Raw genomic sequence first — 271367 nt, 5'->3', positions numbered from 1 at the left:
CGTCCCTGTCCCTGTCCCAAAGCACCAGAATTCCCTCCCTCCACCCGCCCCCCCGCCAGCCCTTCCTGCGTTCGGGATCCAGAGGAAGAATGGGCAGGACGCTGGGCAAAGGGGCAGCTCGCCACCAGCGTCCTACCCTCTCCCCACGCGCTGCTTCTCCGAGACAGTCTGGCTTATTGGTAGAAATCTTGGGTCTCGCAGAATTTGAAGGGAGAGCCCAGAGATGGATGGTAAGCCCTCCAAAACTCTAAAGCAGATCGTTAAGTTACCAACTGGGCCCTCCCTGTAGAAGGAACCCACTCCTGGTGGCACAGTGGGAGCTGGGGCGTCACGCTGCCCCCTGGGGAGCAGGGGGCCTGAGGGCCTGAGGGTGACGGGACGAGTGCTTGTATTTGGCTGTTGCTGCCCGTTTCTCTATAGCACTAAAGTCTCAGGATCTGCCTCAACGCCCAGGTTGCGAGCGCAATAAGCAGAGCAACAATAACTTGCTTGTGGCTCAGTAAATCTACTTACTTCCCTAAAATTAGAAAAGAAAATTAAAAATCTGAAACGGACAATATACGTCATATTTTATACTTTTAATCTAACCAGCAAAGCGAATCCCTAGCCTCAATATTAAGGTGGCGAGCCCTGACCGCGTGACTCAGTGGTTAGCGCGCCCGCCCGCCCACCGGAGGGTTGAGGGTTCCATTGCAGGTCCATTGCCTCTGTCACATTGCTGGTTTTCTCCCCCTCTCTCTCCCCTTTCCCCCTCCCTTCCACTCTTTCTAGAAAATGAATGGAAAAATAATCTCCGATCCTCGGGTGAGGATTACAAGGGAGAAAAAAAATTTTTTTAAATATATTAAGGTGGAGAGACCTCCAGAAGGAGCACAGCCAAGAATTCAGAGCCAAGACCCAAACTATAAGAGAACATTTATTTGGTAAATCACAGAGGTAGGAAAAGTAATTCTTTTCTTTTTTTTAAATATATTGACTTCAGAGAGAGGAAAGGAGGGAGAGAGAGAGAAACATCAATGATGAGAGAGTCACTGATCGAGCCCGCAACCCAGGCATGTGCCCTGACGGGGAATCGAATCCCTATCACCTGGATCCCAGGTCGACACTCAACCGCTGAGCCACACCCGGCCGGGCAAGGAAAAGTAATTCTTAGAAGAATTGGACTTAGGGAACAAGTTATAGAGGCAAAGGAAGGGCCCTGGGATTTTGGGGGTGGAGACTTTCGGGGAGACCCCAGAGCTACAGTTGTCCATTGCTAGGCATCGGGGGCTTTCCACCCTGGTGACCTGTACCTGGCCCATCGCCCCTTCTCTGCTCATGTTTGTCTAACTGCCTACTATGCTATTTTTTGGATATTCTCTAAGTTTGAGACTGTTTCAAGATAAAAAGTAATTTAGAAACCTTACCCAGGGAATTCACTCATAAATCACATGGTAACGGACAGCTCAGGGGCGCGGCTGACAGACGGCACCTCTGCAAACACAACTCCACGTCCTGTCAGTATGTTTTCACTTTCGAAGAATGGACAAGCTCAGTGTTTCATAGGCTCACGTACCATTTGACCAGCCGTAACTATAACCATATATTTGTTATGAATAGATTTATCTCGTAAGACATTTTTAGAAAGAGATTCTGTGATGTGTGAGTTTTAAATTAAAAACAAAAATGTGGCCCTGGCCGGTTTGGCTCATCGGTTAGCGCGTCGCCCGGCGGACTGAAGGGCCCGGGGTTCAGTTCTGGCCAAGGGTATGTATCTGGGTTACAGCTGGGTCCACCCTGGTTGAGGTGCGTCCAGGAGGCAACCAATCGATGCGTCTCTCTCGCATCGGTGTCTCTCTCTCTCTTTCTCCCTTCCACTCTCTCTGAAAAAGCCATGGAAAAAATATCCTCAGCTGAGGATTTAAAAAAACTTGAAAGGATTTCCCCCCACATATTACTTCATTAGCCTCGTCTTCGCATGGTTCACGGGTGAGGGGACTGGGTGCAGCCACCGGGCTGGCCCTGGCCCTGGGAGGATTTCAGCCCGAGCTGGGCTGGGCAGGACGCAGCTGGCTGGGTTTGAGATGGTGGCCTGCCCACAGCTGCGAAGCGCTTCCTGTCCCCAGGCCACTGCAGTCTTAAGGTTCTGCTGCCTCCCACCCGGCGTGAGGCCCGATTTGCTCAGCCAGAGCGTCCCGGCGCCCTGCCATTCACCCAGCAAGTACCTGGTCACTGCAGTGCGGAGGCCCCACAACTCCAGCTCTCCTGGGCTCACACTCCAGCGGGAAGCAAGTCCGGTGCCTGGCGTCGCCCAAGGTGGGAAGTGTCCTGACATAGGGAAGGGGGATGAGGGAGGCGAGAGTGGAGCCAGAGGTTGCACCTTAAACAGGCAGGTCAGGCAGGGCCCTGGAGCTGAGCGTGAAGGCAGCGAGGGAGGGCCCTGTGCTCTGGGCCAGAGGCCCCGGGCAAGGCGCTGACCTAATGCACAGGCCCGAGGTGCCACCAGGAACAGGAGGGGGCAGGTGTGGCCCTGCACAGAGAAAGCCGGGAGTAGGGGGAGGTGAGGCCAGAGCAAACGAGGAGCCGCCTGTTGAAGTTGCTTCGGGCACTGGGGCTTTGGAGGGAGGGGAGTCTGAGCGTTTGGAGCAGTTTGGGAGCCTGTGTAAAGGGTGACTGCAGAAGGTAGGGTGGCCCTGGGGGAGCGCAGGGAGGCGGGACACAAGGCTTCCACAGCGACCAGGTGGTGGTGAGCGCTAGCCATGGAGGTGGAGGAAGGCATGTGACCCTGGATTTGAAAGCCAAGTCCAAAATCAAGTGAATCTTGCTGTATCTAAAGTTCATGTTACCCCAGCCTGTGACTTTATCAAGATTGCCTGTGACTGCCAGATCAAGTAATAGTAAATCCCAGGTTTGTGATCACTTGACCTGCAGTTGTCTAATCCTGTATGGAGGGACATTTTTTAAATGAGTAATGTGAAGGTGAAAGATAAGTGGCTAAGAATGAATGGGGTGTTTTCACTGACGTTCTAGATCAGTGGGTCTCAAACCAAACCCGAAGGGCTCTGGCCGGGTAGCTCAGTTGATTAGAGTGTCTCCCTGATGTGCCAAGGTTGTGGGTTCGATATTCGGCCAGGGCACATACAAGAACCAACCAATGGGTGCATAAATGGGTGAATCAAGAAGCTGATGTCTCCCCCCCCCCAAAATCAATACATTAAACAAACAAACAAACAAAAGGACACAGGGTCCCGCCAGGCTCCCACCCCGGAGTTCCTGCTGTGGGAGGCCTGAGAGGAGGCCTGAGTGTGCGCTGCCAAGTAGCACCCAGTCGATGCCAGTGTGGCTGGCCCAGGACCACACTTGGAGAAGCTCTGCTCTGGTGTATGAAGAGGTCTCAGGATGGGAGCAGAACCATTAAATGCCTCAAGTGGAGGGGGGCTGAGGGAACGTTTAATCCAGCTTTGCAAAACAAATGCTCTCCCAGGGAAGCCACATAAAGGTGTGGGACAGTGAGACCATGGACACCAGGAGGCCTGGAGCCGGGTTCAGGGTCCCACAGGTGTGCAACCTCTGATAGCCACCCCACCCACCCCTGAACAGATCAGGAAGCCTCACCCTAATTTCTGCAGAAATATTTTGAGTTTTTATTTAACCTGCCAGCATAATGTGGAACTGAGTGGCTCTCATTCCTGAATCGTGTTGAGACAGTGATCCATTCGAAGTGAAAAAAGCAAATGATAACTGTTTCTTTTATAGAAAAGAGAATATGTAGGTATAATGTGCCTATATTTGACTTTTAAAATTTATATACATAGATATCTCTAGACAATGAAATTATTGATAATTTTTCACTTTCCTTTTCATATGGCTTGAATTGTTTAAAGCTCATTCATAGCTTCTATAACAGAAGAGGGAAGATGTGATTTTTGCTGTGAAAAAGTGCCCAGGTTTCTAGATATTAGTTTTCTTGTTTAACCACAAGATGGAGCAGTTTACAACCAAATAAGCAACTAATTGCAGAGAAAGGCAAAGGGGGTGGGATTCCTGCCCCCCTTCCCGAATTTAATCTGGGTGATTCGTGTGCATTGTAATGCATCTTGAAAACATCAGGCGTATTGATTATATCTTCAGTTATTTTTTGTTTTAGAGCGAAAGGGAAGGGGGGGAGAGAGAGAGAGAAAGTCGATATGAGAGAGACACATCAGTCGGTTGCCTCCGACCTGGGCTGGGATCAAACCTGCCGCCCTTGGGTGTGCGAGCTGACGCTCTTACCATTGAGCAACACTGGCGAGGGCTTGATTATGCCTTTAAATCCATCTATTGCAGACAAATCTCTCAATTCCAATTTATTTTTTAATGTGTACTAACTTTGATTATCTTATGTATTAAATTGATTCCTTTTCATGAAAGGTAAATTGTTAGAGGAGACTAGAAACCAAAGTCGTCCTGCGCACTCATTTAGCAACAGCTTCTTCTAATGAAGGAAAATTCTTGCAAACGGAAGTCCAGGATCCTCTCTCCGCTTGCCCTTCAAGCTGCCCTGCCCCCGATACCGCATAGCTACCATTTGACTTCTGGTTGCCATTTCAAAATGTACATTTATTACCAGTGTTTTGAAACCTAATGTGGAAAAGATTCCGAGATGTCCTAAAGGAAACTACAGCAGACCAGGGCCAGAGGTTGGAAGGAAGAGAGGAGAGGGGTTAATCAGTTAACAGCGGGAGACTCTCACACTCACACTCGCAATGTGTGTGGGAACTTTGAATCAACTTTTTAAAAAAAAATAAAGTTTCATTTACATAAGGTGTGTGGCTTTTTCTTTTTTCTTCTTTAAGCCTCACCCAAGGAGATGCTTAAAGAGAAGAAGGGAGGGAGGGAGAGAAAGAAGGAGGGGAGAGAAACATCAATCGGTTGCCTTCGGGATCTAACCTGCAACCCAGGCATGTGCCCCGATGGGGAGTCGAACCAGCAACCTCTTGGTGCACAAGATGTTGCTCAACCAGCGGAGCCCCTCGGCGAGGCTGAATCAACTTTAAGGTGGTTATTTTTGCAAATAAGAGAACAGCCTGGTGCCTGAGCCACCAGATGGCTCCGCTTTCTGGTTACACAGGGACTTTGCAGCTGTGCCCGCACCAATCCGAGAGACCTGCACCGTCCCAGGCCAGCCCTGCTCCACTCCTCCCACCCCTGGCCGTGGCTAAGCCAATGTGAACCCTTTCAGAACAGCTTCCACCTTTCCTCCCACGCGGTTTCCATCGCAGAGCCATCAGCCTCAGGATGGACATGCCCCCTTGCCTGCTGGTTTAGGTGCAGGCCCGAACCTGGGCCTTTCTCACCAGCATTTGGCTCAATACACTTTTTTTTTTTCTTTTCAGGAAAGCTTTCAGCCAGGAAAGTTTTTTGTCTAACAACCGTTAATAAACTCTGTAAATGTTAGTGTACAAAAAGGAGAAAAAGAGAATTTAACTAAAAATAGAAAGAGACAAATACGAAGAGAGAGACTCACACACCGCGCACTTAGGGCGTGGGTGGCTCTTCCAGGGACATGCCCCTAGAAGGACAGCCACACTGGCCCTGTGCGGAGTGCGGTGGGAAGGACGGATGGGAAGGACGGCCCCCTCCTCCTCCCCCGCCTCCCGCCGCGGCCCAGCCTGCTTGACCCTGGGCCGAGAAAGCCGCTAGAAGTGGAGCCAGCGCGTTTCCATCCACAGCGTGGAGTGTGGAAGGAGCAGGCTGTGGGGTCAGGGGAGGCACCGTTACTATCAACACTCAGCCTCCCCATCACAGGGAGGGGCTTCTAGAGGAATCGGTGCATCCAGAAGCCACCTCACCGGACCCCCGTGCCCGCAGAGCACAGGGAAGACCCAGTCTGTTCTCTAAGGCAGGGCAAGAACTGTGACGTACAGGCCGCCTGTGTGTTGTTCTAACCAGAACAGCAGCATCAGGATTCAAAATGAGCTTAACAAATGAAGAAGAAAAATCACCCATAATCTCACCATTACCCCCAGCCAACGGCTAGTATCACTCTTAGGAATTCCAATGCAGTATATTTTCATGGGAAGGCACGTCTCACATCATTGTAATCAGAGTGTACATACAATTTAAAAATTGATTTTCCCTTCACTACCATAACCACTTTCTGTGTAGCTGTATAAGGTTCATAATTATGATTTTAATGACCTCATAATATTCCACCCATTGAGCATATGTTCCATAATTTACTTAACTGGTTCCCATACCATTAGCCACATGGGCCTTTAAAAATGATATTGTAAATAACGTGCGGCAAGCACGTTGGTATGTGTGCGAGCTTCCTCGCCCGTCCAGCCTGAGGGTAAGTCCCCAGCACTAACCTCGCAGAACCAATGGGCGTGAGCTGTGAGACTTCATACCTGTGGCCAAATGACTTCCCACAGGCCATCTGCCTCTTCCAGGCTGGGTGTAGCAGTTCATTGCGTCTAGACCAGCACTGAGCGTTTTCATTCCAAAAGGCTCCAGCTTCCCACAGTCCCTGCCCAGTGGCCGCAGGGCCCTGCTTCTCCCCTTTCGGGCTCAGGACGACCCTCCACGAAGCTGGGTGCCCCTGCTGGTCCCCTCATCTCACTGTGTTCCCTGACTGCCCCGGGCTGGCCTGGTTTCCTTCTGCACCATTCCTTGCCCAGCTCTCTCAAGGTTGCCCCCTACAGTCCCTGGGCCCTGCGGGGTGTCACCTCTTCCCTCTCCACCCCAGGGTGCCTCTCCACATTTCTGTGCCCTATGCACACTCCGCCCCTCTGTGCCACGCTCAGTCCAAGGCCATCTGGCTCCTGCTCCCACCGCTGTGGGGAGTGGCTCTTTACAACATGCTAATGTCAATGGGCATCTTTCAGGGCCCCCCCTTGTTTGACACCATCCTTCTGGAAACTTTCTCCTGCCTGCTTCCCTGTCCTCCTACCCTCCGACACTTCTCCCCAAAGGTCTACCAGCTCATCTCCTATTCGTTAGCCCAGCCCCCAACCATTGGTGTTGCCCAAACAGGAGCACAGTGAGGTAAATGGCAGGTGGGGCAATGCAAGGAGGCCTCATCTCCGCTCCCCACACTGTCGTGTCGGTTCTAAAATTCGCAAACCGCAAGGTGCCCTCTGGCCCTGCTTGTGACTCTCAGTTCCTTGGTTTCAGTCTCCACCTTCCTTTCATTCCACACACAGGACCCATGGACAAGCAGCTAACCTTCCCCTGTGCCAGGGGCTTCCCAGGCTGCACCTCCACAGATCCTTCCGTTGAGCTTGACTTATCCACTGCCTATTGAACACCCCCAGCGAGTGTCCTGCAGGCGGCTCACACTCACAGGCACCCCGTGAAAGCTGCTTCCCCCCTGACCTGCTGGTTCGCCCACGTCCTCGCGAATGGCCCTCCCTTCACCATCCAGTTCAAGAGCTGGCCGTCACCTCACACTGCTCCCTTCTCCACATCCACGGTCACTCCCTGGGAGCTAGTGCGGCCCCATCTCGCCAGCCTCTCCCCTCGTGTTCATCCTGAGTTCACTTCACAGCTCTTGTCGCCTCCTGTCCGATTATTCCGACTGCCCTGCAAGTGGCCTCCACTGTGTGGCTCGTCCCCCGCGTCCGCAGGCAGAGGCGCGTGGTGCAGCGAGCGGGCAGGCACTGCGGGCAGACCTTCTGGGCCTGGTTACGCTCTGTCTTCACCTGTCCGTGCAACTTTGGGCAGGTTCTTCAACTTCTCCCCGTTTGTTCACCTGTAAGATGGGGACAGTATCGGATCTGCCTCGGGAGTAGGTGTGAGGATGGGGTGGGGATTACAGGGCCAACACAGGTCAAATTCTCAGGGCTTCACCTGGCACATGTTAAGCACCCACTGAAGGTTAGCTGATGTCATCACCATCATCATCACCATCGTCATCTTTGGCACCACTAGGGGATCTTTCTAAGGAAAAATCTGGCCCAACCGGGATGCCACGCAAAACCATTCAGTTCGGACAGATATGTGTATATACGTACAATGGAATATTATTCGGCCATGAAAAGGAAGGAAGCTCTGACACCTGCCACAACATGGGTCAACCTTGAGGACATTATGCTGCGGGAAGTAAGTCACAAAAGACAAATGCTGTCTGGTTCCACTCACATGGGCACCGAGAATAGGCAGGTCCATAGAGTCAGGAAGCAGAATGGAAGTTGCCCAGGGCTGGGGGCGGAGAATGGGGAGTTGTGTCTAACGGGCATGGAGTTTCAGTTTGGGAAGATGGAAAGCGCTAGAGATGGAGGGCGGTGATGGTCGTGCAACAGTGTGACTGTCCTCAGTGCCGTTGAACTGTAAAGTGAAATGGTTAAATGCTAAAATTTGTGTAATTTTTATCATCATAATAAAAACCTTCCAGGGTCTCCCCATTGCCTCCAAAGCTGCAACACCAAAGAGCGTGGCCCAAGCCCTTGAGGACCTGCCCAGTTCACCTGTTCTGGCCCCTCCTGCCTCTCCCTGAGCGGCAGCCACACTGCGTTCTCCTGTGCTACAAACTTGGACAGCACTCGGCAAGGGTCTCAGTGCCTTGCCCTCCGTGTCTGTGAGACTTGATCCAGGCCCACTTCCTGTACTTCTGGTTTTCTGATGGACTTTCACTTGGACAAATCAAAACATAGACTTGTGGACTATTAGAAATTACTCTAATTGCATAGATCATCAGTTTACCTGAGAACATGTAGCAAGTTAGTGGAGCAGCCAAAATAAGGCCCCAGGTTTCCTGCCTCCCAACACTGAACTCTTGATATTACACTTTGACAACCATGGCATTGGTGAGAAAGCAAGTCCTGGGCTGGAAACGAGGCCAGACACTGACATGCAGAGGCCAGAGAGGCCCTGGGAACCACAGCTCCCAGGCCAATGGAGACCCCGTTTGCAACTTATGGCCACATTAGACAAACTTGTTCATTTACCCATTTGTATCTCCATCCATCCATCCATCCATCCATCCATCCATCCATCCATCCATCATCCTTTCATTCGAGGGAGGCCGGGCCTGAATCCTGCCTCTGCCACCGATTTGGGTGGTCATGAAAGGTTATTTGTGGCCCTGTGCCTCACTTTCCTTATCTGTAAAATGGGATAACAATATTATTTACTTCATAGGGTGATTATTAGAAATAAATTAACATATGATGCTTAGAAAGGTGCCTGGCACATAGTAGGTTGTATAATGATTCAGCAATAAATTGAGGGAAAATTACCTCCAAGCAATGCTCATGCTGGTGGGTTTGAACTCGTCTCCACCATGGTTGGCGTCCTGAGTGGTAATGACAATGAGCCTGTCTATGTGTCAGGCAGAGGGGCCCAGGTGTCATAGGAGAGGGCTTTGCAGTCACAGAGGGTTTCAGTTCATCTTAGGACCCATGTCTCTGAGCTTGAAATTAACTAAGATAAATGCATGTAAGATTTCAAACAATGTTTTGAGACTATGCAAATATGCTAGTAAAGTTTGTTTGACAACATAAGCATAAGTAAAATTTAAAGTTTATGGATTTTTCTAATGAGAAAGGCAAGAAATAAAGCCTTTATTTACCTGGTAATTTCTTTTTGTTTTTTTTTTAAATATATCTTTATTGATTTCAGAGAGAGGAAAGGAGAGGGAGAGAGAGAGCTAGAAACATCGATGATGAGAGAGTCATCGATCGGCTGCAGCCTGCAACCCGGGCATATGCCCTGACCGGGAATCGAACCCTGATCGCCTGGATCCTAGGTCGACGCTTAACCTCTGAGCCATGCCCGGCTGGGCTACCTGGTAATTCTGATGATTAATCTACATGATAGGAGGGATAGGGTGTTGTCAGGGCAGAAGTGCGCTCCTCCTGGCTGAGGGTGAATGGGCTCTGCATTTAGGCCAGAGGCATCTCTCTCTACTTCTATCTCTCAAAAGTCATCTTAGGTGTCAGAAAATCTTCTTTGAATATTAATTAGTTAAATAGAAAACTTCCTTTCTTATGATTCAAGAACTTTTCTGGATCATCCACAATTTGCATCATCTACAAAGCAGGAATTTTCATAAAAGGCATTTTTAGCTACGGATCTTCATTTGTTAAGTGCACGCGGGGGGGCGAGGGGGTATTTTTGCAAGCACTGATGAGTGTGGCTAATTAAACATTTTTTTCTCTAGCTTAAAATATCTTTTACTCGAATGTGAGGTCAAGTAAAACTGCTGTGAGCACCGTGTACCTGTTTCTGTGTGAACCTGCCTTCGTTTGTCTGGAGCCGATGCCCAAGCGTTCAATTGCTGGGTCGTGTAGTCGTTGTATGTTGAGTTTTATAAGAAACTGCCAAACAAGGAGGCTGAATCAGTGTACATTCCTCCCAGCAAGGTGTGAGGGGTCAGTTTCTCCACACTTTCACCAGCATTTGGTGGTGTCGCTATTTTTTATTTTAGCCTTTCTGATAGGTGTGCAGCGGTCCCTTATTGTGGCTTTAGCTGGCGTGTCCTTAGTGGCAAATGACCATGAGCCCCTTCCCATGGGCCAGTCTGCCGTCTGCCTGCCGCTTCTGTGGAGACATGTCGTGGCTCCATTCATCTCTTCTGCCCATTTTTAGTTGGGTTTTTTGCTTTCTGCTGTTGAGTGTTGAAAGTTCTTTATGTATTCCAGTCACAAGCCCTTTTACAGATATGTGATTTGCTCCTATTCTCTCCCACTCTGTAGCCTGTCTTTTTATCCTATTAACAGGATCTTTCACAGAAAAAATTTTCATTTCAGGTAGGTCAAGCTTTCCTTTTACGGATCTTGCTTTTTGTGACAAGTCTAAGAATTCTCGTCCTGGCCCCAGATCCCAAAGATATACTCCTTTTTTTATAAAAGTTTTGTTAGGACTTATAAGCAATATCATTCTTAACGGCCGTTTTGTAAGCTTTCCCGCCACAGGGGAACAAAAACCAGGAAGATTGTCTGACAAGAGACACCAGACACCAGGAACCAAACCATGTAGGGAACTAAAACTGCCAAGAAGCACCGGATGGCACATCCACATTCCTGTTGACCCAACCCCACTGCCCACGCCCACCAACCAAGCCCCAAACCCACCGGTGACAAAAGCTTCCTGCCAGGGACTCCACCTCCTAGGGGCTGCCGTCAGGGACCCAGTACCCTTTGGCTCCATGCTGAGTAGCCCTTCCCTTCGGATATCCCCACCCCCCGCACTCCCTTTCCTTAAATAAATTCAATTTTCCTTTAGTCACCGTCTGAGATGACTATTTAGCCTGCCCGCACCACCGACTTTAAGCTTTCAGTTTTATAACTTTACATTTACATTCTTAAGGTCTGTGACCCGTTTCGAATTAATGTTCAAGGTGCGATGTTAAGTGAAAGTTCATTTTTTCTGGCCTGTGAGCGTCCAATTGCTCCAGCATCATTTGTTGGCAAACACAGTCTTCCTCGCTTGCATCGCTCTGCACCTTCGTGAAAAGCAGTTTCATCTTTTGCTCACAGGCCCACAGCAGTGTTCGTTTCTCAGGGGAATATAGGATTCGCGGGATCAAATGTTACGTGTTTTCCTTCTGTTTCCTCCTCTGCACCAACACAGACGTTTCCCACGAGGGGCTGCGATGGCCGTGGGAGTGTTCATGCACGAGGAGAGCCCGCTGTGGTTTTGCAATTTTAACCAAGCTGATGCTGAGCCCCCAGGCAGTCACCCTGGACAGGTCTCAAGCCTGAACCCCGCCTGCGCACTTGCTCCCACAGTCAGCCTCGCCGGTCATGGTGTGGTCCTGCTTCTGTTCTGAATCGTTTAAGTTGTTTCCTATCCTGACTACCCGCCGCCTTAGTCACAAGCTGGCTTTTGCATGTCACTAGGGCCACGTGTAGCAATTAGGATGGGTTTTCACAGCAAAGGGCTGGCAGTAAAACATTGAGCTACTGTACCTACCTTGCTGAGTCTCACTGGCTTAGCTGTGCAATGGACTCCATAATAAATAAATATATATATATATATATTTATTTAAATATATCTTTATTGATTTCAGAGAGAGAAAGGGAGAGGGAGAGAGAAATATCAATGATGAGAGAGTCATTGATCGGCTGCATCCTGCACGCCCCCTATGGGGGACCAAGCCCACAACCTGGGCATGTGCCCCGACCGGGAGTCGAACTGTGATCGACTGGATCCTAGGCTGACACTCAACCGCTGAGCCACGCCCGGCCGGGCCATAATAAATATTTAATAAATGATAACCAGCATTGTTAGTGCTATAGACTGCTTTGAAAAATTAAATCTCTGCGAGGACATTCAAAAAATATAACTGAGGCTCTTAAGGTAATGCCATAAAAGACAACCAAGACTGTTTTGAGCAGCGTGAGATGAATCCTTTGAAGGGGTGAACACTCATTGGTTATGTAATGTCTGGGATGTTTGTTGACAAAGAATTTCAATGATAAACATAAAAACTCAAGACAGTGATCACCTCTGGGGTTGGGCAGGAGGATGGGTGGGCCCGGAGCAGACGAAGCCTGCTGGCGTGGGGAAGGCACTGGTGAAGCTGGGCGGTGAGTCAACTGGTGTTTTTGTTGCTATTGCTAACACATATTACACAAATTCTTTTCAATAAATCAAGGGCTAAACAATAAAGTTTCCTTAAAAATTAGTCTCATTGACTCGTAGTCATACCCGATGCATATATGCATGATATTCACATGGATACGTAAAACATAAAAATCAGCTCAGTTCAACAAGCTTCTGTTGAACTCCCACCGTTGCACAAGAATACAAACATGCTGAGAGGGCCTCCTGGATAGGGGAGGACAAGGTGAGTTTCAAATAATAATGTTAGTATTAACCGAGGAAGGCTTCTTAGAAGAGGTAACTTTTTGAATTAAATGAAGCACCAGTCAGAAAGAATCTATGCCCCCCTATGTTCATAGCAGCGCAGTTTACAATAGTAAAGATCTGGAAACAGCCCCAGTGCCCATCAGTAGGTAAGTGGATAAAAAAGCTGTGGGACATTCACACCACGGAATACTACGCAGCTGTAAAGAAGAAGGAGCTCTTATCCTCTGCAACAGCATGGATGGACCAGCTAAGCGAAATAAGCCAGTCAGAGAAAGACAACCATCACATGATCTCGCTTAGATGCGGAGTCTAATGAGCGAAATAAACTACCAAAATGGACCCAGAACATGAATCCATGGAACAGGCTGGCTGCTGCCCAAGAGGAGGTGGGGGTGACTGGGTACAGAAGGTGAAGGGATTAGCTAAAGAACACATATGCAACCCCAAGGACAGGGACAATCGTTTTGTGAAGGCCAAGGGAGGGGAGGCGGTGGACAGGTAAATGTGGCAAAGGGGGCAGGACAGGGGACATCTGCAATACTGTCAACATTAAAAAATTAAAAAAAAATTAAATATATTTAATGATAGCATGAATCAGGTGAAGAGTTGGCCTTCTGGTGGTATTTTTGTAGATTCCCTTGGTCCTCCAGCATGCCTGCTACATACTGAGGACGCACTGCCTGTTAACAGTGCGCTGCACGCTCCCTAAAAATGAGGAAATTCAAGCTCAAAGTCACCCCGAAGATTGAATGCAAGATCTTGAATCTGACCCCAAACCCTTCCGAGGTAGCACAGCGCCCACTGCCATCAGCAGAGGGAAAATACCCAGGTCACTGATGCTGCTGAGAGCCATGGTGCTAAGTTGATGTTTACCCCAGGTCTAAAGGTAAAGCTCTGAGGGGAGACAAGGGGCACTTGACGAAACTCATTTTGCTGACTACAAATAAGATGAATGTAAAAGGGTTACTGGTGAGCGTAGACTAAGTTGTGCTGCAGGAACAAGCACCAACCCCAGAGGTTCCCGGCAGCTCACTCATCCGTGTCGCTCCTGGGCCAGCCCCGCTCTGCTCCGAGCCACCTCCCTCCAGACCCGGCGACAGCAGCTCCCGGCTGGGACACTGCTGGATGGTGGCCGAGGGAAAGGAGATGGCAGGACCACACAGTGGCTCTGTGCTTCTGCTCAGAACTACGCCATACGACTCTGCTCGGGGTTCATGGGCCAAAGCGAGTCCTGTGGCCAAGTTTGACCCCAGTGGGGAGGGAAAAGATAATTCTCCCACGAGGGGTGGTGAACATTTCTGAAAAATAATAGACTCTGATGTAAAGACTGAGCAACAAAGCCAGAAACAGCCTCGGAGAAAGCTGGGTAGCACCTTCAGTCTTGCCTTGGTATCTCGCATCTTGAAAAAGAGTAAGAGAATTCCAAATAATGTATATTCTGTTTTTGCATGATTTCCCTGGTACCGTTCATTCATAAGACAGGACTAAACACAGGTGGTAGCAACGAGTCCACTGGAGGTGGGCCTGGTGAAAAGGAGAGTGGGCGAGTATTTAAAATTCAGCGTACAGAACTGGTAGCCACGTAGAGAGGGAAGAGTGTAGTTTTAAAATTAAAGTTCACATCCCTACAGCCACTATGACCTGGGTAAGCACTTTAATCTCTGACCTTCAGTTCCTCCAACTTTATTGAGCATTTACTCCATGCCAGGCCCAAGAATTGTAGTCAGATGTAGAAAATGGGGAGGTAGGGCCTGTTTTGCAGAGAGCTCAAGGACTAATGGGGTGAAGACACTTACGATTAGAGTGGTAAGTGCTGTGGAAGATGACACCCCGAAGAAATGGAAAAGCTAGACCCAGAGCATGGTGGAAGGGCAGGGGAGGAAACTCACGTATCGTAATAGAGGGCACATGAGTGATCTAGCAGAGCTGCCTACTCTGTCCCCCAAAGATTTAGGTAAATGTGGACTAAATCTAGCGCCCAGGGCCTGGCCGCTCAAAGCCCTTCCCTCAGTTTCCTTATTCTGGTCTGGATTCTTCTGGGTCATATCTGGAAGGAGCTTTTGGCCTTTCCTCTTTTCCTAAGACACTGGATCACAGGTCATTTTGCGCTTCCTCCAGCCTCAGTCCCTCCCTCCCTCCCTCCTTCCCTCCTCCCTCCTTGCCAGGCAGTTCCTGGTGCTGAGACTTCGCCAATACACCAGCAAGCTCTCTCTCCCATAGAGCTTATATTTTGGTTGTGGGGATAAATAACACATTAAAAGAGGTCATGAATTAATACAGTAATTGCAAATAATAATAAGTGCTATAATTAGCAGATTTCCTGAAGGTGGAGCATCACCACCAAACAGTTCTCCTGTTCTCAATGGACAGAGTGGGTGTCCCACAAATGTAACTCGATTCTGACAGTGTCTACTGGGGATAGCATCAGATCCCTGAGGTAAAGGGCTCATTTCCGCAGACTGCCCCGCTTCAGACACCAGTCAAAGGTCCAGGCTGTCACTTGTACTTCCCAGTGACTCGTTAAAATCAGAATTCCCACAACCTTCTCCTCGGGTCCAATAATTTGCTAGGATGACTAACAAAGCATAGGAAAACATTTACTTACATTTACCAGTTCATTACAAAGGATACAGAAGAATAGCCAGAGGGAGAGGCACTAGGGTAAGGTCTGGAAGGGTCCCAAGCACAGGGGTTTCTGCCCCCGTGGGTACACCTCCCTCCGAATATGTGGGTACAGTTCCCAACCTGAGGCTCACCGTTCAGGGGTCTTTATACAGCCGAACCTGCAGCCCCTCCACCTCCTGCCCCTGCCCAGAGGTCGGTGGGTGGGGCTGGAAGTGCCAGTCCTCTAATTAACTGATTTTTCTGTGACCAGCCCCAAGCTAAGTCACCTCATTAGCATAAGTCTGGTGTCCTCAAAAGGGGGTTCCGATGAACAAAAGACACCTTCATGGCTCTCGTGGCTTAGAAAATCCCAGGGTTTTAGGCCTTCTGTGCCAGAAGCAGAAATGCTCTTGTTATGAATCACAGTGTCACATGTATGGTGGAGGACATGGCACAGACCGGAGCAGCAGCCAGGGAGAGAAGTGGATGGGCTGGGGAGGAGGTTTGAAAGGCAGAAGCCGCTGATAATGGCAATTTATGGAGGTGGGAGTGGGAGACAGAGAGAGGAGTCAGAGGCGGGTGCCAGTATTTCTGTGGAGGCCACTCTCTGAGCCGTCCACGTGCGGCCGTCCGATGGGCAGAGGGGGAGGCTCTGGAGTCCAGGAGGAAGGTTAGAGCCAGACACATGGATCGGGGCATACAGGTGGCCTTCGAGGCCACCAGAGTGAGGGGACACCTCCTAGGAGAGGAGGGTATGTTGAGTGAAAAAGAAAAGGTATGGAACAGATGTGAGGTCCACTGACATTTAATCGTGGGGGGCGGGGGGAGAGAGAAATAGAGGAGGGTTGTCTTTATTCAGGAATCCACATGTAGGAGGTGAACACATAAAGAAAAGCAACTGTGGGGAGGAAGAAACTTCTCTCAAAGTTCTTTGGGCTGGTCTAATAATTAAAGCCACATGAGGCAGATTAGCAATTACATACCTCTGTATGGGGACCCCACATACAGGACAGAGTCAGAGACCCACCTGCCTGAGAGGTTAGGAGACAGGCGGGGAAATGAGGCCCTTGTGGCATCTGAGCTGAGGGTGAGGCACCTGGGGCTTCAGAGGGAGGAAGGTCACTCACAAGATGGTAAGAGCAGGTGCTCTGTCACTAGATGTTTGCCCTGCCCTGTAGACAGGTCAGAAAAGGTTATTCTAGGCAAGGTCCCTAATTTATTTAAGACAGAAGTGGAAGTTTCTCCGGAGTCGGTAGGATCTTCATAGCCTTCAGCTCAGAATACTCCACCCGCCGAGGTGGCCCATCCTGGGGAGGCTGTTCTGCCCCGGGCACAGGGAAAGGACAGCCGGGGAAGGCAGGGGAGTGGCGAGGGAGCGGGCCCGGGGGCATCTGAGGGCCAGCGCTCTGTTTCTTGGTCCAGGCAGGGATCATGTCTACTGTTGACTTATTCGTACCTGTTGAACTGCGTGGCCTGCATGGATGTTATAGTTCATAGTGAAAAGCAGACCTTCTGTGTTCAGAGACGCAGCGAAAAGCCAAGCAGCCTATTTAAACAGGCTACTTCCATGGACTCCCTCCCATTTCTCTAATCAAATGTCTGTTCAATGTTACCAGAAGAGACTGATATGTCATTTAAAATAGAACTAATTCTTACATAAATGTTACCAAGCAAACCATGTTTTAAACTACAGATAGGGCTTCTCAGGTAGTTTAAGCTGAGAAGTCTCAAGTTGTCAGAAGAGAAATAGCTTTCCAGTTACTCTCTCCTCTCTTTGGAAAGCCTCGAACATTCCTCAGCTGTGAAACGCCTCCTGTTTCCTGGGAACAGAGGGGAAGCGGCAGGAAGAGTCTCCAGCTGATTAATATCCAGCCACCTTGAGGTCTGCAGGGGTTGCTTTCTCAAGCGCCCTGTGAAAAAATTAATTCAGTTATCAAAATAAATTTGATTTTCATAAAAACAGAACGTGATTAGGGTCTTGAGGGGGACTGAGCAGTGTCTCACGCACTGGGCCCTCCTGGCTCCTGCTGGGCCTCCACCACCGCAGTGCGGTGCTCAGCTCACTCCTTGTTCGTCTGTCTTTCTCTCTCCCTCCCTTCCCCCTGTGTTCTGTGCGCCTCTATCATTACCTGGGTAACAAAAGATTGGATGACAAAAATAGAAAATAACAGGCAGGTTCCACCTTACCCAGCGTAATCTTGGGGGAAGACCTTTTTGTCTTCAGAGAATTTTTTTTCCCTTTATTTTCACATTTATTCCACTTTGCCCAGAAAATTATTTTGGTCTCAGACAAGTCTTATTTATCCACTCTGCTGGATGAAGCGGAAGCCTGATAATGCAAAATGCTATAAATCCAGGAACCTGTTATATCTGACTCTCAAATGCAGGCTGTGCTTACATCTGAATATGCTCACGCTCCATAGTCTGGGGACTCGATTCAGACAAAGCAGCGACAGGATAAGCATCTGATGGAAACCATGTGACCTGCTGCCCCAGGTCTGCGGCCCCTCCACAGTCAACGTCTAACCCCAGGGGACAGGGAGTGTGATTCCTGACAGAAGGACAGATAAAGGCCCCCTCCGGCCCACCTTTTCCCTGAAGCAAGGGCAGCCAGTGCTCCAGGGTCATCCCAGGGGCTCTGTGCACCCCAAGTACTGCTCACCGTTTTAGGGCGACTATCAGATTTGCTGATAGTATCTGGGAAGGGGCTTCACCAGGAGAAGATCGCTTTTCCCTGGTCCAACTAATTGGTTCCTTTTCTAGTCTTTCTTTCCTGGCCAACCCTGAGTTTCGCAGTTGGCACAGGTCCCACCTACACTCAAGGGGAACAGATTTACACCAGAAGGTGGGGATCATGGAAGAACACCCTAGAGTCTGTCTATCACAGTTATTATATTTTTAACCAATCTGTCCACAGAGTGGGCAACCGGGTAAATCAAACATAGGAGCAAACAGTCAAAACTGTTGGGAGCAGCCCGCTGAGTCGGCGCCTCTGCTCTTCCGTCCTGGAGGCTAGGTTTCGATGCTCTGGTCCTGCGTGCAGACCAATATCTGTGGCAGACACTCACCTCGGTCCCTCCTAGCACCCTTCTTCCTCTCAGGGTCCACTCCAGAAACCGCACAGCCAGTACTCACTTTCCCAGCTTTCTTTGTCAGCAAAGGTGTGTGCTGGGGTCTTACCACTGGGGGAGCTGGAGGATGTTGGCAGGGAGGGGCGTGATCAGCCATGTAGCAGAGAGGGGTCAAATTTTACACACGAAATTACAGTTTGAAAGATGGAAAGAAAGGAAGGAAAAGGAAGGGGGAGAAGGGGAGAAGAGAAAGAGGGGGAGAGAAAGAAAGGGAGAGATGGAGGAAGGGTTGGAGGGAGAGATGAGACCTGTAACTGACCTCTCCAGCTTAGGGACTGACTATGGGGGAGGAGAGGCAGCCAGAAACCCTTGCCCTAGTTGAAAGTGCCCTCCAGCAGCTTCTCTGTTCAGGGCATCTCCCTTACCCCTATCCCCACAGGGGATCTGGGTGCAGGGAGAAGTCCAACTCTTCTCCTCACAGGTTGAAAGAGAGTCCGTGGGTTCACGTATTTCCCTCTGAGTCCTGTGAGTCTCTCACTATGTTGACGGCCAGAAATGGCACCAGGTGTTAGACCTGTGAGATCAGCAACCTCGGTACTTAAGTTCCAGCTAGGAAAGACTCAAACTATAAGAGCAAGTTTATTCAGAAAGTCACAGAGGTAGAAGTGAGAGGTAGAAGAAATGGGCTCAGGAAACAAGTTACAGAGGCAAAAGAAGGGCCCTTGTGTTGTGGGCAGAGGCGTTGATCAAGCTCTGTTGACCGTGATTGTTAAGCTATAGTTATAAGAAATATTGATCATGTTCTGTTAACTGTGATTGTTCTGTTCTAATTAGAAAAAGCACTTTCTAACCTGGCTGGGAGTTGTACACCCAAGGATATGGGAGTTGACCATTGTCATTGTCCCATTGTCATGGAAAGATAACAACATTGTTCCTGAAACAAAGGGGGCCCAGAGGTGCTCCACCCTTTTGCAACCCCCAGCCCGCATTTCCTGTAACCTGTAAACTATTACACCCATTCTCATTGCTTTTGCCCACTTCCCCATGTAAGTTTTGTCCTACGCAGCATAAGGAACTGGCTTATGGGGGTGCTGGTAGAGCAGATTTTATGTGGATGACCCTTCTGCTCTCCCATGTTGCGGGCATTATTGGAATAAACGCTCATATGTGATTCGAACTTGTCTCTGCTTAATTGGCTGAAGTAGTGACAGGCAGCCATTGCTCTTAAGCTTTTAATTCCTTTCTCCACTATTTGCCTGAGCAAAATTCTGGCATTTTGAGTTGACTCATTGTGATCCACTGCTTTGTCATACTTCTCAGAGCCATCCAGGTAGTGAGTTCATGCTGTCTCATGGGGCCCTTGCTAGGGTGTTAACATTTGTATTTTTCAAGTTAATATACTCTTTCCTATCTAATCTTATCTTCTGGCCCTTGAGATGACATACTGAGAATACAGGCTCAAGTGTTCTCTCCCAGCTTCTTCAAGTATGTGTTGGCCAGGTCTTGAGCACATCTGGAGACACACACTAGCACCCTTCATCAGGCAGCCCCGGGCAGGTCAGAATAGATGCATTTAAGAATTTAAGGTTAAGGTTTGCTCTGCTCCCTCTGGAACCCAGGATCTCATACTTACCACGAGTGATTCCTGCTGCTTTCAAGTTGTTGTCTTCATTCAGTGTTCATTTGGTTGCTCAAACCTTCAACCATTTTCCAGAGTTCTGACAATGTTGGTCCTGACAGATCCTATTTGTTTTGTGATATTTCTGTTGCGGAATGAGCACGAAGCTGCCTGCCCTGCCTGTGCTGATATCACTCATGTTTCCTCTCCTTCTTTCACAAGGGGCTGTCATGTACAGTATAGCAGAGGGAAGGCCAAGAACACTGAGGAGCCAGGATGTAATAGTCAGAGAAAATGAGATTAAACTGTGGTTAAATGTGGAACCCAGGCAGTTCTGTCATTACAAGGTCAGGGCCTTAGTTAGGGCCTTAGTTAGGGCCCTGAGACATGGGATAAGGACATTGAGGGGGATGCTCATACATGACTCATCAGACACATTTAAACCTTCTGAGCCTGCAGAACTATATCACTATATCACTATATCACTATATCACTACCTTCTGCCAACCATGGGATGGAAGAAAATGCAGAGGCCTTTTTTCAACAAAACAGCATATGGGTTCCAGAGGACCTATCCTATTTCCTCTTGGCCCCAATGACTTTCATTAGGGCTTGGCTGAGTTTTACCTAACTCAGAGCTTGGACCAGAAAAGTGACAGACATTTTTTTCAGAGCACTGCAAGCCAAATATATAACTTGCAAATGCCTGGGATAAAATTTTATGGTCAAAATATGCAATAGATGACTTAAGGAGCAAAAGCTGGAGAGTGTCTTTGGGAAACTTGAGTATTTAAAAGTGAGACAGGATAGCCAGGACAAGTGGAATAGGGAAACTGAAACAGATTGTTAAACAGCCCAGCAGTTCACAGCCATCTAATAAATCCCCAAATCATATCTTCCCTAGCCAAGGACACTTAGAGTAAATGGTTTACACTTGTCCTCCCCAACCAGATGGTAAATAGCTTAAGTCACCCTACTCAGGGAGACAGACAACAGAAATCCAGTTAGTGCTATTTGTGCCAACCACACCTGAGGACGGATGAAGTCAGGGGAATAAATCTCATTTTGGCGCATCAGCTTAAAGTTGATGAAGAGCTTATTGAGACCCTCTCCTAAAATCTCCCCTAAAAATCCCGCCTTTAGAAGACAGATAAGAACCCTCAAGACAAAGACCCAGCATGGGCTCTCTTTGGAGCACACCCACATTTTTCTTCCCTCTCAGATATGCATCTTTACTTTTCTTTCCTAAACTCAAAGGGTCCCAATGAGACTTACAACCAAAGAAGCAACGGGCAGTGGCAGCTCATCCCGGGTTTACCCTCTGAAACTGTCTCCAAGGCCCCCCTTTCTCTAACTTTTCAGTGAGCTAACAGTGGCCTGCCTTGGCTCACTGCTTTCTTATAACATTTATAGAGAGCCAAAGCAGAGCACCCACTGCCGAGAATCTCTCCTATTCCTTCTTCTACCCGAAGTCCTTCCTTTGTTTCACTGTCCCCAGCTTTAATAAACATGCTCTCAAAATCACCTGGACTCATGTTGTGATATCTTTCCTGCATGAAATGAAGAATCCACACACTACTGGCAGGCCTGAGACACACTCACTCTGGGCCCAGTACCTTTCCAGTGACAAAAGCACCGTGTATATGTAGAAATTCAGGAAGCCACAAGTATGCCCAGGGCAAGATCAATGCTCAGAAAATACCCCAGAAGACCCTAAGCTTTCACCTTTGTCTGATCCATAGTCTTAATGCAAATATAGCTAATTGTTAAAGGAATGTCCCAGCAGAACAAATCTACAAAGACTGGGAGAGGTATTGCTATTTTGTTTTGTTTTGTTTTTTGTTCCTGGCATTCAAGAAAATTTCTGTCAAACACACTTGAATATAAGCTAAGGAATAGATACTTCAGTGAACACACCCAACAAGAAATATACCCTTTGAAAACTAGTTGAGGAAAGACACAAAACAATTGGGCTACTACAGCCTTTAATTAAAACAACATTCCAAGCAATGGGAAGAATCTGATTTGCAGAGTTACCACATTATAATATTTAAATGTCTAATTTTCAAAGCAAAGTCACAAGACATACAAAGAAACAAAAGTATTATCCACTTAAAGAAACAAAATAAATTGACAAAAACCATCCCTAGAAAAATCTAGACATTGAACTTACCAGAGAAAGATTTTAAAACAACTGTCTTAAATATGTTTAAAGGCTGAAGGAAAACATGGACAAAGAACTAAAGAAAATCAGAAAAATAATATAAGAACATATGAGAATATTAATAAAGTTATAGTATATAAAGAAACCAAACAGAAATTCTAGAGCTGAAAATACAACAACTAAAATGAAGATTTCACTAGAGGGATTCAATATCCGAGTTGAACAGACAGAAGAAAAATATCACTTAACTTTAAGACAGGCCAATTGAAATTATCAAATATGAAGGACAGAAAGGAAAAAGAATTTTAAAAAGTGAATAGGGTCCAAGGAATTTGTGGGACACTGTCAAGCAAATAGACATACAAATTATGGGCCCCAAAAGGAGAAAAGGTTGAGAAGTGGGTAGAAAAAAAAAATATTTGAAGAAATGCGTGAAAAAATTCCAAAATTTGATGAAATACATGAACCTACAAGTCCAAGTATCTTAACAAATTCCAAACAAGATCAATGAAAAAGAGACATATTAAGACACTTCAAACTGTTGAAAGCCAAAGACACAGAAAATCTTGAATCAAGATAGAAGCTATTCATCATGGACAGATAAAGGATTCTTAGTAAGATTAATAGCTAATTTCCATCAGAGGCCATGAGAGACAGAAAACAGTGAATGAAATATTTAAAGTGCTAAAAGAAAAACACCTATCAACCAAAAATTCCATGTCTAACAAAACTGTCCTCCAAAAATGAGAGAAAAATTAAGGTATTCTCTGATAAAAGCTGAAAGTTTGTTACCAGTAGATCTCTCTATAAGAAATACTAAAAGAAATCATTCACATTGAAATAAAAGGATACTAGACAGTAACTCAAAGTCATGTGAAGGAATTAAAATTTCTGGTAAAGGTATATATGGCCCTAATTCCAAAACCACATAAAGACACTACAAAGAAAGAAAATTATAGGGCTATATCCCTGATGAACATAGATGCTAAAATCTTCAACAAAATATTAGCAAACTGTATCCAGCAATATATTAAAAAGATCATACACCATGATCAAATGGAATTTACTCTGGGGATGCAAGGTTGGCATAATATTCGCTAAACAATAAATGTCATACACCACATAAACAAAATGAAGGGTGAAACCACATTATACCAATAGATGCAGAAAAAGCATTCAATAAAATTCAGCAACCATTTATGATAAAAACTCCCAGCAAAGTAGGAATATAGGGAACATGCCTCAATATAATAAAAGCCATATATGACAAACCACAGCCAACATCATATTCAATGGGCAAAAACTACAAGTGTTCCCCTTAAGATCGGAAAGAAGACAGAGATATCCTATTTCACCACTATTATTCAGCATAGTACTGGAAGTCCTAGCCACAGCAATCAGACAAGAAGAAATAAAAGGCATCTAAATTGGAAAAGAGGAAGTAAATCTGCCATTATTTGCAGGTGACATGATACTGTTTATAGAGAACCCTAAAAAGTCCACCAAAAAACTACTAGAACTGATAAATGAATTCAGTAAAGTGGCAGGATACAAAATATCCAGAAATAAGTTGCATTTTTATAGACTAAGAATGAACTACCAGAAAGAGAAACCCCAAAACCAGTCCCATTCACGGCTGCTTCAAAAATAATAAAATATCTAGGAATAAATTTAACTAAGGATGTAAAAGGCCTGTACTCAGAAAATTATAAGACACTGAAGAAAGAAACTGAGGAAGATACAAATAAGTGGAAGCATATACCATGTTCATGGGCAGGAAGAATTAACATGACTAAAATGTCCATGCTATCCAAAGCTGCCTACAGATTCAGGATAATTTCTATCAAGATACCAATAGTATATTTCACAGAAGTAGAACAAATACTCCAAAAATTTATATGGAACCACAAAAGACCCTGAATAGCAATAGTGACCTTGAGAAAGATGAACAAAGTTAGAGGAAACATGCTACTTGATATCGAACTATACTACAAGGCTGTAGTAATCAAAACAGCATGGTACTGGCATAAAAACAGACATACAGATCAATGGAACATAACAGAGAGCTCAGAAATAAACCTACACCTTTATGGTCAATTAATACTTGACAGAGGAGGCAAAAACATACAATGGGCTAAAAACTGTCTATTCAATAAATGGTGTTGGGAAAATTGGTTAGATACATGTAAAAAAAAAGAAGAATAAAAGAAACTAGACCACCTTCTTACACCTCACACAGGAATAAACTCAAATGGATCAAAAACTTAAATGTTAGACTTGAAACTGTAAAAATCCTAGAAGAAAACACAGGCAGTAAAATCTCGGGCATTTCTTGAAGCAATATTTTTTTTCTGATGTAGCTCCTCAGGCAAGAGAAACAAACAAAAAAATAAACAAATGGGACTACATCAAACTAAGAGGGTTTTGCAAAGCCAAGGAAACCATTAAAAAAATTGAAAAGACAACCCACTGAATGGGAGAACATATTCGCGGATACATCTTATAAGGGATTAATATCCAAAATTTATAAAGAACTTATAAAACTCAACACCAAAAACAAACAAGCAATCCAATTAAAAAATGGGCAAAGGACCGAAATAGACATTTCTCCAAAGAGGACATACAGAGGGCCAATAGACATATGAAAAGGTGCTCAATGTCACTAATCATTGAAAAAATGCAAAATAAAACCACAATGAGATATCACCTCGCACATGCCAGAAGGTCTACCATCAATTAATCATAAACAACAAGTGCTGGGAGGATGTGGGGAAAAGGGAGCTCTCGCGCACTGTTGGTGGGGATGCAGACTGGGGCAGCCGCTGTGGAAAACAGTACAGAGGGTCCTCAAAAAATTAAAAATGGAACTGCCTTATGATGCGCCGATTCCACATCTGGGAATTTATCCAAAGAAACTTGAAACACTAATTCGAAAGAATATGCACATGCACCCTATGTTCACTGCAGTGTTATTTACAGTAGCCAAGATTTGGAAGCAGCCCAAGTGCCCATCAGGAGATGAGTGGGTAAAACAGCTATCGTCGGTTTACTCAGTAGAATACTATTCAGCCCTTAAAAGGAAGAAAGCTTTGCCCTTTGCTACAGGTAACATGGAGAGCTGGCCAAGGGAAATAAGCCAGGCAGAGGAAGACAAGTGCCTCATGACCTCACTCACAGGTGGACTTAAATGAACAAACCAAACTACCAAGGAAAATAGAGACAGACTCATAGACAGAGACAGGCTGGCAGCTTGGGTGGGGGTATGGAGGGACTGAGGCAAAAAGAAATAAAAAGAGAAAGAAAAAGAATTCATGGACACAGACAACGGTGTGGTGATTGGGGGGGTAGGGGTGGAAGAGGGTATAGAGGGATAAATGGTGATAGGAAAATATAAAATAAAATAAAGAAAAAGATTTATTGATGATGAATCAGTACCTACTATAAAAGAAAAAAAAGTAGATTATTGCTACACAGCGGGGGCAGGAGAGGATTATGCGGGTCACCCAAGGGATTCCTGGGGGCTGTAGTCTCTTAGCACTTCCTTCCCAACAGTTCTCAGCCCCAGAAAACTGCAGTAACATCCAGGCCACCAAGGACTCCAGCCTTCAGGAGAGAAGGTTTGTGTCACCATCGTAAAACAAAGAATTGCCTCATCCAGCTGAAGCCGTGGGAGAGGGGGAGGAGGGACACATCGGCTGAATGATCCCAGTTTATGCCTCATCACCAGCTACAGGAGAGGGCGAGTAGCAGAACCGTTTATGTGAATTATTTTCTCTGCCCATCTGTCCCACCACCGACATCACAGTACACCGAGAGCATGTGAGGGCTAAAATGCCAGTGGGCATGTGGCTGAACTGACATCCTGCACCATGCTATCTGATGACATTTTTCATGTCCCTTCTGTGGAGACCAGGATTTTTTTTTAATATATCTTTATTGATCTCAGAGAGAGGAAGGGAGAAGGAGAGAGAGAGAGAAACATCAATGATGAGAGTCATTGATCGGCTGCCTCCTGCACGCCCCCCGCTGGGGATCGAGCCCCCAACCCGGGCATGTGCCCTGACCGGGAATCGAACCTCAATCTTCTGGATCCTAGGTCAATGCTCAACCACTGAGCCATGGCTGGCCGGGTGAGACCCTGGATTTTTTTACCTGCACAAAAGACAAGAGGGGCTAGACTGTAAGGACACTTTCTTCACATCCACTCTCCAATCTTCTCCACCCTCCATCAGCAGGTCCACTGTGCTCCGGTTTCTGGATGGGATCGGCCAAAGGGCAGCACCAGCAAGATGCTGGGGGTTGAGCTGTGTGTTTTCCCTCCACCCCACTGCTGGTCCCTGCACTGGCAGTTCCTGTCACCATGCTCTCCACAGATGTGCTCCTCCGGGGTCTGGTGACCGCCCTCTCCCGTAGCTCCTCTAGCCCTGACAGTGGTAGTGACTTGCGTCTCCTGCCAGTCTCAAGACACTGGTCAACCCTCTGTTTCTCTCTCTAGCCCTTGGCAACCCCTCTGTAAATACCTGCTCCTTTCAACTTCCCTCAGCTGCTTGGTTTGAGGGTTTAAAGAATTCCTGCTTCATTCCAGATATTTTTCAAGTAAGAAAGGTCATTTAAACTATTTTAAATTGTGAAATATAACTTACATGAAGAAAAGTGTACGTAACATATATCTAACCTTCTGGAGCATGGCCAGCATCCAGAAGCTCACCTGACCTTCTATGTTTTCCTGCATGACAATCCCCTCCCTCCTTTCAGAGGTTAGTTTTTTATTGCTGCTGTAACAAGTTGCCACAGCTCAGTGGGTTAAAACAACACAAATTGGCTTACAGGACTGGCTATCAAAAGTCTAAAAATGAGCCTTGGCCGGTAGCTCGATTGGTTAGAGTGCTGCCGGTTACACCAAGGTTGTGGGTTTGATCCCTGGTCAGGGCACATACAAGAATCAACCAATGCTGCATAAATAAATGGAATGACAAATGGATGTATTTCTCTCTCTCTCTCCTTTCCTCTCTTTCTCTAAAATCAATAAAATTTGTTTTAAAAGTCTAAAAATAGATTCTACAGGCTAAAACCAAGCTGTTGGCAGGGCTGTTTCCTTTTTTGGGGGGATCTTGGGGATCACTTTTCTTTTCCAGCTTCTGGAGGCTGCCTGCAGTCCTCGGCTCATGGCCCCATATCACTCTCACTTCTGTTGTCCTAAGATTTTCTTCTCTGAGTCTGACTCTCCCACTTCCCTCCCAGTTATCAGAACCCTAGTGACTTCGTGAGGCCCACCCAGATAATCCAGCATAATCTTCCCACCTCAAGACCGTTAATTTAATTACAGCCACAGAGTCCCTTTTGCCAATGTAACATAACAGATTAACAAATTCTGGGGATTCGGTCATGGACACCTGTGGTTGCTATTATTCTGTCACATTCACTATCTGGACTGTTTTGGTGATTACTTTTTAAACTAAAGCTATTTCTCAAAATTAAATTGATTGCCTGCTCGTTGCTATCTAGTGCCTTCTTAGTTGGCCACAGCATGACCCCCGGGCAGCCTGTACCGACCCGCTTTTGGCTTGGTCATCAGTTCCTGGCCTTTAATTTTGGTCAGGAAGCCAGGAGGCCACAGTACAAGACATGCCTCTCTCACAGGAATGAGAAATGGCTTCTGACCACTGTGTGGTGCATGAGCTTTTCTCTAGTCCCGTGGTCCTGAGAGCGATATTATCACCCTCCATTTCATAGATGAAGAAACTGAGGCTCCACGAGCTGAAGCAAGGGGCTCCCAGGTGCTCAGCTGATGAAGGGCAGAGCTGCGATTTGGCACTTTGGCCCATGTGGCACCAGAGCCCACCTCTTTCTTCTCCATCGCAGGTCCCCTTGAGGGGAAGGTAATTCCTTTATCTGTAGAAAAAATGGAATTAAGATGAGACACCTCTGTGCACATACAATCATGTGCTGTTGGTTCAGCAGCCTGAGTGGACAAAAAGGTCTTGTACTATGAGCCAAATGTAGACGCGTCTGAAGGATCAGTAGCTCTAATTTGCATTTTCCTGAAATTTCCACTTGCTCATTTTATTAATTATCATCAGGTTCTGCAAAATTAAAAAAAAAAAAAAAAGGCAGAAAAAACTATGCAACAAGTGCCTTGGCAGATGCTCGGCTTGCTTCACATGAGTGGAACTGTGTGCTGGGCTAAAGGCTCTGGTCACAAAACGCCCTCGAGGCCCATTATTTATAACGGCATGCAACAGCAGGCGCTGTGAAATTTTAATTGTGAGGCACTTTCTGGAGTCTGGTTTAAATGTCCTGTGGTTATAAAGTGAAACAGTGTTCAAGACAGATAGGCTTATGACCAGGGTGACGACTTAGACCTGTTTGCACGTTTGCTTAGGACGCCCAGAATGCAATGCTAGCCAGACCTCTTCTCCCTGACGCTTGTAGCCTTACAAGTGTCCTTATCAATAACAGCATCAAGTTATAACTCATCTGCGAACTGCCTAAGTGCTTGGCACACGCAAAACAGGAGCAGAGAAACAGAGCTAGTACCCTTATTCTAAGATCAATTCAAAAATCCTGGTGTGACATCTGGTGTGTGCCAGCACAGTGCTAGGACCTGTGGGGACAGTGGGAGTGTGCCGAGAGCAGCCAGACACGCTGCGTGAGGTCCAGCGGACAGAGGTCCTGCCAGGACTGAGAATTACCCAACAGGATGGGAACCAGCAGACGGGCCTCTGGGCTTCCAGAAGCGAAGAGGGAGTTAGATGAACACAGGAAAAGACAGCGGAAAGTGTAGGACAAGGAAACCACATAAACACTATTATTTAAGGCACAGGCTTGAACCATTTAGCGGGTTATGAAATCAATTGAGTGGATTTTGAAAAATTAAGTACAACAGAGTAGAAAATATCAGAGTGCATTGTACATATTAAGGGCAAATACTGTTTCATTAAACACTTTTTCAATTTTATTGATCTTAGAGGAAGGGAAGGAGGGAGAGAAAAAGAAACATTGATGTGAGAGAGAAACATCGATCGGCTGCCTCCAGCACACATCAGGACCCAGGGTCGAACCCACAAGCTGCGTATGTGCCCTAACCAGGAATCGAACCCGCCACCTTTGGTGTACGGGACAATGCTGAACCGACCGAGCAACCCGGCCAGGGCTCATTAAACTTTTAATGTGGTTTTTATAGAGGCAGATGCTGTGTGTACTAGGTCACAAGAGGAAATGTGTTCCTTACTGTGGGTTACAGTCCAAAAAAGATTGTAAAACTCTGATTTAAAGGAAGCTGTCGTGAACTTACTGTAAATCACAGAACCTCTTAATCAAATCCATTACATGCATCTACTTTCCTCGAACCAGAAATCACCCGGGAATGTGACCAGGTTCAGAGCTCTTTCTCCTGGTGGTGCCCAGGGGGCATGATAACATTAAGCGCTTACCCAGTGCTCACCCCGCTTTAAGTCAGGGGTGGGGAACCTTTTTTCTGCCAAGGGCCATTTGGATATTTATAACATCACTCGTGGGCCATACAAAATCATCAACTTAAAAATTAGCTGTGAAAAAGGCTCCTACATTTATTGAATTTCGAGACCTGCCTGCGGTTGCCCTGGCAGAGCCAGAGCAAATGATTTCGAGGGTCACATACAGCCCGGGGGCCGGACACTCCCCACCCCTGCTCTAAGCGCCTCACGTGTGTCCGCTCTTTACAACCCCCGTAAGGCAGGTCCGATCGTTATTCTAATCTTGTATATGAGGACACCGGGCACAGAGACGATGACTTTCCCAGGGCCACGCAGCGAGGAGGGGCAGAGGACAGCTTGTAATTCAGCGAGCCCAGCCTTGTTCACTGGATCCCACAGATCCCTCCTGGGACTGTAGGCAAACTCTTCCTGCATCTGGCCTTGTTTCGCTTATTATTTGATATTCCTATTATCTATCGCTACACAGCAATGATTCCAACTTGGTGGCATTAAACAACCATTTTATCATGCTCACAGAGTTTTGGGGTCAGAAATTTGGACAGGGCACCAAGTCGGGATGACTAGTTTCTTCTCCATGACGTCTGAAGTCTCAGCTGGAAAAACTCCAACAGCTCGGGGTAACTTGAAGGCTGGACGCTGGAATCACCTGGAGATGCTTCATTCACACATCTGGTGCTGGGCCGAGGTGCCTCGAGGCTGCGACTATTGACCAGAACCCCTCTCCATGATGTCTCCATGTGGCCTGGGCCTCTCCTAGCTGGGTGGCAGGGTTCTGACTGGGCCTATCCCAAGAAGGAGCATTGGGGGCAAGCACTCCAAAAGAGCCAGATGGAAGCTGCGACCTTTTATGATTGAGCCCCAGAAGATATATATCGACTCTTCTGCCCGCTGTTGCCTGAACCAGTCCCGAGCCTGTCCAGATTTAAGGGGAAGGGACATAGGCCCCACCTTTTGATGTTTCAAACCATCCCAAATGCCATCCTCAATCTTCCTGGTTTCCAACTAGTGTGTCGAAGTGTTCTCATCAGGACAACCGGGTTTCCTTTGATGCCGAGTGAATAGCTCAGATTCCTTTATGAACAGGGCACTTTAGGTTAATAATCTGTTCATTATAATGATCTGTAGTCTCTATAACAGTAAATGGGCTGGAACCACAGATATATTTACTGCCTTAATTTAGTTGTGAGCGTCAGGCTTAAAGTATTTTCTCTCCATTTGGACTGAATGTCTTTTATCTCAGTTTATCTTCAGTGTCACTAAGTTTAACGTGCTTCAGCAGCTGGAAGCCCCGATATTGTACATCTCCCCTTCTATTAATCTTCTGCAAGTTGATCTCTATGGCTGTGGATTCCATTTGTCACCGCAAGCTGTCCTTTCACATTTGTATGGTCTTCCATTTAGTGAACCCAAACTATTTCTTTAGGACGGAAGGTCTTTGTCATGCTAATAGTTATAGAGCTCTTTCTTAGAGCTGGCAGGGCGTCAGATTGGCCACAAAGAGCAAATGGATGCTAATGACGTTCTTGGTCTCATTTCCTCTTAACCCGCGGGCTCTTTGGTAAATTTATTCCCACGGAGACCAGGGCAGAGTATCCCTAGAATACTCTACATTCCGCAAGAAAACCTACATCCTGGCAGTTCTCCCGAGGGGAACCAGGCACCATATTTCATCTGCTCATCTCATTCTACAAAAGCGTTAGTCCTGATTTCATTCACCTACATCATCCCTAATTGATACAGTCAGAGTACATGAAGCAGTTTGAAAATCAATGGAATTCCTACTGTGAGATGGGAAAGGAAAAGAGTTGTGGGTAAGAGAAAGGAAGCAGGAGACAGAGGAGAGAGAAAGGGGAAGATATAGAGGGAAGAAAAAGGTTGATTCTCTTCAGAAAAATGTCTCTGAGCTCCAGTCACCCGCAGGAAGGAACAAGCCTCCCATTTTAGGGATGAGACTATGGAGCACCCAGGAGGTGAAGATTGAGAGTGTCATAATCAAGGCGACTGGGACACCCAAGCCCAGCCTTCTGTCCCCTCCTGCTCAGGCCCTGCTCCGCCCCTGGGAAGGGCCAATAGGTGTGCAGGTTTGAGTTGCCTATAATAGTTGCTGGGCTGGCTACAGGGCATGGGAACCCTGGCCTGGCCTGAACCCCCTGGGAGGATAGTCTGTGATCTGTGTGGACATTATAGGAAGTACTCTGCACAGTGCAGGCTCAGGCATGCACAGGATGTCATGGGGATGCTGACCCTGCTGACTAGGAGGCCTGCTCTCAGTACATGTACAGTCCAGCTGGGCGGCCACAGCTCGCACAGCTCTAACCACACTACAGGGCAGGCCCAAGAGCAAAGGCTGAGGCGACTTCCCTGTGCTGAGATCTTTGGGGGTACTTCACAGAGGCCTTGGGGCTTGGGGAGGCAGGAAATGGGTCGCATGTTCGGTTAACCGAGACCTGTCTGGCTTGGCTGGGTGGACAGAGAATGAACACTCTCCTTTTAGCATCTCAAAGATCAGCTCCTGGAGCCATGCCAGTCAGGACACCCACGGGGTTTAGGGACTCCTCTGCGGGTCCTGCAGGCACCTGCACCCCATGCCATCCTTGTCAGAGAGAGGAGTTCCTTGTCACATGTGTGCTCTGCTTCTGCGGTGCCCGACAGCAGGCTGGGCCCTTTCTGTGGCTTCAGTGCAGCTGCAACTCCTTGGAAGCCACGGTTCTCTTGGGATGCCCTCCTGGGCATCAGTCACCGCACCCCTCCCACTTAGAAGTGCTAGCAGCATCTGGCACCTGACATGCCTGAAGCCTCAGGTGGCACCGCAGTCAGGCCTGAAGACAACCCTACTTTTCCTGATGAGGAAGGAGGCGCAAAGGTCACAAAGCTAGCGAGGTGTGGGACTCCAAGCCAGGCAGCCTGAGCCCAGAGCCTGCCTCCGGCTGCTCTGCCATGCCACCTTTCAACGGTGCCCCAAGCCTGGTGCTGATGGCTCACCTCAGCTCTGTGCCCAGATACCTTGGCACGGGGCTCATCCTGGACAGTTGTCCTTCTGGGGTGCCGCCCAGAATCCATTTCCAGCCCACACTTGCGCAGGTCATAGATACAGAGCTTCCTCTTAGGAAAAGAAGGCCTGCCTTTAGGCTGGACTCTTGCTGTGCTCAGGCCCCGGGGCCACCAGTAGATGAGAGGTCAGCTGTCCTGGTGGAGGCAGGCCCCAGAGGACCTTAGAATCCCGCCCGCAGGGCTTCAGGGGCTGAAGCAATGCCTCCTCCCAGCTCTAACCTGCACTTGGGTCCAGGCGGCCTGTGAGAATTGAATGGAAACCCCTGGGATTTAAGTCAAAACTCTGCATGTGGGCTCCTCCTCCCGGGAGCACGCCTGCAGTTCCCACTCACCCTCCCCTCAGGCTTGTCACCTTGACCTCCCTCACTCCCAAGCTCCCAGGGCACTTCCTTTGCCTCTATAACTTGTGTCCTAAGCCCATTTCTTCTACGAATCACTTCTTCTACCTCTGTGATTTTCTGAATAAATGTTCTCTTATAGTCTGAGTCTTGGCTCTGAATTCTTTCCTAGCCAGAACCCAAGTACAGAGGTTGCTGAACCCAGGTCTGGTCTGACCCCACAGGTCTAACTCCTGGTGCTGTTCCCACCACAGCTAACAGGGTGGCTATTTCCGTGATTATCTAAGAGAACATCCAGGAGCCACAGACCTCCAGGAGCCTCTGCTTCTTGCTTACCCATGAACTTTCTGACTGCTGCCTTGGCCAATCCAAAGGAACACGACTTCTCCCTTACGGACCACATGCCTATCCCAGAACTAGCCCAGCTCCACCCTCTCCCTCTCCAAGAAAAGAAAAGAAAAGAAAAGAGAAGAGAAAGAAGAGAAAGAAGAGAAAAGAAGAGAAGAGAAGAGAAGAGAAGAGAAGAGAAGAGAAGAAAAAAAGAGAAGAGAAGAGAAGAGAAGAGAAGAGAAGAGAAGAGAAGAAAAGAAAAGAAAAGAAAAGAAAAGAAAAGAAAAGAAAAGAAAAGAAAAGCTCCATGTGCATTTTTCTGGAAGGATAGGCTTCAATCAAAATTTTAAGAGGCGTGTGATGCGGTAAGGAGTGTCTGGCCCTCAGTGGATCAGTGCTCTCTAGTTCATGCTTGTCAGCTACCGGGGGGCCAGCAGCAATCCAGCGCAACCCCATCTACCACCAGCTGCGACAAGAGTCGGGCCCTCACCAAAGCTGAGCAACACAGGTAAAGCACTAAACACAAATAAGAGCTGCTCAGAAGTAACCCTCTGTGGTCACAAATCACACTCAGCTGCCATTAAGGAAATATTCAGCTGACATTAAGAAATATCGCTTGATTTTTATAAGGTAGCATAAGGATATTACAATTTTGTTTTTTACAAGTCCTCAGTTAGCCTCTGTGATAGGGAGGGAGGGGGAGTAGAAAGAGGGAAAACAGTCTGGAGTCTCCTTTTAAAATTACGAATACACCTACCATGTGATCCGGCAATTCCCCTTCGTGCTTTACCTGAAAAACATGAAAACACTTATTTGTAAAGATATATGCACCCCTATGTTCATTGCAGCATTATTTACAAAAGCCCAGACATGGAAATAACCCAAACATCTATCGACAGATGAATGGGTAAAGATGTGAAAAAAATACACACACACACACACACACACACTCTGGAGTACTACACAGCTATAAAAAGATTAAATATTGCCACTTGGATGGATCTTGAGGGTATTATGCTAAGTGAATCAGTCAGATGAAAACAAACAAAAACCATCTGATTTCACTCATAGGTAGAAAAAAACAAAAAAGTAACAAATGCACTAACAAAACGAACAAACTCAGATACAGACAACAGAACGCTGTTCCCACAGGGGAAGGGGTGGGAGGAGGGCACGTGGGTGCAGCAGTCCAATATACAGTGACTACGTTACCGGAGAGGGGACCTGGCCCTTGGTGGCTCTGCCTAGGGCTGGCAGGTAGTGTGTGGGTTCTTGACTTTGTGCAGGAAAAATTTCACAACACAGTCCAGATGACTACGAGGGAACATTTATTAAAGCTGGGGACAGTAAAACCAGAAAGGGCTTAGCATGGGAGAAGCAATAGGAGAGCCTGGGCTGGGCTGCCCTGGCTCTTTGGGGAGCCAGAGGAAAGGAAACCTTGGGGTCAGGTTCAGAGCACTAGCCTGCGAAGAGCTGCCTCTGCCCATTGCTGTCCTGGTTGCAAGCCTCATGGGGTCCCTTAGAGTTTAGGAGACGCGGCCTCTGAGGAAGAAGAGGGGGAAGGCAATGGCGGAGGGAGGAAGGGGGGACGGTGCTCCCCAGAGGGAGAGCCCAGCCCCACCTCTGTCCTTTGTCTTGAGGCTTTTATTTCTCTCTTGAAGGCAGTATCTTAGGGGAGGTCTCAGGGGAGGGTCTCAATAGAATATTCATCAGCTCTCTAGCTGTGCTCTTTCAGGGTCCTGGTCTCCACCAATAGGTCAGTGCCAGGGCAGGGGGTCATTAGTCAGTGTATCTGGTCCTGAGGCAGCCAGGCGCCACTTGTCCCCTGGCTTCGCTGCGTCCCTGGGCCTGGAGCTGAAATACAGCTGAGGCCTAGATGTTACCTTTAGGAAGGAAGGCTCAGGGGTGTAAACCACAGCACCAGAGATGTTTACCCTGGGGACGAAGTTCTTGTTTTCCCAATTTCGCCCCTCGCTAGGCATCTGGGGCTTCCTGCTCTGGTGCGGTTCTGTTCTTGGCCCATGACACTAAAGTGTTCCCGGTTTAGGGAGGCTTGGGTTTATTAGGTGGCTGCAAACTGCTGTTAACAATCGGGCTCAGTTTCCCTGTACCACTTGTCCTGGCTCACTGGCCTGTCTCAGCTAGACTTCAGGCGGTGAGCACACACTACGGTGTACAGATGACGAATTACAACGCCGTGCACCTGAAATTTATATAATGTCATTAACCAGTGTTACCTCGATAGATATACGATTTAAAAAGGAAGGAGGGAGGCAGGGAGGGAGGGAGGGAGAAAGGAAGGAAGAAAGGAAGGAGGGAGGGAGAAGGGAGGAAGGAAGGAGGGAAGGAGGGAAGGAGGGAAGGAGGGAAGGAGGGAAGGAAGGAGGGAAGGAGGGAAGGAGGGAAGGCAGGGGGGAGGGAGGCAGGGAGGAGGGAGGGACGGAGGGAAGAAGAAAGTTTGAAGCTGGAGCTGAGCACTTGTGGGTTCCTTATACCATTCTCTCTACTTCTGATTTTTAAAAATTCCATAATAAAAAAAGTTTTAAAAATAAAAATAAATCAAAGTTACTATTCCTAACAAGGTGTAAACGGCTGCGCCCGGCGGAAGTCTTACTTCTCCCAGAAAGGAAGCCTCCCCACGCGGAGTCCCCGGGCCGGGGAGGGGCGCACGGCTCGCCCGCGCCCTCCGACCCTGACCCACCCGCGGGCGCCCAGCGAGCGGCGGCGGCTCCGGGCGCGGCGCGCTCTCCTCCGGGCCCGGCGGGCGCTCGGCCCCGCACCGCGGCGGCGGGCGCGCAGGAGGCGGCGCGCGGAGAGGAGGCGGCGGGCGCGCCTCCGGGCGGCAGGTGAGGCGGGGCCTGGCGGCTCCGGTGGCCCGGGACGCGGGGTGGCTGTGGAGGATCGTGACGCGGAGGAAGGAATGAACTCACACGCGAGCACGCACACACGCGGGTCTCCCCTCCTCCCCCTCTCCTCCCCCCCAACACCCCCCGCCCCCCACCCCGGCAGGGGCGGTGCCCTGAGCCCTCCGGGAGGGTTTGGGGCTTCGGACCCCGGAGGACGGCGCCCTGGAGGGTGGCGGCCCGGAGGAGGGGACTCGAATCTGGGCCGAGGCGGTCGGAGGACCCCGGGCTCCGCAGCGGCCCGTCCCCCGCCCCCGCCCCCCTGTCTCCCCCTCCTCCTCCTCGTCTCCCCACCCCGCCCCCATCCTCTCCGGTCCAGCGGCCGCGGCTCCCGAGCGGCGGGCGGCGCGGCGGCCGCGTCGCCTTTGTCTCGGGCGGACGGGCGGCGGGCTCGGCGCAGGCGTAAGTGGCGGGCGGCCGGCGCTCGGTGGGGGCGGGCGGGGCCGCGGGGCTCCAAGGCGGGGGCGGGGGCTGGGCCCCTGGTCCTCCCGCCGCGCGCGGCCCGGGAGGGGGAGGGGGGCTCTGCGGTGCCCGCCTTGGAGGCGCGGGGAGCGCGAAGGGGCCGCCGCCGAGTGGGCGCGGAGGGCGCAGGGCGCGGGGTTGGAGCGCGGGTGTCGGCTCACAGGGACCAGCTGCCTTTTGCCCGCGGACCTGCGGCTTGGGTGCAAATCCTGTCGCTGTGTTTCTCCGGGCAGAGGTGCGCAGGGACCGAAGCGGCAGAGAGGACAGGCAGTGATGGAGAAACTGGGGAGAAGCCGGGAGGGGCCCCACCATCACCATCCATCACCATCACCTCGCTATCACCATCACCATCCGTCACCATCACCTCACCATCACCTACCATCACCACCATCACCATCACCTCACCATCACCATCACCTCACCATCACCTAGCAACACCATCACCATCACCATCCATCACCATCACCTCGCTATCACCAACCATCACCATCACCATCCATCACCATCCATCACCATCACCTCACCATCACCACCATCACCATCACCTCACCATCACCTCACCATCACCTCACCATCACTATAACCTCACCATCACCATCCATCACCATCACCTCACTATCACCAACCATCACCATCACCATCACCATCACCATCCCTCACCATCACCTCACCATCACCATCCGTCACCATCACCTACCATCACCACCATCACCTCACCATCACTATAACCTCACCATCACCTAGCAACACCATCACCATCACCAACCATCACCTCGCTATCACCAACCATCACCATCACCATCCCTCACCATCACCTACCATCACCACCATCACCTCACCATCACCATCACCTCACCGTCACCATCACCATCACCTACCATCACCATCACCTCACCATCACCTACCATCACCATCACCTCACCATCACCTCACCATCACCTCACCATCACTATAACCTCACCATCACCATCCATCACCATCACCTCACTATCACCAACCATCACCATCACCATCACCATCCCTCACCATCACCTCACCATCACCATCCGTCACCATCACCTACCATCACCACCATCACCTCACCATCACTATAACCTCACCATCACCTAGCAGCACCATCACCATCACCAACCATCACTGTCACCATCACCATCACCATCACCTCACCATCACCATCACCAACCATCACTATCACCAACCATCACCATTACCTCACCATGACCTACCATCACCATCACCAACCATCACTATCACCAACCATCACCATTACCTCACCATGACCTACCATCACCATCACCATCACCATCACCAACCATCACCATCACCTATCACCAAACATCACTATCACCATCACCTCACCATCACCTCAACATCCCCATCACCATCATCATCTACATCCCTGATCGCTGCCCACCCCAGTTCCCCAACTTCCCTTCCCCGCTCATTTCTCCATCAAACCAACTTTATCAGATTATTTCCTTTTCACGGGAAATACTTTGAAAAAGTGACAGTCTCTCCCATTAGGAATAAGTACATCTGCTATGGGCATTCCATCACCTTGTGGTTGCAGGTTTCCTCCATTTTCCCATCAGAAAAAGGGGCACAGTGATGCTCCATTCCTCATAGTCACACGGAGATGGCCGTACTGCTTTCGGTCTTGCTAATCCTACCACTGGACAGGTTTTATATATTTTGAAATTTCTTTTCTTTCACTTGGTGGCGATGATGATGATGATACAGTAATGTCTTCACTAAATTGGATAATCAGGAGTTTTATAATTTCCTCTCCTTTGATTTTTGAGTGTCAAAATTCCAGTAACAAATAGGGATGTAAGGAATATAAAACTTTGACTAAAATAATACTAAGAATAGAAGCAAAACAGGTACTTTTGTAGAAAAATCACCAGAGGGCTAGAGGCAACAGAGTGCCATTTTCGTGGTTAGTGGTTCTGAGTCTCATTATTTGGATGCGTATAGTGTCCCCTGGGTGTTTTTCACCCGACCTGAAGAATGTTTTAATTGCTGTGTTTCAGAACACACACCAGGATAGCCTGCCGGACTGTTGGGAGCCCAGCAGGAGAGAGCACAGGGCCTTAGGAAAAGCAACTTAAGGAAAACAAGCTCCCAAGCCCTCTGCCTTTGCCTCCTGGCTAGGAAATGAACCTTGAACTTCTGCGCTTTATGTTCTAATGTAAGAAAGGCAACTACACCATCCTAAATTTCTTGACATGCTTAGAAAATTTTCTGCCCTCAAAGTCAGGATAGTAGGACTCCTTTTCAGTCGGCACTGAAGGAGCCCTGGACAGCCGGTTCATCGACCCCTGGCCCTCCTCCTACGTGTGAGAAAGTGATAACAGTGACTAACAGTGATGCAGACCCAGCTGGACAGCCGCTGTCATTTCTGTCATACCTCAGATGCTACAATGTGAACTATACATCATTAGTTGTGTATCAAACCTCTCCGAGTTGTGAAATGGGGTTTTGAAATAGTATATGTCATTCCGTGGAGAATGACTTTGAAATACTTTCTTTCCCTAACAGTATTTTGGGGCCTCAGATTTAGATGAGGCAGAGTGGATCTGAAACAATCGCATTTTCAGAACAGACTTAAAGAATTGCTTCCCAATGTTTGTAATTCTGGGTCTTTGGGAAAAAGCATCTTAAGGAACTTCGATGCGTTTGGTTGTTACTGAGTTCCATTATTGTATCCCACATGAACCGCTTTAGCCCATTTGAATATTTATATCCCCATATGAGTTATACTATGCTTTAAAAATAACTCATTTCTTTTTATTGAGGAATGATTTACATAGATAAAATTCACAGCCCTTCGGTGTACAGTTTAATGAATTTTTTACCTATGTATGCCCCCATATAACCAACACCCAGAACAGGGTGCTGAATATTCTGTCGTCCCGGAGTGCCCCTCATGCCCCTTCCCAGACATCATAACCACTACTGCTGTCAACACAGAAACGTAATTTCTTTTAAAATAGCTTTTAGATAATTTATTTTAACCCCCCCGCCCCCCGCTTAAATCTGATTGGCCTGGTCCTTTAGCAAATGTGACAGTTCAAGCCCTGGGCCCAGCGCTGTGTAGATTCGAGCTTCCCCATGAAGAGGCAAACTGGGCAAGTAATTGAACAAGCGGGTGTGTATCTGTATGTGCATGTGCAGGTACAGGGTGTCAGCGGGACCCAGGCAGACCCCATCCCAATTTTGGGGGGTGGTTTATTTTGTTTTTGAGGGGGGGAAGGGAAGGTTTCTTGGAAGATGTGAATTTTTAAGTTGGGAACTGAAAATTGAGTAGAAGGTAGTCAGCTAAAACATGCAGTGGGAGGAAAAGACGAGTATTCCAGCTGGAAAGAACATCCTGAGTCATGGCTCATGCCAACGTAAGAAACGTACAAACCTGTAGAGAATTTTTATGAGTTTATTTGAGCCAAACTGACAATTGCCAGGAAGCAAAATCTCAACAGATGGAGAAAATGCCCCAGAGAGTGGCAGTTTTGCACCTATTTTATACATTAAAATCAAAGTAGGAGGCAGAGGGGTTACATGAAATCAATTGCTGATAGATTAGGAAGGTGGGAGAAAGGAAAGCTGGGAAATCTCTAGAATTGGATAAAACAAAAGGACAAACTTCTTTTATATAGGTGGGTACAGGATAGTGAACAGTTAACATGATAACAATAACAATAAGAGGATTTGTGGTCTCTGCTGCAGAGTAGGGGGGGTCTGGAAAAAAGGAAATTACTCTGGCATTCCAAAGACATGTTATCTTAGGTGCAAAAAGGCAATAGATAGACTGAGTTAAGGTAAAAATTATCCTTTGTCAGGGAAGATACCAGCCTAGGACATGACTACCCATCACGACTGGCTTTCAGTTAGGAAGTTTCAGCTTCAGACCATCTTATGCGGTGACTTTTGGCCACCACGCAGGCCTCCCCTGAGCTTGTCAGGTTTAGTATGTGGCCCCTTTCTCGCCCACACTCAGAAATGAGCATGGAGTGTTTGAGGAACAGAACTGAGTTGGGAATAATTGGAGTACAGGGCTGGGGAGAAGAGTGTGAAATGTAGCTGGAGAGTCAGGAGGGTCCCAGTGAGAAAGACTAAGACTGGGGCTTTGCTCTGAGGGCGAGAAGATTGGTCAGCTTCAGCGGTGGGTGCGGCAGGATCTGATCTCTCAGCTGACTGCTGTGTGATGGGGAGATTACATGAAGGACTGGGTGAGGGGCTGCCATGGGCATCCAGGTGAGAGACGGGCAGCCTGGACTAGGCAGTGGCAATAGGAATGGGGGGAATGGATGGACCTGAAAGAAATCTAGAAGGTGCAAACACAACTTGGTGTTTGACAGGTGAGGATTCAAGGATGACCCTTAGGTTTATTAGATCGTATAGAATGGGTGGACGATGGTACTCTTGTCAGTGGAAGTGGAGTTCTTGGGGTGCTGCGGGGAAAGGAATTCCTGAGCACACCCCCCCCCCCATGGGAGGATGGCGCTGTGTGGAAAGCTTTACTGATGATGTAACATTAAGGGGGTTTCTGAGGTCCCACCTCTCTCCATCTCACCAAGGAAGAAGTCCGGGCTTATCTTCAGCAGGACTAGAATCAAGGCCACTGCCCAGAGTTTCTGCTTCATATTAAAGTCCAGTCCAGCCCCTGACTAGCTTAGCTTGCGTTCCCAGCTGCAGTCCATTGTGTGTGGGGTCCACATGGCCATGGGCCATGGGCTGCTTAAGGCCACGTGGTGGGTGAGTGTGGGTCACGGACCAAGAGAGAGAAAGCAAGCAGTTGGGCAAGAGAGAGGGAACTCTGATAATCAGGAGCTTAACCAATTAACTCTACAATATTTCCCATGCTTGTCGTGGGTTCACCCTTCTAGCCAATCCATTATTCCCCAGGCTGGACTGACAGGCAAGTGCCTTCCTGATGTCACCCCAGCTTCACTGCGCATGTGCCCATCTCCCCCCTTTGTTTGATCCCTTCCCCCAGTGATTTGCAGGGAGTGGACTGGTGGCTTCTTGGGGATTATGAAGCTGTAGCTTCCTAATGAAGCTGCCCCAATGACCATGCTTATAATGTTTGGCCTTCCCTTTGCTCTCTTCCCATTATTACTATTAATAACTAGCTAATTACAGTGGTAACAGTACCAGTGGGAATGTGGAGGAAGAATCTGGTTTATAAAATACACTTCTTTGATATATTTCTTTCTGAACACATTTAGTTTCAGCTGTAAGCTAGCTCGTGGAACATTTAGGTAGAAATATCTACTAGGAAGTTGTAACAAATATTTATTGAGCACATTGTATATGCCAAGCATGCTCTTGTCACTTGCGGGGCAGTTGTGAACAAACAATGAACCGTGTCCTCAGGAAGCTCACATTTTGTCAGGCTGGAGCTGCAGCCTGGGGTCTACCAGATGTACATGGTCACTAGGCTTCAGAGGGCATGAAACTGCTCCATAAGTTTTGGTGAAGGAAGAAAACCTAGAATCAAATCCTGAGGAACATTGCAGGAGAAGTGTGGCCTTCAAAAGTATAAGGAGTGGTCCCTAGTGTCACGAGCAGCTGAGAAGTTATGTGAGATGAAGACAAGAGATTGGTCTACTGTTGTGCTTCTCAAAGTGGGTGCCCCAGACCAGCAGCAGCAGTGTATCCCCAAGGACTGAGAAATACAACTTCTTGGGCTCCACCCCAGACCTATGGACTCTGCTTTTGAAACCCTGAGTGGGACCCAGCAGTTGTTTTAACCAGCTGTCCAGCTGCACACCGGCGTGGGAGAGCCGCCGACCTCAGGCTCTGATTGATAAGGAAGCTTTGAGTGACTGGGAAACTTGGCAAGAGCAGTTTCATTGGGTTCTATCCTGTTTGGGCAAATTTAAAAAATTTTTAATAGGAGTGTTTAGGTTTTGTTTTTTTATATAGAAGTTTCAAATTTTTTCTGCATATTTGAGCTTTTCCTTTTACATACTAGTTGACAATACAGTAGGTTCATATTCACCCTGTCCAGTATGATTTTTGAAGTTTGTTTTTCTCTGCTATCAAGCATCCCTTTTTGAGGTCTCAATATGTTAGGCCACCTGCTTCATTGATAATTGGTTTACTGCCCTCGACCCTGAAATTGAGGAATTAAATACCCAAACAGTGCATTCAAGTGGATCTGAATGGTAGCCCGAGAAAACACCTACATGCGTAAATTAGCTCTTCCAAAAGTTCCAAGACTCTTTCAGGGACGTACTTCTAATTATTTGAACTTGGCATTTATGTGAAATAATTGGAAGTGTGCCCTTTAAACTGATCCAGCAACACAACCATAATTATTGTACTTCTAATGTACTTACGAAGAAGAGGACTTTTATTAGCCACGTCTTTTCCTGATTCTTCTGTTGACAGGCTCCTAGGTATTTTATTTCACTTGAGAGGAGGAATTAGAGCATATTACTGTTTTGCTCTCATCAGGGAAAATCTATGGTAGATTTTCAAATGAGAAGTAACCGATGCAGCTAGTACTCTTATTGCCACTCCTGTTTGAAATGAAAACTTCATTTTATATGAATAAAAACTGGTGGGTAGTTTTAATGCTTTATAAAGTGAGTGACAGGCACAAAGAAAGATCTCAGAAGTTGAGTGGATGGAAGGATGGATGGGTCAGTGGGTGGATGGTCAAGTGAATGGATGGATGTGGACACATGTGTGGAAGGGCAGATGAAAGAAAGACGGGTGGATGAGTAGAGGGTTGGGATGGATGGATCAATGGATAGGTGGTTAAACAGATGGAGAACTGGTGGATGAATGGATAGATTAATGGATAGGTAGGTGGAAGAGCAGATGGATAAAAAGGTGGCATGAGAGAGTTGTTTTTCCGAAAGAGGGAAAAGCAGATACCCCTGAGGAGTTTCAGTGAAGGGAGCTGAAGACGCAGCTTTTAGTAGTGCCGCCCCCATTTCTAATGCGATCTTGTGCAAATCCTTTAACATCTCTAAGGTCCTTGTGTGAAAGGATGGCATCGGCCACCCCACCTGCTGCCAGGTTTGTGGTCAGGGCCAGATTGTAATGACCATGAACGTGTTAAAGCTGTAAACTGTTACAGGAATGTAAACAATTTTTATCATGTGTGGTTAGATAATGGGTTGTAGTTTGATGTTGCTTTAAAATACGTTAGGGCTGCACTTTTGCTCCGCTTTGGGGACATGCATGTCATTCCTTGGGCCAGCCCACACAATGCTTTGTCAGGCTCCCTTCACTCCTACACGGATGAGGTGACACAGTGACCTTTGGCTTAATGCAGAGTTTCCCCACCTATGGGATGCAGCATAGAAGCACATGTTACCAGAGTGTCAAGTCTTTGACATCGATGAAAACAAGATGAAAACGTACAGAAATAAAGTTAACTTAAATTTGATGTAAGGGGAAATATTTGATAAATTATAACATAGGTGAGATTCAACTGTCCATGGCAAAAAGTGCGGAGGCAGCAGGCACACAGATGGCTAACTTTGGGGCAACTCTAGCGTAATCGATCGGAGAGTAGGTGCATAAAGGAATCTGCTGCTACCGACGGTTGAAAATATGTCACAAGCTTTTTTTCTTCCCAAGCCAAGGCAGTCCAGGGGCACATAGTGAGCTAGTTCTCTGGCCCCTCTATGGGTGGTAGCAGCCCTTTCAGATGGGCCGGCTTATCTCTTCGTTGTTTAAAAAGCACTTTCACAAACATTTTCGTGCGCACGATTCTGTTTAATAGGTATTGCCGTAGCCACTTTCATAGATAAGGAGGGCGGAGGAGCACCCCTGTGAGAGCACAGAGCCAAGACCCCAGCCCAGGTGTCCTGAGGAGTCCGGTTCTCTTGACCTGAGCGCTTCTCGGTGGTGGAGTTCCCAGCGAAGTGCGCCGTGTCTCAGAGATGTCAACCTGCTGGCCTTGTTTACTGTTGATGCTTTTGAAGAGTCATCAAATGTGTGCAAATGGAATCAGAACAGGCCAGTCCCCAGCCAAGCGCACATAGTGAACTCAGCACCCGAAGGAAGGGGTGCTCCCCGCCTGTGCCGTGGGTCCTGGTGTAAGTGTGGGAGCCTCCTAGTGAGTTCAGGTTGCATGCTTGCGGAGCTGGTGTGAGCTCCCGCTGTTCTGGCACACCCCATGAGTCTCCGGCCATGTTTTGGGGGACATCCTTGCATCAGGGGCAGGCACCCAAAACCTGAGGACAGTGGGCCTTGTAGCAAAGCATTACTGGACACTTGTGACCTCTTGGGGATGCAGTTTTCGGTCAGTGCCTGTAAAACTGGCCTTTGAGCCAACTCACAAGAAGAAAATATGTCACAAATATGAATTCATTTATTCCTAATGAATTTATTCATACATTTTACATGCATTTAGGGAATGTCTACTAAATGCAAGAAGCCCTAGAAATAAAGGTTTTTTCCCCCCCAATTATCTTCTTTTGTGTGCACTTAACCTTTTCCAAAAAAGGAACTGAGATGGAAATTATCAAGTCGAAAGGAATTTTGAAATCATAGGAAGACTGATGAGAACGTCCTTGGGCCTTTGTGTTAATTATTGACCGCAGACACTGGGCTCTGCTTCAGAACTCTGCGCAGCTCCAGGACTCGGCCCAGAGCTTCCTTGCTGATGTCATCAAAGTCTTCGAGAAACACGGTATTTGGATGATGATGGATTTGTTGTGCATTTTCTGAGACAGGTCTTGTGTTTGCTGGTCAAACCAGGTCACAACACATCTGCAGGAGATGCAAATCAGGGCCAAGGGCTGGAGGACAGTGCGCAGAGCACGGAAGCAGGCACCTGAACTTGGAATAATCACGCTCCTGAGTGGAAAGAGCACAGGTGTGGATTCACTCGGGTCTGCGTTTGCGCCCTGCAGGGCCACTTGACATGCTGGCTGACTGAGTCATTTTCCTTCCTGTGCCTCAGTCTCCTTATTTATAAGATGGATGTCATAATGGACACTTGTAAGGATATTGTAGGGTTGAGCTAACCCTTAAACTGAAGACTTCTGTGCACCAGGCACTGTGCTGAATGATGTCTCCTACATGAATTCACTTAATCCTCGCAACACGCTGTGCGGGAGGCACCGTTGCTCCATTTACAGACAAGGAGACAGTGGGCGAGGCGCTGTCGGGTGTCGGGAACAGAGGACCTTCAGTACCTGTCCTCTGCCTGGCTGTGCACCAGCCGCGCTGGCCTCCAGTTTTCTCGTGAGTCAGTGAAGACCATAGGACCTGCGCTACCACTGGGCAGCTGACTTGCGGGGATGTTCAGATATAACCTTGCAAGCAAGCACTTTGTGAGGGAAGGTGCCTAGAGATGCACACGGCATGGGGGCCCCCTGATGGCGCCCACCTCCCTCACCTGGCTGCTGCTGGAGAGCCCCTCCGATGACTCCAACAAAAGGGCAGAGCTGCCCATGGAAGGGGTCTCCCATGTTTGTGTCCCTGGTCTCAGCTGCCTTCTCAACATCTTCCTAGTCCCATTTGGAAACCTGACTTTGAGTGACTCTGTTAAGCAAGAGTTTTGAGCCCCGCCTGCGTTTCAAGGCTGGGGGAGGGTTGATACCAGAAGAACGACCGTAAAGAACATACCTTTGATGAGAAATGTGAGTCTCACTTCTGTGCAGAGACTGTTTCCAGCTGCACTGCTGCTTCCCGCCCAGTGGTTACCTGTGGCCCCCGGGATGGCCATCGGTCTTCCCAGAGTAGCCCGTGTCCCATCACAGGCAGAACAGGCTTTTCCGTCCACCTCATTCGGGTTGGGCTTGGGCTTGGTTCCTATTGGTGACGGGGTGCATTTTTAGTTGGGTGGTTACTGGGCAGGGACCGCAGGCCCCAGCCCCGCCGTGTGGCTTCTCTGGGATTGAGGGACATATGACAGTCGTTGGGATTAGTGGAGGGGATGAGCTCAGCCTCGCACCTCCAGTGGCATCAACCTCCTTTTCTATGGGGAGTGTAGAGGGAGAGCTGTGAATGACTTTGGCTGTGATTGTGTTTACGTTCAACACTTTGGGGAAAAATAGTGCACATCTGTGCACTATTGAATGGGGGTTACGCATCCACAGGCTGGAGTCCGTTTCTGGGTCGTTTCATGAGGATTCAGCTTATTTCCTTAAGAGACCCCTGTTCCTCCGTTACAAATAGCATCGACTCTACTGAGTTTCCTACATATAGTGCATGGCTGAGAAATGTACACACTTGTATTTCTGATGTTCTCAGAAATAAAAATCTAACCGAAAAGAAACAATCAGCCTTATCAATAGTATGCTAAAATCTTAACTTATGCACTTACTGATTTTCCCTCTCTGCTACATCAAAGGAACTAAATGGATAAAACAATAAAAACTTTCAAAAGTTCATTGCCGATGGCTGTTGACATTCATCCGCCACGACTTTGGGAGGACACAGGCAATGAAAGGACAGGCACCAGCGAAAGTCACAAAAGCAGTGTTCTCCCCCCCACAGGCTCCGCTCACCAAGTCTGCGGCCCTGCAGAAAGCTTTCTAAAGTGCTCTGCTAATGCAGTTTCCCGGAGACAGCATGTGGGTTGCAAAGAACATTAAACTGGAGAAGGGAGCCTGGGTTTTATTTCTGACTCCACCTCTGTTGCAGGTCATTGAACCCCTCTGAGCTTCAGTTTTGTCTTTTGTAAATGGGGGTGTAGGGAACGCAGTGCCAGGATTCCCCCCAACTCTGCAGTGCTGTGATTCCATGGCTGTCTTCCTTCATGTGCCTTCCCCATCTCTTTCTCTTACACACTGAACTCGTTGTCCGTTAACTGTACGCCGTTGCCAGAATTACCCAGTCATTGAACACCACACTATGAAGGGTAAAATCACTACTATTTGTTAAACTGTTTCATTATTTTGGAGAGAGGATAGGAGAGAGCTCTATGCTTGAGGCTCTAATTACAGTAATATAGTGCATGAGATTATAGCTCTCTTTTGCCCTATTTTATTGATGGTCATGGCCCAGATTTTTATTTCCGTGCTCCCATCCCCATATTCCACTCATGCAGTAAGAGGCTGCCCTCCCAAATGAGAAATGATGGGCTGAGGTGGTGAATCTCAGTTAGGAGGGGTCAGAGAGTGGGACGAGGGGCCTGCCTCAGCCCCACACAGCTCTCATGTGAGCAACACTTTTTGGGCTGCCTTGAGCTCCGGTCTTCCGCATCTTTGGCTCAAGGCCCACTGGGACTCTGCCCCTCAAACGGTAGGAGTGTGTCACTAGGAGGTGCCACCCTGTGCCAAAGGGATAACAGAAGGAAGCATCTTCCTAGAGTATACGTTTTTCTTAAATATTTTTTCAGAAGATCAGCCAGATATTTAAAAAACTCAACTTCTCAGCTTTATCACGGAATAGAAGGCATAACTTACCTTCATATTTAATATAAAATAGAATGCTTCAAAGAAATCTCAAGCAAATAGAGGCTAATGTGGGGTATTCACCCAGGCCTCGCAAATGTTCTATTCAGGGCACTTTGGTGGAAAACATTGGAAATTAACATTCGCTGAGTGCCACGAACTGTTCCAAGCATTAAAAAAAATAATAATGTAACATCTAAATGTCATCCATTATACAGTCACTACTCAAATTTCCCTAGTTGTATCATTAATGTCTTTTTAATTTGATTTCTTTGAGTCAGGATACAAATAAGACTCACACATTACATTTAAAAAAATATATAAAAAAAATATATATGTGCCCAGCCGGCATGGCCCAGCAGTTGAGCATCGACCTAGGATCCTGGAGATCACAGTTTGCTTCCCGGTCAGGGCACATGCCCGCGTTGTGGGCTCGATCCCCAGTCAGGGGCGTGCAGGAAGCAGCCGATCCATGATTCTCTCATTATTGATGTTTCTCTCTCTCTCCCCCTCTCCCTTCCTCTCTCTGAAAACAATAAAAATATATTTAAAAATATATATGTATATATGTGTGTGTGTAATGTACATAGAAATTTAGTTCTACAACCCAATCTTTCCTTCTTTACTACTTTTTTATTCCTATACCTTCCCCCTCTCCCTCCTTCCCCTTCCCCCTCCCCCTCCGGCTTCCATCAGCTCGCTCTCTGTATCTGTGGGTCTGTTTGGGTTTGTGTTACTTAGTCATTTGTTTTTAGATTCCAGATAAGCGAAGTAATACGGTGCTTGTCTTTGATTTATTCCCCTAGCACAATACCCTCTCGGTCCATCCATGCTGTCGCCAATGGCAAGATTTCATTATATTTTATTGCTGAATAATATATTATTGTATATTTATATATACCACATCTTTATACATTCATTTATTGGTGGACACCTAGGCTACTTCTGTATCTTGGCTCTTGTAAATAATGCTTCAATGAACATAGGGGTGCATATATCCTTTTGAATTAATGTTTGTGTTCTTCAGATAAATACCCAGAAATGCATTTGCTGGATCATATGACAGCTCTATTTTTAATTTTTTGAGGACCCTCTGTACTGTTTCCCCGTATTAGCTTCACCAATTTACAGTCCCACCAACAGTGCACTAAGGTTCTCTTTTCTCCACATCCTGGCCAGTACTTGTTGTTGTTGATTTGTTGATGGAGCCATTCTGACAAGTGTGAAGTGATATCTCATTATGTCTTTAATTTGCATTTCCCCCATGATTAGTGATGCTGAACATCTTTCCATATGCCCGTTGGCCATCTGTATGTCCTTTGTAGAGAAATGTCTGTTCAGGTTCTCTGCCCATTTTTTAATTGGATTGTTTGTATTTTTGGTGCTAAGTTGTATGAGTTCCTTATATATTGTAGATATTAAGACCTCGTAAGATGTATCATTTGCAAATATCGTTTATTCAGTAGGTTTCCTTTTTGTTTTGTTGATGGTTTCCTTCACTGAGCAAAAATTTTTAGTTTGATGTAGTCCCATGTGTCTATTTTTTCTTTTATTGCCCTTGCCTGAGGAGACACATTCAAAAAGATATTACTAAGAGCATTGTCAAAGAGTTTACAACCTATGGTTCCTTCTAAAAGTTTTATGGTTTCGGGTCTTACATTTAAGTCTTTAATACATTTTGAGTTTATTTTGTATATGGTATAAGAAAGTGGTCCAATTTACTTTTTTGCATGTATCGCTCCAGTTTTCCCAACACCACTTATTGAAGAGACTGTCTTTACCCCATTGTATATACTTGCCTGATTGGTTATATAAGTAAGGATTTATTTCTGGCTCTCTATTATCTTCCATTGTTCTACACATCAGTTTCTATATATCTCTTTTTATGCCAGTACCATACTGATTTGGTTATTGTAGCTTTATAGCAAACTTTGATTAGTTTGATATCAGTGAGTATGATACCTCCCACTATGTTCTTTCTCAAGATTGCTTTGGCTATTTGGAGTCTTTTGTGGTTCTCTATAAAGTTTAAGATTAGTTGCTCTAATTATGAGAGGAATGCTATTTGTATTTTAGTAGGGATTGCACTGAATCTGTAGATTGCTTTAGGTAATGAAGACATTTTAATGATATTAATCCTTCCAATCCATGATCAAGGTATATCCTTTTATTTATTTTGTCTTTCTCAATTTCTTTCTTCAATGTTTTCTAGTTTTCAGAGTACAGGTCTTTTATCTGTTTGGTTAAAATTCTTCCCATGTATTCTGTTTTTTTATGTAGTTATAAGTGAGATTGGTTTTTAATTTCTCTTCATCATTGGTTTTTGGTGTATAGAAATGCAACATATTTCTGTATATTGCTTTAAACTTTACTGGATTCATTTATTAGTTCTAACTTTTTTGGTGTAGTCTTTAGATTTTTCTATAAATAGTATTATGTCATCTGCAAATAATGAGCGTTCTACTTCTTTCTTTCAATTTAGATGCCTTTTATTTCTTTTATTTCCTGGTTGCTGTGGCTAGGACTTCCAATACTGTGTTGAATAGAAGTGGTGATAGTGGGCATCCTTGGCTTTTTCCTGATCTTAGAGGAAAAGCTTTCAGCTTTTAACCATTGATATGATATGAGCTGTGGGTTTGTTATATATATAGCCTTTATTATGCCTTTATTATATGTGCCTTCTATACTTATTTTGTTGAGAGTTTTTACTATAAAAGGATGTTGAATTTTGTCAAATGCTTTTACTGCATCTGTTGAGATGATTATATGGTTTCTACCCTTTACTTATTTATTATTTATTTATTTAATCATTTAAAAATATTTTTAATTACGGTTTATATACAATATTATATTAGTTTCAGGCATATACCCTCATGATTAGATATTACAAAACTTACTAACTTATCATCCTGAGAAATCTCATACCCATCTGACACCACACATAATTTTAGAATATTATTGACCATATTCTCTATGTTGTACTTTATACTCCATAAAGTACAACCAATTTGTGCTTTTTGAGCCATTCACCTTTTTCACCCGTCCCCTCAACACCGTCCTAGCTGGCAACTGTCAAAATGCCCTCTATCTATGAGTCTGTTTCTGTTCTGCTTGTTCATTTATTTTACTTTTTAGATTTAATTGTTGATAGATATGTATTTATTGCCATTTTATTGTTCATCTTTTTTATCATTTTTTTCTTCTTCTTAAAGAAGACCCTTTAACATTTCTTGTAATACTTGTTTGATGGTGATGAACTAACTCCTTTAGCTTCTTCTTGTCTCAGAAGTTCTTCATATGCCCTTTGATTCTAAATGATAGCTTTGCTGGGTAGAGTACTCTTGGTTGTAGGTTGTTGCTTCTCATCACATCGAATATTTCTTGCCACTCTCTTCTGGCCTGCAAAGTTTCTGTTGAGAAATCAGCTGGAAATCTTATGGGAGCTCCCTTGTAGATAACTCCTTTTCTCTTGCTGCTTTTAAGATTTTTCTCTTTGTCTTTTACCTTTGGAATTTTAATTATGATTTGAAGTGTCTTGGAGTGGGCCTCTTTGGGTTTCTCTTGTTTGGGACTCTCTGTACTTCCTGGACTTGTATGTCTAATTCCTTCACCAGGTTAGGGAAGTTTTCTGTCATTATTTTTTCAAATAGCTTTTCAATTTCTTGCTCTCTCTCTTCTCCTTGCAACCCTACGATGCAAATGTTGGTATGCTTGAAGTTGCCCCAGAGGTTCCTTATACTGTATTTTTTTGGATTCTTTTTTCTTTTTGCTGTTCTGACTGGGTGTTTTTTGCGTTTTTATATTCCAAATTGCTGATTTGATTCTCAGCTTCATCTACTCTACTGTTTTGTTGTTTTTTAATGTTTTTATTGATTTCAGAGAGAGGAAAGGAGAGAGAGAGAGAAATAGAAACATCAATGATGAGAGAGAATCACTGATTGGCTGCCTCCTGCACAGCCCCTACTAGGGATTGAGCCTGCAACCTGGGCATGTGCCCCAACTGGGAATCGAATCATGATCTCCTGGTTCATGGGTCGTTGCTCAGTAAACCACTGAGCCACGCCAACCAGGCTACTCTACTGTTGATTCCCTGTATATTATTATTCATTTCGGTTAGTGTATCCTTTATTTCTGACCGGTTCTTTTTTATGGTTTCTGTATCCTTTTTCATGCTGTTGAAATTCTAAGTTCCTTTAAGTTCTCACTAAGTTCCTTGTGCATCCTTATAACCATTGTTCTGAACTCTGTATCTGGTAGTTTGCTTGCCTCCATTTCATTTACTTCTTTGTCCTATTCTTATTTGAGACCTGTTTCTTTGTCTCCACATTTTGTCTATGTTTGTTTCTATGTATTAGGTAGAGCTACTACATCTCCCAGACTTGGTAGAGTGACCTTGTGTAGGGCCCACTGGTGCAACCTCACTGTCACCCAAGCTGGGTGTGCCAGGTGTACCCCTGTGTGGGCTATGTGCACTGTCCTGTTGTAGTTGAGCCTTGATTGCTGTTGGTGTTACTGGGAAGGATTAACCCCTAGACTGACCAGCTGTGAGGACTGGCTATGACTATAGTGGAAGAGTTGCTGTGCAGGAGTTGACCCCATGGAACAGAAGTTGTTTCAGTTCAGCTTTGGTGCTCACCAAGTCCATGCCTTGAGTGTGTTGCTCATGGAGGTGGTAGGGTTGTAATCCAGCATGGTCTGAAGTCTCCACTGGGTGCACTGGCTCAGGGGCCTTCAAGGAAGTGCAAAGTCAGCCACCCAGCATGAGCTACAGAGTGATCTTCAGATGGCTGCTATTTGTGCTGGGCTTGGCGGTGCCCAGAGAGGCCAAGCTGTGAACAAGGTGGGCTGCTGCTAGTGCCAGGTCTGGGACCACTTAGCAAGAAGTATTATGTACACAGAGGTCAGATGCTACTTGTTTAGGAGGTTTTAGGAAAGTCCGAAGTATGAGGCAAGACAGCCCTTCCTATGGTAAAGCCACTGAAAACAGCTTGGGTGGGCCCAAAAATTGGGTGGGGCAAGCTCTGAGGAACTCACCAGGGTGGGATAAACAGTGTGAGCCAGGTTAATGGAGACTCAGTTATAGCACCCACCTGCTGGCTCTGTTGGGAGGTTGTCAGAAAAGGAACAATGGCCTCTGCCAGCATTTTTGTCTGGCAGAAAGCTTCCCCCCAGCTCTCAACCTGATGTCAGACAATTCAGTTCCTCCCCATATGTTGGTGGTGCCTTTCAAGCTGCTGCCCAGTGCTAGAGCTCAGAGGGAGAAAGTCTGTGTAAATCTTTGCATAGGCCCTTTAAGGGGAACTCCCTGGGACTCTGGCAGCCCTCCATCTTAGCCACAGTGCTCACTGGTTTTTACAGACAGAAGTAATTGGGACTTCTTTTCCCGTCTCTGGGACCCTGGGCTTGGGGGCCTGTTATAGGGCTGGGACCCCTTGCTTCTCAGGGGAGACCTTTGCAGCCAAAATATTCCTTCTGATTTTTATACACCACTTGCGTGTGTGGGACCAGCTTATTTGCAGACTCTGCCCCTCCTACCAGTCTCTGTGTGGCTTCTTTTTTAAATTCCTAGTTGTAGGACTTCCATTCAGCTAGATTTCAGGTGGTTCTACATGATGGTTGTTCTGAAGCTTAGGTGTAATTTTGATGTGGTTGTGTGTGGATTCAAGTACCACATTTACCTGTGCCATCTTGAAGTCTCTATATTTTGTTAACATGAAATATATTGCATTTATTGATTTATAGATGTTGCACCATTCTTGCATCCCTGTGATGAATCCCACTTGATCATGGTGTAAAATGCTTTAATGTATTGTTGAATTCAGTTTGCTAATATTTTGTTGATAATTTTTGTATATGTTCATCAAGAATATTGACCTGTAATTTTTTTAGTAATGTCTTTGTCTGTATCAGGGTAATGCTGGTTTCATAGAAGGAGTTTGGAAGCATTCCTTCCTCTTCAATTTTTTGAAATAGTTTAAGAAGGATAGATATTATTTCTTCTTTGAATGTTTGGTAGAATTGAGCCATGAAGCTGTCTAGTCCTGGACTTTTATTTGTTGGGAGTCTTTTTTTAATATTTATTACTGCTTCAACTTCACTGCTAGTAATTGGTCTGTTTAGGTTTTGTGTTTCTCCATGGTTCAGTGTTGGAAGATTATATGCTTCCAGAAATTATCCATTTCTTCTAGGTTGTCGAATTGGTTGGCATCTAATTACTTGTAGTATTTTTTAATGTTCTGTGTACTTCTGTGGTGTTGTTTGTAACTTCTCTTCTACTTATTATTTTATTTATTTAGACTCTTTTTGTCTTGATGAACTTGGTAAAGATTTGTTAATTTTGTTTATCTTTCCAAAGAATCTTAGTTTTTCTATTTTTTTAAAATTCCATTTTGTTTATTTCCATTCCGATCTTAACTATTTCCTCCTGTACATTTACTTTGGGTTTTGTTTGTTCTTCTTTTTCTAATTCCTTTAGGTGTAGGGTTAGACTGTTCATTTGGATTTTTCCTGTTTCTTGAGGTAGGCCTATATAACTATGAACTTCTTAAAACTGCTTTTGCTGCATCCCATAAATTTTGAAAAGTTGTGTTTTCATTTTTATTTGTTTCAAGATAGTTTTTTATTTCCTATTTGATTTCCTCCTTGATCCATTGGTCGTTTAGTAGCATGATGTTTTGTCTACACATATTTGTGTTTTTTCCAGTTTTCTTCCTGTAGTTGATTTCTAGTTTCATGCCATTGTGCTCAGAAAAGATGCTTGATATGATTTCAGTCTTCTTGATTGAAACTGAATTTATTGAGGCTTGTTTTGTGGCCTAATATGTCATCTATTCTGGAGAATGTTTCATATGCACTTGAAAAAATATTTATTCTGCAGTTTTTAAGATGAAATGTGCTATGAACGTGCTAAGTTGATGTGATTTAATGTGACACCTAATGTGACATTTAAAGTTATTATTTTCCTATTAATTTTGTGTCTGGATGACCTATCCATTAATGTGAGTAGGGTATTAAGATCCCCTACTATTATTGTATTACTGTGGATTTCTCTCTTCATGTCCATTAATAATTATTTCATATATTTAGGCCCTCTTATGTTGGGTACATAAATATTTATGATCGTTACACCCTCTTCTTGAATTGACCCTTTTATAATTATGTAATGTCTTTCTTTGCCCTTTTTATATTTTTTTGTTTCAAGTCTATTTTGTCTGATATGAGTATTGCTACCGCAGCTTTCTTTTCATTTCTGTTTGCATGGAATATCTTTTTCCATTCCTTCATTTCAGTCTGTATGTGTCTTTTGATTTGAAGTGAGTCTCGTGAGCAGCATATAAATGTATCGTTTTTACTGCATTCAGCTACACTATGTCTTTTTATTGGAGAACTTAATCCATTTACATTTAAAATAATTACTGATAAGTATGTACTTTTTCGTATTTTGTTAATTTTTGGGGGTTGTTTTTATAGCTCTCTTTTTCTTCTTTTCTTGATCTCTTTCCTTGCGCTGGTTTTCTTTAGCTTTTTCTTTCCTTGTGCTGGTTTTCTTTAGCGTTTTCTTTCCTTTCTCTATATTCTTTGTGTAGCTTTTGCAGGTTTTTGGTGTGTGCGAACCATGAGGTTTATGTATATGATTCTATATCTATTTTATACTGTTAGTATTTAAGTTTGAATATATCCTATAAGGACTACATTTTTACTCCTTCCTCCATTCTTTATGTTATTGATGTCATGTTTTAGGTCATTTTGTGTTGTGTATCTCCTATTTATTATAGTTTAAGTAGAGTTTAATGCATTATTTGACCTTCATAATAGTTTTTAAAATATGTGATTTCCTATATTTGTTAAGTATTTGGCTTTACTTGCAAGATTAGTTTTCTTTCCTCATATTTTCTTATTTCTGATTGTGGCTAAGCATTTGTATGGATTCATTGTAGGTTTTATAATTGTACTCTTTTTGAAGATGAGGAATCTGAGGTACAAAGAAGTTAAGTAATTTGTTCAGAGTTTACAGAGCTAGTAAACCACAAAGAAGACTTAAACCCAAGCAGTTTCTCTCTTCCCTCATTTTTCATGCTGCCAGTCCCCACTTACAGAGAAAGTACCTATACCCTAAAGCATGAACTGTCCATATTACAGATATGACAGGTAGATATGATGAAAGGCAGGGGAGTTTTGCTCTAGAAGGTCTCCAAAACTGACTTCAAGGCAAACATGATAGATGTAAAGCTTCCTTCCCTAGACTTTCAGGGAAGCTGAGGAGAGAACAGAATCTCTTGAAACTGTCACATTTTCTAGAAGTAAGCAAATGTTTCACTGCCATACTTTCTGCTTCCTGGTGAAGCTAGTCCAGTCTTACCAGCCACTGATGGGCCTGCTCTACTTCCTGGACCACTGAGCCCAAGCAATCTTGATTTTGAACAAGAGGAGATTCTGCAGGGACCATACATGATGTATTAAAACTATAAAATGAATTGGAAATCAGTTTAAAGAGAGATGTGAGCGGAGAGCTATGGTTTCCGATGGAGAAAAGGCATCAGTTCTGTCTTGGATAATCAAGAAAGGTTTCCTTAAGATAATTGGCCCTGACCCAAGTGGGCAAGGAGGGCCATTACAAACAGAGGAAAAACAAGAGTGAAAAGCTTAGGAGCAAACTGCACAGCATGTTTCAGGGATCCAGAAATGAAGTATCCTTGCTGCAGCATCAGATTGTGTGTGAAAATGGGGGTGATAAGGCTATCAATGGGAAATTGAGCTATTATTAAGCTAAAGAGTATAAGTTTGAGTAAGTAGTCAGTGATGATCTATCAAAAGTTACAGAGGAAGAGAAAGGATAATATTTATGTTAAAGGAAATAAAACTGGCACAATCTGGAGAATCACAGAGACTGGAAGAAAGGGAGAAGTAGTCAGTTTAAAGACTAATTAGGAAACCATTTAAATAATTCAAGAAAGAGATAGTGAGATTCTGAACAGGTCAAAAGTATGGAACATGGAAAAGAGCATACTTTTAATTCCAGGTGTACTAAGATATGGAATCTTCATATATTGTTTCAATATCGGCAATGGAAAGAAATGAAAGAGCCAGATATGAAAGTTGGTTCAATTAAAAAATATGGGGTTCCACTATATGGGAGAACATATTCACCAATGATGCGTCTGATAGGGGGTTAATTTCCAAAATATATAAAAAACTCATATAACTCAACACCAGGAAGACAAACAATCCAATTTAAAAATGGGCAAAGGACCTAAATAGACACTTCTCCAAAGAGGACATACAGATGGCCAAGAGACATATGAAAAAATGCTCAACGTCACTAATCATCAGAGAAATGCAAATAAAAATCACAATGAGGTATCACCTCATACCTATCAGAATGGTTACCACCAATAAATCAACAAACAAGTGCTCTCGAGAATGTTAAGAAAAGGGAACCCTAGTGCACTGCTAGTGGGAATGCAGACTGGTGCAGCCACTAGGGAAAACAACATGGAGTTTCCTCAAAAAAATTAAAAATGGAACTGTCATTTGACCTAGTGATCCCACTTCTGAGAATATATCCTTAGAGTCCCAAAACAGCAATCAGAAAGAATATATGGACGCCTATGTTCATAGCAGTGTTTTTTACAATAGCTAAGATCTGGAAACAGCCCAAGTGTCCATCAGTAGCTGAGTGGATAAAAAAGCTGTGGTACATCTACACAATGGAATACTATGTGACTACGTGGACGGACTTGGAGATTATTATGCTAAGCAAAATAAGCCAGACAGAGAAAGACAAATATCACATGATCTCACTTATTTAGGGAATCTAATGAACAAAATAAACTGACGAACAAAACAGGTCCAGAGGCATGGATGCATGGAATAGACTGACAGACCTCAGATGGGTGGGATTTGGGAGGGGAGGTGGGAAGAGATTAACCAAAGCACATATATGTATATATGCATAACCCATGGACACAGACAATAGTGTGGTGAAGACCTGGGGTGGGGTAGGGTCTGGGTGGAAGGGGGCAAAGAGGGGAGAAAAGGGGGACATCTGTAATACTGTCAACAACAAAAAAGCTATATATATATCTTCTTCCAAAATGATGGAGTAAAAGTAATTGCCCTTATCCTTCTGCTAAGTAGAGGTAAAATCCTTGGACATTATGTATAAAACAAACATAAGAAAACTAACAAGTAGAGATAAGAAGATAAACCTACTAGGGACCTCAGAAATTGAAGAATGACATGGCAGTGACTTCCAGAATTTTATTTTGCCTCTTGTATTCCAGAGTCTCATAGCATAATACCCCAATGTATTTGTTTATGCTTTGATCAAAAATCATCATCATGGAAAGAATCAGGAAAATCTCAACTTGAATGAAAAAAATCGAGCAACAAATGCAGACATCAAGATGATACATATGTTAGAATTATTTGACAAAGATTTTAAACCAACCATCATAAAAATGCTCTGAGGAATCATGAACACATGTGGAACGAATGAAAAAATAAAAAATTTCAGTGAAGAAATAGAAAACGTGAAAAATGAAATGAAAATTTTAGAACTAAAACCACAGTAAATGAAAGAAAATGCTCAGTGGATGAGCTTAACAGCAGAATGAAGGAGAGAAAGGAAAGAATCAGTGAACCTGAAGACAGAGAAATTTCCCCCATATAAATAACAGAGAAAATAGACTGAATTAAAAAAAAATAGAGGCTTAGGATAGAGGCCTATGGGACTATAAAAAAAAAAAAAAATCTAATATTCATGGCATTGGAATCCTAGGTTGAAGAAAAGAGAAAGGGCATGGCAGAAAGTTCTCAAAAAAAAAAAAATAAAAATGGGTGACAGCTTCTCACATTTGACAAAAGATTTAAACCTAGAGTCTCAAGGATTTGAGAAAACCCCAAATAAGCTAAACTCAAAGAAATATGTACCAAGACACATCATAGTTAAACTTCTGAACACTAAACATAAAGACAAAAGTAAAAGTAGCTAGAGAAAAATGATGCCTTACCTTTAGGTGAAAACAATTTGAATGATAGCAGATTTCTCATCAGCAACCTTGGGACCACAAGGCAGTGTCACAATATGTTTTAAAAATCTTAAACAAAAGAACTATCAATCTAAAATTCTATAAGTGAAAATATCTCATTAATAAAGGGGAAATCAAGACATTCTCAGATGAAGGAAAAGTCAGAGAATTTGTGGGTGTACCTAAAAATAGAATACAGAACTATTCCAAATAATGGTGAAAGGAAGTTCTCTAAAGAGAAAGGAAATAGAAAAGAAGAACTCAGTGACATGAAAGAAGAAAAATAGTATGCAAAAACAGGCTTACTCTTTTTTCTTGAATATTCTAAATTATGTTTCATGGTAAAAAATTATTACAACATGATATAATATGGTTCTCAGAGTATATAGAAGAAATGCTTAAGACATAAATGGGTGGGAGTAAAGAGACATAAATGGTAGTAAGCTTCTACACTTGAATTGGTACAGTTTCAACACTAGTAGACTATGGTAAGTTACATATACTTAATGTAATATCTACAACAACCACTATATTTAAAGAGATACATTGAAAAAACTATGGATAAATCAAAATGAAATTTTAAGAATGTTCAAATAACTCACAGGAAAGAAAAAGAAAACTGGAACAGAGAGACAACAAAGAGAACAAATAGGGGGGAGGGAAGAAAAATGGCAGACTTAAGCCCTAACTAACTGTAAATGATCTAAATATACCAAGGAGCCCGATTGGTGTGGCTCAGTGGTTGAGCATCAACCTAGGATCCAGGAGATCTTGGTTTGATTCCCGGTCAGGGCACATGCCCGGGTTGTGGACTCGATCCCCAGTAGGGGTCATGTAGGAGGCAGCCGATCAATGACTCTCATCATTGATGTTTCTCTCTTTTTCCCTTCCTCTCTCTGAAATCAGTAAAGATGTATTTTTAAAAAATTAAATATACCAAGGAAAAGATTTACAGAGTAGATTAAGAAAACATTATTCATTTTTTAGTGTCTATAAGAAACTCTTCAAATGTAACAACATAGGTAGGTTTCAGCTGGAGCCACCATCTCCCAGTAATTCGCCAAAATGACCAACACAGAGGAAATGTTCTCTAGGCCTTTGAGAAAGCATGGAGTTGTTCCTTTGACCACGTACATGCACATCTACAAGAAAGGTTATATTGTAGACATCAAGGAAACGGACACTGTTCAAAAAGGAATGCCTCACAGTGTCACCATGGCAAAACTGGAAGAGTCTACAATGTCACCCAGCACGTGGTGGGCACTGTCATGAACAAAGGGCAAGATTCTTCCCAAGAGGCTTAGCGTAGGTATTGAGCATATCGAGCACTCTAAGAGCCATGGTAGGTCCTGAAACCTGTGAAGGAAAGTGATCAGGAAAGAAGGGAGCCAAAGAGAAAGGTACCTGGTTCACCTGAAACACCGGCCTCCTCCGCCCAGAGAAGTGCATCTTGTGAGAAGCATTGGAAAGGAGCCTGAGCTGCTGGACCCCATTCCCTATGATTTCATGACATGGTAAGTATAAAAAAAACAGATCTCTGTACTGATAAAAATGCTTCTCTAAACTTAGTGGAAGTGTGGTGTTCCATCCTTCCTTCCAAAAAAAATATTTAAAGAAAACAAGAAAGTAAAATGATGATAAAAATTATACTATGCTAAAATTAATTTTAAAAGGCAGAAGTCACTCAAGCTTCAGGTAAAGTGGACTTAAAAAAAATTTTTTTTTAGAGAGAGGAAGGGAGACAGAGAAACATCAATGTGAGAGAGAAACATCGATAGGTGGCCTCCCACGTGCACTCTGACCGGGAATTGAACCGCCACCACCTCTCCATGTGTGAGACGACACTCCAGCCAACCGAGCCACACAGGCCAAGGCTAAAGTAGATTTCAGAGCTAAGAAAATGATCAGGACAGAGAGGGACATTGTATCATGATAAAAGGTGAAAACAACAATCCTAAATCTGTGTGCAACAAACCATAGAGTATATAAATGTAAAGCAAATACTGATAAAAATGAACAAAAACTGATGGAAGGAGAAATAGACAAATTCACCATTATAGTTGGAGGCTTCAATACCCTCTCTAGAGAACTGATAAAATAACCAGAAAGAAAATCGGTAAGGATATAGAAGAATCAACAACACTATAAACCATTAGGATCTAATGGATATTTGTAGAACACTCCATTCAACAAAAGTAGATAACACATTCTTCTCAAGCATCCATGGGACATGTATGAAGATGGAACATATCCTGCTGCATAAAACAAACCTCAACAAATTTAAGGGAATTAATTGACGACATACAGAGTATGTTCTCTGACAACAATGGAATCAAGCAAGAAATCAAAAACAGAAAGATAAGAGGAAAATCTCCAAACACTTTGAAACTAAACAACACACTTTTAAATAATTCTTGAGTCAAAGATTAAGTTTCAAAAGAAAGTTTTAAAACAACATATTGAACTTAATCATAATGAAAATGCAACATATCAAAATTTGTGGGATGCAGCTAAATCAATGCTGAGAGAGAAACTTATAGCATTAAGTAGTTCTAGTAGAGAAATCTCAAATCAGTAATCTAAGCCCCCTCCCCAAGAAACTTAAAAAAGAAAATAAAGCAAGCAGAAGGAAGAAAATACTAAAGATGCAATAAAAAAATCTGTGAATTTAAAAACAAAAATAATAGAGAAAATCAGTTTCAAAACTAGTTCTTCAAAAAGTGTTTTTTAAAAAGACAACTCTATACATATAAATCTGATAACTTAAGCAAAAAAGACCAATTCCTTGAAAAGCACAAATTACCACAATTGCCCTCATATGAAATAGATTAAATGACTCTGTAATTATTTTAAAAATTGAATTCCCAATTTAAAAACCTCTCAGAAAAGTCTCTAGGCTGAGATAGTTTTACTGGAAAATTTTATCAAATATTTAAAGGAAAAATAACACCAATTCTACTCAGCATTTTCCAGAAAATAGGAGGAAACACTTTCCAATTCCTTTTATGAAGCCATTATTATCCTGATATCAAAACCAGAAAAATACAGCACAAAAAAGAAAACTAGACACTGTGAATATAGGTGCAAAATTCTTTTATAAAGTATTAACAAATTGAGTTCAACAATATAAGAAAAGGATTATATATTATGATAAAGTTGGGTTTATTCCATGTAAGCAAGGTTGGTTCTGTATATGAAAACCAATGCCATTCACCATATTAACAGGCTAATGAAGAAAAATCGCATTATCAGTTGATGCAGAAAAAGTATTTGACAAAAATCTAAAAATACCCATTCACCATTATAACTCTCAGAAAACAAGGAATAGAGGGTAACTTCCTCAACCTGATAAAGACATCCACAAAAATCCTACAGCTAACCTCATACTTAATGGTGAAAGATTGAATGCTTTCTTCCAAAAGATCGGAAGCAAGAATGTCTGCTCTCACCACTCCTATTCAGCATAGCACTAGGAGTTCTGGTCAATATAATAAGGCAAAACAAACAAACAGAAAAAAAAAAAAACCCACAAGGCACACATATTATAAAGAAATAAATAAAATTGTCCTTATTTCCAGATGATGTCATTGTCTGCATAGAAAATCCCAAAGAATCTCCACAAACTCTTTCTTAGTACTAATAAGTGACATCATGGGATACAAACAAAAATAATTGTATTTCTATATACGAACAATGAACACTTGGCAGCTAAAATTAAAAATACAATATCATCGAGGGATTCGAAGATGGCTGCAGAGTAGGTGGACGCTATACTCACCTCTCCCTGGTGCCGAGCTGGATTTGCATCTAAATTATAAAGGAATTGACCTGAATAACCAAGTGAAGACTAGCTGAACAGAAGTATTATAACTAAGGATTTACAGTTTTAAAGTGTCTTTAAAAAAAACATAAGTGAAAGAAGTCAGACAAAGAAAGACAAATACTGTGTGATCTCAGTGATATGTGGAATCTAAAAAAAGAGAGAGGTTAGATCTGTGGTTGCCAGAGGCGGGGGCGTTATAACTCCCAGTTATAAGACAAATAAGTCCAACACAGTGACTGTAGTTGCCACTACTGTATGGTATACTTGAACATTGTTAAGAGAGTAAATCCTAAGTTCTCATCAAAGGGGAAAAAATTTACATTTGGGGTTTTTGTTTTGTACCTACATGAGGTGATGGATGTTAACTTACCTTGGCAATTATTTCGCAATATCTGTAAGTCAAGTCATTGTGCTCTACGCCTTAACCCAGTACAGCACTGTGTGTCAGTTATATCAATAAACCTGAAAGAAAACCCAAAACTAAGCGTAGGATTACCATCCATCCCAGCAACCACACTCCTGAGCGTTTATCTCAGAGTGATGAAAACCCGTCCACACGAAACCTGGGCGCTATTCATCGCAGCGTTATCTGTAGCAGTTAAACTCTGGAATAAGTGAGTCGTCGGACATGTGGTCCATTCACCATGGAATTACTACTCAGCAATAAAAATAAATGATGTAGGAAACAGAAAAGCCAGGCTCAGAGGATCACACACTGAATACTGAATGGTTCCATTCGAATAATATTCTCAGCAAAGCTGTAGAAATGGACAACGGCGTAGTGGTTGCCGGGAGTTAGGGACGGGGACGTGAAGGAGGCGGCTGTGACTCTCAAGGTGTAGCACAGGCAGATCGTTGTGTGTTGGAACAGTTCTGTGTCTGGGTTGGGGGTGGTGACAGGAATCCACACGTGGGGTGGGACGCACAGAATTATGCACATACCCTATGTCGATGTCTTTTTCCAGGTTTTGATACTGTACTGTAGAGTTGGAACCGTTGGGGGAAACTGGGCAAGGGATACAAAGGACTTCCCTGTACTCTCTTTGTGACTTCTTATGAATTTATAATTATTTCAAAACTAAAAAACTGTAAGAAATATTTCAAAGAGATATAAGAGTCGCGATTGGAATTGTCCAGGGAAGAAGACAGGGTTGTGTTGGAAACACTGAGTGGGAGGAGCGGGCGTGGTGGCTGGATGGAGACGGACAGACGCCCTGCAGCCTTGGTCTGGGCTCTGAGAGCATCTAGAACCTGAGCCAACACTGAATTAAGCTGCAGGTCCTGGTGCGGGTGCCGAGGGAGGGAGTGGAGCAGAGGAGAAAACAAGGATATTTATGGGGCACAAAGAAGGAGAAGAACTGCTGGCAGGCGGAATGGGGCTCCAGGTGGTCAAGGGGGCAGACTTGATCCTAACATACGTGAAGCTTCCCCGAGTCCTTTTATTTCCCCAGGGAAAGCAAGGGTTTTCAAAACATTGGACTGCACTTCAAAACAACTGGATTCTACAACCAGACCTGCAATTAATTAGATAGGTTACCCTAGATAAGCCACTTAACTTTGGAGTCTCATTTCCTTAGCAGAGCATCGTAAAGTCAATATTCTTAATCAGGTGGGTTGGGGTTTGGATCTGCAGCACCTGTGCTCATTTGGGGACTCAGGTTGAGGTCACAGCTGCCCGGGCACATGTCAGGCAGTCATTTTGGGGCAGGGTTTAAACCTCTGCTTGCTCATGGCGGCAAGCAGTCCCTTGTAGGGAAGAGGGCCCCACCCAGGGCTCATGGGGATAGCAAGTGGTTATTTGCTGAATAATCAAACCTTGATGTGGTTCGGGTTCGGGGTTAGGCCAAACTTTGGTTTAGGTATTTGGAAGTCAACCCCACCTGCTGAGACTGACACTAAATTACCCTGGTCTCCCCGTCAAATCTTAGGCTGGGAATAGCTGCACCTGATTCCCTGGGAGGGCTTGAAGATAGAAAAATTCCCAGATTCCCCTAGTACTGCCGTTGCCTGCCTGGCATGGAGTAAGCTTCCCGGAGCTGAGGCCAGGATGGTCACCACCTCATGCTTGCTTTCTCCTGCCAAATACCTTTTGTTTGCCCTCCACGTACACCCACCCCGCCCCCCAATTTCCTACTGCTGAGTGTTTGGACTTTGCAGCCAAGGGCTCTATTGCACTGTCATCTGCTTCAGTGTAGCCAGCGAGGCCCTATCAGGGGATAAGAGTGGAGAGGATAGTGAGGTTAGCCATTTACTGCCTGAGAGATTCTTGGGTGAATGTGGGAGCAGCCTTGCGTGACTGGGGGTAGCTTTGGGTGACTGTGGAATAGCATTGGGTGACTGTGGAATAGCCTTAGGTAACTTTGGAATAGCAAGGGTAACTGTGGAATAAACTTGGATGACTGTAGAATAGCATTGGGTGACTGTCGGAGTGGCATAGGGTGAGTGTGGAATAGCATTGGGTGACTGTGGAATAGCCTAGGGTGACTGTGGGAGTAGCATTGGGAGACTGTGGAATAGCTTTGAGTGACTGAAGGGGTACTAAAGGGTGACTGTAGAAATGCAATAGGTGACTGTGGGATAGCATTGGGTGACTGGGGAATATAGCCTTGGGTGACAGTGGACTGTGGGGATAGCATTGGGTGACTGTGGAATAGCTTTGAATGACTGAGGGGGTATTGTTGGGAGCCGGTGACATGTCTGGACATGGTCCACGTCACCTGAGGGTCTGGAGTTGGACTCGACCCTCCCCACAATGACCCTCAATATTGAGAGCCCGCTACGTGTCTGGACATGGTCGACGTAGCCTGAGGCTCTGGAGCCAAGGACTCAACCCTCCCCAAAAGTTCCCATTAGAAGCCGAGATAAAGATAGTTACCAAGGTCTGAGCTCGTGCAGGTGGCAGAGTGTTTACTCTGAAAGAGCATTCATACGGCCTTGTAGGAATATGGGGAGGGGTGCTATTCAGCAAAATCAACAGTGCCTGTATATATTGAGCTGGAAAAATAAACTCGGGGCTGGCAGCTGGCAGCAGTCACGAGCTGCAGTCCTCCCGATCCCGTCTTTTTTCTGTCTGTCTTTTCTCCATCCTCACCCCTTCCTCAGGACCGTTCAACTCTGCCGGCGGGCTCCGCCGGCAGGGTATCAAAGGGTGACTGTTGAAATGCAGTGAGTGACTGTGGGGTAGCATTGGGTGACTCTGGAGGTAGCATTCAGTGACTGTGAGAGTAGCATTGTGTTAGTCTGGAATAACATTGTGTGACTGTGGAATAGTCTCTAGTGACTGGGAGTAGCAGTTGGTGACTTTTATAGCCGTGGGTGACTGTGGGTATAGGATTGCGTGACTGTGGAATAGCATTCGGTGACTGTGAGGATAGCATTGGGTTACTGTGGAATAGGATTGGGTGACTGTTGAGGTTGCATTGGTTGACTGTGTAATAGCTTTGGGTGACTGTGGGTGTAGGATTGGGTGACTGTGAAATAGCATTGTGTGAGTTTGTAATATCCTTGGGTGATTGGTGTGGTAGCATTAGTTGACTGTGGAATAGCCTTGGGTTACTGTGTGGGCAGCATTGTGTGACTATGGAACAGCATTGGGTGACTGTGTTCGTAGTATTGGGTGACAGTGAAATAGCATTTGGTGACTGTGTAATAGCACTGATTGATTGTGGGGGTAGCATTGGGTGACTGGAATAGCTTTATGTGACTCTGGGGGAGGCACTGGCTGCCTGTGAAATAGCACTGGGTGCCTGTGGAATAGCCTTGGGTGTCTGTGGGGTTAGCTTTGGGCATCTGTAGAATAGCATTGGGTGACTGTGGATTGTGGGAGTAGCATTGGGTGACTGTGAGGGCAGCATTGGGTCACCATGGAATAGCCTTGGGTTAGTGTGGGCGTAGGATTTGGTGCCTGTGGCATAGCATTGGGTGACTTTGGGGTAGCACTGGGTGCCTGTTGAATAAGCCATAGGTGACTCTGGGGGTAGCACTGGGTGACTGTGGAATAGCATTGGGCGACTGTGAAGCGTGAGGGTAGCATTGGGCGAGTGTGGAGCATTGGGGTAGCATTGGATGACTGTGGAATAGCATCGGGTGGCTGTAAAATATACATAATGTAAAACCTGTGTAGCCGTTTTTCAAGTGTACTGTCCAGTGGCATTAATTCCATTTGCGTTGCTGTGCACCGTCAGCTCCGTGACTTGTTCCTCCTCTCAGATGGAAACTCTGTACTCATTGGGCGTTAGCTGTCCATTCTCCCAGGCTTTCGCAACCACCATTCCACTTTTTTCTCAATTTGACTACTGTAGGTACCTCTTGTAAGTGGAATTAAACAGTGTTTGTCGTTCTGTGACTGGCTTATTGCACTCAGCGTGATGTCCTCAGGGTTCATCCATGTTGGAGCATGGGCCAGAATTCCCTTCCTTTTTAAGGCTGAATAATATTCCATTGTGTGTATGGAGCACGTTTTATTTCTCTGCCCATCCACTGACAGACACTCGAGTAGCTTGCGCCTTTTGGCTATTGCTAATGCTGCTGCTATGAACATGGGTGTATAAATATCTGTTTGAGTTTTTGCTTTCAATTGCTTTGGGTGTATGCCCACAATTGGAATTGCTGGATCACATGGTAATTCTTTTTTTTTTAAAAAAATATATCTTTATTGATTTGAGAGAGAGGAAAAGAGAGGGAGAGAGAGAGATAGAAACATCAATGATGAGAGAGCCATTGATCGGCTGCCTCCTGCACGCCCCCGACTGGGGATGGAGCCCGCAACCCGGGCATGTGCCCTGACTGGGAATCGAACCCCAGTCACCTGGATCCTAGGTCGACGCTCAACCGCTGAGCCACGCCTGGCCGGGCTGTATTTTTAACTTTTTGAGGAACCACCGCACTGCTTTCTACAGTGGCTCTACCATTTTACATCCCACCAGCAGTGCACAAGGATTCCAGGTTCTCCACATCCTTCCCAAAACTTGCTGTTTTCTGTGTGTGTTTTATAGTCCATCCTAACGGGTGCAACCTGGTATTTCATTGTGGTTTTGATTGGCATTTTCCTAATAACTTGTGATGTTAAGCATCTTTCCATATGCTTGTTGGCCATTTATGTATCTTCCTTAGCGAAATGCCTCTTCAAGTCTTTGTCCACTTTAAAACCAGCTTGTTTGTTTTTCTGGTGGTGACTTGGAGGAGTTGGTCACATAGCTGGATGGCAATTCTCTGTTGGATGCATGCTTTGCAAATGTTCCGCATTGGCGGCCTTTTAATTCTGTTGATAGTGTCCTTTGACACACAAAAGTTTTTACTTTTGATAAAGCCTAATCTATCTGTTTTGTTGTTGTCGTTGTTGTTGCTTGTGCCAAATCTGGAGAATCTTTGGGGCATCACTGCAAAATGAAAATACAGCGTCTTTCCACCCTGAGACCCGCCAGCACCTTCTCCCCACTAGCAGAGCCTTGGGACACTGGGCTGTACTATCAGTTCTCCCTAACAGACTGGGCCTCACAAAGCACTTCACAGCCCAGAGTGGGGGCTGAAGAAATGTTGGATAAGTAAATAAAGGGGTAACTGAACACATGGCTCTAGGGAGAGAAAAACTGGCCTCTCCACAGGGCTGTAGAGCCTCAGATCTGACTGTTTTCAAAAGCTCTTTCTTTCTTTCTTTCCCTGCTGTCCTGGCAGGTTGCTTCTCAGTGGGACCTGGCTTTTATATCGTTGTTTGCAGCTTAATAATACTGCTCTATAGCTCTAAGGCTGTGGCCTAATTTCCCTCCTTCTTTAATGAAAGGGATGTGTCTTCTGTGGGAAATTGTTGATTTATTGAGTGACCAAACTGTTTCTGTTCCTAACAGAAACCAGCATAGACAAGCTCCTTGCTGAAGGTGAGGAAGGAACTCGACCGGCTGCCCCTGAATAGGAAATTAATTGCGTCGCCCCTGGCCCATCCTTGCTAATTTGGAGCTGGGCTTCATCCTGCTGCTCCCCCTGGGATGGATGGCCCTCCTCAGGATGCCCAGTCCAAACACCTTCTTAACGAGCTTTGTGCCCCGACCTCTCCCGTGAGCCCCAAGGCTCCGGGAGCACAAATTCAATATAAAATCAAAATTGAGACCATTGGTTCCCCAGTGAAAGAAAATCTACTGAATGAAGCATGAATAATTACTGATTATCTTTTTCTGTTTTTCATTCTTTTTAGGCTTGCTAGTGTCTATCAAATAGGGAGTAGCTGGCACCAAAGCTAAGGAAAAACTCATAGGAGAAAAACATGAAATTAAGAAATTCTGTCCATTAACCTTTTCTGCAAACTGGGAAAAGGCTATCATTATGAGTCATTATTTGGTTTTAGTGGCAGAACATTCCAGTAAGGTTTGCAAGTCTTTCCTGTCCTGTTGGAGGGAGCTTGAAAAGTCAGGACCTTCTAAAAAGAGCGGGCCTGGGTGTGAATGTATGCGGCACCTCTCGGTACCTCTGGCCGGGAGCTCAGCCGGATCTGTAGCTTGCTTCTTTCCATGACTGATCTCAAATCATTCCCAGATGTTTGGTCACTTTGGGAGGGGTGTAGTGACCGCAATGGTCAATGTAGGAACCCCCCACAAGACTGTAAGGTCCAAGGCAGGGCCCCGCGTTTCATTCATGGCTGCCCAGCATGCCACCGAGAGAGCCCGCAACAGCCACACTGGCCACTGGCCTGCACCTAGAAAATGACATTTTTGCTTCATCTAAGTCAATATCACGTCCCCTTTCTCAAGGCCCAAATAAGAGGGGAGACCGAGGCTGGACGTGGGATGTTTGGTAACTTGGGATTTTTTTCTTTTTGTTTTATTGAGGCTAGATGTGAAGGTAGTGGCCTCCTCTAGGTGCCATTTCCACCCATTGGAGAGCCAACAGAAATGGCAACATATTTGGGAAGAAATCTGCAGAGTTAAAGGATTTGTCAGAAATTGTAAACAGCCTGCACCATAAAGCCCAAGGCAAGGTTACCATAACTGGGATCCTGTTCACTGAAGAGATATGAGGCTCTTCCTTACTTTTTATCACAAATTTCCTAATTTTTGTTCCCTGTGGAGAAATCTGTCTCCATAGATATGCATAGTTCATAATCCCAGAGGGCAGAAGGCTCCCATCCTGCTGCTTGGAAGTGCTTTTCTGCTGACAGAGCAGAATAGAGATGCTGACTGTCCAGAGAGCCGATGTGAAAGGGGCAGGAGGCACCACCTGCTCCCCAAGGCCAGAGCCCCCTGGGGCTTCCAAGTGGGGGAGGCAGCGCTTCTAGTCTGCATTTTGGAAAAACAAGTTCTCAGCACAGACATTTTTATGATTTGTTCTCACTTTTAGAGATCCTTGGCAGCCAAGATTAGTGTCTCTAAAAAAAAAAAAGCAAAAAAAAGCACCCTGGCCAGGTTGCTCAGTTTGTTGGAGTGTCGTCCCAAATATCAAAAGGTGGCAGATTTGATTCCTGGTCAGCACACATACCCAGGTTGCAAGATTGATCACCAGCTGAGGTGCGTGCGGGAGGCAACCAATCAATGTTTCTCTCTCTCTCTCCTTCTCTCTCTCTCTCCCTCCCTCCCTCTTCTCTCTCCCTCTCTCAAAAAATCAATAAGCCAATAAAAGTTTTAAAAATATGTTGTCCCCAGTCTTAAAAAACAAAATTCAACTAAGTAAATTTTAAAGATCTTGTAGGCGTAATTCAGTGATTCATGAACTGGGCAGCATCCAGTCTAGCAGACAGAAGGGAGCTCTGAGGAGCTGTGCGAAGCGAGAGACTTTTACAGGCAGAAGGGAGCAGGAACAAGGCAGTTCCTTCAGGGGACAGCAGGGATCCGTCAGGTAAATGGCCTCACTGGTATTAATCAGGTGATCCCCGGCTGGAGGCTTCAGATTCCATTTCTGGGAGAGAATGAAACTGTATTTAAGTCAAGTCTCTGTTTGGTGACTTGGGGCTCAGCATAAGTGGCTCCATTTGGGGCCTGTTACATAATTTTTAACACAAGGTTGGAACCCCTCCCCATACCCCGTGATTGCCGGAGGTGACATACCACCCGAAGCCTCCTCCAGCCCGTTGTCCTGTGTGCGTGACCCTGCACGCTTGTGTCTTGCCCAGAGGAGAAGCGACTGCTCAGTCAGCTTAGCCTTTTCTCCTGAACTCATTCTGTTCGTGCAGTGAACACGCGTGTGGGTCAGACAGCGCCAGCCCCCTGGGGACCGTGTTCAGAGGTCATAATTGCCATCTCCAAGGAGCTCAGGCTCTGGAGGGGAGAGGGCAGGTGGACTCAGGCCGTGTGTAGGGAGATGTTACTGAGATGCGTGGGGCCCTCTGGGGAGAGGGGAGAGAGCCCTAAGCACTGCGGGGTCAGTGAGAGGGGGTGAGTCATAGAAAGTGCTAACAAAAATACAAGGGCCTTTCAAGTGAGAGGCAACAAGCATTTATTGAGATCAGTAAGAACAGCTCGTTCAACGTACTGAGTCAGGCAGAAGCTCAAACAGTGTCCCAATTAGGAGACCGAGGCAGCGGGTATTTACGAGAAAGGCAAGGGGAGAAATGGCATCAGTAGAAGGAAGACGCCTCTCTGGGTGCAGGTAACGTAACGTAGCGATGTTAATTCTAAACGACGTCTTTAATTTTTAGTCCAGTGGTCATCAGTCCAGCAGTCGTAATGCCTGCTTTCTTGTTCTCTTTGCACACAGTTCTTTGGCACACAGCGTTGCTTTGGCCCCGTCCCCAGATTAGTTTGCCTTGCTTTAACGTTCCAAGGGTTTGAGGCCTATGACTTGCAAGGCAGTTCCTCTGGGATGGCAGCTCTGGCTCCACTTAAATTGTTTGCAGAAGGCACACAGTGCCCAACAGAACTTCGTAAGCGAAAGGACGGCAGGCAGGGAGAACACTGCAAGCAGGGAGGGGAATGTTTGCAGAGCTCAGGGCCGGGACTGCGTGTGCTCTGGGGGCAGCGATGGCCTTGGCGAGGCTAAAGGCCCGGCCAAGTAGGGGGAGTGACGAGAGTGCAGATGGGAGAAGTCAGGGGTGCGGTGTGGCCACCTGTGCTGCCTTACTTGTAGGGTGACCATGAGGCAATGGGCTTCATTGCACACTTGGGTGTGTTTTTTAAAAAATATTTTACTATGGAAATGTTAAAACATATACAAAAATAGAATGCCCATCATCCAGGTGTGAGAGTCATTGGTACGCAGCCAGTCTGCCTCAGTTACACTTTCCTTCTGCCCCTTCTCTACTCCCTGGGTTGTTTTAAACCAAACCCCAGACATCATGTCATTTTAGTCAGTAGTTCACCATGTGTCTCTAAGAGAAAAAGATGCTTCTTAGGCACACCATAATATCATCTCTACAATTTAAAAATTAATAACTCCAAATATTATCTAATATTCAGCCAGTTTTCAGATTTCCCCAGTTGGCGCAGAGACTTCTTTTCCTAGTGGTATTGGACCCAGACAAGACCTACACATCACTCCGCTGGCGAGTCCTGAGTCTGGCCAAATCACTAACAGTCGCTCCCTCCCCCCTGGCCCCCTGGCACTCCCTGAAGAAACCAGGTGATTGGCCCTGCGCCCTAGGCATGGCCATTGCGGGGACTGGCCTACTGGCTAGGACAAGCTGGCGGCCCCGCAGGGTGGGCTGAAGGGATCCTGGCCGCGGAGGGCATGGCGGCAATCTGGCTGGGAGAGGAGTGTGCTCAGGCTGAGGCAGAGACAGAAAGGAGGGACATGTCTGAAAAATATTTAGAAGTGGAATAGGAGGCAGAGGGTGAGGGAGAGGAAGAGTCAGCTGATGGCATCCAGGTTTCTGGTGTAAGCAGTTTGGGGTGCATACAGGGTCATTAACCAGAGGGAGGGATTTGGATGTGGGGACAGAAAAGGGCAATGTATTATTTGGATACAGATTTTTTTTATTTAAACAAAGGCCAAAATAAAATACACACAAACACATTGATGGAGTACAAGACACACTACCCCCAAATATGGTACCTGCACATATTGGGTATTTCAAGCAGAAGACAGTTGAGAACTGGCATGTGCAAGGACTTTGGGACCTTTCCCTGAAGCAGGTCATAGAACCGTCCCGTGAGAGGTTCCCTCCCTGCAGCTGGGAGAAAGGAGCGTCTTCTCTGGGAGGGTAAGGGACACACAGGACTCTGAAGGGACAGGCCTTGCTGACTCCCACCAGTTCATTATACTTAGCCCATATTCTGTTCCTATCATATTTGTTCACAACCTTCCACGCTTGACCAAAGCTAGTGTAAAGACACCTGGATCTAACGATTTCTTCAAGTCTTTATTTCCTTGTGAAGGCTCCCACATCACGTAAAATATATAGCGTGTCCCCTGCCCAAAGTGTATACGCACTTTTAACAGCTGATAGCTCAATTTTGAAAATGAAATGTATTTTAATAAACACTGCCTTTATAATTATTCAAAGTGTGTGTATACATTTTTGGGATACCTTATATATTAAATAAATCTGTGTGCTCTTCTCTTACTAATCTGTCTTCTGTTATAGGGGTAACAGGCAAGAGCTTAGAAAGGTATAGGAAAAAGACACTTTCCTCTCCTACACAGAGGCACAAATGACTTAAACAAAGAGACTCTCATGCTTAAGATGTCCGAGTCGGCTCACCACCAAGTCCACCTGGCTCTGGGCAGTGGAAGGAGATCCTGCCTCTTCCCGTCGAGGTCATTCCCCCCAGGTTCCCCACATCCCTTTTGCTCCCATCTCTTTGGCTAGACCTCAGTCACCTGGCCACACCTCCCTGCAGGGAAAATGGGACATGTTGTCCTGTGCCCAGCTAACACTCTGGGGCTCTACTGCTAAAGGAAGGAAGGGGGAGGGATAGGCTGAGGGGAGACTTTGCAGCAGAAGGTGTGCTTGCTTTGAGGCATAATGAATTTCGGGTGCCCGTGGGGAGATACTTGCAGCCCAGAAGAGAGGTCTCAGGGAGAGTGGTGGACTTAAAGGTTCATGATTTTCATTGGAAAACCATAAGGTATTTGGTCAAGGAAGGAACCCAATAGACCCAGGATTTAGGAGGGAGATCACTGCATGTCATCTGTGGGGCCCATTGGAGAGAGATGAGGCTGGAACTAGATTCTTTAGGAGCTGTTATAATTATCTAGCAGACTTTGCAGGAGAAATAGCCACAGAGCTTATCTACTGATTGGATAGAATGACAGGCAGAGGCAGGGGTCAAAGACGACTAAGTGCCTGAGAGAGGGAAGATGCCATTTGTGGAAAAGGGAGTCAGAGGGGGGAACAGATCTCTGGTAGGATGAGTGGATAGAGGCTGGATTAATGTGCGCTGCCAAGAGTCATCTCGGTGCAATGAGACGGAGGGTGGTGAAAGGCCCAGGCTCGGTATCAGAGCTCAAAGTTCAAATCCACAGCCACTTCTCCCATGTGACCTTGATCAAGTATGTAACTCCAGTGTACTTCAGTGTCCTGAAAAATAAAACAGGAATGACCAGAGACTCATAAGAAAGATTGCTTGAGTACATGTAAGACATGCACACAGTAGGTGATCGACACATGTTTGATTTTTGCAAAGGCTCAGGGTAAGTTGTGTAACTGGCAGTTGGAAATGCAAGCTGGAAGCTCTGATAAGGGGTCAGAGGTAAAGATTTAGGAGTCCTTGCAGCGAGGTGGGAGTGTGTAAGATCCCGGAGGAGAAGCTGGGCAGTGTAAACATGTATTTGGGGAACTTGTGTGCGTGGGGAGGGAAGTCCCCTGATCCCACCGCCCCCGCACAGCTGTGGTCTCCACACCACACTGTGGAGATACTGCTCTCACAGCTCTTGCCAGCCCTGCCATTTTCTGATTAGTGGATTAAATGTGTTTCCTATTAGACTCCACGAGGGCAGACCCGTGCTAAATCCCATCCCCTAATGCACAGCCCAGCACAGAGTAGGCTGAGGGAATGGGGAGGGGAAGGAAAGCTTGCTGGGGAAGGAGTGTCCGTGCTGCGGGGAGAGCCCCTGAGGGAGAAGATGCCGAGGAAGGGTCAGCCTGGGCCTGGCTTCCTACAGCGGCCACACTCTACCTTTAGCTTATTAAATGGCAAAACGGTCTTACTGAGAACGAAGCCTTGAAATGCAGTTGGCCAAGTGGGCCTACTCTCATAGGCAAGTGAAAAGTGAACAGCCAGTGTCGAATGGCTCATCGGATGCCGAAAGAAGAAATGTGCGTGTGCGTGGCTTTCGTGAAGGTCGGCCAGTCATCCTCCAGGTCCACGCAGCCTCCTAAGGACACCCAGTGACCGAGCACCTATTTCCTTGCAGTGGGATGCCAAGTGTTTCATGAACATAATAAATGATTCTCGGGCAGAGAAATAACCTCACTTCTCTCCCAAGAAGGAAGAAGGCACAGTTGGGCATCGGTGTCCTCCACAGGATCCATCATTGTCACAGCACATGCAGAGGCTCCAGTGTCGGACTCGGCAATGCGACTGTATAAAAGTCTCCAAGTCCGTCATAGAGTGAGAGCCGCAAGGGTCTTAGAGACCATCGCTCAACCTCGTGACCACATCGTAATGATGGTGAAACCAAGGCCTTGAAGGGAAGCAGCAGACCAGAGAAAGAGCTTTTACTGATCATCTCCTGGGTGCTTGGCACTGCGCTGGCTGCTCCCCCATATGTCCTTCATTTAAGCCTCATAAATATTTTCTGAGGCTTGTTGAAAGCATCGATTTATGAGTCTCACTCAGTCAAGGCAACTAACTTGCCCAACCCCCATTTGGTGGTAGAGATTTGACGCAAAACCTAGCCCACAACTGCTGTATCAGTCAGGGCAACGAGGTTGTGCTGTGCTCACAGCCCCAAAGAGCAGCAAAGGGTTACTTACTGTCCGTGCCTCATGTTCACCATGGCTTGACCAGGTCCCTCCCCTTTCTCATCTTCATGCAGAGATGGGTGAAAGGTCCAGACTGAGAGAGGTTCCACTGCTGAGGGCCAAGAGGGGAGGACTATAGTGACTCACAGCGCCCCTAAAGTCAGCCCAAGAGTGTGCACCTCACAATTTACTGTGACACAAGTCGCTTGCTACACCCAACTTCAGCGGAGCAGAGAAGGCAATCCTATGGTGTAGCTGGTGACCAGCAGGGAATATCTGTTGGGCTGCACCAATAACCACTGCCAAGCTCTTCCCACTGCCACTCCCAGCCCCCCAGAGAAGAACTGAGAGGTTCCCTGGATGGCACAGCACCTTTATGGCAGAGCCCCCCACTCCCACCCCACCCCTTCCTCCACACACCACACTCCCTGCCTTCCCAGGCTGCCTCCCTCTACCTGGCTAAAAAAGAACAAAATTTTTATTCTTTCTTCTACAGAGATTTACATAAATATGTTGGCAAACATTTACAGACCCCCAGACCTGGAAGTTAATATGGAAAGAAAACTAAAAGTTTAGGCTATACGGTATCATAAAACAGGATTTGGGTTTCTCCAGATTCTTTCTTTTTGAATGTTTTCATTGATTTTTAGAGAGAAGGGAATGGGGAGGGGGAGAGAGAGAGAAACATTGATGAGAGAAACAGCCATCGGCCGCCTCCTGCACGCCCCTGCAGGGGATTAGCCCACAACCCCAGCCCCTGCCCTGACCAGGAATCGAATCGGTGGCTTCTCAGTGCACGGGATGACACTCAGCCAACTGAGCCACACAGGCCAGGGCTCCCCAGGTTCTCAAGGTTAATGTTTATTTTCTGCATGGTATATGATGGTGCAAAGACATCCTTTTCTAGTCTATTTCTTTTTTTTCCCCTGGCCTCCAAACTGTATGCAAAACTTTTACATTTCTTTAATTTGAAATCAATTTAAGGAAGTAAAGGAACTTCCATGATAGCAGTTTACAAATCTATGTGAGCGTGTTATTATAGAAACATTTTAAGCATACACAAAAGTAGAGAGAATTGTATTGTGGTGTTTGAAAACATGTCTGCAGCCCTGGCCGGTGTGGTCAGTAGTTAAAGTGTTGACCTGCACACTGAAGGGTTCAATTTCCAGTCAAGGGCACATACTTGGGTTGCAGGTTGGATCTCCATCCCCAGTTGGGACATGTGCAGGAGGCAACCAATTTATATGTCGCTCTCACATCAATGATTCTCTCTCTCTCTGTACCCCCTCTTTCCCTTCCACTCTCTCTAAAAAAATCCTCGGGTGGAAAGAAAAAGCCCAAAAGCCCAAAAATGCCTGCAAGTCATTAGACCCCTCTCTCATCAAAGGTGGAGTCCATGTCCCTCCCCCCATGTACCTGACTGGGCCTTTGTGGCTGCCTTGACTGAAAGGCACTGGAAATAATGCTGTGTGACTCTGAGACTAGATTAGAGAAGGCAGAACAGAGTCTGCCTGGTGCTGTCTCTTGGAAAATGCAACTTGGGAGCCCTGGGCTACCGTAAAAGAAATTGTAAGAGGTGTTGGAAGGGAGGGAAAATTTTTGTTTTCCTTCAGCCCATCTTAGGTTCCTTGGTTGGGGCCCTGTAAATTCGACGGACAAAAGACAGATTAGGAAGAGAAAAACAAAGAGAAGTTTATTAACACGTGCGGCAGATACGGGAGAATTCAGTGATGGGTAACTCAAAGAGGTAGTTAGAACATGGGTTTTGTACAGCATATTAGTAAAGGACAGTAATTTTATGGAAAAGTGGCAAAACCAAGGAAAAGGACATCGGGCTTCTAGAGACAGCAAATTGTGGGAAAGCAAATACAGGGTGTTCCAAAAAAATGCGTACACATTGATTGCTGTAGATTCTGCAGATAACGATAGTTGACTTCCTCCTTTCCAGTGTGGATGCCTTTTATTTCTCCGGTTTGTCTGATTACTGTGGCTAGTACTTCCAGTACTATGTTAAATTAAGAGTTACGCAAGTGGTCATCCCTGTCTTGCTCCTGATCGTAAGGGAAGTGCTTTTTGGTTTTGCCCATTGAGCATGGTGTTGGCTTTGGGTTTTTCATATATGGCCTTCATTATGTTGAGGCAGATCCCTCTAGTCCCACTTTGCTGAGAGATTTTATCATAAAAGGGAGCTGGATTTTATCAAGTGCTTTTTCTGTATCTATTGATATGATCGTGTGATTTTTGCCTTTCAATTGGTTTATGTGATGTATCATGTTTATTGATTTGCAAATATTGTTCCAACACTTGCATCCCGGAATAAATCCCACTTGGTCATGGTGTATGATCTTTTCAATGTATTGCTGGATCCAATTTGCTAATATTTTGTTGAGGATTTTAGCATCTATGTTCATCAGGGAGATAGGCCTGTAATTTTCTCTCTTTGTAGTGTCTTTATCTGGTTTTGATATTAGGAAAATGCCGGCCTTATAAAAAGAGCTTGAAAGTCTTTCCTCCTTTTGAATTTTTTGAAATAGTTTGAAGACCACAGGTGTTAGTTCTTCTTTGAATGTTTGGTAAAATTCCTCTATGAAGCCATCCAGCTCAGGACTTCTATTTGCTGGGAGTTTTTTGATTTCTGCTTCAATTTCATGAGTTGTAATCAGTCTCTTCAGGTTTTTTATCCTTCCTGATTCGGTTTTGGAAGAGTGTGTGTTTCTAGGCATTTATCCACTTGGCCCAGATTGTCCAATTTGGTGGCATATAGTTTATCATAGTATTTTTTTTTTTTTTACAATCCTTTGTATTTCGGCGGTGTCAGTGATTACTTCTCTTTCATTTCTGATTTTATTTATTTGTGTCCTCTCTCTCTCTCTCGATGAGTCTGGTTAAAGGTTTATCAATGTTGTTATTTTTTTTCAAAGAACCAGCTTTAGTTTCATTGATTTTTTTGTATTTTTTTTTAGACATATGTCATTTATTTCACCTGTGATATTTATTATTTCCTTCCTTCTCCTTACTCTGGTTTTTGTTTGTTGTTCCTTTCCTAGTTCTTGTAGGTGTAAGGTTAGATTTTATTTTATTTTTCTTGTTACTTGAGGTAGGCTTGCAATGCTATGAACTTCCTTCTCAGGACCCTTTCACTGTGTCCAATAGATTTTGAGTTGTGTGTTCATTTTCATTTGTTTTTCAGGTAACTTTTCATTTCTTCTTTAATATCATTAACGATTTAATTGTTTAATAATATGTTATTTCGCTTCTATGTGTTTGAATGTTTTTCTGGTTTTTTTTAAATTATAGTTGATTTCTACTTTCATAGCATTGTGGTCAGAGAAGATGCTTGATATGATTTAAGTCTTCTTGAATTTATTGACTTTTGTGTTGTAACATGTAGTCTGTCCTTGAGAATGTTCCATGTGCACTTGAGAAGAATGTATATTCTGTTGCTTTGGTATGAAGTGTTCTGTAAATATTAAATAAATGCATCTGATCTAATGTGTTAAGGTTACTGTTTCATCATGTGTTTGTTTTTTTTTCCTGGAAGATCTATCCATTGATGTTGGGGTGTTAAAATCCCCTGGTATGACTGTATTGCTGTCTATCTGTCCCTTAATGCCCACCAAGAGGTTTTTTAATGTATTTGGGTGCTCCTATGTTGGGTGCATATATGTTTGCAAGGGTTATACACTCTTGTTGGATCAATTCCTTTAGTATGATGTAATGACCCTCTTTGTCTCTTTTATGGTCTTTTTTTGAAGTCTGTTTTGTCTGATATAAGTATTGCTACCCCAGCTTTTTTTTTCATTTCTATTTGCATGCAATATTTTTTCCCACCCCTTCACTTTTAGTTTGTGTGTATCTTTTGTTCTGAGGTGAATCTCTTGTAGACAGGTCACATTTTTTTACCCATTCAGCTGCACTGTGTCTTTTGATTGGAGCATTTAATCCATTTACATTTAAGGTTATTATTGATATGTACTTATTTATTGCCATTTTATTCTTTATATGTATGTTCCTTTCTGTATAGTACTTTTTTTTTCTTTTTCTTCTTCCTCTTGAAAGAGGTCCTAATTTAGCATTTCTTGCAATACTGATTTGGTGACAATGAACTCCTTTAGCTTTTTTTTTTTTTTTGTCTGGGAAACTATGTCACCGTCAATTTTAAATTATAGCTTTGCTGGATAGAGTAGTCTTGGTTATAGGTCCTTGCTTTCTATCACTTTGAATATTTCATGCCAATTCCTTGTGGCCTGAAGTGTTTCTGTTGAGAAATCAGCGACAGCCTTATAGGATCTTCTTTGTAAATAACTAATTGCTTTCTCTTGCTGCTCTTAAGATTCTCTCTTTGTCTTTAACCTTTGGCATTTTAATTATGATGTGTCTTGGTGTGGACCTTTTTGAGTTCATCTTGACTGGGACGCTCTGTGCTTCCTAAATTTGTGTAACTTTTTCCTTCACCAGGTTAGGGAAATTTTCAGCCATTATTTCTTTAAACAGGTTTTCTATCCCTTGCTCACTCTTTTCTTTTTCTCACACTCCTATGATGCAGATGTTGTTATGCTCGATGTTATCCCAGAGGTTTCTTAGACTTTCCTCATTTTAAAAAATTCTCTTTTTCTTTCTGATGCTCTGCTTGAGTACTCACCATTACTTTGACCTCTAAATCACTGATTCTGTCTTCTGCTTCATCTAACTTGCTATTGATTCCTTCTAGTGTATTCTTCATTTTAGATATTATAGTCATCATTTTTGACTGGTTCTTGTTTGTTTGTTTTTATGTCCTTTTTAATGCTTAGTATCTCTTTATTTAAGAGATCATCCATTCTTCCCCTAATGTCCTTGAGCTTGCTTATAACCATTGTTTTAATCTCTGCATCTGATATTTTGGTTCCTTCCATTTCATTTAATTTTTTTTCTGGGAATTTCTCTTGTTCTTTCATTTGGGGCACATTTCTTTGTCTCCTCATTTTGTCTCTGTGTATTAGGTAGATCTGCTATTACTGCCAATCTTGTTATGATTGCTTTATAACGTAGGTATCTTGTTGGGCTGAGTGGCAAAATCTTCCAGGTGAACTGAGCTCTGTGCTCCAGGAATATTTCTTGTGGGTTATGTACATCCTCCTGTTGTAGTTGAGTTTTGAATGCTGTTGGCCCTTTCATGTTTTGAGTTAACCCTTCTCGTTGCCTGACTATAAGCATAAACCTCAGTCACCATGTATGAGTCACTGTGCAGGGGCTCCCCCTTGAGGCAGAGTTGTTCCCAGCAGAGTCTGCTGCCTGCAGGATCCCCCTTTGGGTGTGCCACTTTGTGGCTAGTTGGGCCAAGCTCTGGTGTGGCCTGAATCCCACCACTTGTGTTGTGTTTGTTGGTTCTGGGTCCACTTGGGTGGGGTTCAGGTAAAAGGTCCATGTCAGACATTGTGTGTAACCAGCCTTGGGCTACCTGTCTGGGGCTACCACACTATTCACTGTTTGTGACTGCATCTACCAGGTTCTGGATGTGAGTGGGAGGAAGGCCAATCTGTGTACAAGTGTAAGCTTCTTCCAGCTTAGAGATGGGGGAAGTTTTGTAAAAGGCCTGAGACTCCCTGAGGTCCACCTCTACCTGTCAGCTACTCCACCTCCCCCTGAAGTTGCCTGGCCTTTCTCTGGAGCCTTCCAATGAAAGACTGTAGAGTGGGCCCAGGCTGGCTGCAATCCACAGACCTTCCACAAGTTGTGAGCTCAGTAGGGTGGGACGACTGGGGTCAAGAAGACAGGGCTAGAGTGTCCCCTACTTGGGAACCATGTGGTCAGCCACTCAGTGAGGTAAAAGTGTCCCCTACTCCAGAGCCAAACCACTCAGTCTCTGCCAGAGTCTCCTACTCTATCTCTCCCAGGAGGAGTGCACCATAGGTCCAATATGGGTGCAGCCAGCTGTCCCCTCTGCAGGAGCAAATTTTTTTTTAAATTAAAATTCATGCAAAAAAAAATAAAAATCCATGATGAGTAAAATATCAAAATGTTTAAATGAAAACAGGTTCTCTAACGGTGCTGTGCCATATTGAAGCTTGAGACGTAAGGGGAAAAAACAGTATTTCTGATCTTGTCTTTAGAAAGTAAGGTGCCTCACTCCCTTCACCATACTCCTGGCCTCCATTCCTACTCTCGTCTTCTGGGCAGTCAGTGGTTCTTGGCCCCCATGCACTTGGAAGAAATTGTTGTGCTTATAAAAAATGTAATCGTAGTCAGTTTTGCTCAGTGGTTAGAGCAGTGCCACTTATGGCTAGAGTGACTGAAGGGTCTCAGGTTTGATTCTAGCCAAGGGCATGTACCTTGGTTGCAGGTTGCATTCCCAGCCCTAGTCGGGGCACATGCAGGAGGCAACCAATGGATATGTCTCTCTCACATCTCTCCCCACACACACACACTATCTCTGAAAAGCAATGGAAAAAATATCCTCCAGTGAGGATTTTAAAATGCAGATGCCTAGGCCCTCCCCCTGGCCAGTACAAACAGATGTAAAGGGATGGGGCCTGAGCATCTGTATTTTTTAAATTCCTCAGGTGATCCTACTGTGCAGCCAGAGCTGGGATCCACCACTGTGACTGCCAGAGCCTGGTAGACTCCCTGGAAAGCCAGCCATTCCTCCTCAGGGGTTCTCTTAGCAGAGAAAGGAGGAAGCAACTAATTTTACTTTTTCTGTGCAGACACTGGAGAAAAGCCAAAGTGCTGGGAATCTTTCTGTCAATCTGATATTTACTGGTTCCTGGAGAGCCTCCTTGCCAGCCTGGGCTGCCCGCCAACTTGCTCCCGGCTTACCCAGTACCAACCTGGACAGCCCCGGTCCTGCTTCTGAGTGAATGGCAGGTCATTAGCATCTCTGAGCTTCAGTGTCCCCTTCCTCCCAGAGACAAGCATTTGTGAGAAAGAAATTCAACTCAAATGCCATTCTCAGTGCCTGGAATGTGCTAAGTCCTCTAGAAGAGCATCTAGTGCTATTATTATCATTTAAGGCTGACTTTTATAACAGTGCTATTGAGGATAAATATGTGCATTCCTTTAGCTAAGTCAACAAGTTCTGCAGATGCTTTTGTTAATGCCTTTGGGTAGATTTACTGTGTTTTCTCCTGGGAAGCTATGTATGTTTAGTCAATGAATATTTATAATTTACACACTTCCAGCCAGGCGCTACTAGGGACGGGACGGTGGATAATAAAAGACCAAGCTCCTTCCCTTGTAGTGTGTGCAGAGACAGAGAATAAGTCGAAGAACTCACAGACATAGATATGATGTTAAACAGGTGTGTGTGTTTTGAGTAGAAGGATGCTGGGCCAGCCAGGGCGGTGACATTTAAGCAGAGCTCTGAATGAGGTGAAGGAGTGAACTATGACATAATTTGGAGAAGAAAATTCCAGGGAATCACAGTGCAAAGGCCCAAGGGTAGAAACACTCTTAGCTGTTTCAGGAACCATAGGGCCACAAGGCTGCAGAGAAGGGAGTGGAGCCGAGCATGGCAGGAGGTGAAGGGCTTGGGCTCTGGGATTTTATTCAGAGTGCAGTGGGAAGCCTCTGCAGGCTCTGAAGGAGATGTGGCCTCCTTTTTTTTTTTTTTTTTAAATATTCATTTACTAGAGATAAGAGGCCTACTGAAGCCTAGTGAATTATGTGTGTGGGGAGGGGATGCTGCTGGAGAGGGCTGTGCTGGGGGGACTCAGAGCTCTGCCCAGCCACAGAAGTCATCTTCCCACCGTCCCTTATTCCTGCAGCCCCAGAAGGCAGATCCCCCGAGACCATTTGCTGGAAGCCAGGAGGGCCTGGCGCTGGGGTAGGGCTCACCGCTATAAGAACAGGGTCCAGACTCAGCTCTTGTGCCCAGGGCCAGGCCACCCCAGGAATTCCATGAGCTCCCAGGGCCTTACTGAGGTTGCCACGTCGAAGTCCTTTCTCCCGGCAGCTCTTTTCACAGTTATCATATGAACTGCTGGGAAAGCCTAGTTTTTCCATTTTCTCTGTTAAAACAAAGACAAGGAGACAGGGGCGTCAGAGGCAGAATTTCTGAAACAGTGGGTTGTTGAAATGACCCCACTGCTCAAGGTATTCACATAAAGCCTGAGCTTCAGTGTAAGAGACGCCCCATGGCCATTTGGCCATTCGGTGTAAGGAACCCCCGGTGGAGCCTCCTGCCCTCTGTTGAGACTGGTGCTGTTTCTCTGGCCTGAAATAGCTGCTCCTCCGCTGCTCGCCAGCCTGCGTGCCCTGAAGCAGCACCTGGGAGTAAGTCAGGCCGAGGCTGGCTGCAGGGCCAGGTCTGTGGAGGCCTCCTGTCTGCAGACAAAGGAAGGAGGGCTGTGGCACGGGGCAGAGGAAGTGTGGAAGCCCCCCACAAATACGTGTTGCCGTGGCCTGAATGTCCTACAAATTCACATGGCGAAACCCTGAAACCCAATGTCATGGTATTTGGAGGTGTGGGGCCTTTGGGAGGTGAGTAGGTCATGAAGGTGGAGCCCTCATGAGTGGGATTGGTGCCCTTATAATAGAGACCCCGGAGTGAGAATTAAGGAGAAGTCTTCCACCCAGAAGAGGGCTCTCACTGGGACCCGACCGTGCGGGCGCCCCGATCTCACACTTCCAGCCTTGTCTGTAAGCCTCTCAGTCCGTGGTACTTTGTTGGAGCAGCGCAGAAGGACTAAGACACGCGTGGTGCGTGGGGCACACAACCCGCAGAGGTGGGTCTGAGCCAGAGGGGGATGCCTCCCGAGCTGAGCTCCTGCGCCTTCCTTCTCGAGTGCAGGTTCTGCTGGCTCGACCGCGGGACCAGAGATGCCCCACCGAAGGCCTCTGCTGCAGCCTTCCCCGCGCCTCACCAAGTCAGCTCAAAACCTCCCAACAATGACGCCGCTCTGCAGGGCTCGCTCCACAGGTGCACCCCGTGTGCCTACTGTGTGCCGGACACTGCTAAGTGCAGAGAGTTTACTGCCGTTCATTTCATGCTTTAAATTTTGTATCATTTGCTCTGTGTTAAATTTGTATTTTTGTTGGGTTTTCTGGCTACGTAAGATTCATAAGCATCAGTAGTTTACACCAACGTCTATATTTGTGCATATTTAAATAACATCGTAATTGAAGTAACTCAGGTCAAGGGGAGTCTGTATCTTACTTGAATCTAACTCTGCCTGAATTTATAAGAAAAGCTTGAAAGGAGACACCACTGGGAACACCTTTTATTGCCCTTTGCTCAGACATTGTGGTGAATTCTTGTCTCAGTGAAAACACAGACAGCTCAACTGTTGTGTGATACAAGAGAAACTTGGAGGCTTCTGTTCTCGTCCAGACTTCTCTTTCACAGAGAAAGGTCTTCCCCCCATGGGTCGTAAGTGTACCGTGTAGGGACCGAGTCCCTTCCATGTTTGCTACATGCCCTTCCCCAAGAGCTTTTAACCTTGGGCTTTGTGCAGAGTTAGTACTTAATGAATGCCTGTAAACCAAATTTTACACACTTTTGTTTATTCGTTCTCACCAACTATCAGAGAACACAGCCTTCGAGGCCAGTTCTGGAAAACCAACCATTTGCTCCTTGACGTGACATCAATCTTCAGTTTTCTGTAGCAGTAGTATATTTTCCCTTTCTTCCAGCCTTTTCTACTTGGGCCCAAATCTTATTGGTGAAATACGTTGGAGGTTGCTTTTAATAATCTTTCTTATTTTGGTTGATTTAGCTGTTATTGGGCCATTTTTATTTCTTCCTAAAGGGTTCAGATTTAATTACACATTTCTCTTCTGCCTTTGGTTCGAGTGTGCTAATTACGCAGTGGTTAGTCTGTCTCAAGTTCATTATTAGGCTTTTCATTGTCCCCCGTTTGCTAAAGAGCAGGGAACTTGTATTTTAAAGGCTCTTTCCATTCATGGTGTCGCTCTCGAGGAGAGTTTATATATATATAAAGTTACGAACGCGCCTCACTCAGTATTTCCAGTTGCAGGCGTAGAGCTCTGCTTCCCGAACTGGCTCGCCTGCTGCCAGCAGCGTGTGAGCTGCTTCGGGAAAGTCAGCTTAACACCAGAGCTCTCTCTTTCATGGGTGGTGGCAAAACCGCGGGGGGGGGGTAGCAAAACCCCAGCGAGATCCTGGACTGTTTCATCACTGGCTTTTGGTGCCTTCAGTGTGGCTTGACGGTCAATATAAAGTTGTCCTCATGGATCAGCGAGGGCTGGTTCTGAACCTGGGCCTCCTCCATCCCACACGGGCTTCCCCTGGGAGGAGGCAACTGGCCTTCCCTTCAGCAGCAACGGAGCCGACTGTCCCCCTTGTCTCGGCAATTTCACAGCTTCTCCCTGCCTGTCCCACGGAGCCGTTAGGGGGATGACTACTGTCGCTACTACTGTGACGTGCCTCGTGTTCAGTCATTCACGCCTTTGGTCCGTAGGTACCTGCTGCAGGGTGGCTGTTTAGGTGCTGAGGATGGATCTGTGTACAGAACAGCTAATGCCCCTGTTCTCGTGACATTTATATTACAGTGGCAGGAAAAGTACTGTAGATTAAAGACAAATGAAAATATAAATTGTCAAGTGCTGTGGTAGATTGACGCATTCCCCAGTACTCACATCCTATTTGTATGTGTCATACTTTGCCGTGTGACGGTGCAGTTCCCCCGACAGCAGGTAGAGTACATTTCCCTGGACAGTGGCTTGGCCACGGGACTCAGTCTCACCTATGGGATATTTGGGAGCATTCTGTGAGCAGAGGCCTGAAGCACACGTGTGGTGTTTGGCCTGCTGCTTCTAGTTCTGTCATTGCCATGAGAACATGTGCTGAGAAGTTTCTGGTCCCAGAGTAATGAGACGCTGTGGAGCTGACTTGAGCACAGCCCTCAGCCCAGAGACAGACAAGGCCAGGAGACCAAAAGACGGAGGCAGAGCCGCTCAACTGAGTCCAGCCCCCTTCAGCTGATCCGGCAGGTCCTCATGGATCAATGAGGGCTGATTTTTATCTTTCATTTTGTTTATGTGATGTCTCACATTTATTGATTTGTGAATATTGTACCAAATTTACATCCCCAGAATAAATCTCACTTGGTCATGGTGTATGATCTTTTGAATGTATTGCTGGATCTGATTTGCTAATATTTTGTTGCAGATTTTAGCATCTATGTTCATCAGGGATATTGGCCTATAATTTTCTTTCTCTGCAGTTTTTTTAATTAGGTTAATGTTGGCCTCGTAAAAAGAGCTTGGAAGTCTTCCCTCCTCTTGAATTTTTTGGAACAGTTTGAGGAGGATAGGTGCTAGTTCTTCTTTGAATGTTTGGTGAAGCCATTGAGCCCAGGACTTTTGTTTACTGGGAGGTTTTTTTTTTATTACTGCTTCAGTTTCATTAGGTATTATCAATCTAGTCCAGTTTTATGATTCTTCCTGATTCAGTTTTGGAGGATTGCATGTTTCTAGGAATTTGTCCATTTCTCCCAGGTTGTCCAGCTGGTGGCATATAGTTGCTCATAGTATTTTCTTACAATCCTTTGTATTTCTGTGGAGTCAGTTGTTGCTTCTCTTTTATTCTGATTTTATTTATTTAGGTCCTCTCTCCTTTTTTTTTTTTTTTTTTTTATGGGTCTGGTTAATGGTTTGTCAATATCATTTATCTTTTCAAAGGACCAGCTCTTGGTTTCATTGATCTTTGTATTGTTTTTTAGTCCCAATGTCATTTATTCCCTCTCTCATATTTATTATTTCCTTCCTTCCACCTACTCTGAGCTTTGTTTGTTGTTCTTTTTCAAGTTCTTTAAGGTGTAGGGTTAGATTGTTTATGTGAGATTTTCTTTCTTCTTGAGAGAGGCCTGTAGTGCTATGAATTTCCCTCTCAGGACTGCTTTCACTGTGTTCCAGTGATTTGGGGTTGTTGTGTGTTCATTTTCATTTGTTTCCAGGTAATTTTGGATTTCTGCCTTGGTGTCATTGGTAATCCAGTCATTGTTTAATTACATACTTTTTAGCCTCCATGTGTTTGAATGCTTTTGAGTTTTTTTCATTGTAGTTGCTTTCTAGTTTCATGCCATGCCAATCAAGATCTTTGATATGATTTCAAAATTTCAAACTTCTTGAATATATTAAGACTTATTTTGTTTCCTAACATGGGGTCTATCTTTCAGAATGTTCCATGCGCACTTGAGAAGAATGTATATTCTCCTGCTTTGCGATGAAATATTCTAAAAATATCAATGACCCCTATCTGATTTAGTATAACATTTAGGGTCACAGTTTTAGTCTTGATTTTTTGTGTGGAAGATCTACCCACTGATGACAGTGGGGTGTTAATGTCCCCTACCATAACTGTATTGCTGTCAATCTCTCCCTTAAAATCCAACAGTTTTAAAATTTATTGAGGTGCTCCTATATTGGATGCATATATGTTTACAAGGGTTATATCCTCTTGTTGGATCGGTCCCTTTAGTATTATGCAGTGACCTTCTTTGTCTCTTGTTAAGGCCTTTGTTTTCAAGCCTATTTTGTCAATTATAAGTATTAGTACCTCAGCTTTTTTTGGTTTCCATTTGCATGGAGTATTCTTTTCCATCCCTTCATTTTCAGTCTTTTGAATCTTTTGTTTTGAGGTGGGTCTCTTGTAGACAGCATATATATGGGTCATGTTTTCTTATCCATTCAGCTACCCAGGTCTTCTGATCAGAGCATTTCATCTATTTACATTTAAGGTTATTATTGTTAGGTACTTATTTATTGCCATTTTTTCTTTATACCTATGTTCCTCTCTCTCTCTATTTCTTCTTCTTAAAGCAGATCTTTTATCATTTCTTGCTATGCTGGATTGGTAATAATGAACTCCGTTAGCCTCTTTTGTCTGGGAAACTCTTTATTTTACCTTCAATTTTAAATTATAGCCTTGCTGGACAGAGCAGTCTTGGATGCAGGTGCTTGTTTTTCATAACTTTGAATACTTCATGACAATCCCCTCTGGCTTGAAGTGTTTCTGTTAAGAAATCAGCTAGTAGACTTATGGGAACTCCCTTAAGTAATAACTGTAGGTAATAACTGTCTCTCTCTTGCTGCCTTTAAGATTCTCTCTGCCTTTAACCTTTGCCATTTTAACTATGATGTGTCTTGGAGTGAGTCTTTTTGGGTTCATCTTGATTGAAACTCTCTGTGCCTCCTGAACTTGTGTGACTTTTTCTTTAACCAGGTTAAGAAAGTTTGCTGTCACTATTTCTTCAAATAGGTTCTCTTACCTCTTGCTCACTTTCTTCTCCTTCTGTAATCCCTATGATATGGATGTTGTTACGTTTCATGTTGTCCCCAAATTCCCTTAAACTATTCTCATTCTTTTTCATTCTTTTTTCTTTTTGCTGCTCTGATTTGGTGTTGTTTTTTTACTTCCTCTTCAAAATCACTGATTTTGTTCCTCTGCTTCATCCAACCTACTTTTTCTTCCTTCCAGTGTATTCTTGATGTCACGCTTCATTTGCAACTGGTTATTTTTCATGGTTTCTATGTCCTTTTTCATGCTGTTGTAGTTCTCACTGTCTCTTGAGCATCCTTGTAATCATTACTTTGAACTGGATGTTTGATAAATTGCTTGCCTCCATTCCATTTAGCTCTTTTTCTGGAGATTCCTCCTGTTGTTTCATTTGGGGCCCGTTCCCTGTTTCTTTTTTCCCCCATTTTGGGTGTCTCTTTATGTTTGTTTCTATGTATTAGATAGAACTGCTATGACTCCCAGTCTTCCTGGGATGGCTTTATGTCCTTGGGACCCAGAAGTGCAGTCTTCTTGATCTCCTGAGCTGGGTGCTCTTGGAATGTTCCTTGTGTGGGTTATGTGGGGCTTCCTGTTTTAATGGAACAAAGTGGAACAAAACTAAATAACAGGAACAACAAAATGAATAAGAAAAGTAAAAGAATAAGAAAGGATGAAAGAGAAATAATAAGAGAAAAATAAGAAAAAGAAAAAAGAATATGAAAATTAAAAAATACAAATAATAAAGAATTAATAAAGAAAAACCAAAACCAAGGATAAGAAAAGCAAACAGAAAAAAAAAAAAAAGAATAAGAAAAGGAAAAGGGGAAAAAGGAATATAGAAAAAAAGTGGAGTTTGCCTCAGGAGAAATCAGTGCCTGCTGCTATCTCCCTTTAATGCCTGCAGTTTGTGAAGCTTTTCTGATCTTGCTCCGATATTGTCTGAAGCTGGCCACTGATGCATTTGTTCTGGGCCTTTTGGGAGGTTCTCTGGTGTAAGCCAATGTCTATGCCTGGTCTTCGGCAGTCTGAAGCTACAAGTGATCCACGGTGTATGGCTGCCTCTGCTGGGCTTGGCTGCTCACAGGAAGGGCCAAGCTTTGCTCCAAGGCCTGTTTTTACCAGCACAGGGCCCAGGTTGGGTCAGCACATGTCCCAAGGGACTCCAGGATCCACCTTTGTCTTCTCCACCTGCCAGCTGGCTGTCAGTCACTGAAAGAGCCTCTGAAGGAATCCGGAGGATGAGACTATTTGATCTTCCCTGAGGGGAGGTGCTGCTCAGACTTTAGAGAAGATGGTGAGTGTAATCCCCTGCCCCAGAGCCACATATCTGAGTCTGCCCTAGATTTTTCCTTGACCTCAACAGGGCAGAGCTCTTAGTAGGCAGGTGGCGACTCTGAGCCCAGAGGTTGAGTCTGATGGAAGCCAGGAGGGTGTTGCTATCAGGTAGGTCTCCAATGAGGGGGAAGCACCAGTTTGGTTCACGGGAAAGTGAGGAGAATAACCCCTCCCCAAAGCCAGTCACTGACACCCACTGAGTCTGCCCAGATTTCTATGCCCCAGCCTATGCCATTGACTCCTCAGTAGGGCTTAAGATGAAGGGTGGGGCAAGCAGGATCTCTGAGGCTAATGCCCTAGAAAAATGACTGCTGCAGTATCCAAGGATGACTCAGCACAAGGATCCTACTGGCTGTTCCCCCATGTCTCTCCCCCAAGCCACAAACCCCAAACTCTTCTCAGGCGACTCTAGCCCACATTGGCCTCCCTCTGCCAGAGCCCAGGGTGAGTGACTGAAAACTGCACTTTGTGCATTGGCCCTCCAAGAAGATGCCTTGGTCTCCAGCATGTTCTGTCCCTCCTTCGTGGACAGAAACCTCACTGTTCTTCACAGCCAGATGCTATGTGGGTGCCTGCTCCCGGTTCTGGTGCTCTGGTTTGGGGGACCCCTGCCTGGAATCTAGGCTTCATGGGAAACCTCCTACAGCTGAGCTATCCATCTGTAACCTCTGCTACCCCTCATGGGAGCAGGGCCAGCCCTCTTCCCATCTCTGCCCTTCCCACCAGTCTTGTGGTGCTTTTGTCTGCCAGTCCTTGGTTATAAGTCTCCTCTTCAGATAGTCTTCAATTGGTAATTCAAGGTGATTGTTCTCCAGTTAAGTTTTGTTTCCAGTTTGGTTCTGGGTGGAGGTAAGAGCAAGATCCACTCACTCTGCCGTTATATTGAAACCGGAGTAATATTTTCTTTAGGACAGCAGTGTAGGCTCTCTAAATATGGTGGCATTTGAGCAGGAACTGGTAGTACTCACAGTTTTGAGCAGTTATGTTCCAGGCACTGAGTTGTCTTATTTATTGTTTGTACATTTTATGTGGTGGGTACTGCTAATATCATGTTTAAAGTACAGAAACTGAGGTTGTGTGATTTTCCCAGAGTCTCCTTGATAATAAGTGGGAAGGTTGAGACTCTATTCTGTTTCAGTCCCAAGTGAGTACATTGCAGTGGGATTCTGGCATTGACTCCTGGAGTTAGCACAGACTCCACAAGTTAAAGGGCATGGTCCCCAACAAGACAGCCCTTTTCTCAAATGCCAGCTGCACTTTGGGGATGCACAGGCCACTGGCTGTTCTGACTGTCTGGCTATAAGTTCAGAGATTTCCATGACCCCCTTGGGTTCAATAATTTGCTAGAATAACTCATAGAACTCACTTATAATTACAGTTTATTATAAGAATACAAGTGAAGAGAACTAGTCAAATAAAAGGATGTATAGAAGTGAGTTCTCTCTCCAGGGAGTCAGGAGGCATCACTCTCCCACTATAGCAATGTGTTCAACAATCAGAAAAACCTGGGGTTCAGTTCAGTTTTTGTCAGGGTTTCATTAGGTTGGCATGACTGATAGAACCCTTGATCATGCTATTGAGCTCAATCTCCAGCCGCATTTCTACTGTAGATGTCAGATAACTGGAAGTCCAACCCTCTAATCATGTGATCGGTCTTTCTGGTGACCAGCCCCATCCTCACAGTATCCAGGGGCCCACCGTAAGTGGCCTCATTAGCATAACAAAGACACGCCTATCAGAAATTCCAAAAGGTTTTAAAGCACTGTGTCAGAAACAGGTGAATGAAAACAGTAAGAACCGAAACTCCCTGGGCAGATGAAATAGCAGAATAGACTCGGCAAAAGACCTTACGCTGGAAGAACAACATGAAGAAATGGCCCAGAAGGAACAACTGGGAGATGATAGAATGGAACATAAGGAGGGTTAGGAGACCAGAAAATAAAGTGAGAATCCCTCTCAAAGAAAGGAGAAAGAAGAAAGTGAAAGGATGACAGAGAAGGAAAATATGATGACATAACTGTCAAGAATTTCTAGAAGTTATGAGAAAATTAGCTTCCCAGCTCCAGAAAGCCTAACAAATGACAAGTAGGAGAGTTAAAAAGACATCTGCATCTGAGCATAACATAGAGAAATGCCAAATCGTCATCCAGAGAGAGATAAAAAAAGAGAGATGACACAAAGGGATTCCGTAGACTCACAGCTGATTTCTCAGTTACAGTTAAGCCAGGGGACAGTGGCCTGATGTCTTCAAAGTGTTGACCTAAAGAAGACCAGAATGAGGGAGGGACTGGTGACCGAGGCTTCGAAATGAAGTGGCAAGGGGATGAACAATTGATTTTTTTAAAAAGAAACTTGGAGGTGCCATCAGTTGGACTTGTGTGTTAAGGAATAGATAACCTTCACTCCCAGACTAAGTTTTCCTGTCGTTGCCTGAATTGCAGTGTTGCCGTTGTCAGAAACTGGAAGTCAAGACGATGGATTGGAGGACCTGAGGGTGAATGTAGGGATTTTCGTGGCCGTCATTACTATTGTTTCTGATTGTAAGTGTAAAACAAGATCTGGATAATGTACGAGTGCTCATTTTAATGATCTCTGTCATTTTCTGTAGCCTGAAATAGTGCATATTAGTTCTTACAAATAAAGTAACACACGGCGATGTAAAAGACAGCATAGGGACTGTAGTCAACTATATTGTGATAACTGTGTATGGTATCTGGGGGTACTAGACTTACCGGGGTGACCGCTCCCTAAGTTATATAAATGTCTAATCACTGTGTTGTGCACCTGAAACTAATACAATATTGTATGTCAACTAATTGAAAAATAAAAAATTATTTAAAAAATAAAGACAATGCTGCAATGAAAAATAAAATAAAGTAGCACATGTCCATGGAAGAAAATTAAGAAATTACCAAAATACAGCAAAGAAACTTTTAACCTCCCATGACTAAAGGGTTAACTAGTGTTGAAAGTGCGGTTTGGGATTTCCGATGCATCTGCGCTTTGACACACCAGTAGGAAAACCAGGCAGATTTTTTAAAGTAGAGGGCAAGTGTGTAATGCTGATTAATTTTTGATGGTTGGCTGAGCGTTTGTTTAATCTTTGGTTGAGATGTTTGCACTTCAAGCAGAAGCAGAAAAAGCGTGAAATGATGCCTTCAGCACTTGCCCCGGTCCTAGGAGCCTGCTGCAGTGAACTGGGATGCACAAGGCAAATGCTAGTCATGAATGAATGCGTTAGCCTCGTCTCCTCGGGAACCACTGGAAGGAGAATGCCCCTCACACTTAGCAGCCCGCTACATGTGGGGCAATTAGTGCCAGGATTTGTCAGATGACAGTTTTATTTTTGAGTACTTTCTTATCAGTTAGCAGGAAAATATCTGACATGCAGAGATTTCTCAAGTGTTTGGGCTGCAAGTCAGTTTGTAAGCAACAGGAAGGCAAGTTCAAACTGCCCCGTGCAAAGATCATTATAATTTGTTCCTCTCAGTGGAGGGTCTTGAAGGATCATCTCGGGGTTGGGACTCAGGCAAAGAGGGGAGAGGCTGGCGATAGGCCTGTGCTCCTGAGAATGAAGCCAGATTGTGGCTGACCTCTGCTCATCCTCGAAGGCGGCACACGGTTCTCCAGCATTTTGCTCTAAAAATGAACAGTGGTGCAGGTTGGGAAGTAACCCTTTCATCGTAACCATATGGGTTTGGGAAAGCTTTGAGCAAGAATAGTAAAAACAATCACAGCAAATGCAACCATTTGTGGAGTCCGTGTGCCAGGCAGTGTGCTAAACGCACACACCACACATCACCCAGGCAGCCCAACAAGCCTGCGCACAGGGTCAGATGATGGCACTGGCCTCTAGCATGAGCACAGTGAAAGGAAGCAGTGAGGCCCTAGCCAGTTTGGCTCAGTGGTTAGAACATCAGACTGGGGACTGAAGGGTCTCGGGTTCGATTCCGGCCAAGGGTGCATACCTTGACCCCCAGCCTGGGGCCTGGTGTGTGCGGGAGGCAACCAATTGATGTGTCTCTCTCATCTCAGTCTTTCTCTCTTTCTCTCCCCCCCCCCTTCCACTCTCTCTGAGAAGCAATGGAAAAAATATCCTCAGGTGATGATTAAAAAAAAAAAGAAGCAGTGAGGAAACCAGCAACAGAAGGAAAAGACAACCTACCGAATGGGAGAAGATATTCACCAATGGTACATCCAATAAGGGGTTAATATCCAAAATACATTTAAGTTGAGCTCATACAACTTAACACCAAAAAATCCAATTAAAAAATGGGCAGTTTAAAAAAAAAAAAAAAGGCCCAGCCAGGCGTGGCTCAGCGGTTGAGCGTCGACCTAGGATCCAGTCGATCAGGGTTCGATTCCCGGTCAGGGCACATGCCCGGGTTGCGGGCTCAATCAATGACTCTCTCATCATTGATGTTTATATCTCTCTCTCCCTCTCCTTTTCCTTCTCTGAAATCAATAAAGATATATTTAAAAAAAAAAAAAATGGACAGAGGAACTGAGTATACATTTCTCCTAAGAGCACATACAGATGCCAAGAGACATATGAAAAGATGCTCATCATCACTAATTATCAGAAAGATGCAAATTAAAACCACAATGAGATATCACTTCACACCTGTCAGAATGCCTACCATCAATAAATCAGCAAACAACAAGTGTTGGCGAGGGTGTGGGGAAAGGGAACCTAGTGCACTGCTGGTGGGCATGCAGACTGGTGCACCCACTGTGGAAAACAGTATGGAGTTTCCTCTAAAAATTAAAAATGGAACTGCTTTGTGATGCAGTGATTCCATTTCTGGGTATTTATCCGAAGAAACCCAAAACACTAATTCGAAAGAATATGTGCACCCCTATGTTCATTGCAGTGTTATTTATAATAGCCAAGATCTGGAAGCCGCCCAAGTACCCATGAGTAGATGGATAAAATAGCTGTGGTACATATATACAATGGAATATTACTAGGTCATAAAAAAGGAAATCTTATCATTTGCAATAGCATGGATGGACGTACAAGATATGCTAATGAAATAAGTGAGACAGAGACAAATACTGTATGATTCCACTTCCAAGTGGAATCTAAAAAACAGGAAAAAAAAACCCCTAGAAACAGACCCATAAATATAGAGAACAAGCTGATGGTTGCCAAAGAGGAGGAGGGTGGCAGGATGGGAATAAATAAATAAATATTTTTAAAAGGGAAGCAGTGAAAGCTTTGAAGAACACGTCAACTAGAAGTTTTATTTATGAGCATATGACATATAATCTACTCTATGTATATTATGATGTTTTTTCATCTTTAAAACCTTTCTGGCTGGGGAGAGACTGTCTCAGAGCTGGCCAATTCTTAGGACAGCGGAAGGCCCAGGCAGGAGCCTGCCCTTGACATGCAAACTAACCAGTCCAGAGCCAGACCTCCTCTCTCTGGTCGTTTCACCCCAGTGGGCAATATTCCTCTGTCCCTGTCATCCCAGGGCCAGGTTCCAGGCAGCTGAGGACAGCCTTCTAGCTTAGAGCCACTGAGATTATTCAAACTAGCCAATCTTACAGTGTTCACGCTGCCCTGCCTTGTCCTTCCCAGGAAACCGATAAAGTCGGCAGACAAACCTTGCCCTTGATCCTGTCTTCCCGCCCACCCAGTGCCCCCCACGGGGCCCTTCACAGCACGCCTTGCCCCCTGGCCTGGAGAGCGGGGTGTGCTTTATTAAATGTACCTCCAGGAACAAACAAGCGGGCAACAATGAAAACAGTGCGCAGGAAGGACAAGAGAAGGTACGCGGGCCATCTGAGTAGCCAGCACCTCAGGTGAGTCAGGAGGTGGGAGGGCCACGTGTGTCTTTCTGGCTACAGATCGCTGCTTGTGCTGCCCCAGGAAAGAGCTCAGACCTGTCCCCTGTGAGCCTGAGCAGAGCTTCCTGCTGACACTGCTGAAGTTGTTGATTAAAGACAGCAAATGCTCTTGAACACTTGATGTTGCTTGAATTCGTTATGGCAAGTGGTCCTGGAACATACCCCACGCGAGGAGTTGAATGAACTCGTTTCTTCCAAGAGGGAGGAGAAGGGAAAGGGGACAAGGACACAGCCTTCGCACCAGCCGTGGGTGGCCCCACTCCTGATCAGGACAGCATGGAAATGCTACCGGCCTCCTCAAAAAGAAGTCAGGGGTTGTCTCCTGAAGAACACTCAGTGGCACCCATTCTTGGGAGATGTGGTGCAGGGATCAAGTGTAACTGAGTCAAACATGATTTGGAAAGCCACATTACAGGGGTTTCTTTTGTGCAGGACTTCTCAGAGCCTTTAATATGCGAATTCAGATTGTAACTCACGCTGTGGTTGTTGTGATCTAGAGAGAAATGGACATAGGAAGAGAGTCTGAGGAATAAAATCAGCAGGTATTGGGGATGAATTTGAGGGAGTATGGTGTCCAGCCTGACTCCAAGGCTCTCTGGCTCCCGCGCTGGGTGGAGAGTGGGACCCCTGGCTGAGGAGAGTAGGAGAGAAGGGCCCTTGTTTTGAGGGGAAGAGCATGAATTTGGCTTGGGCATGTTGAGTAAGCCTTTGAGAGATGCAAGGAGATGACAATTAGAGCAGAGAGTAGTGTTCTTCAGAAGTGGGAATGAGTGAGGGGCCTCAAGCTGCCCTGAGGGCCTCTGGGGAACCCCAGTGCCGAAAGCCATCTCTGTAGAGGCCCCACTTAGGGGCTCAGGAGCTGTCATCTCTCCTTACCTCCACCCATCTCAGACTCTGCACCCTTCAAGTAAATTACAAACTAGAGCTTCAGAATTCAGCTTGGGATCAAAATGTATACCTTTTTATGCTTATTTGTTTATTGATTTGAGAGCGAGAGAGAGAAACGTTGATTGATCATTCCACTTATTTATCCATTCATTGGTTGATTTTTGTATATGCCCTGACTGGGGATCAAACCTGCAACGCTGGCATGTCTGGGCAACGCTCCAACCAACTGAGCTACCCGGCCAGGGCTTGGACATTTTTAAACTAGAGATGGCGAAAAATGTCATCTCACAGGCCAACCCCATGAATCAACAGTAGCTGCTGGCGAGTCGTGGAGACTTGAGGGACTTGACTGAAGGATGATCATCACCGAGGTCTCCAAAGGGAAGAGTGGAAAAAACTCATGCCATAAATTTGCCATCCTTGGCCGGAGCCCAGCCAGAGGTCTCCAGCTGAGCAATCCCATGAGGAAGTCGAGGGAAATCAAGTGCCTGTGTTTGGGAAGTTTTTGTTGCTTTTAATGAGTGATTTTGTTGTTGCTCTTGGCAGTGGCTCTAGGAAGTTGTCCCTGAGCTCAGAGAGTGGCAGCAGAGATTGTCAGAACAGATCTCGTGGCCTTAGGAACGTATACTTTAAAAACAGGACTTGAGTTACTTCAACTCTGTCATTTTTGTGTGACCAACTGAAGTTTTTATTTGTGTTTAAAATTTAAACAGTACAAATAGACCGCAAGGTGCAATATTTTGGTTTGGTAGGTGAAAATTTCAGTCATGGCATATACTGAATTTGAATAGCTTTGCAATAGAAATTTATTCTTGCTGTATTCGTTTTAAAGCTGGAGAGTGAGTCAAGAACACATTGATGATTGCTGACCATGGCTGTGTTGTGTAGGGGAGGAAGTGTTAAAAAAAAAACACCGGTCCCCTTGGGTGTGGGATATGCTAGGGACGCCTCCCCTCAGGCACTGGGTCATTCGCAAGACAGGCGGTCCCCTGAAGGGGGGGGCGCTCTGCGGCAGGGAAGGGATGGCCCCAGGACCAAGGGCAGCAGGCCAGCGGGAGGGGGGGGGGGAAGCCTGGGGAGCCTCTATTCCCATTGAACCTGCTGACTGTTAAGCAGGCAGCCAGACGCCCGGCCCAGCCCAGGGAGGGGAGGAAGCGATGGGGCGTGAGAAGAGAGGAAAGGGGTTGCAGGAGAGAGGGGGGCCGAGCGGATCAGGAGCATGTGGCAGTGCGCCCCGGTGTTTGTGGTGAGAGCCGGCGCTTTCCAGGGCTCAGGGCTGTGGTCCCCGCTTCCCCCCACGAGTTCCTGAACTGCTGTGAGCCCCCGAATTCTTCACCCCGACTCCCGACCTTTTTCTCAGGATTAAATGAGATCGGTGAAGCCCCTAACGCGGGATCGGTTACGTATCCCGCTCACGTGAAGGCCGCCTCCCTCTCCTCTTAGGTGAGCCACACGTGCGCTGCCCAGAGGGTGCGCCCATCCATCCAAAAGGGACCTTAGATTTCCAAACTGGAAAGCCTTGTAGCCTGCGCCCTTCCCCAGCTCCCAGCTCACCTCCCGCCGGGCCACAGGCCGAGCCCCACACCTGGGTGGGGAAATGTCACCGCGGCCTAGCTCCTCCAGATGCCCCACAATGTGATGTGGCAGTTAGGGGAATGGGCTGGGGCTAGGTGTCCTCCCAGCTCGGCCGCCTACTAGCCCAATCTCTTAGGGCCCTAACCGGTCTCGGCATGTGACCTGGGTTGGGCACTGCACTGCCCTTTCAGCTTTAATTCCTTCCTCTGCAAAACCGTTAACTAACAGTCCCTAGGGCAGCAGATCCCACCAAATAATATATGTCAGGCGCTTAATTCGGCATCTGGCCCTCAGCGATCAAAAAGTGGCAGTACTTTTTTTAATTTTAAAAGTGCGTTCACATTTAGTGCAAACCGTTTATCCCGAGCTCTGTTTATCTTGCAGAACTGAAACTCTGTATGGGTTGACCAAGTTCTCATTTCCCCGTGCTCTCAGGCCCTGGCAACCACCATTCTACTTTGTGTATCTTTGAGTTTGATGACTTTAGATTCTTCATATAAATGAAATCATACAGCCCTGGCCGCGTGGCTCATTGGTTGAGTGTGATCCGTACACCAGAAGGTGGCAAGTTCGATTCCCTGTCAGGGCACATACCCAGTTTGCAGCTTCGATCCCCCATGGGGGCGCATATGGAAGGCAACCCATTGATGTTTCTCTCTCACATTGATGTGTCCCCCTCTCAAATCAATAATAAATAAATAAAATCATATGGTATTTGTTTCATTGTGACTGGCTTATTTCACTTAACATAATGTCCTCAAGGCTCATCTATGCTGTAGCTTATGACAAGATTTCTTTCTTTTTTACCCCCTAATGATGTTCCATTGTATGTAGATATCACTACTGTTTACCCATATTCATCTACCGATGAACATTTGGGTGCTTCTGTCTCTTGACTGTTGGGAATAATGCTCTGATGCCCAGGGCGGGCACGTAATGTCTGAGATCGTGCTTGCAATTCTTTTGGCTATACACCCAGATGTGGAATAGCTGGATCATATGGCAGTGCAATTTTTAATATTTTGAGGAATCTTTTATTACCCATAGTGACTACACCATTTTACATTCCCATCAACATTGCACAAGGGTCCCAGTCTCTCCATATCCACACCAGTGCCTTTGTTTTTTGTAGCCGTCCTAACGGGTGTGAGGTGAGATCTCACTGTGGTTTTGGTTTGCATTTCCCTGCTGACGAGCGATGCTGAGCAGCTTTCATAAGCTTGTTGGCCATTTGTGTATCTTCTGTGGAGAAATGTCTGTTCAGGTCCTTTGCCCATTTTTCAATCTGGTTGCTTTTGTTGTTGTTGTTAGGTTGTAGGAGCTCCTTATATATTCTGCATATTAAACTCTTAACAGATCTATGATTTGCAGCTATTTTCTCCCACCCCATAGGTTGCCGTGACTCTGTCGATCGTTTCCTTTGCTGTGCAGAAGTTTGATGATGTTCTAGTCGTCTGTTTTTGTTACCTGTGCTGTTGGTGTCATATCCAAGGAATTATTGCCAAATCTCATGTCATAAAGCTTCCTCCTGTGTTTTTGAGGAGTAGTTGTTTTTATTATTATTCCCACTGCTTTTATTAATGCTGTCCACAAAAGGTCCCAGCTGCTAATGTGGAGAATTAAGAGCTTACTGTCTTGCATTTTAATCTAATCAGTACTGTGCTCGCTCACGTAGAAATACTAGCCTCAGTGGCAGGAACATGAGACACATAGGAAGGCGTGATCCCTTCTCGCAGATGAGGTCTTGTCCACAAGACAACATGTTAGTCTCGTGTATTTACACGGCCACCTCGCTGCTCACTGCAGGCTCAGCGCCTGCTCGGGCGCAGTCGTTCATTCCATTTGCCGTTGTTACTTATGCTCAGCTGGTTTCCAGCTGGTTTCCACGCAGTGTGAAATGCAGAGGCGCCTTATTGCCACTGTAGTTCCAGTAGTTAAGAGGACATTGCCATTGGGCACTTGAGTGAAATGCAAGGACTCTGAAGAAGACACACCAATTACAGATGTCACCAATGCTGGACCAAGCCTGGCCTATCAGGAACAGTTAATAATGGCAGAGAAGGCCCATTATTTCCACACTGTGTGGGCTTTATATCCACGAAGTCATCGGCAATGGAAAACACTTTCTTTTCAGCTCAGGGGTCCTAGTGCTACAAAGCCAGCCCCAGGCCCTTCCCTCTGCTGATTTCTGGAGCCCACTTAGACCAGAGAGACCAGAACAGTTTGACTACCTGGTTTTGCAGGTGGAAATGGAGTCTGATTCTCTCCCTGCCAGGCCCCAGTTTTAGGTTCTCCCTCTTCCCTGTTCTCGTCATGGATGCGGGCTCTTCCATAACAGGTGGAAATGTTCCTCACATCCTAGATGTGCATTCGTTTCAGAAAGGAGGCAGCCTTCTGGTCTAGATTAGCTCAACAGGCAAGACTTGAGAAAGCTGCTCCCAGAGAGGGTGCCTGAGCCAAGACAGAGCCTCTGAGAACCCACCTGGGAGGGCTTCACACTGCCCAAGTCTTCCCTAAATGGAGAGCCTGCCGAGGGCTAGAAGCTTAGAGGCCACTTCCTCCAGGAGCAATGCCTAAGTGCCCAAGGGCACTTGGTGTCCTCACGGGATGCTGCATGGCCCTGGACAGAGCTGTGCCTTAACTGCCCCTTAACTAGTTGGCTTCCTGCAGGAAACTGGGCAGGGCTTGTATTTATCTCATGTCCTAGCAGATAATCTGCCACAGAGACCAGCAGGCAGTCCATCCAATGCCACCTTTTACTTTATTTTTTAATCTTTGTTTATCTGTTTATTGTCTCTTCCCCCTGAAACTGTAAGTTCTAGGAAGGCAGGACCTGCTTTGCTCCCTGCTAAACCCCAGCGTCTAGAGAGTGCTCTGTAGTCAGGAGTTGTTGCATGAAAGAAGGGGTGAACATGTAGATGAATGATCCGCGTCATTCAGGACCAGCGTGCCATCCCCTAGCCTGGTAAGGACATAAAATTCTTTTTTGACTCTCACTGCTCAGATGTTAGGCTGACTCCACCCACCCCCATCAACAAATACTCTGAGAAGTCTGTAATTATCAGACCAGCAGAGTTCTCCAGAAAAACATAAGCGATGGGATGTATATGGAGAGAGAGAGAGACAGAGATTTTAAGAAATCGGCTCACACCAGAGTGGGGGCTGGTGAGTCTGATGGTGGCAGGCCAAAGGCCCAGGGGAGGGCTGATGCTTCATCTCAAGCCTGAAGGCGGTCTGAGGCAAAATTAGCCCTTGCTCAGTCATTTTCTCTTAGGGCCTTCGGCTGATCGGGTGAGGCTCACCTGCATTATGTAGGGCAATCTGCTTTACTCAGGGTCCACTGGTTTCAGTCTTAATCTCACCTAAAAACACCTTCCCAGAGACATGTGGAAGGGTGCTTAACCAGTATTTGGACAGTGTGGCCCAGTCCATAAAACTCAGCATCACTCCCACTGTGATAACTGGAGGGAAGACCTTTCTTTGCATTTAGCCTGCTCCCCTCGGTACAATATGCCACCTTTCACCAACCCTCACCCCAAGTGCAAAGGCAGGCATGCCCCTCACTTGCCTTCTTTCACAAATGGCTTTTAGAAACTCTGAAAATCTGACCCCCAGGCTTTCTGTGAGGAAAACAAGCTCCATCTTTCAAAGCCCTACGACTGTTTCATGTGTGTTTTATATTAAATGTTCGGAGAGGTGCAGACTCCCTGCATGGTTTCTATTAGCTTTCTCCGGGTGTCGGTTGGCGCTGTTCTGAACAGAGGTGGTGGGACTCACGGCTTCCCTGGGTGCAGCTGGCCTCACCCCCCTCTTGCTTCCTCCAGGGCTGGTTGACCCCAAGCCTTTGGTGTCCACACACTGAGGCAGAAATGGGAGGCTGTCCCTCAGTGCCACACACTCCTTGTCTGCCTGTCTCTGATTCTGTGTCTCAAGAGCTAGAATTCCCTAGTTTCTTCCCCTTCTGCCCAGTGCCATTCATATTTCAGAAAGGAATGAGGAATTTAGTGTGAATTAATGAATTACTGGGGTGTAAATAACTGATATTTATATGTATTCTTTCTCCCCCTGGGTCAGTGTATTTGGAGTTTGGCCAAGCCCCTGGGCCTGGCTTATGCCTAAGGAATGACACCTTGTCATTGCCCCAGAATATTGAAGTTCTGCCTAAATCATGGGTTTCATATCTATTTGATGTGAAACTTTGTGATTCATGAAAATGTTGTATAAAATGTAAGATTTCCATGCTGGGAGTCACCTGCTGAAATCTAGCATGGTAGCTGGAGGAGGTTTTGTTTGACTTTTATTTGGGGCACAAAAGACTTTTCCTTAACCCTGCAGCCCACTCAGTAGGATGCTTTGCTCATGAACTTGCTTCTGAGCCACTTTGGGGGGCAATGCGGTCTTGCTGCAGGGGTCAGGGATGTATTATCTCTAAATTCAAGGCAGTAATGTTGCCTTGTTCGTTTCTTTGCGTCCACAGGATCTTGCACAGCAGAGGGGCTCCAGCAGCCCTTGGTAAATCACCCTTAATGAACATTTGTTTGTTCATATGTTTGTTCATTCAACAAGTAGTCACGGAATTCCTACGACAGCTGGGCGCTCTGCTGTCTGCTGGGGACACAGAGGCGAAAGACAGGTGTGATTCCTGCCGTGACGGAGAAAGCGCAGGAAAGCAGACGCTGCCCTGAGTGTCGTGTGTGCTGTGTGGGGGGGGGGGGGGGGCATGCTGTGGGGACTACGTGGGGGGTGACCTATCCCTGCCTAGGGGTCAAGGAGGGCTTCCGGGATGGAGGGACACCTAAGCTGAGATCCAAAGGGTAAGAACGAGCCATGCAGGGCCAGGGCGGGGCAGGACTGTGTGTACGGGGCAAGCACAGAACTCCAGGGAAGGAGAACAGCATGTGCAAAGGGCCGGAGGGAGCAGATAGCTGAGGGTTTACTGGAGAATGTTGAGGGTAGAGGGGACCTGATCACAGGAGTCCTTGTCTACTGGTTTTTTCAAACTTGTCTTCACTACAGCCCACAGTAAGAAATCCATCTCCTGTCATGTCTCAGGATACCCATGTGTGTGATACAATAGCGACCAACAATGCTCATTCTTAGCATGCACAGAGTGCTCTATTTCTAGTCTACTTTTTTTTTTCCCCCCAATCCTGGTTATGACCCAAAAAGCTGATTTCACAACCTTCTAATGAGTCTCCACACACCCTTGTAAATCATGTTATGGAGCTGGGACTTTTTCCCAAGGTTAGTAGGAAGCCACTGATGGGCTTTAAGCCAATAGTGACCTGGTCTAGTTTCCTTCATGGAACAAGCCTCGAGCTATGGCAGAAGGTGGCCCCGTGGGAGTGAGGAAGGGCACCCTAGGCCGGTGGTTGCTGCGACCTGGTTGAGAGAGAAGGGCACCCCAAGGCAACAACGGCAGTATGGACAGGGAGCGGGTTGATTTCGAGATTATTAAGACGGAGACTGGGTGATTGGTTGGCGGCCTGGAGTGAGGAGGAAGGAGGGGTCAAGGACAGCTCTAGGATTGTGCTTTGGTACCTGGATACAAAGCTGAGATCCAACGGGGGAGGCTGTGAGATGTTCAAGAGTTGATGTTTCATGGACTTTGAAACTCAAGAAAGAGAGCTGGATTGGGTGTGTGGAGCTGGAACTGAGCAGTATCTTGGGGATGTCCGGACCCTTGGAAGAGAAGAGATCTCTTAGGGACGATGCATGAGAATAGCAAAGACAGACCCTGGGGCAGTCTCCAGAAGGATCTTTCCCCAAGTAAGAATCAGGTCATCGGCTTCTGTGCGCTCCAGATGCTTGGCTACGTTACTAGGAGGTCCGCACAGAACAGGTGCGTGGGTTTGAGCTGATGGTTAAGCCTTATCTTAAGAAGCCTGAACTGAGCCTGCATTAAGGCAAACGAGCCTCCTCTCCTGGCTGAATATGGGGGGCCCACGTGGAAGCTTCTAACTGGGGGCTGCTGCACCCTGGGCGTGGCCATGTACTTCAGATGTTTCCGTCGTGGCTGCTTTTGAACTAAATGTGTCCCTCCTGCTGGAGAGTCTTCTGCTTGATGCTATTAGAAACCTGAACAATGGGAGTGTGTTGAAAATTGTCAGAAGGTGGGGCAACTGGCATTGAAATATTTTGTCCCTCTGTTTAAATTAGCAAGCTGGCTTTCTTGATGAGGAGCAGCATTAAATTCCAGCCCCTTGGTTTAGCAAGGGACCGGCTGCTGGCTGGGAAATGGCCTGAAACAGCACCTTCTGCCTGTGTCCCGGTCCCTCCCTCCGGCTCGCTGTCTGTTTCCATTCCTGCTCGCCGCATCTATAGGTCTTCAGTTCAAAACGGAAATGGTATAAAGTTGAGACATACAGATAAAATGGTAGTAATGATTTAAGTTGACATTTTTTCTTATTAGAAAAAATAAAGTGTATTACCTGCAGAATGCTTGGAATACATAGATTAGCAATAGAAAAAAAAAAAACAGTAAATAATTCATCCATTCAATAAATGTTCACTGAGCAGCTACTAAGTTCCAGAAACCATTATAGGTACTGGAGATAAAATTGTGACCAAAGCCGACAGGACCTCTGCTTTCTCACATAGATCTCTCTCTCTCTCTCTCTCTCTCTCCCCCACTTCACCTTTCTCTAAAATCAATGAACATATCCTTGGGTGAAGATTAAATACTACTACTACTACTAATAATAATACAAAAATAAACTCTTTTGTGTGCTCATAACTGTAAACCTGCTTTTGCCAATCCCTGTATTTAAAATACACAGATGAGGCTGTTTTGTTACCAAGATACATGCAAAAAAAATTCCCACCATACACCAAAGTATAAAAGTATACAATGGCCTGTTCCCTCCGGTGCAGGGCATGCATGGGAGAAACCGCAGAGCGAAGAGCAGCGGGGAGACTCGCCTGGCCCAGCACTAGGATGCTGTGTGTAAAATAAAGAAGCATCTTAAAATCAATGGCCCTTAGAGTCAAGGAAAGACAAAACGCGTATGTTTCACATGCTTTTTCTCATTTAGTTTTTAAGCCTAAAGAAACAATATTAGTATTCTTTACCCATTTCACAGATAATGTTGCTGAGGCTCATCAATATAAATATGTAAATACTGTGAGCAGATGGCAGATGGCCAAGCAGGAAGACAACTGCTGAGCCTGCCCGACTTTAGGTCCTTGCCCCTTAGACCTCCACCCGGCCACCATGTCACCCCAACATGCACCCCAGAGCCTTCGCCTCACAGGAAACACTGCATTTCTATCCCACATGTCACTTAAGCAGGGACATTTTCGATTTGGTGTTTGCAGCTACAGACATTCAATCCATGAAGCATAAAATGCCACCTTTACTCACTGTATTTGTGCACGTATTTGCTCACTGGAGAGGCGGCCTGTGTTTACGTAGCAGACGGCAGAGCCATGTGCAGGCTGGCCATTTGCCATGGGCCCACGGGAAATTCAGGTAGTGCCCAATACAGAACTTGCAAGGTGACACGCACTATTTCAATGCTTTAATAACTTTTTAAACAGCGAGAATTCAATGAACACTTCTCTTATGTAAAGACTTAAGATGTTGGTTTCATTTTGATATACAACTGAAAAATGTTAGTTTAAGGGAGCTTACCTCCCCCTTAGATTTTATGTTTTGAACCAGAGTAAACTCTTCTACGACTGTTTCTCTTTTAGATCCTCTTAACTCATTGTTGATAGGCAAGACCATTGACAAATTGGCTTATTTCAGTTGTGCCTTGAATGCCAGTGGGCTGTGCCCAAGAGCAATGGGCACACAACTAAGAAGAGAGGTTTGCCTCTCCTTAAAATTCTGGTGCGCTTTCTACCAGCTGGGGTGCTCCTAACCTCTGTCGAGAAGAATCACAAAAGTCCAACCTGAGGGAACTTGAAAGGATGAGCCAAGTGCCATGTTCTGGCTTTACTATGCACGTGCCCTGTGCCCTCGTGGGAACTGAATGGCACAGGTGACGGGATCGTGAAATGTTTTGCAAAGCCTTGAACTGCCATGCATTTAAAATTGAGTTTGTTCACAAGCAAAACCCTCAGCACAGCACCCTCAGGGACCACGTACCCACAGCTGCCTCTGACTATTCCTAAAACCTACCATATCGTGTGACTGGGACTTGCCCTCTGTCCCCATGAAAGCCCCTCCCCTCTCCTCCCCTTGCCTGGTGCCTTGTGGTCTGCAAGGCTCTTTTCTAAATTTTCATCTTCACAATAACCCTGTGAGGTGGGTGGGAAAGAAGAATCTGAGGCTAAACAGCGGGCATCCCCGGTTACAAGGCTGTAAACAGAGCCGGGGCTATAGTGAGATCTGAATCAGGGCCCAGCGTGTGCCTTAAGGCCCAAGTGCCCATTCCCTCCAGTTCTGGGTGGGTTCCTCACACCTTCATGTCAGCTGGCGGGTGCCGTGGCGGAGGTCTGGCGGAGTCCACTAAGCTGTCCTACTCCCTGCCCGATAGTACTCATTAGCCCAGGGTCATGAATGTCCACGTGGGCCGAAGGACTGGAAAGGACTTTTCATCTTTAATGGGAAGGTAGCCTTTTCAACCCACTTTCCTCCTCAGTCCACGGGCCCAGGGGCAGACCATGCTCCCAGCTCCATTAGTGGTATTGAGAGCTCTTTTTTGGAAAATAAATTAAAACCGCTATTTAAACATTCAAGCAGTTTTCTACAAACAGACACAAGGGGTCTTTCTTGGGTGATGGAAATGTTCTAAAAGTGAATTATGGTGACAGTTGCACAACATTGTAAATTGACTAAAAATCGTTGAATTGTAAACTCACAGTGGGCAAATTTTATGACATGTAAATTACATCCCAATAAAGCTGTTAAAAACATGAAAATATCAACACATTTGTAACGGAATACATAGCTATGCCTGTCTTCTTTATATTATAACGAAAAACATGCACTTTTACCAGACGTAGGTGTCTGTTGTGTTATGTTTATTTTTAGACTAGGGGCACAAAATGTTAGAATAATTGCAAAAGGAACAAAAACGTTTAAAATTGGATTTTAGAAGCCAAGCAAAGGTCTGGGGAGGCCTACAGCTGAGGTTTTGGAGAAGGGGGAGGTTTGCAGAGCAGCCCTGCTGCCCCCCGAGGAGGCGGAGGTACCGATCCGAGTGAGCCACTGTGCCTGGCCCCCGAGAGCAGGCACGTGGGACGCGCCACATTCCACCCGGAGAAACGCGACCCTGGTGCGTCTCACCTTTAGCATCTTGAAGAAGCGCCTTGTGACTCCGATTTCTTTAAATATCAAGCTACATCCATTTAAACAAGCACCATATGCTTTGTGGCTCTAGCAGATCTTCATGCCTGGGTCAGGGGCTTAAACACGCCGCCTGAGGTGCGGCGCCGAGAAACTAGCTCAGAAAGGGAAGAAGGGGGCTTTACACGGGGAAAGGCACGGATAAAATTCCCAAGGCTTCCCTGGGGAACCAGTGCCCCAAGCCAGTCCTGTGCTTCGCCTCTCCTGCAAAGGAGGCGACACAGACTCAGGGAAACAGGCCTTCATGAGGGGCATGGTCATTTTGGACTTTTAAGAAGTGGGTAAAATACCTACTGTTCCTCCTCATAACCAGAGCAGGGGTAGGCTGTTAGCTGGCCTGACCGGCCTCTGGGCCTTTGCAGAGAGGACTTGTCCACACAGCGAAGCCCACTGCACACTGCGTGCGTGGCTGACCCGGGCCCACTCGGGCCGTGGAAAAGAGACGGGGGTGTGAGAGAAGAGAAGGCCCCCTTGTCCGCTGGTATCATCTTAGCAAATCAATCGTACGGATCGTCTCCTCCTCTGTAACTGGGAATAATAATTATTATACCTACTGCACATCATTGGGAAAAAGAAATAAGAGCACAGTTTTGGAACATTTCATTCAATGTTTTATCCAAATACTAGATATTATTGTTGTTTCCTGGGTGAGAACAAAAATAAAAATTAAGTCCGCATCAGACCTCGTATATGCAGAGCCCTCAAATCTGGCGACTTGGATTAGAGTTTCGCACCCAGGGCGCGAGCAGAGAGGGGCTGCGGGGGTGCCCAAGGCATTCACCTCTCAGCCCTCTGAGCCCTGTCACCTTGGATGTCGTACAAATATTTCCTGAATGTGGCCCGGGGGCCCCAAGGGTAGAACAGGGGGCTGCAGAGCGGCCGAGTCCTCGCCCTACCCTGCGTCTCCCACGGGTCTGGCATTAACCCCACATCCTCCACAGCCAGCAGGCTGCAGATTTGAGGGGACAGTGGCTCTCATCCCCGTGCTCCAGAGCACCTGTGAGAGCACAGCCGTCCAGCACAGAGCGCAACAGGCTGAGGGCGGCGGTGTCCTGAGGTCTGTCCCCGACTCCTCGACTGCCTGCGGCCCTGCTGTGCTGCACCCAGTCCCCGTGATGTTTCTCTGTTCCTGCTGCAAGACCTCATCGCTCTTGCTCTGAAGTGCTAACTCGCTGCAACGTGAAAGCCTGGCATGAATTCCCCCTGTATCGTTCTGGAGGTGGCAGCGCCCAGGGTTCTAATGCCAGCTACTGTGCTGCCTTCCAGGGAAGAACTGCTCAGAGATTCCTCGTGGGAAACTGAGTCGCTGGAGGGCCAATGAGCTCAGCCATGTCAGCAGCTGAGACCCTCTAACCGCCGGGGCAGCGTGTTAGCACGCAGATGGCTGGGCCACCCCAGGCCCTGATTCAGCATGTCTGGGGTGGCCCCGACTCTGCGTGTGACAGGTCCTGTGTCCTGCTCAGGCCCAGGGAAGCCCCGGTCTCTGTAAAGGGCTTAGCCAGTGTGATAAGCACCCAGCAAACTTCAGGCATTGCTAAGGACGGTCAGTAAAGATTTGCTTCCTTAAAAGGCTTCCCAATTCGGTGCTATTTGAAAAATTTCCCCCCAAGGGTCTTGCCCGAGTTGAGAAATAAAAAAATCTGGTCTCTTTGGGCTCCCTTGTCTTAGAAGTTGAGACATATGGCATCACACCTGCTTCTAAACACAGCTACTTGGTGTCTAACTTCTGGCAGTTCTTACATGTTTTTTCACCGCCAATAAAGTTATTGAAATTGAAGTATACCATCTGTTTGAGAGTTTGCATCAAAAAGACAGATGACACTGTTGCAGGTAGTGACAGAGTCAACCTGTTTCCACAGCAAACTTTCCCATCTGCCAACTGACTTCATTTCTTAGGCCTGGCACTCGTGAACCAAAATGTTCTCTGCCCCGGGATGTAACAATCCAGCTCCAACGCCGCCTGGCCGCCTGGGCACCATGAGCACCACAGAGCCAGAGTCCACCAGGCTCCCGCCTTCTGCTGGAGCAGGACCAGCAGAACAGCAAGTTCTGTTGGCGGTGTATGTATGCATGCAAGCATGTGTGTAAGTATGCATGCAAACGCATGCATGCACCTGTGTATGTATACGTGTATGTGTGGACACGTGTATGTGCGTGTGTGTGTGCATACCTGGGTATATGTATGCCTGTAAGTATACATGCATGTGCGTATGTGTGTATCTATTTCCCGCGCTTCGGAAGTTCCTGTTATGTGCCCCTTCACTTTTACGTAAGACCTACATTAGTACCTGTCTTCACTAAACGGAAGACATCCGAAGAAGATTTTTACTTTTAAGAAAAAAAGTGAAAAAAAGGGAGAAAAGTGAGACTAGCAGTCTGCATTTGTTTTCCTTGAGTAGTCACAGAGGCAGGGGCCCCCAGTGCCCTCAGCACCTCAGCGTCCAGCCCAAAGCTCGACCGCGACTGGGAGCATCTGGGAGCGTCCGCGCTTTACCCCCACTGATTCTGTGCATCGTTAGCAAGACGGGCCCTGGGGTATCAGAAAAGCCTAGGGGAGCTCGTAAGCGTGTTGTGCTCAGTGTAAAATTGGGGTTCCACACAGAGTTGTCATACATAGAGAGCAGGAAGATCCCTTCCCCCCCTCACAGCTTATCAACCACCAAAGCTGTCTTTTATTTTATTTTACTTTATTTTGTTTCATTTAATTTCATTTTGTTATTTTACTTTATTTTGTTGTTAATTCTCACTTGAGGATATTGTTTCCATCGATTTTTAGAAAGAGTGGAAGGGAAGGAGGGGGCGGGGAGAGAGGGAGGGAAACATCGATGTGTCTCTCTCACATCGATTGGCTGCTTCCCACAAGCACCCCAACTGGGGCGGGGATCTACCTACAGCCCAAGTACGTGCCCTTGACCTGGAATCAAACCCTTGTCCCTTCGTGCTCGGGTCAGTGCTCTAACCCCTGAGCCACCCTGGCCAGGGCCAAAGCTGTCTTTCAGAAGCCCATTCTCACCTGGACAGAAGCACAGACTTATCCTACGGCTTTCTGTGCCTTGGCTTCATGGTTTGGGGAGCGTTGGGACTATTTCTTTTCTCCGTGCCTGTCCGTGTCGTAGACTGAGACCACCTTCATTCTCGCCGCGACCCCTGGCAAAGGCTGGTCCCTCCTTTGGAGTCACAGTCCCCAAAACCTGGTGTCCAGTCTCAGCTCCACTCTGTACTGCTTTTATGCCCTTGAGCTGGTCATGACTGTACCGGAGCCACCCCTCATTGTGTCCCTGCCCCCCCCCCCAGTGTGAGGGCGACTGGGGAGGACATTCGTGGATGGCAGGAACAGAAGGTGCTCTCTCTGTGCAGAGGCAAAGGGTGGACAAGAGGGGAGCTGTGACAATGAAGGAGTTCTAGAAAATGCTGTAGTGAATTCAGTGCGTGGTGGTGGCATTTCCTCTTTGCTCGTGGCCAGAAGCGTCTTCTATCCCCCATGTGGACACAGTTTACTGAGGACATCGTCACGGTGCTTCTACTCACGCCACAGCACACAGCTGGTCACCTCCCCTCGGTCATTAATCGCATTTCAGTTTGGGGTGCTTGTTTATCTTCTAACACCTGTGCGCCCTCCAGTTCCAGGGTGAGACCCTTCTGATGGGAACTGCAGGAAATCCCTTAAAACGGGTCAGTTCCCAGCTGGCTTCTTCCTCGGATTATAATCACAACGTGCTTCTTGTCCCTCAGAGTGAAACCCAGCGGAGAGCTGGACATGGAGCCTCTTGTTACCTTTTCCTTTGGTTTTTCATGTGCCGAAGTGCCTGGTAATAAAGGTGCTGTTGATTTGGGTATTAACAGGACTGCGACCAAAACGCTAAACTAAAATATTAAAAGACAAGTTGTTGCCCAGAAGCCCAGACAATTGTAACCTGATTCAACCTCACGACACACACGTTAGGAAAAAATCCATGCACTCTTTTTTCTCTGGTTACCCGTGAAGTCACCCTCTCTAGTCACCAGGGCGGGGAAGTCGCCTTGCAGCGTGGAGCGGGTGCAGGCAGGGGATGCACTGCCCACTGCGATCCACAGGCACAGACACAAGGGTGCGTTTGTCACTCTGTGGCCCTTACCCTCTGTCCAAGAGGAGCTTCGTCCTTGAGGGCGTCAAACCTCTTTAAGCAAGAGACAGAAATCCATGAACTTCAAGCAGTGAAGGATGTGAATGACTTTATTCATCACTCATGAGCACCCTTCTTTGTGTCAGGCATTGCGTGTGTTGTTTTACAGCTCTGGGAGCAGATGTTTAATCGTCTCCGTTTCACTGAGCGGAAAGCCGAGGCACGGTGTCGTCAGCTAACACGAGCATCTGTGGCCGCACGAGATTTCTCACTCACGTGGTGACACAGCAGATTTCCCATTTGACAGCTCAGCCTCTGCGAGTTTGGATAAGTGACCCCACCCCTGAGAGGTGAATGAACCGTTCTGGGCGTGCTTGGCCAAATCAGCTTCTAGACTGGGAACGCCGAGCGCCGGCTGGGTCTACACTGGGGTAACGTCACCGAGGTGTTGCCACCTGCAGAGCGTTGAGGCTCACCGGTCTGAGGCCTCTGGGCTTTGATGTCACCCACGTCCCTTCAATCTGAGAGATCTATAGCACTGACCACAAACAAGGAACTTAGAAGAAGAAAAGCTGCTTACGAGCCCAGAGGAAGAAGGGGGAACTGATAAGTGGGAAGCAGGATGAAGCTTCCAGAGGAAAGGCCCGGGCGAAGCCTCCCGGCTGGGTGTCTGTTTTGTTTCTGGTAGAGGGAGAGGAATGAAGAAACAATCCAGTTTCCTCTGGGTGCTCTGGCTGCTTACAGCCGAAGGCCCCAGGTGCCAGGTGTGTTCTGCGGCTCAGCTGGAGGCCTCGCCTGCCCTCTCCCCAGCCAATTATTCCCCTGGTAATCCTCCCCCCGGCCCATGGAGATTTTCTGGGTGACATGGTAGGGCCAGAAGCTACTGCTGTCCCTTCCCCTCTGTCTGATGGCCCCTCTACTCATGCATTCTCAATGACAACATTATGTTTTAAATTATTATATATTTATGTCTGAGGGAAAATGTGACCTGTACAAAGAAAATTTAGTCAAATTTGGACTCGTGAGATTCTTTTAGTTTTACTTTCCAGTATTAAAGAAAGTTCATGATGAATTAGATAAACAACTCAAAAGCTTCTTCCATTTTCAGGACTTGTTGGCAAGCGAAGTGAGTTCCCTGTCCTTAAACTGAAAACGCATTAATGGGCATCAGCAAAACAGCGGTATAGGAATTTCTAGCTCCTGTCCCCTCTCAGAAATAGGAGTTTGAACGACTGTCCACATAAAAAAATGCCATCACAGGAGCTGATTCCAGATGAGGGATTTCAGCACCTGCACGAAGCACAGAATGAGAAAACACACATTGAAGAGGGAAGGAGAGATAGAGGGACACTACCTCCATCACCCCCACTCCAAGCCCAGGAGTCCAGCATGGGAGAGACAATCCCGTGAGAGAAATGAGTCCCTGAATTCACTTCGGACCCCACAGCTGACCCACTCCAGCATCAGGCTGACCCATGGTCCTAGGTAGTTCCTGTGGCACCAAGCTTCCATCAGGCTCCCGTGAACCCAGGGTCTCCCTTCTCCCTAGTGCCAGCTGGCTCCTGAACCCCTGGCAGCTCCTGTGGCCGCAGTTCTCAATTAGCTTCTGAGAACCCATGCTCCAGGCTGGTACTCACTAACTTCAAGCTCTCGGCTAGGACCAGACTGTTATAGGCAGCAGAAACACCAAAAGAGGTGTTATTGGACAGCCCCCTGAGTCCGAGGGAGAGGGCTGTCCCCTCCTTGGTTCTTGTCAGTTCACAGGAAAGACTTCAAACCAGTGACAGACAGCAGCATTGTAATAAAGCAAAATTATTAAAGAAGTAAAGCAAGTAAATGTATCAAAGAAGCAAGGCAAGCAAATCTATCAAAACACATCTGGCTTCTGAAGCACAGATGGGCTCACAGCTAATCTGAGGAGCACTGCCTGGTAGGAGTTTAGAATTTTATACCCTTCTGTCTACAGGTTTTCGTTTTGCTTCTTCTCTTTCCTTTTTTTTAATTTTTTTTTTTTAAATTATCTTTATTGTTGAAAGTATTACAGGTGTCCCATTTCCCCCCCCCCAACTGACCCCCTCCAACTCGCTCCCACCCCCTCTCCAGGCCTTCACCCCATTATTGTCTGTGTCCATGGGTTATGCATATATGCATATAACTTCTTTGGTTAATCTCTTCCCACCCCCACCCCCCCTTCCCTCTGAAATATGAGCATCTGTTGCCTGCGTCAGTGTCTCTGGATCTGTTTAGTTCGTCAGATTTTTTGTTCATTAGCTGCTTCTTACAGAAGACCCTTCAACATTTCATGTAGTACTGGTCTGGTGGTGATGAACTCCTTTAGCTTTTTCTTGTCTGAGAAGCTCTTTATCTGACCTTCAGCTCTAAATGATAGCTTTGCTGGGTAGAGCAATCTTGGTTGTAGGTTCTTGCTTTTCATCACTTTGAATATTTCTTGCCTCTCCCTTCTGGCCTGCAAGGTTTCTGTTGAGAAATCAGCTGACAGTTGTATGGATGCTCCCTTGTAGGTAACTAACTGCTTTTCTCTTGCTGCTTTTAAGATTCTTTCTTTGTCTTTAACCTTTGGCATTTTAATTATGATGTGTCTTGCTGTGGGCCTCTTTGGGTTCCTCTTGTTTGGGATTCTCTGTGCTTCCTGGACTTGTATGTCTGTTTCTTTCCCCAGGTAGGGGAAATTTTCTGTAATTATTGTTTCAAATAGGTTTTCAATTTCTTGCTGTCTTCTCCTTCTGATACCCCAATAATATGAATGTTGGGCTGCTTGAAGTTGTCCCAGAGACTCCTTACACTATCTTCATATTTCTGGATTCTTTTTGCTCTTCTGGTTGGGTGTTTTTTGTTTCCTCATATTCCAAATTACTGATTTGATTCTCAGCCTCCTCTCCTCTACTGTTGATTCCCTGTAAATTATTCTTCATTTCAGTTCATGTAGCCTTCATTTCTGATTGGTACTTTATTATGTCATCAGTGGTCTCACTTGTTTTCTTAATAGTCATACTAAGATCCTTGAGCATCCTTATAACCATAATTCTGAACTCTGTATGTAGTAGCTTGCTTGGTTCTATTTTGTTTAGTTCCTTTTCTGGAGATTTCTTCTCTTTCCTTTGTGACATGTTTCTTTGCCTCCACATTTTGGCTGCTTCATTGATTCATAGCTTGGCCTCTCTTGGACACCTCCAAGCCCAGCACAAGTAGCAGCCAACTACGGTTTGCTGTGTAGCTCATGCTGGTTGTCCCTGGCCAAGGCACTAGCAGAGGCTGACTTTGCACCTCCCGGGAGGCCCCAGAGACAGTGCACCTGGTGGCCAGACTCGACCACGCTAGATTACAAGTGTACCACATCCACTAGTGACACACTTAAGGGGCGCACTTGGTGAACACCAAAGCTCCACTGAAGTAAATCCTGCTCCATAAGAGTGTCTCCAGCACAACAGCTCTTTGGCTGTAGTTGCAGCTGGTCCTCACAGCTGATTGGCCTGGGGGTCAATTCCTCCCAGTGATGCCAACAGCAACCAAAGCTAAACTACAACAGGACAGTGCACACAGCCCACACAGAGGAGCATCTAGAAGGCCCAGCTCAGGTGACTGGGGAGGCTGAGCCACTGGACCCTACAGGACACCTACTACACAAAGCCACTCTACAAATTCCAGGGGACATAGCAGCTCTACCTAATACATAGAAACAAATACCTGGAAGCAGTCACTTCGTTTCTTAAATGTTTTTATTGATTTCAGAAAGGAAGGGAGTGGAAAAGAGATAGAAACATCAATGATGAGTGAGAATCATTGATTGGCTGCCTCCTGCATGCCCCCTACTTGGGATCAAGCCCCAAACCCTGGCTTGTGCCTTGACGAGGAATCAAACCGTGATTTCCAGGTTCATAGGTCAAAGCCACACTGGCCAGGCTGCCTACAGGTTTTTTAAATTCCTCTGCTGAATATCTTGGTACAGACTAGATCTCAAGGTCTCCCTTTTACTTTTTTATGGCTTTCCCAGAATTTATGAGAAGCATTTGGTGATTTTATCTTGACAAGCCCTGAAGCTACTGGTTTCTCTGTTTAAGGAGTGAGATTAAAAACTCCCTTTTCTCTCCCCTTTCCCCAAGATAGCTGACTTCTTTGTTTAGCAGGTGAGATAAAACTCTCTATTCTTTTCTTCTCCCTTCCTCCCTCTTGCCTTAGCAGTTCCAGGGTGATTTAAGCTATGTATTTTCTGGTTAAGAAGGAGAGACATTAACCATTTGTTCTCAAGCATCTTTGGTTGGGGAAGATAAGGGTTTGCTATTTACAAGCTTGCTGCTGGCTGCCTACACTGTTTGGCCTTGTTTCATTTTCTTGTCTTAGTTTCCCTATTTCTCCTGCCCTAGAATTTTCCTAACTTCTTGCTATACTGTTACAAGACTACCATGCCATGAACCAGAACCAGAGCCCACTGCAGCACCAATCTAGTCTCCCTGGACCCAGACTCCAGGCTAGCTCCCATGGATGCCAGGGCCTGCCCCAGCACCAGACTGTCTCCCACAGACCCAACTTCTAGGTAAAACTCCTGGACCCAGGTTCCAGGCCATCCCCATTATCCAGACTCCAGGTCATCTCCCAGGAAATCAGGCTCCCAGCTCATCCCAATGCTGGACCAACCCCAGAGACTCAGATACAGGGCCCACTTCACTGGTCCCTGGTGCCTGCTTAGCCCCTGCGGATCCAAGATCCAGATCTACCCACACAGACCCAGGTCCCAGGCCTATGACTGCAGACTCAAACACCAGGCTCACCCACTGAACCCAGACTCCAGGTTGGTCCCAGTGCACCCCAGCACCAGTGCTTGCCCATCCAACAACTCCAGCATTATGCCTGCCCATGACCCACCCAGAATCTCTCCACGGGCTGACGGGAGCCAGCCTATCTCCAGAGGTAAATATTTACCTCTCCTACCCCAGAAGCAGGGGGCGCTGCAAGGAATGTATGGAAAATACTAATGGTGGTAGTGAAGGTTTATAATGTGGTGATGGGATCCGAGGGGAAGCCCTGCTCTTCCTGGCACTGGGAAGCCCTCAACTCCAGGGCTTGTGCCTCATCTCTTCCCCCCCCCCCCATGCAAGGCCTGGCCTATACAGGGCTACCCGTGGGCACACCCCTCAGGGAAAGAGCTTATGGGGAGGCTGACTCACAGGGGGAGGCCACCCCACCCTTAGAACTTAGCATGACCAAGATTCAGGAGTCATTGGCTGGGAGGAGAACCAGCAGTCTTAAAGAGGAAGGCAAAGGTAAGCTGAGGCCAACTCGGAGGAACCAGAAAAAACTTAGAAACAAAGAAGAGAACTTAACATTACATCGCTAATAATGTCAGAAAGTTCTGAGAGTATAAAACATCCATAAAGGAATAAAGTGCTATGCGAAATGCGCAGAAAATAAGGCTTAAACATGACTGCCAAAATGAGAAATTAAAAATAGGACTAAACATAAAGTTAAAAAGTCCCCCAGAACGTAGCATAAGACAGGACTGAAAACATAGACAAAAATAAAAAATATATAAGGGAAAAGAAAAGAAAAATTAAGGCCCAATCAATGAGGTCCAGCACCTACTGATAAACACACACCCAAATTGATCAGGAAGGAGAAACCGAATAAAAGTGTGAGATAAAAGACTTTCCTAGAGTCAAGGTGTACGTGGCATTGGATTTAAAAGACCAACTGAGTATCCAGTCTGATAAAGGAGAAAAAAACCCCAAATCTAGATACATTCTTGTAAAGACATTTTCAGAAAGAAAATATCAAACCTTCAAGAAACAAAAAGTTGTCACCTATGAAGGAAAAAAATCCCATCCACTTCCAACCTAACACCAACAATGCAGAATGCCAGCAGGGGCAACACCTCCTAGTTTCTGTGGGAATTATTTCAGCCTACATTCTCTAGCCTGCAGGCCACCAGCCAGCAGGAAGGCAGGGAAAGATTTCCAGGTAAGCAAGGACTCGGAAAGCCCTTTCTTAGCAAGTAATTTAAGGATACTGTCCAGAGAAATAAAGGAAACCAAGAAAAGATGACAAAGGGTTAGGAACAAGTAGTCCCATGGGAGCAGTAAGAGCCGGTCCCTAGAAGAGCAGAGGGCCCACCAGGAGCAGAGTCATAGGCTCCAGGAGGGGGATCCTTGGGAAGAAAGGATCCTCTTCTGAAAGGGTGACTGAAAAACCAGGAAAAGGCATTTTATGCTAGGAAAAAATGAGAAAGGCAACAAGAAACTTCAAGGAAAACACAAAAAGCTGCCCAAGAAAGTCATGGACAGCGTATGAAACAACTGCAATGTGGCATGTGATTAGCTTCGAAGCTCTAGGAGCTGTAAGATAACAGACTCCGTGTGGCCCAGACGCTGGCATGTGCTCCTCACTCACATGACCCCTCTAGGGTCCTGTTCCACCAGGAGGCAAGGAGGAATTCCAGCACAGACAGCCCGACCCAACCCTGAACAATACCACGGAGGCATAAAAACTTAAACACGTTTAAGGGTAGTTCACTTCTTAAAGTCAAATGATGAGACGGCATAGGAAGCCTGGCTGTGGATTCAGGAATGAATGTAAATACTAATGACTTCAGGTGAAAGCACAGGGACAGCTAATGACAGAATGGACATGGAAAGAGAGAGAGGATGTGGGGAAACGGCAGAGGTACCAATTCCCTAATTTATAGAGTACAGATGAAGAGGTACTGTCCATAATTGAGAGGGGACCATAAGATATATATGTGGTTTTTAAAATTGATTTCAGAGAGAGGAAAGGAGAGGGAGAGATAGAAACATCAATGATGAGAGAGAATTATCTATCGCTGCCTCCTGCACGCCTCCCACTGGGGATCAAGCCCTGTCCAGGACTTGAACCTGCATCTCCTGGTTCATGGGTCGACGCTCAACCAGCAAGCCACACCAGCCAGGCTCTAAGTATGTTTTTATAGTTACAATGGTGACTCAAATTATTTTTAAAATATTGAATCAAAAACCATTGGGAAGAGAGTGAGGTTGTGTAGAGTGAGCTAAACCTCATCTTTCATACGGTGAGACCAACAGATAGTGTCTCGAGTGAGCAAATCAGGAAATTAGATATAAGGAATCATCTGGTTATGGGGGTGACCATCAGCAAAACCCAAACCACAGAATGGTAAAAAGAGCTGGTCTCTGAGAGGTGACGGCAAAGGTTGGTGTAAGAGACTGGACAAAACCCAAAAGCTAAAATTTTAATTAAAAACAAAGAAAGGAATAAATATTATAACGATACATGTGGAAACGCAACTTTAATTGAAAACCTGTCAGGAATTGAAGGAGGCTTCCTGTGTTTCTGTTTCCAGGAGGGAGCGGATTGGCACACCCACGGGCCCACGCGCACGCAGGCCTTTCCCCTTCCTCCTAATACCTCCTTACTCTTCGTTTCTGCTTCCTCATAGCTTCAGTTTGCCGGGACCCCTCCTATCAGTCAGGGTGCAGACAGGAAAGAGATCAGGCCTGATTAATAACAGTGTCTCGTCAAAAGCTAGGCCAGGCGAAGGGAAACTGATGGGGTCGCCCCCAGGCCCCCAGGCCAAGGCAGGGAGCAGTCAGGGAACTGGAGAGAGGGCTGGGCTTTCGGGGAGAGCTGTCCCCCCCCCGCCCCCCCAGGGACTGAGACCACCTGAGAAGAAGGAACCTCACCAGCCACACCGGATGGGAGGGAGCCGGGTGAAAAGGACCTCATCTCTCTCCCAGGAAGGGGCTCAGCGTCCTCAGCAGGGCGAGGTGGAGAGGGCGCACAGGGGATCCGGAGGGGCAAACGTCAACACACCCTCATGGCCTTGTCCCAAATGGGAACCAAATGAGCCCTTTTCTCCCGGCTCCGGCGGTTAGAATACCCGCCCCGTTCCACGCGAGCTTGGAAAGTCTAATCCCTTCTCCCCCACCCCGCTTTTCTCGGCTCCAGGCAGCAGAGCGCGTCCAGCCAGGAAGCCACGGCGCAGTGGGTTGCCTCGGAGATGGCGTGAACGTGACTGCTGAACCGCAGGCCCTGGCTCAGGCCCCCGGAGAAAGACGTTTCTCCCGGCCACTCGCGTGCCCCCGCAAAGCCAGGACACGGGGGAGATGCAGGCGGCGGCCGGGGGACGGCGGCCCCCGAGGCGCTGAGCGGAGCCCTTCCCGGCGCGTCCCGGACTCCACGCCTCTCCCCGCCATGTCCTGTAACCGCACGTCCGCCGAGCCCTTCGAATTCCTGCTGCTGAACGCGAGCGGCGCGGGGGGCTCCGGGGCGCCCGCGGCCGCCGCGCCCCTGCGCGTGTGCCTGGCGGCCGTCATGACGCTGATGATCGCCGTGGGGTTCCTGGGCAATTCCGTGGTCTGCGTCATCGTGTACCAGCGGCCGGCCATGCGCTCGGCCATCAACCTGCTGCTGGCCACGCTGGCCTTCTCGGACATCATGCTGTCGCTGTGCTGCATGCCCTTCGCCGCCGTCACCCTGGTCACCGTCCGCTGGCGCTTCGGCGACTACTTCTGCCGGCTGTCCGCCGCGCTCTACTGGTTCTTCGTCCTGGAGGGGGTGGCCGTGCTGCTGATCATCAGCGTGGACCGCTTCCTCCTCATCGTGCAGCGCCAGGACAAGCTGAACCCGCGGAGGGCCAAGGTGATCATCGCCGCGTCCTGGGCGCTGTCCTTCTGCGTCTCGGCGCCGTCGCTGGCCGGCTGGGCGCTGGTGGAGGTGCCGGCGCGCGCGCCCCAGTGCGTGCTGGGCTACACGGAGGTCCCGGCCGGCCGCGCCTACGTGGTGACGCTGGTGGTGGCCGCGTTCTTCGTGCCCTTCGGCCTCATGCTGGGCTCTTACCTGTGCATCCTGCACACGGTGCGCAAGAACACCCTCCGCGTGCACAACCAGTCGGACAGCCTGGACCTGAGGCAGCTCACCAGGGCCGGCCTGCGGCGGCTCCAGCGGCAGCAGCAGGTCAGCTTGGACCTGAGCTTCAAAACCAAGGCCTTCACCACCATCCTCATTCTCTTCGTGGGCTTCTCCCTGTGCTGGCTGCCGCACTCGGTCTACAGCCTCCTGTCCGTGTTCAGCAGGCGGTTCTACTGCGGCCCGTCCTTCTACACCACCAGCGCCTGCGTCCTGTGGCTCAGCTACATCAAGTCCGCCTTCAACCCCATCGTCTACTGCTGGAGGATCCGAAAGTTCCGCGAGGCCTGCGTCGAGCTGCTGCCGCAGACCTTCCAGATCCTCCCCAAAGTGCCTGTGCGGATCCGAAGGCGAGTCCAGCCGAGCACCGTCTACACGTGCAACGAAAACCAGTCGGCCGTCTAGGGGGAGGCAGGCGGGGCGCGCGGGGCCTGGGCCGGGGCGTGTCTGGCCCGCTCTGCTTCCTGGCGCCGGAGTGTAGTCGGCGTTTTGTGGCGGCCAGTGAAGCACAAAGAAACTCACTTGTTACCATCTGAGCTGCAGCTCCCGGGTTTGCAGGATGAGTGAGTTCTGTGTCTTGCTGCAGGAGAGCAGCTGTGGTCTGATGGGGACTGCGTGTGGTTAAGGCGCTGGGAAATGGCAGGTGGGTGCAGGGGGTGGGCAGAGAGTGGGGGAAGGGGAGGGGGCAGGGAGTGAGGAGGGTTGAGTGTGGGGCAGGAGGAAGGCCTCCACCGCTGCTGAACCGTGGAGCCGTGTTCCGAGAGGAGCTACCCAGGTAGGTGCGTCTCACTGGTTAGCATTCACTTCATTGGACGCCAGCATTCCTCGGCCGCTCTTAGTCTGCGGTGTGTGGGGAGACACAGGTTCCTTACATCCATCAGATGTGCATTTCCAACCAGGCCCAGTCGACCCTTCCACAAACCAGGATCCCGCTGGGAGCAGAGGGAACCCTGTGCCTCTCAGTTCCTGGTATGACACGTGGGAGGCCTCAGGGGCAGCTCAGCTGAGAGGAGAAGCCCACCCGGGTGCCCTGTGTGTACCCCACCTCTCCCACCTGCACAGCCCCTCCGTCCCGGCGCCCCGAGTCTGCCATGATGGCCCCTCTGCCCTTCTCTTTCCTCTCGCTGTTCCCGTGCCTCCCTCTGTTTTCATTCCATCTCTCCCCAGTGCACAGAAAAAACACAGTCCTTCTCCTGTAATTCATCTTCTCAGCAAGCATTTGAAGCGACTTGCTTTCCATCCCTGCAGTGGTCAGTGGGCTCAGTTTACACGTTTGCTCTGGACACACCGAGGCTGCAGCCACCGTGAGCTGCCGCAGGGACTTCAGCACTGGAACTGCCGGCAGGGGCACCCTAGACACACACCTGCCACCCTAGACACAGACCTGCCGGCAGTTCCCCATGGATCTCTGTGCGCCTCCTACCTCATTCTGATGCTGTGCTCTGGGCCGCCTACCCAGGGCCTTGGCCTCAGAGCCCAGGCAGGACTGGGATCCTGGGAGTGCAGCTGCCTAGAGGGAACTTTTCTGTTTGCACTGGTGCCCACGGCTGCCAAGGGTCACCCCTTACCACCGGAGCTTCTGACGTGGGGTCAGTTTTCCTAGGTTTGAGGCACACCACTAAGTCCGTGAAGCTCTTCTGACAGTTTCAGATCTGAAGAGAGTGGGAAATGTAAGGAGACATTCAGAAAATCTGATTCCAAGTCTAACTCTAAACGGGAACTAGTGTATGGCCTTGTTCATTTCATCTAACTTCTCTGGGCCTCAGTTTTCCCATTTACCAAGTGAGGAGACAAGTCTAGATGATCTCCCATGTCCCTTTCACCTTCCAACAAACACTCTGATTCTAAAATGCATATGCTGTCTGCTCCTGGGCACCAGCTCCTCTGAATCCATTTATCTCTCCTCCCAACGAGCCTCTATCAAGTGCCTGCTAGTGCAAGACACTGTGGGAGGAAGTGATGACGAGGCTCGGGCTGTGCTGTGCCCAAAGCTGTTGTCTAGTTTATCTCACGATAATAGTAACTCAAATTTAGCCTGAAAACACAGACGTTCCCTTTTCATTTCTCTTCTCCCTTCCTTTCCAAGGCTGTACCAAGAGGCCAGCTCCCCGTTGTCACACTCGCTTCCTGTGGTTCGGGAGACAGAGGCAGGAGAGAACAGGAACCACAGAGAACGTAGTATCTCCGAGCAGGCTTTGTTGAGAAAATACTGATACCGTCTCTCACTAACGTTACCCTCCTTTTATGCCCAGAGGCAGAGAGAAAAGATGGGCAAATGGTGTATGATCGATGGAGAGGGCGCCTCAATTCTGTGTCCCGAGTGCCCCCGCAGGGTCAGGGTTTGCCTTCGGCTCCCACGAGGTGTCCCACAGCCTTCGTAGTGGCCCAGAGCACAGCCAGCCGCCGAGGGGACCAGGCCAGCGGGCACCTCCCCTCCAGTGTGCATTTAAGAAAATGTTCCTCCAGAGCCTTGGGTAAAAGAAATCAAGACCAAATGAACAGAGGCACCAAAATTTACATCAGTGTTATGTGATGTATGTTGAAAGTAATATATGTTTCAAAGTAATAATTTTGTACATATTTTAAATAAAGCGTTACTGCTCTTTCTGTGAATAAGTCTATGCACTTGCCATAAGCAGCACAGGCAGTGAATAGTAAGCCCGAAAGCTGGAGCCCAGCGTCTCCTAGGACACGGCGACTTCGGGAAACCTAGAACCTGGCAGTTACTCAGCAAGCTGGGGTGACTCAGGAAGGACTCTAAGGACAAGATGACACCCGGGAGACTGTCTGAGTGATGGGGTCAGTAGTGGGGCGCCCACCAGGTTTTAAATCACAGCCCTGCTGAGTAACCGTTGCCTGAGTCTCCCTTCACCTCTGATGCCCAGTGAGTCACCTTTGGAAGCCTCTCTGGCCTTGCAGAACCGCTAACAAACTCTCCTTCCCTAAGATATTGCAGGAACACTGACTTCTTGTCTCCCGCGAGGCTTGCAGAGCAACGGGCTGCTCCTGTGGTTTTTGTTTTTCTCACTTCTTCAGCCCTGGGCACCTGGATTGTTTTGTGGGGCCTTGGGAGTTGACTTCGGTGATAACTATGCAGGAGGTGGCCCCCTGTTCCCTGGGAGAGCCTAGCCTCTGAAAATGAGACACAAATAAGTCTCAAAAGTGTCATCCCAATTCTGACTCCCCCTGAAAATCCACTGCCTGTGTGTCTTGCATCTTGGTCTCTGCTTTTGGGGTGAAATAAAAGCAAAAGCTCTCTAGGACGTTTGGACAACCCAGATACATGACAAAAACCTAGATCAATTCCTATTTTGCTATTCTGAGCCCTGGGTGTGCTTTCCCCTATATAGCACCTTTGGACTAAAAACCTGCTAGTTAAGTATTGACAATGTTGCTCATGAAGTCAGCAGCCCTGACACCCAAAGCCCCGGAGGTCTTGAGTCCCAGGACCCAGATTTTGCTCTGAGGAAATGCATGGGTGGTGGAGCCAAAGGGCATGTGCTCCCCAAACCCAGGGCCACCTGGTCTCTGCGTGATTCCAGGCAAGTGACTTTGTGCCCCAGCTTCCTCCTCTCCTAAGTGGTGTAAATACCTCCACCCAGAGGGCTCAATGAAATAATGCACATAAAGGATCCAGCCCCTGCCCGGCCCCAGCAGAGGCCGCCCATACGGTGCAATAACTACTCCAGTAGTGCTGCCTACTTGCTTTGGCCAACCTTTGTCCTTTGGTGGCATGGGTAGCAATTTGTTTCAGAAACAGGCTGTTCAGTCCCTTTCCCTGTCCTCATGTGGTCCTAAGATTTCAGGGTTCAGCTGATAAGAACTCAACGTCCACAGGAGCCAGGAACATGGGTTAAAGAGCGAAATCCCCGGTGGCCTGGGCTGCAGCACTTGTCCGCATTCAAACCACCCCTGGACTGTAAGTTGTCCTCACCGGGGAATAGGATGGATGGGTGGGGCGACCCATTCCAGGGCGGGAAAGGAGCCCTGAGAGCACATCAGCCGCTGCTCTGAGGGGCTCTGAGGTCTGCAGAGAGCTGAGCAGTGTCGCTGGGCATGTAGGGGGCAGGAGGGAGGAGCAGACGCCCTCCTTGGAAGCAGCTTTTAAAAAGTCACCTTGTTTCCGTCTCATTAAAGTCAGGGCACTCGAGCGGGTTCTCCGCTCAGGAGGTGGTTCGGGGCTCCCCTGCCGCCCAGCTTCCCGCTGTCCTCCGAGGCAGCGTCCTCGTGTTTGTGTGAGTCCCCGCTGCAGCCGGGTCTGTGTTCTGGCTCCCGAGAGAGGACAGGGTGTGGAGGGATGGAGGGTGAGACCCCCACACTCGCCTGGGCTCCCCTGCCGAGACTGAGTCCCAGGGCCACAGCTGCACAGGGGCTGGGAGGTGACCTGCGCAGTGAGGCAGCCAGTGCCCAGCTGTGGCTTTCTTAGCATGGAAGGGTGCGTCCCCAGCAGTCTCTGCCAGACATGGCACGATTTTTGAAAAACGAGATCCTAGCATGCATATGAATTCTTAAATCCAAAGTACAAATCTCATCAATGACCCTGTCCTCGTTGTAAAATAAGCACACCTCTGTCACAGTGACCCCACAAGTCTGCCTCTCTCTTCACCTCCAGCCCCCACAGACAGGGACTTGCTCCCAGACACAGAGACTGCAAACACTTAAGCCTGTGCCAAGGAGGTGAGTCACCATGCTTACCCTCTTATTGATTTATTTATTTACTTACTTGTAATCCTCACCCCGAGGATATTTTTTCCATTGCTTTGTGGAAGGGGGAGAGAGAGAGAAACAGCGATGTGAGAGAGACACGTTGATTGGTTGCCTCCCGCCCGTGCCCCAGTTGGGGACTGAGCCTGCGACCGAGGTACATGCCCTTGGCTGGAATCGGACCCAGGACCCTTCAGTCTGCAAGCCGACGCTCTAACCACTGAGCAAAACCAGCCAGGGCCACACTTAACCTTTTAGGCACAGAAGATGTGAGACAGGAAAGCTAAACTGAAAATTTGCAGCTGCAAATGTAAAACAAAATCAACAGTGATTGAGACTACCTTTGCCTAAGAACTTGATTGTCAAAGGGAACAGTATAATTTCAAAGCTTTGCCTCTTGAAAGGTGGAGGCTAGTTGCCAGTGACAGAAAAGACCCCACGGAGTGTGGGCGGGGCCAGGCCTTGGTGATTTAATTATTCAAGGAAAGGGAGGGCTTCCCATCCTAGCTGGGAGGTTAGCACCTGGATCCTGTAAGAATAGAAGGATGTGTGAGCACAAGCATGGGGCGTGTGTGTGTGTGTGTGTGTGCGTGTGTGGTTTGGGGCAGGCTGCGAGGTTACTTTAACAGATAGTTCCAGTTGTAGGCAGTTCCAGTCCATCTCCTGCTCTCTGGCCCTTCATCTTGGAGAAACAGGGGCCACAGTGTTCTAGGGAGAGGAGAGGGTCCAGAGAATGCTTGGTTCAGAGGGAAACAGGACGGCTGCGCAGATTTGTCCTAGTCTGATAGGAACATAAAGAACTCATCGGTATGAGAAACACTTAGACGTGACCAGGACTTTACCTTCAGCAGCCAGGAACCTGAGGGCCCTGATGTGCAAGTCCAGCCTCCTGGGGTGTTCAGGTTTAAGTTCCTAAAGTTCCCCAAGGCGCCACATCCGCACATCCATCGCCTCAAGCGCTCCTGAGCCACTGGCATCTGCTGGCCCTGTGCCAGCCAGTCCAGTTGGAAAAAAATTAGCCAAGCTCACTTTTGGAAACCTTTTTCAAAGACAGGTGTCCTTTTGGGGACCCTGTTTCTCATTTCCTCCCGCATTGAAACGCTGCCACCACATTCCCTCATTACGATATTTTGTGGTATCAGGAAGATTTCGAATATTTTATTAAACCATGAAAAGAGGGTCACTAGCCTCACCGTGAAAGACAAACAAGGTTGAATAATTTGTTAGATGTTCAGAGGAAAACGGAAAGCTTACTTTGCTTTCACAGCATGACCAGAGGTGAGGGAGAAATATGGATAGGGGAGGCTCTTTCTCCCCCTCGGCTGCCGTTTTCTCTGGATGTGCTGGGCCTCTTGGGGAGCAGTCAGCCCAGGCTGCTCAGGAAGTGTCTCCCCCTCAGGGAAGCCCTGTGCTGCTGAAAGGCACCCACTTACAACCAGCACAGGTGGTCGGGGGCACTTACGGGAATCTCTCAGCCCAGCCCAGATGGGCCCTCCTGGCGGCCTCCCACACTGTGCACAGTAATGGTGCCCGAGGGTTTTCACTTACAGAGTCTAAACCTCCGCTGTGTCTTCGTGTGAACACGCAGACCCTCTTCTGTCTGCTGTCTCCGTACCCAGGGCCCTGGCTCTTTCCTTCCCAGGCAATGCAGTCAGCGAGCAGATACGGTTACGCTCCTAGCCAGGAGCGAGCTGACACTACGCGGTGAAGCCTGGGTTTAGAATCCGTGCAGGAAGGGCATACTTCCATCCTTACGAATAAATGTTCCCTAGACTTAGGAAAAGCTTAAAAAATGTATCTGTTGATTGACTTTTTAATTATAGAGGTAATTTGCTCCTTGCTGAAATGAAAACAACTAATGCACTTATCAGAGGTGTGTGTTTTTCGCTCAGAAGCATAAAGAAAAATTAAAGATTGTCTAGTGTGTTTTTTTTATTACATACAAAAATGTATCTTTTCCTTTAAAAATTCAGATCATACTCTACCACAACTTTATCTCCTATTTTCAATGGGTTGTTGTCTGTTTGTGTTCTGAAGCCGTTTCTAATGGCTGGAGGTCCCCATTGCCTGGCGGTGCCCAAGGTAAGTGACGCAGGCTCTCCGTTTTCCTTTTTTTAACCATTTTTTAAGTGCTGCAGTGAGCGTCCTTGACGTGAATCTTTCTGCACAGCTGCTGAGCGTTCTCCTGAAATAAACTTCTGAAAGGGCAGTCCTGGCTTTGATGCCATAACAAAGTTGCTTTTTCAGAAAGTTCCCAGAGGTTTATCGTCTAATCAGCTGTGCTCGAGAATTACTGAGAATGGGAACTCTTAAGGTAGGTCAGGGGACATTTCCCATCAGTCACCAGCAGGCCCTCCACCAAAGGGCTGGGCCAAGACCCTGGGGCCACAGCTGGCTTGTGAACTGGAGCGTGGAGGTGCCAGGGACAGGAAACACACAGCCCCGTGACCGAGGAGACAGTAGTCAAGGGCTCTGCAGTCTTGCGTAGGCTAAGGTCAATTCATATATATTCAACTAATTATATATAGAAAAGCATAAAACACAAACTATTAAAGGTATTTTATACCTCTTCAGGGACTGATTTAGGCTGAAAGGGTTGTTCCTGGCAACTCCACGCAAACTTGAGTCCACCAAATTCAAGAAACTGAACACGGAGGAGTCTACTGGCCGGCAGTCGGGGCCCAGGAAGGGTTGCGGACTGCCTCCGTTTCTCACTTTGTGCCACTTACTCTGAGACCACCTCTCTTACCTCCTGTTAGAAGTATATTAGATGTTCTATGTTCAGTCCTCAGTCATGGGAAGCAGAGTAGAACACGACTGTGGCTTAATCAAAAGGACGTGTTAACCGTGTCGTTACTTCTATCTGATGCTTCAACACCTGGGGCCCTGCTGACCTGGTGGGATGGCCTCCTGGCTAATTCCTAGAGATAGCAAACACCTTACCTGCCGGCCCACCTCCGCACTCCATCCACCTGCCCTCAGCACCCAGCGCCTGTTTTATTAGACGACCAGGGATGGAACCTACGCCCTGGAGCCCGCTGGAACCGTCCTGAGCCTGCTTACCTGCCTCACCCCCTTCTTCCCTGCAAACCACAATAGCGGCTATTGCCCTCAGTTCCCCTCCTCCCTCTGCCCAAATGACCCTGGTGCCCCCTCATGTGGCCCCCGTGGGAGCTGTGAGTATAAAAATTACCTTTTCATTGGCAATTGTCTCCTGATCTGTCGGCCTTACCATACCTCAAATTTTCTGTGAATATGCTATATTTTAAAACAAAGGATTTTCCTGGCTAAAACGTTTTATATTCTGCCTTTTTGGTGGTGGTGGTTGGGGGTATGGGGGGAGTCCTTTCCCATGTCATTCAAAACTATGTAACACTAAGATAAATGGGCAAACTACTGGACAGAAATGCTGGCAGAGGTTGCCCGGGTGGTGGGACCGGTGGTTCTATAGTGCAAACTCTGTGTCACCTCTGCAGAGGCCCAGGAAGAAGCCTCAGGCTCCAGCCTCGCCTGGCACCCTGCTTACGGTCTGGCCTGCAGTCAAGCGGGACCTTTCTCTGCATTTCAAAGGGGCCACAATTCCGCTCACCTCCAGGCGTCGCCCCACCATCTCCTCTTCTGGAGCACTTTCCTTGTGGGTCCTCCTCTGGGCTTCTGGTCTACCGTCAGTGCCTCCTCTTGGCATGTGCCCAATGAATTGTGACTTTCTCCATGGTGAGCTCCAGCAGAGCCAGGGCCAAAAGCGTCTTCTTCACCAGTTTGTCCTTGGAATTTCGCATACTTGGCACACAGCAGCCTCCCAACATGCACTTGTGGAATGAATGAATGAATGAGTGAATGAATGAATGGATTGACTATATGAGTAAATGAATACATGGATGGAAAAGGAAAACTGCCCCCTTAGCGTTAGATACAGCTCTTGGTAACATGCGTCGAGCCCCTCGGCTACCGCCCTCTGCGGCAAGGTCAGTCCCGTTTCCGCAGTTGCAGGAACATGATAGTGAACTTGGAGTAAGGCACTGCGGCTGTGACCAGGAGGGGATGTGGCCACTCCCACGGACGACAGCCCAGACAGCTCCCATGGGGAGAGAGCCTTTGTCTTCCCGGCCAGGGCAGGTGGGGAATGGCTGGCCTCCGTCGGCTGTTAGGGAACAGCTCCTTTTCTGGTATTTGTGTCAACATAAGCTTTCTGAAAATTACAGCAGCGGGTGCAAAGTGAGCACCAGGAAATGGGCACAGCCCCGCACATCTCCAGTGTTCAGCGGGGTGGATCAGTTCCCAGAGCAGCAGTGAAGATGGGGTGCGGGTGCTCGTGCATTCAGTGTGCCAGGACAGCCAGCCTCCCACCTGCAAAGGGACAGCCTTTGCCGGGATTGCCCAGGACGCAGGCCCCGCAATGCAGTGCGGGAACACGACTGCTCACAGCAGCGGACGGAGCCGGCCGAGGAAGCAGGCTGGTCCTAACTCTCTGCAGTGCCCTTTCCAACTCACGTGTTTGGAAGAAGTGGTGGCACCAGCCCTCACCACGCCCCACCCACACGCACACACGAGGTCCGGACGCCGCCTGCCCAGTCGCTTTCTTGCTCTCCCAGAAAAGGGAAGGGAATGTCCCTTCCCTCCTGGCGTCTGGCTTGATCAGATTGTCTGCACCCCTGAATGTCTTTGTGACTTACTCAAGGTTGGAGCTGGAGCCATAATTGGAGCCCCCTCCAGGCAGGCCCTGCCCAGGGTCAGGGGCTGGGCATTGCTCCTTCACTGCCTGAAGGCTGTCACAGAGGTTTGCGGGGGCAGGGAGTAAGAACGACAGAAAACATGCACATCTTGTGTAGGGGCCTGCGGGCAGCATGCCCGGCTGCTGAGTCGCTCGCTCTGGGCACTGCTCTGTTAGGAGTTGGTCCGGCCCTTGGTTCTCAATCAGCTTCCCGCAGATCCTGCAGGTGCACGGCTGTCCCGTCAGGATGGGGAGGTCTCTGTGCCCTTCCTGGTCCACAAAGACCTGGTGCTGGTTCTGAACCCACTTTAAGGGCCTGCATTGGACCAACGTGAGCTTTGCTTGTTGCTCTGTTTTAACCGAAGGGAAGGGGTTAGCACAATAAATGGATGACTTCCAGATGGCTGATGTAGGGTTGCATTTTACACGTTGATAAAATAGCAATGTAATTTTACATAAAACACAAAAGCAAATAGTCTATGTGTACAAACTTTGGGTAACTAAATACACTATTTTAAAAACCATGGAGTGGAGTATTTTCAGTCTTTAAAAGGAAGGAAACGCTGACACCTGCTACAACATGGGTGAATTTTGAGGACATTCTGCTCAGTGAAATAAGCCAGTCACAGAAGGACAGACACTGTATGATTCCACTCATCTGAGGTCCCTAGAATCATCAAATTCTGGGACAGAATGTAGAACGGAAGTTGCTAGGGGCAGGAGGAGGAGGGAATGTTGAACGGGGTTGGAGCTTTAGTTTGGGAACATGAGAAAGTCCAGGGAATAGATGGTGGCAATGGTTACACACCCCTGTGAATGTACTTAATGCCACTGAACTGGGCACAGAAAAATGAGAAAAATGGTACGTTTGTTATGTAAATTTTAACACAACTTTACAAGACCATAAAAGTGGCAAGCAGACTAACATTCACAGAAAATGTATTTAAATACAGCCATATTAGTACTATCATAATCTTTTTTTTAGACAGAAAACTGAATTCCTGACCATGTTTACTCCTATAAACTGAATACATTCTTGTAAATTAACTGAAATAAATCAAATGCCTTTAGCTGTGCAAACCACACCGAGGAAATGCTCTTTAATTCTCAAGAAAGCAGAAGCTTAGTATCTAGGTTTTATTTATTTATGAGCTTAAGTCACAGTTGTCTGTAAGTCAGCAATGTACTGAACAGCAAATTAGAGACAGGTTTGGGGGGCTCACTGTCATTGCTGACTGCAGAGGGGTGGACTGAGCACCCCAGCCCCGCTGTGCCCACCGTTGCTCTAGCTCAGTCCCGAACACGTGGCAACAAGGCGGGCAGGGGCTGGAGGCCGCCGTCCCACAGCAGCTCTGTGCAGCGTGCTCTGCGGTCAGGGCTCACGCTGGGAATCTGCCTCCCTTGCTCAGTCCGACACAGATGGACTCGAAAGGGCAAAAACAGTATTTCCAGTGAAATGAACAGAAAATGTTCTCTAGAGAAAGATGACCGTAACGGTGACAGTGTGGGAGCCGTGAGAAAAGGCAAAGGGATTCTTACAGCCAAGACTGGAACACACTGGAGGAAAGGGGCATCTGGAAACAGCTCTAGAAAAGGGCTCCTATAGACCAACTCCTCTCCCAGCTGCAGACGCAGCTCTGGAGCAGATGGGTGTAGGCTGCAGAGGCACCTTCCTAGTGACCGACAGCTCAGCGAGACTGAGACTCCAGGAGTTGAGACTCCAGGGGCTGAGACTCTGGCGGTTATGACTCTGGAGGTTGAGACTCTGGGAGCTCAGATGCACCCCTGAGTACGCTGCAGCAGGGTTCCAGCTGGATGCTACCCCGAGAGCCCCAAGACCCTGTGAGGGCAGTGTATGGTGTCAAAGGCTGGCCATCCCCACTACTCTGCCCTTTCTTTGCTTGAGGCAGAGAGTTAACACCTAGAGGGTCCTCAGACACCATCCCGCTCTACCTCTAGTCTATGGATGGCACCAGAGTCTAGAGGCTGTCACTTGCCCAGGACCACAGTTGGGTGTGTTGGAGCCCAGAGACCCAGGTTTCCTGACACCTCGTGAAAACATTTACTTCTCAAGTCACACCTGGCCCGTAGAGTCGTGTTGCTTTCTAATCCTTTCTCGCCACGCATCTCATTTAACTAATTTACACTCTGGACTGCAGACTGAGCCACAGCTCTTTGCTCGCCTCTCCAGCTGCAGCTGCAGGAAGCAGGCTTCACTAATTCCAGTGCTTATCTCCGAGCACGGTACTAACAAGCGTTTAGATGGGTGCCAGCCATTTAGCTTTTCAGAGAAGGAAAAAGGGCCTCTCGTCTATATGGTCTAGATTCTTGTACATTTTCATTTCAATAGTAAGCTTGACAGATCTAAGAGCAAATGGGGTGTCAGTTGGTATCTAATTATTCCTAACACAGCCACGGCTCATTTAACCGAGCCAGACGTGTCTTTCTTTCCAGAAAGATGTACACAGGACATGGGTTCACTCACTCCGCCACTCGGACAGGTGTGCCAGCCTAAGCGCCCCCTTTCATCTCTAAGATGCAAATGAACCACCCAATACCGATGATACAGAAATATGAAAAGAGCAGCAAGCTTCCTGCTTCATGATTTTCTGCTTGAACAGGCGACCCTTGGTTGGTTTCTGGTTTGCGCTTCTGTTCATGGCCGGTGAAGCAGCAGGCAGGGAAACCTGACCGTGGGGCCTGGGGCTCTGCCTTGGTGTGACTCAGACCTCAAGACAATCACCCAACAACCTGCGCCTTGGTTTCTTCAACCTGAAACACAGATGACTCGTGCGCCACAGCCTCACCATCACCTCTGTGTACTTGGAATCTACCAGCCCACACGGCCTGCAGAGCAGTTAGAAGTCGGGCTGTCAGCTTGTTAGCTCCCGGCTCCCCAGGGCGAGCCCGGGACCGGGAGCGAAAGAACGAGCGGGAAAGTGCTGGGGAGTCGGGCCCAGAGCTCCTCACAGACCTGCTGTGAACACGGCTGAGGGCAAGTTCACATTAAAAGAGGAGATTTTATAAAGGTCACCTTCTCTGACTATACTGAGGATGAGAAATGCAAGGGAAGCAGGCTCATTTAAGGGTGTTTGGCTAAGAGGGGAAGTAACCAGAAACCTCCACCCCTCAGGGCAAAATTTACCTGAAGGCAACGTATGTCAAACAGCATGTTGACATGTACAGGAAATAAATGGAAAAGTAATAACAAAAACTATAAGGGGTGGCCATGGGAACCTGTCAGCGCTGGGAGGAGCCAGCAGGCAGAGGAGTGAGCTCTGGAGCTCTGTGGGCTGGGTACGGGCGAGTGGAAACCATCACTTTATCAAGATGATTTTTATTAAAAAAACAACACACAAAACTACAGAAAGAACAAAGAATTAAAAGAATTTTAATAAAATCAACAAGTTTACATTTGTACATCTTCTGTATTTGGGACCCAACCGGGGCCAGAGGACAGAGTTGCAAGGACGACAGCTTCCATAGGAGAGCGATTAAAAAGCAAGAGCCGCCCCAGCCGTGTGACAGACGTCAGCCCTACCTACGGCCCAGGGCCACTCCCCAAGCAGGGCCTTCCGGCCTGAGCTCAGCCACAGCCTACACGGCACCTCCTGTTAATACCTGATTGGAACAGCAGATAAACAGTTCATAAAATTAAATAGTCTTGCCATAGAACAGTGATGACAACTGAGTTCAGTTCACGCTGTTTTAACCAGAACGGCTACACCGAACCTGACGACGGGAAAGGCCGAGCCATGGTCCTAACTGCTCTCGTCCACAGCACAGCCACCAAACAGCAGGCTTGCAGAAAGAACCATCTGTTCCTCTTCAAAATACGATTTGGGAAAGGAGCCTGTGGGATTTCGAGGAGGGTTAGGAAACCTTTTGAAAGGTTTTGAACGCGGGAGGTAATTCTGCACAGTGTCATAGAATTCTGCTGTCTCAAGAGGATTCCGGAGACAGAAAAACTGTTCACCTTTAACTCCCATTATTCTAAACGAAAACAAACATTTCAAAGTGTTGATCAATGTTCAGAGGAAAAAGAGACTAGAGCCCCCAAGTTAGGGATGAGCAAGCACAAGGCTTTTTCAAGGTTTTGCCCATTCTGAGGAGAGAAACAGTGCTTTTCAAAGTGCATACTGCACGGGCTAGTCGCCTGTTCTCGGAAGATGAATCCAAGCTCCCAGGCTGAATGATAACACGCACAGAAACGGTGATTCTGCAACACTCACCGCAGGTGAAACGCACGGCTGGGCTTCGCACCCACTCCGGCTGGCGCGGCCCGTGGCTGAATTACAGGGAGGACACTTCTCCATCTATTCTTGGGACACAGGAAAGATGCGCGGCTGCCTCTGTGTTCTTGGCCCAGTGGGGATCACAAAGGAAAGGAACGCTGACCGTTCCCAGCACAGAAAGCATTCTTAACGACTCGAGCGAGCGCTTGGTCCCCTCCACGAGGCCCAGGCTGAGCAGAGGGCGGTTCCAGGGCCCTCTGCTCACACAGGGAGCTGATGCTTGTTTCCAAGGGTTATGCCAGGCACAGTGTCTTTATTGTTAGTTCCTAACAGAATCAATCATCGAAATGGAGAAATGCGAAAGGGGGCAGTGCAGTAACAGCAGCTTCAGCCTCTCCACGACGTCCGGCAACCACAGAGCGAATCTGACGTCTGAAGAATGACAGGCATTTTCCTGGGTGCTCTGGAAACCTCAGAGCAGGCGTTTTAAAGTGCTGGGAGGTAAGGCAGCCGGCCAGGCTTCCTCGAAAGGGTGCGCGGCATTACCTGCAGGAAAGGTGGCACCTCACCACGAGCAGAGGCGGCTGCCACCTACTGCCTGCCCTGCTGAGAGTGCAAGGGTAAAGCCGGCTTCTCCTGAAAATACGTGTGGTTTGTGCTCGTAACATTTCCCTTTTAATTTCCAGAGTATTCAATAGGAGGTACATTTTAACAAGAAAAAACATCCCTAACATATATGACAGATGATTTCCTACACAAGTGAAATTCTACAAAGATGATATAACTTCAAATAAAAATGTTTAGTCGAGGACGTTGACATGGAGCTTCAGACCAGCAGATGACGACCGTGAGGGGCACTCGCCTGGTCTTACCCCCACGGGCTCCGTCTCCATTGCGCCTCCCAGACGGGCAGGCAGTTTCTCTCTCAAGCTCCATCGGTTTGGGACAGCCACTTGCTGGGCAGCAAAGGGAGTGCCTGGGTGAGCAAAGTGGACTCTCTCAGGGGCTGAGAGCCAGAGGGGAAGCAGGAAGGAGAGGAAACACGTCTCTAAGGTCAGCCAATGCCAAGGGCACAAGTAGAGCCCACGAGGTCCTTCAGGAAACAGATGGGACCCCAGTGTCCGTGCCGTGGAAGGAGCACGTGCCAGCACAGGACTCGGCCCTGGCCACTTCCCTGGCCAGAAAGGGGTTACCTGCATGCCACCGGGAAGCAAATGTTCCAGTGCAAGTGTGTCCCTGAAGATGGGGGAGGGGGGGCGTTTGTGTGTAGTGCACTGGGAAGGCTCACTTTTCTGTCCAGGTGGACATCTGCTCTGGATGACCATGTGTCTGAGCAGGCAAGCTCTTGCATGGCTCTCTTTTTGGGTTTTCCATTTACATTCAATGCCAACTGGTCAGCAGGGAAGAGTCCTTGCTTCACAATGACTGAGTCTCCTGGGCACCCAGATGTCACCCGTCCTGGCTTGCAGGGAGCCATGGCCTTCTGCTCCTTGCATCCCGTAGGCTTGGTGCGTGAAGGGCTCACAGTCCCCCTGGCGTCCCCGGCGGCCCCTTCAAGTCCGAGCGCCGGGGCTGGGGGAGCTGGGGTTCGTGTGTCTGCTGGCAGCACAGTGGGTATGGACGAGGCCACCGTTTGGGTATCTGACAAACACAGGCTCGCAGAAGGGACTGTGGCACATCTGGCATAGCTGTTTGTCTGAGAGCCGAACTGAGCTTCCTTTCAGCTTTATCTGAGAAAAGAAAGAAAGACAGGACTCTCAGATGCTGTTAGGCTGTTTCTCAGAGCTGACTTGTGTTACCCTGTGGATCACTGTTACTGATGAGTGTTGCTTTAATATCAACAGAATATTAGAAGTGAAAATAAACAAACAGCCTTAGAAAATAAACAAACTGGAGAAGTAAAAAGAGCCTCCTTGGAATGCTTTCTTATTTTACAAACGTCATTGCTGCTGGTCTGGCTGAGGCATTTCCTCCAAGGTGGCCCTTCAGATGCTCCATGAGCTCGGCTGTGTCAGCGAGGCCCCCTCAATGCCCTGTGCTGTTAGGGCTGGACAAGGCCACACCAATCCTCCACCTCCCTGGGCCTCCCACCAGTAAGCGAGCAGAGTAAGGCGCAAACAGGGCACCTGGTCAAAGCCACAGGGCTGGTTATGCACATTCCCGACTGATCCTAGGACCCACTTCATCTCTTTAAGGTACTAGCAAACCTGAACTGTGCTCCATCACTCCTGTCTGGGAAGTAGGACTTAAGTTTCCCAAGTTAACAGCCTTTCTGCACAATTCACGGGTGGCCCAGGCATGTCAGCCTATTGGAGGGACTGAGCACAACTTGGTGAGTTCACCTTGGACACATTAGCCTCATCGGTCATTTGACATTTACTCAACGCGTTCAGGATGCCAGGCGTGGCCCTAGGAACACTGAGATTAGTGAATGATGTTTCCTGCTCTCAAGGAACCCAGAGTCTACAGTAAAGGGAGGCAACTACGTGTGCGTGTGTGTGTGTGTGTGTGCGCGCGCTCAAAGGTGGTTAACCTGCTTAGGGGGTGTGAAGGTTCCACAAGGAAAAATGCTTGGCTGGGTTTCCAGCAGGCATTCACCAGGCACAACAGGGACAGGTAAGAACACCTCTGGCAGGGAGAACGGCAGGAACAAAGGCCATACGTGTGGACAGCATGTCACACACGGAGGTGCCACACGTCCTGGCCAGCAGTGAGAAACCGACAGGGACGGGCCTAAAAGGTGAGATGGAACCTTCCAGGCGTCGACCTCTCCACTGGGGAGTCAATGAAGGCTTCCAAGTGGGGGGACAGGAGGACTCCTGCTCTGGAAAGACCGCTCTGCCCGCCGTGTGGAGTAGACCTCACAGAGGGGTTTCCAGAGGGAGAAAAGTTGGGTGCTGTTACGGACTGATGTTTGTGTGCCCCCCAAATTCATACGGTGGAGGCCTAATCCTAATGTAATCGTATTTGGAGGAGGGGCCTCTGGCAGGTGCTTACGGTCAGATGAGGTCATTAGTAGGCCCCCATGATGGGGTTAGGGCCATTATAAGAAGAGGGAGAGAGACCAGAGCTTGTTCTCTGCTGGGCGAAGACACAGGGAGAAGGGGGCCCGGAAGAGTCCACACCGAGCACGGAACCTGCCGGCTACTTGGTCTTAGACTCCTAGCCTCTGTAACTGTGAGAAGCAAATGTCTGCTGTTTAACCCCTGAGGTGGTGGAGTCAGAGCAGCCCGAGCTGAGTAACACAGGGACCAGGAACATGGAGCTCGGAGGGCCTGGAAGGCATGCCTGGGCTCTTCCATTTACTCCGACTTCTCTGTGCCTCAGTTTTCCTCTTCTGTGAAATGGAGATAATAATAGTAAATACCGCATACAAACGTGGCGGTGATGAAGCGATGCCATGATGCAAAGCCTGGAGGCCTGCCTGACACAGTGTGCACATAATCTCTTGACCATCAGCGTTGAGAAGGGGAGAAAACAACGCCCCAGCGTCAGGCCCGCCCCGGCTTCTGCTCTGCGCACGGGCGCGGCTCTGAGCGGAATCACGTATTTGATGTGTGATGTTGCAGAGGAAAACACGGACCGAGAATGTTCTCCACGGGGCAAACCTGCATTGAACGAAACATCAGCTGGTCAGGAAGCCGGCCCGGCTCTCACCTTTTCGCACTGGTAGATTAAGTTCTCAGACTTGGCCAGGCCGAGCGCCACCTGGGTGGTCCTCCTGGCGTGGACACTGCCCCGCACGGCCCCCGCCAGGAACGGGCAGAGCAGCTGCACCGACCAGGCGCCCGGCAGCAGCTGCAGAACCTGGGCGGCGTCGAACTCGGCGGCGTGGCGGTTCAGGAGGTCCACGGCGGCCACGGCCAGCTCGGGGGCCTGGGCGCCGGGGTCCAGGTAGAGGGCCAGCAGCGTGTGGAAGAGCCGCTGGCGGTAGGCCGGCTCCCTGCCCTCGGAGCGCCACAGGCAGTAGTCCTCGGCCGCCCGGCAGTCCTTCAGCTCGAGCGCCAGGGTGCGCAGCGCCTGTCCGTGCTGCTCCAGCTTCCCGTGCAGGATGGCTCTCTCCATGGGCAGGCCGGCGCCCTGCACGCGCTCTGTTGGGCAGAACCCGCTGGTTAGAGTGGGCAGGGCCTGGCCCCCCACGTCAATCGGTGTGGCGACCCCTCCCTGGGCTCTCAGCTCGGGAGGGGGGAAGCCAACCTGGCCACCTACACCCCCTAAACCCTGCCCCGCGACCATTCAGAGATGCTTCCTGTGTGTCCGCACTTCACATCTGGTGTGGACAACACCAAGGACAGGCTCTACCTCTAAGGACAGCCAGGTCTCAGAATTCAGATTTCGAATGAACAAAACACATGGCCCCTGGTCTCAGAGGGTGAAGGAAACACATGGCCCCTGGTCTCAGAGGGTGAAGCAAACACATGGCCCCTGGTCTCAGAGGGTGAAGCAAACACATGGCCCCTGGTCTCAGAGGGTGAAGGAAACACATGGCCCCTGGTCTCAGAGGGTGAAGCAAACACATGGCCCCTGGTCTCAGAGGGTGAAGCAAACACATGGCCCCTGGTCTCAGAGGGTGAAGGAAACACATGGCCCCTGGTCTCAGAGGGTGAAGGAAACACATGGCCCCTGGTCTCAGAGGGTGAAGGAAACACATGGTCTCCGAGGCTCCCCGAGAAGCCTGGAGTATCACAGTCTCCAACGAGCCAACACGATTCCCATCTTCCCAGTGAGCACCTCTCCACTAAAGCAGACAGGCACCATGGTCACTAAGTCCAGATAAGGCCGACCCACCCCATAAAGTCTGCCGAGCCCCTTTATTCCAATGTAAATATATTCCATGGAAAGGAACATGGGTTCACGGTGTTAAATCCACATCTACATCAACCTGAAGATTTCCTTTTGTTTGTCTCACGATTTAAATGTCCAGGTTATGAGTCAAGGATGCCCGCTGAGGAGCAGCAGCTCTGGCCGGGCCCTGCCCTCCATGGGTGCATCTCCTCAGTGAGGTCCCTTTGCTTCCCAGAAACCCCCCTGCAGACCAGGACAGTCACGTCACGTCTCTCCCACTGTGGAGGGTGCTCTGAGGACAACCATTCCAGGGAACAGGTGGACTCCAATGATAGGCATTTGCATTTGAAGCTCGGCCACATCCAGGCCTGACGTGCATGGCAGACACCACCAGTCCTGTGGCAGAGAGCTGGCTTGTCCACGTGTGGCACCTACAGCGCCAGACACAGAAGCTGCACAGGCACCCGCCCATCCTCGCAAATAACTACGAGGCGGGCACCACGGCACAGACAGGGAGAGGCAAAGGCTGGTAAGAAAAGGTCCTGCAGTGACCGGGACTTTCTCATCTGTCATCTTACTCATGTTTCTTGCCTCTCGTGGGTGGACTTGGCAGGAACTGCTACTGCCATGTGCCCAGAGTGACACCCCGTACCTGACTAACAAGGGTACAGTTCCAGTGTCATAGGGACACCCCATTTCCTACACGCCCAGACTTACCCTTTATCACTTCTACAGCGGGAGCTCCTCTGGGCGGCTCTCCCAGCCCATCCACCCAGGGCAGGGCCTGCTGCACCCCTGGCCCTGCACAGAGCCCTCGCCTGCCCCCCCAGCCCTCGAGGGCCTGCCCCTCGGTTACAGCGAGGACAGGCATCCAGCCACGTCTCTCTATCCTCTGCGCATGTCTGACCCTCTGCACGCTCTGAAAACGTGGCTGAGCAAACACTCATCAACAAACTACGACCAGCATGAGATATTTACGCAGAGATCTGTACGGCACAAATATGACCTAAGTCAGGGGATAGTGAAAATGCTGAACAAGCGGCAGGGCACGCGCTGGCCCACCAGCATGACGGCAGCCACGTGCGACCCGCGTGGCAGGTGAGCACCACGCGGAACACCCAGTGCAGCTGGAGCTAGTGCTGGCGTCCGCGCGGAGCATCGAGCTGCTCCTGCTCGGGAGTCCTGCCCGGGAGCTGGCGAGCTGGGTGGCTGGGCACCTGCTCTGAGCTCACTACTCTGCCGTAACAGTCATGACGTACAACAGGACTTAGGTCCTCGGCTTGCTGTGGAAATTGTGTCATACGCATACTCGGCACTGTGGCCTGTCCTGGACGGTAGAATGAACCCTCATTATTCACTCTAGTTGTGACTCCAGCATCACACTAGTGCTGCTTCTGAAGGCATCTGTGGCCTTGTGCAGGGGCCAAACTGTGAGCCCCCGACACCCCTTTCCCAGCCCAGGTCAAGCACAGCGACACTCTGCTCTCACTGGGCAAACAAGTGTGCTTCTCACGGTCCACTTAGTGTCAGGTTGTGCATTTCTGTGCTTTTGTTGGTGACCTGGCACTTAAAACGGCCCCAAGCACAGTGCTGGGGTGCTGTGTATGCTTTTCGGCACAGGCAGGCTGAGGTGCCTCCCAGAGAAAGTGGGGCATCGGACAAGCATTGGCCAGGTTGACTTAGAGTGCTGCTGGCACGAATCAACTGAATATTAAGGGGCCTTTAAACAGAAATGCTCATAAAACAAGGTCATGTACTGATCAGTGGAGGAAGACATGGGGTCAGAGGTTCGCAGGAACCACCCCTGGATCTCCGGGCGCGGCCCTCACTAATTCTCTCTGTGAGGACCTCACGGGAAGCAACCCTGGATCTCCGGGCACAGTGGCGCAGTCTTCGCCAATTCTCTCTGTGAGGACCTTACAGAAGAGGACCACTGCGACTCATGAGAACCAGCTGCAGGGAAAGGGCCACTGTTCACTGGGGGGGGGGGGGGGGGGTGCACAGGAAGCTCCGCCCCACCCCCAGGAAGGCTGGCTTTGTGCCCCAAAGGCTCATGGAATCAACCCAGAGAGCCATGCTGAAGCCTGCGGCCCTGGGAGAGGCTATCTGTGGAAAACCACTGAGCTCCTCACCCATCAGGAAGTGCACGCGGTACATGTCCGACTTCTGCAGCAGCTGGCGCAGCTTCGCCTGGGTCTCCGTCACGTCGGCGCCCGGGCCGCTGGCCCCGGGCCTCTGCTGCAGCACCTGGTCCAGGTAGAGGACAGCCAGGTGCGTGTGGTACTCCTCCCTCTGTGGGAACAGCCAAGCGGACACGCGTTCGCAAGGGGGGCCCGGGGCAGCCCGGTCAGCAGTGCTGGGGGAGCGGACCTGCGCCCAGGGGGCTGGCGCAGTCTCAAGGACAATTAACAACACACTGGCTGGGTCGAAAACCTCTCGGAAACCTCAACGCAGAGAAGGCGAATTTAAAATCTATGGAGAAAATATAAAGGGTTTCTTCTCATTTTGAGAAATAAGGGCCACAGGACTTAAATATTCTCCAAAAAGGTGCAGCTTCTCTCATGTCCTTAAGAAAAACAACAAGGACAGGATGGAGAGGGAACCATGAGCTGGGTGGGCGTGAGATGGGGTTAAAAATGGTACTCACTCCCCCCCACCTCTTTCACAACCTCCAGTTCCCGCAGGCCATCCGCGAGAACAGACTGCGCAGCCGAGGACAGAAACGCTACAAGAGGACCATCTGCCAACACGTTTCAGGGCGATTCCGTCTCGGCCACACTGGACGCCACCACCTGCACACCCGCACCTAGCTGGGCGGTGCTCACCTGCAGCTTCCTGTCCATAACCAGGTGTTCCAGGTATCTGACAAGGGCCTTGGGGTATTTCTTAAGGCAAGTGAGAACATCGTCTGGGTTAAAACTGCTCTGCTGCTCCTCCAGAGGCCTCCTGGTGAAAACCTGAACGCCAACCTGCAGGAAGAGCAGCGGCCGAGTTACGACGCTTTGCAAAGCCCCTTCTTACCTGCACTCGGAGCACTGCGGGATCGGGCTTTGGTGACAAGAAAACAAGGCTTTGGTGACACAGAAAACAGTGTACAGGAGACAGCAGCGGAGCAGGGGTTTGGGGTCTGGCCCCTTCTCACAGCCTGGCGGGGTTCTTTTAAAAGGGTGAGAAGTTAAAGAATGAAACATTTACTGGTAGCAGGTTTTGACAACCCATAAAGCACAATTTTGTAATATCAAGTTCATCCTAAAACAAGGACGGTCACTGGCTGGCGAGGAAGTGGAAGAATATAAAGTGCCAGCAAGCCAGTCCTCCTGACAGACACCCATGTGGTGGCTCACCTGTGTGGGAGCCAAGCCCAACCCTGATACATCTCCAGGCTGCCTCCCGGGTCTGTCTATTGGGGCCCACTGTACAATTCCGTCATCCAAAGACGTGCTAACGGGGTGAGCAGGGCCATAGATCCAGCCTGCACCTGCGCTGGGCATTGTGGGCTCTAACGCACACACACACGATACCCCCTCTCAATCCCAGAAACAGCACAGCCTGGCTCCGCCAGCTACCGCACCCCAGGAAGTTTCTTAGCTCACTGAACCTGTCTCCTTACCTATAATTGTCCACTCTTTGGGGCTGTCGCAATGTTTAGAAGATGGCACACGCCAGAGACTGGTGCACAGTCAGGGGCAGAGTGTCCGGGGCCTGATGTGCCACGGTAACCTATTAGCAGTGGGGGAGCCCACATGCCACATGGCATTAGACCTGCCTGCGAGGCGCGACCTGTGGGGCGTATGGTCCTGCGCGTGCCCGGGGCAGAGTACAGATGGTGTAACGTGCACATGGAGCACAAGGACTCTGACCCTCCAGTGACTGCAGCACCAGGGAGAACACGGTCCCACCAGATTCTGGAAAGGCAGAAACTCTACATCTGTGACCAGGGCCCTGCCTCAGAAAGCTCACTTTGTGTCTCCAAAGGGAGCCAAGGAAATGCAGACGCTCTCAGCGGCGGGAACTGAAACGCCAGACCCTCTGTCCTGAGCACGCTCTTCTCCCTGGAGCCAGCAGCGAACAGGCACTTTCTCAGAGGTCCTCTCTCCGCCGTGGAGATGGGCGATCCTGCCACGGCTGCCCTCCTTCCTCCAGACCCACGGCTTCCCATCAGGGGCAGCGGGGGCAGGGAGGGTGGGAGCAGAGACAGGGCGGCGGTTCTCCTGGAGCGGCCCAGGCCTGGCACCCAGCCCTGCAGAGCAGCCATCAGATCCCGATCCAGTCCACAGACGACAAAGGCCCCAGCCTCAGTGAGGGGCCTGGCTAGGCTTCCTGCTCTTCTATAAAATGGCCCGTCCCAGACAGGACGCTGAACAGTCCATCTCCCGAGTGCTGAAATGCAGAGCTGGCCCAGGAGCTGGGATTCCAGTGGCCGGGGGCGTGTTAAAGGGAGAACAACGGAAGGGGACAGAGTTCGAAGCACAGCTTGTTCACCCACCTAAATCAAGGTTTTTGTCTGTTCTCACCACGCGCCCCCCCCCCCCCCCGACCCGAACGCATTTACGAAGCACAAACCTCCTCACTTTTCTGCAAGACCCAGTCGGCGTACTTCCACACCAGCTCCTGGTCCGGGCTGTAGGTGAGAAAGTCCACGACGTAGTCGTACAGGTCCGCGCGCGTGGAGTCGTGAATCTCCCCGTTCACGATGTTCACCCACAGCTGAAGGAGAGCGAGAGGAGGAAACGAAAGCTCGCCCCCTGCCACCACCCGCTGACGAGGGCACTCGCTTGCTGACCCGGCCTTTTAATACTTAAAAGTAGTAGCACAGGTTTTAAATGCTTAAATCAAATTTAACTTTTTTTCGGAGAAATAAAGAAATATAGAAGATGTGGTTCAGGGAATCAAGAAAACAGAGCACCAGGTTCTTTCCTCCCTTCTTCAGGGAGCCACAGTGACGGGGTGGCACAGGGAACGCATGGGAGAGGCGGGCGTGTCCAACACGTCTGCAGGGAACGAGCAAAACCATCCCCAGCAACATCTCGACACAGAAGGTAACCCACGGCCGCCGGCGAAGCTGGCCTCACCTTCTCCATCCCGGGAAGTCCTGATTTTTAGGTCCTGTTTCACTGCGAGGCACTGTGCCCGTGTCCCCACAGCCCTTGCACAAGGTCTCCTGAGGTCTAGCGATCAAAGGCCTCTGCCACTCACGCAGGAACTTCCCTGCCAGCTAAACTGAAGCTTACTTTCAGACCCCAGCAAAGAGCAGGGTCACGGGCAGAGGAGACAGAGGCTGCCAGGAGCCTGCCACCGCCCCATGGGTGTGGGTGTGGCACCTCAGCCACCTCTCTGAGGTGCTGCCCTTCTGAGCCCTGCCCCCAGCAAGAAGCCTAGACTCTGATTCCAATTATCATCGGCACGCCAACATTTTTTATGGTGCTAGTATCTTCAACGCTGAATTCCCTAAACCAAATAATCTAATCCCACATACACTAACATGTGCCGTTTTTTAAAAAAATAGTAGAATTCTGTCATACGTTGAGATTTATTTCATATTATTTCAATTTTGCAAATCTTTGCTGATATTATTTACACTTACATCAAGGCTGTAATTCTTAGAATTATGGGACGGAAAAAATAAAAACTTATCTTTGCCACCCAAATCTCCTCTCAGCCACTGGGCGCCTGCTGGAGGGAACCCATCTTTGGCCTTCAGCCTGTTCTGCAATGATGTTGCCAAAGCAGTTTAAGCAAATACGTGCGAGCCTTTGCCAAGGTGACAGAGCTGACTCTAGCTTGGTGAGCAGTGCCGAGGGTCCTGGCTGCTTACAAATCACACGAAAGAAGGCACACTAGAGAAGCGTGAGACGTCGCAGTCCCAGTGGATGACAGCTAACACAGGACAGTCTCCCGAGAGTGTGATGGGGTTGGTCAGACGCTGCCAGATGCAAGAATAACGCTCAGTGTCACTTCCATTCAGGCTCCGCATCTGGCCAGGCCACCTGCGGCTCTGGTTCTAGCCCCAGCTCTAACAGTAGCCAATGGTTTAACCTGGCCTTGATCAGCTTCAGTCTTATAAAATAAACTGCTATTCCCAGTGTTAACTTTCTGATAAGGCAGTGATGTCATATGTCTGGGGCCTCAATGAGAAATCATATTTTCAAAAAACTCAACCTTCATAGTGTTCTTTAAAGAGATATAAAAACACAGAAAAAAACTCTTGGCCAACATTTCTCAAGGGATTCACTTTCTAAAACAGTATTAATTTTCTTCTTTAAAAAAGCTATAAATCAGGGGAAAGTGATCTCTACCAATTTGTGATGATTTTTAAGCAACACTAAGGTAAGCGGTACTGATTTTTAAATAACGCTAACATGCTTTTGAACTAACCTGAACTGCAGCTGCGTCCTGGTTATTATAGTGGTAGAGGAGTCCAAGTGCAAAATACCTGAAAGGAAACAACGTGGTGAGTGCCCTCTCTGCACCTTCTATGGTGGCACCCACACAGTAACACCCCAGACCCTGGTCCCACCCACCCTCACCCTCTGTTCTACTCAGCTCAGAGTTCAACAACTAATTACAAACAACAAAAAAGTTTCCTCATTTCTGTTTATTTACTTATGGTATTAAAATGTATGCCCTACCGCCCTGGCCGGGTGGCTCCATTGGTTGGAGTGTCGTCTGTGCACCAAAAGGTGGTGGGTTCGATTTCCGGTCATACCCAGGTTGTGGGTTCGGTCCCTGGTCCGGGCGAGTGCAGGAGGCAACTGATGTTTCTCTCTCTCTCTCTCTCTAAACATGTACTCGGGCGAAGATTAAAAAAAAAGTTTACCCTATCAATTTCCAAAAAGAGGTCACATTCAAGTTTAAGATAAGCTGACAAATAAAACTATACTATGACAAAAACAACAACCACTTACTATGGAAAATCACATTTGAAATTGCTTGACAATTGCTTTAAGTATTACTATAACTTCATATCTCTTCAGTTAGCTATTTTTAACCTAATATTAAAAGACTATTTGCACCCGGACAGTGTGGTTCAGTGGTTGAGCATCGACCCATGAACCAAAAGGTCACAGTCTGATTCCCGGGCACATGCCCAGGTTTCAGACTCGATGCCCAGTAGGAGGTGTGCAGGAGGCAGCCGATTGATGAGTCTCTCCCATCACTGGTGTTTCTCTCTCTCTCTCCCTCTCCCTTCCTCTCTCTGAAAACAATAAAAACATATTGGCAGGTATGCTGTCTTACTGAAAGAAGGGGAAGGAGTCTGAACATGAACAACAGCAATAAAGGCCAACAGGATCCAGGCATCACAGAGAAAAGGGCATCAGGGAAAGTCCTGAGGGAGGCCCCCTGGAGTTCAAGGACATGAGTTTCTACTGAGGCTTCATTACTTATAACCTGTATGACCTTGATAAAATTACCCTCCTGGCCCTCCATTTCCTCATTTATAAGTAGAAAGGATTAGCAATGACATTGGTGTTGCCTGGACAGGGAGCCACGGCCACCCTCCCAAATTCTGCAGGTGTGTCACGCTCCTGGTCCCCCTTCTCCCCAGCAGAGGACTGGAGCAGGGGACCCAGGAGGTGTCAGATTTCTTCCCTCGAAGAGCAAACTCCCAGGATATCACACTGGTTGCTGGACCCCTTCTCTCTTCCTCAGCCATTCAGGGCCACGCTGACTCTCCAACCCTACCATCCCAGTCACTACCACGAGGCGTCAGTGTATTTCCTGGTCCTAAACAAAATGACTGCGCTCCACAGTGCGCTCAGGAAACTGAGGGGACTGCTGGGGGAGCCAGCGCCCACGCCGAGACCCGCTACGAGACTGCTGACTTGGCATCGGAACAGGGTCAAGCAATGTAACCGCCACGGTCCCCGTGAGAGTTCATCAGCTCGTCCGCCATTTCAAATACGTAACAACCACAGACAAAGAATCTTATTTGCTAAGTGGAGCTTAGGAGTTACCCAACACTTTTAAAGAAAAAACCTGAGGCCCAGAAGGTTCGACAATGCAACACCTGCCCAGGATGAGGAAGCGGCCCACTGTCATCCATCAGTCTCCATGGGTCAACTGCCCTTGTGCAGGTGAGGGGGTGGCCGCCTACCAACTTGTGCACATGAGGACAGTTTTAAGCCATGGCCCCTTATCAACAAGATCCAGAAGCCTCCCCCTTGTATCTATTTATCCAGATGTCTACCTATCCATTTGAACTGGTCATCAGTGGCTGATGTGCACTATTGACTGTACCAACAAACCCGTGGCCTTCCACAGGCAAATCCCGATGGAACACGGAGCACCCTAAGGACCACTCCCTCTACTACCAGACTAGGATTAGCTCCGGACGGTAGGTAGGAAATGACACAACCAAGGGGAGCTAGGCTGTCACTGATTTCAGGGCAGTCCCTTGATGGGTCTCTTGGCAACTCACACCCACTGGCTTTGCTGGCTTCCCAGCAGTCTCCCCGCCAGGCGGGGAAGGGCCGGGCATGGAGCCCAGAACGCGGAGGACACTCACTTCTGGTGCTTCTCCAGCCAGGCGGCGCTGTCTGTCAGCAGGCAGGCATTCTCGGTGACCAGCAGGTCCAGCAGGCTGTCGTGGTCGGCCTCCGCATACAGCTTGAGCAGGGCCGTGTCGATGTCCTCTTTGTAGCCGTTGGCCACCTCTGTGCTGCGGACCTCGTTCAAGTAGCTCATGAGGAAGCGCTTGCACTTGGCGACCTTCTCCTGGTCCCCCTGCGTCAGCTGGTTCAGGTCCGCGTACTCGTGGAGAGGAGGGTGAGACCGTGCGAATGAGGAGGTGGTGGGCAACAGGAAGGGGTAGAGAGAGATCAGCTCCCGGACGTCGAGCTGGCCGCTTCTGCAATTACAGTGTCAAACTAAATGAAGCAGAGAGAGAGAGCACGCAGGCACACAAAAGAGCACTGGAGGGCCTGCACATCTGCACACGGGCCTAGGGAGCTGGACAGCAGGCAAGCACACCGGAGACCGTCTACACTTGCACGCGAGGCAAAGCACTACTGAGCCGAGGGCCACCACCTGATTCCAAGGAAGAGTAGAGAGGACCACAGCGAGAGACACGCACAGCATGTGCTGAAGTGACGTATCAAAGCACTGGGACACCATCCATGTCGGCTCCGGGCTCCCGGACAGTAGGGAAGAGACATGAAGTAAACACCCATTGCTGTCTGGTCAAGGTCCTGCTAAAAACAGTGTCTCCCTGGCACTAAATCTTAACAGGTTTGCTGACTGGTCCATAGAGAAGGGGCTTTGCAGGACCGTACCTTACAATTTCTCATCAATGTCTTGGAACAGAAGATCCTAGCACTCCTGCGGCCGTTTCCATGGTGACTCGAGAACGGTTCAGAGCAATTCAAGCAGCCAGCAGTGCTGAGCTATGGACCCCAACCCGGGTCCGGGATCAGAGCACCTGGGAAGCCCCTGGGAACAGAGACTGCGAGGGAGGTGGTGGAGCCGCGTGATCTGCACTGCTGGCGCTGACCACGAGGAGGCAGCAACAGACAGAGAAGGAATCTGAGGACCAGCCCAGATCCTGGGAAAAAACAATCCTGAGTATTAGCAAGTTCTGCCTTGGAAACAGGAAGGGAAGGCGGAGTCCTGCTTATCTCAGGAGAGTTATTCCTCAAATATCCACTTTCTCGGTCACACTCTGACAAAAGCCCAGCAGCAGTTGAGTTAAAGGTAAGCAATAAAGAGGCTGAAGTACAAAGCATAGGAACCCTGGATTAACAACCGACAAGCCCTACATTTATTCTCTTACAAAACCGGCGAACTTGTCTAGGAAGGCATCATGACCGCTCACCTTGTATTTTAATTTTACATATTTTTTTAATGCTCATCTGAGGATATTTTTTCCACTGCTTTTCAGAGAGGGTGGAAAGGAGAGAAAGAGAGAAACATCGATGTGAGAGAGACACATTGACTGGTTGCCTCCCACATGCACCCCGACAGGGGCCTGGGATTGAGCCTGCAACCGAGGTATGTGTCCTTGGCCAAAACGGAACCCGGGACCCTTCAGTCCACGGGCCAACACTCTAACCACTGACCCAAACTGGCTAGGGCTCACCTTGTATTTTAAATTAACCCATGAGAAAAAGAAGATGTCTTGGGAGATAGCCGTGACCCAAGTGAGGAGGTTGTCAGTTCTGCAGGGACAAGACAAGACATGAGAGAAAAAAGCCTCAGCCCACGGGGACAAAGGATCCACTCAGACCCCAAAGCTACTAGTCTTTCCAGGAGCAGATGACACAGCACAGAGAATTTCCGCAGTAAAAGGCATAGAGGCACCATGAGTCACACGCAATCCCTTCTTTACCCAGAGTCTGTTCTCTATAAACAACCTGGTGACAGAGCAAGAGATCAGAGCCAGGGTGGGTGTCAGCGCAGCCGGGCCACACTGCCAACTCCCTCCAGACGGGCCTGGGAGGCAGCCACAGCACAGCAAGCCCGTGGTTGTCAATGAACAGTGCAGGCTCTCTTTGGAGGCTGTGTATATATCTCATCTCGCAGATGGCTCCAAACTGTGCAGACTTCGTTCTAGTTTGGCATTTTGAAAACGTGCTCACAAGCAATGCTTTAGTGAGGTATTCAGACTACGGTAGCAGGTTTCACCTAATCTTCTGCGAAGCACGCTGAGCACACACATGGGAGGGAAGGGCAGCTGGGAGGATGGATGAGACAGGAGGGGCGAGGGCAGAGGGCAAGGCGGCCCACAGGAGAAACGAGACTTCCCGAGAGAGCGCTAACTACGAACAGGCCATTTACAGTCCTCAGAAGGATTGCTTTCCTAAGTCCTCCCAGAAGCACCTGCTTTTGTTCTAAACTCATAGCTTCTTATAATATCTCTGGAGAAAAGGAAAAGTGAGTAACAGTATTTTCCTAAAAACCCTCCAGGTTATGAAATCCACTCTTCAAACTGCCCTCTCCTCTCTTCGCCAGACTGTCACATACGCCTGCATCAGCCCCACCTCTAAGACACAGGACAGTTAAACTAAGGCTGGGGGGGAAGAGAGGGGACGTCAGGGGATGGGCACTGGTGGCCTCGCCATTCCCCCTGAAGCACGGTCTACATGGAGCAGTCCCACCACAGCACCGCAGCAGGTGGAGCCCTAAGTACAGAGGGGCGCTTGGAAGTCTTCCTACCAGCACCTCAAATTACCTGAAGAGCTCTTTAGCTTCCAGGAACTGGAGTTGTGCAAAGTGTATAAACCCGGCCTGTTGCAGAATCCTTCTGTACATCACCTGAAAAGAGAGAGGCATCAGATCCCAGCTTAGACATAAATACCACCCACAGTACAGGACACAAGTCAAGGAAACTGGACACAGACCTTTGCCGCCTTGGTGCATCCTGACGGTAACATAATTTAAATCAGGCTTTCTTAAAGGGCTACATTCTCTGCCTCTTTGCATCTCTAGAAGAAACATTCCCTTAATCCAAGTCCCACAGTTAAACTTCTGATAAATCCCTCCCTGGTTCAGAACTCCGTGAAGCAAAACCAGTGAAGAGCACAGGGTACAACGTCCTCGATTGACGTCTGGCCTCCTTGCCTCTGCCTTGCGGTTTCTCAGCCTAGGGTCCAGCATTTGGTCACAAGCACCCTAAAGTTAAAATAAGTAACATACCTTATTATAAGAGACATCTAATCCCTAAAAACATACACTCATTTAGGAAAAGTCCTCTCTAAACAAAAACCTCTGCTCCACAACCCATTATGTCAGAGCTGTGTGAAGACCAGTTCATGGCCCTGAAGTACACTGATCCATCCCTTTGTATTTCAGCCTAGAAATGAGCGGAGGTGGGGAACAGAAGGGGAAGAGAGTCTACCCAGGATCCCAGGGCGGGGAAAGCATGGAGCTGAGGAGTAAGCGGACGTGCGTTAAACGTTAACATGAACTGCAGAGCCCACAGGAGCTATTCGCTCTGCCTGGAGGAACTGGAAGGATTCAAAGAACTGGCAATATTTAAGCACTGAAATAGTATTTTATCAAGTATGGGAGCAGCTCCAGCAACAGCAAAGGGGGAGGGCGGAGAGGTGTGTGAGCGCGTGGCAAGTCCACGCAGTGGGGAGGGAAGGCCCGAGGGGCCTGATGTCAGCACCAGCCGCGGCTTCTGTCTCTGCAGACTGGAACTGGTTTCTTTTTATTGTTCTGAGAATTAAAATGTTTTAAAATGCCTCTCAGAGAGCTCACCCGTTGTAGGGCTCAGCAGTTGTTAGCTCCCCGAGTCCTCCGGCCTCTGCGTGAAGTGTAGGGTTCAGGCACGTTTCATAGGGGTGATGGAGGGGAGCAGGCGGAGAGAAGTGGGCTGGGCGGAGCATGACGCGCCTGCAGGGTGTGGGCTCTCCCGTGGGCAACAGGCCCCCAGTGCTGTATTTTAAGCAAGGATTTGGTCTGCATTTTATTTTATTTATTTATTTTTAAATATATCTTTATTGATGTCAGAGAGAGGAAGGGAGGGAGAGAGAGAGAGAGAGAGAGAGAGAGAAACATCAATGGTGAGAGTCATTGATCAGCTGCCTCCTGCACACCCCGGACTGGGAATCAAGCCCGCAACCCGGGCATGTGCCCTGACCGGGAATCGAACCCCAATGGCCTGGATCCTAGGTCGACGCTCAACCGCTGAGCCACGCCCGGCCGGGCTGGTCTGCATTTTAGAAAGATGACCCCAGTGGCGGTATGGAGGACAGAGCAGACACACACGAGGAGGCTGCTAACATCACCGGGGAGACAGGAGGTCTGCGCAGCAGCTGCAACAGCTGTGACAACGGTAACGATGGGCACTGAGAACAGGGCTGGATCTCAGGTCATTCGGAGGGTGTGTTTCCAGGGCTTGATGTATGTGTTTGGAGCAACAGGGAGAGGGCAGAGAGCATGGTAGAAAGGAAAAAGCCAACTGAGATACCAGATTAGAGAGCAAGATGACTAGTAATGTTCTCTAATACTCACTGTGCATGTCTACTCCTGGCAAAAAGAGAGGAGAAAAGCAAAAAGCAGACAAAGACTGTATAAAGCGTCTAAGAAAATGTCGCACAGGCTTAAAGTGTGCACATATGTGAGCTCGAGGGGTGGGACCCAGCACGTGGCCTCTCCAGCCATCCAACAGGTACAGATGGCAGCTCACCGGGCCGACTATTCAGCAGGAGTGAGGCGCTAAGAGCACGCGGCAGAGGTGGTCTCAGGCCCCGCTGGGCTGACCAGCGCCTCCTGCAAGGTCACCTGGCTGGAGGTGCAGGAAGACCCTGCAGAGGGGCACGGTCACCTGGCTGGAGGTGCAGGAAGACCCTGCAGAGGGGCCTGCTCTCAGCACAGCCCAGACCAGGGCCTTTCTCCCTTTTGCTTTTGCTGCCCCCTGCTGAGTGCTAACAGGTCTTACTTTAAAATATTAGGAAGGAAGAAGGTCATCTGTATTTAAACATAGAAAAGACGCCCTCTTTCGCAACCCACAACCATGAAGCACACCGCCTGTCTTTCACTCTCAGAATCTACCTTTTCAGCATAAAGCAACTGAGGCCCAAGAGCACTATTTCATCCACAGCAATCACAATGTCGTGTGGAAATCCGGTCCACTCGTAATAATCAAGGGATCACTCTTAATCCATGAGAGCTTCTAATGACCACTCAGACATGCATGTGGGTGTACACACACCCATATGACAGTCTACTTCTCTCAACTACAGAGAGTGACCTGACTAACCAGACAGTTGATCAAGTAGCAATTTTTAGGGAATATGACTTCATTAGGCAAAAGAATAATTTGAGATTATTATATCCACTATACTTATTGCACCAACATATTAGTGTTTCTCAATGCATTTTCTCCTAAGGAAATTAGATAGATGGAGTCCTGCATCATTAGAAGGTCATCAGTATGGCTAACAAAGCTTTTCCTGTAGATAATATAAATCTCAACTTTTACAATTCAGTCCCATCTCAAAAGCACAAATTCTAAATTAGGAAACAAATTAACCTGATGTTACTCTTTTGGTTTTAAGAACTATGCCCCGATTCTTCTCTGAAGGCCGTTGAAGAAGGAAGCTGAGCGGAAATACACCTTGGTGTATTAGCATGGAAGCTGGAGGCTCACAGCCTGACCTGGCTGTCAACAGTCCCATGTCAGCCCAGCGGTCCACTGCTCTGTACCTGTTCCCTTACCTGCACAGTGTGGATGTGCCGGGAGAACTCAGTAACATACGTATCACTCCATGAAGCCTGGTGCATGGGAAGGGCGCCTGTGTGGGGTTAAACTTGTGACCAGCTAACTACAAACCTGAAATTTCTCCTTTGGAATGTTCCTCCGGGCCCCTTTTGCTAAAACCAACGCCTCCTCCACTCTGTGGCTTGCTAGAAGATCCTGTATTTGTTTTTCCAGGGGTAATGGAACCAAGATGTAAACTCCTTTACTTGTGGCGACAATCACTCTTCCTGGGAAGAAAGCCAACAGTTGGTAAGGGGGAGACATAATGCCTGCAAGAACGCACCCTGCTTCCCCCCAATGTACCTGCTCTGACTTGTTGACCAATTTCATCGGCATTGTCCCAACACAGAATGCCACAGAAATTATAAATTATGACGCCTTTTGTTTCTTTGTTCCATACTTCCAACTGTCAGCGAAGGGCAAACTCTTAACACTACATTTCCAAAGTATAAAATATGCTTTTTTGCATTTTTAAATTTGAAAGTGCTGATACATTTAAAACCAGCTGAGTAGACACCCAATACAGAGTCCAGTGCAATTGTAGAGATCAGTTATGAAAATCGTAAGAATTGTGTTGCACCTCATATAAAAGTTCAAAACTTATTTTCTCTCCATGTTAGTTAGTTTATAGGAAACTAATATTATAATGCAACATTCTGAACTATGAGACAGTATTTCATACTCACCTACCACACAAACACCTCCGTATCTCGGCACTACCTCACTTGCTCCCCACAAAGCTGTGAGCTAACCTGGCCAGCGGCCAACACTGTCACCTCATTTCCCTTGGGGGACCTTGCACAGGCATCCACCCAAGAGTCGGAACTATAATCTAAGACCAGCTCCCTGTACGAAGCTTTTTTTTAAAATCCTCACCTGAGGATATATTTATTGATTTTTAGAGAGAGAGGAAGGGAGAGAGAGAGCGAGAGAAACATCGATGTGAGAGAGAAAAACCGATCGGTTGCTTCCCATATGCACTCCGACCAGGGATTGAACCCACAACCTAATATGCGCCCTAACTGGGACTCAGTCCCGCAACCTTTCGGTGTATAGGACAACATTCCAACCAAGTGAGCCACCACCCAGGACCCAGTGTGAAGCTGTTAAAGTGAGTTCTGCTCCTTCCTGGAGACACTTTTTAAGCTAACCATTATTTGCTCACAGGAAGCAACCACACGCTCTTTTCTTCCTGACTGAGGGAGAGTTCAGGATCAGCCAAGCCTCTGCTGCTCCCCGGCTCCCCCCACCATCATTTTCGCTGCAGCCCCACCGCCTGGGTCGGCCAGCCTCGCCTCTCCTGCCTGATGGTCACCGCATTTCCCTTCTGGGTCTTCCTGTTCTGCTCCCCTGTCTAGATTTTCTGTCTTCTATCATCACAACCAAAGTAACTGCTCCCTTACTCAGGTGAGATTCTGTCCCTTCTCTGCGCCAGTGTCCCCTTTTCCAGGAAGCCTCCCTTGTTACTCCCTAGGGTGGGCACGTCATCAGCATCTCGGTGTCCACGAGCCCGCCCCACCTCCAGCACCCGATGTACACAGCACCACAACGCTGTTGTGAAACGTGCCCTTCTGAGGCCCCTGTCAGGGCCCCCAGCTGGAATCTGCAGGGCTTAACCTGGTGACTGAGTTTAGTAAGCTCACCTCCCCAGCATCTCAACAGGGAAGGGCAAAGTCTGGTGAGCTAAGATCCTTAAATGGCAAATGCAGGGCATAAATCTAGATTAGTTCCTGGCTTGAAGAAAAGACCATAAAAGGCATTCTTAGGACAAGGGGGTAAATCTGAACAAGGGCAGGAGGTTAGGGCTCATTTGCTAAGGTGTGGAAGGGTTCGTGGTCACATGGAAGATGCCCTGGCTCTTAGGAGATTGTGCTGCGCATCAGGGGTTAAATGCCCTGGGTCTTCCACTTCCTTTCAACATTAATAAGCGGCACATCCAGGTGAATGGTGTGCAGTGGTTCACTTTGTTTCTCCCTCCACTTCTCAGTACGTAAAAACATTCTAATAAAATTTAGGAGAAGTAAAATAACTCTGGCCCCTGGCTCACCTGCACAGAACAGGCAGTCCCTCCTGACTGCCCTGGTCTCATCGTCTGAGCCACACAGACCTGCTTGCGCCGCCTGAAGTGCAGGGTTCGCTGAAGAGCAGATTTGCATGCACCTGGTTCTCCACCTGAAGGTTCTTTCACTCCACATCTGCTTGGTTGACTCCTACTTACTGAAATGCTTGGCTGAAATGCCACCTCCTTCAGGAAGCCCTCCCTGATATTCTAGGAAATACTTCCTCCTCTGCTCTTCCAATGGTCCTTACTTCATTCTCTCAGGCTCTTTAACTGCTGTAGCTACTGTTTAAATGTCTCTCTCGCCAGTGACCAGGGGCCCCAAAGTGCAGAACGTGTGCAACCATCCCCTGCGTTCTGCTACGCTCAGCACAAGGCCCGGCTCCTAACAGCCCCTAACAGTATTTACTGAGGAAATGTCACGAAAGAATGGATAACTGAATCTCTTACAGTTTCTGTGTGAACTGGTACCTTCAAAGTCCTGCAGGACGTGGCCTTCCTTGAAGGGCAGGGTCTGCTTCAGCTGCTGGTCCAGCATGCTGTGGACTGTGATGAACTCGTCATCGAGTGCCAGGACGTAGGGGAAGCAGACGGCCGCCCCGATCACGTTCTCTGACCAGTGCACGGGAGCCCGCTGAGAAATCCCAGCGACGGTGGCAAACATGCCTAGAAAAACAGGAGGCGTTAGGAGGCTTCCAATAACTATGCCGTTTCTTTTCTGTGTCTGAATGCAGAGTATCCCCCACTTTTGCTGAGTATCTAGATAGGAAACATAACACAATGCCCTGCATATGGGAAGATCCCTGCGAGACTATGTTTCTGTGAGAGCAGGAAGCCCTGACCTGGAAGGTCAGGCCAAGGAGCGCAGCCTGAAGGCATTACAGGATCACAGGTGCTGTGGAGAAACCACTGGGCCGGAAGGTGGAGGAGGCGGCACTGAAGGAGGGAGGCCCAGATACAGGGACACAGGGAAGGCCACGAAGCTGCCTCACCAGGAAGGAGGCTAGGGGTACAAAAAGGAAGGGGTGACTTTCAAAGGAACCTGACTTAGTGGGAGCAAGAGAGAGTGAGACAGAGGCCGCCGTGTGGCTGACAGCCTCAGGATTAACAGGGTTGGGCCTCAAACAAGACAGAAATTGGGGCAGGGCTGGCTGGGAGGCAAGGTTTGTACTGTTTGTACTTTGTGGAACTTGAGAGAATTCTGCGAGAGGAGAGCCTGGAGTTCAGGTGCTTTCTCAGGGGGACACACGGTTCCACAGAGGACACCAAAAGCAGGGATAGAACATGAGATGGCACAAGAGGACACGTGTCCATGCAGCACCACCCGGGGCTGCTCCTGCAGCAGCTGAGGGCCTTCTGTTTTCCTTTCTTGCCGAAGCAGACAGGAAGCAGGATTCCATAGAAATGTGGAAGATACACTGAGATGGTTCAGGACTACGAGGTAAGATCGAACACAATGGTGGGATGATGCGCACAGCTGGAGACGCGCACAGCTGGGGGAAACAGGTGTAACTCAGGTCCGAATGAACCCAACAACTGCATCACCAAAGCACTCAAAATACATTAAAAAGTCCTGAAGGAGAGAAACATGAGGTGCAAAGCTATGGGGCGCATTAGAATCTGAAACTAAGGTGAAGAGCTGGAGGAGCACATCAGGGGCGCAAGAACTTGAACTCTCCATGCGGTCAGAACCGGCCACTTGAGAACCCAAAGCGGGCACCGGCGCCCTGCCCACCACCTAACCCGAACACTGGGGAAGCGTATGTCATGCCAAGGGTTCTGCTGAACTTCAGGTGAGATGACTGTGTTCTGTACAGCACAACCCTCATGGAATGTGGACACCTAAATGTTGCCCAGACCTAAAGCTGTGCAGTGCGGAGGCCATGCATGAATATTCCCCAAAATGAAAAGGGCAGGGCCCAGAGGTAAAGAACAAAGACCGCTACACCAACAGAAGAGCAGGAGACTTGGCAAGAATAAAAGGGCAGAGCAGCCGCTGGCAATTGGAGGTCCAGGTCGAGAATCATGAGGTGCCACTGATCCACGTAGAAACAGAGGGCACCCTGTTCCAGCTGCCAGCTATCCATCCACCGGCTGAACAGGTGACAACCTATTGTTTCCATATTGTTAAAGTGCAGATAAAAAAATTTGTAAGTGGTAAAAACCTTTAAAAACTGTAACTTTTGATTGCGTGCCCTCTAAATATCAGTGCACCCCTTGTCTGAGTTGGGAGGGGCTAGCCCTGGGGGTGAGCAGTAACTGAATTATTTGCATTTTCAACAACCATTATCAAACGATAGAGTTTAAAGTCCCAATAGTCAACTGTATTATGCTATTTTCAATAAAACATTGCTTAAAATAGTAAAACTTAAACTAAGACAAAAACGTTAAGAGCAATTTCTCATGACACAGGAGTGGGCATGTTACCTTCAGAAAGCAAGCAAGTGAAAACGCACAGCTTTCAAATGCTTAAAGGGCTTACGCTCATTAGAGTGAGGTTTGAACTTAATATTCTGAACCATATCATGGTGGCCTCACATATTCCACAATATAAGGGGGTAAAATCACCAAAATTCAGACGTTATCAGTGAAATGACTTAATTTCTTCAACAAAAAGTTAAAGAAAAATAAAAAGAGAAGGAGAGGGAACCTAAGGCTAAGAGAAGCTTAACAGATGTGTCCTCAGGTTGCGACATCTGGGCCTGGCATGAACTTCACCATATGAACTGGAAAATGAACATGCACGCACTTCAACACAAATGCATGTACACATGTATGGATGGATGTCTCTACACGCATGATCACAGCAATGTGACACACCTTGATGGTGACAAGCAATTACTGTTTAGTTGTTTTAGGTATGCAATGGTGTTATGGTTTTCTTTCTTTCTTTCTTTCTTTCTTTCTTTTTTTAAAATTCTCACCCAAGGATATTTTTTCCATTGCTTTTCAGAGAGAGTGGAAGGGAGAAAGAGATAGAGATAGAAAGAGAGACACATCAATTGGTTGCTTCCAGCACGTGCCCGGACCGGGGCCAGGGACTGAGCCTGTAACTGGCCAGAATTGAACCCGGGACCTTCAGCCTGCAGGCTGACACTCTAACCACAGAGCCAAACTGGCTAGGGCAAGATTTTCTTTTTTTAAAATAACTTAGAAGTACCTCCTAAAATGTTTACAGGTAAAATGCTATGATGTCTATTATTGGCTTGAGAATAAGCGAGCAGGGGAGTGGTTAGTGTACAAATCGCACACTGGGAAGGGCCTGGCAGAGGCTGACGCCGGGTGACGGGTACATTGGGGCCATTACGCTACTCTCTTCTACTATATATGTTTCCATAATAAAAATTTTCATTAAAATTGATTTCTTTAAAAAGGTGGTTGGGTAAAAAACTTTTTTTCCAAAAAGTAAAAATCTGACCTAACAGCCATGAAAAGACACGGAGGAAATTAAATGCACGTCGCTGAGAGAAGTGGGTGTGAAAGGCTGCCCGCTGTAAGACTTCCAGTGCGGCACTGGGACAGCAGCCGCTGCAGGGGTCGGGGCGGGCTGACCGGAGGGATGGCCAAGGCAGTGGGGATACTCCAAATAACAGGCACAAGTCACCATACATTCGTCCAAACCCGCAGGATGTGCAACAGCAAGAGGGCACCCTAATATAAACCTTGGGCTTGGGTGATTACAACAACATAATGCAGATTCACCCGTTGTAACAAATGTACCCCTTTGTCGGGAGATATCGATAGTGGGGGAGGCTGTATTGTTTGGAGCAGGGGGTATGCTGGAAATCTGTACTTTCTGCTCACTTTTGCTATGAACCTAAGCTGCTCTAAAAAATAAAGTCTATTTTTAAAACGAAATAATCAAGAAGTGTATACTGCCTAGTTCATAACCTCAAGTTTTGCTGTTACCAGAAAATGTTTATACCCATCACTCTGAAATAAGAAGTCTGCACCCAAGCTCTCTGTGGAGAAAGGACTCCCGTGGGAAGGTGCACTCACTCTGCACATCACAGGGCACCTGAGCACCACAGACATGTGCACACCTGAGGTGAGCCATCCCCCACCTGCACATCACAGGGCACCTGAGCACCACAGACATGCACACACCTGAGGTGAGCCATCCCCCACCTGCACATCACAGAGCACCTGAGTACACCTGAGGTGAGCCATCCCCCACCTGCCCATTACAGAGCACCTGAGCACCACAGACAGGCGCACACCTGAGGTGAGCCATCCCCCACCTGCCCATTACAGAGCACCTGAGCAATGTAGACTTGCGCACACCTGAGGTGAACCACCCACGACAGAAAGAAAACAGCACAGGTCGCCTGTGAGGTGAGCCGCTCTGATTCTCAGCTTCAGTAAGGCAGGGCAAAGATTTGGGAAAACCCTACAAAACCGCCAAAGCCCTCTCAAGGAGCTGGCCACTGGAACCTTTTTGCTGTAATGAAATCTGTCCATTAGAGAAAATTATGTCCGTAACACTGAGGTGCTCACATCTGAACAGACCTACCAGCGAGCTACCTCGAATCCTTTTCAGGACACACTCACCCGAAAAAATCTTATCTTTTCTGTTTGTAGTTATTGACTTAAAGGAATTTTCTCCCTGGAGCCATCTTCAGGCTCCTTGTCAGCACAAAATAAAACTGAAGAACAAAATAAACGAAACAGACGCAGACTCACAGGTACAGAGACAGACTGAGTGCTGCCACCTGAGAAGGGGGTGGGGACCAGGTGAAAACAGCAAAGGGACTGAGAAGCACAGACTGGTAGTTACAGGATAGTCACGGGGCTGACACGCACAGCCCAGGGAATACAGTCAGTAATAGTGCAAAAACCATGTGTGGTGTCAGGTGGGTACCTGAAATATCAGGGGATTGCTCTGTAAAGTCTAGGACTGTCTGACCACTATGCTGTACACCTGAAACTAATAAAAAATAGCAATGAACGTCAACTGTAACTGAAAGGTAAAATTTAAAAACAGCTGGCTTTGTGACCAGTCTAATTTCAGCATGAAGTCGTGGAGATAGAGAGAGAAGGGGCAGACGGGAGCGAAGGTTGGGGAGGTGACAGCTCGGCGCTCACCCAGTCCTCCCGGGCCCGCCAGGAGGAACTCCTGCCTCCCTATCCGCTTGACGATGGGGCGCTTCTCCTCGCTGCAGTAGGGAAACAGGTCCTGGGCGGCGCCCGTGCTGTAGTTCAGGATGATGTACTGGGTGGTCAGGGCCAGGCACAGGAAGTGGCCGTCCACCGCCACCGCCAGCGGCTGCTCCGGCGTGGACACCTCCCTGATGATCTGAACCCGGTCCTCGTACACCATGAACACCTGGATGGTTCGGCGTTTCACAGAGATGATGCAGACCTCCACGCAAAACGGGTCCGCGCTCACGGGGTTCTCGTTCACGGCCAATGCCAGGGCCCCTTTGATGCGGGCCCCTGAGGGCACAGGCTCCAGGCTCAGCATGTTGACCAGGGTGATGGAGCAGTCGCACAGCACCAGGAGCCGGTGCAGGGCCGAGGCGGCTCGCAGCTCAGTCACGGGCTTCCTGAAGCCCAGGGGTCTATGCCGCTGCCTGGTGGCCGTGAAGGTGGCCAGGCCGGCGGGCAGGGTGTGCTCCTCCAGCAGGAAGTGGTGGATGGCGCAGTCGCTGGTGCCCACGTACAGGTTCCTGCCGCAGCACTCCACGCACTCTATGCTGACGCGCTCCCTGTCGCCCGCCAGCAGCTCCCGGTCCACGGCAGGGACCAGCGTGAAGGCCTTCGTGCTCATCATGCCTGCCGCTGGTCTGCAGGAAGAGGAAAGGAAAAGGTGATTTAGCCTGATGAAGAATACGCAGACCATGTGAGGGCGCAACGAACGTGCAAGGCTCCTCAGTAACAATCAGGGAGGGGAAATCATTCAACACGTAAGAAACAGTGAAGGAAAATGAGATTTCCCACTTGCCCTCCTCCCACCAGACGACAGGGAGAGCCCAGCAGGAGAGCCATCCACTCGTCCTCCAGAGCTGCGGTCCAGGTGGGGCCTCCTTGCTCTGTGTGGGAGACACACCTGCAGGCAGAAGGCAGGCACACATACTCCCCGCAGACAACGTAACAAAAACAGTGTGGAAAAGGCAAAAACAGCCCTTGCTGCCCTTGCCCGGAGCTGCTGCGGTCGCTGGGTGCTGTGTTTCAGTGAATGGTGGACTGCATGGTGGTGTTAAATCCTGCCCCTTGGGTCTTGTCAGAAACACTGGGCAGGAGCCACACTTTGACTCTGTGCATGGTGGTCCCAGAGTAAAAGTGTCTGTGTGGCGTAGTGAAGGCATGCCTCGAATCTCCCGTCTTCCCAGGTGGATTTGTAAGGAGGTCATGGGCCTGGCAGGTAGTGATCGCTCCCCCTGGACGGCAGGTAGTGATCACTGCCCCTGGATGGCAGGTAGTGATCGCTCCCCCTGGATGGCAGGTAGTGATCACTGCCCCTGGACGGCAGGTAGTGATCGCTCCCCCTGGACGGCAGGTAGTGATCACTGCCCCTGGATGGCAGGGAGTGATCGCTCCCCCTGGATGGCAGGTAGTGATCGCTCCCCCTGGACGGCAGGTAGTGATCGCTCCCCCTGGATGGCAGGTAGTGATCACTGCCCCTGGATGGCAGGTAGTGATCGCTCCCCCTGGATGGCAGGTAGTGATCGCTCCCCCTGGATGGCAGGTAGTGATCACTGCCCCTGGATGGCAGGTAGTGATTGCTCCCCCTGGACGGCAGGTAGTGATCGCTCCCCCTGGATGGCAGGTAGTGATCGCTCCCCCTGGACGGCAGGGAGTGATCACTGCCCCTGGATGGCAGGGAGTGATCGCTCCCCCTGGATGGCAGGTAGTGATCGCTCCCCCTGGATGGCAGGTAGTGATCGCTCCCCCTGGATGGCAGGTAGTGATCGCTCCCCCTGGATGGCAGGTAGTGATCGCTCCCCCTGGACGGCAGGGAGTGATCGCTCCCCCTGGATGGCAGGTAGTGACCACTCCCCGTGGAAGACAGGCTGCCCCACTCTAACCCTCGGCTTCCTCCTCTTTCCTCTGGAGGGGCTCCTGTCTCACGCTGCAGAGGCAGAGGCAGCCGAGACAGCCAAAGGGCCTTTCCCTGACCTCTCGCCGTGGGGGGCAGACACAGGCGGGCAGCCCCTGCTCCCCTCATGCAAGAGGAAGGCCCCTGAGCTCTAAGGGAGCTGCAGAGGACCGATGGGACTGAGAGGGAGGCTTCAAGAACTTTCTACCACTTCGAACTGTCCCAAAACAGGGTTGCCTCATGAGAAACTAAACTCCTCAACCCTCTGAGGTGTCCTAGCTGAGGCTGGAAGAGTTCCTGGAAGAAGACTTATGCTTCAGGGGAGGGGAGGGATCACCAGAAGATTTTAGAATTCTACAATTTCTTATACCCCATCCACTGGGCGGTGACACTGCACAAGAGTGAGACTCTGGTTCCCCTCTGTGCATCAACAGAATGCCCAGGAAGGACGGTACCCAGGTCTGCGATAAGGTTTCCACTGGACACCACCTGTTCCTTCCTATCCCTCCCTGTCACTTAGTAGCTATGTGACCCGGGAAGCTCACTTGGCTTCTCCCTGCCTCATTTTCCTTACCTGTGAAATGAGAGTAATGATGGCGCCTACTTCACATGATTCTTTGAGGGTTAAGTAAGTCAACTCACGGAAGCACTCAATAAAGTTAGTTGCTGATCTCATCATTCCTGCATCCCTCTCAAGCCCCCAGCTTACTCTATTTTTATTTCCCAGGCTGGGCCCCAAGAGATGGAACACTGCCGTCTTCTGCCCTGAACTGTGGGCATCTGTGTCCGCCTCTGTGACTGACAGAGAGACTAGAATGTAAGCTAGACATACACACTCACGCATGCACACCCACACACACACATGCATGCGCCCTCGTGTATGCATTTCATGTACATGAGCTCATCCTCACAGTGCTTTGGAAAAGATGCTCAGAAGGCCTCACAGAGAAGGAACTGTGTACATCTATCTATCTGGGTCAACAAAACCTCCCCAGGGTCCCCGGGAAAGCCTAGGGTTGGGGGAAGAGGGCTTTTACTCTGACACAATTTTTAGACACTACCGTTGATTTGTTGATTTGTCATGGCCAAACAGAATCACCGAAACCCAAAAATAGACACTATTTTTTCCAGTTAGATCCTGATGAATTAAACACAGATATTGAAACGCAAGCTTTGAAACACCCTAAGTCTGTGAAAGCAAAGTAATACCGAACAGGTCTGCCTTCCCTGGATCCATAGGGCTGTCCTCTAAGCTGGCAGGGCAGAGCGAGCCCACTGTCCGAAATATGGGACGTACCGCTCGCTTTGCAGAAGGATAGGGAAACAAGCTTCGTAATTAAACTCCTCTATTTAAAAGTATACTGTCCATAACTCTAGCCTCTATCTTTACTTAGCATAAGGGATAAACAAAAGACATTTGCAGTAAAGAACACAGCTTGTGCCTTGAACAACGTGGGGATTTAGGGTGCTCACCCCCCATGCAGTTGAAAATCCACACAGAAATTAAACTGCCCTTCGCATACGCGGATTCCAGCCAGTTGATCCTTGAACACAGGTTTGAACTGCACGGGTCCAGTGAATTGAGCATGTCAACTGAACTCCCATCAACTGAACTGAGCAGATCGACTGGGAAAAAAATCCGTGTGTAAGTGGACCATAGTTCAACCTCGTGTTGCTCAAGGGTCAACTGCATACGGAAACAATCAAACACCTGATATTTATTCTAAACACTGGGATGGGCACAGAAGGAAAGAGGGAGGACAGATCTGCAAGAAAAGCTTTGATTTATTAAAAAGTCATAATTCTGTAATATTCAAAAAGACATGCAGTTACTCAAGTCTTGCTAAGAATAAGTTTCCTACTATCGGCCTCTGAATAAGGGACCTGCTTTAACAAAAAAATAGTAATTTACAAAAAGCAGAATGACGTTGGCATCACAGTAGAGCAAGATGTTCCTTTTAACCCCCGTTTTTAAACAAATTAGACATCCGTCCACAGGGAGAAAAGCTCCCCTGTGGGTGCTGTGGAATCTGACACCACACAGCCCGGGACCAGGTGGAGGCTCACTCACTCACACACCCAGTAACAGGCAAACATCTCGGTACTGCTGTGGAACTAGCGGAACCAGCAGGTCTGCCCAGACCCCTCTCACTAAGGCTGGCATAGTGCTGACCTGGGCAGACCTATAAATGAGAGAATATGCAGAAGTCCAGACGTCCCGCAGGGAGATTCCAGCATGCCACTGGAGCAAAAAAATAACCCCAATACAAAATAAGAGTTTGGTCACAGCAGAGGCGGCGATCAAGGAAACTTCCCCAGCACTGCACCACCAGGGAAACACTGCCCAGGGACTGATCTCTCCCACTGCGGCAACCTCTCCCCTGGAGGAAAGGACAGCGGTGAGGAAGTGCCAGGCTACCCCAGCTGTGTGGGAAGAAGCTAGAGAAACTCACTTCTCTCCAGCGGAGCCCAAAGTGCCAAGACAGAACCTCCACGACTGGGAGGACAGACGGCTAGGAGAGAGGCAGATGAGAATTTCAAAGGGAATAAAAGGAATCTTATGCAGCAGGAAGTGCACCCTCAAGCCTTGGGAGTATCACACCCAGAGGGTATCCCTACTGGGTCTGCAGGTACCCCCAGTGCCTGAGCACTAACCCACACCTCCTCTCCCTCTGTGCCGGCTCCTTGTATGTGCTCCTGTGTGCAGCATGAGAGAGAACTCTGGTAGACAGGGAGCCCACTCAGAAAATGGGCAAGGAAGGAACCACAAACTTGAGCTTTAGCACCACCTTCTGGAAAACAAGAGAGGTTTCCAGTGAGTTCTAAGAACTAGAGAAGCCATAAAACTTATGAATCCAGCCACAAGCGGGAGCAGGAAGAATGAAGCAGGTGCACCCACAGAGAGGGAGAAAATCCAGATAGTAACACCATCGAATGGAAAACCCCATTAAAGCCAACTAATAAAGATTTCGGAGGTATCTGCTACTTCAAATGTGAAAGCAGCAATGAAAAATTACAAGGAACATGAAAAATCAAGAAATCATGTCATCACAAAAAGAAAATTCTCCACTGAGTTCAATTTGTGATCTAGCCAATAAAGAATTCAAAATTGCTGTTTTGATGAAACTTAATGAGCTACAAGAAAACTCGGAAAGACGATTCAACAAAATCTCAGAAAGAAAAAAAAAATACACGATCAAAATGAGACTTTTAACCAAACAGATAGACATCATAAGGAAGAACCACAGAAATTCTGGAGCTGAAGAATCAAAGAGTGAAATGAGAAATGCAGAAGAGGGCATCTGCAGGACAGCAGAGCACATGGAAGACAGAGTGAATGAGGTAGAAGACAGGAATTGTGAAATAAGTCAGGGGAGAACAATGAAAAAAGAATGAAGAGTGAAGAAAATGTGTGTGATCACTGGGATTCCAGAGGGAGAAGAGAGGAAGAAAGAAGCAGAAAATGTATTTAAAGAAATAATAGTCGATAACTTCTCAAACCCAGGAAGATAACTAGATATCAAAGCTCAGAAAGCTAATAGATCACCCTATTATCTCAATAAAAAAAGACCTTCTCCAAGAAACATTATAAGAAACTGTCAAAGATAAAAATAATCTAGAAGTAGCTGGGGGTGAGGGGATACCGTGACCTACAAACAAAGGAACCTCATTAGGTTATGAACAGATTTCTCAACAGAAACCCTACAAGCCTGGGGTGGGGGGGGCGGGGAGACATATTGGAAGTGTTGAAAGATAAAAATTGCCAGCCAATAACACTGTACCTGGCAAAGTTATCCTTCGGACATGAAGGAAAAGTTAACGACTTTCCCAAACAAAACCAGCACTGCGGCTGCCTTGCAAGAAATGCTGAAAGGAGCCCTGGCTGGTGTTGCTCAGTGGTTAGAGTGTCAACCCATGCATTAAAGGGTGGAGGCTTCAATTCCCAGTCAAGGGCACATACCTGGGTTGCAGGTTGGATCCCTAGCCCAGGGCTCATGTGGGAGGCAACCAAGTGATATGTCTCTCTCACATCGATGTGCCTGTCTCTCTCTCTCTGTGTCTCTCTGTCTCTCTCTCTCATTCTCACCTTCCCTCCCTCCCACTCTCTCTAAAAAGCAATGAGAAAAAAAAAAAAAAAAAAAAAAAGAAATGCTGAAAGGAGTTCTTTAAGCTGAAATGAAAAGACACTCATCAGTAACATGAGAATATACACAAGTACACAAAACACCAGAAGAGACGAGCCTACTAGTCAGGCATGGAAAAGGGTGAGGTGCCAACCAGTTAACAGAGCATAAAAGGTCAAAGGAAAAAAGTATTAAAAATAACTACAGCTACTACTGTGTTAATGAATACATAATATAAAGAGAGGTAAATGATAACATCAAAAATATAAAAGGGGGAATACACAATATAAAGAGAGGTAAAAGAGAGGTAAATGATAACATCAAAAATATAAAGGGGAATACACAATATAAAGAGAGGTAAATGATAACATCAAAAATATAAAAGGGGGAGTTAAAGGGTGACGGTTTTGTGGATGACCTAAGTTAAGTTGCTATCAGTTTAAAAATGGGCAGTTTATCTACGATATGTCTCATGTAAGTCTCATGGTACCACAAAGCCAAAATCTAGGGCAGACGCACAGGAGACAGTGGGGATACAGAGCATGTCACCATGGAAAATCACCGATTTACAAAGGGAGGCAGAAATTGAAGAAAAAGGAATAAAAATTCAAAACAACCAGAAAATAGTGAGATGGCCTTAGTGACATCACAAATATTAGATACTGACATTAGAAACAGAATAACATTAGAAACATAAAAATGCTACAAAACATCACATATCAAAAACTCTAAATGTAAATGGACTGAATTCACCAATTAAAAGGCATAGAGTAGCTGGAGAGATTTAAAGAATTAGACCCTGCCCTATGCTGCCTACCAGACTCACTTCCTCCTTAAAGACGCACCAAGGCTCACAGTGAGAGGGTGAAAAAAAAGACACTCCATGCAAGCAGAACCCAAAAGAAAGCGGGGGAGCTGTACTTATAGCAGACAAAACAGACTTTGAGCCAAAACCAGTAGACAAAAAAAAGATCCATTAAGTAATGACAGAGGGGTAAATTCATCAAGAAGATGACAATCATAAACATATCTGCACCCAACACTGGAACACCTAAATATAATAAGCGAACACAAACAAATCTGAAGGGAGACACAGATCATACAATAACAGTACAGGACTTCAATACCCCACCTTCAGCAATAGATAGATCATCCAGACAGAAAATCAGAAAGGAAACAATGGACTGGAGCCATCCATTAAGTCAAATAAACTTAGCATTTATAAAACATTCCCTCCAACAGGAGCAGCTACACATGGAACATTCTCCAGGATGGGACACAAAGAAAGTCTTAGTGAAGTAAGAAGACTGAAATCGTACCAAGTATCTGTCCCATCACAATGGTATGAAATTAGAGATCAACAAAAGGACCTGATACCTTAAAACTCCTGAAAGAAAACTTAGGGAAGAAACTCACTGATGTCGGACTAAGTAATGATTTTTGCATATGACACCAAAAGCACAAGCAGTGAAAGCAAAAATCAACAAGTGAGACTACATCAAACTAAAAAGCTCTGCACAGTGCCCTGGCCAGTGTGGCCTGGTTGGCTGGAGCATCGCCCTGTACACCAAATGGTGGCAAGTTCGATTCCCAATCAGGGCACATACCCAGGTTTTGGGTTCAATCTCCAGTTGGGGTGTGTGTGCGCGGGGAGAGGTGAGGGCACAGGGGCATGGGGGTGGCAGCCCATCAATGTCTCTCTGTCTCTCCCTCTCCCTTCCTCTCTTTCTAAAAATCTATCTATCTATCTATCTATCTATCTATCTATCTATCTATCTATCTATCTATCTATCATCTATCTATCTATCTATCTATCTATCTATCTATCTATCTATCTATCTATCTATTTATTTATTTAAAAAAGAACAATCCGATGAAAGTTGCCAGAGAAACTAAACAGAATCAATGTCTCTCTGTCTCTCCCTCTCCCTTCCTCTCTTTCTAAAAATCTATCTATCTATCTATCTATCTATCTATCTATCTATCTATCTATCTATCTATCTATCTATTTATTTAAAAAAGAACAATCCGATGAAAGTTGCCAGAGAAACTAAACAGAATCAATGTCTCTCTGTCTCTCCCTCTCCCTTCCTCTCTTTCTAAAAATCTATCTATCTATCTATCTATCTATCTATCTATCTATCTATCTATCATCTATCTATCTATCTATCTATCTATCTATCTATCTATCTATCTATCTATTTATTTAAAAAAGAACAATCCGATGAAAGTTGCCAGAGAAACTAAACAGAAGACGTTTTTCCAAAGAAGACATCCAAGTGGCCAGCAGGTACCTGAAAAGGTGCTCAACATTAGTAATTCTCAGGGAAATGCAAATCAAAACACCTGTCACAACAGCCACCATCAAGAAGACAGATAACAAATGTTGGTGAGGGTGTGGAGATAAAGGAACCCTCGAACGCTGCTGGTGGGAATGTAAATTGGTGCGGCCACTATGGATCGCAATGTGGAAGTTCCTTAAAAAATTAAAAATAGAATACCACATGATCCAGCAATTCCATTTCTGGGTATATATCCAAAGAACATTAAATGAGGATCTCAAAGAGATATCTGCACTCCCATGTTCACTGCAGCATACTGACAATAGCCAAAACATGAAAACAACCTGTGTCTGTCAACAGATGACTGGATAAAGATGTTGTCACATATGTGGTGGTCACCAGGAGCTGAGGAGTGGGGAATGGGGAGATGTTGTTTAAGGGTACGAGTTGGAACTAGTAGTAGACTAGTGACTATCAACAATACTGCATTACGAACTTCACAGTTGCTAAAACAGAATTACATAGAGGTAAATGAAAGCTGGCATGGTAACATTCTGGTATTAAAAATGGTTTATTCCTTTAAGCAGTGGAAACATTTTCTCCATGATCTAGTTCACGTGATACATTTACTTAGATTAAATATGAATAATAAAAGATAAACTTTAGGCCAAACCTGTATTATCATTAAGTCCAACTTACTAAGGTCTGAATTCAGAGAGGTTTTAACATGGTAATAAATTAAAAATTTCTTTAAGGTGTACAATTCACACTTTATTGTGTGATCTCAAACTGATCTAAACTAACTTTTTGTTAGAATGTCACCTTTAAAGTATGGTCATACATTTTAATATTTAATAAAGGATCAACATTTTAATATTTTTCTCAAAATTGCAAGATACATACTTAGGGAAAGAGACTGAAAAATATTAGTACATTCATGGACAACAGTTAACTACACTTGCAACAAGCACCTCTAAGTGTGAAAAAAAAAAAAAAAAAAAAATTACAAGAAGACACTTCCATATCCCAAGAGTCTCCCAATCTCATTAAAGAAATAGGACTAGAAAATACTCAAGTTACAATATAAAGCAATATGTGCCAAGGTCCAAAATTAAAATATTAGTAATCACTTTCTACCAAGTTAAGACTATACACACTGCCACTGGTGATAATTAGAATCTGAGTGAGTGTCTTTGAAAATGCTAATGTAAAAATACTAATTTTCTTCTCCAGATGTACATAGAAACATTACCTTTTAATTAACACCTGTAGCCACTGTGAAAAGAATGTGCTGCTTTGTTTGGCACCTTCCCTGAGGTTCTTTAGGATTCCTAAGCCTCAGCCCCAAAACAACAATTCCATTCTTTTGACTACACATGGAGCAGGGCAGCAGAGATTTTGATATTACCCATGAGCTTAAAAAATGTTTTCCTGTGTTCTTTACAACAGCTATATAGGCTTCTAGAGGCCCTACTTCTTTCCATGGCACACAGCCAAGCCTAGGAAAACAAATTTAAATGAGGGAACATATACCACTTCATTTTATAAAGCCAGTATAAAGTATAACTTTGATACCCAAACCAGGTAAGGATATAGGAAAAAGGAAAATCACTGATCATTCTTAGTCATACTCAAAAGTATCAAATATCAGCACACTGAATGTATGTGTGTGTGTATATATATATACACACACACATATATATGTATATTCACCACGTTTACAAATTAAAAGGGGAAAAACATAAAAAAGAACAAAACTATTACCATCTGTTATGGGTTACATTATGCCCCCTAAATATGAAGTCCTAACTCCCATACCTTTGAATATGACCTTTTGTGGCAATAGGGTCCTTGCATATGATCCAATTAGGATGAGGTCATTAGGGTGGGCCCTAATCCAATATGACTAGCGGCCTTATAAAAAGGGGGAATTTAGACAGATAGACACACACAGAGGAAAGATACATGAAGACACCGGGAGAAAATGGCCATCTGCAAGCCACAGCAGGCCTGAGGCACCAGAAGCTGGGGGAGAAGCGAGGAACAGATTGTCCCTCAGAAGGAACCACCCTGCCCATCACCCTGATCCCAGACTCTACACTCCAGGACTTGCTGTGAGACAGTAAGTGTATGTTGTTCAAGCCGCCCAGTTCATGGTACTTTGTTACGGGAGCCCTAGCAAACTAACACTCCATCTCTACCCAACACTGCCCTGGGAGGCTGCCAGTTGAAAAAGAAAATAGTTATAAAGAATTGAAAACTATAATTATTTACAGATGACATTACTATTTGCATGGAAACGCACAATCTATTACATTTAAAAAAAATTTTAATTGATATTTTAGAGAGAAGAAAGAGGGGGGAGAGAAAGAAGCATAGATGTAAGACAGAAGCATCGATCGGTTGCCTCCCGCACGAGCCCCAACGGGGACTCGAACATGCAACCTGGGAATGTGCTCTGACTGGGAATCAAACCCGCCACCTTTTGGTGTATGGGACGACGCTCTAACCAACCGAGCCACACCAGCCAGGGCTATTACAATGTTTTTAAAGTTTAGGAATATTGTAATTTAAAAAAATCAATATACCAAAGTGTGGATCCTGAGAAAAAAGATACGTACTCAAAAAGGACTCCTGCTGGCTAAGTGGGCTTAAAATAAAATAGAATAAAATAGAATAAAATAGAATAAAATAGAATAAAAGAGAATAAAATAGAATAAAATAAAATATAAAATAAAATAAAAGCAGGACCTAGCAGCCATTTCTAGGCAAACCACACTCTCATGCAAACCACACTCTGGGGAGAAGCCTGCACTGAACTACCTTTCTCTGCACTGACCCGCCTGCCTGCGCTGTGTCTGCTGTCCGAGCAGCTCTTATAAAGGAGTTCCTGGAATAGTATTTCGGCCAATAGGGCTGAGGCTTTCCCCAACAGACAGTGCTTTATGGACCAATCAAACTGTGATGATTGGGAGTCCTCATCTGCATGAGGACAGACCAATCAGAGACCAGAGAGAGGACTTCTGTCCATACAAACCACCTCCCCTCTGGCTCCAAGAGCGCACATTCCCCTTCCACCCAAGATTGAACACTGTGTCCCCTAGCTGGAGCTGAAACACTGAAGATAAAACACTGAGGACGTCGCTGGAGCAGAGCAGAGCTATCTAGCTGGAGAGGGGCCCGCCAGGTCCAGGGCTGCGTTGCAGCCAAGCTGTACTGCTTCATAATTGAGCTGTAACACAACTAAGCTTTCCCACAGCCATGCTGGGTCACAACTGAGCTGTTTGCACTGAATAAAGTTTCCTCCTTCACTGCACCCCAAATTAGGAATTTCTGTTGGCGCTGAATTGGCGCCAACACCTATCAGTTGACAAAATTAAACTGCATTTCTACATAGAATAACAATTAAAAATGTTAATCTTAACAAAAGACATTTGCAATAGCATAAAAAATTAGGTGTGAAGCAATGATCTAACAAAGATGTCTAAAATCTTTATGAAGAAAATCACAAAACCTTCCTACACATTAAAGAAGACCTAAATTATAACCCTGGCAGACTTTTCTGTAGAAATCGACAAGCTGGCTGTAAAACTTAAACGGATCAAAATATAATCACGTGTCACATAACGTTTTGATCAACAAGAAACCGCAATATATGACGCTGGTCCCGTAAGATGATGACGGAACTGAACATTTCCCTTCGCCTAGTGACACTGCAGCCACGGTAACATCACAGCGCCACGCATCACTTTCATGTCTGTGGTGACGGTGCAAACAGCCCTACTGCGCTGCCAGCCATATAAAAGTACAGCACATCCAATTATGTATAATACGTAATTATTGAGAGTAACAAACAGCCACACTACTGGTTTATGTATTTATTAAACTACACTTTGAGTCATTATTTTAAAGTGCACTCTTTCTACTTAATACAAAGAAGGTTGCTGTAAATGAGAATGCCATTTACACTAGCAGCAGCCTCACACATTTCAGTGGCCACACCATTTATCTCGTGCTTGATGTAGTCTCGTGTTGCTTTGTACAGAAACCGCTGCACAGACCTGAAGCCCAGGGGCAACACGCTAGAGCATCTAGGCGTGCAGTGGGCTGTACCATCTGGTTTGTGTAAGCGCGCCCTATGATGTTTGCATGGCAACATCACTGAACATCACCTTCTGTGGAATGTATCCCAGTCATTACGCAGCACATGACTTCCTAGAAGAGTCAAAACAATCATGGAAATGAAGAGCAAAGTTGAAAGACCTACACTAACTGACTTTAGAAACTGCTATAAATTGTAGTAATTAAGACATCAGGAAAGACAGATCAGTAGAACAGAAGAGAAAATTCAAAATAGATCCACATACACATTCAATAGATTCTTCGAAGGCAGCAATGAAATTCAATGAGGAAAGTCATTTCAATAAATGGTGCTGGAACAACTGGATAACCTTATGAGGAAAAAATTAACCTTAATTATCCCTGCCTCACACCATATACAATAATTAATTTGAGATACAGCAAATTAATTTAAAAGTAAAATCTAAAACATAGGAGGATATCTTCGGGACCTTGGGGGTACATAATGATTTCCTAGAATACAAAAGGCACTAACCATAAAAGAAAATGTTGATAAATTGGATTTTACAAAAACTAAAATAAAACTTGCATCCATTGAAAGAAACCATTATGGAAATGAAAAGGCAACTCCCAGACTGGGAGAAAAATCTGTAATAATATATGTGAAAAAGGGTTCACGCATATACAGAATATACAAAAACTCCTACAAACAAAAAGCCACAATGATATAGCATTTCACAACTATTAAATAGCTACAATAAAAAAGACTGAAGTGAGGATGTAGAAAAACTAGAAATCTCATATTTTGTTAGAAGTAGTACGAAATGGCACCATCACTTTGGAAATGTGTTGTTTTATAAAGTTCAACATGCATTTATCCTCTCACCCCACAATTCCATGTTTAATGTTTTCATTTCTCTTGAGTATGAACCAATATCCACAAAAACATGTACAAGAATGTGCAGCACAACCTTATTCATAATAGCCAAAAAGAGGAACCAGCTCGGGTTTACTCATTTTTACCCAGTTTCCTAGTGGTCTCAGCGATGGAGGCTGACCTGATGTTTGGATTGAGATAGCCCAGAAAAGTCAGGCGGTGGACTCAGTTGGATGGGGACATGGGTTAGCATCAGCCTGGCACAGGTCAGCTTGCTAAATAATAAAACAGAAAAGGGGTGCGCCGTTACTAAGGGACCTGCTGCCCAGTGTCCAGCCTGTGTTCACATCCCTGCAGCACTGAGCACAAACTCTGACCCTCCCACCCCCCTCCCTGGTCTCCGCCCACCCAACGCTCTCAACTTTCCTCTCCTGGCCATGCTGTCATTAAGTATCAAGCAGGAGAGGCAAGTAGGACTGGACACATTTCTTTCCTTTGGCCTAACCTACGTTCCCGACTGAAGGAATGTACAGCCAAATCACAAACTCAAAATTCTTTACTGGGTGGGTTTAAGGCAAACCTTGCTAGCAAAAGTTCTTATTTGGATGTTCTCTTCATGCTAAATTAGCAAAATAAAATGTTAACTGAAGTCCTCTATTAAAAACAAACACCTAAACACCTCCAATTCCTATGGGTGACAATCACCTTCACAGTCTGTAGGAATAGCACACTTAATAAAACCACATCAGTGTCTTCAAACTTCAGTTAGCACCTGAAAGAGGAATTTGGATGGCTGTGTGGGCCAATTAGCTCTCCTCTTAGGATATAAACTGGCTATAACTACAATTGACATCACCTTAAGATCAAAGGCAATATGAATTATTTTATTGATCACTCTAAAGTCAGATGAGATTTGACAGGACTCAAAGGCTCAGTGGTCACAAACACAATTTGTGTGTGTGTGTGTGATATGAAAGCTTAACTTTTTTTTTTCTCTTTAACCTGCAGCTACCTCAGAAAAAGCTCTCTCCTAAACCCTCAAGGTACGATCACAGGGTGACTGGGACCCAGGGAAGTCTCATGAGGGTGCTCCTATTGCTTCAGAGGGGCAGGGAATGCAGCCTGGCATTAAATTAAGGTGTAACCGCATCATATCACCACTGTGGTATTCTTGAAAAAATTGTAACCCTATACCTAGTCATGAGAATATGCCAGACTACCCCACACTGAGGGACACTTTACGAAGTCCCTGACTTGCCTCAGAGGGCTAAGGTCATGAGAAACGAGGGGGCTGAGGAACCGTCACGGGTTGGAGACCAAGGAGACAGGACCGTGGCACAGAAAAGACATTAGTGGAATAACTGGTGAAACTGAATCAAGTTTGCGAACAGCACTGATATTAAAGTATTAGTTTTGATCACTACACTGTGGCCATGTAAGATGTTAACAAAGGGAAGCAAAGTGGAGGCGAGCTCGAGACTGTTTTTCCACTCTTTAGTAAGCCCAAAGTTACTTCAAAACAGAAAGGGAACATAAAAAGGCAAATGTGATCACAGTTTTTGATTTATCATGTTATCTTGGAGTAATCAAAAAAGAGAAAAGGGAGCCGAGAATCTTTTTCTAGCAGGAAAAAAGATGCTCAGATGAGCTAAATCAGTAACCAGAACAGAGGAAGTGGACACCCATGGCCATCAGCCCCACAGACTCCCTGGGTGCCTCTGGCTGCTGGAGAGATTCTATGACCTTTTTTATTCAGCAACCTTTGGGGATGAATTTTCTAAATTTAGTGTCCTAACTTAAAATTATAGGTATGAATAATACCTACATATTAAGCTTTTCTCCTGAGAACGTATTTCAAAGAGGAGACACTGGGACTTATGCTCATTTGAAATATTTCTCATAGACGAATTCAGATTGGATCGGGGTAAATGTGAGCTGACTCCTGCTGGGTCCAAAATCTGATATACCATGAGCTTCAGGAGAAGCAGGTAGGCGGGAGGCTCTGATGGGGAGCAGGGGGGCTTCAGGTAAGAGCTGGGAAAGAGCAGAGAGGTGAGGCCATCTAAACGCTTCCCCTCTGTATAAGGTTCAAGGCCCGGGAGCTACCCTGGGCCACACAGGGAGGGGTATCAAGCGGGCATGGTGCAAAGCAGACATTCTCAATATTAATCAGGGGTCCTGAGCTCCGGCAGCTTAGCCAACTGTTTTGTTTTTTAAATTTATTTTATTGTCGAAAGTATTACTGATGTCCCCCATTTTCTCCCCTTTACCCCCTCCCCCCATCTCCCCCCTCCCCTGTTCTTCTCCTGTCTATTTTCCATGTCCATGGCCTGTGCATATATGCTTACAAGTTCTTTGGTCAGTCTCTTCCTGCCCTCCTTCCCGCCTTCCCTCTGAGATCTGTGGGTCTGTTTCTTGCTTCCACGTCTGTGGTCCCATAAATTGTTCATCAATTTATTTTGTTCATTAGATTCCACATATAAGTAAGATGATGTGATATTTGTCTTTCTCTGACTGGCTTATTTTGTTTAGCATAATACTCTCCAGTCCCTCCATACTGTCCCAAAGGATAAGAGATCCTTCTTTTTAAAAGCTGCATAGTATTCCATGGTGTAAATAAGGGGTTAACTTCCAAAATATACAAAGAACTCATACAACTCAACAACAGAAAGACAAACAGTCCAATTAAAAAACGGGCAAAGGACCTAAATAGACACTTCTCCAAAGAGGACATACAGATGGCCAAGAGACATATAAAAAACGCTCAACATTGCTAACCATCAGAGATGCAAATTAAAACCACAACGAGGTATCCCCTCACACTTGTCAGAATGGCTCCATCAACAAATCATCAAATGACAAGTGCTGGCGAGGGTGTGGAGAAAAGGGAGCCCAGGTACACTGCTGGGGGGAATGCAGACTGGTGCAGCCACTGTGGAAAACAGTACGGAGTTTCCTCAAAAGATTAAAAATTGACCTGACATTTGACCCAGTGATCCCACTTCTAGGAATATATCCTAAGAATCCTGAAACACTAATCAGAAAGAACTATGCCCCCCTATGTTCATAGCAGCGCAGTTTACAATAGCTAAGATCTGGAAACAGCCCAAGTGCCCATCAGTAGATGAGTGGATACAGAAGCTGTGGAACATTTAACCAACTCTGGTAAATCAGAACCTCTGGGCCTGTCACCTGCTTGTAAAACAGGAATTGGGACTGGACGATATGCTTCCTCTGAAGGACGGGTAGTAATGACACTATGGTAGGGGAGCTAAGACTTTCGGAAGGCTCGTATGTGCCAGACTCCGTATTAAATGCTCTCTTCATGCTCATAACGAGCCTGCAGGGCAGGTACTATCATTAGTCCATCTGCAGGGGAGGAAACAGAGGTTTGGGGAGGTTGAATGACCATGGAGAGCAGAGATTCCAACCTAGGCAGCTCGCCCCAAGAGCACACGCCTTAACCACTGAGCACCTGGCTGCCCCTGCAGGGGTACAGCTGCTCCTGCTGCTCCAACTCTAGACGGGCACCTCCGGCCTCGGCCCTGGCCGACACCCTGATGGCCGCCTCTTGAGAGCCCCTAGTCACTGGGTTTAGTTGGATACTAAGTACTTAATATAAATGATTTCCCTTCACTCTCACATTACTCTAAGAGGTGGACACTGTTATGGACACACAGAGATTTTTGGTGGCTTGCTTAAGGCTACACAGCTACCAGGTGATGAAACAGGGACTTCAACCCCAGTTGCTGTTTGTGTCTCCAAGGCCGTATTTCTTTCCACTCTATTGACTGAAGGGGGCAAGTGTGATTTCAGATGTCCTCTTAGAATTCAGTCCTCCTGAAGAATTCGACAACTCTAAACACAAGGTCACTGTGCTGTGAAGCCTATGGACGACCGTCCTGCTGGAGGGCCCTTGTTCAGCAGGGCCTGGCCTTCCCATCCTGAGTCTAGAGCAGGAATCCTATTACCCTCCCTCATCCTGCCCCCTTAGGTTTCTCTGCGCCAGAACGGCTGCCCTCTGCCCTCTGCCCCCTGGACACCTTCTGTCTGTCACAAATAAGTGGGGCTCAGCGTCAGCACTGTCTTGCTAAATTTCAGATACAGAACAATCCACTTTAATGTTTCTCCACTAACCTAGTAATCTTATCAAAGCAGGATATTTGTTTGTGACATAAGCTGTCCTTACAGAGCCACACCCCATGCTGGCGTCAGGTCCTTCCCCAAGTTCTCACAGACATCTGCTCAATCTTGAAGTTCGCCAGGAATCCACAACAAACTTACTGACTCGTGCCAAACACAACTTGTCCCCATGTTGAAAACAAGGATACTTCTTGACAACCAGCTCATGTTCTTCTGTACTCATGTAACAGAGATCACACAAGACTAGTTACAGCACAATAAGCCTGTTTCAATGACCTGAAAGGATATCTTTTAAAAAAGAAAAAAAATACAGCTCAAGTCTAACATCTAACTTGTCACCTTGATATTATTCTGGCACATACCTATGTGTGAGTAGTCACAGTTGGAACCCTTTTCCTGAGCATTACTAATCAAAATTACTTAAATATATGGGTAAATATACATACACAAGCAAATATGTACATACATACATATACCATTTATACACACCTTATATATGCATGTAGTGTGTGTATGTCTATGTATATATTATATATGCCCTATAATAGTAACATCAACAGTCGTAACTGAAGAAGGGACTTGGGGGAGGAGGGAGGAGAAGAGAAACAGGTGGGACTATGAGTCTCCAGGGCATTTTCTTCATAACATTTTCCTCAATACTGGGCCTTCAAACAGCCACAAAGAATTATACTGTGCCTACTGGATGTTAGGCAATTTTTCTCTTTTACATATGTTATTTTTCTTGAATCTTTAACTTACTTAATGGCAGCTACTTGACTATCAAGAAAAGGTCTTGGTCTCAAATCACCTGCAAGACTTCACAACACACTCAGTGCCTGCTCCTGTTTTGCACAACGCGCTCAGGTTCATTGGAGTGGCCTCGAATTAACTTGTTACTTCTACATTCATATTTAGTAGTTAAGCATTTTTTAATAAAGAAAAACAGGCCAGGCTTGCCACGGAAGAGATGAGCCATAAAGTATAGGCCAAATTATTCGGGGGTATCCAAACACCTGGGCACCGTAAGTGATTAATGTATTTCTAATGAGCACTGGATTCAGCCCAAGATGAAGATGCGTAACTCATTAAGTAAAATTTCCTGGAGTTTTCTTAAAGGGCCGCAAATGTTTAATATTAGCATAAAGGAATAAGCCATAACATCAACTTTTATTCCCTGACTTGCTAGCTGCAAATCAGGCCTAGAAAATTTAGCATTTTTTAAACAGCAAGCTTTTAAAACTTGTCAGCTGGAGCTGTTTAAGGGGCGAATGGGCCCTTACAAATCCCTGTAACTGAGAGTTAGGCAGAGGCTGAAGTGTCCTGGGAGCCAGCAGTGGTGTACAAGCTCCTCCCAACTCTAGGACCAGAGGATGGCTGCTGGAGGTGGACAGTGGAGGAGAAAAGACAAGGGTACCACCCGATTTCTTCGTAAAATGTATATACCATGATGTACAGGAAACTGGAATCACAATCTACAAGAAGTCTTAACTCCAGAGTAATTCATTGGGTTAACAATTACAGCTGACTCTGAACAACACGGGTTAGAACTGCGTAGGTCCACTAATACATGAATTTTTAAAAAATATACAGTCGAAAACAGTATTTTTAATCTGCAATTGAGAATCCGGAGGCAGAGGGCTGACTGCTTGCCCCGTTCTTCGCCATTTTATACAAGGAACTAGAGGACCTGAGGATTTGGGTATCTGCGGAGACAACTGTAGTTAAATTTTAGGGGAGTCCAAAAACAGATTTTCCCCCGTGTAGGGGTCGACCGGCAGAATCAGAGTTGGGATCCACATGATACACTGGGGCCTGGGAAGGGCTGGTTGTAGAGAGGCTCCCATGGAGTCCGGTCAGGGGTATTTCAAGTCCCATACACCAAAGAAAAATGAAACTAGACCACCAACTTACACCATGCACAAAAATAAACTCAAAATGGATAAAAGAGTTAAATGTAAGTCGTGGAACCATAAAAATTCTAGAGGAAAACATAGGCAGCAAAATCTCAGACATCTCTTGTAGCAATACGTTTGCGGATACAGCTCCTAGGGCAAGAGAAACAAAGGAGAAAATAAACAAATGAGACTGCATCAAAATAAAAAGCTCTGCACAGCAAAAGAAACCATCAATAAAACGAAAAGGGAGCCCACTGTGTGGAAGAACATATTTGCCAACAACACGTGATAAAGGGTTAATATCCAAAATACATAAGGAACTCATACAACTCAACAAAAGCGAGACAAACAGTCCAATTAAAAAATGGGCAAAGGACCTAAATAAACACTTCTCCAAAGAGGACATACAGATGGCCAAGAGACATAGAAAAAATGCTCAACATCACTAACCATCAGAGATGCAAATTAAAACCACAATGAGGTATCACTTCACACCTGTCAGAATGGCTGCCATCAACAAATCAACAAATGACAAGTTCTGGAGAAAGGGGAACCCAGGTACACTGATGGTGGGAATGCAGACTGGTGCAGCCACTTTGGAAAATAGTATTTTTTTAAAAAAATTACCCAGTTAATACCATGATAAAAAAAAATCAAAATGAAAAAAAGAAAAAGAAAGAGGCAGCTCTAGTGGCTGCTAAGGCTGCTTGGCTGGCAGATCTGGAAGGAAAAGGAAGCAGCTGGCCAGATGTTCCTTCCAATGTGACCATGGTGCTGACCAACAGAAAGCAGCAAGTCCAGGAGGAGGGTGCAGTGGGCACCCACTGCCATCTACTCCTGAGCTCTGGCTCCAGGTAAGCCAGCTCACTGCAGAGGAGCCTCCTGGCACTTCTTTCAGGGCCTCAACCTGTCACTACAATCACTTTGGCAGCTTCCTTCCCTGGGACGGCCAGGCGCCGGCCCACTAGCATTTCATCAGAGATTAAACCCCAGCACCCAATAGTCATTTGCACTAAGAAGCACTTCAAACCCCCATTTCCAGCAGCCAGGTAGGGCCCCAGAGCGGCCTGGGGACTTTGTGAGGGTTACCCAACAGTCCCAGAGCAAAACAATGACAGCAGCGGACAACTGGAGACAGAGGGCAGCTTCTGTCTCTAGTCGTCCCCACTTTACGTACAGGGCGGTAGCTGAAAACCCAGCTTCACCTGCACCCCAGGAGGGCCAGGGAGGGGGCGAATCGCGGGGGGGTGGCGGCTTTCCGCCCCTGGACGAGGAGCAGGGGCGAGGTCTCCGCCCTCCTCCCCGACACACTCTGCCCAGTCTCAGGGTTCAGGGCAACAAGTCGGGCCCCGTGTGACCCGGAACTGAGTTCCGAAAGCCCAAGAGCTTCAGGAAACATCAATTACAGCGATAACAGCCGTCCACACCCGGGGCGGAGGGGCCAGGGGCGCAGGGCCACAGTCCTCCCCGGCTCCGGCCTCCACAAAACCAACAGCCGCCCCAAGTCAAGGACCAGGGCTCAGCCCTTCCCCAGACGCACACCCACTCCGCACCCACTCCCTCCTCACGCGCCCCAACACCCACAGCGCGGACCCCACCTCCGGCGCGCCCGCCCGGCCCGCGCGCACGTGCACCCCGGCCCCACACTCGCACGCCCGCCCAGGGTCCGACGGGCACCTGTCCCCCGCGCACCGCCCCGCGCACACCTGCCCGCTCCGACCCCCAGGCACCCACTCGCTCCCCCGCGGGTCCCCGCCCCCCGGCCGCCCGCTCCGCGCCCTCTGGGTTGCGCCGCAGCCCCGCAGCCCGCGGCCCTCCGCACTCACCCGCGCGCCGCCCCGGCCTCCGCGTCCCGCCGGCCCCGAGGCCTGGGCCCCGCCGCCCGCCGCCCGCTCCCGGCCGCGGCTCCCGGGCTGGTCCGGCCGCTCAGCCGCCGCTTCCCGTCACGTGGGGCGGCCGCCCTGCGCGGGAGGCGGGAGCCGGTGTCCCTGCGCCATCGCCCCTCCGCGGCCGCCGGGACGCCGGGGCGGTGGGAAACCCTCCCCCGGCGCAGCGGCCGAGGGGGCGCCCCCCGGGCCCGTTGCCTCCTTTCCGCGGGGCCACACAGCTCCTGCGTCGTGGGGCGGCCGGGGGGAAGTGAGATAATTCCTGTAAAGCACCAGACCGCGCCTGGCACAGGGTGGGCGCTCCCGCAGTGCCGGCGAGGCTGTCTGCGCGCGCTCCCCTCCCCGCCCGCGGCGCGCCGCGCCGCGCCGGGAAGGCGCTGGCCTGGTCTGATCTGCTCCACTCTCGTTTCTAACGCCCGGGGAACACTGGCTGAATGAATGAATCGCCCAGCCAGCCAGCCAGCCAGCCAGCCAGCCAGCCAGCCAATCCTGGGGAGAGCGTAACCACTCCGCCATCTGACTGCAGAGTCGGCCTGGGGCGCGGACTTGCTGGCGGTGCTCCCCACCGCCGATCGCTGAGGCCGGCCGAGAACCCCACATTTGCACGGTGCCCAGCTGCAAGGAACCAGGCGCAGAGGGGACACCTCCTGACTGCCCGACGCTGGGCTAAGGGCCTTGCAGCAATGATCTCACTTTAGCCTCCCCATGTCCCTACGAAGTAAGTGCTATTAATCTCTCCATTTTACAGATGAGTTGATGGAGGCAAAAACAACTGTATGACTTACCCCAAATTCCACCGTAGTAAGAACAGAACATTTGTGTCCTGCTTTAAATAATATAGGAGTAAAAATGTATATTAACAAAAAAGGGGGAAAAGAATTCAGAAATAATTACTTCCGTTATGAAAGGATTTACCATAGGATTCTTAAAATGGCAAGCTCCACATATGCGCGTTACTCCATCTAGAAACATTTGTTCCTCCTGGAACTCTGAGAAGTCTATTTCACACATGACAGGAGCCTATATGAAAATAATTATTCCATAACCGTGGAAATACCTGCGTCAGGGCTAATTCTAAATTCCTCATGTTGTTTGGATTACATTTAAGAAGAAATATCAGTCATGTTTTTCAAAGAAATTGTTAATTAACTTCATTTATTAATATTTATTCAATATCCCTTGGGTCCATACTAGTTACAAATATTTATAGCATGTGAAAAAGATGTGTTCTCATAGATGATGATGAAGAGTTGAACACAACTGAATGCTTTTAATAGTTGCCATCTACTCTCACAACGTAACACCCTCACACTCACCCATACACCTAAGGTTCTTCACTGGCTGTACAGTGTGTCTATTGAGTTTTTGCTGTGTCTATTTCCATGTAGGATGCACTCAACCAATACTTAGAATTCCTGACAATATCGTTAAAAGAGGCTTTTAATGCTAAAATTCTGTTACTCTAATTTATAAGCTTTCTTGTTAAAAGTACACAACTAATTTGGATATCAGTTTAGAATAATGAGGTTAATCAAAGAAAGGTTAAATTTATGATTTTTAAGAAATATTTTTATTAATTTTTAGAGAGGCAGGGAGAGAGAAACACCAATGTGCGAGTGGGACATTGATCTGCTGCTCCCTCCTGCAAACGCCCCACTGGGGATTGAGCCCGAAACCTGGGCATGTGCCCTGACTAGGAATCGAACAGACAACCTTTTGGTGCAAGGGAGGACACCCAACCAACTAAGGGACCCCAACCGGGGCAATGATTTCTTTTAGCAAACATGTTTTAAGAGCTTTTACATGTTCTAGCTCATTTAATGATACACTGTATACACATATTCATATACTTGTAATCTAGATTCAGTAAGAAATAAAGTTTTTGGACCGTTATTCCAATCAACTATCGCTTGAGCAGCTCCCATGTGCCAGGTACTACCATGGCAGAGGCGGCTGGCGACACTGAAATGAGGACATAGCCCCTGCCCTCAAGCAGCTTAATGTAGTTCAGTGGTTTCTAAAGCATGATGAGTAATCAGCAGTCCCAGCATCACCTTGGAAGTTGTTATAAATGCAAATTCCTGTGCCCTATCCAAACCTCCTAAGTCAGAAGCTTGGGGGTGACAAGCTCTCCAGGTGACTCTAATGCTCACTCAGTTTTGAGAACCACTGATTTAGTGGGATATGTGGAAGAAATACCCTCCTAACCATATCCTAAGGTAAAATATAATGTGCTCGGGAGGTTTGGTGAGGGGAGGTCAGTTAAGATGGTCTGGAGGAGCTGGAAAGGTTTATTGACATTCATTCAGCACACACTGCTCATATACTGTGTACAGCACTGTGCTAGGTGCTGAGAACAGAGATATAAGAGACACTGAAGGAGCTCATTATCAGGCGTCCTGAGATGGGTTTTACAAGAAAGCCAGTAGTAGTTTTTTTTTTAAAAAAGAGGACACCTGTAATAATTTCAACAATAATGATAAAAATAAAATAAAATTTAAAAAGACTGAAGCTGAGAGACTTGAGGGACTCACTCAAATCTTGGTGCAGCCGGACAAAATCTGAACTGAGGTCTGGCTTCCAAGGCTCCTTTCAAGGCAGCTGCTTTTGCCACTAAAACAATGTATTTGCCTTTTGGTGGAGGAAATGGAGATAATACCAGTCACACTAGTTTCACTGCTGTCATGAAAATGAAATCAGATTTTGGACATGGAATGCCATGATGCTAATACCATGAAGTTAATACACATAGCTCCAAATTGGGACATCCAAATACTTGGCTCAGCTCAGTTCTAAAACTCTGTTGAATTTTGGCAAGTTATTTAATCTCTTTCAGATCCACTTCCTCAGCACTAAAATGAAAGAACTGAGCTGAGTAACTTGTAATTCTGCCCAGCTCTGAAATTGTTTCCAGATAAAGCATCACATACATAAACGACGGTAAACTGCAAAACACCGCTCAACTTTGTCTTTTTGATTTAGCATCTCACTTATTTTACAATTCTCTTTCAAGGTTTATCTTTTGGCATCCTCGGATGTTCATTTTTGTAGACAATGCAGTAACTTCCAATAAAACAATACATCATAGAAGATGCAAACCACACGCCTTGGGAACTGTCTGCAAGTGTAAGTTTTAATGTGCAAAATACTTTGGGATGTATATCCCCGCCATAAAAGATGAAAGGGAAATAGAAAAGATTTTTCAGTAAATTACTAGAGGTTAATCAGCACTACCAGATTTTGTTTAAAAAACAAACAACTGTTACTCCATTGTAGTTACAAGCGCAGAGAAAATGTACTTGAATGTTAGTCTTGCTATTTCTTCATTCTCTGATCTTGAGCAAGTTATCCCATGTCTGTTTCCTCGTCTGAAAAAATAAGCACTCCAGCATCTCGTGTGCATCTCGTGGGGCTGTCCTGGGGAATGAGGGCATCTATAGAGAACGCAGCGCCTGACCCACAGTCAACGTCTAGAAACGTGTGGACGTGGTCACCGGCGCTCAGTCAGTCGTTCTCACCGGCGAGCAGGTTAACTGGACTATTACTTCAGGAAACCAATACTTAAGTGCCTACTGTGTGCTGGGCACCGGGAACTAAAGTCCCTGGCCCTACAGCAGATAAAAGCTGGATTAGGAAACAAGCGATAAGCATGTTTAAGAAAGAAAACGTGGACAATCTCAGAGGCGACAAAGCGCCCCATTGAGGTGAATGTCTGGGGCCATCCGGCCCCCCGCGAGGCGACCCCGGGGGTCCCTGCGGCCTCCGCAGTCGGCATCACAGGAGGCGCGACCTTCGCTTCGCCATCCTCTCGCCGAACTAGAAATGCCGCCGCGTCCTCGGCAGCCACCGCTTCCATGTCTCCCCCGGGAGGACCGCCGCGGCGGGCAGCTCCAGCCCGCAGCCGCGCGGGGAGGACGCCGCGGCGCGCCGGAGTGACGACACCCCCGAGCACCGGCACGTCACTTCCGGGACGCGTCCTGCGCGGGGCCTTGTGGGTAGCCGGCCGGGGTCTCCTGGCGACGACGATGGCGGGGGATGTGGGCGGCCGCCCCTGCGCGGACTCCGAGCTGCTGCTGCACCCTGAGTTGCTGTCGCAGGAGTTCCTCCTCCTCACGCTGGAGCAGGTGGGCGCCTGGGCGGGGGCCTGGGCGCGGGGACCCGGCGCGAGAGCTGCTCCGGGGGTCCCGGGGAAGAGGTTCTCGGGGGGCCTGGCGAGTAGAGAGGCTCGGGCCGGCCCGGGGGTGAGAGGTGCTCCGGGGTCCCGGCGGGGAGAGGGGCTCGGGCCGGCCCGGGGGGAGGGGCTCGGGCCGGCCGGGTGGGGGGCGGTATTCGAGAGGCCCGGGGGCAGAAATGCTCAGACCCGCGCCCTCCCCAAGTATCCTCTGGCGGCGGACACACCCGCTGCCTTCGCTCCTCCCGCCGGGTTTGTGCGACTCTCCGTACTGACCGACCAGGTCTCCCCACGCCCCCTCCGGAAAAGAGACGCCCTTAGCATAACAGGAATTCCTGGGGATTAGGACTTACCTTTTTGGGTTCTTGATGACTCGCAAAGGAATCCTAGGCGACCCCCGCGGCCTGTGTGTAAGCGAGGACGAGGGGCGGGGTAAGGATGGGCAAGAACCGAAATAAGGGTAGTGATCAGAAACCGTCTGGGCTGGGAGGCATTCTCCACTCTCTCACCTCGATTAAAGATGAGGAAACTGAGTCCCAGAGAGGTGAACTACCTGATTTAAAGTCACACCATTATTTAACTGCGGTAAATAATGCAGCTAGGAGGAGAATTCGGGGTTCAGAGTTCTCAGTGTAGCCTTTGCTCTTTTTCAGCTAATATGGCCTCTGATAGTAGTTGAAAAAGAAGCAAAAAGTGATAAATTTTGTTTAAAGTGGTAGAGAATTATTGACCGTTTCCTTGGCGTTTTATGTAGCATATTTTGTTTTTTGGTGTTTTCTAAACCTTCAGCACTATAATTTCATCAAGCCCCTCTGCCAAGTGGATTATTTTAGTGATGTCAGTTACCTTTGCCTGCGTTTCTCAAACTTCCTAGGTACATCAGAGTCTCCCAGGGCCTGTTAAAACACATTTATTGCTGGGCTTCATCCACAGAGTGTCAGAGTCAGTAGTTCTGGGGTATGGCCTGAAAGTCTGCGTTTTTAACAAGTTCTTGCTGCTAGTTCAGGAACCGCAGTTTGAGCACCTCTGCCCTTAAGCAGTGCTTCCCAAACTAACCTGCCAGTGAATTCTCTGGGGCTGTTATCTAAGAGAACCCCCAGGGTTTCCACATATCTCTCAGTGAGTATAAGGTGAAAATTGATAATAAAGGATCATCTAGTACAAGGGAGAAAGGGAGTAAAATTTGTGCTTTTAAGTTCTGTAGGGAAAAAAGAGATTGGGGGAAGTGAACACAAGACATGGATTGGATTTGTTTAGTTATTTCTGCTGAATACACGTTTCCAGGCCTTTCAGAGTTGCAGTTAAAGAGCCCATGATCTCATTGCCATCCTCGTTTCCTTCCCTCGTTACTTTCCTTTTGTCTGGTTTTGACCCCAGGCAGTCATCCATCTTCAGTTCCCTTCATAGACTGGGACTATGTTATTGGAAATGCTCTTACTGCCTCGTGTGTTGGCTGAACACTTGTGGACAGCAGTCGTCACACTGAGGACCTGTGACCATTGCCTTTAGAATGAGGCTGAACCTAATATTTACAGAGCTTAACCTATTTATAATATTGCTCTTGTTTCCTTTTCCACAGAAGAACATAACTGTTGAAAATGACGTAAGAATAAACAAAGACAATCTTACTGATCTTTATGTTCAGCATGCAATACCATTGCCTCAGAGAGATTTGCCAAAGAATAGATGGGGGAAGATGATGGAAAAGAAAAGAGAACAACATGAGCTAAAAAATGAGACTAAAAGGTACTTTTCAGTGGTTCTGGTTTTATCTTATATGACTAAACAATTTTGCTTGTCTTTTTTCCCCAGGTAAATTTAGGTTAAAATTTTTTTGTTTACTCAACAACTATTTATTGAGCACCAGGCATTGTGCATGACTAAAACTAACAAAATCCCCTGCTCACATTTTAATAGGAAGAAACATAATTAAAAAGTTAAGTAAAATATATGGTGTGTTACACTGTGATGGATGGTAAGAAGAAAAAGCAGTGAGAGGGATTATAGTCTTAGTTAAAGTGGCCAGGAACAACCTCACTGAGAAATGCTGTTCCAGTAGAGATCTAGAGAGCAGAGAGCAAGCTAACATTCCAGGCAGAATACAAGAATCGGGGTCAGGAGTGCGCCTATGAACAACAAAGGCCACCAGGGCTGGGGTGGAGAGACTCAAAGGGAGTGTAGGGACAGGTTAATTGGGGGTGAGTGGAGATGGTCAGATCACGAAAGCTTTGTAAGTCATTGTGAGAACTGTGGTTTTACTGTTGAGATGAGAGGGCACTGGAGGGTTTTCAACAGTGATAATACCATCTGATGTATCTTTTAACAGGGTAATGGTGGCTGCTGTAGTGAGAAGTGATTTAAGGTCAGGGAGGGGAACAGGGAAGCCAATTAGGAGATTGCAGTAATCCAGGCAATAGTTGATGGTGACCGGCTGAGGTAGTAGTGGACTTGATAAGAAGTAGTTGGAGCCTGGATGTATGTTAGAGGTAGAGTCAACAACATATGCTGAATTGTGATAAAAAATAGAGTCAAGACTCTAAGATATTTGAATAATATAGAAATGAAGAGACTCTTGTAGTTTCAAGGACACTATTTAAAATTTTTAAATTTCAGAGAATTGTTTATAGAATGACAAGCAAGTGAATTTCCCTTTTATTTTTTTAAATATATCTTTATTGATTTCAGAGAGAGGAAGAGAGAGGGAGAGAGATAGAAACATCAATGATGATAGAGTTGTCATTGATCGGCTGCCTCCTGCACGCCCCCGACTGGGGATCGAACCCACAACCCGGGCAGGAATTGAACCACAATCTCCTGGATCCTAGGTCAATGCTCAACCGCTGAGCCACGCCCGACCGGGCTGAATTTCCCTTTTAAAGGTACATGTGATTAATCAGTATAGTTGGTTAGTTAATTAGGACAAAGTACCCAAAGATCCTTAAGGGGGCTAGTTATTTCTTTTCCTATGTCTCTATTATTGCAAGTGCATGTTACTGATTCATTACTGAATTCCTTTTAGAGCCTTCTGTTTGTAAAGTTCTGTCATGTGCAATGCAGTAGTGACGGGAAGGTGGGGTGAGGGAGAATGCCATTCTACGTTGATTCCTGGTTTTAATCTCTAGTAACGACGAATGAAGAACCGTCATGACCGATTGGGAGATTATTCCCCAAAGATTATTCCCCAAGGAGTAGAATAGTTGGAAGAATGCTCATGTATGCTTAGAGTCTTTTGGAAAGTAAATAAATGTGCAGCCTCGCATTCAATTCAGATTGAGCATCTTTTTAGCTTAATGGTTGCATGTTGATACAGGCTGTATATTAGTGTCATCTTTCATAAATTTATGGATTATGTTGTGCATGTCTTTAATTTACTTCTGCTGACTCTTACTACGCAAGTGTTTTCTTTGTCTTCACATTCAGGCACATTGTCCTAAGCAAAGCTTTCGATCCTGTTATATACACTTCACATGACAGTCCTTTTTAGTCCCTCAGTGTCATTTTGGAACGGATCTTTCGCTCTATTTTTAAAAATCACAATTTCACTCCTGTATCTGAGCATTAAAGCTGGATAATCTGAAAGATCAGGTGTTACTGAATCGCCTATTAAATCATCTCTGGAGGAGCTGAGCTCTAGAGAAGTGCTATGACATACCCAGGTCACACAGAGCCAGGGCCAGGGCTTTATTGCAGTGCACACTTGAAGTGCCTCGACTCTTAGACTGAACTCTCACAGCTGATGCACCTACTCTGAGTCCTTTAGTTTCCCTCCTGCAATGGCAGTGGGTTACAGTGAGCTTATTTTTCATCTTCTACTAAATGGTTGTCATTGGTGACCCAAGAATTGATGAGCATGGCCTATCACCTGGGATCTGGTTAAAAGGCAGATTCTGAATTTCTTCCAAGCTCCGAAGATGCTACAGATGCTACTGGTCCCTGGAACAGTAAGGCTGAAGTAGCAAGGTCGAGTAGCAAGGCTGAAGGCTTCTTCCTGCTCACGTTCTTTTAACATGTTTAATTAAAAGGTTTTCTTTATCATAAATCTGCTGTTTGAAGTATAAAGAATAATGATCAAATGAGTGCTTTTATTATTTTCATGATTAAAGTGGAAATTAGGTTTTCAGAAGCTAAATATGAAGACTTCCTAAATTTTAAAATTAAAGTCATACAAATGTTACAGTTGGTTTAGAAAATGCTTTGTCTTTAAAGAGACCTTAATGAATGAAATAGAATGCTCTTATCGTTGTATGTAGACTGTCGCTATGGTAGTCTTGGCATAGTTTTATAGTTTATTATCCTTTCTAAATAATAATACAAGGTCAAGATAACCCCATTAATAAGATGGTGATTTTTCAAAATTAAAAAAAAATTTTAGTCACTAGGAAATTCTGTTTTAAGTTCTGGAGTAGTTGGTTGATTGATATTTTAAAAATAACTCTTGTGTATACAATAAAGCTATCTTTAAATTTCATGTCAATAAATATTGAAACTTTAAAGCACCAAAAAATTGTTATTTCATTTAGAATATAACAGAAAATTTCATTTCCAGTGGTCTTACTTACAGTAGATTCTCGTCTTACCAGTCCTTTTTTTTGGTCATTGTTATAAGTTTCCAGTGCAGTAACTGCTTTGCCATTCCAGAGGTATTTTTCACGAATGCGTCTCTTCAATTTCAGGAGTAGCACTGTAGATGTGTCAAAGAAAAGACCCCTCATTGTGTTTGATGGAAGTTCAACAAGCACAAGCATAAAAGTGAAGAAGACGGAGAATGGGGATAATGACCGACTCAGGCCTCCCCCCCAGGCAGGCTTTACCAGTAATGCCTTTCGAAAGTTAGCAGATTCTTCTTCCAGCGTTTCACCCCTAATTTTGTCTTCCAATTTGCCTATGAACAATAAAATGGAACACAGTAATAATGACACTAAACAGAACCATGACTTAGCACATGGGAAAGGTCCTTTGGGCCCCGTGAAGTTGCCGCCTCTGTCCCCCGTGGGAACTACTCCAGTGAAGCTAAAGCGAGCTGCTCCTAAAGAGGAAACTGAGGCCGCGGTGAGTGCCGGTGGGTCCCTGCTCCTGAGGGGAAACAAGGGCTCTGTCAGGCAGCTGTGCTGCAAGCTGTTTCTTAACCCTTGCATGATCTCTTATTTGTACATCTCATTTCTCATGTGTTTGAACCCTGGAATTTTAAAATCCATGATGATAAACTAATGCTTTTTTCAAAAGTACACTCATAGGGTTTTGTTTTGTTTTTTGCTTAAAATGTATAAAGAGAGAAAGAATCTCTTAGGCAGTTACCCTGCATTTTTCTCATTTAGATCCTTTAATTAGCTTGCAACTAAAAGACATACTCTTCTGTAGCAAGGCTCAGTGTGTTAAGTAATTTGTGCAGGGTCGCACGTTCCAGTGGCACTGACCTTAAAACCACACTAGAGTCTTTAGGATTTATCATTTGACTCCCCTGCCCCTCAAATTTCCCTATCCTTGGGGAGGGATAGAGGACATTTGGGGAATCCACTAGGTTGTGTTCTATACTTAAGCATTTTATATGCTGGCAAATTTGATAGTTACACAGTTTATTTAGAGTTTAATTTATGAGATTATGTACACATCCAGCAGTTTTATAGTCTTTATTCCTTGTCTTAGTCCTTTCAGACTGCTGTAACAAAAAACACATTGACGATGGCTCACGCAGTAAACATTTACTTCTTATAGTCCTGGAGTCTGGGAGTCCAGAATCAAAGCACTGGCAGATTCTTTTTCTGGGGAAAGCCCACTTCCTGGCTCACAGCTGCCTTTCCCTGTGTCCTCATATGGCAGAGGGGCAGGGGAGCCCTCTGGGGTCTCTTATAAGAACACTAGTCCCATTTATGAGGGGCTTCACCTCCATTACCTAATCACTCCACAGGCCCCACCTTCAAATATCACATTGGGGGTTAGGTTTCAACACATGACTTTTGAGGGGACACAGACACTCAGTCTGTAGCACATTCCTATAGTATATACTTTGGCTTTACTATCTTCAAATTGTATGTCAAAGGGATCAAAACTCGGAGTAGTTCAGACAGTCTAAAATAGTAGACCCTGGAAAAAGAAAGCTACTGTGTATCTGACCAGCCCTAAGCTCTTATATTAGTTGCTTGAATCCTTTTAGCAGTCCTGTGATGTAGACACAGTGGTGGTTCCCATTTCACAGATGAGAAAACAGAAGCTTGGGTCATTTAAATAAGCTTGTCCAGGGTTCCAGAGTTAATATGTGGCCAGACTGCAGTTAGAATTCAGGTCTGTTAGGCCCCAGAATGTGCACTTTTGATACCATGTTTCCTTAACACTTCACTCAGTCACCGTTGTGGGAAAGAGGAAGAGGGTGGCAGGTAGGAATGGGGAGAAGAATCCCCATTACAACAAGCAGTGAGTGTCAAGGATTTTTCTTCAGTTTCTGAGAAAACATTTTTCTACTCAGAAAATTTTTACTCTTCTAGAGGCGTGATTTTTAGAATTTTTATTTATTTTTAATCCTCATGTGAGGATATGTTTTCTGTTAATTTTAGAGAGAGGAAGGGGAGAGAGAGAGCGAAATATCGATCGGTTGCCTCCCATACATGTCCCGACTGGGGATTGAACCCACAACCTAGGTGTGTGCCCTGTCTGGAAATCAAATCAGCCATCCTTTGGTGTATGGAACGAGGCTCCAACCAACTGAGCTACACCAGCCAGGCTCAGAGGTGTGGGGTTTTTTTCTGTTTTTTAAAATCTGTTCTGTGAAAGATACTGGATTGTGAGATTGAGGGAGGACATGGGCTCGGCAGGGAGGAAGCAGCCCAGGAGCAGTCAGTGGTCTCAACCCTGAGTGCACCTTAGGGACACCTGAAAGAACTTCAGAAATCAAAGGTCAGAGCCTTATCCCTGCCATCTGTGGGTTCCAGTCTAATTGGTCTGGGAAAACGCCCAGGTCTGGACATGTTTGTAAGTGCCCAGGGTGATTCTGAGGTGCAGCCGTTTGAGAACCACAGCTAGAGAAATGGGAGCCAGGGAGGCTTGCTCTTTTTCCTAGTCTCCTAAAATATTTTCCCAGCAGATGGCAGCAAGGATCTGCCATTTGTATGTTGGTAGTAAACCTCCATGGTTTAAAAATGTTCATTTCAGTTCTTCTCTGATGTGTTTGTAAGTATAAACTGATTTCTGTTCATGTCTTTTTAGAATAACCTGAAGCCCCCCGAAGCAAAGAGGAAAATACAACACGTTACATGGCCATGAAGGAAAGTTTCCAAAAATGTAAATATAACTGTAGTTTTCAAACAAGTTCACATATATTGACAGTATTTACAGAGAGCTTGATTATTTTGAAATTTCCTAAGAGATTTAAAATTAGGTTCAAGAAAACGAAGTCTTTCCCTCCCCACCTGCCTTCCTCCCTTCCTTTAAAAGGAAAAAAAAAATTGCCTTTTATTCCCTGATTAGAAAAGAATTTCTTATTTTAAAATATGTTTTTATTGATTTTAGAAGAAGGGAGAGAGAGAGAAACATCGATTGGCTGCCTCCTCTGCCCACCCCCTACTGGGGATCAGGCCCGCAGCTGGGGCATGTGCCCTGACCTGGAATTGAACCAGCAACCTTTCGATGCACAGGATGATGCCCAGGCAGCTGAGTCACACCAGCCAGAGTGGAAAGAATTTCTTTTTAAATGATTGGCTTAGGATAAGTCATTTATTTTGACTCTAGTCAAATCAGTAAGCTACAAGTCTGGTATAAAGCATCTGATAAATTTTAGGAATTATTCTCATTAGTCTGTTTCAGAGTTTTTTAAAGACTCAAATATTTTAGAAGTTCAAAATTTTTATTTCTTTTCCCAAGCAAAAGAATATAATAGTTCATCACAGTATTATAGTAAATACTGCCAGTTCACCCTTGAGGTTCACCAAGAAAAGGATATTTGCTGTGCTCAGAACATACAGATAAAATTGCAGTTCTTCAAGTGCTCGCTGTTGCTCCTTCTCTTGATGTCATAACAGAATGGATTTCTCAGGAGTTGACTGGTCTGTGTCGTCCCAGGCCCACCATTCAGGATGTTCTTGTCATGCAGCTGTCCTACCTACTTTTTTCACGAGCAGTCTGTGATCTCACTCTGAGCTCAGGTATCTCTCCCTCCAGGAGCTTAATGAGGCTGACTTTAAAAATCTTCAGGTGAATATTCAGTAATCATGTTAGAGGTGGTACCTGTTAGCAGAAAGTTTAGTGAACAGGAAGAGGGAGTAGAATCGTAGAATTTAAGAGAGTCCAGGGAGTAAGGCATTGAAGGGGGACATTTGGTGTGATATGGATAGGCCAGGAGAGGAGGTACTGAAGTCAGAAGTCAGTACAGTGACAGCATGGAGGTGTCCCAGTTGGCTGGGTCCCTGCTGGCGCAAAATGGATGCTCTCCCAGGGCTGTCACACAGGCGTGTCTACTGAGGTTTTGTGTGTGGTATTGTTCCAACTATATACTTGAAGTCAGTGAGAAAATAGGGTTATACCTCATATTGGTAAGCTCTAGTGTCCTCTTTCCTGCTGTGTTTTTAAGCAAGTACAAGAATTGATACTTTCCCTTATATGATTGATCTTTGAATTGGGGTTTGTCTTTTCAGTACTTTTTAGAGCAGTCTCATTCCTCTTGTGATTTGTTAAAACAAGCATTTTAGATCAGCTATTGAGTAGCCTTACACAGAACTAATTCCACCTTGCAGGGGAATACTATACTGAAACTTCAACCTGCAGTCCTCAGTCATCCCACTTTGACCCGGACTACACGCCTGTACACATAAGGCAGAGCGGATACATACTAGGCGTTGCCTAAATTGTTAATGTTATGGCAAATTGTTAAACACAGTTATCTGCAGGGCTGATGTATGTAGTACTGTTGAAGGACAAGTGTATTCCTACACATAACTATGTTAAGGGAGATTTTGAAAAGTGCAGATTTTAGGGTAGAATGACAGATTCTATTTTCTATTCAGTTCGGTCTGCTTTCATCTGCATTTCTCTCTTTGTTAAGAGAGAGTTAGCCATTTGACAGTTTTAAGTCAGTAGAAACTTATTTTTAGTTACTCAAAATTAATTTTTAATTTGTATATTTAACTTACAAAGTAGGTTGGTAATAACAGCTGAACTGTGTAACATTGTTGCTTCAAATTGAAGTTTATATTATGAAATTCAGAATCAGTGCTCATGTAGCAGCATGTTCTTGAGCTATTTTGAGTTTGAAATGTGTTACATACACCAGCATCCTGGAGCACTGGTCTTCGGTGTCTTTCTCCACGTGTGAGGCCTGCCGAGGGACGGGAATTGGGCAGTAGTGCGAGGAGTCTGACATTTTGAAGTGTGGCTTTGGTGAGCTTTGACGTTGAGAAGGACTAGATTTGAATGGCTAACAACTTCGGAATCCTCTTTACTTGCTAACATGGCTTACCGTTGTTGCTCTTGATTCTATAGTTCAGTAAAGCCAGGTTTTCTCATTAGGGGTAGGAAGTGAATGCACTGTGTCAGTGAGTGGCTTCTAAGGTGTAGTTATGGCACTTGATCACTTCCTGCCAATGGCAGGTGGTCTTGTTTCCTTCCTCCCCCTTTTTGTTCCCTGTTTTCCTTTCTCGTCCTCTTTCCCATATTTTCACATTCGTTGCTTTCATCGCCTTTCTCCTTCCTGTAGATCCTAAGCTTCAGGCTTAGGTTTACAAGTCATGTTGCTTGGCCCTGCTCACTCGCTGCGGGGTGAGGCTAGGCTGACCCCAACCCTCATCCACATGAGGGATCCCGGACTGCTCTGTGGGCTCGGGAGCGTCCCCAGGCCATGCGGCCCTGGGCTCAACGCGGCCTTCCAGTGGCTGTAGGCTGTACCATTTTCCAGTAGGCAGATCCAGGCCCTTTGGAAAGCTGGTTCAACTACTACTATGAGGCCATAATGTTTTTGCTAGTATTAAAATTCTTCAGAATGGTAATTATTATTTGAAATAATTTTTTGGTTGACTTCAGTTTTCAGAGATGATTTTAAAAGTGATCTAGAGGTTCATTCAGTAGCAATGACCTTTTAAAAACTTACATTAAGTAAAACTGCCAGTAGATTAAATCACATGTATGTAAGAGCTTCCTCTGTTCACTACTGTGGGACTTCAAATGTTTCTAAGTGTGCTCTTTTATTCAATGCTTGTGCAGGTTTTGTAATTCAGTACAGAAAGTTTAACCTTGTAATGTACATTTTTTGTATGTAAAAAGTCTTTTAAGTAGCCTTATCCTTATTTAAATAAACTGAATAAAATTATTGAGTAGGTCTGCCATTCATAAAAAAATAAAGTGGAAAAATACTCTGTAATGACTTGATCTCTTTTTATTTGAGTAAATTCTATTGAAAGGTGTCATTTTTTATAGTAAAACCTTCTGTACCTGGACTGATTGCGCTCAGGCATGATTCTGATAGTCCACCCATCTTGAGGCCCCTGCTGTGGCTAGAGTGGCTGGATGTTCAGGACACCCCATGTGACGGGCTGACACACTCGCCACCACTATGCTTGGGGGGATGGAGACAAGTTCCGACCCTCATTCCTTGTACACTTAACTGGGACAAACCAGAGATTCATTGAGAGCTTATTTGTGTTTGGGTGATCTTAACAAAGTTAACTTCTAAACTGGTGTCTTAGGGTTGATAGTGAAGCTCTAAGTTAACTACCTTGGAATAGCCTCAGGTACCCTTCCCTAACTAGTGCTCTGCTGGCAGTTGTTTTTGGAGTTGGTTGTCTTCCCTGTTGTGGCAGAAGAAATATGTGAATTAAGTTCCTGCTCCTGAAGAGGAGATGGGCCAGCGAGCAAGGAACAATGGATGATTCTAATGGGAAAAGCCAAGCCTAATCATGGAACGGCGATGGGGGAGGTAGGGTGAGAAACTACAAATCTAGTGGTTGGGAAAGGCCTCTTGGAAAAGATGGTATTTTAGGAGGTGAAAGCTATGGGAAGCTCTTAGGAAACGCATCCTACTAATGGGAGATTGTGATCAAGAAAATGCTTCTACTGTCACTCCTGGACCCCTGCTGCAGCGTGATGGGGAGAAGCCTGCTGGCAAAACATGTCCTGCTGATAGTCACCCATTCCCCTGTCCCGCCGCCCAGTGACTGACTGCGTGAATGTCCCAGGGCAGACCAGCCCAGATAGCTGCCTCGCAGGATCACGAGGAAATAGGATGAGTTGTATTAAGCCACTAAGTTTTGGTGATGGTTTGCTACCCAGCAGTAGAAACAGACATCAGACTCCATGGTGACATGAACGCCGGAGTCTTCATGGGTTTTTAGACCAAAATGACTGGTGGGGAAGATAGTACAAAGTGAAGTCCAAGAAGAGGGGCAGAAGCCCGGTTCTGGAGACTCTTGGTAGGCTGCCAAGGACTTTGTATTTGATTCTAAGAGAAACTGGAAGCTGTTAGTGTTCAGACTTAACCAAGCGTTCAGTTCAATCAGAACAAACGACTGGTTACTAAAGTGTATAATAGTACTGAACATTTTTTTATCTCTAGTAAAATTAATCAGGTGCCTTGTTTTTTAGCCTTTGGGTAAATAGTTTGAACCAAAATATATTTCTTTGACTAATAAATAATTAAACCTTAGAAGGCTGTAAAACATGAGTTGTGATTAAAGGTAGTTTTATAAATATAAAACACCAAATCAAGCTAAGCCTTCTGTTATGTTTATTTTTCCCTGTTACATGATTTTTTAAAATAAACTTTTAAAACATAAGCCTTGTAGAGTTTGAGGTGTATAGAAATATGGCTGAGGCAGTGTTGAGCTTCCGGCACTAATGTGCGTTGGTGTGAGTCAATATCGATACATTGTTAGCTAATGTCCTGTCCCAGGGTCCCGCCTTACCTTTAGTCTTCATAATAACTCAGACTCGCCTGGGCTGTGACAGTTTCTCAGACTCCTCAAATTTCTGGTGGCCTTGACAGTTTGGGAGCATAGTGGGTAGGTGTTTTGTAGAATGCCCCTCAATTTGATTTGTTGCATGTTTTTTGCCTGATTTTAAGATGGGTTAAGAGTTTCAGGAAGATCACAGAGGGAGCCAGATGCTGAGTGGAGAATTCAAGCTCGCCTGGACTTCCCCAAACAGCCCACTGAATCGTGGGGCTCACAGGCTCACGCAGAGCAGCACCACCCTTGGCTGCATTGCCCACAAGCACAGCTCTGGGGAGATGGGAGAGGGGACGGCGCAAGGACATTTGGAGGATGAGGTTATGGACACCCATGTGCCCGGCCAGGGCCTGCTCTGGCCCTGACTGAGAAACAGAAGCCTGGGTACTTGAAGGCGCTCCCCGAGGAGACGAAGCTCTTCTTGCAGCTTCCGAAGAGGTCTTGGTGTGCAGGGGACACGCTCACCCCTGTGGCTGTCCTGGTGCGTGACATCCTGGACCTGCTGCGTATGTTCGAGCCCAAGTGCCCAGATGCACCTTGACCATGAAAGACGTCGTGGTCCACTCTGAGGGCCTGGAGATCTCTGTCGACGTGGAATCCAGCCCCTTCCTCCCAGGCCGTTTCCAAAGATCACTGTGTGGGGCAGGCACCGAGCCGGGCCTACACAGCCAGCACCTGGGAGTCAGGAGCACCCAGGGCCCTGGAGAACATCTGGACATCCCTGCACCCTTAGAACCATCTGTCTTCTTTTTCCTTCTTTTCACTCCCCGCCCCCAAATGCCTTACTGGCCCCCTTACCTGCCTCCCAACCCCCTTTTCATCCGGGCCCTCTAAGCTGCAGCCCCCTGCTTTTCTTCAGCAACGTTCCTGCCCCTTCTGCGCGAAGCCTCTTGTAATGGAGCCAACAAGCCAAACTTCCCCACTGGCTGCTCTGCCTTGAGGAGCAGAGCTCAGCCCTGAGTTCTCCGCTGCCCCGGGAAGCAGCACTGCCTGGGCCCTCCTTAATGTCAGCATTCATGGAACACCCCCTGCAAGCCTACTCGGTGCTGTGGCTCAGGGGCTCTCGGGTGGGGAGAGGTGGGGCTGTTGCTGTTAGTGTGGGATCCCAGAGGGCATTCTGTCACCCTTTCCTGGAAGTTCCTTGCCATATGAAGATACCCTTCCTCTGTGCTCTTACAACGTATCTCAATAAAACACATCCCCCCAGTGAACAAAAAACCCAAAACCCCAAAGAGTTGACAGGCAAAAATCTGAGAGACCACAAGGACCCGGCTAAGTAGGCTGCTTGTCTGGTGCACTATCAACCAATGTGCTTAAAGGAGAGAAGACAGCCCTGCGCCCACACGACAGGAAACCTAGCAGCTAGGAGCCCGCAGAGCACCTGTCCCGCGTGACACAGGTGGATTAGAGTCAACCTGCCCTGCTGAGGGAGGGAGGGGGGTGCGAAAGAAAGAATGAACAGGGAAATATAAAGAAAGAACAGGAAAGGGAGAGGCAGAAGGGGCAACGCCAGGTGGGGGCTGGAAGCAAGCAAGCAGGTTTCACACAGATTTGCAGCCAAATTTGACAGCCCGGATGGTGAATGGGACCCAGAACGTGACATTGGGAAGAAGCTCCAGCCCAGCGGAGCTCCAGCTGTGGGCAGCGCAGCTCTCTGCAGGAAGACACACCTCTGAGCCTCAGGAAACACTGCAGGTAGTTTTTATAGAGGTGACTGGTGCAGGCCAGAGCTACCCCGGTGCACAGGGAAACCCTGTGCCAACTGTGAGATGCAGCAGAAACATCAGGTGGGAGACACCGACCCCAAAGTTTTCAGGTATTAGACTAATCAAGTAAAAGTCAAGCAAGTTTGCCTGCTATGTTTAAGGAAAGAAGACAAGCTTTAGATTAACTGTCCAGTATAGGAAACTAAAAAGTATAACATACTTTTTGTCTTGAGATATCATAAAATACTGTGAAGTTTAAAATGTACAGCTTAGTGAATTTACGTGCGCGTGTGTGTGTGTGTGTGTGTGTGTGTGAGAGAGTGACCACTCCCCAGATCAAGATACAGTGCAAGGGTCGGCAAACGTCCTGTAAAGGCCAGATAGTGGACCACCCCGCTTGCAGATGGATGGGCATGGCTGTTTCCAATTCAACTTAGTGAGAGAAAGCAGACCACGTGCAGGACTTGGCAGGGTGACAGCTTGCCAACCACAACACAGAGCATCCTCAGCTTCCCAGAGCCCCCTCCGGTCCCTTCCCCGGCAGAGGTAGCCACTGTTCTGACTTCTGTCTCCATCACTGAGTCTTACCTGCTAACATCTGTATTATGCAATTTTATGTGTTTTATTTCAGCTTAATAAAAAGTCGTGTTCATAAAGTGGCTTATCACAGAACTGCATTATTTTGGAGCCAGTCGGAAGTACTGTCCAAGGTGGTGCTTCCCAGCTGACAGGGGCTGGGTGGTGCTGGGGTGGAGGCCCTGCGGGCTCTGTACGTCTAACTGGGGGCTCCAATCTTAGTTCACTACTTTCAGGAATTTCCCCTTTATCTTTGGTTTTCAACATTTTTACTATGATGTGTCTGGGTATGGATGTCTCTGCATCTTTCCTGCTTTGAGTTTTTCCAGCTTCTTAGATAATTTTTAGGTTAATGTTTTTCATCAAACCTGGGTAAGTTTTCAGCTATTAATTCTTAAAATATTTTTTCTGTCCCTTTTCTCTCCCCTCTTGTATTCCTGTTTTGCATGGTGGTGGGCTTAATGGTGGTTCACATTTCTCTGAGGCTCCACTTTTCATTCTTTTTCCCTGTTTTTCAAATTTTATGATCTTTATTGATCTATCTTCAAGTTCATTGATTTCTCTTCCTAGCTCAAGCTCCTCTAGTAAATCTCTCACTTTGGTTATTGTACTTTTAGGCTCCAGAATTTCCATTTGGCTCTTCTTTTAATGCTTACTCTTTATTGGTATTATTACTCTGATAATCATTATTATATATGTTCCTTTCATTCTTCCAACATGGTTTCCTGCAGGTCTTTGAACATGTGCACAGCATGTGCTCAGCCAGGCCGGAGGTCCTTAGCACTAACGACTGCTAAGCTTGGAGAATGCCCTCAGTCTGCTCCTCAGCGGGTGCAGCCTAGTCCATACCCAGCCTCCTCGACCCCCCAGGGACAAGTGGGACCCCATGAGGGCTCTTCTTCCCTGGCTTTTCTGTTAAACTTCTGGCTGGTCTGCCACTTGCTTTTTGCTACTAGTATCACAGCGCTACCAGGCCTCTTGTAACTGCTCGCCACCAAGATCTTTATTGTTCTTGACCAGCTAGGTAATTTAAGGTTGGATACGTGTAGTGTACCTGTGGTTTAAATAAGGAACAGGTAAGATGTTCCATAATGAAATTTGGAAAGCTATTCCTTTTTTGTTTTTTTTGGAATTCTGCTATTTTTATTTTCAAAAGCACATTTGCAAGAATGCTTTTACTTTTATATTATGAAGTAGAAGATGGCAAAACAACTAACAAAGGCGGATTGATTCTTTTTAAACCTCCAGCTAACTTAGATCTGGAAGGCCTGGCTCAGACGTGGTCACACACCCCTCACAGTGACAGCACTCAGACCAAGGAACTGACTGGCATATGCTCAGCACTGCCCGGACTGGATCCCCACCGGGCTTTTCTGTCTCACGGTATCATTACACCATAAGGCATCGTCTTGGAAAACTGAGGACCAAAGGGTAACATTGCTACTGCTCCGGAAAGGGAAGCATGCACTGTCCTAGCTCACAGGCTGGCTCGCGCTTTCAGGTGTGCAGCCTGCTTTCCAAGGTGACTTCCAGACGCTGCCCAACTAGAAGCTCTCTTCTTTGCAGAAACACTTACTGACAGGCTTCCAGTGTGCCCTAAATTGCTCAGGCGTTGAGAATACACAGAACGAGACGCCATCTCTGGCCTCGAGGTGCTGTGTCTTGCAGTCCCTCACCCGATGAAGAGAAGGCAGGTCGGAGCAGGATCCACGACAATGGGGAAGCTCTGAGCTGTCAGGTGGCCCCCAAGGCTACCTTCAGTCTCATTAGCTGTATCAGGGGCTCACGTAACTACATCAGGAGCTCACGTAACTACATCAAAGGCAGAGCATTAAATTCCAAGAGAAAGAAAGTTGGGAGAGGGGAATAAAGAGAAAGCAGCGAGGGAGGGAGGGAGAGGGTGTGGTGCTGACCGAGGCTTTTCAATGAGGTGTGAGACAGTTTAGTTCACAAGCCAGCCCACCAGGACGGCACTTCAGACGGCCACGGGGAGCATGCAGAAAGTGTCGCTCGCGCTCAGAACCTCGACAGGCACTCACTGCTCCACGCACAGTGCCGGGTCACTTTATTGCAAGTCATACAACCTCGCTGCAGGCCCTACACAAAGGAAGCTACAGCCGCAGCCGTGGGTACCAGCTCGTCATTGCTTTCAAGTTCGTGATATGTTAATTGCACTTAAAAATTAAATAGGCGGTGAAAGAAAGATACACGTACAGAGACATTCAACAGGAAGTCTGCTCGTGGATTTGCCTTGCTTGATTATAAAAATTCAAAACCATCTTCCCCGCTAGGGTTTCCATAGGGTTTTTCTCCCGCCCTGGGACTGACTAGTACAAAGGATGGAAAGGTTTACACAGACGTGAGCATCACTGAGAAGCACAGAGGGAGCCTTGGCGCGGCCGGGGAGCCAGAGGAAGGAAACGCGGATCTGTGTGGCCAGCGTCACCCGGCGACTCAGATGTCCTTCCCACAGTCAGGGCACAGGATGTCATCCCTCTCGGTGAGGAAGCCCCGGCCCACCAGAGACAGGGAGCACTTCTTGCAGTTGAAGCAGTCGTTGTGCCACTGCCGTTCCTCGAAGGAGATGTACTTTGTGCCGCCGAGTCCTGTTAGAGGAGAAGCGACACGGTGAGGAGCGGAGGAGGGACGGTCGTAGTCAGCCCTGAGGGACGGTGAGGAGGAAAAGGTTGATTTTCTCTGGAATGGCCAGGAAAGACCTCACAGAGGAAGCGCTCTGTGGGCGTGACAGGAGGGGATGGACTTTTTCCGCAGAGGGCCGATCGTGGGGCGAGTGACAGAAGCATGAAGGGAGGGGGCAGGAGCTGGGTAAGGCAGGTCTCGTGAGGCTGGTGGGAGCCGGGGCTGAGAGGAGCCGGGAGCCGCCCACGAAGAGGCAGGGACTGCGGAGAAAACTGTCTTCTATTTTAAACAAAAAAGTAGGAACCCATTTCAATTTGGGTGTTTGACTCTGGTTTGATGACTAACTCCTATCAGATGTTTAAGGTACACTGGCTGCTTATCACAACAGAGCTGTGGTTTGGACTGGCTCTGAGTCCTCGTAAATAAAGTGAAACCAAGTCCATGATTTTCTTAGAGCTGGGATTGATTCGGATGGAATTTAGATCATGAATTCCAATTACCAAGAGTTAGTTCTTCCTGAAATAATGGGTCAGCCTGTCATATTAAAAACAGAACCACCACCCTGACTACTCCATTGGTAACAGAGGTCTCAGCCTACCAGAAGTCTGTAATTTATCGAACGTCAGTTAGTTGCTTTTGTAACTCAACTGGCAAGGCTCACGTTAGGCATTAATCTCTTTCCCTGTGAGGCCTTGGAGCCCACCCTCCCTCAGCTGGACAGTGGCAGGGCTGGGCCTTGGACGCCTCCTGTAACACAAGTGCTAGTGCTCTTTCTAGACCAGCCAGCCCTGCTACACTAGCAACGCTTCCAACCCGCTTCTCCCAAGTATCTTCAGCTTTAAAAGAGAGTTACAATAAATAACCAGTGTCACTAGAATACTGATTTTCTCTAATCCCACGTAAGCACTATGAAAGGCCTACAGACCACAGGACCTAGCCCCGAGGCAGAACACACCAGTGATGGAGGCCAGCGGCCTCAAACTCTTCTGCACACCTGGATCATCTGGAAGCTTCTAGAGCTTGCAGGTCATGGCCAAGTAAGTCACGACCCAGAGGGCAGTGACTTTTAAAGCTCCCCACGTGTTCTGAACGTGCTGCCAAGTTTGAAAACCAGTGGTTAGGGCAACGCTTAGGGACAGGCGCTGCGGGCGAGCGGGAAGACCCAGGTTCGCCTCCTTCCCTACGCTTCCCAGGGCTGCGTTCCTTATAAATCAGAGGCAAGACCCTCCAGCAGCAAAAAGATTACAACTCACTTCATTGTGACACTAGCTTTACGGTGGTCTAGACTGAACCCGCAAGGGCTCCAAGGTTTGCCTATAGTTGTTTTCCTTTCCTATTTTTTTTTTTTTTTTTTTTAGAGAGAGAAAGAAAGAGGGAGAAAGGGGGAGAGAGAGAGAGCGAGAGAGAGAGAGAGAGAGAGAGAGAGAGAGAGAGACATCGATCTGCTGCCTCCTGTGTGCACCCCGACCGGGGATGGAACCTGAGACCTGGGTATGTGCCCTGACCAGGAATCGAACCCAAGACCTTTCAGCGTATAGATGACGCTCAACCAACCAAGCCGCGGAGCCCGGGCTGCACTTGTTCCCCTCCCGGGGCTCTGCCCAGTGGGAAGCCGGGAGCAGCGAGGCAGCCCCAGCGGGTTCACCACCCACACGTCTCCTTTCCCTCCTCAGTCCTGCTCCGCAGGAGATTGTAGATCGGGGCCAGGAGGCGGCTGGCGGGAGGACAAGGGTGATAGTGACAGGAGCTGTGCTGGCAGCCATTCCAGGCTGGAAGCCTCCTGCAGAAGTTCCTCTATGTCCTCGAAATGACAGCAGAGAGGACAAGTGATACATGCGAGATCAGAAGGCAGCCCAGGGGCCGAGTCCTCAGGGCAGGCGGCTGCGCAGGGAGTTCTCACGATTCGTATAAAAGCCACGTGAACACTGAGCCCCTGCTCCTCAGAGCAGCACAGGTTAGGTCCCTGCGAGCCTCTGGCCAGGCTTCGCCGTCAGGGCCTAGCCTCGCTCTGTCTCTCTGTCTCAAGACCTTATTTAATAGGAGGGTGCTGACGAATTGCATCGAGTGTGCGGCCAACGACGCGGTAACTCAAGCCCGAAGGAAGCTCAGTTAACTCGCGAGGCACCTCACAGCTGCCTGGCTCAGCAACCCCAGCACTCGGCACTGTCCTCGGGCCACGCTGGACAGGGCAAGCGCCAACCAAAAGCACAAAACTGCAGAAGACGTTACTAAACGCACCACGAAAAGGACCCTGATTTCCAATGAGTTGCAACAAGAAGGCAGAGCGTCGCCTGCTCCCCCTGAACGGGGAAATGTCTACGTCAGGTGACCTGCATGGTCACCACACCTGTGCGTGCTGAGGGTGGTGCGAGTTCTGGTTCTGGAGGGACAGGTAACTGGGTGAGCAGGCAAGTGTGCAAACGTGAGCTCTGAACGGGGAGGAGTGACTGACAAGTAATAGTGGGTGAGCGGGCGAGTGTGCAAATGTGAGCTCTAAATAATGAGTGACTGAAGTCAGCACCGCTGCTCAGAAGAAGCTGGAAAATATTGATTCAAATTTACTTACAAAAATCATTTAAGTTTTGTTAAAGAAAAAAGTACTCAGGAAGGCTCTATTAGACACTTAACCTAACTCAATCTCGCGCAGATGTTAGGGGCTCTGGCTACAGGTACATTTTAGCTGCAGTTGGGAAGATTTCTGAGCATCGGTCTCTGCACTTCAGACAAGTAACTCTCCTCCTCTGGAGCCAAGTGTTCATTCTGCTTTTCCAGTGGCTCTTCTCAGCGCTACATCCGTAGTAACTACAATGAACACACACGCCTCCCACTTCACGCTGGAAGGGCTTTTACGTGGATTATGTGGCTTTATAAGGCTTTGTAACATTTACTTCCACAGACGTTACTCAAAACGGCATTAAAGGCGAACACACTAGGGCAGCAGACTTCTTTCCCCTGGAAAGGCTGCCGAGGGAAACCCGGTACGTAACTGGCGGTCATCCGACGTCTTCACACAGAAACATTTAAACGCTATGCTTCTCTTCTTTATAACTTCCCGTGGAGATATCTCTGGATTACACGAGACCAGAGAATCAGTGCATATCAGGCGAGTCAGCCGAGTCAGGAGACCTTGGTTCTAGGCCCGGGAAAAGGAACGTCGAACAGTGCAGGGGGTGAGGTGTGCAGCTCCCCGGGGGGCGCTGGCCAGGCCCGTGTGCTGCATGTGTCCGCCACCTGCCACCTTCCCTTGACTCGGATCAGGGGCCTGCCGCAGAGCGGGAGCCCTACATCGTGCGACTTCTCCTGCGCTGTGTAGAGTCTCCCACTCTCCCATTCCAGCCTCGTCACCGATTTGGGTGGCAACACGTGAGCACTGACAAGACTAGTCTCACCAGCCGTCTGCTCCCCACACTGAAGTTCTCGTGTTTCCTAGTTGAGGCCAGTGCCTGGTCTGCCGGCCACCAGCTGTGGACTCTCACCTTGCCCAGCCCTTTGGGGGACATGAAAGAACGACCGAGAAGGTTGTCCGTTGCCCTCACTGGGCCAGGGCCCTGGATGAGGTGGGACAGTCTCTCCAAGGCTCTGTGGAGCAGCTTCGGGAACCAGCATAGCTGCTAAGGTGCAATTCCCCGTGTCCCTGTGCTTCTATGGCTGTCATACACTCACAGACTGCAGTTTTGGAGGTAATTCAACCGCAGCAGAAATAAACCACCTCTTGAGAACAGGCCATTCATAGGTTTTCAGTGACTGGGTGAGTTAGAGGGGACGTTTTAGCTGTGGTAGTGTCCAGGGTAAGGAGGAGGGGAGGGGAGGGGAGGGGAGGGGAGGGGAGGGGAGGGGAGGGGAGGGGAGGGGAGGGGAGGGGAGGGGAGGGGAGGGGAGGGGAGGGGAGGGGAGGGGAGGGGAGGCAGAAAGGCGGACTCAGACCCTCCTGAGGCCTGGAGTCGGGGAGCACAGGCGGACCCCACTTTACGAAGACTCTTTACTGCACTTCACACTCGCTGGGTTTTTTTTTTACAAATCGAAGGCAAGACCCCCCCCCCAGCAGAGTATGACTCACTCTACCGCGCGGGGTCTGGGACCCAATCCACAGTATCTCCAAGGTCTCCCCTTATAAACAGTTCACCTGCGGACCTTCATACCTGGTCAGCCTTCAGAGGCTACGTGGAGAGGGGCAGAGGGCCGCCACCAGAGCGGACCGAGACACTCACCGCTGATGGGGTTGGTGCACCCAGCGCACTTCTTGGCATACAGGTCGCAGAAGCAGTCCAGGCAGTAGGCAAACTCATCCCGGGACGTGAAGCGCTGCCCGGACAGCGGCTTCTTGCAGGCCGTGCACACAAAGCACTCCCTGTGCCAGGGCTGCTCCCGGTAGGTGACCCCTCCGGCGGTGATGGGCTGCGGGGGCAGGGAGGCAAGGGTCAGTTCCCAGGCGGAGGGGCCTGCTCTTAGCCCACTGCCTCCGGGAAGCGTCCAGTATGGTTAAAGGTCCCTGAGAAACTGCTCCTCGACCTCACAGTCCACTGCTGCGGACCTAGCTTCCTGGTGGTGACACAAGCCCGTGGATCTCTGCCCTCCACCCCTCAGAGGACACCGGACTCTTATGACAGTGCAGGTGTCGGGCAGGAGGCGGTGCTGGAGTGTGAAGCCAGGAGCCTGCATGGAGGAGGCAGACCTGAATCCTAATCCTACTCCTCACAGCCCTGGGCCCGTGGCTGGTTGTCTGTAATGACCCCTGTCCCACTCGGTCTAGTCATTGCTGTGGAGGTTAGACACCTTGGGATTGGCTCTGCCGGGCTGCAGGGAAGGAGGGGGCTGCAGGGTGAGGGGCTGCAGGGGAGGAGGGGCTGCAGGGAAGGGGGGCTGCAGGGTGAGGGGCTGCAGGGAAGGGGGGCTGCAGGGAAGGCGGGCTGCAGGGAAGGGGGGCTGCAAGGAAGGAGGGTCTGCAGGGAAGGAGGGGGCTGCAGGGAAGGAGGGGCTGCAGGGAAGGGGGGCTGCAGGGAAGGAGGGGCTGCAGGGAAGGAGGGGCTGCAGGGGAGGAGGGGCTGCAGGGAAGGAGGGGCTGCAGGGAAGGAGGGGCTGCAGGGAAGGAGGGGCTGCAGGGGAGGAGGGGCTGCAGGGAAGGCGGGGGCTCAGGAGAGGAGGGGCTGCAGGGGAGGAGGGGCTGCAGGGGAGGAGGGGCTGCAGGGGAGGAGGGGCTGCAGGAGAGGAGGGGCTGCAGGGAAGGGGGGCTGCAGGGAAGGAGGGGCTGCAGGGAAGGCGGGGGCTCAGGAGAGGAGGGGCTGCAGGGAAGGAGGGGCTGCAGGAGAGGAGGGGCTGCAGGGAAGGCGGGGGCTCAGGAGAGGAGGGGCTGCAGGGAAGGAGGGTCTGCAGGGGAGGAGGGGCTGCAGGGGAGGAGGGGCTGCAGGGAAGGGGGGCTGCAGGGAAGGAGGGGCTGCAGGGAAGGAGGGGCTGCAGGGAAGGAGGGGCTGCAGGGAAGGAGGGGCTGCAGGGGAGGAGGGGCTGCAGGGAAGGAGGGGCTGCAGGGAAGGCGGGGGCTCAGGAGAGGAGGGGCTGCAGGGGAGGAGGGGCTGCAGGGGAGGAGGGGCTGCAGGGAAGGAGGGGCTGCAGGGAAGGGGGGCTGCAGGGAAGGAGGGGCTGCAGGGAAGGGGGGGGCTCAGGAGAGGAGAGGCTGCAGGGAAGGCGGGGGCTCAGGAGAGGAGGGGCTGCAGGGGAGGAGGGGCTGCAGGGAAGGAGGGGCTGCAGGGAAGGAGGGGGCTCAGGAGAGGAGGGGCTGCAGGGGAGGAGGGGCTGCAGGGAAGGTGGGGGCTCAGGAGAGGAGGGGCTGCAGGGGAGGAGGGGCTGCAGGGGAGGAGGGGCTGCAGGGGAGGAGGGGCTGCAGGGGAGGCTGGGGCTGCAGGGAAGGAGGGGCTGCAGGGGAGGAGGGGGCTCAGGAGAGGAGGGGCTGCAGGGAAGGGGGGCTGCAGGGGAGGCTGGGGCTGCAGGGAAGGAGGGGGCTCAGGAGAGGAGGGGCTGCAGGGGAGGAGGGGCTGCAGGAGAGGAGGGGCTGCAGGGAAGGAGGGGCTGCAGGAGAGGAGGGGCTCCAGGGGAGGAGGGGCTGCAGGGAAGGAGGGGCTGCAGGGAAGGAGGGGGCTGCAGGGGAGGAGGGGCTGCAGGGGAGGAGGGGCTGCAGGGAAGGAGGGGAAAACAAGCCCAAAGCCTCCTCCTCTTGTGGTTCTAGAACTCCTGGGAGAAGCCAGATAGACCAGAACGGGTCACCAATACCTCAACTTGATCTACTATTTCCCTTTTTATTGTTGCTTTTCATATCCAGTTAACAGAGGGATGAAGGACAGGGCTGAGGGAGGTATCAGCGGCGTCCGCTGGGTCTCCGGTGGCAGAGCAATGGCCGTGAAGACGGTGAAATGCCTCACGTGGCACTGCGGTGGTGCCTCTCTGAACACTGTATCACCCAGTTCCTCCTCTAGGCCCTACAGGTATTATACCCGTTTCGCAGATGAGTAAACTGAGACCCAGAGAAATTAAATGACTTGCCTGAGAATTCATGGCTCGTTCATGGCAAAGGCAGTACTAGAGTTCAGGGCTTCCTTCTATCCTGTGTTCTCTCCATTAAACCATGAACCGGTAATAATTATCCTCTAAGTGCTCCTCTAAGGCACAGAACTTATGCAAAATATGTTGGACGGCAAGGTACCTACGGGACTACAGAAGGCGCTACGTGTGAGGCTTCCTCCATCCGAGTACACTCCCTCGCCCTCCCCGGCACAGGCTGGCTCTCTGAGAGAATGTCCCCTGAACACCACCCTGGCCCCCACTCCTCAGCTTACTCGGGGAGCCCCCGGCATACACGCTATTGCGACTGCACTTTCCCAAAGCCCACTTGTCAACAGCCTTGAACGTCTGACATCAGAGAACACTTCCACCCAGTCTGTGTCCGTCCCCTCCACCCTCGGTCCCCCGTGCCCAGGGTGCCTATCATGGCGGCAGGAAAGGCTGCTGCTGGCGTGAAGGCTGGCACGTGTCAAACAGCACACACGCACACGCACGTGCACTTGCACACACGCAAACACAGGCGTGCAGCCCAGGCGGCGCGCCTGCATTTCCCCACGTGAAGGGGACAGTGAGCTGGGGAAGGAGGCCAAGGGCAGGGAGCAACTAGGATGAACTTCCCTGGGGTGGAGGTGAGAAAAATGAAACCAAACGGGAGTGAGCAGAGAAGAGGGTCCCCCCTAGGACGGAGTAAGCAGCGGCAGCATGGGGGGAGCAGGGAGAAACGGCCTTCAAAATAATCGTCAAGAAAAAATGGAAATGAGAGAGAAGGGGGGGGTGGGAGAGACCAAAGAAAGCCAGTAACATCTGCCCTTTGAAAGGTGCAGGCAGCCGGGCACTCTAGCCCAGGCTCCTGCAGGGCCCGGCTGGGGAACCGGTGACACAGCCTTGACGGTAACGGGGCAGGAGCCAGTCTGCACGAAGTCCCACAACTGGCACTGCCAGGGCAATGGTGGCGGTGGACAGGCACAGCCCCGCAGGCTGGCGCAGTCCTAGCGGGGTCGGGGCCTGGGTGTGCGTAAGCAGGGACACCGCAGCAAACTAGACCGCACCCCGAAGGGCACAGGTGTTGGGGTGACAGGATAGGGGGAAGGAGATGGCTTCCTACAGCTGCAGGTTCTTTTCCTTGTCTAACCTAAAGGAGCCACAACAGACAGCACGTGCTCGACTGGCAAGTGCACTTGATGACCTGCCCCTGCCCACGGGGCAGGCCTTCCCCTTCCCCCCCACCCTCCCACTAAGTTTAGCCATTGGCTTCTGGCTGCTTGTTTCTTCAAGGAGCGCAGTATGGCAGAGACAACTCTGGGAGAGTAAATTCTTTCTCTTTACCGTCACGTCCTAAGTGAGCCAATGTTTGGGAAGGTCCCGGGAGAAGGAAGGAATAAAGAATTTGTTATGTCCGACCACAGCAGTACTCACGTCTGCAAAGACTAGAACACAGGCCCAACGGGCCCGGTGTGCGAACAGGGTGAGAGAGGCATAGCTCATGCCCTTCGCGTGTCACAGCTGTCACTCCTTCAGAGAGGGCGAGCTGACGGGGCCGTGGCCCAGGCCGACTCGTGGGCAGGCCCACGTAGAATTGGGTACCTTTTTGCACTGCACACACTGCAGGGCGTGTTGCTTCTCGTAGCAGGGCACACAGAAGTTCTGCTCGTCCTTGGGGATGAAGCTCTTGGTGCCGATGGGCTGCTGACAGCGATGGCAGATGAAGCAGGTCTCATGCCAGCTGCTGCCCTTGTATTCCATCTTGCGGGTACCTGTGGTGACAGTCAAGAACAGAGCATGTGGGGACGTGACCGGCTGGGGGTCCCAGCAGTCTGCCCTGAGAACCTGCTCCCATCTCATCTGGTGACCACAGCGAGTGGCTTCTGCCCTCAAAGGCTTGCCTCTAAATGGGGGTAATTTCTGTGTGGCAGGGAGGTGGCCCCTTGCTGTTCACCCAGCTCCTGGAACAACAGCTGTATGCACTCAGTATGTTTGTGCGCACGTGACATGAAATAACATTCTTGTCTCTCCCAGCATCACGAAGTACGAAGAGAAATCGGCACAGTGCAGACTAACCCTATGGAACGTGAATTCTGGAGCAGAGGGTATTTCTCCGTTGCTTTTTCAGAGGGAGTGGAAGCGAAAGAGAGAAACAGCGATGTGAGAGACACATCAACTGGTTGCCTCCCGCACGCGCACTGGCCAGGGCTGGGGATTGAGCCTGCAACTGAGGTATAAGCCCTTGGCTGCAATCGAACCTGGAACCCTTCAGTCTGTGGGCCGACACTCTAACCACTGAGCCACACCAGCCAGGGCAACCACTTACTCTTTTAACCTCTGACCTCCCCTCTGATCAAGCAGCCTAGGATGTCAATGAATACAGGGATCCCAAGCAAGACCATGTAACTTCGTTCTTGGTGTCTTCTGAGCTAAGTCTCATATCAACACCAGTGCTCGGGAAAGGGTCCTGTCCCTAGCAGGGGATCCAGTGGACACTTCCAGCCCAGAGCGGGTGGGGGTGGGGAGGGTGCACATCTGAGAGGCGCCACTTACACAGACCTGCAAAAGCACTGAAAAACATTGCCAGCAGGGGGCAGCAAAGTCCCTTCTAACAGAATCTGCACGTTAGGCCAATTCTCCAGAAGGGAGCGTCTTTCTCCGATTCAAATAAGCAAGTGAGGACCCAGAAGCCTGGCAAAGGGTGAGTGACCCACGAGCCTGTTCCGAGGCTGTGGTGCTTCTGCACACGGCCTCAGCGTCCCTTAGACGAGCTGGTGAGCCCTCGCACTGTGGGGTGTCACACAAGCCCGAAAATGGCACGAAACTGACTTCCAGGGGGCGTGGGCCCAGAGGGTGACTTTTCATTTAGAACAGGCCTCTTGTCCTAGCTGTCTACATCCCAAAGCTCGCCGATGTTCTGTGCTGCTATGCACCTTGCCGTGGCTGTAGCACTTTTAAAAAATCAAACCAAAGCAAGGAAGCAAGTGCTGCGATGACCCTGCGTTTGCCGTTTCTTCCTTGCTTTTGCAGACACCAGGCTTTCCCCACCCTGCCCGTGGTGCCCAGCCTGTGTCCAGCAGTGACCTTTCTGACTTTTCTACTTGTTGAAATCCACATCCTTCAAGCCTGCTCAAATGTGACATCCCCAGGTGTCCCTTTCCTGACTCCCTGCTCTTGGCACGTTCCTCCATCACAGCAGGTTTCAGCCAGGCTTCTCCAACATTTCCACCTAAAAATCCTTAATGACAGGCCACAGGGAGATGCATGCCCCTGAGCGTGGGGAAGGGGGTACTCTTAGAGAGTGGTCTGAGCACCCCTTGCTCCAGCCTTCTACAATCATGAACGTCTTGGAAATCTCAAAAATGTTAGGAAGATTTCACAGACTATTCTAAGATATACTTATGTTTGTCTTCACTTAAATGCCAGTTATTTAACGTTTTGCTTCCTGATCTCGGAATCACGCCAAGATTCTGAGAAGTTGTAGTTTTTCCCATAGACTCTGTCGCTTCTGTCTGAGCACAACAGCTAGACATCCCTGTGGCCTACAGGCCAGTCTCCCCAAGGACTCACTCCTGCAGGGCAGGGCCCAAGTCTTGCTCCCAGTTCCACGCTGTCAGCTGACTGCCGTGTCTTCACACAGATGGCACCTTCTGCTCACTCGGATCAAGCTTAAGTGTCATCCCCTGGACTGTCCCCACCCCCCAGGGCAGCCCAAGTGTCCTCTGTCCTTTCCCCTCTCCCACCTTGCTCCTGGAGCTGGCCTCACTTGGCGAGAGCAGCAGGAACCGGGCCCTGGGCTGTGTGCGCCCACTGGGCACAGAGCAAATATCTGCCAGGCTGCAGAGGTGGAGCCAATGTTCGGCTTCATTGTTTTCTGAACCCCAGACAACAGCAAGTGAGGTGTCCTCAGCACAGGGAGAACCAGCAACTGGACACCTTCACCTCTCTTTGCCTGCACCCTTCAGGGAAGTGGGCCCGCCTTCGCTGCTGTCCCCTTCACAGGGGCCCTTGTCCCACCTGGGGCGCACTATGCCCTGGCCTCTCTTGGCCTCAGTGTTGGCGTCTGTGGCATGAGGGTGAAGCTGTCCATCTGAAGGGCCATGTGCAGGCTGACAGGGCCCTGTGAGCAGTTGAGGCCGTGCCCTGCATCTGCTCAGTCGGCGGGCCTGTGCTTGTGTTGTGATCACCGCACAGCATTTTCCACCACGGAGCCTGAAATCTAGAAGGCTGCGCCACAGCTTCCCCATTCCCTAACAGCAGGGCCTGTGCACCGATGGAAAGTGTGATGGTCAACTTGTCCGAGCCATGAGGCCCAGCTGTTTGGTTGTGCACCAGTCTGATGTTGCTGTGAAGGTACTTTACAGATGTGATTAACTCTTCAATCAGTAGGCTTTGAATAAAGCAGATGACTCTTCTCCAAATGTGGGTGGGCCTTGTCTTATCAGTTGAAGGCCTTAAGAGGAAAGCCTGAGCTTTCCTTGAGTAGAAAATTCCTCTCAAGATGCAAGAGAAAAGCCCCGCCTGAGTCCAGCCCGCTGCTCCGAGAGGTTCAGACTCAAGGCCGAATGTCAACTCAGACCTGAGTCTCCAGTCTGTCCTGGGGGCCTCGGATCTGCCAGCCCCCCAATTGTATTCCTTACTGTAAATGTCTCTCTCTGTTTCTCTAGAGAGAAATTCAAATACCCAGGAAACATGTTTGTTTTTATGTCAGGGTTGGTGTTAATGTCTTGAATGGCCCCTGGACTGAGGCTATAAAATAACTTCTAGGAATCACTGTAGACAAACTTCTGAGACTTGGGTCTTCTCCCCACACCTTGTCAGAAAGGGATGTTGCCTCAGAACCATGAAGCAGGAGACCAGAGATGAACTCTGCTGGTTCGTAACCTTTCCTGAGGACAGAACACAGGGAAGGAGCACCAAGGGGAGGGAGAGGCCAGGATGGACACTGCGGTGGGAACAAAACCAGCCCAGCCCAAACCTCCTGGGGCCTGTTTACCACTCGACAAAGACGGGACAAAGCTGGAGAGGCGCTAGGAGCCGGTGGAGGCGCAGGCTGGCACTGACAGAAGGGCTCTTGCAGGCGGCACAGAGGAGATCAGCTCCATCTTGTGGCATCGGCCAGGCTGTTTTGAATTTAAGTAGCTCGGACTGGTGGTGGGGCCTGGGGACGTCACACAGCTACTGAGGAGCACAGCCTCCTGACGTGTGCGCGTCCAGTGCAGCCGCAGGAATGCCGAGCTGTGTCACTGGGGGTGTCCCCACTGCTGCTCTGTACTCCTGTCAGCCGGGCTGTGCGTGCCACACCGAAGGTCACCTGTGTGTCCTCTGTTTCTCCACCTTCAGAAGTCAGCAGTGTCCACACCGTGAGTTCCCTGCCCGCTCCAGAAGGTGGCTCAGTGCAGTGCAGCCTGGCCGGACCGACCCTGGCTCGGCCACCAACTGTAGCCTGGGGTGCTCACTTATCTCTGGTTTCTTCACTGGTGAGCTGAGAAAGGCGAACCTGAAGGTCATTTAAGCTGAAAATCGTCAATGCTTTCACAATTTCGTGTCTGTGATTTAGCATAGTTCTCACTCAACGTGCCCGAGCTGGGGCATTCTTTAATAGCTGCCAGCACCCTGTCGCCAGTGCACCACGAACTCCCTCCTGGGAGAGCTCGGCTGTTCCCATGGGCTCAGGGCAACCTCTGCAGATGTGACGCACGACTGTATGCCTCCCACCGGTCCCAGGAGCGCCTGGCGTGACCTACAAGGCCTGGGACTTCCTCCTTTGGGTCTCCCCCTCCCCCTAGAAAGACTCCCATCCTGACCTGGTCCAGGCAGGGTGATGAAGGGGGAGGAACTGGAGAAGCAGAGGGGCCCACAGGGTTTACTTGCAAAAGGGCAGAACACTGCTGAGCAAGTGCAAACAATCAAACCCACAAATCTTGCAGGGACAAGACCAGCGGGTGGCCCAGGAGGGTGGTGGGCAGGGGGAGGACTCCAGGGAGGGGTGAAGCCAGAGCTGTGAAGCAGAGATGGAAACAGGATTTAAAGCAGTCTGCTGACACCCATGGAGCCTCCCCTGGGCTCTGGTGTGGAAACCTAGTAAAGATTTAACTTGTGTTTCAATTACTCAGTGGTCCTCACTGTGGCAGGACTGTGGTCTCTGCCCATGACTCCCATGGGACAGGACGGGACAGTGGGTCACCTGCTGGGAGGGTGTGGGCTTCCGTTTGCATTCCCACTGTCTCCACATCTGGGCCCCTAGGTGCCAACATGTGCAGTGTTAACATAATTTTGTAGCAGTCTTCCCTCCCATACTTTCCCACGGGGAGCTGCCGGAGGTCCGGCGGGGCTGTGGGGACGTTGCCTGGCTTTTGTTCCTGGTGATAGCTGTCACCCGGCCTTTGTTCCTGGTGATAGCTGTCCCAGTTATCCATAAGATGCACTGACCAGGGAAACGTAACAGCAGTAGGAACCATCCGACTGAAGACCTAATTATGTCCCTGCCTTCTTTAAAGTTATGATTTCTTAGGCCCATATATCTTCCTAAAATAACACTTCCCGCACGCCGGCCTCTTGCTCAGGACTCTTTAGGATCTCCATTGCCAAAAAACGGAGCAAACCAAAAATAAAACAAACTCCAGAGCTTGGCAGTCAGTCCCACCAAGGAGTCCGAGTCTAACTCTGAATCATCTCTGTAGCCTTGGTCACTTCCCATCGCTGTGACCCCAGCTACTGTATGAGGCAGCATTACTCAGCTGACCGCCTTAAAAATTTTAAAAATTAGCGCTCAATCTATTGAGGTAACAAACTCAAAACTCTCAGCTCAAGTTCATATGACACACCTGTTACTGCATTCATGAATACAAATTTCAAAACTTATTTTTAAGGGGCCTTGAGTTTGGTTCTGCTTGTAAATGTGGTGAACTGAACGCCTTTAAACTACTCTTGAAAATTCAACACGTTTAACTTTAAAGTTCCTCAACTAACAAGCTGCGCCTCAAGCTCTTAAGTAATTGTTTTTGAAACAAATTAAGCTTCTGAACATGGGGATCATACCTCAAATGTCCAGATGTTCATCAATGAAGAAATTTTCAATTTAAAATCACAAGCCTAAATCGCTTATTCAGTGTACTTTAAGTCAGAATCTCGAGCTTAATTTACTCTTTAGACTAACCTTTTTAACTCCACACATACTTTATCAGATTATTTCACACAACATTATTGCTCTGGGTTAGATCCTCTTACTGTGCCTGCCCTTGGTTCTGAACCTTCCTAGGGCTACAGGATGGGTACCTCCTACACCAGCAGCCTGGGGGATGACCCCGGTCCCAGCCCCAGCCCCAGCCGTCGGAGGGCCCGCTGTCTGCCCGAGCCTGGTTCCACAGTCGCTCTGTCCACCCTCCTGACTGGCCTCAGAGCCTTGGGGCCCTGGGACCAAATTACAGTCCCAAGTCCTACACTCCTTGTGGCACCCTCGTGGCACTCAGCATGCTGTCCACGAGACTGGGCTCCAGGCCTCATTACTGCCCCGCCCTCTTCTGCTGCGTAAGGCCACACGCCCTGGCGACATTCACCGGACAGAGTTCTCTGGTTTATGCAGGTCTCTGGCAGGGATGCCAGATGAAAGGTCCCAATGGGACAGACACTAGAAAGTTAGCTGAAATTCGGACTTAACTGGGAGTTCTGTGTTCTCATTGGCTAAGCCTGCCAAGTCTGCCTTACGGGTCGTGTGGAGGGTGTCACTGGCTGTGCATGGCCCATGCCACGTGTGTACCTTTCTCTTGGTCATCTAGGGTCTGCCCTTCACAGGGGTCACTCTCCTTGCCCTCATTTCTGTGTCTCACAAGGTTTATTTTTAAAATGTCAAATGTATTTGTTCACTTTAGTTCTAAAAATGAAACATTCCTCTGTCTTGCTAAAAAACCAACCAAAATAAACCACCTTCCTCCTAAAACCTTCCACAGGCAAGCCCTCGGCCTCTGACTTGGCTGCAGTCAAGTCTGGGTTGCTCTAGAGCAGGGGTGGGGAACATTTTTTTCTGCCAAGGGCCATTTGGATATTTATAACAAAATTATTGGGCCATACAAAATTATAAACTTAAAAATTATCCTGGCCTGGCCAGTGTGCTCAATGGTTGAGCATCGACCTAGGATCCAGGAGATCCAGGTTCGATTCCCCTTCAGGCCACATGCCCAGGTTTCGGGCTCAATCCCCAGCAGGGGGCGTGCAGGAGGCAGCCGATCAATGACTCTCTCTCATCATTGATGTTTCTCTCTCTCTTTCCATCTTCCTTCCTCTCTCTGAAATCAATAAAATATATTTTAAAAAAATTAGCCTGCTGTATTTGGTCAAACATTTAATTAACTCACCCTTGATGGGATGGCTGGAACTGCTTCTCTTTGGTGAAGCCTTGGCAGGGCCAGACCAAATGATTTCGAGAGCCAGACATTCCCCACCCCTGCTCTAGAAGGTAGTGTTCGTCTGTCCAGAATGTAAGCTCCACGCGGGTGGAGGACAGGACACCTCTCCACTCACTAATCTATGAACACCTCCAGCGTCTGGAGGACACAAGGCATATGTGCTGCAATGACCGGAGTACAGACTCAGCAAGCAGAAGGGAAGAGGGAAGGCGCGCTCTGGGTGCCACAGGGTGAAGGGGGCATCTGACCTGGCATGATGGTCCTCTTGCACTCCTGGCACTTGGACGAGTACTCATGGGAGTAGCAGTCCGTGCAGAGCAGCTGGTCCTCCTTGGCGGCGAAGGGCTTGTCCACCAGTGAGCCCTTGCAACGCGAGCAGTGGAAACAGGCCTCGTGCCAGTGTCGGTCCTTGTAGGACAAGTCCTGCAGACCCAGAGCACACGAGAAAGTCAGAGGGCAGGAGGGGCCCAGAGCTGCGCGATCTGCCCACTGTCGAGGGGGCCTGGTGCAAATCTGTGAGGCAAACGGAGTAAAGGGGGCCGAGGGCGGGGGCATTCCTGGACCATGACCTTCACCTAGTGCTCAAATGAGTAAGGTTAAGGCTGCTTTCCTCTTGCTGCATTTTGGAGCGACCGTTTAGACGTGTGTGTGTGTGTGTGTGTGTGTGTGTGTGTGTGTGTGTGAGAGAGGGGGGGGGGCTTTGACAAACGAATGGGTTTCCCTTAGGTATCATCTATAAGAAAGAGACAAAAAACATGAAAGTCAACGCTTCTCACTGGACACAGCCTCTGGAGCTGCAGGAGTCCCCGGATCCAGAGGGAGCTCAGCAGAACCAGCCACGACAGCGGGATCACTGTGATGACTGGCAGAAGGACGCTTCGGTGGCGGGAATTTCAGGAAGGAGCCCCCAGCACAGGGCCTGGTTTAACTGGTGGAAAGTATCAGGAGACATCCCAGAGTGTGGAAGCCCCACAGAGGGAGGATCTGGGTGTTGGGCTCCAAGGACAGGCCAGGGCACGATGGGGGGGCCTTCCGGGCCAGGCTGGACCAGGAAGACCCTTTAAGGTGCATCCCGTTTAAGTTTATCCTGGGGGCAGTGGAGGGTGACATGCTAAGATTGTGTGTGACAGGGTAGATGAGAACAGGGAAAGTAGGGGAGGAGAGAGTGGAGGTGGAAACCCGCAGAAGGTCCCTGCAGGGAAGCAGGGGCTGGTGGTCTGGTCTGTGGAAAGAGTGAACAGGGAACAGATGGGACAGGCACTGAGAAGACGGGACCCATGCTTTTCAGCAAAGGGTGAAAGAGAAATGAACCCAGGAGAGAAAACTGTGCAGACTCTACGCCACCCTTGGACTTGCCTGAAGAATAAGAAATCTTCTCATACTTGTGTTGTTAAAATGGCTTTTGGCATTTTGAAAGTACCGATACGAAATTAAAATAACCTGCTTACATCCAGTTTTATCTTAAAATGGGATTATTTTTCTACTGTTCCTGGTATTCCCAGCTCTGACCCAGAACCATCATCCATTTATTAATGAGGCAGAAACTGAATCTGAGGCGTCTGCAGGGTCTCCTGGGCCGGCTTCCAGCTCTCAGGTGCCCTGCAAGCCGGGGCTGCTCGCACCGGCCGGGCCAAGAGCATCCTCCCCGCTATGTTACCGAAACCCGAGTCTAAGCTGGAGCGATGCCGAGTGTCGGATGTGAAAACACGCATCCTGGACTTGATTGGAAGGACCTAAATAAAACACCAGCTCACTCGAACCCAAACCAGACAAACAGTTCTCTTTCGCGGAAATACCGCTGTGTTCAAGTTTCCCCAGAACCTGGACCCAAACTACAGCCATCTGATTTGGTGATCTCTTTGCACGCTGTTTTAATTCAGGGAATTAAAAACATATCATTGTTGCATGCCTACGGACACAGCTGAGTAACTGTGAAGGGGTGTGCCCCGTGCAGCTCCCTCGGGTCCATCCTGCCAGCAGCTGCCTTTCAGGACCTCCGGAGGCAGAATCCCGGCTGATGCGGGACCATAAGGAATGGAGGTGAGGCAGCATAGGATTTCCTCCATGCGGGACTTCCTGGGCTTGTTTCTGTGAGGCTGGCTCTCCCCTGAGCCCCAGCAGCCCTGGGGATCAGGATCCTCCGAGCTGGGCACACTGCCTCTCCGGACCAGGGGATGGCACACTGAGATGCCCACCCTCTTCATCATCTGTGAACCCAACCTAGGGCCTACGGCCTGGGGGCAGGGGCTGTCCTATCTCTTGAATTTCTAACCTCAAGTACTTTTGGAAAATTGGGGAAAGACCACCATCTGCACTTTTTTACTGGTTATTTTGACAAATGAAGAAGGCAGAAACTGCGTTACTTTGTGTTAATAATAGTACACGCAAGCTCATTACAAGCGGCACAGCCCAAACTCTGCGTCCATCCCTCCCTCCGAAGACATCGTCAGTGTTCTCTTTCTGGGACACCAGGGACCGTAATGACGGCCATGCTGTGAGGTCAGGGCCGTGCAGCCCTGCATGGGAAATATCACTGAAGCCCAGAGAGGCTCAGCCACCCGCCCACAGCCATACCAGCGGCATGTTGCCGGGCCAGGGTTCAAGCTCAGGTCCTCCTGATGCAAAGCTCTTTCCAGTGGACACAGCAGGTGAAACCTGGTAGGCTCTGTGTTGCTCTTCGCTTTCAAAAACTGCACCCCTAATAAGAGCTGTGTGTATGCACTGAAAAAATCAGAAACAGGACTGTATTTTTAACCAAATGAACGCAGTTTCTCATCACCTTGGTTTAGATTTTCAACAAGGTGAACTAAACCCTTCAGGCCTGTCTAGTAGGAGCAGTAACCGCCCGATTGAAGGGGAGCTACAGGTTCAGATCAAGCTGTCACGGCTGTCCAGCTGACTGGAATAAGGGCATTTGCAATTTTTTGGGGATGGAAAACAGTATGGCAGTTCCTCAAAAATTAAAAATAGAATTGCCATAGGATCCGGCACTTCCCCATCTGGACGGGGGCCTGCGAGAATGAAAGCGGGGACCTGTTCACAGCAGCATCAGTCACACCAACCAAGAGGTAGACACTGCCCTGTCCACCGACGGATGAGCACATGTATGAACACTACAGGAAAGGAAGGGAATCCTGACACACGCTGCAACACGGGCGAACCCTGAGCCAGACACAAAGACAGACACTATGATTCCGCTCTCACGCGACCCCTAGAGCAGCCACTGAGAGCGGGAGGCAGGGCGGTGGCTGCCAAGGGCTGGGGGGCGGGACTGAGAGCGGGCGTTTAACGGGTACAGTTAACGAGCGGTCTGGAGACCTGCGGCCCAGCACGGCACTGCACCGCGCTGCACGGCACCAGGGTTAGGAAGGCACGTTTTATACTAGGCGTATTCTCCCACAACTTGAAAAATTAATTAACTTTTGATTGTTGCATAGCAGGAGAAAAACACTTTTTCAGAAGTAAGCCGGGTCCCCTCCCCGCCGACCGGTCACCCCGTGAAGGCCTGCCGTTGTGGAAAAGCTGCATCTCCGTGTTCATGAACCTCGCCTGCCTTCGGGAGGAGCCCAGAGGAGCAGGGCGAGGGCAGGAGCCAAGGCCAGAGGCCGGAGGATGACAATGGCTTCCCAGAGACTTTCCAGTGCTGCCCCAGGAGTAAGCACCACACAGTCGGGGTTACAGGCTGTTAGTGAAAAGAGAAAGGAAAGGAAGTGCGAGGTTGAGGACATTTGCCTGCTGGGGCTGCCACGTGGGAGCAGAGCTGGCAGACGTCATCACCGTCATCACCGTCTCCACCCTGGTAAGCAAGTCCCCGGAGCAGGAAAGAGCCGCTATAAAACGCTCACGTACTTCAGAAGCACCAAGAAACGCATTTTTCCTACGGCCAACGTGTGCGGCATAAAAACACAACAGCTGCTGTTTACGGCTGATTTACTGATGTGACCTTTGGCACTAGGAAGTGTCCCTCTAAACATCTATTGACAAGTCTTTACTTGACCTTAAGCATCAACACAAGCCGTCCAGACCGAAAGGCTCTGCTTCCTGCGGCCACCCCTGCTCCTGGAATGCAGGCCAGGGGGCCTTCCTCCACATGCCTGACTTACTGAAGTCCAAGCGTGGTGGAGCCATTCCACCTGGGCTCCGCCGAGAGCCCGCCCTGCCCTCCAGGCCGGTGGGGAGGCTGCCTGGGCGCCTCTCATCCCCCCACCTCCCCCTGGTGCCTCCTCAGTTGCCCAGGGTTGAGCTCTCCGGGAACTCCCTTCCTGGGCGTCATAACACACTCGCACAATTCCTCTCCTCGTCTACCCCTCTCTCTGCCACGTGCACACACACATCTTTCTGCATTAACACAAACTAGTTCCTGAATTGTTCATTCAAGGATGTTTGCTAATTTTCAAACCTTCCGACAAAATATTTTCCCTGAAAATAAATATCGACCTATGACCATGCTCTTAAGTTTCATGGTTTGCAATAAATACACTCTTTAAACGAGCTTGTGTCCCTGTTGATAGTGGGTCCTCTGGGAATATAATCCTCCCCCTTGCACCATTCCAGCTTCAGAGACAGTGGTCAGCTTTCTGGCCAACGACATCTGAGCGCCGCTGCACGCAGGCAGGTGGGCGGCCCGAGTCCCTCCCCCCACGCCTGCTGCAGCCCCAGTGCCCTCTGGACACCAGGGCAGGTATTTGAAACACCCGATGTATTTCATCCTACTGCTAGAACTCCAGGCTCTGGATTCAGATCCTACCTAACATGGCGATGGGCAAGACATTTAACCTCCCTCTGCCTCCGATTTCTCACCTGTGAAGTAGCAGGAACAGCAGCTACCCCCGGCTGCAAAGACTGAACAAGTTAATGAGTTACTGCATGTAAAGCATTTTAACACACGAGTTTTAAGTTAAGCAGACACACCAAGCACATATAGCTTGGTTTACTGTAACTGCTCGATTAATGTTAGCATTAGCTTTTGTTCAGATCACAGCTAATGAAAACAGGTGCCTGGAAGCATCACTGGCTGAATTACAGGTACTCAAAGATAACAACCTGGACCCCGACTTCCTCACCTGGCCCTCCCACGCTAGTAACTAACACCGCTTTCGCAGATGCTTTTGATTTCCTCAGTCCTTTTAAATCTAACATTCCTTTTCTGAATTCCTTCTTATCTGTTTTGAGCCATGCAGTACCCTGTGATAGAAGGTTTTATTCTTATTTTGTACATGAGCAAACTTGTGACGATGCTAAAGGCCCGTGAACCACGTTTTCTACGGCACTGGCCGGCAATGGTCGGACAGAACCGGGCATGTTTTTCTCACGGTCGTTGCTGGCAACGAGGAATCTTTGCACGCTGGTCCCAGCATGCCTGCCCAGCCTGGCTCTGCTCCTGTCCCCCTGCAGCCCCAACGCCCTGCCCAGGCTGGCCCTGGCCTTCGAAGGCCCTTCCCCTCCTCTCCTCCAACAGGCACCCCCCCAGCCGTGAGCCCAGCTGAAATGGCACTGCCCGTGACTGCCCATGAGGCTGCCGGCCCAGGGAAGCCACACAGGCTCATGAAACCACAGCACTGGGAAGAGCAATGCCACCGGCCTCCTTCAGATCATACATGGAAACCACCTGACCAGTGACACTACCAGCTTTCTCCGTGACTCTTCCTTGGGCTCTCAGCTTGTGCTTTATTTAGAAAGTCTCAGTTAAGGTAAGAAATTCATGTCACAGCTTCCCCCTGGACCCACTCCTCAAGAAAGCCCACAATACGTAGGAAGTGAGAAGAGACTTTATGGCAAGAGGGAGGAAGTAGAGGCTGCTGGCTTTGGCTTTTAGGGAAGGTGGGGCTTCTGGCCAACACAGTATCCTCCTCGGAGACTCCGTGTGAGGCAGGATTTCAGGTGCACGACTCCCAGGAGCAGAGAGGTGACAGGAAAGGCCACAGGCGGGCCGAGAAGCCAGGTGGCAGCAGTGGACTCGTGCCTGGCCGGGCCTCCAGGCCACACTCTGAATGTGTCCCTGTGAAGACGCGGTGGCCCTTTCCCTCCAGTGTCCCCACTCCACACAGGTTACTTCCGGTCCTCTGTGGCAAGAACCTTGCCCAGCCCTGTCAGCCCCGTGACATACGGCACACACCGTGCGGGAGGTGAGTGTCAGAGACGCTCTCAGGGGCCAGAGGCGCCGCACAGGTTCCCTGACGGACCTTCGAGAACTTTAAAATGTCCTAAACACCCTGGTACTAAAGTCTTCTGGAGAGAGAGGGAGGAAGAAAAAAAAAAAAGGAAAGGGCCTTTTGTACAGCCCAGGAAAAGCAGCAGCAGTAATCTTGTGCTCACAGAAATGTCATAAATCGCAGTAAAACGTTGATAAACAAAGTGAGATTAGGCCTAACGCTTCCTGTTAGATTTTCTATTTTTCCATCCGAGAACCATTCCTAATATGGTTCTGCTTGGCCTTGAATGTGCCCTCTGGAGACTTCAGCTGAGCCATGGGGTGGAGCAAGTGTCCTGGAGGGACCCCCCGCACCCCCCAGACCTCAGCTCACTGCAGGTGGCGTGGGCTGCAGACTGAAGCTGGCCGGGCGCTGGCACCGCTCGCCCTTCCCCCTGGGCTGACGGGGGGTCAGCTGCTGTTTCCCAAAGCGACCCTCCTCACACACACAGGGTCCCGCTTTGTAAGTGGATTCCCAGCGTCGGCCATGCTCAGCCTCTGCAAAGATGATCTGTGCTTTTGATGGTCAGGTTATGGGTTTTCAAAGGCATGTTCTTTCAGGTCCTGAAACAAAGGTCGGGAAGGGCAGGTGAGGGCAGAGGTGAGGGCCCCTCCTCTGTGGCGCACTGTCCGTCTGTGTCAGCGCAGTTACCTCCCCTGGGCTGGGCGGCCCTGTGTCCAGACCTGAGAACCAAGGCTCAAGTCTGGCTCAAGTCCCGCCTCGGTGGGCACAATGTCCTGCTGAACGGCGGGTGTGCCTTGTAGGTGACCCTTTGGTTTTCAAGGACTGAGAGGTCCTTACGTTACCCATCAGGTCATCTTTGTTCCCAATTCTGAGACTCCTGCTTTACTCAGCTCCCTTCAGATGTTTCTCTTACAGGAAGATGTTAAATACATAAAGATATTTTTAGTGCTCGTTGCAAACTCTGTGGGTAAATTACATGGAAACTCTAGAAAGGTGATTCACTCATTAAGCAGTTAAAAATCACTGCAACAAATAAAAGGAGTCAGGGTGGCGAGCTGGACTGTGAACCTGTCTGAACAGTTGCTCTTCTCGGAGAACGGCCCGAGGGCAGGCAGCCTGTGTCCCTCCCGGAGGCAGGAAGAAGGGGTCGAAGCATGTGCTTCTGTCCCCAGCCTGGGTCAGGAATCCTCTGAGAGCGTACCGGGGACCTCGAGATTTAACCTGGACGTGCAAGCACCTCAGTCTCCTGTTTCATTCCCTTGGGGACTTTCTGCCCAAAGGCCTCAGACATCTTCTGTCCTTTCAGAACTTTCCAAACGTTAAATGAGAAACTTTTATAGCTTCATGGGTAGACTCGGGCCACTGTGATCATCCATTCAATGTTTCCCATTTAATTAATTAGGAAACGGGAAAGAGCGTTCTAGAAACGAGTTGAGTATCACTTCTGCAGCACAGTCATGGCCACCTGAAGGGCCAGCAGAAGGCAGGAGCCCTTTGCTGAGGTCCCTGACAGAGGGTGGCGGCTCTGACCCACAGGACGGACCCGAGTCCCACAGAGAGCATCCCGCCTGAGGCTGCGCAAGCCTGGTGGCAGCACTTGGGTCAGGAACCACCCCACCTGGGCTTTAATTCTAACTCAAGTGCCTCTCAACCCTGTAACCCAGCAAGACCCCCGCCTCTCAGCCTCAGTGGCTGCTTCTCTATAAAATGGCATGAAAAAGCCCTTCCGTATGGGCTGTTATAAGAAGTTGAGATGGTGCAATTAACGCATTTTCCCAGTGTCCGGAGCAAAGAAATCACTCAGTGCGTGGCACTTTTATGACAACTATTGCAAGCTATCCCCGAATGCTAGTCTTAGACCCACAGGTGGATTTTCATTCATTGCTATGTCTTCTTCCCAGAAGCTTTTAGGGCACATGTGAGGGTCCGGTAGCCTATCTGACTTCATGACCCTGATCACGGAGACATGGAAAATCAAAGTCTGAGCTGGGCATGTGGCCTGGAGTTTGCTAAAGTCACTGGTTTGATACATGCATGATATTTACAGCCGTCTCTGGAGCTCCTGGCCAGCCCATCTCTTCTTTACTTTCTAGAATTTTTGAAGCCCAGATCTTAGGGAGATAAATCCACTCACAAAAAAACCTGTAGTCAGGCTAAAAAACTGCTTTTTACTAGTGTCCACAGGAACAGCGTAATGTGAGAGGATTAAGAAATTTTATTTGTGTTACCTGTTCTCTCTTAACACTACTTTCAGGGACAATTTCTTCTTGTTAATCCTCACATGAGGATACTTTTTCCACTGTTTTTCTGAGAGAGTAGAAGGGAAGGAGGGCAAGCAAGAGAAAGAGAGAAAAACATCGATGTGAAAGAGACACAACAACTGGTCACCCCCTGCACATGCCCCGACTTGGGGCTGGGAGGGAACCCGCAACCCAGGCACGTGCCCCTGACCCGAAATCGAACCTGCGACCCTTTGGTACACAGACTGGTGCTCCAACCACTGAGCCACACCAGCCAAGGCAAAGGATCATGTCTACAGTTTGTGTCACCTGTTCTCAACTATTCCACTAGCCACAAAAACAAGTGGCTTTTACCCTTTGAGATCACAGCATTTCCTCAGAGTAACTAAATAGAAAAGACATAATTGAGTGACTGCATCGAAATGATATTCAAACATGTAATCCAATTACAGTAATAGGGCCTGAAGTCTTATCTATCTCATTTAACAGGCAGTCAGTACCCATAAGATTAGCCTCACTCCCACAGGCTTACCGATATTTTTAACCGACGCCCACCCCCACGTCCTTCCGAGGGGAGTCGCGTGCGGCTCGGGGTGCCTGTGCCAGTCGCTCGTCTAGGAGGGCCCAGGCCTGCCGCTCAGCTGCTCCCTTGACTTCACTTCCCACCTAGCAAACATTTTCCACCACTGCTTCCTCCACAAAGGCAACCCATCATTACTTCTGAGTCGAGAGAGCCGTTCCAAATATTCAAAAGCACCCAGTGGCAAAATCTAACTTCAGGTCAACATCTCTCTTTCTTCCAAAACGTGGAAAATCCCAGGGCGCAACTCCACGCACAGCAGACCGTTAATCTGGGTTGAAGAGTTCAGCGTGATTAGCTCTCGACTTCGCAGCGGTCATGTTGACTTTGGCCCCATCTGGAAGATCCGGTGTTTGCTCGTAAAGTTTGTGCTAAAGGACTGCGAGGTTTAAGGGTCTTTCTACTAAGTCGTATTGGAGAAATGATACATGGTGTTTGTTTTGTTTTTACATTAGTCACCGGTCAAGGATCACTAGCCCCAAACATCCACAATATTTCCTTTAAACTACAGTTGTTCCTTGTCGGAATAACAGCCGAACCTCCACCCACTGAACTCTTTCCCAGGTAAAGCTTTTATAAAATAATAATGTTTTCCCTGCCTATTAGTTCTTCCTCAAACCAGACGTTTTTATTGAGGTTTTTATAATGCAAACTGGTAAAGAGAGAGGGCAAAGCTTCCGAGAGGTGTGTGGAGGGACACATCATGGAAAGAACAGGGAAGTAGCGGGCAAGAGAGTGGCAGTTTGGAGTTTATGGTGACACCACGGCTTCATTTCTGGTGCCCAGGGCTTCATGTCCCCATATAATTGCCCTGTAAAGAGGGCACCTTGTCTCACCTCCATTTGGGAAATGTGAAGAGGGTACAGCGGTCAAGTTCAGCCCACGTTCACATGGTCAGTGAGCCACAGCCAGGACCAGAACCGGGCAGCCCGGCATCTGAGGTCTGTGCTCGGCCCAGTCAATGAATGGAGAGGGACTGAGAACGCCATGAGGGTCAGGGACACATCCTCAGGACAAGCTGGAGATACAGGTATTCAACTTCTAGACTCGCAAGATCAGCTCCGTGTTGCTCACGGTGGCCGGACTGCTAACCTTCTCCAGTTTCCTAAGGACGACCTGAGTTACGTTTCTGTGACACCTGCACGCCACTCGTGTTCTGAAGCCAAAGCTACACGGCCCGGTGTGGCCTGCAGTGGCCCAGTGCACGGACAATGAGCCCCTTTCTGCACAAGATGGGAATCACTCCTCAATTGCCACTAAATTCCAGCAGCAGAAACTGAGGGTGCAGCCGGCAGCTTACGGCCTGTCCTAGGAAGGACGTGATAAAGAACGTAAGCAGCGTGCATCGGACGTGTCGGATCTGTCCATCTGCACACAGCGTGCCTGTCAGTCGGCAGTTACGTATTGCTGTTTATAACAACGGAGCCGAGTGACTAAATCCTAAAATCCTTTGTACTACAAAGGAATGAGAGCAGAAAACGGTGAAATGCCACCAACTGCCTTAAAACATGGGAATTCCTTTAGAGATCCCACCGACCCCACTCTGTACCCAATCTGTGGCTCTCGGATGACAGTCACGTACAGAGCTGCCCCGGGTGTCAGCGGGCTGTCCTGCAGGGAAGATGGCAGCGGTCTCAGAGACACGGAGAGACCCCAGGGCATCCTTCAGTGCTCCAGTGTGGACCAAAGACATGCTGAGACGTACAGGCAGGGTTCCCAACACCGGACCCCAGCCGTCGGCACGAAGGACCAGGGCCTCGGCTGGACCGGCTGCACCATCACCACAGGGGAGCTGGGCATTCCCACGTGTGCGACTTTCCCCTTGAAAACGGAACAACGCAAACCCTAACCTTCTGCCACTAGAGAAGAGCCCCTCATATTCCAGTGGACTTCCTGCATTTACAGCCCATCCATCCGGCCATCAGCTCCGCTCACTCACGCACACAGTCATCCCTCAAATATTTACTGAGCAGCACCTGCTCCCATGAGTCAGCACCGAGCAAACAGGAGTAAGAACCCCGAAGCTGCAGGGCTGGGCGCTGGGCTGGCTGTGAGATAAGGTCACGGATACCTGCAATGTACTTGGGACGCTCAGCACAAATGTCCTGGGAAAGCCGGAGTGGGCAGAGACCAACCAGCGCAGGGAAGAGGCTTGAGAAGGCTACTGGAAGGTCCCAAGACCATCAGAGTGTGTGGGGGGGCAGGGGCTCCAAAAGATGAAATTTCAACGGGGGTGCGGATCAGGACTTTAGCACAGCCACACAGAGAGGCCCATGGTTCCTGAAGAGTGGGGGGGGGGTTCAGGAGTGACGGGGCACTGCCCAGGGGGCCGGGGGTACCTTGCAGTCGCAGCCGATGGGCTTCCTGCACTCCTCGCACGTGCTGGCATAGAGCTCCTCGAAGCAGGCCACGCAGTAGGGGCTCTCCTCCCTCAGGATGTACTTCTTGCCATAGAGAGATTCTTCACAATGGTGGCAGTCAAAGCGCTCGGTCATTTTGACACCTGGCTCTTCAATGACCTGTCAAGGAGGAGAGAACACAGGTGTTTCCGTAAGCACCCTGCAAATGCCCTGCCTGCTGCAGCCTTAACCGTCCCGCTGCCATCAGTGTCCCCTTCAAACAGGGGGTGGCCTTCTCCTCTGGGTGAGTAACTGAAACTCACCCTCAAAAGGGTCATTATTTTCAACACTTAAAAAAAAAAGTTAGTTGGAGGCAGTCTCGTGTTTGAATGCATTCCACAGCTTAAAAAGTGCCGGCTGCTGTTGACTGGGTCAGAAAAAGCCACCTCAGTTTTGGAGAAAGAGTTTGCATTAGAGCCCTTGTGCATGGGCTTCAAATGTGTGACAATGTGTGACCAGGCCTTGCATCTTCCATCTCCCTGCCCCCAGAACAGAAAGGCAGGGATACCACCAACGCGCTCATTTCTACAGAAAGAGTTTCCATGAGCTCCCCTTTAGGGACTCCTCACTGTGCATGGCAAAGAACCGCAGTGGCACAGGGAGGGGTTTGGAGTTGGTAACCCTAAGGTTAGATGCCAACTAGAGAACATTACCCATGACCTTTACATTGCACTGGGAAGCACAACCTGCCCTTGCACAAGAAAAGAGCTTTACGTTCCTCAGGCGAGTCATCGTTCGCAAATGAAAAGATCACCCTTCTGCTGCCCGGGTCTCCAGAGCGGGACCCAGGGAGAGGCCGGCTTCCAGAAACAGGGATTAGCACACAGACTGCAGGCAAAGCCACTCTGGGCAGTGCCCCCAGTTTTCCAAAGGGAACAGGAATGCGTCTCCATGCCAGTCACTCTGCATTTTTCCAGGGTGAGCACGGCATGTGCATGAGCAGAAGGGGACGGGGGCGGAGAGGGGGACGGTTTTCGCCTCGCCTCATCCTCATATGTGGTTCCCACACACGCGTCAGAACCCTTCCAGAAAGAGAGCCTGCTGTGGAAACGCTAGGTATGGAGGATCACCCCCAGGGCATCAAAACACAGAGTCGGTATTGTGCAGGAATATACTCTCAAGGGCAATATTTAATTTATGAAAAGTAAAAAGTTTTATAAATTGTTAAATATGTTGACTGGCTGTGTAACTCTGAGCAATGTTTTGTGAATTCTAATTAAACTTGGTTCAGTTTTCCGTCATTTCAAACCGTTTAAGGGTGAAATTCCAGAATAATTCCCTATGATGCAAATAAAATATTGCTGCCTGGTTTATAACAACAGCAAATATGACAGTGTTTATTAATTTTGTGCTCTTGTGTATACAAGGTCTTGACAACTGTAAGCAAAGAAAAGAACATCGTTCAAGCATCCAGACTTGGTTATTTCCACGTTTACAGAACAATTTTTTCCAGGAGTATTAAACATGCAGCTGGACACATGTGGCAAGATCCAGCCTCTGAGTCTTTCTTCCTGGAGTTACAGGAAACACTGTGTGGACACTCCTGTGAGAACATCACAAAATGAGGCCCCTAAGTATTTGAATTGTTATTCTGAGACCCAACATATAAATATGCTTTGGTTTTATTTTTACTAGCAAAAGTTTATTTAGAAAGACACCGAGGTAGAAGTGAGCCCTGGAAGAAGTGAGCCAGTTGGGCTGCATGGGCCCAAGAAACAAGTTACAGAAGCAAAAGAAGGGCCCTTGGAGCTCAGGAGAAGGAAAGCAGAGGCAAGGTGCCTGGGGAAAGAAGGGGGTGGGGAAAGGCGCAGGGGTGTGTGTCTGTGCGCGCGCACGCAGGGGGGGAGGAGAGAGAGAAAAAGAGAGAGAGAGACAGACGTGCTAAAAGCCATCATGGGTTGCAGCAGCTATGCTGGCAGAAAACCTGATGTTTTCCTGTAATTCTTCAGTTTTCAGTTACTGGCCTTGAAAGTGGCTATCGTTTATTTCATCACAATTGAACCTTCCAACATACATATATTTCCAATAAAGGCTGCCCTTCATCTGTGCAACCAGAGGTTCATGGCCCATTTTGTTCACACAAATATAAGAATAATGACTTGAGAATCTGAAATAAAAACAACAAAAGGAGACAGAACAATAAATCATGGAATTTTAAAAGCTGTAAACAACTCCCAAGATTTTCTAGTTTCATTTTATGGAGGAAAAACTGGAGCCCAGAAACTTTTTTTTTTGGTTGTTGTTAATCCTCCCCCAAGGCTATTTTTCCATTGATTTTAACAGAGAGTGGAAGGGGGGGGGAGAGCAAGAGTAAGAAAGAAACATTGATGTGAGAGAGAGGCATCGATTGGTTGCCTCCTGAACACGCCTTGACCGGGGCCAGGGATTGAACCTGCAACCTAGGTACACGCCCTTGACTGGGAATCAAGCCCCTGACCCTTGGGTGTGGGGACTGACACTCTTAACCACTTAGCCCACACCGGCCAGGGTTGAAGCCCAGGAATCTAATGAAAAAAGAGGATTCACGTGAATTTTCACATGAGTTAGCCATCTAAATTTGAAAAAACAAACTCCCAATCTCAATCACAAGGTGGTTCCATGTGGGCGTGGACAAGCATGGGCCCTGCTGGGGAAAAGAAATGGTCTACAGTAGGCACCAACCATCTCTCTAGAGAACCAAGTTTATGCTCTCAAGCCAGTGAAGGCTGAGCCGTCCTTCCCTAAGGTAACGGCCGTGATGCTCACGCACCCAGTATCTGCGCATTACCTCCTCCCACTGCACAAGACTGGGTCAGAAATAACGGAAGGGAGTCAACTCTGAGCACAGGAGGGGCTCCATGTCTGCTCAAAGTGCGACAGGCTATCCCGAGACCACGCTGTCACCACTGACGCTGACTCTCGCAGGAACAGTGAGGCTGCAACCTGCCCAGAAGGTCCAGCTGGGATGAGGCACTTGGCCCAGTGGTTCAGGTCCCCTTTCTGTAGGTTTTTTTTTCTGATGAAGGTGGGTCTCTCTCCCTCCTGGCTCATTACCTTCTCTAAACAATTACTATGATTTCAATGATTAGAAGAATCCTTCTGTTTAAACCAACCAGTGAGGTGTAAGGTGAGCACCCATCACTAATTAGGAACAGAGCAGGATACACCTTATCTGAGAAGGTCTTCTTACAGATTTCCAAAGAACTCTACGAAGCACAAACCCTGAGAGTCAAAAGTAAGCAGCCCATAAGCTAATGAGAAAACTACAAGCTTCCCTTCTATCACAAAAGTGTTTAAAACTAGTTCTCCCTTAATCACATGCTACCGAATCAAATATTCTTTTGTATATTTAAAGTTACACTATCAATCTTAAGCTTCTTGTGAAGAGGAATAATTTATCTACAGCCCTACAGGAGAAGCCCCCTGTAACTTTCCACTTCTAAATCCCGTAAAGCACCTGCTCATTCATTCAAGAAGCATCGGTTGAGCTGGAACTGGGTGTCAGAAGTTATGCAAAGTGCTGGCAATACCCAGATGAGTGAGATACAGGCCCTCCCGGAAGGAGCCTGCAGTCTAGCGAAGGAAACAGACACACGTCAGACCCTAAGGCTCCCTGCTCGGGACAGTGCACACCCAGGGGAGGAGTCCTGAGCCACCCTTCCTGGGAAGGCAGGGCAGGCCTCCTGTGGGGGACAGCACCTGTGCTGGGAAAGGTTAGCCAGCTGATACTGCAGGCCAAGGGGCAGAGTGAGCAGAGGCATGGAGCTGAGAAACTGGGAAGGGTAGGGGGACACTCCAGGAAGATGGGGGTGAGTGGGACTGCTTCAGGAATGGCAAAGATGAAGCTGAAAAGATAGGGAAGGGAGGGCCTGTGGCCTTGATCATGAACAAGGTCGTGCTGAGGGTAATGGGGTTTAGCATGTTAGCTCCCGAAAGCCTGCAGTGAGTGTGGAGGGGACACAGGAAAGCGCCACTGTGTGGAAGCCCGACACCGCTATGCAGGGTTGGGGGAGACAAAGCTGAGGGGCAAAGACTCTACAAATGTTTCCAGGGTGTCCGAGTCCACTTCTGAATTGTTTCGTCAAATAAAACAAGACAGCTTGGCTCTGCAAGGGCTGTTTTAACCGAGCTGTGTACAATCGCTGACCCTCTCTGAACCCCAGGACCCCCTTGACAAGTTCCACGTCTGTCGCTTCTGGCCATTACCTGGCACACAGCAGTGCCAGCAGGAGTAAGCAACAGCAAGCAAGGAGCCCCCACACATACGGTGTGACTGCTGACTGGTTATTTCATTGACTCATGTCCAAATTACAGTGTCCTGGAGTCCTCATCAGTTACACGTTAAATCATTCTCTGGCGTCACTCCCCCTTGGGCTCTACAGCCTGGGTTTTTGAAAAAGTTGGATCTTAGGAAACAGGCTTGGCTCCTGGCCAAGCTAAACTGCAGTGGCTCCGGGAGGCACGTCCCAGGTGCAGCTGGCAGGGCCCAGGGCCTGGGGAGCGAGTGCTTTGATCTCCGAGTCTTGCCAGCCCAGCGCTCAGGCAGATGCAAGAATCAAGGTTCAGAGAGCACCGGGGCCAAGACGTACTGCGCTCACCTCCTGAGGAATAACTTCTATATAAAAGGGGGCAGTTTTTATCTTCTCAGATTCAAAAACTGTAAAACCAAGTTTGAGAGGGAGTGTCAGGGTTAGGAAGAGAGAGGAGAAACATGAAGAGAAGGGAGAAGGGACTTAAAAAGACAAAAAGGGAAGGAGAGAGCCAGGGAAGGAGGAAGAGGCGAGGACATGGAGAGCCAGGGCGCTTGTCCACTTGTTTTGACCAGAAGGATTTCTTGAGAACCAGAGGAGGGCACCAGCGTGGCAGCTGGCCTCTGCCGGGCATGCTGGCCCAGGCCTTTCACTTTCAGGACCTTGCCCCATCCTTTCACACGGGAGACCTGCTGGGCCACCTTGACCTAACCCGGCCAGCTTTGCAAAAGTAGACTCTGTTAGGCCTCCCTTCCAATGATCTTTTTGTTCAACTACCTACTTTGGCATGACCCCAAAGATGCCATTTCCCTCCTCCCCCTCCAAACCCAAGTGTTTTTCTAGATCAACTGATTTGGGGCACTGCTCTAACACTCAATTCCTAAAGAGAAACCTGCGAATATCCCCAAACCCTTCCCCCAACTGGAGAAGCTGCAGGAAGTCAGTCTTGACCACGCCAGGGCCACCTTTAAAGGCCACCAGAGACCCAGCTAGGAAATTCCATCGCTTATCAACAATCAGCCAGAGCTTTTTAGAGAGAAGAAGGAAAAAAAGACTGAAAATATGAGCAATAAATACATATCTGTCAACAACTGAATCTAAAAATCAAAATACATGAACAAGCAGAACAGAAACAGACTCAGAGATACAAGGAATATTTTGACGGTTGCCAGATGGGAGGGGGGTTGGGAGGATGGGTGAAAAGGTGAAGGGATTAAGATGTACAAACTGAGGAGTCACAGAATAGTCATGGGGCTGTAACGTACAGCACAGGGAATACAGTCAATAGTACTCTACTAACTACGTATGGTGTCAGATGGGTATGAGATTTATTGGGGTGATCACTTAGCAAGTTATATGCTGTCTAATCACGGGGGTGTGCCCCTGAAACTAATATAATATTGCATGTCAACTGTAACTGTAAAATAAAAAATGACTAAAAAAAGAAAAGAAAATCAGTCTGTCTCACGTGAGCTCTTTCAGACGTTTTTAAAAATACGATGCTTTCATGACACGTCACGACACTGTGTGGCTGCTTGTGCCCAAACCATAAGCGCTGTGAAGGGGGCCACTGTGCATCGCTGTGGCCCCACCACCAGCTGACAAACACAGGGTCAGATGCTTCATAAATACTCAGAGAATGAGTGAACAAATGGGTGGGCGAGTGAACGAGTACAAATATCCCAGAGGATAAACACGTGGGCAGAAATCAAGAATGACATCGAGGAGTCTCGCGAGCCCGACCCACTGAGCACAGCAAACCAACGGGCTGTGCTTTGGAATCAGACGCCATCAAACTTTCCAATGTAGCAGATCCTGAGCTTCATTCTTTCTCTCTCTTCCATCACTGGCCTCTTCCCCGTTCCAGACGAATGCTGCTCCCGCAGCGGGGAGAACTGTCTTACTGTGTCTGGACTCTGAACCCCCGTGCGCGCACAGCTGCGCAGTCCAGGATGAGGCCTGGTCGTGTCAAGAAGCAAAAGCCAGCGAGGAGACCCTGCCGAGCACGCCATCGAAGCACGTGCTAGATCAACGGACACAGGCTCCCGCGTCAGTGTGAGGCCCGGGGCCTCCGACCAGATTCAGTGTCCCTGTAAAGCAAGACCCTCACCCCAATACTCTTCATTAGTCTGGCTGAAGTCTTTCTTTTAGATGAAAATTCTGGTGAAAGGGAGGGGGGCTGGAGTTCCAGAGATGTTGTCATTTTAAAAAATGTAATGATGTATCTAGAATTCTCCTGAAATCAGTTTCTGGGTTATTGGTAAACTGTAAGATTGACTATGCCTACAGCAATGTGATGTATTTATGGATTAGCTGAATGACCCTTTACTGAGTATGTCCATGAGCAGGGGTCAGGGATATACCATAATTTGATATATAAACTGGTAACTTTCAAAAACAAAACAAAAATCTCGATTCAGCTCTGATAAAGAAATGTTTTGAGAGATGCTTGATTAAGGTAAACTGCTATCTTGCAAATAAACTTGAATATGGAATAATGAAAAAAAATGGGGAAATAATAAATGTCAAATTTCTGACCTTAAGTCCATAAGTACAAGAATGGTGACACTTGTTTTGATGTCCTATGGACTTTGAAATTTAGTCAGCAGGAGTGTGTGAGGTAATCACCATTTTCCACATACTGTCTCAGGTACTGGGAAACTGAGATAAGAAGTACAATTTCTGAAAGAGTTCCAGTCCAGTTCTAGCCCCAAAGAATTTAAATCACCTTTAAGATACTATCTTGTAAATTAATCTCAAAACATGCCAGTTCAGCTGATGCTAGACAAGCGTAATTACTTAGGCTGGAGCAGTGGGCTGCCTCAGGCTCACAGATCACCTCAGTGCTGGGGCTGGGGGGAACCCACCCTACAGCCTCCCCCTGCCGTCCTGGGGACCTGGGAGCAAGCCACTCACGCGTTCACTCTCTCACCGGTCTCCTTGCCTCCCAAAGGCAGCTTGTTGTTTAAGCTCCGCTCTGTGGGCCTGGCCTTCCATCTGCTATGACCCCCCACTGGCCTTTTCCTTGGTGACCCCCAACCTTTAGGAAAGACTGGCCTCTTCTTTCTCCCAGCCCCACTTCCTGACGCTTCTTTAGCACCCGCGCCAGGGTCCTGCCAGGACAGCTTGCACAGGTCCCTCTGCTCTGTGCATGGAGTGGCTGCCTTCTTTGCTAAAAGTTATATCATCAAACATAGATCCATTTTCTTTTTGACCGAAAACCTAAATATTTACAGACTTCAAAGATGCCCTTTGACATGAATTTTACTTACCCATAGAAGCAGGGCAGCTGCTCCTTTTATTGGTACAGACATCACTTGCCTCACTTTGTACCATCAGCCTGGAGGAGATAACTTTGTCACAGACCAAATCAGGACAGTAAAGTTATGGATCACGAAGGCTGAGGACGAGTGTGATGACATGTGATGTCCAAGTTCAGCCAGGTGTGAGAATCACCCATGTGAACTAGACTAACGATGGAGAGACCAAATGCTGCCCCAAACCTCTCATTAGATCTCAGAGAGGACAACCATACTTTACAGAAAGGGGAAATCAAGACCACCAGTAGCAAAGGCATGGTGAAATCTTAAAACAGCAAGACTGAGAGTTGGTGGGGATAATTTTTAAGCAAAGTTACTGGGGAGCTGTAGTCAGGGTTCTCCAGAGAAACAGAACCAACGAGAGAATGAGTATACATGAGTCTGAAAGCCTGAGAATCAGGAACAGCGACGGTGTTAAGTTCTAGTTCAAAAGCCAGCAGGCTCATGACCCGAGGAGAGCTGATGTTTCACTCCCAGCTAGGCAGTCAGGCGGGTGGAGTTCCTTCTTGCTGGGCCTTAATGTTATATTCAGGTCTTCAACTGATTGGATGAGGCCCACCCACAAAGAGAAGGGCAATCTGCTTTACTCAGTCTACTGATTCAAATGCTAATCGAATCCAGAAACACCCTCAGAGACACCCATAAATAACATTTGTGTCTGGGCACCCTTGACCGAGTCAAGATGACATAAATTAACTACCACTGGGGCTAAAATCCATAATTTAGGACCACAGAAGACAGTTCACTTGACCCACCCCAAAATCACATTGCCAGCTTGATCTCCTGGAAGAGCAGGCTCTGAGTCACTTGAGAAAAGCCCATGTATTTTGTTCAAGGTGGTCATCTTGAGGAAGTGGCCTCTCAGTATAATTCCACGTGATAAATGGGCTTTGTAAAATTCTCCTAATAAAACTACACAGGAAGTATCCAATATTTCTTTTTGTTCACCCAAGCGCAAGGAACTGTGTATCTCGGGGCATCTGAGTCAGAGAGAAACTTTCCTACTCCAGCCCCCTTGCTGACAAATGAGGCAGCCTGAGCTCGGAGGCTGGGGAAGCGATCCTCGGTGCCGGACAGAAACAGAACCCAGGCCTCCAGAGGCCCAACATAATTCTTTTCAATATCCTACTGAGCATTTTTGTCTGCGAGTCAGATTTCTTTCAATACTGGAAGGGATTTAACAAGCAATCTTGGGTCAAAGTATGCAACCTCGATGAAATACTGAGGTGTCCCCAACAGTTTAGTGGTTAGAACTCAGGCTCTTGAGTTAAGCTGTCTGGGCCCAGATCTCGAGACCTCCATTTAAGGGCTGGGAAGCCTTAAGCAAAAGTTAATTTACTCTCTCTGCGCTTCGGTTTCTCTGTAAAAACAAAGATTGTTGCAAATATGTATACACTGCTTAGGATGTGCAGGCTTGATAACAGCCCTGCAAACAAGACACTGCCATCTCTCTGTTTCCCAGTTGAGGGATTCGGTTGCATGCATGACAGAGGGACGGGGTCATGAACTCAGGCAGCCTAGCTCCCGTGTAGGGCCGCCCACGAGCCCAGCACACCTACCTTCTGGCATGTGGTGGGGATGAAACGGGACTGTGTGCCTAGGACAGTGCCACAGTGAGCCAGTTTAACCATTAATATGCTGCTGAGTAAAAGCATTTTAAAGCATGACAGGAACAGGAAACACTGTGGAAACCCAATTCTATATCTTAATTGATAACCCTTAAAAATTCAGACTGAGCTAAATCTGAAAAACACAGGGAAAAACATTTTATATAAATACACAATGAAATATTCTTCACTGAGATTGGTTTTACGGAAGTTTAATTGTTCAACCAGAGTCCCTGGACTTCTAAGACTTGCCTCAAATGTGTTTTGGTCTATAGCCCCTTCAGGAGAGCAAAGCCTACTCCTCCTAACACATTACTTCAAAACACTGGTAAACTGAGGCAGTGTCAAAGGTGCCAGGGGATTTGGCCTTGTGTTTTGAACACAGTTCCCTTGATTATAAGCCCAAACTGTGGTTTATCTTGCAGGATAAATGCAAGGGAGTGCCTGCCATGGAAGGCAGCTGTGCATCCTTAACTCGACCTGGGCTCCACTCCTCAATGGGAACCCAAATTGGGATTTTAAAGTAAATAAGACTGCTCTTCATTTAAGATAGGAGACAGCACTCAACAATTTCAGTCACGCTGACATCACACAAGAGCAACTTAAGATGAGATCCTCCCCCCCCCCATTTAAAATAGCCCATTTTGTTAAACCTGGTGGTTTAGTTTTTTTAATTTCTGTGCAAGTTAGTGCGTGAGGCCACACCGCAAGCTCCATTTCTTTCTACTAAAGGGAAAGGCTCAGACACCCGGCACAGACAGATGGGGCCCAGGGTGGAGGCCTGGGGTGGAGGGGAGACCGGTGACCTCCCCACGCGGGGACCCGCGCCCAGCCTTTGCCCAGCGCTCGCCCGTGGGTGGCACAGCCCCCGCTTGCCGCCCAGCGTGACGCATCTGACCTGGACTCGGACTGCGGTCCTCCCCTCGAGGATGGGGCGCGGGGGGGTCCCTCCCGCCTACAGTACCCCCGAGGCCTCCCCACCAAGGTTCGGCTTCCTCTCCCCGAGTCTCCCCGTCCCAGGACCTTCCCCAACAGCTCGGCTCCCCTAGGCTGGGGTCTCCCCCGCGGCTCGGCTCCCCTGTCCCCAGGCCCCGCGGGTGGAGCGCGCGCCCCTCCCGGGCGCGGGGACGGCGGACTCACCGCGGCGGGCAGGCGCTCCGGGACGCGGCGGGACGGAGGTCGGGCGGCGGCTGCACACGGAGGCTCGGCGGCCGGCCGACGGCAGCGCAGCGCCCGCCCCGGCGAACCCCGCGTGTCATTTGACCATATAAGGAGACAGGCGCGCGCCGCCCGGGCGCCCGGCGGGGGCGCGCGGCGAGCGCCCTGGCCCCGGGTCTCCGCGCCGAGCTCGCGACGGCGGCGCGCACGGGTCCCGGCGCTTTGTCAGCTTCGCGCTGTCCCCTCGTTCCGTCGGGGCGACCGGGAGCCGGCCCTTGGCTTTGGCTCGCGCGGCGACTTAGGGGCTGCAGCGACCAGGGACGCGCGGGGCGGGCGGAGTGGCAGGAATCTGCCTGTCCCGGACCTAGAGGCAGGCGGGAGCCTGGGCCCCTGCGGCCGGGGCAGGAGTGTCGGACCCGGGCCACCTATCAGGTCTCGGAGGGCAGCCCGCCTGCGCCTGAGATGCATCTGCACGGCGGGCTTTTTGGCCGCTGTCCCCAGCAGACCCGTCTCTGTCACGAAAAGAACCTAGAAAATGGCCCAAAAGAATGGATAATGCCATGTTCTTTGTCCCACTCGGGAGGGCACAGGAGAGGGTCCAAGCCCCCAACATCCAGGGGCGAGGGGGCTGTTGAGAGGCAAACGCGCGCGGTGGAGAGCGTGCGCCCCCACGCAAAGCCCAGGCCCTCCGCACGGAGCACACAGTAGGGACAGACGGCGCCAGCGGGCCTCGCCGCTGAGCCCCGCGCCCGGGCCAGGGAGCGCGCGTGTGCAGGCGGGGGTGGAACATGGGCGGTGCGCGGTGCACGCAAAGCAGAAATACTGTGGGCAGAGGTGTGTGTGCTTAACGTCCAGTGGGCCTCAGAGAAGGAAGAGCTGTTGGGTTGTTTTCTCTTGGTTGAGGCTCAGTGTCTGGAGCTATTTCTGAGGCTCTCCCCCTACGTCCTGCAATCCCAGAACTCGGGAGTCCTACTGCTCCCACTTACTGGGCGCTGGCTCTAGGCGGTATCTTATGTGAGCCTCACCCCTTCGAGGCAAGGAAGTTTATGGTGAGGACCCCATCCGCGATTTGCTCGCTGCCCCCTGGGCAGGCATTAGGCCGCCTGGGATCTGAGCAGGAGTCTCGTCGGATGGCAAAGCCATGCAGGTACCCTACAGAATATGCAATGGCCCACCTCCCTGGGTCACTCCGTGGCCTTGCAGAGGGCCAGGACCTAAACCCAGGCAGAATTGGATGTGAGGAATCCAGCCGGCCCTCCCCCATTCCTCCCTGAACCCCTAACTTCTCACCAAGAACAGAAGTATGGTCTTCTAACCTGAATTCCCACTGCCAGCAAGGCAGGCCAGTATCTTGAAATTCAGAATAAAGTGTGTGTAGAGAGGCCTCTCGCTCTGATAATATCTAGATGTGTTGTCTATATAGATGCAAAGTACAAAATGATCTCCTGATTCTCAAGTGATCAGACTTAAATAACAAGTTAAAAAATTATTGAAAGATTATTTTCTGCATTTATCTCCTTTCTTTTGGCTAACTTTATTTCATTTAGTTTTCTTGGTTGTATTTTTTAATTCATTCGTTTTCATTTTCTTTGTTATTGATATAGTTATTTAGTTCTGTAAATCTAATAACTGCTTTAACTGTGCCATACAGATTCTGATATGTTGTATTTTCTTCATTATTATTTTAATAAATTCTGCAATTTAATTTTGTATTTCACCTTTGAACTAAAAGTTAGAGGAACATATTAAATGACCCTATAGGATGTGATTAACAAAATCCAGACTCTGGGAATAAATTTACCTAGTTCCTACAATAATGTCATAAAAGAAAGAAAGAAAAAAGGAGAGAGATGGAGGAGGAAACCAAAGATTAAGAAAAGACTTAACCAACTGCACTGAATGGATGGACCTAAGTTAGGTTCTGCATCAAAGAACAGATGATTTAAAAAATAAATTTTCAGGAGACAATCTGGGTTTAATAAATAGATAAACTATTATTATTTTAGGTGTGATAATGAAGTTACACACACACAGTTTTAAAGCCCTTATTTTTCAGAAGTAGTGCCAAAATATTTACCAATGAAGTAACATTATGTCTGGGGGCTGTTTCAAAGTAATTTGAGTTGCAGAGGATGGATAGTATATATATATATATATATATATATATATATATATATATATATATATATACACACACACACACACACACACACACATATGTGTATATATACATATGTGTGTGTGTGTGTGTGTGTATATATATATGTATATATATATATAGTATCAGCTGTGGATAATGGTGACCATTGAAGCTGGGTGACAGGAATATGGGATTCATTATACCAGTCTAGCTCCTTTTGTGAGGCTTAAAAAATTCCAGAACGAGCATTTTCAAAGTTATAAATACACATACCATTTGCCCTTAACCCAGCATTTACCCTTACAGGAAATTATCTTACAGATTGACTTGCTCACATGTAAATTGATATACATAGGAGAGGGGTCATTATAGATTTGTTTCTAATAGTAAAATACTAGACCATGCTATATGTTCATCAACAGAACCTAGTTAAATATCATATGGTACATTTTAAAATTATTTCTATGTGTACCTGTTAAAAAGAGAGAGGTAGCTACATTGATTGATTTGACATGATCTTCAAGATATATCAACGAAAGAAAAATAGAGAACACTGCAGAAAGTAACAACTATTTGTGCTAATAAACAAAGAAAGGAAGGGAGGAAGACGGTATGTACATTTAATGTGGTTGTCTCTGGGGAGATCTGGGAGCTGGGAGTATTGAGTGAAAGCAACATTAATTTTTACTATATACCCATTGTTTTTTCTAAATTTTGAGCTATATAAATATATTATCCTTTCAAAAAATAAATACATTTTAAAAATTAACACAACACAGCCTCCTTCTTTAAGAAAAATATGAAACAAATTTGTTAAATTGAGTTTATAGAAATCAATAAGAGGTTTGCTAGAAGTAGAGGAAGAAGGAATGCAATTCTGGCTTAATGACATATGTAGTTTTCTGAACAATTTTAATCAAAGGACAAACTATTAAAAAATAAAATTTCACAAAACATTCTGGTAAAATGAATTCTGAAAATTTCTATCTTGTATACCATTGTATGCCCCAGACCTAACTACAGTGCATGGACATAGTACGTACTTAATAAATATCGATAATGGATGGATTGCAGAAGAAATGTTTAAAATGTAACAAGTCATTCATTTTGTAATTGACTATAGTATAACAGAATATTATAGACACTATAACACAGTCTCAGGCAGTACATCTTGTTTTCTGGAATCAGGCCTGGATTTGAAACCCTGTACTACCTACGACTAGCTCTGTGGCCTGGGCCAACCACAAGACCCTCAGTTTGCCTGTATATGAAATGAGCTAATAACATATACATTGCAAAATTGTTGGGAAGATCCTTTCACATAATGCATATAAACCATTTAATCATTACTAGTACAATCCTTGACACACAGTAGGCTCTCAGTTATTCGACAGTAAAGGGCAGATGAATCCAGAATGAGAAGGAAACATGAAGGTGGTTAAAAGGTACTAACCTTGAGTTATGAGATAAATAAGCACTGGGGGTGTCGTGTACAGCATGGTGACTATAGGTAAAACTGTACAGTATATTTGAAAGTTGCCAAGAGAATAAATCTTCAAAATTTTCATCATAAGAAAAAAAACCTGTAACTAGGTATGGTGATGGATGTTGACTAGATTTACGGTGGTGAGCACTTTATAATGTATACAAATACTGAATCATGATGTTGTACACTTGAAACTAATGTGTGCTTTTCCTTTTGATTGAATTGGGGTGACACTGGTTAGCAAAATTATACAGGTTTCAGGAGCACAATTCTACAACATATCATCTGTGCACTGCATTGTGTGTTCACCACCCAAGTCAAATCTCTTTCCATCACCATTTATTCCCCTCTACCCTCCTCCACCTCCCCTCCCCCTTCCTCCCCCCAGGTAATCACCGTAATATAATGTTATATGTCAATTACGTATATCTCAATTTTAAAAAAAAAACATATTTAATTCTCATCAGAAGGTAGCATTAAGTTTAGGTCCTGTTCTAAAGATAAAAGATTGCCTTTTTGAGAGAAGAATTCTCTGCTATAGATAATAGGCTAATTCACGGATGGAAAAATTAAGAAATTATATTTTCTGAGAAAGGCATCAAGTGGCAATTCTGACAGGTTATTCAAGTTCTTCTCTTCTTTATTTCAGTTCTCCTATACTTCTTTCACCAGCCAGCAAGGCCCTAACTTATTGCTCTCCTGCGGAGGTTTCAGGGAGAGGCATGGCTAGGAAGGAAGGAAAGGAAGGGAAGGATTTGTGGTGTAGGCCAGTGGTGCTCAGAGTGTGGTCTGGGACCAGCAGCAGGATCCCTGGGAAACTTGTTAGAAGGAAACATTCTTGGGCCCAACTCTGTGTTTCAACAAGTCCTCCAGGTAATTCTGATGACTGACAGTGCTTCTGGGTAAATACCCTCTAGGGATTCCGGCTCTGGACTCAGTAATTTACCTGAAACCTAGGAGCTGTCAGTTTCTATGGGAGAGGGAGAGGGAGCGGGAACAGAGACAGACTAAACTCAGGATCTCTAAATCCAATTGCAGGTAGAAAATGTACAAGACAAAAAGTTCCAGCCTGTGTCTCAGTGGTGCAATAGCTGAAACTTAATTCTCTCCACTGAGGCCCCAGAGGAAGGCAGAGTTTCCCGAGTGGGCAAGGGTTGCAGACCAGGTGGTGGTGGGTAGCTAGGTGGGCCAGGACCCACACCACTGGCACTAGGAGACCTCACCATCACCAGGAAGAAAGGGAAACCCATGAAAACATAGTGGGGGAGGTGTCAGACCTCCCTGCCTTAGTTACCCTAACTGACCACTTCAGTGAAGATTTTTAGAGCACTTTTATCCCATTTAGGAAAGGATTTCTCACAGGCAGTTCCACCCACTCCGACCCTGGGCAGGAAACTAGTGGATGATTTGTCCTTGATTCAGAGGTAATCCTTCTTAATTGCCTGAGATGGTTGGTGGGTGAGTAAGTGTCTCAGATCATAAAAGCCGATGGTCAAAGGGTGAATTCTCCCCACGCTCCCTGGAGTGGAGCGGGGTCAGGGAGCAGGCCTTTGGGAGCCTCCCCGTGACACAGGACCAGAATCCCAGTGCGGTGGCTCAGACACCTGGGCTCACTTTTCCAAAAAGCACTCCTTTTCGGGATGAAGCAGGAGAACCTCTACAGAAGATGACCCTGCAGGAGGATGGTCCCCTGCCTTTGCCAACCAGCTGGGTCTGGCTACACTACATTCTAGCAGGTCCCAAACGTTGTTCTTGCCCGTTAGACTTTCAGGAGAAGCTCAGCCCTCTACAAAAGGCAAACTCTTTTCCTTCCCTCCCCCTTGGCCATGCTCTGGTTAGGAGGGAAAATGCTTGGCTTTTCCTTACGACGCAAAGTTTCCATATCTCATTTGCTCTCTCTCTTTTTCATGAACTGGGTTAATGGATGAAGGAGTCGGTATTTAAAGTCTGAAAATATGTTTGACTCTGAGCCAGGTCCACAAGCAACTCCGTGAGTCTGAGTTGCCATCGCTGGCTAATCTGATTTGGAGCATTTGATGTAATTTCCATGTGGCTTTGATAACTCATTAAGAGAGCTTCTCGTTGGCGACTTAATGACCAAAAGAATGAAACCATTCACACTGCAGTTGCGGTTGGTTGTGGGTTAGGAAATGATGCTGGGCTGTTTCAGATGAAAACTATTTATAATGTGGACACAGAAAACGTTTGCTTCTTATTTGCCGTCTTTTGTCTCTGATTTCAGCCCTTTTCTGTGGTAATCCGTTCACTTCTCTGCTGGCCAGCAGTTTTTCCCCCTTTATCAGTTATTCCAAAATCCATTTAAAAGAAGCGTGACCAAGGTCTGTACAAACCTGGCAGAATCTTATTTTGAATGACCCACATTTGCTACCCTGAAATACCTGAAGCTCTTTCTTTTTCCCCCCACATTTTTTCCCACTTACAAGAGAGAGTTACCTGCAGCTCTTGGACACGGGGCCTCTGACAGTTCTTCCTGGCTTCTCGAAATGGGGCTTTTCATGCCTCACTTGTTTCTCAGAATGCTGATGCTAAACCACGCTGAAATCTAGGTATTCTCAGTGAAGTAACTTTATGAGTCAATACTGCGACTCTAAAATCGAAAGCTCTTTCTCCCCTGCCACCAAAGTCCTTTTGTACTATTTCTGCTTTGATCAGGGTCATTAACAGAAAACCCACTGGTCTAGCCAGGAAGAGCCTGGGGGCCAGTCCCTAGGAGTGAAGGGCGAGCTCAGGCCCAGGAGAGCCTATGGAGCAGGGAACAAACACCCTTAACCTTGTGTGTCCCCACTACCTCACCTTTGAAACAAAGGATGTCCCACCTCTCATCTTACCTCAAAGGTTATTTCAAATTAATTTTTCTCAAGTCATTTGTATGGCTAATCAATAACTGAACATTTTCTAAAATTCACCTTGAGGGGACTGGTGTGAGATAAAAGCTGGATCAGATGTTGCTGTAATTTTTAATTTTTTTTAGTTTAAATGCATTTTATTTTTAGCCAAACTACATAACATATTTTTTCTTGAAAATAATGCCTCCACTCCAACTAAATCCAGGTTGGAATAAATGTGCTGAAGATGATATCCGTCCTGGTGTGTGGATGACCAGCAGCAGCCAGATATGATGACAGGCGATAGATCCCAATGGCCACATTTGCTACACTTTGCCATTTCTAACCATCCTTAAAGAAAATCAATATGGGTCACAGCATCCTCACCAAGGTCCAGAGGAGCTGCTGTGCATCTGGATGCATCTCTCACCAATAGAGAACCGGGGGTGTTTGAAGTTAGCAAGGACGGGCTTGATTTGTTCTGCAGCCCATTAAAGGCCTGAACTCTCCTGGTCTCTGCTCTTCAGGGCTTCTTTGATTGGTTTCATGTAGTCTTTGATGTACTTCCTGCAGCTTCTTTTGTGAAGCTGGTTTCCTGCATGTGACGGTTCATGACAATATCAGCACCGTGATGACTGTGCTTTCTGTGCCTTTGCCCCCGCCCCGGGGCTTCAGCAGAGGCATTTGCACCAGTAAGCAGCCATCAACTTACTGTGTGGGTCCTGCCGACCATCTTCCCTGCACCCCCAGGCACAGCCTGTCTGCCATCTCCCTGATCTTGTAGACATCGGACATACAGCTTGTGGCTGGTGAGGTCCTGTTAGATGATCATGGTGGTGGCTGGAAGGAGATGACAGCGGAGCCCAGAGCCAGGAGCCCAGCACTGTGCAGCCGAGCAGGCACTCAGAGGTGGGGGAGTGAGCGAAAAAGTTATATTCTTCTAAAAAACAAGCTAACGGTTATCTTTCACCTATTTAGAAAGTGCTTTGATAGTGGACCTGAGAGCCATGGCAGAGCTTTCTGGACCAGCCTAGCTTCTTTCTACATCATTGCAATGGCAACTGACTGTTGAAATACCAGGAAAAGATTTTCTAAAATAGCTGACCTTCCGCTTACACTGACAGTACTATTTGCATCCCTCCCCGCACCCAATCTTTTAAAATTCTGGGCCATCCTAACTGCACAAATATTTGTGGGCACTTCTGCACAGAGATGGTGAGTAATTGCCCTGTAACAGCCCCAGGTTAGTCATGAGCCTCCCCCGCAGGGATGGAGGCGGCTCCAGTGGCAAATTACCTCAGTACCTAAACACGCTCAGCTAGCTGTTCTTCAATTTGAGACGTCTCCCCTTTTCTTTCTTTTTTCTTTTGCCTCATTTCAACAATTTGAAATTTTATTTTCGTCTTGCAGATGGCCTTCCCGTAACCTAGCTCCCTGGCCTTGTGAGCGGCCCGTGGACTCAGTTCTCTCTCCTTTCCTGTTGGTGTGAGGTGTCTGTTTTCCTGGGTCTCGGTTGAGTTTCCAGTTCATATTAGAAGATGAAGGACATGCTTGAGAGGTTTTCTTTTTTTAAGACTATGTTTGGAAAGCTATCAGGTCAGGAGAGCAGGGACTGTGATCCTAAGCTAGGAGGCCTTCAAGACCTTCCGGCTCATTCCCTTTGTTCCACCTGCATCGGGGGTGGGGGGAGATGCCTTTCCTCACTCTGCTCTGCCTGGCAAACTCCTGTTTATTTTTTAAAAACAGATAAAGTGTGTCCCCAGGAAGGCTGTCTCATTGTTGCCTTGTTTACAGCACCAAAAGAAAGAGTGTGACCCCTAATGGGCAAGGACTGAGACCTTCATTTCTGTAGTCTTTGCAATTTGAAACTTGGTCCGTATTTACTGAATTTAATTCTGGTTTCCTAAAAATGCCTAAACCAGTATAGGGCAGCCAGACACGGGCTCATGTGGGCCTACTTGAGCCAAACAAACCCAGCACACTGCCCGTTTGGGCAAGTCAGCCATCTGGGCTTTGCACCGAGGTCCAGCTTGCAAACAACTTGAATTCAAGACAAGTAGAAGGGCCTGTCTTTCCAGATGGCCTCAGAGGTAAGAAGCTGGGAATGGGGCTGCAGGGCCAGCGTGGGGAAGCTCTTGGGATAGTACTTCTATCTCCAAGAGTCTAGGTCTTCATGAGGTGGGGGCTGCTTCTGCTGACCTGCCGCGGCTCCCCTGCCCACCTGGGCCTATTCAGCCACTAAGGGTGCTGCTCACCGAGGGCCTTCCCCAGAGCCCCCATCTTCCCGCAAGGGGAAGCCACAGCCTTCAGGTTTGGCAACTGAATGCAGATACAGTGTTCATGTATTTAAATAAGGCTTGGGGCATGTTTGATTTTCTACGAGATGCTTTAAAAAAGTCTGTCTGTGCCAATGGGGACATGCAAATAAAGACTCCTGTCTCCCACAGAAATCTGTAAAGTCTGTCTCCTCTGCCGCTGCTACGGGCCCTAATGGGAGCAGGTCTAACTCTGCTGTGGCTTGGAAGAGGGTCCCCCACTCTTGAAGTTGCTTTTGATAAAAAGGCTGCAGAGATGGGCCCAGACCAAAGCACATAGCTTCTGTCCCTCAACCATCCCTGTTTTAAGGTGCAATGTATAACCACTGCCAAGGGCAGGCCAGTTAGTAAGCCTGTTCTTCCCTTGGCTGCTGGCACCCACGCTCACAGAGGTGACTGCGGGCTCCGGCCACGGAAGCCTAGTTTGGACTTAACCGGCAGCAGGCGATCTTCGGACATTGCCCAGCCAGGGCTGGCCCAGCGCTTCGGATCCGAGGAGCAACTGCACATGTGAGTGGCTCGCAGTGCGAGCTCCGCTGGTCCGGACACGTGTCCTTGCTCACGCAGAGAGAGGACAGGGTCTCCTGTGTCAGTGGAACCAGTCGGGTTGATAGTCAGTGGGTAGGAACTTGACGTCCTGGTTGTGGATCGAGGAGCTCAGAGGGGCAATCATTCATCCCCATGATGATGACACACTTTTTCTGTCTTTGTTTCCCCTTTGCCTGCTGACATGGTGGCCGTGTTTTGTATAGAAAGGTGAGCTGGCTGTGGGTTTAGACTTGGAGTTTTAGGAGGCCGATTTCTTCCCCTTCTGCCTGAGACTCCAGGGGGGAGAAGTGGTTTTAGAAGGGCTTCCTGTCCACCGTGGCATCAGGGGTGGCAGCAGGGGTGGCGGTGAGGGCGGAGGGGAGGGCCACCGTGGCTCTGTGGTGGCAGGAAAGGCTGAGGGGGCTATGGCCCGGGGTGGAGCACGTCTGTGTGCCACAAGGCTGTGGGACACAGAGAGGGAGCCGCAGAGGCCTGCTGGGGAGACCGTCCAGGAAAAACAAGAAGTGAGGGAGGGAGACATGGTGAGAGGAAGTAAAAGGAAGCTTCCGTTTGGGAAACGTGCGAGGAGCCAGAACTCGGCCAGTTAATTTATACAGCAAATGAGCCGCTGGATACTGTTCACCTAGAAGTCAGAACCGGTTTTAGAGGAAACGGCTGAAGTTACCTTCAAACTCTCCCCGCGACCTGGCTTCCCCCTCAGCTCCAGCCATTTCAAGAGAGGCCCTGATGTTATAAGCCCAGCAAGACTGCAAACCAGGGGAGGTGTAGGGGGATCTACCAGCGTAGTAGGTCAGCCCCAAGTTAATGGTAAATTTGACACTTTAGTTTAACAGAGTTGTTAATCATGTTGTAATTGTGCTTAAGACTAATAGAAGTTACCTGCTGGTCTGTTACAGAGAGTCCTGCGTATGGCTTGTAGCAAATGTGATGTTGTTTAAACATCTATCAAGGACTTGGTCCCAGAAAGAGGGGCAGAGGTGACATAAAATCCATCCTGGAGCCACCTCGGTGAGTCCCTGTCTGCCCTGGGTCCCAGAGCTGCCTGCACGAGTCAACCCGGAAAAGCATGAGCTGCACTTGGTAACAAGCTCTGGCCTGGCCCAGCCTCCCCAGACCTGTGCCAGGAGGACAAGCCGACTCCTGCCTGTTCCCCACCACCAGGGCCTGTGGCAGAGCCAACCGAAATGGAGGGGCACTCCAGGGGGCAAGGAGTACCAGGAACCCTGGCCGGCTGCTCGGCTGGGGTGAGGACCCCTGGCCGGTTGCTCGGCTGGGGTGAGGACCCCAAGCTTACATCTATGCCCTGGCAGAGCTGGGCTCAGAGGCTGTGTGACTTGGGAGGCGGGACTGGAGTCGAGTGCTCACACCTAGGGCGGAACGCAGGAGAGCAGGGAGGCAGCAGGGGCCTTAGAAGACCTGGGAAGTCTGAAACCCAGGCTACTTTTACTGGCAAACTCCTTCACCTTCTAGAACTGGCTTGTCTGCTTCTTCATGGTTCTGACAATAACCGAGCGTGTGCCCTGATGAGAAAAAGAACCCCAAATAGCTTGCAAAATGAATTATTTTCTCTTCTCTATGTCTGGAGGGTCCATGCTGGTGTCCTGGCAGATGGAGAGGAGAGGGTTAAGGTGAGGGTTAGTCTGCATGAGTCCAGGTCAGCGGTCACAGCCTACTTTACCTGAGCGTCTCTGAATGTAGTGAGCTACCTGCCGGCAGGTTTATTAGGGCAATACTTTTGAAGTCTATTCTGACTGCTAATCTCAGGGAAATGTGTCATCTATTACGCTGCTAGTTGGTGGTGCCCAAACCAACATTTCGGATTGCTTTACTCAGCCCAGAAGGTTTTCTTGGCACAGGCCACCAGAGGGAAGCATGTGGTATGCATCTCATGTATGAGCTTGTGTTTCTATTGTGTCAGCAAGCAGAGGGGTCCACATAGGTGGAAAGAAACACAGAAGGACCAAATGATGGGCAGTGATATGAGCATTCTATCAGAGAGAAGTTCACAGTGAGACAAGGCCCAATGAGGTGGCGGCAGGGATGACTACAAGCATGTAGAAAAGTTATGTGATAAAATTATGCTGAGTTATTTTAGGAAGCGACACAGTGCCTATTAAACAAACCTCAGGTAAGATTTCAGGAGTCTAGTACATAAAAGGTTTCTATTCTAAGATATCAAGTTCCATTTCATCATTTACAAAATGTTCACCATTTTGGCCCTGAACAAAATCCTCTTAAAATTTAAGGGGGGGAGCAGTAATATGAACCAACATCAAAGAATTGCAAATGGGCCTCTGTGGGCACATGCTCTCGGTACCATCATCACTTTTGGTAATTAGACTCATTCATTCTCATCTCAGTTAATAAAACTGATCCAAAAATTAAGGCAGACTAACAACCATTATATTTTAAACTATAGGCAAAATTAAAGGACATAAAAATAATTTCCCAGCATTATCTTTGAGTTAAAGTTTTAAAATGTAACTTTTAAAAATAAAAAAATTATAGCCCAACCAGCATGGCTCAGTGGTTGAGCATCGACCTAAGATCCCTGAGATTGCAGTTCGATTCTCGGTCAGGGCACATGCCCGGGTTGTGGGCTCGGTCCCCAGCAGGGGGCATGCAGGAGGCAGCCCATCAATGACTCTCTCATCATTGATGTTTCTCTCTCTCTTTCCCTCTCCCTTCCTCTCTCTGAAGTCAATAAAGACATACTTAAAAATAAACAAATGAATAAATAATAAATTATAACTTTAGAAAGAGTAGTATCAAAGATAAATGCTGTCACATTTAGAGTAAACTTAAAAAAACACAGTGTAACGTACAACTCTTCTTTCTCATTAATTATTTTCCAGCTCAACTTAGTAGCCCTGTCTCTTATTCCTGGTTTTAGTTAGAATTCTTTTTCCCTGTTCACTCGAAATCCTAACCTTTAAAATAAAGAATTTGTAGATCCAAGGTGGCGCCTGACTGCATGGAAGCTACACTGACACTCTCCTGGGACCAAACTGGAATTATAACTAAAATATAGAAAAACCATCTTGAATAACCAACTGAAGACGAGCTAGAGGGCACCCTTATCACCAAGAACCTAAAGTGGAGACCACATAGAGATTGGTAGGAAGTGCAGATGCGAGAGGGCTGGCTGGGCTCCCACAGGCAGCAGCTGAAGGGCCAGAAGGAGATCTCAGCTGTAGGGGTTCCCACTGAGGACTCTGGGGCCTAAACCCCAGGCTGGGTTTACCAGCAAAGAACACCCGAACTGAGAAAGGTGCCCACATAACATCTGGCTGTGAAAAACAGCTAGTTTCTTTCTGCCAGGGATATGGATGGAAATGCAGGCCCCCTCTTAAAGAGCCAACACACAAAGTTTCATGTGCAGCCACTCATTTTGGGCTCCAGTGGAGGGGGAGTGGAATGGACTGGAGCTGTGTGGGGAGAGTCTGGGGTTGTGGGCTCTGGAGAGTGAGATCGAGGATGTCCGTCTGGATTCCTGTGCTAAGTCATTCCCCCAGACAGTGGAGGGCATCTTTCTCAGGTGGCCAATTTTCGGCTTTTGTCGGTGGGGGGGGGGGAGGAGAAATTGCCCCAACCAGCTGGAAAACCTCTCACCCTGCCCAGAGGAGTTTCTATAACCAGAGGCTTAAAAGAATCAGATTAATCAGTCTGCAGGCAGAGGCAGACCTCAGGGTGCTTTGAGTCTTTGCCTGATCTATTTCGAACTTGAGACTTAGAAAAGCAGACTTTGGTGTGCATCTTGGTCCTGGCCAAATGCACCCACCCCGGCAGAGGAGACCTCAAGCCTAGGGTTGTTGATAGCTCCAAAAAGGGTACTCAGGGCGAGTCATGAATTGCATCTGACATTGTCCTGTACCAGAGACCCTCCAAAAAGACTGAGAGTTCTAGAAGATCTACCAAATACTTAGAAACAAACCCAAAAAGTAGCCAAAGTGAGGAAACCAAAAAACAAGTCCCAAATGAAAGAACAAGAGAAGTCTCTAGAAAAAGAGCTAAATGAAATGGAGATAAGCAATCTCTCAGATATGGAGTTCAGGATACTGATTGTAAGGATGCTCAACAGCATGAAAAAAGATATGAAAACTATGAAAAATGTCCAGTCAGAAATGAAGAATGACATAGCAGGAATAAAGAATACATTGGGAGGAATAAACAGCAGATTAGAGGAAGCCGAGAATCGGATCAGTGAATTAGAAGACAGGGTAGAAAAAAATCACTCAATCAGAGACCCCAAAACAAAAAACAATTAAAAAACAGGAGGACAGTCTAAGGGAGCTGTTGGACAGCATGAAATGTAACAATATTCATATTATAGGAGTGCCAGAGGAGGTCAAAAGTAAGCAGGGGTTAGAGAACCTGTTTGATGAAATAATGGCAGGAAACTTCCCTAACCTGGTCATGGAAAGAGCCACACAAGTTCAGGAGGCACAGAGAGTCCCAAGCAAGAAGACTCCAAAGAGGCCCAAGCCCAGACACATCATAATTAAAATGTCAAGAATTCAAGACAAAGAATCTTAAAGGCAGCAAGAGAAAAGCAATTTGTTACCTACAAAGGAGCTCCCATAAGACTGTCAGTTGACTTCTCATCAGGAACTCTATAGGCCAGAAGGGAATGGCATGAAGTATTCAAGGTAATGCAAAACAAGGATCTGAAACCAAGACTACTCTATCCAGGAAGATTATCAATCAAGATTGTTGGCGAAATAAAGAGCTTCCCAGACAAAAAAAGGATAAAGGAGTTTATCATGACAAAACCAGCATTACAGGAAATGTTAAAGGGACTGCTGTAATCAGAAGTAGAAATAAAAAGAATGAGAAACATAGGCATAGAGAAATAAAATGGAAATAGGTAAGTACCTATCAATAATAACCTTAAATGTAAGTGGATTAAATGCTCCAATAAAACGATATAGGGTGGCTGAATGGATAAGAAAAAATGACCCAAATATATGGTGTCTACAGGAGACCCACCTCAGAACAAAAGACGCACACAGGATGAAAGTGAAGGGATGGAAAAAAATTTTCCATGCAAATGGAAATGAAAAAAAAAAGTTGGGATAGCAATACTCATATCTGACAAAATAGACTTCAAAATGAAGACTATAAGGAGAGACAATAAAGGTCATTACATAATTCTAAAGGGATTAATCCAACAAGAGGATATAACCCTGATAAACACATACGCATCCAATATGAGAGCACCTAAATTTATAAAAAACTTCTGGAGGACGTTAAGGGAGAGATCGACAGCAATACAGTCATACTAGGGGACTTTAACATCCTACTGACTTCACTGGATAGGTCTTCCAGACAAAAAATCAACAAGGAAACAGTGACCCTAAATAACACAGCAGATCAGATGGATTTAATGGACATTTAAAGAATATTTAATCTCAAAGCTGCAAAATATACATTCTTCTCAAGTGCACAGGGAACATTCTCAAAGACAGACCACATATTGGGACACAAAACAAGTCTCTATAAGTTCAAGAAGACTGAAATCATATCAAGCATCTTCTCGGACCACAGTGGCATGAAATTAGAAATCAACTACAATAAAAACACTGAAAAACATTCAAACACATGGAGGCTAAAAAGCATGTTTTTAAACAATGAATGGGTGACCCAAGAGATCAAGGAAGAAATAAAAAACTTCCTGGAAACAAATGAAAATGAACATACAACAATCCCAAATCTATGAGACACGATGAAAGCAGTCCTGAGAGGGAAGTTCATAGCACTACAAGTCTACCTCAAAAAACAAGAAAAACTTCTAATAGACTCTTTAACCCTGCAACTTAAAGGCTTAGAAAGAGAACAAGAAAAGCCCAGAGTAAGTAGAAGGAAAGAAATAATAAAAATCAGAGCAAAAATAAATGACTTAGAGACTAAAAACACAATACAAAAGATCAATTAAACCAAGAGCTGGTTCTTTGAAAAGATAAACAAGATTGATGAACCTTTAGCCAGACTTATCAAGAAACAAAGAGAGAAGATCCAAATAAACAGAAATGAAAGAGGTGAAATAACAACTGACCCAACAGAAATACAAAGGATTATAAGAAAATACTATGAACAACTATATGCCACCAAGCTGGAAAACCAGGATGAAATGGATAAATTCTTAGAAAAATGCAACCTTCCAAAACTCAATCAGGAAGAGTCAGAAAGCCTGAATAGGCCAATAACTGCTGATGAAGTTGAAGCAGTAATCAAAATGCTCCCAGCACACAAAATCCCTGGCCTGGACAACTTCACAGGGGAGTTTTACCAAACATTCAAAGAAGAATTAACACCTATCCTTCTCAAATTATTTCAAAAAATCCAAGAGGAAAGAACACTTCCAAGCTTTTTTTACAAGGCCAGCATTAGCCTAATTCAAAAACCAGATAAAGACACTACAAAGAAAGAGAATTACAGGCCAATATCCCTGATGAACATAGATGCTAAAATCCTCAACAAAATATTAGCAAATCAAATCCAGCAATATATTAAAAAGATCATACACCATGACTAAGTGGGATTTATTCCAGGGATGCAAGGCTAGTACAATATTCGCAAATCATTAAACACAATACATCACATAAACAAATTGAAGGACAAAAATCACATGATATCAATAGGTGCAGAAAAAGCATTTGATTAAATATCCAACACCCATTTTTGATAAAAACTCTCAGCAAAATAAGAATAGAGGGACCATACCTCAACATAATAAAGGTCATATATGACAAACCTACATCCAACATCATACTCAATGGGCAAAAACTAAAACCATTTCCCCTAAGAACAGGAACAAGATAGGGGTGTCCACTTTTACCACTCTTATTCAACATAGTACTGGAAGTCCTAGGCACAGTGATCAGACAAGAAGAAAACATAAAAGGCATCCAAATTGGAAAGGAGGAAACAAAACTGTCATTATTTGCAGATGACATGATATTGTACATAGAATCCTAAAGACTCCACCAAAAAACTCCTAGATTTAAAAAATTAATTCAGCAAGGTAGTAGGATACAAAATTAACACTAAGAAATCAATCGCATTTTTATACACCAATAATGAACTCTCAGAAAGAGAAACTAAAAAAAAATCCCATTTACCATTGCAACCAAAAAAATAAGATACTTAGGAATAAACTTAACCAAAAATGTAAAAGACCTTTACTTGGAAAACTACAGGACTCTGAAAAAAGAAATAGAGGAAGATATAAACAAGTGGGAAAATATACCATGTTCATGGATTGGAAGAATTCACATCATTAAAATGTCCATACTACCCAAAGCAATCTATAAATTCAATGCAATCCCTATTAAAATACCAACAGCATATTTCACAGACCTAGAACAAGCACTTCAAAAATTTATATGAAACTAAAAAAGATCCCGAATAGCCATGGCAATCTTGAGAAAGAATAATAAAGTTGGAGGGATCACAATACCAGATATCAAGTTATACTACAAAACCACTGTAATCAAAACAGCCTGGTACTGGCACAAGAACAAACATATAGATCAGTGGAACAGAAGAGAGAACCCAGAAATCAACCCAAGCCATTACTCTCAAGTAGTATTTGACAAAGGAGGCAAGAACATACAAGAGAGTAAAGACAGTCTCTTCAATAAATGGTCTGGGAAAATTGGACAGATACATACAAGAAAATGAAACTAGACCACCAACTTACACCGTACACAAAAATAAGTTCAAAATGGATAAAAGACTTAAATGTAAGCCATGAAACCATAAAAACCCTAGAGGAAAACATAAGCAGCAAAATCTCAGACATCTCTCATAGCTATATGTTTGCTGATACATCTCCTAGGACGAGAGAAACTAAGGAGAAAATAAACAGATGGGACTGCATCAAAATAAAAAACTTCTGCCCAGCAAAAGAAACCATCAACAAAATGAAACGGGAGCCCACTGTATGAGAGAACATATTTTCCAAAGGCACATCTGATAAAGGGTTAATATCCAAAATATATAAGGAACTCACACAACTTAACAAATGGAAGACAAAGAATCCAATTAAAAAATGGGCAAAAGACCTAAATAGACACTTCTCCAAAGAGGACATACAGATGGCCAAGAGACATAAAAAATGCTCAATGTCACTAACCATCAGAGAGATGCAAATTAAAACCACAATGAGGTGTAACTTCACACCTGTCAGAATGGCTACCATCAGCAAATCAACAAACAAGTGCTGGTGAGGGTGTGGAGAAAAGGGAACCCTAGTACACTGCTGGTGGGAATCCAGACTGCTGCAGCCACTATGGAAAACAATGTGGGGTTTCCTCAAAAGATTAAAAATTGACCTGCCATTTGACCCAGTGATCCCACTTCTAGGAATATATCCTAAGAATCCTGAAACACTAATCAGAAAGAATACATGCTCCCCTATGTTCATAGCAGTACAACTTACAATAGCTAAGATCTGGAAACAGCACAAGTGCCCATCAGTAGATGAGGGGATAAAAAAGCTTTGGCACATTTACACCATGGAATACTATGCAGCCATAAAAAAGAAGGATCTTTTATCCTTTGGCACAGCTTGGAGGGAACTAGAAAGTATTATGCTAAGTGAAATAAGCCAGTCAGAGAAAAACAAGTATCACATGATCACACTTATATGTGGAATATAATAAACAAAATAAACTGATAAACAAAATGGATCCAGAGACATAGAAGCATGGAACAAACTGAGGGATCTCAGAGGGAAGGCGGGGATGGGGGAGTGGGTGGGGAGAGATTAAGCAAAGAACTTACATGTTTATAAGCATAACCCATGGACACAGACACTGGTCTGGGGAAGGCCTGGGGGTGGGATGGATGCAGGGTGGAGGAGATCAATGGGGGTAAAAAGGGGACATCTGTAGTATTTTCAACAATAAAGATAAAAAACTTTAAAAAAAAGAAAGTAGCTAAAATAAAAAAATTTTAAAATAAAATAAAGAATTTGTGGAAGCTCCTGGAAATTAGGGCTATTTTGATAATCAAAGCTCCTCTGACGTCCTTCTCATAGTGACTGCATTGTGGAGGGTGGCAGGAAGGAATGACCTGACAGGAATTTGATATTTGCTAAGTGAGTCATCCTCACTATGCCACAGAGATGAAGGAGACTCAACCCATGCCTTCCAGAGTGGCCAGGAGGGAGGGAGCATGCTGGGTAAATGTGAGAGCCCGACAAAAATCTGGTCAGGGTTCAGCTATGGAAAGTATATCCTGCTCTGGGTGTATTTATACCCAAGAGAATTGAAAGCAGAGTCTCAAGGAAATATTTGCACTTGCGCATTCCTAGCAGTGCTATTCACAATAGCCAAGACGGGAAAGCAGCCCCAGTGTCCATCGATGGATGAATGAACACGTGTGGTCTGTATGGCAATGGAATATTATTCAGCCTTCAAAAGGAAATCCTGACACTTGCAACAATATAGATGGACCTTGAGGACATTATACTAAGTAAAAGAAGACAGTCTCAAAAAGGCAAGTACTATATGATTCCACTTACATGAGGTACCCAGAATAGTCAAATTCATGGGGACAGCCAGGCCAGTGTGACTCAGTGGCTGAGTGTCAACCCATGAACCAGGCTGTCATGGTTCAATGCCCAGTCGTGACATATGCCGGGATTTTGGGCTCGATTCCCAGTAGGGGGCGTGCAGGAGGCAGCTTACTGATGATTCTGTCATCACTGATGTTTCTCTCTCTCTCTCCCTCTCTCTGAAATCAATAAAAACTTATTTAAAAAAAAAAATTTCATGGAGACAGGAAGCAGAATGGTGGTTGCCAGGGCCTGGGGAGCAGGGACTGGGGAGCTAGTGTTCATGGGTACTGGCGTTCGGATTTGCAAGATGAAAATGTTCAGATCTGCTCCCGAATCATGCTGGGCGTGGGGAAACAGGACAGGAAGGAGAGAAAGCTAAGCTGGGACATGGTTTCAGGTCAAGTCCCAGCCTCAGCCTGTGAACATATTTAACACGGCCAGAATATGCACTTAAAAACTGTTAAGATGGTAAAAAAAAAAAAAAAAAAAAAAAAAAAAGACCTGGAAAGTGTATGTGCAGAAAGTGACGGCTGCACACAGGAAAGTGCTCATCCAGCCAAGGGTCTGGAGGGTAATTTTATGTGCTCGGATGTTGGGTTAGACACGATTTGGGGTATTTTTGCGAGGTTGTTCCTGGATGAGACTAGCGTGCTAATCAGACTGAGTAAAGCTGACTGCCCTCACAGAAGGGGGGTCCACCTGATGAATTGCAGGCCTGACCAGAACAGAAACACTGACCTCGCCAGAGTGAGGAAGAGTTCTTTCTGCCAAACTGGTTGTTGGGTTTTCCTGCCTTTGGACCCGAAATGAAACATTGATTCTCCTGGGTGTCCAGCTTGCAGCTCATCCTGCAGATCTTGGAACTTCTCAGTTTCCATAATCACGGCAGCCAATTCCTTATAGTAAATCAATCTCTCTTACACACACACACACACACACACACACACACACACACACATACACACACCATTGGTTCTGTCTCTCTGGAGAATCCTGGCTAACACAGGGTCCAAAGAAGGCTTTTCCGGGAGGAGATACCATTGCCCTGAGCCTGGACAGGAACATTAAGAGGCGTCCAGCTGGACAGCGTGAGCAGGACACAGAGGCCCCTGTGGCATGTCAAGGCCTGTGTCAAGCCTTGCACGCAGTTCAGCATTACCAGAGCCAGGCATGGGGTTTCGAGGAGGTGGGATCAGGTCATAGAGACCCTTACTGCCATGCTGAGGGGCTGTATTCTATAGAGCAGCACCCCCCACTCAGGTCTGCAGACAGCAGTGTGTAAGAGGTGCCCCACACATGGCACACACTAGCAAGCGCTCAAGGTTAAGGTCAGACAGGGCCAGTAACTCTCAAGTTCACCACGTTAACAGTTTCTTTACTACAGGAGTTTTAGGAGCCTTTGATGAACCGGCGTGTAGCATGAATCGCCAGGAGAGGCTGCTCTGTTTTAACACAGACTCCCCCCCCATCCAATTCTGATGCCTATTAAGATGGGGAGGGAGGCCACTTTGCACAGAGCTGCTAGGAGATTGGAAGTCACTGGAAGGGCATAAGTGGGAGACTGACAGGCCAGTTCTTTGATTTTGGTAGATGACTTTGACTCAAGTACAGAGATCTACCAGGGGCTCATTTAGGAGCATAGGGGACTCTCCTGCTTTTACTGCCTCTGTGTTGCCTGCCCCTGGCTTTTGGAGCTGTGTCACTCCTCCTGGGACGCTCTTAGCAGTGACTGACTGGTGTGGGAAGGTGGAAGTCCAGCTCCCCTCCTTAGTGGGGTCAAACCCGAGGTATCTGGCTGAGGCTGGGACTCGGCCTGAAATCATGTTCTTGCTGAGCTTCCTGCCGGTCCATCCTGTTTCCCCACTGCCTCCTGGGGCACTTCCTCTGTAAAACCCAGACTCCCTCCTGGGAAACCCAACCTACCACAGGAGGCTGCAGCCTTGGTCTTTTTTTTTTTTTAAATATGTTTTTATTGATTTCAGAGAGAGAGGAAGGGAGAGGGAGAGAGAGGTGGAAGCATTAATGATGAGAGTCATTGATAAGCTGCCTCCTGCAAGCCCCCTGCTGGGGACCGACCCTGAAACCTGGGCATGTGCCCTGACGGGGAATCGAAGCAGGAATCGAAGCGTCACCTCCTGCTTAATAGGTCGACGCTCAACCACTGAGCAACACCAGCCGGTCAAGCCCTGGTCCTTTTAAAGGCAGGAAGGCTGTGACAGAGGTCAGTAGTAGCAGGAGGGGGGAGAGGGTGTCAGATTCAAGAACGTTAAAGATGTAAAGTTAGTAAAAATTATGATCGATGATTGGATCCTGAGGATGCATCCAAGATCATTTCTTCAACTTGGATAAAGGGCAGGTACCATCATCAGGAAAACAGAAAAAACAAGTTTGTGATGATGATTTCCGTTTTGATCTACCGAAACCGAAATGTTTCTGGAGACAGCCATCCAAAAAGAAAAATTTCTCAAACTTGTATGAACACGCTGGTGGTGATGTGGCTCTAAGGGTTCCCAGCCAAATGGCAGTTTAACAACAACGACAGCCAATAGAGTAAGTCACTCAAGAGGGGATGCGACTGGTGAAGGCTGGGTCAAAGGTTAAGTTCCGGAAGGCTTTAGAATTTAAGGGGCAGGCAGAGGAGGGGGCGTCTGCGTGGACCAGGGCTGGGGGAAGCGGGAGAGGCGGGAGACACAAACGACTAAAATATTTCAAGGCGTAGCGGTCAGTAGAGCTGAATGAGGCAGGGCCTGCGTAGGTGTAGCTTTTCCAATAGTTGCAAACTGTAGCTCAGCTTTCAATTATTTGGAAGCTGCTTGAAGAATTTGAAAGCATATTTTGTAAGCAATAACCCTTAACAAATGTAATTGTCTGCATTTTAGAGGAGAGGAGCTTGTGGTACAAAGAGAGGAAGCACTTGCTTGGACACTCAGACAAGGCCCCCCCGGTTGCTGGGGCAGGAAGACCGTTTATCTTTGCGTCTGGCCAGTGCGGTTCAAAGGTGTCTGCTTCCTCTCGACAGTACACTGGGGGGTACTGTCATTTCATCCTCCGATGGGGTGTCTCTCCACAGTGGGTGGACACTCCGATGGCTTTTGGTCTGCCATCTGCACTTGTCAAGGGGCTCTGGGCTCTTGGAAACATAGGTTCTGCACTCACGTGAGGAAGAGGGGACAGGAAAATACTCAGAGTCCTGAGCGGCAGTGTGCTGTGTCTCAGCCCCTCCCCAGCATCCCCAGCCACACCCAAAACATCTGTATGTCTTTTTGATGTAGAAAAGCAATGGTTTCTAAGTTACTTTAACCAAGAGGCAGAGCTCTATAATTCACGTCAAAAGTAGCCAAAACAGAATGAAGAACTCATGATAAAGAATGGAAATAAAGTGGCTATTGAAATACCTATGCAGTTGGCTTTCTCTCTCTTTCCAGACATTCTGCCTAGGGTGGCTCCCTTCTCCTGGGCACCAGGGTCCCCTCTTGTCGCTTCCCCTAGCCAGTGAGTGGTCTTAAAAGGCAGCCTTTGGTGTGGGGGTAACCAGCTAACCACCCCCAGCCCTTCTGCAAATTACAGGAAGAGGCTTCTGCAGAGGCCCTGGGACAGTGAGGCCTTGGCCAGGCCCTGGCTGTGATGTGTTTCACCTACTCGGTGGCCCAGAGGGAGGTGAATTAGAGCGCTGCCCACAAACACCGCGTGCTCCACACCTAGGCCGGGACAGTGCCCGGGCTGATGTGCGGGGAGGGCTGGGCGGAGCTCCTGACAGCTCACCACCTGCTTTCAGGCTTCTCGGAGCTCTGCTCACAGGACCTTTCCCTCTCTGGTGAATGCACAGGTTTTTGTTGTTTTGTTTCTTTTACTTGTCCCCACGAAGGCTCATGTTTACAGAACTGATCAGACACGAAACATTACATTGGCTCCAGCCTAAGGGATCAAACTAGGTCACCTGAGGAGAGACCAGGGTGTCTGAGAGGTGCTGGGAGTGAGTGGCTGCTCTTGGCAGAAGGAAAAGGGAACCTGCAAATGCGGATCTCCAACTCTGAGGACAGACAGCCCACGCCAGGGAGGACAGCTTTTTTGTTAATCTTCACCTGAGGATATTTTTTCCATCGATTTTTAGAGAGAGTGGAAGGCAAGGGGAGAGAGAGAGAGAAAAAAAAAACATGTACTGGTTGCCTTCCACATGTGGTCCCTCATGCTGGAGATCAAATGTGCAATCCAGGTAGGTGCCCTTGATCCAGAATTGAACCAGGAAACCTTCGGCCCATGGTCCACGGGTGACACTCTAACCACTGAGCTAAACCCGCCAGTGCAGGAGGGACATTTTTACACACAGTCCCACTCAGTGCTGGAGAAATATTGTCATGAAATAATTCTTATCCTGACTATGTGATGTGTATTCTGTTCTCTTTTATTGTATTTTTCTCTATTCTAGTTTATTTTATCTTATTGTTAAAAAATATGTGGGTGTCTCCCTGCTGGGTGTGGCTCCGTTGGTTGGAGTGTCCTCCCGTACACCAAAAGGTCACGAGTTCGGTTCCTGGACAGGGCACACAGTCAGGTTTCAGGTTCAAATCCCAGTTGGGGTGCATACAGGAGGCAACAGATGGATCTCACATTGGTGTTTCTCTCCCTCTCCCTTCCTCTCTCTCTAAAATCAATAGTAACATATCCTCAGAGCCACAAAACTGGCCCCTAGTTTGAAAAACTTGCATTTGAGGCAGACTCAGGCCAGAGGAAAGCTCCTTGTAAACTCTGGTGTCCCGTGCACTTGTGGAGTGACAGCAAAGAAGAAAGGCACCTCAATTTAGGAAGCTGTCATAAAAGAAAATCAAGCTGCACGGTGAGGCCTTGAAACTCTTAAATGTCAATAGCCTCTTGAGAAAGAAACACATTTGAATTGAGCACAGTGGCCAGGGGAAGGGGGTCTCATTCTAGATGTACCTTGTAAGAAACTGTACTTCAGGTCCTGCCCTGCCCCGTGAAAGGAGTAAAAGTGTCTGAGGCTGCAGCAAGGCTATGGGGGTTGATAGCCCTCTAAATGCTTATGCTTCCTGCCAAGGCAGCTCCACGGGGGACCTGGGTGCTTGTGACAGAAGGAGGCGTGAGGCCCGGAGTCCAGACCCTCCCCCAGCAGGTGCCCCCGGACCTGCCCATTGCCACCTGTTGGCCCAGCATTCTGATTAAATGCATTCCCTTCCCCTCTCAAAGCGCCCCTAATTGGACCATAAATTCCACGGTCGCCCTAGGTATGGATCATGGAGGAATATATGTCTATGGCGCACAATCTGTACTATTATTATGATCATCACTGTTAGTTGTTATTGCTTTGCCACAGAAACGCACAGCCCATCTGTTTATTCACCAATTTCTAACGCTGTGAAGTAGACTTGCAGGGAAGGGTTGGATTCCTGGCCCGGAAACTCACTGGCCGTGCCCCTTCCTGCCATCCAGGAGCCAGCTGAAGCCTTCCCCCAGCCCTGCCCACCTGCAGGGACCAGTCCTTTCACACGCTTTCCACCCTGGTGGCTCCTGAGCCATTCCTGAGTGGGGGGAGGGTACATGTGTCTATTTAGGGGTCACACACGATGAGCTCTGACAGGGGTCTTGCTGAGCTATGAACCCCGTATCTTCCCCAAACTGCAGTCCATTCCCAGCTTCTAGTCTCCTCAATCCCACTGGCCCCAGAACTGCCTTCAGGCTCTTTCCAGCCCCTGACTGGAGCATCTTAGACGGGGAGGGAGAAAGGGAGGAGATGAGATCAGATTCCCGGGGCCTGGGTCACGTCGAGCTCTGTTTGTTTTATAGCATGAAGATTGTATTTTGGTTTGAGAAGCCACTGGAGCATTCTGGGCAGGTGAGAGGCATGATCTAATGTGTTACAAGTATGATAACAAATTTTAAAAAGAGACTCGTGGCTCGTGGAGCTCAGGTTGGGCTCTGGAGCTGCCCGGCTGCTCCTGCCCGAGGCTGGCAGAAGCTTGCTGCCGTTGCCCAGGAAAAAGTGAAGTGCTGTATACAAAAGTAGAAACAGCTCAGGCGGGCGCCAGGATCCTGCCTGAGCTAATCCCCAGCCAGGCGGGGGACTTGCTACTGCTGCTGCCTGATACGGTGCCTGACAGCTCTACCAATTGTACTACCCAGGTTTCATTACTTAAATGATGCTGAACTTGTCACTGTGAATTTCCAAGCCTCTGACTTGTTGAGAACTCTATTTGAATTAGAAGATCCTCCCTCTGCCCTCCTTGCTGCCCGCAGAGGTTTTCCATCTGAGAGCATTTTAGACATGGAACTGTGGTTGCGAATATTTCTTCCCTCACTTGGATGGTTGCCCAAGCTGGTTAATTTGGGTGCCAACAAATCTGCACCTCTTTATAGGATGTTGCATTTTAAATTTGCAGGAGTAGAGCGAGAGGTGCCAAGAGGAGTTTGCCTCACGCACTTTCAAAATCTCTTCACTTTCTTTATGTCACATGTAGGTTACATGTTTCCACTGAACCTCACTGGTTTGAGAGTCTCGGTGACCTCTGTCTTTTGCTTTAGGGGTTGGAAGGGCTTAACATTTGGTCCCTAATTCAGCGTACTTAAAGTTGGGGTTTTGAAATGAGGCTATTCTCTCTCACCTGTATTTTTTGTTCTTTTACTAAATTAAATTTAAGCAAAGCAAAATGGTGTTTTTTCTTAATAATGAATTAAGAGATTCTGAACACAATTGGAGAGCTTTTGGAAAGGGAAGCTTACACCATTTAGAACTTACTCAGCATCTCCAACCTTTTTCCCGTCCCCCAACCAAACACACACATTTACACACATCACACACTCGCACACACACTCATAGACACGTACCACACACTCTCCCTCTCCCCCAAACACAGACTTGGTGAATGAAAACTCCTAAGTTATAGAATTTACTCTCCTTAGAGATACATTACCATCAAATATTAGTGTTTATTGCCCAATAAAAATTCCATTAAAAAAACATTATTATGGCCCAGCCGGCATGGCTCAGCGGTTGAGAGTCGACCTAGGATCCAGGAGATCGAGGTTTGGTTCCCGGTCAGGGCACAGGCCCGGGTTTCAGGCTCGGTCCCCAGCAGGGGGCCCGCAGGAGGCAGCCGATCAATGACTCTCATCATTGATGTCTCTCTCTCTCCCTCTCCCTTCCTCTCTCTGAAATCAGTAAAAATAGATTTTAAAACAAACAAACCAAAAACATTATTATGATCATTAGTTCTGTCCTGTGCTATGTATCAAAGGGCAGGGGTTGGATTTCAAGCTGTTTGGAGCGAGCACTGCAGAGGGAACGGGCCCAGCAGCAGGGAAACACCGGCTGCTCCCTTCGGACCTTAATACCACTTCGTCTGAATTAAACACAACAGTTTAATTCAGCAGATATTTATAGGCAGCTGTGCCCAGCCCTGTGCTCCTGTCTGGGGTGTGACTGAGGAGATGAACACCCTTCCATGCTCTCGAGAAGGTGCTGGAAATAAAGGGAGAATCCAAAAAAGGGGAATAAAGGGTAAGTTCAAAGCCCTCGGCATTTGAAAGGCGAGAGGCCCTCTCCGTAGCGGAGGCTCTCCCACAGTCCCTCTTGGATGCCTGGCACCGCTGGCACCGCCCTGCCTGGGCTCCCACCCCAGCTTCCCCACCTGCTGCCTCTTATCCCTTAGAAACAGTAATTTAATATCAATATATTACACCGTCGCGGTCACACGTGAACAAGGAGACCCGGGCAGCCGCCCTGGAGCCACCGTGCGGGCCACACGAGCGTGTGCGCCGTGCACAGGGCACTCACTCCCACGCCAGCGGTTACCTCCCAGACTCAGGGCTTCATCTTATTTTAAATTTAGACCTCAGATGAGTACTAGTTCAGATTTTTTACAGAGAAGGGTGTGTTTTTTCCAGTTTGGGGAGCCAGGAGACCTCTTCATTTCCTCTTACGAAATGTTGGCTTTTAGAAAAGTCTCAAAAAGAACAAACAAGAGTAAAGTGGCCATTGTCCCCAGGGGTTGTTACAGATACCCCTCCGCATCACGAGCACGCTTCACACACCTGCTGTCCCCGAGGGACACACCCGTCACCGGGCAGGACGGATCCCGGGCATCTCCAAGTCTATATTGTTCACCTTCTTTCCCACCTGCCTCGGCCTTTGGTAGTTTCTTACTTCCTTTAGGCTCCCTGGTTTTCTCTGTGTAAATTTTGCCCCACGCGTGTCCTTCCTCGTCCAAGTAATACCCCTGTAGGATTATTGCCACCGTTCCCCTAGATTTGTGTGTGTGCCATTCAGACCACACTGTCCCTGCGCGTGGCGTTTACACGGCCCTCCTGCTATTCTAATGCCAACTGCGTTGTGAAGTCCTTGGTTGCAGCTTCTGCAGGGAATGGCACTGCTCAAACCCGTTTCCTTACCTGGAAGCAGGGATGATAATACTTATAGGGTGGTTGTGAGAATTAGAGGAGCTGATGCATAATTCCTGGGTAGAGGGATCATTCAATACATTTTAGCTTAGAGAAAATATAAACTTCCTACCACTCATCCCTTAGAAACCATACTTTTATATACATATATTACACAATTAAGATCACATACTATGAATATAGCTTTGTATTCTGATTTTTTAAAAATAAAAATTTTCTGCCAACTTTTTGGTGGTTGTATATTTTCCATGCTATGGCTATACCCCAATTAACGTAACCATGCTCAACTTTGGGCAGCTGCAATGATAAAATTATTTATCATTTCATTGATACATATTTTTAAGTGTAAGCTTATAAAAATAAAATCAATTTGAACTTTGAGGACAGTCTTACATACAATGTGTTGTCATAGAACCCTCGGTGCCCCCATGCTATTTGTTTTATCTCCCTACAGAGGATACGGATAAGAGAGAAGTGCCATAATCAATATCAAGCAGTTTTCAATTTTGTGTTCATGCCAAACCACGGACGTGCTCATTACTCAACATGGAAATAGTCAGTTCCGCTGTCCCCTCGGATACCCCTGCTCCCTTCACGCAGATCAGGCAAGTTCCGGGCAGCCCACGAAGGCCCACTTCTGAAAATCCAAAATGAAATTCTTGCACTTTCCCTTTAAAATCTAATTACACAGCTGTCTTAGTGAAAACACATGGAGCATTTTTATGTGTGTTGCCCTGATATGGTTTTATTTTGGTTTAACTTTTTGGTGTTATTTTTTTTTAACTGTAATACGTCTTCTGTTAAAATGAATTTATATTCCTCTTCTCTCTGCTTAAACTTATCTTTTAAATTCAAACAAAGCTCCAAATTGTAAAACTGTCCTCAAAATTCAAATTGATTTTTATTTTTATAAGCTTCCACTTAAAAATTAACGATATTTATGAAATGCAACTGTTAAGTACCAAATTGCTCAGAACTTATGTTAGTTTCTCTCTATTTTTCATCCTATTTTCAGTATATTGGAGACTAAGTGATGAAAGGCTGACAAATCAGTGAAAATGAAGAAAATCTGTGGCGCACGTTTTGGGGGAGCAGACAGATAAGATACAGGACGGCCGAGTTTTTCACTCTTCAGTGGGTACATTAATAGTGTAGAAATCAGCAGGTCATTCTTCAAAACAAGTTATAGCCTGATAAAAATTACTTATCGGAATCTCAGTTGATGCTTTTTACTTCCAGTTTACCTGACTGTTATGACTATTTTAATATTCTGGTTAAATGAAAGGAGTCATAATGTCATATAGAGATAACCAATGTTCAAGGAATTAAAATTTAAAGACAGAGTACATTGACTATAAATTGGAGAACAAGTAGGTAACCTGATCATATCTGTGTATTGATATATATTTATTAATTATAGTCTATATTTCCCCCATAATTAATGATTTTAGGGTTCATCTTAATATACATCATAGTGGGAATTTCCCCTCTCTCTTTTAAAGCTAATATTAAATGAGTGGTTGGTCTTACAATCAAGGACCTCTTAAAATAGTTAAGATAAACAATAAAATGTCGAGTATTTCCTTATCTCTGTTGGCCTGTATTTTCTATGGTAAACATATGTTTATATAGTAAGAAAAAACCAAAAGAAAATATAAACACTATGAATATAATTTCACTTATTTTTTTTTGATGGTGTTGAAAACAAGACCACAGGCCCCAAATGGAATTGCTTATGCTAAGCCCCATGTCATCAAACTATAATTAACTTAATTCCAGTTTAGCTCAGTCCATCAGGAATCACCTGACCAGCGCTGTGAGGCCATCGGCCCGAGGGACCCCTGCCGTCCCCTAAAGGAAAGTGGCCTTGCAGGAATCAGCCCACTTTTATGCTAGTGTAGCTGCCCTGTTTTGCTCCTTCCTCCTCAGTCTTTCATTTTGCTCAGCTCCCTGAAGATCCTTTCTGTCCGCTAGATGGGATGCTCCCTTGTTCATGAATCACTGAGTAAAGCCAAGATCTTTAAAATTTACTCTGTTGATTTTGTTTTCTAACATTGGAGAGAGGACAATTTAAACTTAGAGTTTCTTGGCTGTTTATTTGAAATATGAAATATTTTAGGGACCGGCAGAAAGTGCGTAGGTCCTTGTGTTAAGGGTTGTGGGACGGCCCTGGCTGGTTTGGCTCAGCAGTTAGCGCATCGGGCCTCAGACTGAGGCGTCCTGGGTTAGATTCTGGCCAAGGGCACCTACCTCAGTTGCAGGCTCTCCCCCTGACCCTGGTCGGGGCGTGTGCAAGAGGCAACCAGTTGATGTATCTCTCTCACATCGATGTTTCTCTCCCCCCACTCTCTGAAAAGCAATGGAAAAAATATCCTTCGTTGAGGATTTAAAAAGAGTTGTGGGACTGCAGAGGGAGGTATAGTATGGCCTGGGCCCCAAGGCCTGAACTCAAGGGAGAACCCTGGGCGATGAAATTGAAGAGGGAAAATTGTGCTCAAAGACAGGGAGATAGATGGTGGGCGAGCAGCCAGGGAATGCTTACGGCAAAGGATGCAATCTTCACCGAGGTCATGCACTAAAATATTTTCTGTACACTAACGCTAGAAAAAAGCCTCCAACATGTGAGCATTTGAATTGATTAGGTGGCTGGTCCGTTAGACACTTTTGTAAGCTGGGGTGGATCTCAAAATGTAATAGACTTGATTACAGTACATCTTGTTATAAACCTAGCAGTGAGACAAAACTGGAACAACGTTCCTCAAGAGACAAAAGGAACAGCAAACCGAGCGACAGTAAATACGTGACAATTTTGTTTTTAGGCTGGACTTGGTAAAGTGCCTTGCCGGAGTCTGGCTAGCAGGTGTTTATAGGTGGATGGTGCCTGCTATCACATATGCTTCATTCTATCGGTGTTGATATCGTTTACGGCACCGGCCCAAGCCGAGTGCTGTGCAATTCATGTACATTCTGCTCTAGAAGTTACTCAGACATTAATCATTTCCTTCTGAAAGCACACAACGGTTACATATACTTTGGAGCCATCAGCCATAACAAGTCATCTTGTATAAACACACTTTCCCAGCACAATCACACTCATCAGTAATTTGCCTTTTCACCCCAGGCTCTCCGGAAATCCTGCCGGGGAGAAAAAGTTCAGGAGCGCTGTGGTTTTTTTTCCCATTCCATGCTTATTTTTAATTTTTTTTCTCTTTCTGTCCTCACCGAGGAAGAGCCTTGTGGTGTTCAGAATTCAGTGTCAGTTCTGATTCCCACTCAGAGAGGCTGAGCTGACCCGGGGGCTCTCCCGCGTTCTTCATATTCCCCCAGGCACTTGCAGCAGCAGGGGTGGGGGAGCGAGGGGCAGGTTCTGTTCTTTCCCAGCAGACCCGGGAGCAGGAGCTGTGCTGCTGGTGGCAGTAGCTACAGTGCCACCTGGGTCTCTGCTGGGGTCTGCAAGTGCACAGTACCAGAGAGCCCCCTCCCTCCCAGACGGTGTCCAGGGCCATGCAGACACAGGGGAGGAAGGATGGCAAGGGAGAGGCAAGGGGGGAGACGACACTGGGGCCCTTACCTGCCTGTATTCTGTCCCCCAGCCCAGCCAGAGGGGACCGCGGCAGCCACTCTGAGGGATCACCCCAGCCACCCGGGTGCGTGCAGCTATCCGCCAGCCCGGCCGCTCGCTCTTGCCAACAGGGCTATAAATAAGGCACATCCAGAGCACAGGAGATAAGAACCGAGCCCCTCGCTCCGCCTGCCTTGTAAGGCATCCGGATGGGAAGGGGCTGCCAGCTCCGCACTTGGCCTGCCTGCCTCAAGGACATCCCAGCCTCGCACATATTCCAGCCATCCGAAGAGCAGCAAAAGTGGGACAGTACAGCACCGGGAAGGGACCTCACATTGCCGGACAAGTGGCAGAGCCTGGGGCAGGCTACCTGCAGGGGGCTCCCCTCGGATTAGGTGGTTGGCATTGAAGCCCAGAAGCAGGAGGACACTAGCCCCAGGCCACACAGCACCTCTGGGGGGGGGGGGTGGATTTTCAGTGCTGCCTCTAGGAAAGAGCTCACTGACTCCCCCTCCCCCCCACACTTCAGAGGCATTTGATTGGGTGAAAAATATTCCAGGGAAGACCACGGGACGAGAGGTAGGAGAGGAAAGCGTTCTCTGTCCAGGGCGTCCTGAGCCACATGCCATTTTCTCTATAGAATTAAAACGGAGAAATCGTACTAGAGCCTTTTAAATCATATGTTGGAAGAGGAGAGAAAAGACTAATGTGGAAGAGTAACAGTTCCTGATCACCCTTAAATTTCTGATCGTTTAAATTTCTTGTTTCTGAGAGGCATCTCATCTGCGCCCGGAGGTGGGGCGGGGAGG

The 271367-nt window shown here is 47.7% G+C and overlaps 4 protein-coding genes across 8 annotated transcripts; 2 read left to right on the top strand and 2 right to left on the bottom strand.

The window, feature by feature from the left end:
* Positions 1 to 36689: 36689 nt before the first annotated feature.
* GPR45 (G protein-coupled receptor 45) lies at positions 36690 to 123630 on the top strand. Its single transcript, XM_081157026.1, has 2 exons — positions 36690 to 36733; positions 120066 to 123630. The coding sequence occupies exon 2, from the start codon at positions 120312 to 120314 to the stop codon at positions 121428 to 121430; it is 1119 nt and encodes a 372-aa protein (XP_081013152.1). The 5' UTR covers positions 36690 to 36733; positions 120066 to 120311; the 3' UTR covers positions 121431 to 123630.
* Positions 123631 to 133783: 10153 nt separating this feature from the next.
* Positions 133784 to 182448, bottom strand: TGFBRAP1 (transforming growth factor beta receptor associated protein 1). 4 transcript variants are annotated; one of them, XM_081157125.1, is made up of 13 exons: positions 181989 to 182448; positions 180179 to 180312; positions 160808 to 161508; positions 156194 to 156388; positions 153736 to 153890; positions 150628 to 150710; positions 147967 to 148308; positions 145836 to 145893; positions 144024 to 144167; positions 142286 to 142429; positions 141593 to 141752; positions 138333 to 138766; positions 133784 to 136405 (listed from the first exon to the last, which is right to left on the bottom strand). In XM_081157125.1, the coding sequence occupies exons 2-13, from the start codon at positions 180181 to 180183 to the stop codon at positions 136229 to 136231; spliced, it is 2598 nt and encodes an 865-aa protein (XP_081013251.1). In that variant the 5' UTR covers positions 180184 to 180312; positions 181989 to 182448; the 3' UTR covers positions 133784 to 136228. The 4 variants fall into 4 exon arrangements, with proteins under 4 accessions (XP_081013251.1, XP_081013252.1, XP_081013253.1 ...); XM_081157126.1 differs by lacking the exon at positions 180179 to 180312 and having other exon boundaries at positions 181989 to 182447; XM_081157127.1 differs by lacking the exons at positions 180179 to 180312; positions 181989 to 182448 and adding an exon at positions 174306 to 174392.
* A 2718-nt stretch (positions 182449 to 185166) lies between these two features.
* On the top strand, positions 185167 to 196565 carry LOC308566634 (ashwin). Its single transcript, XM_081157124.1, has 4 exons — positions 185167 to 186172; positions 187799 to 187965; positions 190893 to 191268; positions 193417 to 196565. The coding sequence occupies exons 1-4, from the start codon at positions 185903 to 185905 to the stop codon at positions 193471 to 193473; spliced, it is 870 nt and encodes a 289-aa protein (XP_081013250.1). The 5' UTR covers positions 185167 to 185902; the 3' UTR covers positions 193474 to 196565.
* A 5905-nt stretch (positions 196566 to 202470) lies between these two features.
* Positions 202471 to 271016, bottom strand: FHL2 (four and a half LIM domains 2). Of its 2 annotated transcripts, none has more exons than XM_081157122.1 (6): positions 270568 to 271016; positions 229313 to 229492; positions 218247 to 218421; positions 211196 to 211365; positions 207271 to 207457; positions 202471 to 203028 (listed from the first exon to the last, which is right to left on the bottom strand). In XM_081157122.1, exons 1-6 carry the CDS (start codon positions 270706 to 270708, stop codon positions 202877 to 202879), a joined length of 1005 nt encoding a protein of 334 aa, XP_081013248.1. In that variant the 5' UTR covers positions 270709 to 271016; the 3' UTR covers positions 202471 to 202876. The 2 variants fall into 2 exon arrangements, with proteins under 2 accessions (XP_081013248.1, XP_081013249.1); XM_081157123.1 differs by lacking the exon at positions 270568 to 271016 and adding an exon at positions 239669 to 239764.
* Positions 271017 to 271367: the final 351 nt, after the last annotated feature.

This window comes from Miniopterus schreibersii (assembly GCF_964146895.1).
Source record: "Miniopterus schreibersii genome assembly, chromosome: 13".
Classification (NCBI taxonomy): Eukaryota; Metazoa; Chordata; class Mammalia; order Chiroptera; family Miniopteridae; genus Miniopterus; species Miniopterus schreibersii.
The sequence above is the reverse complement of the archived record's forward strand: the minus strand, read 5'-3'. Positions and strand labels throughout refer to the sequence as shown.

Coding starts and splice junctions, on each gene's coding strand:
- GPR45 (XM_081157026.1), top strand. CDS start 120,312: ATGTCCTGTAACCGCACGTCCGCCGAGCCCTTCGAATTCCTGCTGCTG.
- TGFBRAP1 (XM_081157125.1), bottom strand. Junction 138,767..141,592: donor CCGCGTGCACTTCCTGATGG/GTGAGGAGCTCA, acceptor TCTGCCCAACAG/AGCGCGTGCAGGGCGCCGGC. Junction 136,406..138,332: donor TAATCTACCAGTGCGAAAAG/GTGAGAGCCGGG, acceptor TTCTTTTCTCAG/ATAAAGCTGAAAGGAAGCTC.
- LOC308566634 (XM_081157124.1), top strand. CDS start 185,903: ATGTCTCCCCCGGGAGGACCGCCGCGGCGGGCAGCTCCAGCCCGCAGC. Junction 187,966..190,892: donor CTAAAAAATGAGACTAAAAG/GTACTTTTCAGT, acceptor CTTCAATTTCAG/GAGTAGCACTGTAGATGTGT. Junction 191,269..193,416: donor AAGAGGAAACTGAGGCCGCG/GTGAGTGCCGGT, acceptor ATGTCTTTTTAG/AATAACCTGAAGCCCCCCGA.
- FHL2 (XM_081157122.1), bottom strand. CDS start 270,708: ATGTGCCTTATTTATAGCCCTGTTGGCAAGAGCGAGCGGCCGGGCTGG. Junction 218,422..229,312: donor CCATCGGCTGCGACTGCAAG/GTACCCCCGGCC, acceptor CTGGGTCTGCAG/GACTTGTCCTACAAGGACCG. Junction 207,458..211,195: donor AGTGTGTGCAGTGCAAAAAG/GTACCCAATTCT, acceptor CTGCCCCCGCAG/CCCATCACCGCCGGAGGGGT.